We start from the raw sequence: 252328 nt of genomic DNA on the forward strand, positions 1-252328 counted from the left end.
TTTGCTGCATTGAGGTTCAAATAAAAAATCATATTATCATAGCGCCTTTGTGAAACATTTCTGCTCATACACTCACTTCTATTTATCACCAAGATCAAAGGTGAAAAGCCTTTTATGCTTTATGTAGCACGTAATAATAACAGACATCAATCTGCGCGGAAAATCAGAGCCTCTGAAACGCTAAACTGTAAATGTGTGCAAAACTCTGCCTGTGCATATGACATTATTTCAATTATGCCTCAACATAAATATAACTTGATTTGAAATTTCATCTCCGACAAGGAGGAAACGAACATTTTATTCACATTTTTGCAGCGCTCTCCAGTGAACGCGAAATTTTACATTCACGAAAAGCGAGGTTTTTAAAATGAACTCGAGTGTACGAAAACGAGCGTCTATTATTGGTTAGGAATTAAAGAAAAGAAGCAAGCCGGTTGGAATAACGCGATTTCTTGCAACGCAAACGCATAATAGGGGCGCCTTTGTGCGTGCGCTCTGTGCTCCAGCGATAATTTCATCTGCTCCAATTCACGTATTTCAATGTCCCATCGACCCTGCGCTGCCTGGGGCGCATTGATAAAGTAATTGAATCGACCTCCCCGCGCTGACAAGAAACCGCCAATTAACGATGCCTCGCGAAGAAGCATTGAATGAAAAATCATAGCTTTTCCTGCCTCAACACAAATCGGAAAAACCATAATTTATTTTCAGCTTTTGCTTCATGATTGTATTTTCCTAAATCAAAGTTTCAAAGGGTATAATGACATAAAAAATTTCTCTCAAGTACCTGTCAAAAAAGCAGGTCATTTTGTGTGACCTAAATATGTAGCTATACTTACATGAAAATCATAAAAAACAATAATTTCTAATTATTTTATGTATCTATGGCAAGGCAGAATAAACAAGAATAAAACAGAATTTTATAGAACAGAGTTAGCATTCAATAAATTGACTCATTTTCCCAGGAAATAAAACGCTGAAAAAGAGCCCTATTAAATTTCCTGCTAATTCCACAGAGTAAACAAATATATATCCCACATGCTGCTATTGGTGTTTTCAATGCTTTAAAATTTTAAAAATGTATTTTGATCTGTAATTGAAGAAAAAATTTATGGAACCAAAATTCTGAATCATAATTTGAATATTCACTTTTCGTTTACATTTAATTAAATAAAGGAGCTGCTGGAGTATTTCACTTTCCTTCTGAATTCCTCGTGATTTATTGCAACCTCCACGGAGGAGCTTACCAATGCCTAAATAAAGTCTCGATTGTCATAAAAAGCGTTCCATGTTAAAGCAGTTGGAGAAGTTGTTTATGGGGATTGAGTGCGAGGAAAAGTTTTCTTTCTTTGGAAAAAGAAACTTGAATTCACATCATGCGCTGCGTTGACTTCCAATTTCAACGCGACAAAAAGAGTTAGACAGAATATTATATATATCTCTAACAATCTTTTAATGCTCGTGGCGTTTTTCCTTCATCATTTCGAAGTTGGACTATCCTAAAGTGATATTTTCGCTGGGCTCGGATTTTATTTCCAAAACTCTGGGGGAAGGAAAGTGACCGTTTTTGCCTTTTAAGACGTGTCCTGTTCCAGATCTGTAGAAGAGCTCCTCAAGAAAATGTTTTTGTCGCCCGGAGGTAGAGTTGCACATAAAGAGATAAATTTGCGAGCATATAGGCAAAAGATATTATTATTTTACTCCGAGTCTTGCATTATTTAACAAGGAACGTCTTCTTTATGGCGGTAATAAAAATTTCACATCTAAATTGCACTCCCCAACGCAGAAAAAAGTGTGCCTCGTGTTTCCGAGAGACTGGCGTGATAGATTAGCTCGATTTTTCACTCTCGCTATGAGAAGGATAACTTGTATTTTTCCTCACCTATACGAGCACAAGCAGAAACAACATAAAAATTAATGAAGATTAGTTAGGATCATGTGAGCTCCACATAAATCACGTCTCTGATTCCAGCTTGCAACAAACAAACAAAAAATGATTTCTTCAGGTAAGGTGAAATACGAAACTCACCTTTCCACGCTCATTTCTCTGAATAAAGCAATTTTGTAAACCAATATTTTCGGAGCCTTTCTACAAACAAGAGCAAGAGGCAGGATGATTCGATCAAAATCTTGTATAACAAGCACGCTGGCAAGGCCAGAAGGGCAGAAAATTTGAAGAGCATGGCCTCTGCAAAAGTTAAGCACCCTTTTCCCCTTTTCTGTAAAATTGTTTATCCCTTCCAGTTTCCTGTGCAAATCCAAGCATTTTCTTTTCATTCCGCCTTTCGCACATCACAAAGCTCTTTGTGTCGTGTGACGAGACACTTTTTGCACCACGGAAAAAATAAGGGGGTGCGGAGAGAGGGCGAAAGCACCTCTTGCGTGGGCATTGTGCCCGTAACGCACGCAGAGAGCCAAGTCGTTTTGCGCCGCGCCGAGGACTTGATGCTGCCTCTGCTTCGAGTCGAAAATTGCTGCGCTAAACTCGCTTAAGCAGCTTCCATTCTGTCCGTCGCGCGAGTGCCTCGAGCTGAAAACTTTTTGCATGCACATCAACATCACTCCCACTCGCGCATTCCGCGCTCGTAACTCGGCAGACTGACTGGGAACTGCGAGAAGCAGCCCTGCATATACTCGCCGCAGAGCAGGAGTAATTTAAAATCATGCATCCGGGTAGCGGAATAGAGACACGCAGTGCATGGCTACCACTTCCGACGCTCAAAGGCATTTTATTTAGCATCAATCAAGCAGGTTGCAGGACGAAATTTTCGTTCTTTCCCGGTGAAGCCGAAGTCATCAGCGAACGAAAGGGGAGTAATGAATTTGAACTATTTAATTTCAATTTCCTATTGTCAAGAAACTTAAAAATAGACTTAGAGGCCCAAATGTTGCATGTTTTACTTGAAGCATTATTTCGTTTACGACTAATTGCTTGATAGCCATAGGTTTTTAACTTCGGAGGTTTCTACGTAGCCATGATTTAGTATGTTTTTGTACTGATTCGGACAAAATAGCTCAGTCTTCATGTTTCTTGCGCGAAAAAATGAAAAATATCCTGTTTATGCAAAGATTATTACGCAGCTTTCGTGAAAAAGCAATGCTCATCATAAACAAAAGCACACCAAAGTTAGCAACAATTGAAATATTCCTCTTATCATAAGTATTTTGCCATGTATCCTATCAACCATTACTGCATTTTCTTCTATGCAGGGCTGCGAATTCGATTTTATGTTTAGGTCGAGATATTTAAATATTTCGATTATACTGTTGTATCGGCAGATTTCAACTGTTTTAAAACACATTAATTATTTCACCGGGGTCGCGCAGGAATGGCGTTGGCTGGGGTTGGGTTATGGCGCTTTGAAACGGGCAACTGAAAATTTGTTCAAGTGGCAAGTTTTCAACAATATGTGATACAATTTGCATTACATGCATTGTATTAATTACGCTGATCAGATCAAAAAACACTAGCGACACTCATACAGAGAGTAAAAGAGAGTTCTTGAGTTCCCACATTTCGATGTCATCTTTAGATCTTACCGGCGGGAACCAATTTCAACACGCAAATGGCCTTGCACTGCTGAATTATTTTAGGCAAAATTTGCTATTAAATCAAGAAAATATATGAGCAAATTTTGTTGAAATGCTCTGGGCAGTTTTTTTCATAGTATTTTTTTATAAGTTTCTTGCTTTTGACAAGGCTGAAATGATTAAAATTCTATTACGGTTCACATTCATTTAAAGTCCATCACTCTGTAACACATTCAGAGAAATAATACCTGGGAAACTAAACACTATATGAATAAGTTTTGCACTTAAACATCCCACCAACCAACGGAGAATTATGTTATTAGTTTTAGAAGTTCTACTTTCTTCAGACACAATCAATATTAAATTCCACCACCCTTTGAGCACCATCTCTTTTCTGCGCGGAAGACGGAGCTAATCTCCATTTCGCAGGTCGGCGGAGCCAAAGTCGGCCGACATTCATTTTTAATTTTTAATCTGTGCCCGCATATATACGACATGGATAGCTCTAAATTCGTTTTCCGTGCGGCTCGGAAAACTTTGCTCTCCCTTGACTAATCAGTGCAACTTTCCTTTACCTGCTTAATAAGTATGTTATACATACACGCGCGGAAGTGCGGCTAAAAGCAATGATAAGTGCAGCGAGTCTTTATCCCGCCTCTTTGGGATTTTCCAGAATGGAGCGGAGCAGCAAAGTGATTTACACCCTATCCAAGCAGGTTTATCGCGGTCTAATGCATGCATGCTTCTTCTTTCATTTCCACATCAGAAGCGTTCGTTCTCATCTCGAAAAAAGTTGGTTATTTTAAAATGCTCTCTCTGCTTTTGCCTTTGTGCAGATTTATGGCGCAAAAGTAGGCCAGCTCTCGCGTGGAACTCCAATTGTTTCTAGTAGGAAAAAAACGAATGCATCGAATCTGCAGAGCGTTCTTCTTCTCTAACAAAACGTTGTAGCCAATTAACCAGCACTCTCTGTTGAAATTCCATTGCTTTCGTTTTGCATTTTTACTTGAAATTGAATGCCACTATTTCGTACATGCAGCAAACAGCCATCATTAAATTGCTCTTCTTTGTACAGTTCAATCACTTTTAATGTTAGCTAACTAATTGAGGAAAAACAGGCCATACCAAATTGAAGATATAAGGCAAGACTATCTTTCCTTCATATGCCGATGTTTCGTTCCCCTCTGTTTTATAAAATATTTCATCGTTCATCGTTCTGACTAATTAGAGTGTAAAATATAAACGATATCAAGAACCGGCAAACAGAAATTAGTATTGAAAAGACAATTAAGAATAATCCAGATATATCATTTTCCAAAATATTCTCAAAAATTGTGTTGAAACCAAAATTTACCCAGGCTTCCAAGTAAAATTTCTTAGAAAAACTAGTGAAATGTTTTGAGTGCTGTTCGCAAAGTGATATATATGCTGATTTACTGGAAGTTGTAATTAATTCGGCAAAAATAAAATTTTCCCTCAAAAGTCAGTAGCATATTAGTTAAATAAAGCGAGAGGTTTTAAGGTTAAGTGCAAATACCTTGCAATTAAAAAAATCGGGACATTTGACACTTATACCTGGACACTTTTAGCACCTGAAGGATTTTCCATTATTATTTTTTAGAACCTCTGCTCATTGCACATCCCGTGAGCTATGAGTTCAATGAGTCCCAGTAACACCACCACTAAGCGGATAACATGGAGCTCGAATGGCTGCAGAGGAGCTTGAGCCCAATTTTGGCCATTTTTTCGCCTCTCTTTATTGAAAAGCTAGACATTAAACTAAACTTACCACCTTTTGCCATCTCTTACATTGGGTAGCCAGTAATGGATCCCAGAAATGCTCAAATATTTCCCACTGCTTTAGCACTCCTGACAATGCTGGTCATTAGTAACTTCAAATATGAAATTATCAATAGATCCATGCTTCTTCCATCCCAGTTTCTTGCAAAACGATAGATTAAAACGTTGAGAAGGCATGAAGTTTAAATTAGACAGCAATATTTATATGCAGAATCAAAACAATTCCTTTCAAGTCCTACGAAAATTTTTTGATGAAAGTTTAAGAACTTTAGAGTAAATATTTATCAAAGAAACCGGTAAAAATTAATTTATTTCCTCCCAAAAAGTTGAAAAAAACTCCATAAATTGACTTGATAATTCACTCACTATCTTTTTCCTCTGAAATGAAGTTAGGAAAAAAAATAAAAAATACCATGCCATATCCTGTGCTCGGTGCTGATAATTACACCGTGGTGGTCTGCAGCACTCACGGCTCATTGCATTATATATCGTATCCAATTTGCAGGCCGGCGCGTGTTTTCCCTGACTAGAAAGCAATATTTTCCCCGCAGAGCATGGTGGATGAAAGAAATCAACAGAAGCTTTTACCGGGCGATGATTGCCAGCGAAAAAACACAGGGGACATCTCAATAAATATTTACAGCTGCCGGTGAGAGATCAAGGGAAAATGAGACGGAGAGAGGCTTTTATACAGCTGCTCTGCGGGTTACTCCGTGCCCTGGGGCATTTTAAGAGCGCGCGGCTGGCAAACACGGGCCGAAACACACCTCTCGCTGGGCGCCAGCTCGGTTCGGTCGGCTGGCCGCCGCGGTGTCCCTCCCTCTTTCGGTACACACACCGTGATTCGATTTGTCCGCCGGTCTGGACCCTGACGAGAGTGCAAACGGTGTTTGTCCACACCTCAAATGGGAAATTACGAGAGCGACCCACTCCAGCTCTGCAGAGCACGTTGACAGAGATAAGAAATTCTCCCAGTCAGAAGGGCTTTGAGATTAATCCTGTGTCGTCAAAGGCGTTATATAAAAATATTTTGGGCTCTGCTCTCGCCTTTGACCTTTGAACATTCTGGTTTGCCCGATCAGTGGAGGTTTAAAGTTTCGACTTGTCTATTTTAAACGATATTTTTTAGAAGCTTTCTGATCTGTCTAAATTTGACTAGATTTATCAAATTTGCATATTCTGCCCCCCATTAAAGAATCCAATGTGACCCATTTTCTTTTCCCTTCATATCACAATTTTCTTTCGGCAAGAATTTTTTGAAAATCAGTAAGTCAGCATTTTTTCCAATTCAACTGTTATTCTTTATTTAAATTATTTCATTGAATCGAGTGGTTTTATTTTGAAGGGTCCCGAAAGTCAAATTCCACCACATAAAATCTAACAATGCTAATATAAAATATTTTGGGATCTGTGAATGAAAGACAGTTGTGTTGCATTTGCAGTTAGTAGTTTAATTACTTTTTCGTGCAAAGTTAAAAAAATAGGTTTGCGGGTAACTAAGCAATGTCGAGCAAAATGAGTGTTGTTTAATGAGACAAGCTGCATCTTATAAATAGGATTAAGTCTCTTATGAGGGAGGCAAACAAGCGCGCACCGTCGCTGGTGTGCGCGGCTAAAGTTGATTATATCCAGCCACCCGTTTTGGCTCGTTTGTGTTTGGCGCCAACATTTTCTCATTAGTCGACTCGCTTTCAGTGTGGCGAGATTAATTTGGCCTGTTGTGGGACTCGTACCAATGAATTACACTCTACTGGACAAATTATCACCACAATTCCGCAAAGGGCCAAATTCGTTTTCGTCTCTCTAGCGCTTCGAAAGTGGATCTGAACTCAGGAGAGGCCATAATTTTAAATTTAAAGAGGGAATGATTAAGCTAAATTGAGTTTTTTTTATTTTTTGCTAATTTTGAAAAATCTACATTTGTTGAAATGAATGTGCTTGTTTAAAAAAAAATTGATTCACACACGAGCATCAAATCTATAGCATACAATCGTTTTACGTCATTCAGAGTTTCTTCATTTTCCTCTCAAGAGAGGCGTGTCAAAAGCCACGCGCACAGCACAAACCGCACAAAAGATATTTTCCACGCCCGCGTATCACTTGTCATGGCCCTGAGCCGCAATTTTTCAGTCTGATAAATGGTGTTTTCTTGGCAGGAAAAGCTGCTTCAAAATGCTCGTGTGTTAATCTTGCACTCGGTGAGTTCGTGGAACGTACAAATAACACCGCAAAATGAGGATCAACTTTGGACTGTGAGCGCGGTATGGCTTGCATTAAAGATTCGCGATGTGCGTGGTGAAACATCCAAAGTTGCAAAGCCGCACTTTCCAGGGTTTCGTGGAACAGGCTGCTTGCCGAGAAATTCCATTTGCACCAGGGATAATGGAAAAGTCGTGAATAATAAATTGAACTAAAATGCGTCATGATCTTTGAAATGCCTTTGAATCACCATAGTTGCCCAATGCGCACAGAGAAACGTTACAAATTGAGAAATATTTTAAGCTCAGGCACAAATCGAAAATTTCCATAAAATATAATAAAGCTTCTGAATTTCCTTTGCCGTGAAAAGCACAATTTTACACTGCCGTTGATTACAGGGCAATTTGTTCGTATCTCTACATTTCGTTATTTCCGACGGTCCCACAATCAGAGATAAAGGATTCTGCATTTAAATTAACATCTTGTTCTCGCATAGTTGGAAGTCACTCGAACATTCTTCTTGCGTCACGCACTGCGGGACACATGGAGAAAATTCTTTTGAGCTGCGGTGAAAGGTGAAGGACGTGAGGTGAATGTGCGGGCTGCCACAAGGTTGTCGACGTGCACCGTTGAGAGAGCGCACGCGGACAAAGGTCAAAAGCTGCGCGCAACCTTTCTGCTCCCACCGCGCGGTATGCGCTTTGTGCAATGCGAGCACTTAGAGGGTCGTGCGAAACGTCGTTTCTGATCAAATATGCCGTTTCCTGCGCTGCAAACGCACACTGTTGGCTTCTTCTTTACACGGAAATAATGAAATGAAAATTATTATACCTTTGAGCAAGTTATATTCAATACAAAGCCAGACTTACTGTGGGAATTTAAACAGTTATATTTAAGTAACTTTCCGCTCTGTAAATATTATTAATTACACTTTTAGCATCATTTTTCTGCTAAGGAATCAATGTAATTTTATTTGTTAGACCAAGACTGAGTTTTTTTGTTCTGTTTGCATTGATAGTTAAACCAAAAAATAATGAGTTTTAGGTTTTTACTCAAACAATTACTTTCATTGATTTATAAATTAAATAATTGCCTCTCCTTACATGTTCATTTTGATTCAACTTTGTCTCATATCTGAAATTTATGAAATTCAGTTAGTTTTGAATTCTCCTTGAAAATTAGAGGAGATAGCTTTAAAGTAAAACTGGTCGGGAAAGGAAAATGATGATGTCACAAAGGAATAGTAAAAATATGACAGCTTTTGTCGTTGTTTCAAGATCCGAATCACTTATATTATTGTTTGAACGAATTTTCATGCATATTTGTTCAAACCTTTCAGTCCAAGTCGCATTACTTGACGTTTTCCCACATTGCTGGCGCAGTGGCGTGCTTGTGCTACTCCGCACGTCCCATTCGTGTATGCATGGCGTCACTTAAAAGTTGGACGGTATAGAGCTCTTTCATTTATAAGTGCAGCGAAAAACGAGATGCACTAATTGCGAGCAAGAGGGGCTGCATAATCCCATTTTCCCCACGGGTCCATTCTAGGTGGAAAAAATTATAAACTCTGATTGCACTTGACACAGACTGTTCTCTCACGCTCATCATAATCATTCACGTACATTCCTCTCTGCTGGTTGCCTCGGGAAAACCATGAACGTGAAGTTAGAAATAACGATGGCACACTTGTTGAATACTTTCACCCCTCGATGACCTATAGCGGCAACAATAATATTGTTTGAATTGCGATCGCCTGATGCATGTATTTTCTAAACATCAAAGTACTGAAAATAATGCTTTTGCCATTACCACACTCTGTTACCTCTTGTGAATACGAAATTCGGATTAGTGTAGCTCTAATCTACGTTTGCTCATTAGTAGTACGCATGACCGGTACGAGGATTTCATTGAATTAGTTCTTTGTTACACTTTTAAGCGGAGGCATTGGTTTTAACAGCGTATTTTTAGATTGTTAATGGTTCTTTTGATTTAATTAACGTGCTCATTTTCTTCTTGAGAAATACATCGTGACACAATCTTGACTTTTAAAAGAAAGAAAGCCTGTCTCTCCTAATGAAGTAGATGAATTCAATATTTTGGCCACTTTTTAACAGGCTTCCAGTGTTTTTTTCTCATTTGTAACAAATTACAATTTCATCTCGTATTTTAAGTAGCAACCCTTGCAGCGTGATATGTCACCTTTGTTTTTCTCCCAAACCCCCTCCCAACAGAAGTTTTCCCCTGAAACCATTTTCAACGGTGGCCTGTAACGACACTGAAGAAGAAAATGATAAACAGAAGAAAAATAAAACTGAATGAATGAATGAGAAATAAAAATGTTTTTTCAACAAAGATGCAATCAAATCTAAAATTTTGGGACATTGCGCTAGGTACTGCTAGAAAGGGTTCAGAACAACAAGACTAAATCTTGGTCTGACCAAAAAATATTTACTCCTTTCTTTGATGATTTCATTATACATAAGAGCTCAGAATAAATAATTGTGTTTTATCCACCAAAACTTGTTAAAAAGTGTCTGATTAAAATTTCAAAATTCAATGGAACATTAAAAAAGATTCAAATGCATACTTATTTCGATGTAACGGCGCGCTTGATGGCTGGCCCAGCACAGGAAGAAGGGCTCTTGCTGCCGCCCCCGGTAAGGACTCTTTTTGGCCAGAGAGCATTTTCCCTTAGGATCGCCGAGCTTTGGAATAGTTTGCCCCAACCCCTCCAAGACCGACTGTATGAATTTTTTCCATCAGATCTCGAAGTTCACTTGTGGCAGAAATTTTATCGTGTTGTGAATGTTGTTAGTTTAGGCCTTGTCCAGCGCGACTATCTTTTGATTTGCCGACGTTTCAGCGATATTTTCGCTTTGTACATGTGCCTTTTTCACTTCTTTTTGTTAATCTAAAAAAAACGAATGGGAACGTAACGCAAAACACGTGTTTGTGTTCGTTTAACGTGGGTAGGCTAAGATTGAAAAGATTGCTACTGCTGTTGCGCCGGGCGTAGTGAGAGATCCGTGCTCTATTAAAACTTAGATTAGACTCTTTGAAGCGAAGCGAAAAATTGCAAACACGGTCGCTCGCGAAATTACTAGAGCAGCCAATGTGGACTCACCGTCGCAATTCCGCGTCTTTTCCGCTCTGACAGGCGGCAGAGCGAGGGTCGACGGCGTCCCCGCCTGTCAGAAAAGTTGACAGGTGCAAAATATTCAAATGGGAATGGGAGAGACGTACGGCAAAAAAAGCACTATCTCTCGTGTCGATTCCAATTTGCTGCAGATGAACATGTGCAAGCAAGCCCTTTCTTCGTCAATGCTAACTACAGTTTTTATTACCAGTGACTCACTCTGCAAACATAAATTCTATCCTAAGATTAGAGTGCATAATCGTAAATAAAGAAAATTGAGGCCGATGCACTTGAGCTTGCTAGCCTGATTGAAGACGATTCGCTATGGCAGGACGAAAAAACGAGACCATATCGATTCAAAATGTAAAAAAGAGGAATATAATTGTAGCATCCAGGAACCTAATGAATTTCATTTTGCTAATGTTGAGATTGCAGAGTGTGAAATAAAGTTGTCTCTCTTGAGCCATGAAAAAATGAGGTTCATCATCCCTTCTTTCTCCCAGAGCGGCCAACCCACAATCTGTACATTTCAAGAAGTTTTAACGAAATGTGACCCACGATTTTTCCTTCCAACCTGCTTCGCTTTCTTTTCCTTTGCCTGGCTAATACATGTAAACCAGCATTAAGCCTTTCTAATGCACTAAATTTTCCTCACTTTGATGGGGCTTCTTCTATATCAGATGGTACTAACAAATTATTAATATCGTTTGTTCAATCACTGCCGACGCACATTAATTGAAGTCGGAAACATTGAAGCAGAAAATCTGATTTAGCTCTTATCTTTTGACCCTCTTTCAGTTCAGTGAGTTTTTATTATAGATCATAGGACATCCAGTAAATAATAGAGTATTTAAAATTCGCACAATTCTTTTTTTAAACGAGTTAAGTTTTCTCTGTTGCTTCACATTTTTCTAACTAGGTGATGCTTAGATTTGGGGTCACTTTAATTCCGTTTCCAATGAAAAGCACTCTGAACGGCTTATTTTGTTACCAAAAAATTTTGAATTTTTGAATATCTTTGTACGCTCGACTAATATCGACAAATTTTATTATGACATTGATTGTTCGCACTTTTCTCAGAAATCCTCTTACAAAAATATTTTTACCCCCTGAGTCTGGTACAAGTCGCAAAGTTGCAACCCTTACTGTGGCCTCTATCTGATCTTGCTGAATAACACAGAAGGCGGATAGCGCAGTTTGTTTCAATTTTAAGCACACATTGCAGCTGGAGACCAACGCCATTAGAACGTGATCGGGTTTCTCACGCGAAAGCGTGCGTCGTGTTGCAGCCGGCCGGATTCAAAAGCGATAATCCGTAAAGCTGCAGCAGCAGTATGATGAAGTGTACCGTCATAGCGGAGCTGTATTGACTTGGCCACTCGTCTATATACGGTTTGCGGCGTAATTGCAGCGGCAAGGCGTGTTGGCACTGCCACTCGCAGCTCTTGGCCGACACTTGTGCTCAAGAGCCCTCAAAATTAAAGCCGAGAGCGAAAAGGTGCTCAGCCTCGAATGAAATAATTTTCCAACGCCGGTTTGAGGGCGAATCCAATCCATCTCCGGCCAGCGCTATCGCTTCTGAATTTTTTACCGCTGTTCACGTGCTCTGCGTGACTTTCCCGTGACTGGTTGAGTACACGTTTTTTTGGGGGCTGCTATAAGGAGATAGCAGGACATACATTTATTTGGAAGGCTCGACGCTATTTACACTGTGCCGGATGGTTTTGAAGCAGGAAAAAAACCTAAAATTTGATTCATGAATTCATAGACGCCTCGCTATATAATTTTGAAGAAGTTGGATGTCGTGACAGAGGCATTTTTAACTAGTAAAATTCTTGCAATATTCAAAATTAGGGAGAAAATTTTAAATTAAATTAAATCAAAAAAATATAGCCGAAATTTTGGAAATTTTCTCGTTCAAATGCTTATTGATAACCATAACGAAGCTTTAACCTGATTCTCATCTCCTAAACTCTTATTACCGATTATATAACAAATTTAAGTTCTTTTCATCTATCTATGATATTGAGCTCAATTCTTGTGAGCGGAATTTCTTAAGGAAAAAAGTGCAAAATTAAATTCTTTGAGCTAGATATGTCCACTGATCAATTGAAAATTGTTGGGGATTCTCGTGATGTAGTATTGAATCCAAGTCTCTCATGACTTGGGTAAAGATACATTTTTTCAACTTAAACCATCTCATATTAGTTTCATTTTCATTCGAACTAATGAAATTTTGCTTCTATTCACGTGAAAATTGGTTTTTATTATTTTTTCTCAATTATAATTTAATCTTTGATCAGAGTCCAATACTACATACTAGAGCAATACAGTTGAAGTTTAGTCGCTTCGAGAAAAATGACTGGAATTTCAGATCTAAAAACAAAAACAAAAAAGCCGCCACCATGATGGTGTTGTTTTTTTCACGAAAAAAATACGGAAACTTGGAAAGGAAAAATTCTCTTTAGTTTCAAATATATCAGTCAACCAAATTATGTTTTTGTCTGTGAAATAATTTTCCACTCCACCCATTTTGTATGAAAATTGGTCTTCATCACAGTCAGGTAGATAATGAAAAACCATAAATCAAAAGAAAAAAGCTGTTCATGCCAAAAAATCTCTCTTGATGAGTCAATTTGCGCATCTCGTGCGAACAATGAGTGTGGCCAATTTGGCTGCGGTGCGGAGGCCGCGTGCCCAGATGCAGAATCATTCCGGTGCTGACTGTGCTTTCCACTCGACCAAGCTTTGGCCTTGGCAGTCCATTAATCAAATGTAATTCCCGCGCGAAAACAGCCAGGGCGTCGAGGGAAAACAGGCGCGCGCGTGCCAATATATTCGCTGGGCAAAAACAAGCAGACGCAAACAAGTTGGGCCGAACGCATGCAAATAGCTCAGTCGCGGCGCCTAATTGAAATTGCTCCGCCGGCCGCGCGGCTAATTGATATTCAAACGCAAATGAGGCGACGATGATTCCGCGTCGAGCACATGCAAATAATGCCTGCATAGCCAACGCCGCGGAAGCGATTTGCTCGGATGAGTGGCGCGTGTGAAAAACCTTGCGAGCTGGATCGAAGAAGCAGCCGAGAGAATAAAGAAGCGAGTAATTGTTGTCGGCAACACGCGACGATTACACAGATGTTAATCATCAACGTATCTTAAAAATTGAATCTGATTTGTGCAACCCTGCAAAGGAAATCGCAAAACTTGTTCTGAGAGCAATTAATGTAACTTTTGAACCAGTGTTGCTTAACTACAGAGCTTACCGCAGTTAGTTAAACGCAAAATCCACTGCTTGCTTGTAGCGAAAGAGTTGAGACCAATCCAATCACTGACTTTTTAATGACCTGTCCAAGAAATAAAAACGTTGAGCTCAACGAATTGAAACTTCAGAGACTGCAGTGACTCGAATAAAGATTTAATCAACATAGTTTTGATCTAATTTGCTCCAGATGTGCTTGAAAGGCCTTTTCCCTGGTCCAGTTGGAGGCTCACATTTCTCATTATGATTTGACTGAATGAAATGTAATCACATCCTGGCTGAAAAGCCGGGTCGCTTTAAGACCACAACATAAAGACTCAGTCAGCGCGACTTCCATCTCTTCACGTCGTAATCAACGCGCGGAAAAACCTCTACGCACCTTTTGAATTGCAAAACACAGCCGAGCAGAGAGAAAAAGTAAGGGGGAGTTTTCCTCTCTCGCGCGCGCAGATTAAGGTCACGCACCTGCCTTGGAGCAAATTTTCGGCTGCCTTGGCCGAAATAGATTTGTGCAAATGCAAAACCCTTCTTTGCATTCTTGACGCGTGCTTAATTTATGTACATTTTTGGTGTTTCCCTCAGTCTTCTCGCGACAAAGAATAAAAATGAAATCTTGACGCGGATGAAAGAGAGAAAATTCCGCTTAAGAACGAAAGCAGCGCGTGTGTTGGGGGAACAAAGCTCTTGGAATTGAAACAATTGCATTGTGCTAACAAGTTTTCTCGAACCGTGCCCAAAGCAACGAAAGAAGATGCATGAGGCAGCTGAGTTGAGACGGAGTTCTATTCTTCCGCCTCTGCGTTTCAACAATTGTGCGCAGGGAAATTTTTAATCTGGCTTTTGATTACATCTAAAACACAATTTAGAATTAAGCATTTGAAAATAATGCCTTGGAAATTAAATTCATAAGAGCTCTGTTTTACAGTTAAGCAGTAAAGAAATAAGATTTTTACTCTATGAAAAAAATTATTATAGAAAATCTGACGGACTTTTTTTAATGATTCTGCATAATTATTATAATGAGGGCTTGGGGCCAGCAATCAAAACGCATTGTATCTTCCACGCGGGACTAATTTTCTCACGCATACTCGCACTAACAATGCGCCTCTTCCACCATGTAAAAATGTGCTGGCGGAGCTGAGAGCGATAAAATGCCACAACGAAGTGGCTCCTGTTTTCGGCAGAGACCCCGAGTTCGGCTCTGAATTCGTTAAGTGACGCGAAAATTTGTCCCAGGAGGGCCGTTGCGGCTGTTTGGCTCAGCCCAGAGACACGGCTTGCCACTCTGCTGAGAAAGCTGCATATTCCTCTCAGCTTTGCGGCCATGCGATCGACAGCCCACCGAAATGCAGGCAGTAGTCTCAACGTCCTTTGTCTGTCCGTCGGATTGTGCGCAAAGTGAATCTAAAATGCGCGCATATACTCAGCTACCATCAGAATCGCGTGAATTATATTTTTTTCCTGCTGGAAAGGTGGAGTGCCGATTCTCTGATTGTTTCAAATGCAAAAAAAGCAAAAACGGAAAAATAAATTATCCAATGAATCAAATTATAAAGCATTTTTTCAAATTCAAATGCAAGTATTTTACTTATTTCTTTTTTATGTAGTCTGAGGCTTAAGCCTTTAAATTATTCTCAATGAGAACGAATGCAATTCAAACTGGCAGGAAAATGTTACATACAATTTATTTTATTAAAAGTAATTAGCTTTTTGAGTCGTATCAAGCCTTTGTCCGGTCGGTCTGTGCACTTATTGGTAGTGCAGAAAGCACTGCCCAAAACCATAATTTTTGGTTTATTAAATCTTTCTTAATAAAATTAATTCTTCGTTTTCATCCTCTTATTGTTCGTCTCGATGATCTAGGTCGTTGAGTGTCCGTTAAAAAGGGATTTATGAGGAAAATTTTGAAATGAAAATGAGGGGTCTGAAGCAAAGGATAAAAGAAGAGAATTTTTAACTTTTTTATGCCAATTTCTGTTGTTTATGAATTGAAGCTTCTCGTCAGCTAGAAATTCAATGAAATCGGACCACAATTCAATTTTATTTATTATCCTCGACCTACAAATTTTAGAATGCTTTTGCAGACACTACCTCCTCAAGTTGACGCAAGAATTAAAATCTTTCAATTGAATGTCTCAGGTACATGGCGATCGTGAATCCGCTGCGGCCACGCATGGGCAAGAGGACGACCCTGTGCATCACGGTGTTGATCTGGCTGGTGGGCACCGTCCTGTCGCTGCCCTTCCTCATCGTCTTCACGACCTTCGAGATAAGCTTGACCGACGGCAGCACCAGGATCGTCTGCTACGCCGAGTGGCCCGACGGTGACACCAACAACAGCGTCCTCGAGTACTGGTGAGACTGCGCGACCTGACTTTGACAAGCCAGTAGAAAGTTTGTGGTGAATCATGTGTGTTTTACCGTCGGAATGTGGCTTCTAACGAAACGGATCTATTTATTTTGAATGAATATTTTTTGAACACTAAAAGATTGTCCAGAGGAAGAGACAAAATAAGGAGAATAGATCAACTTTCTCTTATCGTGCTTCAATAGCAAATGGTAAAAACCTTAACAAGTTAGATTCGTTAAAATATGTATGGCAACAAAAAATCAATTTTTTACGCTGTTCCATGCTTAACAAAAGTTACACTCATTTAGACTCATTTTCGCTCAGATCAGCAAAAGTTGAAGGCATGTGTTTTCTAAGTTTGTAGCTATACATCATTCTTCAAAGTTCAGCAATTTAAAGATCCATCATATTTTTAAACTAATGTAATTCATCAATCTGACAGTGTTACATGGTCTGATGATGATGTATTCCCTACAATCCTCAAATGTGCACTAGACGCATAATTAAATTTTATTTTCGCTCCAAACCGGTAAAATGTGAAAGCAGAGCACACTTGTCGAAACATAAGTTAATTTGATCGGTCGCTTGCATCACATTTAAATATTCAGTGAATTTCTCTCGCTATTTTCATTGAGTCAAAAACAATGCGCAAAATCAACCTGATACAGGAAATCCAATCTGCGTATTTTTGCCCTTGGGAAATTCTGCCCACTCTCAGCACCTCTGTGATTTTTGCCCTCTAGAGGCTGGTACAAATTTTGTACAAATTTAAAGGCTGACAATTTTTGTCAGATCATACTATCCATTTTGGCTTAGCAATTCACCATTTGTGTAAGCCCTTACGTGTTCAAAGCCACCAATTAATTTTAAAAAAATTATTTTTTCTGTCCTCAAACCAAAAATCGATTCAGTCAATCGCCGTAGAAACATATAAAAACGATACAAACAGATTTTTTAAAACAAACATAAATCTTTGCTACAATTTATATGGTGATTGGCTGAACTTTACTTTACAGCACATAAAAAAATTATTTTCATGTCAAAAAATCTTGAGTAACCGATGGCTTTGAACATTAGGGAGCTCACGCAAATCGTGAACTTGCATCTAAATTTTACCTCAATAATGATTATTTTCCCTTCTTTATTGCATCGAAATCAAAATAAAGGTTTGAATATGAACAGAACGTTTGAAATCAATACTGTGAACGCTGCTCACCGTCGTTAATTGACCTGCTACGTGTCTACCTGAGTAGTGCTGGTTTCACGAAGCCAAGCTCTCTTAATTAGCCAGCGTATAGATTAACCAAAGGGTTGTTTGGTGCAAAAAGCGAGCTTTTGTTTACAAAGAAGGCAGCTCACGCTTTGTGCACGGACTGAATAGTGGTGGCGCGGGGGGTTGGTGTGTGCGTTTTGTGTGCGAGCAAGTGGCTGTCGCGCAGTGCAAATCAGGCAAGAGCAGGGACGTGTTGACTCTGGCTCTGTGTGCTCGAGCCACAATTCAATTGGTCGCTCGCTCGCGCAGCCTTCAGCCTTCAGCGTGGGGCTGCTCATCGGCACAAAGGGGCAGAAAGAGGGATAGACAGAGAGACAGACGGGTGGCACGATCAGCCAACTCTTTCGCAGCCACAGCCCGGAAAGCGATTTGTCTGTTCTGCACGCGCTTTCAAGGCAAACAATAATACGCGCGGCCGCCGGTTCGTGAAAGCCGACCGGCCAAGGCAAATAGAGAGACGCCGAGAACACGATTCTGTTGCGAAAGCCTGTTTTGGCTGACTTGTGCCTTGTTTGCACTTCGGGCCTCTTTGTTCTTCGTAAGAGCCTCAAATCGGCCCTTTCATTCCGCGTCTTGTTTGTTGCAGAAGTTTGGCCTAGTTTTGACTATTAAGATTGATATCCCTTAAACTCGAGAGAAATGATTTTCTCTCGAGGTTGGTTGCATTATTGATAGGAAAATGAATAAAAAGACTTTGTTCTTGTTGATTTCTGAGCTTTTTTTAATCAAATAAACTTTTTTGTTAGTTAATTAAAAAAGAACTCTTTCCATGTTCTAAACTGAGGGATAGAAATGGAAGAGAATATAAAATGCTTAAAAAAAATGGAATCCTCGAAATCTCAAAAATATGCCACACATTATAAGTTCCTACGGCTCAGAATTTAGAAAATCGATTTTTTTTGTCACTATCTGGAGATGAGATTTCGTTAAGGCACCTAAATCATGCAATATAGTAAATACAATTTTACGTCAGCCTTTTTGTCCTAAATTACGATATAGATCCATAGTATTGCAAAATCCTAAAAACTAGCTAGAAATTTTTGTATATACTTGTTGGCTTATAATAACTTTATTAATTTTTATTTTATTGTAAATAAGTTGATTTATTTCACTTAATTATACAATGAAAAAGGGAAAAAGGCACAATGTACAAGCGATCAAGCCAGAAAATCAAAAGAAAGTCGAGTAGTACATGACCTACGCTAAAAAAACATTCACACGCACGCTAAAATTATTGCCACATATTATGATTTTTGAGTCCAGACAGAAAAAGTCGATACGGACGGATCTTTCTACGTGGAATCAAACGACAAGATTTAATTTACTTGAATTACAAAAGGATCTATCTCGTTCTATAAAAAACACGTTACTCTCAGTATGCGGATTTACCGCACTGAAACTGAAAGTATAAGTGAGTCTAATTTGCGCATAGCGACCTTTTTGGTGTTTTGGTGAAGCCAACTGGCATTAATCGAAGCCAGCAGGTGGAAAAAGCTTGTGATCGAAGCCACTTGTGTTTGCTTAATATCCGTCTGCTCCGCTCGTAGCCCGAAATGAATGAATGGATGCCAGAGAACAAAAGCAGATAAAGCCCCTTCGGTTTGCAGGTACAACGTGTTCTTCATGTTCGTGACGTACGTGGTGCCGATCGTGGTCATGTCCATCACGTACGCCAGGGTCGGCATTGAGCTGTGGGGAAGCCAGAGCATTGGCGAGTGTACGCAGCGCCAGATGGAGAACATCAAGTCAAAACGCCGGGTGAGTGCTTTCGTGTTTAGAATTATTCAATGCATGAAACGTGACTGACCCGCTCAACGAGATTTCCCATTTCAGTATGCATAGTTTGCAGGATCGATAATTTCACTTTTTAACAGTGGGGTGGATTACAGCACTGTTTTTTAGCTTGACCTTGAAACACTGTACAATGCTATCCTTATGACCAGCGTTGCCATTTTCTTTCAAGGTTGCGTTGCCGTAATTCGCCCTAGTGGCCCATGCACTCGGATCATAATTCATTTTAGAGAGGCCCGGCTTAGGATCCACTCAGGATAACGTAATTTTTCATTGGAACATTATTTATTAACCACGACACGATTAAAACAGGTGGTGAATTTTGCGTCATTTTTGTCACATTCATAAATTTCTGAGAGGGTTTCCTGCCTAACGTCTACTGTGGCCAAAGCTTAAATTTAGTCTTGAACCAAGTCTTGCTAAACAACAAAACTGGAAGAATACCAATAATTCAGACCAAGAAAATATTTTTCCGTAGGGAAATTGGTTATAGAAATTCGGAAATGAATTTTTGTCAATTTTTGTTACTCTCACTCTCTTCCACTCCTTAATTCATTTTTTGTAGCTGTAGCGGCACAGGAGCGCGGTCCAGCCGTTTTGATGGGAGCCAACAATTGCTGTCGGTTCAATTATAGCAATTTTGCATTATTTCTTGACAGCAGAAAGATGATTTTAAAACAAAAATTCAGTTTTCGGCCGTCAGCCACTCGGTGCGGACGTGCAGGGTCGTTTTTATAGTGCGCAGAATCCGATTCAAAGGGTTCTGGTGTTGGGTTAGAGTCCGTTCGGATTTAAAAAAAATTATTCGTCTGAATTCATCGGTCTTCGTTATTTCAACCCTTCATAATATTCACATCTAAAATTTCTCAGTATCAAGTTTAACCTTATGTGAAACATCATAAAAAGTCTCAATTGACGTTCAAAGTTGTGAAAGGACTATTACGAAAAAATTGCAGAGTCGTCGTTTTGCGAAATTCTCGATGACTCCGCGCTTTGATACCTTTTGAATGCTAGCCTCCTCGTTTTCAACTGCGCCGCCATTTTTTTTCTACTCTTTGATGCCCGCAGCGTTATTAATTATCGGCGGAAATTGTTAGCTCAATGCAACCGTCGACGCCAGGGTGAAAAACGGGTTCCGCAATAGTGCCATTTTGCACAGCAAGCCTCTCGCGGAAGTCGTGTGTCGGTCGGTAATTGCACACTTTGTGCGAAGCCTTCGCTGGACATGACGGTTATATGACTGTGAAAGTAGCAATGAAAGCGCCATAGGGATTTCGCATGAATGAATCAATGCGCAGGCCACCCGCGGAACACGTCACCCACGCGGGTTGCATAACTTTCATTCTTGCAGGCGCTTTTCAATAATGAAAATAAATATTGAGATCAATAGACATTTCAAAGCTACTCAAATGTAAAATGAAAACATTTTCGGTGGTTAGAAAATGGATTGATCTTATAAAAGAACACGTGTCGTGTTAAATTGCGATAAAGATGTTAATTAACGATTAATTGAAATGGCTGACATTTTCCTCGTCTTTAAGGTTTCTACTCCTGGCTGAAGCCCTATTTCTTGAATATAAATTATATTAATACTGTCACAATTCAAATATTCACATTAATTAATAAACAATTTACAATCAAATATTGTAATCAGTTTAAAAAATACAGAAAAAATTTTTTTTATTGGTTTCAAGAAAAATACCTGGTATTTTAATTAATCATGACAAAAAGGCCTCGTTCTTCAGGAAAATTAGATCTTGATTTACAATTAGTGCACTGCGATTTCAAAAACGAAATTCATATCCGGAGGAATGCAACTAATGTTTTGCCTTTTGGCTGTTCTCTTTGCAGGTGGTAAAAATGATGATGGCAGTGGTGGCAATTTTCGTGGTGTGTTGGCTGCCGTTCCACGCGTATTTCATCGTGACATCGCACTTGCCCGAGATCACCACCGCCTCGTACATCCAGGAGGTTTACCTCGCTATTTACTGGCTCGCCATGTCCAACTCCATGTACAATCCCATCATCTATTGCTGGATGAACTCTAGGTATGCACATTCCACCAAATTAACTAGTTACAGATTTTCCCAGCCAAAATTAAATTGGAAGGAAAAAACCAGCAATTCCATGTTGTTAACAGGGGTGTCTTTATTATGCCTACTATTTTCAACTGTCTACTGTAGACCTAGTTTATAGAAATTGAAAAAAAAATGAAATCATAAATAGTCGCTTTTCAAATATTTCAGTTACAATATTTAAACAAAAAGAAAAACAACTAATGCAACGCAAAATCACTTAAAAAAACGAGAGGACCAACGAATAATTACCGCATTTCACAATTATATTTTACTCAAGTATTTTGTGCAGCTTAAATTTAATATATATACATTTTTTAACTGCTATGAAGATTTCGACTTTTTATGACCTGCATTTTATTTAAACGTGCCGAGATTGAGTTTTTTTGGCAACACCCCTGTTGAGTGGGAATTTTTTTGATTTTGCGCTGACAGCGATGGGTGCGTAGCAAGCAGAACAAAAAGTGCCGAAGGCCGGATGCGCCAGCGGCTGCTGATTAATTGAACGGCCTTTTGTTGTCCGGCAGCGCGTCGGAAGCAGTGCGCGTCCGACGTCCTGTGAAATTGTGAATCGAGCGCGCGCGTGATTCGAATTGGAGCGACAACAGATATAAAAATGAATAAATTTTACAATGCTGTTCGTTTCAAACAAACTTCCCCATACTAAGAAGAGCTTTTCCACGACCATCACTGCCACGCGATTCCCTTCTTTCCGCTCGGGGGAGTCCGATATTTATGTTCATCAAAGTTTAAACGAGCTGAGCGTTAAATGAACGGAGCAATGGACGTTTTAATTTCATTTTCCTGTATCTGGCAAACGAATATCATTAATTGTCAAACTCGGGAGCTGCAAATATGCTGCTCTAGATTTTTGTAATAGTTAAACATGATTGAACTAGATTAATAAATCCAGGCACAAGCACAGAAAAACTTCTTACGCACGTGTTACTATTTTAAAATTTAAATATTTGAAATCCAAATATTTCGTTTTTTATTTAAAAAAGATTTGGTATATATCGTATATATTGACTTTGGTTAAAATTAGGAACTTTGTAGCTGACTATGAATCTAGCTTAGAAAATATGGATATCAATTCCTTACATTTATAAATCGAATGAACTCGCATTTTCAGTCTGGTTTCTTTCATTAGGTCAATACTAGGGCTGTAAAGTTTTGACGGGTTTTTTTCGAAAAATAGTTGACTCCTTTCAGAATGTTTTTTTATGCAAATTGAATGGTTTTTGTCAGTGTCGAAGCCGATTTAAACGGTCTTTAAGACATTGTTTTAGCCCAATTTGTACGAAGTGGCCAATTACATTTCTAATTGGCACGCATCACCGTGAAATGGTGTTAACCTTTCTTGAGGAAAAACTCAAGATTAAGACCAAAAATGACCACAGATTCGATCTTCTGTTGAGGATAAAATGGGAAAAGCTTCGAAAAAATTATCAATCGTTTTAATTTCATAGGAATTGTTTTTTCATATTTATTCTGCTTCTAAAATTAATTTATAGGGGTCAGGCTCACGTCAGCTAGAGTTATTAAAAAGCTTTTTTGACGAAAAATAATTAGACGGGTTGGGAGTCTTGTACGTTATTAACTATTCCCAAATTCTTTTAAGTTGACAGCTGTCTATAAAGCTCAACAGTTAATTATCATCTCTGTTGAACATTTTATATTTTTTTATCAAATTTATTGATCAAATCGCCGACACAAAGGTTTTCAGAACAAAATGTATAATGTTTGAAAACAAACCTGGAAGATTTAGATTTCAAGTTTATTTTCTTAGAAATGGTTCAACATTAACAACCGTGTCTCTCTGAAACAACTAATGGTAATGCGATTTTTTGCAGGTTCCGCCGTGGCTTCAAGCAGTTCTTTTCGTGCTGCCCGGGCATCTCGGTGCCGCAGGAGCCGCTTACCCGGCGCGAGGTGGTCACCAGTAGATACAGCTGCTCTGGATCGCCCGAGATGCATTGCAGAATCATTCGCAATGGCAAGAAAAGTACGCGCGAGAGCAATGAGGAGTTAGAATCGGAGGCGTCGGCTGCGCCAGAAGCTGCCGGCGAAAATTTTATCCTCGCGGCCCTCGACAAACGCGGGGGAGAAATGGAATTAGCGCAAATTGAGTTTGTCGTGCCTCCAGGGTGATTGCGAGTGAACTCCGGCTGCCAAATGAAATTCAATCTGTGCCATTATAAGCTAACTGCAATACAAGAAGATTTTCGGGAAACTCAATTTAACAAATTGGATCCTTTTTCCTTTTGTTGTGCCTCATACCTGAGATTGAAGAAAAATGTTTTTCATTGAAATTAAGTGAAATTAAAATGAAAGCGATAATTTCCGAAATTAATATTTGTTAAATTTAAACGTATTTTCATTAGTTGTATAATTTTTCTATAGTAATAGTTTATAAGAAGAAAACTTAAAATCGATTTTTAAATAATTTGTAAAATTATTTTGTGAGTAAAGGCACACCTAGTATAGTGTTGCGTAAACAAAAAAACGGAGAAGTGAAATGTAATAACTAAGAAAAACTTAAAAAATAAACTCATGCATTGTTACTTAAATCTACACACATAGATATTTTAATTTAACATTAATTAATTAGCAGATTTTAAAAAATCCACTCCAGCTTTATCTCAATTTACGTTAACATACATGCTATCATACAAATCATAAATTGGGGTTAAGGCTTGATTTACAGGTATGTTCGTATTGCAGATTCAGTCCACATTCCTCTGCAGGCAGCGGTGGCGTTGGAGGTGGGCGGCGCCTCCTCGTCGGCCCGAGGACCGCAGTACTACACATTTCGCGGCGGGGGCCGCGGAGCCAAGTGGCGTGGCAGCCGCAGAGACGGTGACCTCGGCGAGCCCTCCTGACAAACACCTGAGGGGGTGGGGCGAGGGGGTGGCAGTCGCCAACAGACCTGGATCTAAGAATGTAAGTAGTGGGATGTCTTTGGATTAAAAAATCCGATTAATTCGACCTTTAAATAAACGGGCAAATACCCTGGTATATTTCTAAAATGTCATAACCAGCTAAAACTATTCAATTGAAAATTGAGCACCAATTGTAATATAGCATCCCTATCCAATGGTGTTTTTTACTTCAATGTTTGCCACTTTTTTAAATATTCTTTTAGAAAACAAGTTGCAAGGAAGTTTTAACTTTAAAAAGGCAGATTAGAAAGACTTATTCTTGGTCTTAAAAAAACTGTCTATATTTTCAATTTTTTTCTCATAATGGGAATGAGACAATAGATTATTTAAGTTTGGTCATCTTTTTGAGATGCTATAGGGCAAAATTAATTATTTTGTCTGCTGTAATAGCTAAAGACTATATTTCAATTTAAATTTCATTGTTCTTCATTCTTATTCTCTTTTCGCTATGAACTGTTACTAGCCCCCCACGGAGCACGAAAGGCAACTATTTTCTATCTTCTTAAAAATTATTTATTTTTTGTGCTGTAACAATTCGAAGCTGTTTAGAAGGTGCGGGGCGAGAAGAGTTGCGTCACACCTTGATCACCTAATACGTCTGCCTAACTGATGAATTGCAAATTCCTCTTTTCTCCACTGTTATTTGCGCTTATTTTCTCCTTCGCTCCTTCTGTTGTCACATAAAAGTTTTTGTTTGCAGGTTTAAAAGGGAAGCGAAGAGATGCTAATGAACTGGCTCGCCGGCAGGCGGCACACATCCACACAACTCTCAGAGAGTAAGGGAGCACAAACTTTTTTAATGTATTCCCTTCTGCTCCTTTTCTCTTCCTTCCACCCTTTGACGCGCGCCGAAAGGAATTTTGCAGAAGAAAAGCTGGCTTTTCTGATACTCAAGGGGGAGCAGCTGCGGCTCCTCGTCTTCGAATCCTCCTTCTCCCCAGTCAGGGTGGTCGGCGGTGTTTTGTCTTGCACGCGGAAAAGACGCTGGAATTAATTAACTGACGCGAAACAACAGCCCCGTTTGTCAATGTGGGCTGTGCGTTGATGTGTATTTTTCTCCTAGAAGGACAGAGTTTATCAAAATATTGGAAAGTTTGTCAAACTGTTAGATGCGCCATCGATTTAGGAAACAAAATCTATTTTTTATGAGCGCAAATTTGATTTCTCCTGGTCCTATAGAAACGTGCTTCGTGATCGGGAATTGGTAATTTGAACTTTTGATGTGTTCATGTTGTATTATGGAACTGGATATCAAATCATAATCATGTTAAAAATGTAACACTACTTCACTTTTGCAAAAAGTATGTATGATCTGATTTTCGTGAACTGGAAAATGGTTGAATTTGAATTTATAAAAGCAAACTGTGCTTGCCTTGCATAAAGAAGCTGAAAATGACCGTGCTAATAGAAAAGTGTCTATGACACTTGAAGCTGCGGTTCAGGTCTTTAAGGTTTAATAATTTTAATTTTTTAAATTACTTCAATGCTCAATTCCTTTTCATTGATGTAATAAACACTGTTACGTATTAACTTCATTACAAATGAAAAATGTTTTAAAAGAGCAAAAGATTCAAGACAAAAAGCAATAGCTTCTTTGTCAACATAATTACGTGGGAAAATCAAAACTCTTACTACGAGATAGATGTGTAAGGATGTAGCGTTGCAAGAAGCCGTTCCTTTCATTGTCCATAAGTGAAATGTTTAAGACATAAGAAGTAATTTGCATTCCTCGACGAAGATGCTTCTGAATATCATTAGATGGCACATATATGTAGATTGTGAACATTCAAGGCAGGGTTCAGCTTTATAGATATGCATTTCAATCAATTTTAGCCAAATCATATTTTGGCTGGTAAAAATTGGTACCAAATGACAATTAATGTTATTTATTTACATACAAAAATAAGAGGCTACCGCACGAGTATGAAATGCATTGCAAGTGTGAATAATATTTGGAATTTGGACCCACAAAGGAACAGCTATAAGAGCTTTTTAATTTGTGCAATTGGTGCGACATTCTATTGTTCCTAATTTTAAACAAGCACATGCCTTCCAGATGATCTATTTGGCAGAATGTAGGAAATTGCATCATCTTAACAAGCGAGATGAATCAAGCATTATTTTTTTTCAATCAACATGCTTTTATGGCTTGATTTGGTGCTGTATCAGTTTATCTTGATTTACTGCCAGATTTCAATGGTCTGTGGACAGATTAGTGGAAATGACGGGTTAAATCTTAAGGAAAGAAATTCAGTATTGTATGATTTTTGAGCCCTGGTAAATTATAAAAAAGGTAAAACTTGCTGTAAATGTTACTCAAAGGAGCAAAACGCTCGCATGTGTCTGTGATGTTCAAATAAATAAAAAGTTGTGGATAATAGCTGTCGCCTTTTCTTCAATTTGCCTTGTAGGAAATGTTGCGTAGCTCATTATTTTTGCTTACGAGTCCATAAATATATAGGCTACAAGTCGATTTTTCCTGGGACACCTGAACAACTCTGGACGGGGATACCAGTTTAGGTTGTCAATCAGAGATGGAATGAAATGAAGGCGGAGAGATGAGGTTTACTTGCTTTTATTGATTGGCAGACACCATGAGTAAATCATAAAATCGATTTCAACAAAATTGGTAAAGATGGTTATTTTTCACTGTCAGGCATTCAATCTTGCGCTATCAGATTCCGTTGAAAATTGCTATTACCAAGCTTCTACATAATTCAATAATGAAAATAAAAAACTTGGCACTTTCAGGGAGTTGTCAAATTAAAGTTTTGAGATAAAAATCTTGGGAGTGATTTCAAATGAAATCATTCAGTTTTTTTAAAGTTTCTTTTGCAGTCTGAATGACTGTCCGGGAAGATGCAAATTTCAGTTGAACTTAAAAATAAGTCAAATATACTAGCACACGTTTCATTCAGGCAACATCTCATTTCATTTTTTTCTGATGATTTGTTGAGTAATGCCAAGCGAAGGTTTTGAATTAATTTTTCATGCCGCGACTATTTTACTAAGGTGAAACATACAAATTTAAAGGAGATGAAAACCTATCCAAACCTACACTTTCAGTAATGGGGATTTTTTTTAAAAAACAACCACAGCGAGAAAAATTAGTTCTGGCAGTTGATCCAATTTTGAAATGAACATGAACTAAATTATTGGCTTAATAGATCTTATGGCGAAATTGATAAAGTATTTACTACCAATGCAACATCACGTCATCACTATGTAATAATCCAGGCTAGAGTTCTCATACATTTTTCCATAATACTTAAGCTATATGCACATAAATATTTAAGAAGAGAAAGACTGTCGAGCAAAATTATTGTTCATCGTAAATTAAAGGGAAAATACTTTGAATATTTACGTATCTTAAAGTCCTAAGATAATACTATCTCCATCATCCAAACCATGGCGTTCTAGACTTCTAGCATGGGCTTGAGTGCACTTTCTTGATACGACAGCTGCAAGCTGGCAATGTCCTCCTCCGTGTAAGGGCATTTGTTGGCGCGTCCCAGCTTGCGACGCAGACTGAGGCAATAATCCCGGCTGTCTTTGTTGGGCAGCTTTTCCACCAGGGCTGACATCTGCTCCAATATGCAGCCCTTGTCAAGATCAGTGCTCTCCCCTGCGTGGGTGAGCATTATATGAGTCGGATAAGTCAATAAAATTGGCGACGCACCTTCTATTTTAGACTTGGTGTCAACAGTCTTGAGCTGCATGACCAGACCACGCATTTGCTCGATCAAATCTGATTCAATCAGCAAGAAGTCATCCAAACAGTCATTTTCAGCAGCCTTGGTGACCAATTCCTTGAGCATTTAAAAATGTCAGTTAAAAATAATTGTATAATGAAAGTAGTTTAAACTGTAATTAGTAACAGGCTTAATTGAAAGCGTTCTAAGAGCTACTACAGAAAACATGAGAATTTTAGTTGACGTTTCCGAAACAATAATAAACAATACAAACAAGCAGATCTCCCTGCTGACACCATCTTAAAATTGCTTTAAATTATGCAACAATGCAAATTACTATCTATACACAGATTTAAATTCTAATTCTACACTAATACCTTATTTTCCTTTTGAGCATTATTCACATCAGGTTTGACTGAGGCTGCAAGTGTCTCCATCGCTTCTGTCAACACCTCATTCACAAATTCAGCTGCTTTGCTATTCACACTCAATGTATCTTGGTTGTCATCAGAGATGAAAAGCTCCTAAATTTTAGTATTTGAGAATAGAAAAGCAGACGAGGTCAATAAAATAAATACCTGGCTACTATCTGGCTCCTCATCTTCAAATAATTTCTCCTCAAAGCCATCAAGTGAACTTGGGTGAGGAAGGTAGGGGAGATCACGGGACTTCGTGCTGTCAAAACTGACACTCACTGTTGCAAGCTCATTGTCAGAGTAGAACTCCTCCTCTTCGTCAGACACCATTCCTAGCTTCACCGCACTCTCAGCGAACTCGACGACCGAGTATCCAGCACCAATAATCACCGTATTAATAGCATTCAAGAAGACGTCATTTCCGTCGTAAGCCCTCCAATTTTTGAGAACCATCATCTCTTTAGCGGACTCTCCTGCTTTGTGCTTCATTGGCTTTGGTGGTGTCAAAGGCTACAAATCATCTAGTTATTAATCGAAATGGTTTAATTTTTCTCGACAACTTGAAGGAACAAATTTGTTTTGACCTTAATATAGAACACTGAATGATTTGTATTTTTTTATATCTATGCAAGGATTTGAAACTGCTAATCCGGTTATATACCGTTTAAATTTAAATTAAACAAGCTACATAAATATCAAAAAGTGAAATTTTTGGTGCGTTTAGACAAGATTAACTTTTAGAAAACAATTATAAATGCAAGATTTCATTGAATATGCTAAACTAATTCTTTGATGAGACAAAGATGTCGGTATGGTAAATTCGCTTTATTTTGAGGAATTCAGAATGATCTAATGGAATAGCATAAACGTAGAATTAACTCAAATTTTCTGAGAGCTTCAATTTCCAGGAAAACCGCTGAATAATTTAATTATATTTCATTCCTTTGTTAAATAATCTTAAAATATATATTTAGGATGACTCAGGGTTAACCTATGTCTCTGCAAAAATATTTTAATCACGTACCTGTCATAAGCTATCAGAATTAATTTTCTATTCTTTTGATGGTAGGGATGGTAGATTAAATTAAGTTCAACAGAGCAGCAAAGGAGGACTTTGATTATTTATGGAAGTCTCACCAAAGTGAGAACAGCAGCTAAATATTTAATTCAAAGCTTTAAAAATCGATAGGTTTCTATTGATTTATAGATATACATAAAAAAATATTTAGCAAATAACAATTTGACGCTTTGGACAGGCTCGACAAATTCAACGTGAGCCGCTTGACGAAACGAAGAAAAAATCCCAAAATGTTCCTTTTTAGCGGCAATTGAACTTTCCAAAGACCTACCACATCTCCCAGGAGGTACTCCTCCAATTCATCAGGATCATAGCATTCTGACAGGTCTGAGCCAAGTTCATCTAAGCGCTGATTAACCTCGTCGTTGGAAAGATCATTCATCTCACTGACGAAAGATTTCTCTCTTTGCTGCTCACAATCAGTTGGGTCCTGTGTGATGATTAATACATATGATGTTAATTAAATCTTGTAATCGTCTCCTTTTCCCTTTTCACCATTTTAAGTTAGATCGTTTCACCTGTATGTAAGGCCTAAATGTAAATTGTATCTCTATAAGGACGTGTGTGTTCTCTCCTACTCAAGCTGTAAAAACTTTCATGCTTAATAATTGAGGATTTTGTAAAAAATCGCTGCTTCTTTTCTCTCAGGTCTATCTGTAATGTTCGTAATATTATTTACGTACATATACGTATGATACAGTAAAATTTAAAAAATTTATAAATGATAATGTACATACAAAAACTTCCAACTTGCTGCAATGGAATGGAGAATGGAATTAGTGAATTTCATGCGAATATGTACATATAAAAGAATGACGGTGAAGCGGTGAAGAACTAAACTAAAAGCATCAGACCAAACAATTCAGGTTCAGACGTGCATCACGTCAGATTAATTTATTTGGGTTCACTCTTTCACTGTTCTGTTCACTCTTCACTGCTGCTTGTGCTTGCCTCACTTTTGGGCCAATCGCGCAGAAGACCGAGTTGGCGCCAGTGACAACAATTTAAACGAAAAGGAACAAAGAACCAATCACTGCCGAGAAAGCGTGAATGTGCCTCCGAAACGTGGTCATGCAGTGCCATCTATAATGCGCCGATAAAAATATACGTGTCACACTGTCACCCAGGACCCAGGTGGTGTTGTTCTCAACAAGATCAGTACAGGTTTCGTGTTTTGCTTTTGCCGAGAGACAGACCTGATTGTGCGGCAAACCGGAATTTATTTAGCTATCAACGCTTTTAGTTATAAGTCCAAAATCAAAAGCAGTGAAATGTTTAGAACTTGACCTGCCTTTGACATCGTCGTCGAATGACTGATCTTTGAGCTGCTGTGACAAATCAGGTGAGAAAATGTTGCACAAAAAATGTGATCTGTGCACGATACTCATTGAACCTTGCCATCACATCAGACGGAAGGATGGCTGGGATGCGCCACGTGTTTGCCCTGATGATTCTGGCTTTGGCAGCTATAGACGGCGCCTCGGCAATGGTCGAAGGACTCTACTGTGGAAAGGAAAATTGCTACGATGGTAAGGAATTAAAATATCCTTGCTTCCAGTGCATAAATTAAAAAAAATTGCAGTGCTGGGCATCACCAGAGATTCTACCAAAAGCGAAATTTCCAAGGCTTACAGGCAGCTTGCCAGGAAGTATCACCCTGATATGCACAAAGCCCAAGAGGCAAAAGCTGCTGCAGAGATTAAATTCAAAGAAATCGCCACTGCGTAAGGAGACTTGTAGTTCTAAGTCAAGTATTTATTTTTCTAAAATTCATTTTCTTCTCTTAGGTACGAAATTCTAAAAGATAGTGAGTCTCGAGCCGACTATGATTACATGTTGGACCACCCTGAGGAGTACTACAGTCACTATTACCGATATTACCGTAGACGGATGGCACCAAAGGTGGACGTCCGCCTAGTCATCGCTGTCACCATCACTGTGGTGTCGGCCATTCAATATTTCAGTGCCCACCAGAGGTAAACGCAGCCACAATGTCTCGCCTCATGAATTTTAAATCGAACCGCAGGTACGAGTCAGCAATAAAATATTTTATGACTGTGCCCAAATACCGACACAAGGCCATCGACATTGCCACGAAGGAGGGTCTCTTCAACACTGACAAGAAGAGCATTAGGAAAATGTCGAAAGCGCAGATCAAAGAGGAGGAGGAAGCGGTGATACGCAGTGTGCTCGAGAGCAACATGGATATCCGCGGCGGCTATGCCAAGCCGGGTGTCATGGACATCTTGTGGGTGCAGCTCGTCATTCTTCCGTACACGATTTGGAAGTATGGAAAGTGGTACGCCATCTGGGTCTACAGATTCAACATAAAAAAAGAGCCGTATGGACTTGTTGAAAAAGTGTATCTCATTAGGAAGAACATGAAAATGGGGGAAAACCAATATGAGGTACATGTTTCTAAAGTTGAAATTAGGTTTAACACTAATTATTGCTTTTCTCCCTGCAAGGCGCTTGAAGACAGTGAAAAAACTCAGCATTTGAAGCGAGAACTTTGGATACGAAGCAAATTTTTGGTACTCTGCCTAGGTCCCATGCTTTTTTCCAATTTTAACCTGATTTCTGTTGTCTTACAGGACTGGCAAAAAGAGAAGGAAGAGGAAATGAAAGCACAACTTGCCGAAAGCGCAAAATACAAAGCGTATAGGCGCTACATGAAAAATCATGGAGTGGGAAGAATGACTTTTGAGGACTGATCTTGTAATACAGGGGGCAGTTTTCTTCAATATTTATTACTTTGTTGTGTTTAATAAAACCTGGAAGTCCAAAGTATTTTAAGAGTTCCTTATGCAAATATATTTTCACCAAGATTGCCTCAAAATCCTTAAAGAGTTTTTTACTAACAAGTTATTCTGGTATGTCTGGTATGAATTCTTTAAAAATATTATCCGCTTTCTACTAAAATTAAATATCCACGTGTATAGCATGAAGCCAACATTTAATAAAAATATTGTCATTATTTGAAAATGTCAGATTTTGTATGACTTCACTCTAGGAGTATACTGGCTTGGCAGGCTTGTAAAATCAAAACAGCCCACACAAAATTAGCATTTAAAATCAATTTTTATCTCAGGCATTTCAATTCAACGTCAAATAGAACCTTAGCACAATTCACTCTTAAAATTTATACTGGCATAGATAAAACGAGATCGAAAATTATTTTTAGTTGTTTTTTGTTTTGGACATGGAAATTAATAATTATTTTGAACATTATTTGATTAAAAATATTATTAAGCTTGTATAAATAGGATACTAAATCTGACCCATAATATAAACACTAATCACACGATTTAATTTTCATGTAGGATTAATATAATCTCCAAATTGAGAAAAAATAAGCCTTCCACACTAATAATTTCATATTTTCCAGTGGGGGTCTCCCAAAATCACACTATTTTTTTCATTTTTTTGGTAGTAAGATTTTTTTACTATATTTTTCATATTTTTCATTTTGTTCTGGTTAACATTGGATTATTGTTTCGTGCCAGATCGGATTCACTAATTTGCAATGAAAGGAAACAAGTAATAACGGCTAACTTTTGAAAAGTGCAGTGGAAAGATTGTGCGTGGGAAAAAGTCGAGAATTGAGCACATGAGAGTTATAGGTACACCAAAGATTTTCAATTGGGTAAATTGTAACGCCAACTGCCGACACGACAGTTAAAAAATTATTCAAGGAGCGGCACAGCCATCAAAAATATAATAAGTAGATATTACGTCGACAAATAATGATAGTGATAGATATTAATAAACGCCGGAATCGCAATAGGGAAGAGCAGTCTGCGGTTCAGTTAATGGGAGCGTGTGCTGTGCGGTCGAACGCGAACGGGGCGCACGCCGTCATTTTGCCGCGTCACACTCTCACGCGACGTCAATTGTTTCGCAGAGTGGGTGGGGCGCATGCGCAGGCGGAAATTGAGCAGCCATCGCCCCAGATAACGGTGTATCAAAAGCGAGGACGAGAGATTTGCGGCCGCGGCGGGCGAGAATATTGCATGTCGACGCCTGGAATTCGGCCGTAGTCGACGCAAGCAGCACCTTGGGTATCGGGCGCAGCGGCGTGCACGCGGACGAGTCGGCCCCGTGTCGACGCAGCACAGTTGTTGGCACACGACACACACAAGCGGCGATGGCCCTGCTGGGGAGGAGCAGCAGCAGCGCCTGAACTCGCTCAAGCACCGACACCCTTTTCGCCACCCGAGCATCGGTCGGCCATCGAAGGTGAGAGCCGGCCGCGCCCGCCGACCGCAGGGGGCCCCCGTGGCCCCCCGCGCGGCTAGCATTCCGTCCCGGTGGGAGGCGGAGGAGGAAGGCGTGTGTGTGTGTCACTCTCGCAGGGGGCGGAGTGGGTCGGCCTAATCAGCGCCCAATTTAGGCCCCGGCGGAAGTCCGAGGGGCCCCGAGCGCCTCTGCGGCGGCCCTCACCGCCCCTCGGTGCGGTCCGCATTCTTACGAGGTGATGCACACACCTGTCTTCTACTTATTTGACTCGCTTTGCAAAAAAGGAATGAGGAAATCGCGGAAGCTTTCCTGATTCCGACTCATCGCATGACTCTTTCCAATTCGGGCTTGCAGACGATGCGAATGGCAGTCTTACTCGGCCTGCCGAAGGCTGAATCACGAATCGAAACCTCTAGCGAGGCGCGCGATCACCTGTCGGAATGACCTTGACATTTGACAAAATCGGGACTTGTTGATCACCTGCATAATGAGACATGCCTGTCGCGGTCATCATTAGTCACTCGACCCGTCTTATCACGCGACTTTCGAAACGGCATTACGAATGGAATAATGAGTTTCCTGTTCCCAACAGATCCTCTTTACTCGTCTCTGACAAAAGCCCCGCCCATTTTGAGTCGACCAAAAATTATATTTCGTCACATTATCAAGGAAGCGATGATGAAAACATTTATTTGGTTCATTTCAGAGTTGTCCAGCGCAGTGTTCCGCCGAGTGTAGCAGCGAGTGATCCAAAATGCGCGAGTACAAGATCGTGGTCTTGGGCAGCGGAGGTGTCGGCAAGTCGGCCCTCACCGTCCAGTTCGTCCAGGGCATTTTTGTCGAGAAGTACGACCCAACCATCGAGGACAGCTACCGCAAGCAGGTCGAAGTGGACGGCCAGCAGTGCATGCTCGAGATTCTCGACACTGCCGGCACTGTGAGTTTCTCCAAAAAATATAAAATCCCCCTTTCAAGCCGTTGTCGCAACCCTCCCATTGTGTAATACATTACAAGGGAATGAGAAATACCTCTAGGAGGTGAAGCAAATAGTTGTTGTGAAATTGGTGTGATTAAAGCAACATTTATTTCAAAATTCTAGAATATCAGCTTTTATAGAGCTGAAAATAACAAATTTAAAAATCATCAATAACAATAACTGGAAACAATAATATTAGGTGTTTTCGTCTAACCGATGGCCACGGTTTCTATCTATTAGGCACAAGCAACCCCTTTTCATGCAGATGAAACTGAAATCTGACAAAAGCTTCTAGAAGACGAGTTATTACCCCGAGATTTGGGTCATTATGCAGGATTAATATCGATCAAAGCGCTGGCCAATTAAAAAAGGGGCATTTGTGTTCATTTTCAAGTGGCGAGTGATTTCGCAGCCATTAGGCAGATTGATTGAGAGCTGGCGGAGAGCGCGAGAGACGAGTACCACACAATCACATTAGCAGATAAGATGCAGCTGGCTCACAAATTGTATCCAGAGAGCTTTTATCGCGCTACCAACTCAGCGCAACGTGGAGGAAATTTGACTGCGTTTGTTGCCGTTGATATTTTATTTTCAAATGTGCTAACTTAAAAATGAGAAATATATAATTAAGTTACTGTCGTAATTAGATGTACTTAAAATTAGCGACACGTGCGTTGAGAATTGCTCAACTTTTGAGTTAAGAAATGGCATGTATTGTGTGACTCCTCAACGCTTTTTATCATTTAATTTGTTAACGCTAAACAAGATATCCGCAATTTCTTTGAATTACAGATTAAAGTCTCATACGCGGTAAACCTAAATCGACGCAGCCAGTTGCGGCTTCTATCTATCTGACGATTTAACCACAACTGGCGGAGAGCAGACTTGATTTTTCCTCGTTGCTCTTTGAAAAACAAGTTAAGAATTAGCTAGTATTTAATTAAAGATCTGAACTTAAAGAAGTACTTACTTCTTGCTCTCGAATGCCCAAACAAACTGAAAATTCCACGCATTTTCTCAAATCGCTTAGGATTCACGTTCTTTTGGAGCGTTAAGATACAAACAGACACGCCAACTGATAATTATATCGAATATTACTGGCAGATTCATATTGGGGTTGATTTGCACGGTTGCATTTTCTTATCACCTCTTTTTCGCCTCGTTTTAACGGCTTGCGCTAAAATAAATGTTCGATTTCCAGCAAATAAACCATATTAGCAGTTCTACGGTGGAAAAATCTGCTGCGTTGAAGAGTTATATATTTTATGTATACCTGCCCACAATTTTGGCAGAAGCTTTTTCTACCCATAGCTTGAACCAAGGTCATGGCTAATAACTTACAAATTACTATACACTGAAGCGTAAATACTGTCTGCAAGATATTGACTAATAAAAAGCAGTACACTACTCTCTTCTAAAAACTTACAGGTTTTTGCCACACTGGTATTCAGCTAATCAATACAGTTGAACGATGAACCAATTAATCCACCGACCCTTGACCTTTGTGTTTGCGTTGCTCATTAATTTGGAGAAAACCAATCTTAATAGTTAAAAGAATATCCTAGAAATAATGTCTTAACAATATTTCGTTGCACAAAAACTTGAGACGGTTTACCCAGTAGAGAAAGGTTGCGTGGCAGTGGTGAAATAATTCTCTCTCGACTTTCAGGAACAATTCACTGCCATGCGGGATCTGTATATGAAGAACGGCCAGGGTTTTGTGTTGGTCTACTCGATAACGGCGCAGTCGACGTTCAACGACCTGCAGGATTTACGCGAGCAGATCCTCAGGGTCAAGGACACTGAGGAGGTGCCCATGGTGCTCGTGGGCAACAAGTGCGACCTCGAGGACGAGCGTGTCGTGGGCAAGGATCAGGGCATCAGCCTCGCGCGCAACTTCAACTGCGCCTTCATGGAAACCTCAGCCAAAGCCAAAATCAATGTAAATGATGTAAGTGTCAACGTCGACATGGTTTCTCTTGTGGCAGCCCATTCATATCCAATTTAACTCTGCACACCTGTGGCTTTCACTGTAAAAATTTGAGTCGATTGTTTTTGACATGATGCAGTGACATCTGACCACAAATAATCTAAATGGATCACTGAGTTAGTGACTCAATAGGATAATATAATTTTTATCGAATCTGATCGAATTGGTAAATCTCCACCATGCAGATTTTGTGTAATCTAGTGGTGTTAAGCTTTAGCTTTGTAGTTTTACTGCACTGTTAAAAGAGCTCTTAATCATATTTTTAAGGGCTAATAACAAGAGACATCAGACAATCCTTCCTTATAGCATGTAAATGACTAAAACGGGTCAAAATCTTTGTCATGAGTCATGATGAATCAAAATGTGTGGGCCATCTGATATCATATGATAAGAAATTATCAAGTAAATCTAAAACTTTTAATTTTTCGAATGGTTATTCATGCATTTAATCTGCAGATGCAGATCATCTATTTGAAGCCAGTCATCTTTTAATTTCAGCCTAGTTGAAGATTAAACGGCCTGTGCTCATTTTCTGTAACAAATATTACTGACCCCATTTTTGATATGTCACGACCAATTTATAACTCTTTCCGCTTTAAAATTTTTTATGTTTGCACTTCAACTTTGATAACGCATGGAGCGATAAAAAAATTGTACAGAAAAATTTTCTTCAGATATAATGATGACAAGTTTAACAACCTATTCTTGTCTCTGAAAGCAATTTTTTCTAATTTCAATCGTGTTTTCAGATATTCTACGATCTTGTTCGGCAAATCAACAAGAAATCCCCTGAGAAGAAGCAAAAACTGAGAAAGAAGACTCACTGCATCCTGCTCTAATCACGCCCCACGCCCTGACTAATAATTTTCGAAACGAGGGAAAACCAACTGCAAAAGGATCAACGACGACCGTTCGTCCTTCCCGCATAATGAAAGACTTTTCCGAACTCACACACAAACAAACTACTCTGTCAAACTCACTGCAGGCACAAATCGAGTCTCCCCCACCCCCTCTTTCCCTGACCCCCTGCCCACCCTGTCGGATCGGTGTTGTTGGTTTTGTGCTGCCGGCTGCGCAATCTGGTGATACGTTTTTGGTTAAACGCTGATGGACCGCCCCCCGTGTTTGCTTGTTTCCCGAGGACCGATTTTCTGTCGCCCGGCTCGTGTCCTTTTATAGTATTTCGGTATAAAAATTCTACTGCTATGTACTACTGCCATCGTCTCTTACTCCTCACTGTAACAACCGCTGCAGATCAAGATTAAGAAGAGAGAACCACTGTCGGCCGGGTTGCGTTTTTCCCCGCGAGTCGCCCGCAGACGGCCGGCCCAGCCGCTGGCCCTCGAGTGCCAAAGACATTGACGCTTTCTGTGATTTTGGCCGCAGCGGCAGTGCCAGCGTGGCGGGCCGGCGCCGATCGGCGCAGCGAACTTGCCTCCCCCCACACAACACAACAAAAACTAAAATCAAATTAGCAAGAATCGACTATTAATATTTAAAGCAGACAGAAATCGAGAATATATTGTCATCCAACTCTTTTAATGAATGTGTAACATAAGTGTGTGTCACCCCTCTGATGAATGAGAATCGGACAACTTCCTAATTCGCAGTAATAGCTTTGTGGTCCCGCCGCGCCGAGTTTGGAAAGAATTCGAATCCGTCTGCTATAGTTTTTGCCGACGAGTGACTTCGGATGTACAAAATTTGCATCGCAAACCCACTGGACCAATCGGACTACTCGCAACTGATGAGCAATTTTGACGTCTTTCACGCAGTAAAGGAAATTTGCGCTGCTCACCCATCTCTTTTCCTCGACTTTCTTTCGTGTCTGTCTTTTCCAAAGTCGGACCGGGCGGGACCGCTGACTATCGAGCCACTCGAAGCTTCTAATTTTGTAACCCAACGCCAATGGAAGCAACCCCCCGGTTTTGGTTTCCGCGCCGTTTAGTTAAGAGTAATCGTACCGCTTTCTTGATCACGATAAATAATTTGCTATCAATACACACGCATATAATAATATATTTTTCTCTCGCCCACGAGCTTTAAAAGAAAAAAATGTATAACCGCTTACTGCTACAGGTAAACACACAAAGTGATGTTCGAATGATATCAGTTTTCTGTTCATGTTTGGCATTTCTCTCGGAAGTTATACACTGAAGGCGAAAGTTAAGAGACTGCTGAAGCGTCTCAAAGCAAGTCAGTGTAATTATGATTATTATTATGAACTAATGTAATTACTGAATATTATTAACAACTATTTCCGATGAAATTGGATGCATTTTTGAGCATGTTTAAGTTTTATCTGTGGAAATACGGTCTCGTTGAAAGCACCGGAAGTGCGGTCGTGCATTTTTGGCAGTGAAAATAGAAAATCAATACGCATTTGAGATAAGAGGGGCGTTCTGGGTATCGTTTAAGGAAAATCAAAAGCGATGATTTTCTATCGTTTAAGACGTTTTTGTTTTGCTTCTTGGGAGCGTAGTGAGCAAGAAAGGAAAAATAACGTGGGAGTAATAATCGAAAATATATATCAGCACAAAATCGTGGGTATTTTAGTCTTGCGGATGGTTATTTTTGTTGAAAACCGAATAATGGACCATCCATTTCCGAGAACATGGAAGATAATAATGATGATGCTTGTAAACTGTCTTCTGCGCCTTTCTGCCAAAAATTGATGGGAAATTGTTTTGGATGGTAATAAGTAACTTGAAAAAATTCTGGTATCATTGATGGAAAACAACTGCCCCCTTCCCCTTGTATTTTAATCTCTGTTTTAAAGTTTAAGATCTGTTCTACTCTTGTAAAAATAAAAGCATGAAAATTATTTGCTTTGCTCTTCATTCGTCTCCCTTGTCCTGCATAACCACGGTGGTCGGTGCCTATTGTTTTCAGTTTCTGCTGATAAATTGTTATCTCACTTCCTGCGTTGCCGCAAAGTGGTTATGCCAGCTGAACAAAAATAAAACAGCCACGTCATTCACATTTTTGAATTCTGCATCTTTATTTCTAAATTTCACCGAGGGTTTTTTACAAAATAAGCACTTCGATCGTTTGCGTTGGAAAAGCATCAAACTTTGTTGAAAAAATACAACCACAGGGTGGTTCGCACGTGAGAAAACTTTGATTGGTACAAAAAAGCCGGCCGAAGGTGCACAATGGTGAGTGGACCGAGGAATGTCTTTGCTGTGCTCTTCGGCCTGCGGTTACAAAGTAGGCTTTTGCGCAACACAATACATCTATACTGAACAGACCCACAGCATGGCAGCAATCCTGCCAACGGACCCTTGGCTTTTTGGACGCATGCAGAACGCGTAAATTGACTTGTAACAAAAATTCCTGCTTACTATTCCACGTAAAATATAAGGAGACACAATAATTATCCATGTAATTTAATAATAATTTTACAAGAAGTAGAAAAGAGAGAATGGGTTAGTAGTTCAGCATCTCGCAGAGAACAGTAGTTGTTGGCGTCGTTGACTTGCTCGCGGGGAAGTGGCGGTGACGGTGCGGGCTGAAAGGATTACACGACTCAAGCCGACTTCTCCGCCTCGATCACTGCAAGCGACGTGCAAAGTTAGGTGTCATGACTTCCGGTTCGGAAACTATCAATTCTCACCTTCCTTGGTGGGGAGCGGGTTCTTCTCCTGGGTTTCCGTGGGCTTCAAGCTCTTGGCATCAAAGTTCTCGATACCGGCGATCAACTGCTGCTGCCCCTTCTCCAGCTCGATAGCTAAAGTAGGGAAATGAAGCAAATTAAAATCTCGTACAACAAGGAACACTAGATTAGTTCACTCTGAAATCGTCTTTAATTATCAATGCGGGAAAACAACATTAATTGCAAACCTTCTGGGTCGGGGAGGGGGTTCTTCTCGTTGGTCTCAGTGTGCTTCATCGAGTCCTTGTCGAAGCCCTCGACGCCCTTCAACAGGTTGTGGTGCACCCTTTCTTGCTCGACAACTGAGGTGCGCAACGAAACAAAAGAGCATGCGTGTTATCAAAATGAGAATCATGCAATCACGAAAAATAAAACATAAGCTCAACGACTCCACGATCAAATTGTTCTACAAAGCGTGCAAGATACGCACCTTCCTTGTCTGGCAAGCAAATCTTTTCAACAGTGTTGGTGTGTTTCAGCTTTTTCGTGTCAAAGTCTTCCACGCCCTTGATCAGATCCTGGTGGGTTCTTTCCTGGGCCACATCTTACCAAAATAAACGGAAACGAAATAAAAATATGACTACATACAAAACCATAAAAAAAGAAACGGTGAATCGGTCTAGCTTAAAATGCGTGAAAAACTACAAACTACGAAAACAGAACGTGTGTATGTGTGGTGTGTAAAAAGTGTGCACACCAGGTTGAACGGGCCGCATTCCGTCGGTTCATGATGGCGCACCGGTACATATTTCAAATAATCTCTGGCTCGCCAATTATGGCGCTAGCGCGAAATACGACTGAAAAATAATGAAGCTGGCGCGGTCACCTTCGGCTGTGGGCAGCACGTTCTTCTCGTTGGTCTCGGCGTTCTTCAGCTTTTCCGTGTTGAAGTCCTGCAGCTCAGACTTCAGGTCGGGAGACACCTTGGGCAGTTCCTTCAAGGTCGGGCTCAGAGGGGCGTCAGACATATCTGCAACAAAACAACAATTTCTAAAATGAAATTTACTAAAAAGGTGCACGAAATTTATATTTTCCAGCCCTCAAGAATTTTTTAGTGATGATAAGAGCAGTTTTTCGCTGTTTGAAAATAGCTCAAATGTGTAAGGAAGGAATTTTTGGCTATCACAGGGAGATTCGAGTTGCGGGGTTTTCTTTCGTTACTCTTTTCGTTAGCACTCAGTCAGAGACGATGAATGCAGGCGAACGCTTGATGAATTTTGTTTTGGAGGTTGAGTACTGCTAATGAGGCCTACGGGGCTGAATACATTAGGAGAGCGTGTGATATTATGCTTTCTTTTACTAATTGTTCCATTCCTTGCATGTTGGTCTATGAGGGAAGCCATCGGAAAATCATTTTCATTATTTAAATGAAATGAAAAACTTCGGTTTATATTTTATCATCGTTTAACTATCATCTGCTCTTTGCCACGTATTGGACGAAAAATCGTTCGCAGTGTGTTCGGATTTTCCACAGTAGCGAATTTTATCGCCCGGTCATTGCCTCCACCGCGAATCTCTATCCAATATTTCAGCCGGTCTAGTTACCGCGGCGACACGCGCGCGCACTGCCGCAAAACCGAAAACTGGCTGACACTTTGATGGATGCACGAACCACACCACAGACCAATGCGCGTTCGAGTTACAGCCTTGCTTTTAATTCCTGTGCCAAGCTCGAAAATACACACACCGATCCAGGAAAATAATTCCGAGTCTGAAATTACGGGATGACGGAGCAGGTGTACCGTCAGCACGTCTGTCGCCAGGACAGGAAGCAAAGCCATTTTGGATGCTGTTCTAGAATGTTTTGGGCAAGCAGTTGAGAATCATTTCATTGTGTGGATGTAAACAATGCATCCATATATAGGTGGGGAGTAGTTTAGAAATAATTGCCATAATAAGGTGTAATCTTTCAAGGCTTCAATAAAAAATACATATTTTAGTGTAGGCGGATCTGGTGAATAAACAATTATTTGTAAAAATGAAGAATTTTATGGAATACAGACTAGCCCGGTATTTTTTTTTTAAGATTTCAGGTCGGAAAATATATCTCAAGTTGGAATGGAATGAGAATATGTCCAACACAAAATTTGGGATTTAAGAATAAAAATGATATAATGCTACCACATACCACATTGTGTCTTTGGCTCTTTCATAAGCATTGTCGTGCCGAGTTCATAAGCAAAAGCTGGATGTACGCGTGCTGCCGGTGTCGACTTCCATAGTGCGCCGACTATTTTTAGATCCTGAGTTACTCTATTTTCTGCGCGTTTATTGTTGGCACAGCTGGAGCGGAGCCTGACAGTTATCGATTTCGGGGGTTTTGTTCTGGGGGATATCGGTTTTGAGTTTTATTCACTCGGCAGAAAGTAAAAATAACGTTGCTTCAGGCATAACGGAAGGCGATTTCACGCAAACACCGCTGAAAAACGGGTCATAACCCGGCGAAACGAAATTTCGGCGAGCAGTAAAAAGCATGATGTCCGACGCCTGAATAGGGCGGACAGGAGCAAAAAAGAAAATCGACAGCACACATGGACGATGTTTGAAAAGACGTTGGCAAAGATGCCTATTTGAGGAAGGAGTGCATGGGAGGAAGAGCGAGTGAAAAAGGAAGCTTGTCGTGGCCCGTTAGCCGACGTCGACGAGAAATGCGAAATGCGGCGGGAGAGCAATGAATAATCTCATCGCACTTGAGCCTTTTCTTGTCGCATTGGCCGGGCTTTGTTATTCGCGTGGGAAGCGGCTGCACTCGCATCTCGCGCAAATTCTCAGCACCCACCGTGCACGCGGCTTCATTACTCTAGATTCGGCTGTGCGCGGCGTGACCTTCATCGCAGCCGATGAAATTTGCATTTTTTCAGCCGCGATTCCACCGAAATGCAACTTGTTTCAAGTCTGCGGCGGAGGCTCGGCAATCTTGGCGTGAGCGGTGAAATATTGGATCAAGAGCTAAATCGAGCACACGGATTGAAGCAAAACTTGAGCCGCGCAGCCGTTCAAAGAAAAAACGACTGGGAGATTTGGGATTAACGTTAGAGCAAAGAAATAATCGGTTTTATGGCTGCCACTAGTTGATTTTCGATAACAATACACTACTACGCTTGATCTTTTAAGCCCTTTTCTAAAGTCCTAATCATCAGCTCGACGCCGAGACAAAATATGATTTTTCACAGCCCGAGTCCTCTTTCAAGTTTGTTAATGCAGCCGTCAGCAAACAGCTGTTGCTCTGTGTCATCTGCTTCACGAATGACCTATAATTTTTAGGCTCAAGCGTTTCAAACGTCTCTGCAATTTGATGATAGCAGTGCGTCCAATAACTTAGTTTTCGCTGTTCAAAGAGAATAGGCTGCAAATTGAGTGGTCGTGCGCCACATTCGGCTGATTGGAGCAACGACAAAGAGCGCGGCGCCGTGCATCACGTAGCATTCATCGAAAGAGAAAAAGTGAGCGCGGTCGTTGCGCCGAATTGTAATAATAAAGCGCGCCGTGGCGAAGAATGAGAAGATGAGGTCGGCCTGTGCTAGCGCGAGAGCAGCGAATGAATATAAATCTGGAGCAGCCCACACTTTAATCCTGCAAATAGACACGCGCGCGATAAAATAAATTGCGCTGCCTGGCCTGCTAGCGCTCGCACCCAGGGCTTATCGCCAAAAGGGTGGTGTGTTGTTATGCACATACACACACACTCACTCGCGACACACGGGCCTAAAATAAATTTGTTTTGCTTTCGTCACTTTTTACGCTCGTCCTTTGAAAAATTATGCACTCCGAGGACAAGAATCGCGTCCAGAGGCGTCATTCTAAATATAAACAGCAAGGAAATATAATGGGCCGAGTTTAAATTGGAAATCCCAGACTTAAAATGTTGCTGGCTAAAAAGTCAAAATTTCATTTGTTACCGAAGTATAGGATAGTGGAGTGACATTAAAAGTGGAATAGTTGGGATTTTGATTAACTTTTACTCAATTTGAAACGCTTTTGCTATAATTTCAATTTTTCCTTTCAGATATGATATGAAGTGGGATTTGGCACTTAGGGACTTTCTCTTTTTGGCCAAATATATCGCCATTCTCATTAGGCACTCGTGTTCACCGGTTTGGACGATTCATATACTAACCAAGGTGGGTGTAACGGAAAATAATATCAAAAATTAAGATTTTACGGGATTTACCTGGAAATGAGGAAAACTAAGTTAAAATCATCAGTGGTTGGTTATAATAATTATTTACCACTAGCAAGATGATAATAATGTGGTATTTTTTCCGAGAATCAGCAGGCACAGCTCACCAAATAAAAAGCAAAATTTGCATTAGTTAATTTTCTCTTGTAATAATGGGAAATTTTGATTTTACGCAAACTTTTTGCCTTTGGAAACCTAGTTTAAATTAAAAATAAATAATCCAGAACTCCGCACCAGCATTATTTTGTCTTTAGAGCAAAAAGTCAGAAAAAAAATGGAAACAACGAGCACCTCCATTATACTATTTAGGTTTGCACACATTTTTCGTCCTTCAGTTGTCAGTCATAAAATTATGAAACACGGAAGCAAAAATCCTTTTGCAAAAGGGCTTATCTAAGCGCTTCTGCGACATTTGAAATGCTTCTTTTTACTTTCGACGGCCACAACAGCAGGTTTTGCCAACTCAATAACCGACTCATGAAAGTCTACAAGATATTATTTTATTGTCCTTTATCAATCACTAGGCAGTCGACGTGTAAAAAAACTAATGTATGGAGTTTAGATTTTCTCCCCACAAGTGCCAGCTAGCCAATTTCTCCGCAAGGTCATCACAGCAAAATACGTCTTCCAAGTGTTTTCGGGTTAACGAGAGAAGTAATTAAGACGTAAAAGCCAGTCCGCTCAGGTTTGGCCCTTTGACACCGTGCATTTCGAGAAAACCGATTCTGGGAAGTGTAGGAGGCTGCACCCCGCGAGGAGGAGGGTGCGACGTGCCGGGTGGCGCCTTCTGGACGCGCCAGGTGTGCGCCGGCCGACTCTCACTTGGCACAATTTCTGCCCATAATAGGCACAACGCGCGGCCGCGGCGAGTGAGTCAACGTGCCTCACTTCGGCAAACTCTCTAGCAAAGGTCGTTAATTTCTTTCATTCTTTCTCATTGCCATGCCGCGCGGCTCGACTTCCCTCGAGCTTTTGTCAATCGGACGCACAGCACGGGCGGAAGGAAACGGCGCATTTTAGTTCGTTGCCTCTCTCTCTCACTCATGTTTGAAATTCCGCTCGTGCACCAGACGCAGCAGAAAAGTCGGCGGAGCGCGAATGCGCCGGCCGGCAATTACGCCGATCATTTATTTCTCCTGCATGCTAACTGGATGTTTTTCCAATCCTCGATCCGTCTCGTTTTTTTCCACTCGACAGGAAGTTTGCCCCGCGTGCGAGTGTGCCAGACTGATTGTGCCGAATGCTGACGCGAGCAATTTGCACTCGACGAGTGCTCACGACTCACTCGCAAGAAGGACACTGATTGATAATCACTGCAGCGATCGGCGGTTCGTTTCTCAATTCTCAGCTCAAGTTGAAATTCAGAATACCTCAACCGCCATTTGGATTTACCGGATTGATGAATACGGAATAAATTTCATGATCTTCGCTCAACTGGAAAAGCTCGTTTATTCGGATTAAATTTTTTGCTGCCTCATGAGCAACAAGGTTTCGGGAGCAAGCGTTTGTTAGGAGTGAAAATTAAATTTAAATTGTCAGCAGGTACAAATTATTGTGAATTTTTGTTGAATAAAAAGAAAATTCTTAGACGGAGTTGGAAATTGTCTAATGGAACAGAAAAAAATATCAAAAAGATCAAGAAACGAATAATTGGATTACTTTTAGCACCACTTTTTAAAGTAGTGAATCTAATGTTCTTAAAACAAATTATTTTATTGCCTCCGAAGTAAGTGTTTGTTTTATTACAAAGATGGAAACAAGGCGGTCATTTGCCGCAGCTGTTTCACAAACAGGGTATTCCTGTTCTGCGCCTCACAAGAAAGAATCTCATTTTTCCGACTTTCAAAAACCTCCTGCGCACCGACAAGATCGAGTTCAAGGCTCAGGCAGCGTGCAAGCAGAGCGCGTCGGCCAATTAATTAAGTAATTCCGGCCGGATATTTGCATTTTTAATAGATTCGGCACGTCGTACGTTTGTGCCGCCGCGTGTGTTTTGTTGCGCACAAACGCGCCGCCTATTGCAGATTTATTGCGCGCACGTCGCGTTTCCGTTCAATTTTTCTCGGCAATAAATTAGCAGCCGAGCAGACGAGCTAATTGCACCGTGTGTGAAGCGTGTGTGAAGGATGATGCGGGCACGAGTGCACGAACCCTAAAACCGGGCGCAATGCACCCGAAACAAGGTGGCATGTACAAGCAAAGCGACCCCCCGTGCATTACCAGGATCGTTTTCAAGAAGAGATGGCGAAAATAAATAGCATTCAATTTTAAAGACACAAATAAAGAAGAAATCAGAATGACAGCAATATAATTCAATTTTTCTGTAAGTTCTAAATATATAACTGTACTGAAAATTACTAACGAGGTTATTTGCTTTACGTTGAATTGAAATTCCGGACGTTCCGGACATATTCCTTGAAGTTAACGTCTTTATTACGCTAAAAATTATCAGTTCCTTCTTCAGTCAGCTGTATATTTCTATATCAAAATTTTATGAGCGATTCTCTTTTAACACGACAGTTTAAAAAAGGAAAGATTCGTTTGATAAACTTTTAAAAACCTTGTAAGAAAAAAATCAGTTTTTAAGAGGTTTAAAGTAAAATATATCAATAAGGGAAATTTGACATCATATGATAAAAACAATACCTTTCAAGCCCTTCTATTTCCTGCTCTACACATATTATTTGCTTCTTTTGACTGTCTTATCTTATAACCCTCAAATCTAAAATTAAAATCTGACTTTAATTGAAAGTAAGTGTATATTAGTATCCTTCTAGCCTGTCAAAATACAGTTTTAATATAACGCTGGGTGAATTAATAATGGTTTCCACTCAATTTTTATCCTTGTGTTGCTTGCCTGATAATTAAATTTATTCACTTTTCCTGCCATAAAACGCAAGTGAACGTGACGAACTGCAGCTCAAATGGCGGATTAGGAAACAGTTACCTCTCCACGCAACACCAAGTGCGTATCTCTCGGTTAATATTACATCGGCAAACATGAGCAAAAAGTCTGCTGATAATTAAACTATTACAGAGGCAAAAATTAATGGATTTTCCGCGGCTGGCTGCGTTTGTGGCTCACAAACGCCTCCGTGATCCAGTTGTGCGCGCACAAAAGGAGGAAACTGGGCGGCTCTGTCAGCTGGCGCACCAAAATTTGAATACATCGTGTGGAATTCACTCATTTCGAGGCCACAATAAGTTCTCTGACCTGAGTACGCGAGCCCGTCGATAAAACAAAGGAATTATCTGCCAATATTTGAATTATCTGCCCTTTCCATTGTTCTCACTCACTGCCGCGAATATCAATTTTATCTGTCGCTGACACATATTCACTCAAGATATGAAAAATTACGTGCTTTTTTTCCTGCTGTCAATGCACCCGAACAGTCTCATTAGAAAAAGCAACAAGTAAAACAACACTCTAGGCGACAGCTGGAATATTTAGGAAATTCCCAGATCTGCCCAGTTCGGAGTAAATGTGTTGCCAGAAAAATCACAAGTACGTGAAAAAGTTAATTCTATTTAAAATGAAGCTTTAAGAAATTAACTTTCAATAACTTTCTAGTTTCTTAGCGTCAAATAAGGTGTCTTTTTAATATATACCCCGCAAAGGGTATTGAATAGGGCTATATAAAAAGCAGAGCCAATATTACTCCTTTGAGACACGCGTTTTAGTGTTTTTATAGAGTCTCCTTCTTTTCCTTTCATCGCAAATTTATGCGACTGGAGTGTGGCCAAAAGACGACTATCGCGCATGTGGCCAACAAAGTTTCGCAGCGTGGCGGGGAAAGGGAGAGAAGACGCGATGCGCGTTGTGTAATTGTGCTCTGCCACATGTCGCTGGAAAGGGGTGGCTTTTTTCCTTGGTTCCCACACGTCATCGTTGACGCCAGCCAAAATTAAAACACCAGACGCATTTCACTTCTCTTCTTAATTAAGAGCACTACTCTCCCTGCCCGCGAGACAGAGAAACATAAAAGCCCGGTCATTATCTAATAAATGTAAGAGCTCCCTTCTTACTCGAGAGGCCTTTTAATTGCTTCTCATCTGGCTTCGTTTACCCTCAGCCCGTTGCATCGCGGCGCTTCGATGGGAGGCAAGAGAACGCACCGGAAATTCCAGTTAGCGCCGAGGTGTTATCCCTAGTGGCGAGTTAAAATCGCAGATTGGTGCTAATTAGTGCAAATTTTATCGCCCTTTTCCAGACAGGATGCAAACGCTTTGCCTGTATATTGTCTTTGATTTATCCGTAAAATCCTTTTGGGTATTAATTTAATGTTATTTATAATTTTTCGAGTGAACTGTATAAGGATGTTTGCATGTTTTAATTTAAATCAAAATTTACTACCCAATTTTAATTACAAACAATGCTTTTTCCAGTTTTGAATAATATTTTGGTAGGATTGAGTAGCATAATAAATTGCTTTTGGCTTAAGAATAAATTTAGAATTAATATTTAAATCGTTCAATAGCAATTTCCCATTAATTTCATTATGAAGAAGCAATTAACTGCTCTTGGGCCAAGGATTTTTTTAAATATATATTTTTTTTATTCTGTCTTTGCAAGTTTTATCACGGATCAAGGATAAGCTACTGCGCATATGAAGGATTCGCTTGCGCCGATTGCATCAGTGAGCGAGAAAACGCGGAAGCTGTTGAGAAGTTGAGACGCACTTGCAGATAAAGCCACCTTCACGGCCAGACAAATCGAATTGGGTGTTCGTCCTCCGTCCGTCCGCGAGTGAGTGCGTGATTTGCATAGAGGATTCGGCGCCGCAGCTGCACGAAATGGGCACCGATGAGGTCACGCGGCAGCTATGCGCCGGGTCACCTCAAATTCGCGCAGCTTTCTTTCTTCCTTTCGCAGCCAGCACCAAACACATGTGTATGTTTTACACACTCGCACAAGGACATTGTAGAAAAGGAGGAAAAAACCAGCGGCGGGGAGAATTGAGACGGCAGACGCTCTTTTCATTTGGCGATTCGCCGCAGTGGCAAAAGACCGCAATCAGACTGAGGAGAGATGAATGAGAGAGGCCTGCTTTTTGTCTTTTGTATGCACTTTGTGAGATGAACGAGCGAATTACACAAGGCTCGCTTTTCGCTGGCAAGAGAAATTCGAGAGATTGCATAGGACGTGATCGACCACCCACGTTCTTTCATTCATGAGCCTAAGCATTGTTTTTAGACATCATTAGAGCTGCTTAAATATTATTTCGTGCTGCAAATCGTCTACTGTTTAATTGACTACGTGCATTGGATAAAAAGGCAGAGATGAAATTTTGTTACGGATTTTCTTGGTTTCATAACAAATTCTTTTCAGTTCGACGAAGAAATTCCTTCTAGTTCGATTGCTTCTTTAAGCTTAATTGTATTTGTCACACATTTCAATGCCACTCCAAATTGTATGTGTCATGCTTTAAACCAACTAAAATGACTGTAAACTATTTTTTAAACTGTAACTTATGTGATATCGAAATAAAAAAAATGTAGAGCTCACTGCCTTCAAAACAATTTTAACGCTTTACAACCAGAATTTTATTTCCAAGAAAGGTGTAAAAGAGAGAAACACTTTGATTGCACAACCATCACCATCACAGATTTCTTTCCTTCTGAACTTAACGGCAGTATCTGTTCACTTTAAAATCAATTTATAGACACTTGATGATCAATATAATCTAAACTGCTGATGATTAAATAATTTCTAGTTGTTTACCAGGAATATTCAAATAACGTTCCATTTACTCAAATCATCAACTTTTCAACGTATTTGGGTCCGTCGTTTAAACCGGCCAAAGTGGGAAACACACCTTCCTTTATCGCGAAACGACACCCAAAGCGAGCTTACTTATCAACCAGAAAGGCGCAGCCATAATTTTTCCCGTAATTCCCTCGTAATTGAAACCGTGAATGGTTATCTCGAGAGAGAAAAATGAGGTTGCGACTGCATTTGGAGAGCTGCGAGCTCGATCCATCAAAATGAGAGGACGCCTTGTCGAGTGGATGACTCACGCGCGGGCTGCAACAAGGACTCGATTTACATGCGCGTATGTACAGGCAACGCGCGTGCAGCGTACATGGGCATGTAGTGCAATTATTCTCATCCTGCCGGCGCAGCAGCAGAAAAAAATAAACGCGATAGAAATCCACTTTAGGAGTGACGTGCGTCTTCATTGCCGCACTTTTAATAAAAATCCCCCCGCCGTTTTTCCCGTTTTCTTTCAATAATTCACCGTCGAGCGGACGGCAAACGGGTAATGAGGGTATGTACCGAGAGCATGTACTCGGCAGCTGCCAGCCAGAGATTTTCGCTCCGTGCGCGCACGCTGCCGGCCCAAGGGGCGATTCAGGGGGTTTCCCTTCCGCTCGGCTGCAGGGTTAGTCACATATTGCGAATTTCGTCTGACGAGCCGAGGGGGAGGTTCGCCGAAATGCAACCGCCACCGCCGCCGCCGGGGAAAAGTCGAGTGACTAAGCGAAACTAATCCATTAGCGAATTCAAAAGAGTAATCTGATCTTCTTGGATATTTCTATTGCATAAAAAAACTAAAATGACAAGCGAACCCTATTTTCAAAGCAGGAGAGAGTGTTGGATTTTAAAATAATGTAGGACCGTATAATTATCAGGCTGCAGGGGCAAAGAATGAAGTAGTAAGAAAAACGTGAGCTAGACAAAGAGAAAGGTCAGTGAACAGATGGCATCATCATAGCAAGGGTAAAGAATTTTAAGCGGAATTGATACAAGGTTCAAATGAATAGGAGTTACGATAAACGATAACAATTCACGTTTTAAGCTTGACCATTTAATGGAGATTAAAATTCCTCTCAACGAGAGCTATTCAAACTTGTATACCTTTTTGACGGGGAAACTTATGAAATAAAATCCGATTTCTAGAAGAGACATTTCAAAACCCCGAATTTTTAACGCTTCACCTGAACTTCAGTCTCTAAAAAAAGGATAGCGCATCGGCCTAAAGGTTTTTTAAGTTTTGGATTTGGAAACATAAATTCCTCTTAAACCATTATCGTGTTGTTATCTTTTTGGTTTTGCCTTTGTTAGCTTTGTTAATTATGCCAGAAATTAAATAGCAACTCCAGGGCCCCAGATGCCCATCTTTGCCTTCCTGAATATTGATGAAGTCACTGTTTACTAGCTGCTCTCTTCGCTGACCTCTCGTTTTATAACATGACGCCAGATTTCCCTTCCATCAACATCATCAGTCATTCTATTATATTCAATTTATTTCGGCAAATGATTTAGCTGCAGTCTCGATAAATATACTTGGGCAGACTTGATAAATTTAAATCATTAAGTTTGTTCATGCTTATTTAATGTTCCAAGTTATTTTGCTCTTAACGTTGTCGCTAAAAAATTAAAAATATTTCGCACATGGTCACTCACTCACACGGCTCAAGTTTCAAGCTTTCTTAAACAAATTTCTCGCTTCGCAGGTTGCACACGGCTCAAATGATTTTTTTCTGCAGAACATGGGTCTCACGAAGCCGTCCAGGTGCTTGTGGCCGGCGAGAATTCTCCGAGAATCGGCTTGTCGCAGTTGCATAAGCTAGCATGTCTAGAAAATCATGCAAATCGTGCCGAATGCGAGCCAAATGGTCTTTCGCAACGCAGAAAGGAACATCGCGCACACACGTAACTTAGTTTATTTGGTCGGAGTGCGCAGCCGAACTTTCTCCTCTTTCTTTCCCAGCGAACAGATTTATTAGCTGGCTCGTTTGTTGTTCGCAAGGAAACAGATCTCAATTTTGAGAGGATTGCCAATCCTTTAGTGTAGGAGATTTGAAGTAGAGAATTTTAGGATTATGTATTGAACAAATCACAACTGATAAAATGATTCAGAAATTTTTATAAAAAAGGAGGGTCTTTGTGTTTAGTTAAGGGAGGGAAACAATGCAAGCCAAATTCAGTTCTGCATTTCTGGAGGTTAGAAGTATTATAATTTAAGTCTCTTCTTAATTTTGTGTTTTAAACGATGAAACAAATTGAGCAACTATTCAGAAAAAGAATCAATTAAATACATTTTTTTTTAAATAAAATGATTCTGCCCCACAATAAAGAAAGAAATAAATAAAATCAAACGACAAAATATGAAAATTCTTCTCGTTGTTCCCTTTCAACAACTTATTTATGTAGCTCAGTCAGACCGTCTGTTTATATTCAGTGTGATAAAAAAAACTCAACTTTAATCGGAATTGAAAACTTCCTCCATAAAACCACGACGCTTTCCTGTCTCCTGTTTGAATGCGTTTCCAGAAACTCGATTGAAATCATCCGACCACATACGAAACACGAAATTGTAACGAGCACTTTGCAAAACAGAAGCAGCGGCCGCGAAAGCTGCGCAGCGAGCAAACACAGTGCATCGCCAGTCAATTTCCTTTGGATGACTCAGAGGCGAAGCCAACGCCCTTCAGATGGCCGGCCTTTTTCCCGCCTGACCCGTTTCCCCCTGGGAAACACGGTCTGCCGCCCTCAGCCCCCGGTGGAGGGCAGGAAAAGGGGTGGACACGGGGTTGACGGCCCGTTTCGGCCGCCCAGGGACAGCTGCCGTGCAGCAGGTGGCCGCAGTTCTCGCACAACGATTCTAGGTCAACGACTCCGCGACCGGCTTCGGCAACACCTGATGTTGTGTAAAAATTGCCGACCGAATGCTGCGCTTCGGCACCGAAAATGATTAAATTCGACGAAATTGAGTCTGACTGCAAAATAAGTAAATGCAGACAAAATGTTGATTTATGTACAATTTTTTCTTCATTTTTTAAAATTCATTGTCAGTTATAATTACATATAAACTGAGTTTTTGCTAACTGTCATGTTTTGCACTGAAGACTATATTTTAGTATTTATAGTAGCATTGAAAAAGCGTTAACACAAAATGAATAATATTAAATTTCAAAAAAGCAATATGATATAGGGGATGCTGCGAAGTGAGGCTCTCACAAGGGGTTGCATAGGGTGGCGAAGCGGGAAACCCCCTCAGCAACACGCTTTTGGCACGCGGAAATTCCGATTAGATACAAAATTATGAAATAAATAGATGCTATAATTTGGTCTTCGCACTCGGCGTTACGTGTTTGACTAAGGAATCGGCCGTTTTTCGGCGTCAGGGTGTGTCCTAGCGACGGACGCACTCCGCATTTGCCGCGATTCGGCCGATTGACCGCGGTTTGCAGGGTGTCGGGAAGGGAGCGGGCTTTCGGCCCGACGATACTCACTGCAGTTGGCTGGTGGCGAGGGTGTTGTTGAGTCAGGAAGGCGTCGGCAAGCCGAAAGAAACGTTTGCGGGTTATTTGGCGGGCGGGTAGAGCGCTTGCTTGCTGGCAGAGCAGTGGTTGTCCAAGTCTCGCCGAGTCCAGACGTGTTTCCCCTCCCCCCGCGCCGCCCCACCCAGACCCAGACGGCTGGCTCGCTTGCCGCAGGTAGTTTGCGCCGCAGCCTGCAGGGAGCACGGTGAGTCACAATTTAACGAATTAGAAATAATAAATTAATGGAATTAATGTGTGATAAAATTCATTACCTATTATACAATTAGAATTATACTGATTTCCTTGCTCTTTAACAAAAGGGCAGGGAAATTTTTGATAAATTTTTCCCTATTTAAAAAACCCTTTGGTGAAAATATAATACAAAAATTAATTCCATGCACTACTTTTAGCAATAAAATACTAGTATATTTGAGCAAATAAATGAGGTATGTTTTCGGATTTAAATTGAAATTTTAGCACTCTTAATTAGTGAAATAACAGCAAAGATGGGGTTTTGCTACAAATTTAACACGTCTCTCTTGACATTTAGAAAATGAATAAGGTGCAAAATCAACCAAAGCCACATTTTAAAATTAAATTTTAAGATCAATAAAAAACATGAAGGGAACCATTTAAAATTAAAAATAAAATCAACTGCTAAAAGAACCCCAAATTTTGGAACAAAAATCAGGCTCAGCACAATATTTTTTCGACAAGGACAATAATACTAGGTGTTTCATGTTTCTTGAATAACTTCTAGTGAAAAATTCATTACAGTTTTATTGAATTTAAAAAACCGTCCAAAGAAGGGACACACATTTGCCAAATATCGCTATGAATAAAAATGTTTTCGAATGACTGGCTGTAACAAGAGAATTAATATCAATTCGACGTAAATGGGGAACGAGCATTTGTCATGAGATAAATTCTTTTCATTTAAACACATTTTTACGTTGGAGTTAATTGCTCACTCTAGCTCCAGCACAACACATTCCGAGACGATGAATACATAAAACGAACAAAAATATCGTAGCAGTAATTATGACGAAAATTGTAGCATAAAAGCGACGTTTCATGCGATGAGTTGCCCTCCGGGTGAAAGCAATGTGAGTGTGGGCCATCAGTCAGATATTAAGAAAGCCCACATGCACATCACAGAACCCGAAAAGCTATTGTCCCAACGATAACAATTCCTGAAATGCTACCATAATTCAAATTAATTTAATGAGGATTATCTTATTGACAAATCTTCTCTTGAAGAGGAGGCTGATAGAGGCCAAATTTAAGGGAAATCAGGTTAATTTCATATCGTAAAGAAAAATAAAATGTATAGATTAATATTAGATTAAGAGTAAAAGCTCTTTCCTTTACCACGCGACAGCGCAAAAAGCGAAGAAGGTGGTCAGTTCCGTTGAGCCGCTTAGCGCTGACAAAGGACGTGTTTATCAGACTAATCACTCTTTCTCTGAGAACCCTCACTGCAGACTGAGAACCAAAAAGGACGCCTGCTCACGCACTTGCAAATACCTGTTGCTCAAGTGGAAGGGCAGTTTTGCTGACTTTGCATAATATTACTTTGTATCAGCGAAAGAAAAGAGCGAGAAAAAATATTCTGGCGCGTCGACGAGAGAGGAAGTAACGCGACTTCAGTTTAAATAAATAATACTAATACCAACTAATACTTTTTAAATTTTTGTACAAACGACTACACAAATATGAGACAAGCTAGTAATTATTTTTTATTTGCAACATTGAATTGGTGTTGAATTAAAACACTCTTTTGTTGGAATTTTTATTTCATGCTAAATGAAAAATTCGAACATTTGGTATTACTTTTTTAGAATTTTCTTGTATTTATTCAAGTTGGAGTTGGAATAGATGACGAATCATATAACCACTTTTCTGAGAGCTAAATTTTGACACCTCTGCAAGTTCTTGCAATATAACGTTGCATTTCCGGTTGCTGACTTATTATGCTGAAACTTGACCTTTTGAGTGTCTTATTTCTATATCTAAATGGTAAAAGCTTCTCATAATCTATAAAGAACAATTTCTCGAGTAATAATAATAATGAATAAAAATTTCAAATATTACTCTTCCAATCCCGGATGAATCAATCAATATTTGTGTAAAAATGGACTTCAGGTTTGAGTTCCTGATGACTAAAAACACACGAATCGACTAAAAAAACGCCACCAATCGTCTATTTAAATTCGCCCAAATTCCATTCCTATATATATATATATATATCTATTATGTATATAATAACTACGAGTAACCAAGTTGCAAACAGGGAACCAAGTTGCAAACAAATGTTACCGAAATCTGGTCAAATTTACTAAATATCGCGGTTCTCCATCACACTCTTGGGGGGGGGGGGGGGGTAATTTTCACGTTTTCCAAATTCAATATCTCTATTATGACAATAAGCTTATCACTATTCGTATTTGTCATTCTCTTTATTAAATGAGATACATTTTGGCTACATCAAATTTGAAAAATGTTATTCCTTTCATATGTGGGATTTTTTAATATTTAACTCAAATTTTCAGAATTCAGAACCTTGACCTTTGACCTACTAACAAAGGCCATCGTGATAAAGTTGTTGAAAGTTATCAATAGAACATGTTGGACACAAATTATTTCAATATACATCTCGACAAACACAATTAGTTAACAAGTCTCCTGAATAAAATGAAACGGCCTTTATTCTCTCGGCGAAGTGTTGCACACTATAAGCTCCTGTAAAGTAGGTAATTCTTGGTATTTCATCATGAAATTTTCAGGTCTGACTAACAAGGTAAGGTCTACTAGGGCTACACCTCCACAAAATTTCATCAAAATCTAAAGACCACCTTTCAAAACAGTGTCAACCTGTCTACCTTTTAGTTCCTGCCTAATTCATTTGATTTTATGAAATAAATATAATAGAACCTGATATTTTTAGCAGTGAATTTTCTGCATTGCAAAAAGGCTTGGACCAACAAGGCTTAACTTTGGTCCATAAATAAATAATGAAGCTCTCATATTAATCTGTCAAAGGACAAAACCTACACGATCAATGGTAGAGTGAGAAGACCATGTGAAAGCGGGATTGAGGACGAATATAAAACCGATGTATTATGTTATGCTAGCTCATGCACGACACGGACAATAATCAAACTGTACATATAAACGTCTAAACGAAAGACGACCCCGTTGGGGGAGTCTGCTGTGCAGCCGTCTCTTGTCACTGCGCAGCCACAACCCTTTTTTCTACCCGTCGCATTTATTTATTCTTCGCTATCTCGGAGTGCATATAAAAGGGAAAAGTCATTATCCTCCTCGTCTAAGCATAAACGCAATCAAGATGGCAGTAAAATTTTTATTATTTCTAAATGGATGATGCAGCGGAGGGCAATGGGCGTATAAGTGATTATAGGAATGAGCACAAAATCGAGTTGCGTGCATGTTGGCATTACACATTTTAATTTATGCTCGGCAGGATGTCAAACATAAGTCCACAAGGGAATGAAATCTTGAATATTTTCTGTCCAGGAACATTTCATATCACTTTATTTTTACGATTTTGTTGAGGTCTGGCCTCTGAATAGATATATCAACGTTTCCATATTGAAGAAAATATTTTTATTAAATTGCATTATAAATCTGTAGCCAATTCCGAAGAAATGATGTAATTTTGTTCCACTCATTGACCACTCACGATTGTGGAGCAAGGTTTCCCAAACAATATTTCTACTCTGATATTTGTTCAACGCAGATTGAAATGAGGGGCGGAATTCTGGGTAAAGACTACGATGAGTAAAAATAAGAAACTCTTATGCAAGCTGTACGCGTAAAGCAAGTGAACGCGTTTTAAAAGCGCAGCGAGAGAGAAAAAAGGTACAAATGTGATTACACTGGCGTTTCTTGTTTTGTCAAGTAGCGCGCTCCGCGAATGCGAGAAAATGCTGTCGAGCAGTGCAGTGCACATTGTGATTATTATGAACTTTATCGCTACTGCAGTTGCTATGGAACGGCGGTTGCGACAAAAATTGTTGCACACACTCTCGAACAGTCGTTGTCCATAGAATATTTCAAACAAGTTCGTGTCTGGAAAATTATAAAACCTCTCGCGTGCGATTTTCTTGTCAATTGATCTCTGCGGATGATGCTGATCGACGTGTGCGTTTCTCGTTTTGATCAGCAAAGATCGTATAATATGCCATTGTTCCGAGGAAAGCTGAGAAGCTGCTGCTATACTGGGGTCGACAGACTCATGACTCCATGTCAATAACACATAAGCGGTGAACTTTCTCGCAACGCGTACACTGAGAAAGTTATTGAGCGCCGGATATCGGATCCTCATATGACAAATTTATCTTTAACATTAAAAGATGATGTAGCCTCTTCCACCTTTTAACTTTAACTACCATGCACTTAGAAAGCAATAAAATTTTTTATATTAAAAACGGAGAGTTACTAAAATTTGCATCCATTGCCCCAAACTTCAAATTTTCAAAAATAACATCGTTTTTTGTATGTTTTAAAAGGTTGATTTTAAGGAATTCAATCAAAGCGATAGTATGTCTTATTACTTCTAATATTCAAAGGAAAACTGAAAGAAATATAGAGGAAAGGAAAGAAGGAAATTGAATATTCGACACTACTTTAAGTGCATGACAGAAATATTTATTTAAAGTTAGACATCTTGGGAACTTTTCCAATACAAATTTTAAAATTTTTTCACAAAAATCAGTTCTAAAAACCACGGCAATATTTTTTTTTAATCCAGAAGTATTCTTATTGAACCGAAAATATTAATGAATTTAAATTGTTGTTTGTTTATTGTTTATGACTCATAACATTTCGTTGAATTAAAGACAACAATTAAATTATATAAACAAAGGCAAAAAATGACAAGCATAGGATCTGCATAAACGCGCGAAACAAAAAGTTGATTTGACGTTGTCACGTGACGTTGAATAGCTAATAATTAAAATCACATTTACAAACACTTTAAAATTGCTTTTAAATTGTGTAATTGAAGACAATTTTCACAGAATTTAACATAACTATAGTGAGACGAAGTTACCTTTTGCTATGATGCAAAGGGTGCTGAGAACAGCGTTGTATTACTCTATCGAAAAATTTTGAAAATTGAAAGTAAATCAGGTTGAATTTGATATTTTATAGTATCTCCTTAATATGATATGGATTGACAACTGTCTGCTGTTTTTTAACGGAAATTAAGTACATACATATTTGCTCGTGACAGCAATGCAGATAGATATATTGCAAAAACAACCCAATTAAGGCTAATTGTAAGCTCAACAACCAAGTTAATCAGATATTCATTTTTTTCTCGGTCGAATAATTGATTTAAATGATTTAATCAATCCCGCCATAAAAAGTGAACTAATATTTACTTTCAAGAAAGTATAATTTTAAGTAAATTATATGTTTGAGTTGATGAAAGCATATTTAGGTCGACTCGTAGCTATGATCATAGTGATCATCTTTGGTATCGTAACTGCAATTTTTGTTAATGGCAAAAAATATTTTGCCGGCGTATCATGATTCTAGAATGTTTGGCGTATAATCCTTGTCATATAGTTCGATCATTTGAGTACATACATTTAAGTAGTAAAAAGGATAGTTATGATATTTAAAAAAGGAATTCTCCATTTTCCGTCATAATATGAATGGTCGGATTGAATTTGAAAATATTTGGAAACAATAATTAAATCTGGAAAACTATCCATTTTTCAATCAAGTATCGCTAGACTTAATCCAACCTAATCGAATTTTATGGAAAAGCTCAAACGATGTTATTATTTTAGCAGCTTAAAAACGTTATGTAATATTATGGAGCATAGCTTTAAAAGAATATTGAAATTTAAAACCGAATCTAAAGAATATAATTTTATTCTTGAAAAAAGTTGAATGTTGACTAATGAAGATCAGAACAACAATGATAGCAAATAATGTCATACTTTTCCTTTTACTTAAGAAAAACATGAGGATCGAGGATTATTTCGAAATAACACCAACAGATAAGGATGACAAATTGAAGAGGGTTAGTGTGTGCGGTGCAGCAGACAAATTGGCGCCACCCGCGCCGACAAAAGAAACTAGTTTCAAAGGGGGCCGCACTGCAGCGCTGCAGACGTTGACTCTAGTCTATCGTTGGAGAGACGGCGATCGCGATCTCTCCGCGGGCAGCAGGCTCGAAATCGTGCACGAAAGTGTTGTTTGACGGGCCTTTCGGAGCCAGCGGGGCTTCGAAGTGGGCGCCGAAGGACGTGTGGCGGCGCCGGCGAGACGTTCGGGGCCGGGGCACGCGGCGAGGAGCGGCAGGTGCGCGGAGAAAGGTCGTTGAAGGAGCAGCTGCTGCTCCACAATAGACAGATGGCCCGAGGGGCGGGTTCTTAGCCCCAACAATCTCTCACCCTCGAGAAGGAGATCTGCTCGTCGCAGACGCAGCAGCGCCGACCATGCAACCCTCGACCATGTAAGTGCACGCCGAAAAATGGGCCGTGTGTCCAAGATTGGCCGAATGGACGGGGGCCTTCGCTGGGGGTTTGCCGGGGGTGGATCGGGTGTAATGGACTTCATGCCAACCTCGGCCGCGGGGTGGACTGCAGTCAAAAGGCTCTTTGGGCCCTTTCGTTAGCCCATAAATGAGTTTTGTGTCCTTTTCGGGCCTCTGGGGGTGCTTGGCTCTAGTGGCGGCCCCGCTGCCGTCGGCCGTCGCGGGGGGTTGCTCGGCTTTTTCCCCTTTTCGGGGTCCGAGCATGGAGAGTTTCTGGGTTTGTTTTGCTCTCGGCTTGGTTGCGTCTAGCCGAAATTTCACGGCCGCGTAAGTTTGTAGGCCGTGCCGAGAGATTATCGAGCGCGAGTCCCTTTCTGATTTCCGAGCAGTGCTCTTTCGTTTATGTATGCAATTTTGTAATGGTTTTTATTTTATTGTCCGTTTCGACAGAATCAGTAAAAATAATTGAAACGACTAAGGCCGCCGGGGTGGAAAACCGGGATCGATTATTTCATTCCGGCGGCACTTGTCCAATTTCCTCGCCGCCCAAATCGGTCGCAGCAGAGCAATAATTAATTGTCACCGCGAGCCGTCTGACCAAATCTGGCTGAAAAATGGCGGCAGCTGTTGTTGTTTTCCTGTGCCGCGGCGGTGGGAGGCCCTTTAAACGCAGTCCAAGAAGCGCTTTTGTGTCCGTCCGCGCCGCTTTAGAAAGTGTGCACGCACTCGAGCGCCGAGCCACACTTTATTTCTCGCTGCTTGTCGCGTGTGCTGTGCGTGTCGATTGCGGTGACGACGACGAAATGGCCCCGTTGACCCTTTAAGGAGAAGAAACTGATTCCTTATTTTCTTTCCCGGCATGCCGTGCAGGCCCTCGAGCATGGACGAGGAGCTGTGGCGGGCCCACAAGCGCCGCAGCGCCGGGCCCAACTTGTGGCGCGGCCCCGACGGCGCCAACAATAACAACGCACCCCAGCACGCTGCCCAGGAACACACGTGAGTAGCAATTATTGCAAAATTTTAGCCTTCCTTTGTCCAACTAATCTAACGCCACCTAGTCTAATGCAAAAATCACATCATAATTACATAAAATGACTTTGTCAAGGAAAAAAGGGCCATTTATAACAAACACCGTGATAAGACCTTTGTCTGGAGAGCAAAGCTTAAATGGGTCCGGATTATAAACAAAATTGCAATGCTCTCAGGGTAATTTCTTTCAGAGGTAATATTCCTCACCAACCGCTAAAATTTTGACAGTTATTTGACAAACGTTTTCCAAACAAAAATTTAAAAATTTCCAATATTCCTGGATAATTCTTCCTTATTTTCTTTCCCTCCTCGATATTTGCCTAAAATTTCAATTAAATCAGACTCAGGTTGTAAAATGCCCACAGTATTTTAGCAGGTATTAAATTAAATTTTCGCAATTAATAAAAGAATGGATAGGAAATTAAGTTGATAAGAAGATAATGAAAATCCAAACTCAATACTCTTGTTTCAATGATTAATGAATATCTATGGTGACCGGATGTATAAAATAAACACAACTTGGTCAGCTATAGAAGATCATTTATCTTGGAAATGTGAAAGACTCTGAGAAAAGGTCAAACGAAAATTTCTTAACGAGAATCCCTTAAGAAGTTCTGTTTATTTAGGACAGCGGGGCTTTTACTCATTTGTATTGTTAACTTAGAAGTAAAGAAACTGACCGCCCGGAAATTTCAAAGAACCGAATCGGCGCGCACATCTGGTTGTTTGTAAAAACAACAATTACATACACCAATGTCGATTTATGAGCGTGTGAGGGTGACTGACCCTTGTGGCAGGACGCTGCACGGCGGTAGAGAGAAGGACGTCCATTTTAGTGTGTTAACTAAATGATTCACTATATTGACTATTTCTTTCGCCAACCAAATTTAAGACGTTATCGGACGTGAAGAGAGAATATGAGTTAAAACGCACGAATTCGGGAAAATAATATTAATTTGTAAATCATATGGCACAAGTATTGAGGTTTTTTGATTAATTAAATATATACGTTAACTTGAGCCGATCCTTACCACAGAATTCCATCTTTCAAACAATGCATGTTGAAGACGGAAGAGCTCTCAAAAAACTTCATGCTGACCACTTCCTTCGAGCACCCTGCGACCGGACACACGGGTTAAAACAGACAGGCATAGCAATGTGTACGTGACTGATGGTGCGGACTTTTTTATTGAAGATGAAGTAAGATTTTCAATCAATGAATTAAAGGTCAAAAAGTCTCCCGGACTTGACTTGTTGAATAATGAAAACCTCAAGTTCTTAGGTAGTAATATTTTATACGAGATCACTAAATTTTTTAATAACTGTCTTGTTTTAGGCAAAGTCCCCGATAGTTGGAAAGTCTCTAATTTAAAACTTTTGTTTAAAAATAAGGGTAATCCGGACGATGTCAACAACTATCGCGGAATTAATATCTCCTCTTCTTTATGTAACTTACTTGACCGCATGTTAAACAAAAGAGTTTATTCCTGTTTAGTAGATACTATTCCTGCTAACCAATTTGGCTTCTTAAAAGGAAAATCGACTATTCAAGCAGTTAATACTTTAATCAAAGCTATTGAATTAACAGTGTATACAAACAGAAAGCCCCTTTATGGTCTTTTTCTTGATATGAAAAAAGCTTTTGATTCTATTGATCGTAAATTCATTTACCGTAAAATTATCGATAGTAAGAAGTTTACAATTCATGAATTAAATTTAATGGCTGACATTTTAGATATAAATTTTTTACAAATCAATGACGGGATCACAACTTCTAAGAAAATCACTCAGAGTAACGGTGTTAAACAAGGAGGCAGTCTATCCCCTTTTTTGTTCATTTTTGCCATCAGCGACTTTAACGATCTGCTAGTAGACTATCCTGATGTTAAGGCAATAATGTACGCGGACGATATTGTTTTGTATAGCGAAAATCTGCTCGTTTTCCAAGATCTCATTCGCGATATTAAAACCTATTTAGGTAAAATGTCTCTATATTTAAATTGGGATAAATGTCAAATTATAAAATTTAGAAATAAAGGTCTTGGTAGATATAGTAAAATTGAAAAAGCATGGGAATCTGAAAATAACTTAAAATTTTCCCCTTCAGTCAACTATTTAGGTGTAACTTTTCAAGCATCTGGCACTTGTTTCAGTCAACATATTGATCGAAGGGTTAAGGCCTCTATTTTCGCAACATTAAAAATAAAAAATCTGTGTAAGTCTTCTATTGATACGGCTACAAAGTTATTTAATTTAGCAATCTCGCCTGTTGCATCCTACGGTATTGAAGCTATTTGGTCACATTTAAATTTAAATGATTTCAATAAATTAGAAAGTGCTAAATCTAGATTTTTTAAAAAGGCGCTAGGAGTTGATAAACGAATGCGTTCTAGATTGGTTTATGAACTTGTACAGACTGATCTATTTGTAAATGAGCTAAAATCAAAATTCTCTCTCACTTGTTCCGAAGCTTTTGTCAAGTTTGTAAGTAATATGAATATCAAAAAGCAAAATATTGATCCAAAATTCTATTATACTCCTGCAATGTTAAACACTGATTGGAAGAAAACGAACTGTAAGGATCGTTCCATGCTAACCAGATATTCTTTTCATGGTTATCATTTTCTTATTTGCACAAATTCTTGTTTTCACCTGGATGTTACCGACAAATGTAAATGTAGTTATTGCAATGCTGATCTGTATAGTATGTACCATATTCTCGATTGTCCTCTGAAACCCTTGACTTTGACCAAAGCTGCCTCATATAAATGCTGGAAATAGTTGTACGCCGTTGGCGTTGAATAAATATTCTATTCTATTCAAACAATGCATGTCGCGAATCAATTATTCTTGTTGGCTAAGAACCGTTGGACTGCCGTTGTCCAGTTAATGATATCTTCCCTTTGTAAACGAGCAATGTCTTTCCATTCTGGCAATTTTTTTGCTTTCTGTTTCCGTTTGTAAACTCCAAACTCTCTGTCTGAATTCAAATCTACTCTTTCTGCTTAGATAACCCGCAATTTAATTATCTTCCCCTTTGATGAATTCAATTTAGAAATTGAATTCTTGCAAAAGCAATTTCCATCTGGTTAACCTTCCCTGTGCTTGGTTTCTCGTTGATATCTTCTAATCAACTTAATTACCTATCTATTCCATTATTAATAGCGAAAATATAATTTTATACATGCTAAAATAGTATAGGGACATTAGAAGGTAGGCCATAGACAAAAACTAACCTTTTAGTAAAAATCGGGAAAATCACTATTTTTTATGATGCTGCTTTCGACAGAGGTAAATCATTAGCATTGCATCCGAAAAAATGATACGTACTGATGTGGGTGTTGCATACACATGTCAGAGATGATTCGAGATGGTAGCAAACGTTTTAACACAACAAAAAATGATAACCGTGAAAGACGTGTCGGGTGAACATTTATCTCATACATTATACATTCAAAAAACAGCGTTCGATTATGTGTTTTAAACTGCACCGTTGGTGTTCGTTCATACAACTATCAATTTTTTTATTGTATGTTGGTTCTTCGATTCGCTCTCTCTTGCCGGGAAAAGCAAAAAAATCTTTTGATTTTCATTCCTGCCTTGCTCTTTTGATTTGGTTTGCCTCTAAACAAAGGGATCACTTAAATTCCAGTTTTGAAAATGCGGAAAATTCACCCTTCTGTTTCATAGTTTTTTATGCCACAACTTTTGTTCTGCTTTCCCAACCAAAGTGACTATCAGAATGAAAATGTTATTTTTGAGATGCACTTTTAGGCATACATTTTGTTATCTGCAGCCACATTTCAGTTCAAGCTCAGTTCAATTATCAATATTTACCTTTTCCTAATTATCTTCCTTATCAAAGACAAACATATGCGATTTTTATTACAATCTGATAACTTTTATTCGTTGACTATTGATGCCAGAGGAAAGTGGTTCCAACTGCACCTAATTATCGAAGGCCTTTGATTGACTTATTTGGTCTTCTGGTTCGGTAATAACTTTCTTTGTAGTCACATGAGTCATATTATTTATTGATTGCTATTCGTGCGCCGTGCCGAAATTTTCAATCGCTCGTTTGAATAAACAACCGCTAATAAACGTTTTGAACAGCTTATTGTCTCAAGAAATGCATTTAAAAGATGAATCATCGATTTAGAAATTGTAAATTTCCAATGAGCTACTTGGCTCCCATTTTCGCATTCCTCTGATTTAAATCAGATTAAATTTAACTTAATTCAACGTTTTAAATAGTTAGAATGCATTTTATTCAAAGAGAAGGAGGTCAAACTATTACAATCAGGCAAATTCGTGCCAGTCAGTGCCTTTTTTTACTATTTCCACGTTAGCTTTTTAGATGCTTACTTATTCTTTCGTGCTTGTGCCTGCAGTATTACTTCGAGTCATGTAAGAACAAGAATAGATTTCACTCTCAGTTTTAGCGCAGATTATTTTTGTCACGTTTTTTTCCAACTTTCTATTGTACCTGAAAAGCAACCAAACATCCTCGAGCATGGTGTAGGATTTTACTCAAACATTTCGCAAATAACGCAAACAAACGCTTCTCATTGTCGCAGCCTTGGCTGGTGTTAAAGTCGAAACGTAAACACATCAATCGGCTTACTGCCGAAGGATGTGCGTTCGCTCGCTTTTTGTTTGGAAAAACCGCCGTTTGGTGTTTCAGCTGGCACAAGCACATTAATTAGTAGATTTTTTCCTCTCCTCAAAGTGCCGAAGATGCTCGCTGTCGACCTTGAAAGGTTTTCCCCCCGGCGTCGGCGCATAGAAAGGTCGGCATTGCAGTAAAGCGGCCACCATTGGGGCCGACGCAGAAATTGAATTTTATCGCCTATAGGCCATGCACAGTCGTGAGTTTCGCCCCCTTTACTAATAATAATAATCTGTCGACGGTGCCGCTGTGTGTGTGTTGTTTCCCTGTTTTGCGTGTCACGTGCTTGGAGCCGAGAGGCCGTACAAGTGTCAACGGGAAGATGACACCGGCTCAATCTGGCCTGTGCTTAATTAAAAAGCAGGCGCTTCCGCGATTAATTTCACTTTTCGCCCGCCGGCCTGCGCGAAATCGATTTCGTCTCGCCGAGCAACTCGTTACAACCGCGCCCGGCCAAATTTGAATTCTGTCCAGACAAACCAGGAAATGTAGTGCTTGCTTATTTTAAACATGAAAGTTGCTGTTTCTAATTAAATTCTGTCATAATATGACATCATAATAACGAAAACGTGTCATTTTGGCCAATGTTTATGTGGGAATAAATTAAGGATTATGTAACTGGTTAATTATAATAATTATTACGACATTTCTAGTCCACTGCATTTAAGTTTTCATCCCGTGCTGAGTTTTTAAACTGCTCGAGATTAGGATTTTTTGTCAGTCCTTGGCATAATCCTTACCTAGCGTGTCAGAATTCGCACTCTTACAATTTAATTCCAGCTTGCGAGGATGGAATGTAAGCAGTCATGTGCTGAAATTGCCACCTTAAAACGTGATCTGACTGTCGAGATAAAATTTTCGGAGAGCAGCTTCTGCAGATTCTTTCCCCCGAGTGGAAGCAAATATAGAATCCAACTGCCAACGGTTTTCCCTAATTCAATTTCGTCTCTACCTAATTTTCTGTCAAATAAATCATGTTGACTAATGGCTTGAGCCAGGTGCCGGAAATAATGTAAAAATCGCTGCAGGAAAAGTTGAATTTTTATTAGCGATTTCCCCAACATCCATTAAGATGAAAATCTGCAATTTCGATCGTAACTTTTGCGGCACTCAGGTTTCCTGGTCGTTTGCGTGGATGTACGGGCTGCATCAGCTGATCGGCTGGCGAGAGGACAGGTTCGCCTTGATCAACCTTGTCCGCCCGCCGCGTGCCGCCCCGCTCCCGACCGTGATACATGTTACGCGATGAAACCGTCGTCGGCCGGCTGCCGTTTTGCAACGAGCACACAAAGCGCCACTGCCATCAGGTTAATTGTGATTAGCAGTGATGCAGGAGGAAGAGTCGCGATTGTTGCGACACACGTATAACTCGCTCGCTGTACTGTCTTACACATTACACATTAGGCGAATTTCTCACGCAAAGCAAGGGAACAAAGATCGGCGATTACAACCAAATGTGTTTGGCGTGATTTGCAATCGCAGTTCAACTTCCTCTGAACGTGGGACCTGTCTTCCTAAGGTTCACGCTAGGTTATAAACAATTTGTTTAATTTAAAATTAGAATAAACTTGCTTAAAACAACACACACGAGCCACCAAGCTTTGATAAGGAAAAAATCAAATCACACGCAAGGATTGTTTTGACTAGCTTTTTTTTATCTGCCTGCGTCACTTGGAAGGAATCCTTCGGCGGTTAAAAAAGATAAATGGGTAACCGGCTTAGTGAATATGTTTTCGTCTTTTCCTTGAAAGTGTTCATCCGTTTATTACAATTTTTACAGCCTTATAACCCACCACCATCAATATATTGATTGTTGAAATCAAATCCTTAAAATGCAAAAATAGAACAAAATAATTTGTTTGTTTCTGTCTCAATTAATGAACAGTCTTATTTATGAAAATGTATTTTCGTGTTTGATTGTTATACATTTTTAATTTATTGCGACGCTATTTTAGTTTTTTTCCCAAAGGAACATCTCTTATTTTGGACCTGTTAAATATTCCCTCTCATTTTAATTTATTTATTTACGCTTGGTGCGAGACGCCGAGCGTGACTTTGACTTATGCTGATTCGTTCTTTGTTGTCTCAGGTCGACGCGGGTGTCTTACGACATGCAGTGCTGGAGCAGGGGCGGCGTACCCTGTACCTGCGGCTCCTGTCGCTCGCCCAGCGCCACGGCCGCCATGATCAAGAAGGGCACGGCAACCACCTCCCGGTCCGACGTGATGAAGCGCTTCAGAGCACAGCAGCAGGCGTAAGTTTTGCCTTTGCTTCCCAGAAATGGCACAAAAGACTCCCGAGTTCCATTCCGTCGAATTTGCGATAATTGGTTATCGAGCGACCTCCCTTTACTAGAAATTTTGCCTCTTCGCATTGCAGCAGCCCTTTAATTTTGAGAATTAATTGCTCATTAATTTGAAAAAGGATCCTTTCGCTTGTTAGTTGCAAGGAAAGTGAGTTCCACGAGTCAAATATCAAATCTGTTGACGTTTTCACTATTTCCTGTATTTTATTGCTAAAAATTTAACAATTTTTGCATGTGTCGCGCGGCCTATTAAAAGCAACACCGACTTTCATTTTCTTTGTGATTTTTAAAATAATTCACATCCAAACTGAAGTTGAGGGATGTTCCTAAATTGTTTTAAAACGTAACCTAACACCAGCATCAGCCTATGGACTATAAAAAACCTGAAAAATAGACTCATCCTCCACGCATCCTTTTGACCTTTGTTAATTTGCATAAGAAAGCAATGGAGGGCCATTTTTCGTGTATAGTGTGATTTATGATAAAAAGCGGCGTGAGTCACTTGTTTTCGTCGTCGCAGCTAATTGTCATGCAAACACAGGCAGCGAGCGCATGTTTGATCAGTTTGACGCAAGAAGAGTATCAAAACTTATTTTTTATTCCTCTGCGCGCGGCCAGCGTGCCACTTGGTGCTGTGAAACCTAATTCCACCCCAGCTGTGCGTTTGTGTTCTCTGTGCTTTTTCACAGGCTGCTGGGCCAAATAGGCTTACAGTTTTTATGCAGGCTGGTCCAAAATTCACGTGCATTTTAAAACTTGTAACATATTGTTAATATTTTTTGTTTTTAATTCCTAAAAGATACATAAAATTAAATTAAATATTCATTTTTAAGGATTGAAAAATAAATCCCATTAAAAAATCAAAAGAGGCATTTTGCTATTTGAGTTATGTTTATTATGGACCGCCCTGTGTGAAGGTTGCCTCGATGGGAGTATGTTGGGATCTGATTGGGCGTTTTTCTCTCCGCCTCTGTTTTTTACGTAATGAACAAAACGAGGCGAAATCACACACACACACTCACAATGAGACGAGCGCCAAGTTTTGGTGTGGGGCAAACACACTCACTCACTCTTTGATTTCCTGCCGTTTTGTTTGATAGAGTATTGTTTTCCCTTTATTGTCTCCGATTCTCGCCTTCCTCCTGCGGCCCCGCGTTCACTTGTTCCTTTATTATTCTTTCTCAGGCGTAGGCGTCGGCAACAATATCGAATATAAATCATACTTTTGTTGACAGAACGTGCCCCTATTTTGGAGCATTTTATTTATTTATCACGAGAGCGCTTGCAAACCTAATCGATCTAAATAACCACGCAGAAAATAAATCTAGTTTATTGAAAGCTTTGCGACACTGTGCGAAACTAACTCTTGAGTCTGACGTGCAAATAACAAGTTTGCAACTCAATCTTTGCTACGCGATTCTCCTAGTTGGGAAAAATTGCCACAATACTAATCGAGTGGCAGCCGGTGGCAGTCGCAATAATTTTTAACCGCGTGCATGTGAAAACACGGCAGTCCATTAGTGGATAAATTACGCCTTGTGTGCTCACGTCACGCGGTTTGCATTCTGCATACACCGTTGCGGCGGGCGAAATTTCCATGCGACTCTCCCACGCCCAGTCCGAGCCTGGATGAAACGCATAGCCGATGCGGCTGAAGCATTCGCCGCGCTAAATTTTATTTGCATTTGTTAGCACTCGTAAAACACTGACGTGTGGTAACTATGTTAACATCGCGAGTATTCTCAACGTTATAGAAGCACCCGTAAAATCATTCAAAAAATACTTTAAATTATTTTACCGCCGTCAAATTCCTGGAAATTGAGCGAGATCCTTGTACCTGCGATTGATTTCGTGCATTACGTCAGAAAAATCTCATTTCAAGCGTGGATTTCTCCAACTAGAGTGACTAATTTATTTGTGTCCCCATAGTTTTGATAAGCCATTCAGCAACAATTTTCCCAGCTTTCCAAAGAACGTAAAAATAAGATAAGTGTATAAAATTTTATTAAAAACAAAAAGTGTGCATCAGATAGTATAAAAAAGGAAGTGTATATTATTGACGGAAATGGGTGTTTCCCACATCAATAAATTAGCCCCAAGTAACAATAGCTTTCTTTTCCAAAAGGTTCACTGGTTAAATTATTTACACATTTTTTTTTTAATTTTCCCGTAGCTCGGGTCGTCGAGCTTCTTGCAGCGCGCATTATGCAAAGCACGTATACGGTCAATTAACTCGAATTAATATTGCTGCTTGGTTGCAAGAGGAAACGTATAATTGTACTTCTTATTAGCCGGTACGACAGTAATTATTTTTACCAAACTAACTACTTTCTGCTCGCGGAAACGGCTTTTATCGGCGGTGGCGTCTCTTGAGGAAAGTTTTTCCTTTTTGTGACCGGCTTGCTGGCCGTCCTGCAGCGGGTTTCGGAGAAAGTGGCTGTGTCGTGCGTGCGTTTGTGCGTACACAGACTTTTGGCAGCCGGCGCTTTTGTCGCGACAAACAAAAGATGGATACTTGGTTTGGCTTGGACGACCGTAAAAAAAGACCATTGTGAAATCTATAAATACTAGCGCGAGTCACTTGTGCTTGAAATAGTTTTCGGAGAAATTTTTGCACCAGCTGGCTATATTTTACTTACTGGATTTTGATTATATTTACGTAGATTCATGAAATTTAATTTTAAATATTGCTTTGGAGTAACTTAACCGTGAATGGCTCAACATATATTTTTTTGTGTCTTGGGAGAGATAATTGAACCCAAAATTTATGAGTTCATTCATAAAAACATATTTTCACCCTTTGTGTCAAATGAAAGATTGTTCGTCATAAGATCTGCTGGATTGAATTCTCAAACCAGAATAAATGTGCCACAACTTTGCAAAGGCCGTTGACGCCATCTTTCGAATGCTTCAATCTCTAACAAATTCACGCATAGAGCGAAATCATGAAAATAATTCTCAAAGAGGTCTTGAAAATCTGGAGTGAGTTGCTTTTTTCTATTTTATATTGTCTAAAGAAATCATGAGCTGGGTCTCAATTTACGTAATATTTGATGCTTCTGATAGCTATTATTTTTTTATTTACATGCATTTGCGTTCATTTTCTAAGAAATTTTGGCATACCAAACTCAATACTTGTGCAATATACACACTAAAATTCTGAATTATTGCTTAAATAATCTTAAATAATCTAAAATTAGAACACAAAATTGTAAGATGTTACTAAAAGACCATTTTATTAAGCAATATCCCCGAGTAAAAATACAAGCGCAGAGGAGGGATGAGATTAGAAACGAATCAGGGGGGAGAATGATTTCGATCGCGTGTTCCTAGGGCAGGTGCACGAGCCAGAGAGCAGCATCAGTAATCTTGCTCGGCTCGCGCTATCAATTACGGCGAGATCGGGCGCAACAACACACCTTCAGCTGGCGAATTTGGCCCAGCGAACATCTGCCCACGGGCGGGCGGGCGGGCGTTGCGCGTCGGTCGCGGGGCATGTTTGCGCTGCCAATCGGCGGCGCGTGTGTTTCTGTTTGCCTTGCTCTCGCTAACTAGAGCCCCCCGTGTTTGCGTCAACAGGTACGAGTTGTCGCCAGACCTGCTGGAGAAGCAGGTGGAGATGCTGGAGCGAAAGTACGGCGGAGCCAAAGCACGCCGAGCCGCCCTCATCATCCAACGCGCCTTTCGCAGGTAAGAGAAAAACGCTTACAATCACTTTGGACTTTCTTTTTGTTCCTGTAATCACTGAAAATAAGGTTTATTATATTTATAATTACTTTTTGCAAACACAGTTGCGTAACTTAATCCTGAAAGTGACTTAAGAAATTTTTTTTTAGATTGCACTGTTTCCACATGTTAAGAATTTTATCAAAATTTAAAAACTCAATTAGGCAATTAAGCAATAATTACAAAAGATTACATTATTTTGTACTCTATGCAAACACCTAAGTAGATATAAGTTTTCATAAGATTTTACCAGTCACTTATGCAACTGGTACAAACTTTTAATTTTGAAATCACTTTTCTTTAGACACTCAAACTTAAAAGAAAATCTCAAATGTGCAGGTACAAGCTGGTGAAAAAATTCGCTGCCATCACGGCCATGGCGAAGGCGGAGAAGAGGCTAAGTCGTCGTCTGGACGGAACGCCTGGGGGCTCTGGCGAGTGGTCACCGTCGCACCACTTCTACCAGCTGGGCGCCCCGCACCGGCCTGTGTATGTCCAGCCGCAGGAGCAGCAGCACCCCGCCGCCTGCGAGCAGTGCGCCTGTGAGGCTGAGGTCGTCATCAGGAACAACTTTGCCGCCCTCTACAGAGACCTGAGCGACACCAGGCAAGGCATGCCGAGTAACAGGTGTGTTCCAGAACCTGATTTTTTGTGCTTAGATTTTTCACTAGAGACAGATAGGAAAAATATTAGGGGTTTACATTGAAGAGTTAGTTAAATGAAATATTTTTTTTTCAAGTGGGGTTGTGAAAAGGGCTAGTTAAAAGTTATAGTAGTCTACTCACGCGTCAGTGTCTGTTCCAAATGAAAAAGCATTAATTTTTTGCAATGAGTTTTTCCTTTCAAGAACAAGTCTTATCCTTAATGTACAAATTAATTTTCCTGCTAACGAAGCCCCTCGTGCTCGATTTTTGATGCGCCCACCTGTGAGAAAGTTAGTAATCCTAGTTGGTGGAAGCCGGACATCTGAAGTACACGGCGTCAGTTGCACAATGACTATTGGCTGTGTTTGATATAAAAGGGGGTGCGCGAGGCGCGGCGCGCGGTCGCCACCCTAATCGCATTCGTCTCCGGTGGGCTTCCATTTGTTGCAAATTTTCCACTTTCCCGTTCGCGTGAGTCGTGCCACCGCGTTTCTCCAGAGGAAAAAGAAATTCGCAGCGCTGTTTTGTTGCACTGTTCCCGATGGCTCATACGAAATCCAGTCCAACACCCGCACCTCCAGGTGAAAATCCAACCGAAATCTTTGTTTTAAGAAATTAGTGCGTTGCGTCAGAAGAGAGGCTCTCTGTTTATTATTTGCTCAAGTGCTGAGAGTGAGAACTAGTTTAACACGAGAATGATTAGACGGTCGGTGAGAGTTTAGCCTCTCAAAAATTAAATGACAGTCCATGTTGAAATGTCACTTGTTACTCTTTACACAAAATTTGGCTCGTACTGCTAGTCGTGTGGTTTTATGAGGAAAAAAGCGTCTGAATGCCCTCTGTGACCTTTGCCTGGCGCCAGGGCAGATAGCCCTGAGAGTTTTGGCTTGCGTTTGAGCTAACGACGTGATACGAATGTCTAGAGCTGTGCAAACCTGTGTTTTCTCAAGGTCAAGCAGATCTCTGCTTGTCGAAAAATACTAAATTTGGAGAGACTGCCAAACAGGTGGATGATCAAAAACTGGTTGAGGGAACGAAACTGCTATCATTGAACTTTAAAAGGAACGCAAACAAAAATAAACTGAAAATCGTTGAGTGTCACTGACACTAGTTGCGAGGCACAAAACAAGATATCCCCAGAATTTCGTTAATGACTTTTTCGGCTCTCAGGTCGCAGTCGATGCGAGACCGGCGGGGTAACAGCGTGCCCTCGCCCCGGCAGGACGAGATGACCCCGAAGCAACAGTCGCTGCCGCCGCACATCCACCCGGCGCAGTTGCCGCGCAGCCACTCGGAGGCGGAGGAAGGCCCTTCGTACAGCCAGTTCGAGGAATACTGCGCCTATTACTGCAGCCACCAGCAATTTTCGGAGCCGGTCGTGCTCACCACCGCCACACATTACTATGCCAAAGAGGAAATCGAGGTGAGAAGCATTAAAAGAGAGACTTTAAAGTAATCGATAAGGGTGCCACAACAACTCTTAAAATCTAATTTATTTTGCTAACTGGAATTCTACTCTAAAATAGTAATTAGGTGAACTTCTTAAGCTGTGTTGTATTACAAAAGAATGACTAACCTTTCCCACTAATTTAATCATATCCAACAAGGTTTCACATTGTAATACAGTTTTGCTTTTGAGGAGCTATCAAGGCTCCCATATTGAGTTATGTCAGCTTTAGACTGGTTTCACTTTTTTTAAGAATAGTAACTGTTAAAAATTAAAGATGAATTAACAAGGTCAAATAAAACTTTTAATGTAAGTTAAGAAATATATCTTCATTCTTTACAAGTTAAATATATACTTTTGATCTTAATTAATCAATGCCTTTATTAAAAAAATTGCATAAACCGTTCCTCTTTGAATTTTGGCAGACACATAAAACAAATACGCTTAAATAAACCGTAGCAGCTGTCTCAAGTATGAGAAGTATTATTCAAAGGCTTCTGAATTTCAGACGCGGCGGATAGCGACGCCAACAACGATAATCACGGCGCCCCGTCCGGTGAGCAACAAGATGACCAGCAGCACTGCACGGCTGCACACGTCGACGACCAGCGTGAGCAGCCACAATAGCTCGTCCGCATCACAGCATGAGTGGAGCGCGGCAGCGGTGGCAGCACATTGTGCCAGTAAGAAGGTTCCTCCGGAGGTTCCGAAGAGGACCACCTCCATACTGAGCACACGCTCTACCTCCAGTAGCCCGAGTCCGTCGATTAATTCGAGCAGGAATAACAGCTCGCTGCTCAATGGCTCCTCCGTCATGAGTTCCTCCATGGAGAGCAGCAACCTGTCCGTCAGTGATAGCAGCATATCTTTGTCCACGGAGCGCTCCGACCCTGAGGTCTGGACCAGAAAGACTCAGGTATTTAAATTTTATGCTAACATGAATTCTGAACGGCTTCAAGATATTTTTTGACCCTGTTGGAAATATCCTAAATGAAAATTTTTTCCTTTTTTTGAAAGCTTGTTAGACAACTGGCACCTTTTCTTGGTCAGTTTATTAAGGTGCTTGGGGTGATAATAACAGAAATAAATACAATTTGTATTTTTGTTTATTTTATCTTGATATCAACCATTTAGTCAAAAATATTTTTCTTTTTCGTGTTTTCAATCTACGTCTTACCGTAAACACATTAAGGCATTCGGAGCATTCCAATAAGAATGTACAGTAGTGATAGCACCTCAGACCAGGTAACAACCTTGCTGTCCTGTGCTTGTGTTGGCATTTTGCCGAAAATTGTGCATCAAGTGTTGTAATCCCCGTTCATACTACTTTTTTTTGTTATCTTATCGCGATGAATTTCACCATTTTGAGATAGAAATTGAGCCGTACGTCTCGTATTAAAGTACTCGCGTACTCTCTTGAACGTGCAGCGGCGCTAAAATTAGAGCTCTTGTTGACCTGTTTCGTGCAATTATCAACTTCAGAACGCCGCCGCCACCGCGCAAACAAGGAGCCGCGGCGCCGCGTAGATTCCTAATAGGCCGATCGTTCATGAGCCACCGCCGATTTGTGCGCTTCTTGCAGACCATTCGCCGTAGATGTCGGCTGTTCGGCAAGTTGTGGAGCATTGTCACTTGCACTGATCGAGTGAGTCTGTTGGTCTCAAAAAACGACCAGAACTATTAAGACGTTGATCTTGAATTTTTAAATTAGGTGCTTTGTGTAACGACTTGTTTGCTTTCAACACTCACCTTTTTAAGGTCGAATTTTAATTTTCACCACCAGGTGTCTAACCGCATTTTAGTATTCAACTTTTTGGAATGTCTTATTCAAGATTAAATTTTAATAAATCAAATAAAACAAGTTTTTCATAAACTAAGGAAATATTTTTTATGACCGTGTTATTATCTCGTTATAAAATTTTACTCTGTCTTTCTGTCCCTGTGATATCTCCCTTCAGTCTAAATTGGAGGGTAATAGTTGATAAATTTTGAGAAATTTAATATCAAAGCTTGTTTTTTAGGACCGTTTTTTTTTAAATTTACCGCATCTCTAGTAGTTGAAATTTTTTGCAAATTTTTAAATTCACTATAAATTTAGTGATTGCGAAAGTAATTCGTCTAGTAAAAATTGGTCGGTGTGTTATTCAAAATTACATCATCTTCGTAATTTAAAAGGAACAAAATTTGGCTCTGAATAATCCGTTAATTTTTAATTAATATTTTAATTTCGCCTTAATTGCCGAGTAAGCCGATTTATTTTTGTATAATCATCAACACCGAGTTGATTGTCAAACCGAGTAACTGAGGATTGAAAGCATTACAACCAAACCCATGGCCACACCGAGTTGTTTTTCTAGTTGCGTCTGGGAAAATAACAGCGGCTTTTATCTTGAGACTACAAAGCGCTGAAACGATCCCGAGGGAATGAAATCGCAAAGAAAAAGGTTGCTACTCGGAATGCAGTGCATTCAAGACTCTTATTGCTCTTTTCGCTTTTTGTGTGACGGGTCGCTTTCGAAACCAAAACAAGCCATTCACGAGTCTTTCGCCATCCATCGACGACGGTCTCAGATTGAAGCAAAACAATCCTTGGCCCCCACCCGAGCCGCGAGAATCAAATCAATCGCCATGAGGCAGGCTGGTCAGTCAGCTTCTCGTCTGCGTGAATTAACACGACATGTGTGTGGTGTTGCAGTCGCCGGATCTGAGCGCTGCCTCGGCGGCGCCGGCGGGCCCGGCCGCGGCGCCCAGGGACGATCCCGGCCTGCAGGCGCAGCACGTGCAGCTGCGGGCGCTGAACGAGTCGCAGGCGTCGCTCTACAAGGTGTCGGAGACGGTGCGCAAGCGGCAGTACCGCGTCGGCCTCAATTTGTTCAACAAGAAGCCTGAGCGCGGCGTCAACCACCTCATCCGCAGGTGCTTCCTCGAGGCGTCGCCGCAGAGCGTCGCTAGGTTTCTCATCACCAGGAAGGGTCTCTCAAAGCAAATGATTGGAGAGTACCTAGGCACCCTGCAGAACCCTTTCAACATGGCTGTTTTAGAGTGAGTTTCAATTTTTCTAATACTTCATACTTGACACAATTTAATATAAATTATGTGAAATATGGCTCCAAAAATCGCCGAGCCAAGAAATATGTTTCGAACGTGGTATATAATTGGAGTTCACGTCAACAGTTGAAAATACCTAATGGTGAACGGATTAGGATTTATCAAATAAATATTGGATTAACTATGTTTCAATTTATTTTTAATAGTCATTTCTCTTACACTTGAAATTGCATTTCCTCTTAGCGTTTAACTGTGTTTTAGGACCAGACTATCTTTTTCTTTAAGAGTTTTTAAACACTTTTGCAATTAGAATAATTATCTTTGTTAACTATATGCGGAAGACAAATAAATTTGCACCAATTAAATTTGCAAATGTCTGTCACGTAATTATATACCAATTAGTTTCTCTAAAAAACTCTACGTAGTTATTTTTTTTGCAAAATCCTTGATGCCATTAGAATTCGACCTTTATCATGTCAAGATAAACTGCACCAAAGGTCATTGTGCGCACAAAAATAACCCCAATAGCGATTCAGTGGAGAATAGCTACTAGAAATATACAAACAATATTTTTTCTTTTTGTGTGTCACTATCTAGCTCATCTTTCATTTGCTCACGTTGTTTTTTACAAGCATTATTTATTGTTTCACTAGCAGGTCTGCATGTTTAATTTAAAGTATTTATTTGTGGAAACGCACATTTCAATCGCTACAGCAAGATATTGTGTCGCTTGTAATAGATGTTTGTTCAAACATGTGGCTATTAATCCCAAACATGCAGTTATAACGTGGGAAAATATAATTTTACGGCACCACCTCAAAATGGGGTGCATTCTTGAAATTTTTCTGTCGGAACATCACTATTATTTAATAATCCGATTCTGTTTGCTCGATCTCTTGCTTCTGTTTAACAGAATGAAAATTCAGTTCTATAATAGATTTTGTGACTTATTTACAGCCTTCCCCCGCACATTTTTCAGCACTTTGCTCCTCTTCTCCGCTGTTCAAAGTCGAGCGAGATACCGCTCTCGAGATTAGTTTTACGCTACATCGTAAAATTCCACCGCGCGATGAATTTGCAACATGTTCACGAGCCGAGCTTAGTGCCTGTTTTGTCACCCAAAAATCTGGAAACGCGACCGAGTGTGCTGATAAAAGCGTTTTTGCCGCTGGTGCGTCATTCGCTTAAATGCGCTTCGCGGTGGTGACGCCTGGCGACCGTCCAAGATCGTTGAGTTCACCATACTTAACAAGGAACAATTGACCTCTGAGAAAATGATTTTCGAATAAAGGCCGTGTTTTCCTCTTTTGCTCTCAGATCAGAGCCAAGGTCCGCGTGCGAAAATTGCGTTCGGCGCGCGATTTGCATTAATTGCAACCGGGGCTTCACCCCTCCCGAGCCTCTGGAACGAAATTTGCAGATCATAACAAGATGATTGATAAGAATTATTATAGACAGCTGGGTGGGCCAGCACAAGAGAAAATATAATCTTTTGTTATCTTGTAGCAATAATAAAACACCTCCTCTTAAATAACCAGAATAGGGTTTCGTCTTGTTTGTAAAATTCAACACCGTGTCTTTTGGCGTGCTCATTTAATTATTTTCTAAAGGAAAGCTAACCAACTCGCACTTTGAACCATTGATTTCGCGCATCGCCATAATTTCTGTTCTTTAGTGTGACCTCTATTTCAATTGAATGATAGTCCAAACTTCCTGTTGCAGAAAATATTTAGAAATAGTTCACATGGGACCATTACTTTAATGATAAATTGAACCTTGAAATTAGCAATTAATGGCTAGATGTAATAGTTGATCGGGCCAAAAGTAGAATAAAAAAAAATCAATATAAAAACTTCTCGTTTATACTTGCTCAAAGTCAGTTAGGTTAAAGATTAAAACATCCATTTTTTATTAATATTTATTAAATTAGATAACAACTGGCAAAAAATCTCCACCGATCTTAATAGCTTTGGGAAGGCTTCTTCTCAATTTGAATTTTTATCATTTGTTTGTGTCGACTTTCTAAGTTTTTTTTTTTTTTTTTCTCTTTTTATTCCTGTCCGTTCGAGGACCGGGAAGGGCGCGCACTGCACTAGCACGAATGCTGAAACCCGGGTCCCAATAACACCGCGAACGGATAACATGGGCGCACCGGGCCGCACAGGGACCCAGCCCACTCAAGGGCCACTTGCCTCCGCACCGAGGACTGCATTGAAACGCTAGACATTCGTCCCGTGAAGCCAAATCACGCATGCTGGAAAGGTGAAAACCAGCAAGTAGCGAGTCGGCGCCGGTGCGCCTCCCAGCCCGTCGAGCAATTCGAGTCACTAAACTAACCACTTTTTTGCCATTTCTGACATTGGGTAGCCAGTATTAGATCTCCGAACAGCTCAAATACCTCACATTGCTTTGACACTCCTGAGAGTGCCTTAACAATGCGAGCCAACGGGCTAGTTAGATTACACTGAATTTTATCTGATTGACCGTACTAATAGTGTAAAATATACAACATAAAAATCTTTATATTTTCCTTGAAGATTATCGGCAAACAGATTTTTTGGGTCAGCAGGAAATAAGAAAGCAAATATTTTAATAAAGCATTTGAATTTTAATCGCGATTATGTCTTCCCTTTCCAGATGCTTTGCTCAGGAGATGGACCTGTCCGGTATGACGGTGGACGTAGCGCTGCGCAAGTTCCAAACGCACTTCCGCATGCCTGGCGAGGCGCAGAAGATCGAGCGGCTGATGGAGGTGTTCGGGCAGCGCTACTGCCAGTGCAACGAGGAGTTAGTTTCTCGGCTGCGCAGCCCTGACACGGTGTTCGTGCTGGCCTTCGCGGTCATCATGCTCAACACTGACCTGCACACGCCCAACCTGAAGCCCGAGCGGCGCATGAAGGTGGAGGACTTCGTCAGGAATTTGCGCGGCATCGACGACGGTACCGACATCGACAGGGACCTGCTAGTCGGCATCTACGACCGTGTCAAAAACACAGAGTTCAAGCCTGGCCACGACCACGTCACGCAGGTCATGAAAGTGCAGACCACCATAGGTGGTAAGAAACCGGTGAGTACCGCATTATTTACTTTAGTTTGTAGTAAATTGTTGTTATATCCCAAATATCTACTCAGCAGTTCTTTCCTTTCTCCTTCCCGGCCACCCCGCAACTACATACATTTCAATTGTGAAAATAATTATTGTGATTATGTGGGGATTTTGGGATGGCTATAAGAGGGAATTTCCCATGCTTTAGAATAGCATTTTGCCTTAATTTTTAAACTAACCAGATATTCTCACTGCCAATTGAGACATCAAACTAAACTCAAATAAATTACATAATGTGGAAAATTTGAAGCAGATATTGCAACATGTAATTATTTTGTAATGATTGAGATTGCGTTGAGCCTAAAACTCTTTCTGTTTGACAATCTGTTCTTTCTTTTGTATTTTGATTGTTTAATTATTACTTAAAAGTTAATAACCTGAGATTTTATAGACTCTAACCCTCACTGCCCATTAAAATATATCTAAAGTTTTCCTCAAAAGTACATTATTGCCCAAAGCGACGCCTATTTTAAAATGTTTATGAACAAAGTCATTTCTTGATGAGTTAAATGTATGCGCAACATAAAAATTGGGACAATGCAAGGTTCTAACATGCCCACACGACCTACTGAATTTTCATCGTTTAGAATTTACAAGAGGTCATATTCACGTCTCTTTACTTTGTGTTTTAACAGAATTTGGCTTTGCCGCATCGAAGACTAGTATGCTACTGCCGACTTTACGAAGTGCCCGATATCTATAAGAAGGAGCGGCCGGGTTTGCATCAGCGAGAGGTCTTCCTCTTTAACGATCTCCTGGTCATTACGAAAATCTTCAGCAAGAAGAAGAGTTCAGTCACATATTCATTTAGACAAAGTTTCACCCTCTGCGGGATGATGGTTTCAACATTTGAAACGCCTCGTAAGTACCACAAAATCTTATATTCTAATCAGACCCATTTTTTATTAGCTAGAATGGAACTCTGACTTTATTGCGGAATTTTTTATTTCAAATTTAGTAGAGCTGACGACACCACTCGAGAAAAATTTAATCTTTCAGAATATTAAAAAAATTGCCCAAATATTGGAATAAAATTTAAGCATAATCACAAGATCTGAGAATTGCAGTCAACTAACAATTTCTAAACTCATTTGAAAAGCACTGAAATATTCTTAAGTAAGGAAATTCGGTAACATATTGATTTCAAACCTTAAAATTTTCAAAACAACTCAACTAAAGCATAACATTTTGCATAATATGACGATGTTGTTAATCAATGGAAAGCTTTGCGCCCAATAATTTATATTTTTTCATTTACTTGTAACAATCACGCTCAGATGGTTGCTATTGACTTGATTTGGAAATCCAAATTTTTAAATAACAATAACACTTGGCTGCCATAAATTGAGACCAACTTGTTTTCTCTTGGAACAACTATTCCGGTCTTCAGATATGTTAAAAATAGTGGGCATTTAAATTTAAATTTCTAATTAATACTTACAAGTCCGCGAATCACTGCAAGTCCAAAATTTTATACAACTTTTTGGTGACAAGAAAATCTATTTGGTTTTTTCAGATTACCAATTTGGAATTAAGCTGAGCCAGCGTCTGGATAACCGGGTGCTGGTGATGTTTAACGCGCGCAACGAGCACGACAGGTGCAAGTTCGCCGAGGACCTGCGTGAGTCGATCTGTGAGATGGACGAGATGGAGAATTTGCGCATCGAGGCCGAGCTGGAGCGGCAGAAGAGCGGCCGGCGGCGCGCCGTGGCCGAGAACCGCGACAGCGGCGTGGCCGATGTAGAGGTGACCCTGTCGCCGACAGCCACCACCGCCACCACTATGCCCCTCGCGCACCCAAACTCGACGCCGCAGGCGTGTCCGGCCCCTGCCCCGGGGGACAGTAGCCCCGCGGACACGACTTGCGGCGGCCCTGGGGGCCAGCAGCAGGAGGCGCTCAAGCGCTCTGCGCTTAGCAACTCCCTGCTCGACATCCACGACCAATGTAAGTATGCTTTCCTCTCCCTGTTTACTCTTACAAATTAGTTTGTGCTCTAAATGTAATTAATTTGAAGGTTAAATTTGAACAAACGTCAACCAATGACATAATTCTTGCTTTTTACTCTGAGATTCTTAAAATTTTTACCTGAAAATTATTTACATTTTTGTTGGTTTTGCAACTGAAATCAAATTTTAATTTAAAAGATTCATTATTATTCTAAGCAGATTTTTTATTTCCTTAAGCTTCAAATCAGTAGTCTGGTAAAATTCAAACGATAAGAATCTCTAATGTAGTGGATTTCGAAACATGGTTTTTTGCTGCAATCATAATTCTAAGCAGTGAGCTTAAATCGAAACAGCTGCTTCTTCTTTATTTTTCTTAGACGCCCATCCTGATAAAGAAACCACATGGATAAGAGCCATTTTTAAAATGAAGATTATAATATTTTTGTGACAAATCAATGCCTTTAACAAATAAATATTTTCTTGCCAATAATCGTGAGAATTGCCACTTTCTTGTGTTACTAAACTAAAATAAACATTAAAATAAATTGGCTCGCATTGTTAAGGCACTCTCAGGAGTGTCAAAGCAATGAGAGGTATTTGAGCAGTTTGGAGATCTAATACTGGCTACCCAATGTCAGAGATGGCAAAAAGTGGTTAGTTTAGTGACTCGAATTGCTCAAATTGCTCCACGGGCTGGGAGGCGCACCGGCGCCGACTCGCTACTTGCTGGTTTTCACCTTTCCAGCATGCGTGATTTGGCTTCACAGGACGAATGTCTAGCGTTTCAATGCAGTCCTCTCGGTGCGGAGGCAAGTGGCCCTTCAGTGGGCTGGGTCCCTGTGCGGCCTGGTGCGCCCATGTTTTCCGTTCGCGGTGTTATTGGGACCCGGGTTTCAGCATTCGTGCTAGTGCAGTGCGCGCCCTTCCCGGCCCTTGGACAGGGATAAAAAGAGCAAAAAAAATCGAATTTTCTTGCATATAATATGGAAAGGATTCACATGAACACAAACTAATTTGAGAAATTATTAAATGTTGAAAAAACTGTACATTTTCTAGATGTATCCATCAAAGCACAGGAATGAATGAAAAGAACATATTTTTATTTTTTTGGTTCAATGCGTTCAATGCTGAATATGTTTGGAACATTTGTATTTTTTTCTAGATTTAATGGTTTCACCAAAAACTAGATCATCAAATCCTCAAAACAAAGTCATAGCTTTGCGCTTTCCTAAATTTAGGCACCGATTATTTTGGAATCATTGACCAAAACGTAACTGTTAGTATTTTCGTGTTCACAGTCAACGGGGAAAAGCCTCAGCGGCGCGGCAGCGTCGGCTCACTGGACAGCGGCATGTCCGTGTCGTTCCAGTCGACGTCGGCGAGCACTGTCAGCAGGGACTCGTCTCCGCAGAACATGCAACCCAGCAGCCAGCAGTTCCAGAAGGCGCAGAAGACGACTACTGCGGCGGCGGTGACGTCAGTGGGCCATCAGCAATCGTTCCTGGGCGGTATCTTCCACAAGCGGCGGCCGCACCGGCCTGAGGACAACGGCTTTTGCGCCGCCGGCTGTCGAAGCACCGAGGTGTGAGCAGGCGGACAAAAGCAAAACCGAGGAAGCAGCCCGCAAGATCTGATTTTCAGCGCCGACATCCCCGAAATTGATTTTTTCGGTTCGCTAGTCGCGTCCTTTGCTCAACGGACACACACTCCCTTTCGGTCACAACGTTTGCACAAATTCTCGTCTGGCGCTTTGTGCGCCGCCGCCTCGGACAGTCTCTCGGCTCGCACCCAGGAGAACGAAACCAAAGAGCGCTCGGTCCCGGCTCAGCCCTTACTTTGCAAAATGATCTGGTCAAGAGTAATAATCACGTATTGTGTAACACTACGATATAAAATATTGATGATTGGTGAGTGCCTGAATAGTGATACACGTGTCGACAAAGTTGATATTATTTATCGAACAAGCAGTCTCCTCATCGCCTTGTTTCCTTAATCCTATTTTTAATGACTTCTTTTGTGTTTGTTTTTCGCGGCGGTCCCCAAGGTCCGAGGTAAATAAACCTGTCTTGACTGTGTGCGCGTTTTGGTAGCTAATTCGATTTGTAGTCAGCCGGCCTGGGTTGGAAAGTCAAGATGTTTTAAATGTTTCCGTTTGCCAGACTCAACTATCTTTAATTGTTCAAATACACAAAATTATTAGGAGATTTTTTTTTTAAATTTATTACTTCACCACAATTACACTTACTTGAATTGGAAAGATTTTAAGTTATTTATTCTAGCCGGTATTTTTTTAATCAAGGGATTTTCAGGAAGAAAGGAAAGATTTTAATGAAGGACTAAAAACATGAGCCGGCCATCAACTTTCCCAAATTTGCTTTTTTGTCCTCTGTTTTCCTCTTTTCTTAAATTCCGGATATTTGAAACAAATTAGGCAAATCCTTCCTTCTAAATTATTCTCATTTCATCAGTTAAAGCCGGGCCAATTGCTTCTGTTTTTATTATGTATTTTTTATGCCCTGATATTACGGTGGACATTGGGACCAACACTCCGGTAGCCATTCCAGTACACATTGCCGATCGATCTCAACCCTTGCGCGACTTTTCAGCCCGGCCGCACCCCTTCTTGGACCGCTCGCAATCCGACTTAAGCAAATGTACCTTTGATTTGCGTCTGTATGTATGTGTGTGTGTGTGTGTTTGCGCGCGCGTTGATGAGCGTAATTTATTGACATCACATTTACCGCTTGCATGGAGCTTTTTGCGAAAAGCAGCAGTCGTTTTTACATCACTCCTTTCCTTTTTGTATGATTTTTACTCCTGTGTTTTCTACTCTGTCGAGCCTGCATGCGTCTTGTCCTTAGATTGTTACAATTATTGTCAATCAAACATACGGTTTTTTAACTATGGCCCGCTCCAGGGGGGCAGCACTAATCAATCAATAAACTAATTTTTTAATTAACCAAACTGCATTCAAAACAACTATGTGATGTTATTGTCATTATTACGATTACGTTTTACCTTTTAAGTTTTGTTAACACTATGATTTTGCGTTTAATGTCAAACTTCTGCGTGCGCTGTACAGTTTTGAATGAGCAGTAAATTGTATCACCTAGTAGTTATCGTCGTGGAAGCAAGTCCATTTAATATTACGATTGTTTTTCACTTGTGATATAACAAATATAATCATGAATAATAAATAATGCGATAATCCTAATTTTTATTTTATGATTTCATTTATTTTCCGCCATCTGTCCGAACGCGTTCCTTTTCGTGTGGTGCGTACGCATGGAAAGTCCATAATATTGAATCAATTCAATCCGTCTCTGCTAGATGAAAGAAAATATTGAGTAAAAAATCACACCCAAAGGCTGATGACGAAACAATATACAGTTAAGAAAATAAAATCTAACCCCCCTTGATTCTCCGCTGTAAATATGTCGATCAAAAATGTGTGGGCCAATTTCGACGGGTACCTATGCGTTTCAGAAGGGTGGAGCCGCGCCCGTTCCTCCTCAAAAGGGTGGTTAAAAAGGCAATTTCATCTCATAGTTAACAAACAATGCAAGAAATATATCTTCTGCTTCAATTAAACTTGTATAAATTAAAATATTACATATAGCCTCCTACGTAAATGAATCCACACGCTGTATTTCAAATACTTTAAGAATTGAGCTATTTTTGCAGAGTTTTCTCAGGCGAAATTTCCCTCCTGCGCGCATTGGCCTAATAAATATATTACGAATGAAGAAAAGCGAAAACTCTGCACAAATATCGCACGCCTGGAATGCTCTTGGCAGAAGAAAGTTTTTTACCTTTTCTCTCGAATTTTCAATCAGCCAGTTTTGCATTTTGACTTTTTGACAATACGATGGTTAACTCGACACGATGTTACTCAGCTCACTTTTCGTAATTTTACAATCAGTAGCGTTTAGTTAATCACGTATATTTGTACGCGTCTCCCTGATTTCCTGTATAATCGAACACGAGCTTTGCTTTTTTCTTTACAATCGCCGGAATTGGAATCAAGTCTGAAATTCGGAACCAAAACTGTGGAAGGAATAAATTGTGTTTTTTGATGTTGTGGTGATGCGAAATTGCTCTCTGTGCATGTCATTTGAATGTGCGTATGTTTATAAGGGAATATTCGGCGGTCAAAAAGTGCATATTTTTTGCTGTAAATGCCAAAATAAAAGAGCAAACCGAGAAGCGGAGAGGTGCTTATGAAGACCATTGTATCATAGGGATAATTTATCATGATTATCAAAGTAATAATAATGGCAATATAATCCATGCATAAACGTAGTTTCATTTCGAAAGAAAACTCCATTTTGTAGGACGACGTACAAAAATTTTAATATTAATATCTAAATTACACCTAATACAGTTAAAAAAAACAGGAACATGGTCACAATATTAATACTTACACATTTCACATCGATTCAAAACAAGACAAATTGCTCATCAAAACTTGCTTGGCATGTGAGGTAAAATTCATAGCAATATTTGGGCTGCACTTGCAAGAGTATAAAAATATTGCAGAAGCTAAAGTCTTCAATTCAAAAGTCGATACACGTAAATAGTGTAAGTACAGTCGGTAAAATGCATCAAAATTATATCTGTGCAAACTCTGGCTTTGTACAAAATGCGCGCACAGAATCAAAGGGTGTCGACCATGTGGACAGTGACAGGTGCCTGGAACTGGCGCAATGGCAGCAACTCGATGGTCGTTGGCGACGACAAATTGGACGAGGTGCGCACCGGCTTGGCCAACAGCAGTGGCTCCGCGTTTGGCGGCGTGTGCTCCGAGTCGTCGTGCGGCGTCATCGTTGAGTAGCCGTGGTCGCTGTCGGCGCCCGTCGGCCGCCGATATTTGGTGCTCACCCTGTACGGCGACACCACCGACGGCAGCTCCTCCAGCATAATTGGCTGCTGCTTGTGACTACCTGAAGAACATTATATATATATATATATATATATATATATAAATTATTTGTGGCCCACAATTGGCCCGAAAATGCCCAAATTACTTTACTTGAACGAATACGGAATTGATTGAACGGCTTGACGAATTTGTCCAAACGGTGTTGCTAGCATTCTCATTCATAATGACTGGCTAAACCAACTCACCTCTGCTGCTCTGACTTGATCTGTCCCATTCTTCAACCTCATTGTCCAGCGTGGACATGGGGACATGGGTTTCAGGGACGGAGCTCATGACAGCGTGCGATTGCTGCCTCTGGATGGTCAACGTATAAAAGAAGATGAGCATGATGATCGTGAAGCCGATGCCCGTACAGGCTCCAGCGACCGAGCCGAAAGGTGTCGACCTGTATTGGCCGCTCGCATCGGACAGTTGGCCACCTGCTCATGGAAAAGACGTCAAAATCGAATTAAAAAAGATTTTACTTTCTAGATACAGTAAATTTGACAAAAACCAGTTAATGCCTCCGAGATTCTAGAGTTTTTTGCCAACCCCGCTATGGCTAACCAAAATTGGAAGGTTATTTGCTTACAGACACGTGTTTACTACAAACAGTATATTTACTACTTGATTTGTAAAATGTGACCCATTACTTTTGCACAAGTGAGGACTTCAATGCAAATTCTGCGATAAACCAATTATTTTTAACCACTTCCTAGAACAACTTTGTCTCAAGCTGAAAAACAACTTGGCAGTAAAAAATGTTGGTTATATCCCAGTAATTTATTTTGTTTGTTGTGCACTTAGTGTGTATAATAATTACCCATGGAGTTTTCTCTGTAGGGACTTAGCATGCCGAGCATTCCGTTGAAGCACTTTGATTGGATGGTGCAGAAGGGGCTTTTCAGGGGTGTTTCATCTATATCCATCACGCACCACTCGCAATCAACAACCCCCAAGCAATCGCTGTAGTTAAAGAATGATATTAAAATTAACTTAATTTTAAATCAATCAATAATGTTAAGGAGCATTTGTTTAGAAATAAATATTTTCCTGGATATTTGAAAATGCATTAAATAGCAGGGTTCATTTGGTTTTTAAAATAGAATGATCAGAAGTAACGTTTATTTGTACAGTAAAGATTTAATTTCAAAATTCCAAAATTAACAAGTATTCATGAAAAGATTCAGTTTAAAACTGCTATTCCTGCTCTAATTTCACAAGGAGTGTTTGAATACCCATGGCTCAAGTAAAAGTCACGGTTAAATAAATATAATTTCTTTAAATATCATGCCTGAAAGATATTGGTTTGTATTGAGAGTAAAATTATTGTTCAGAATAAAAAAATCTGAATTTATTGCAACCATGAATTTTGGGATCTGTATGAAATTGATGTTGTAAATATTTAAAAGCATTTTCAACTATTTTAAAAGAAGTAGTGAGAGCTAAGTTAAAAAAGTGGCTAATCGCGTGCAGCTTACTTGTACGTGTTTAAGTATTCACAGTCCCTGGGGAAGCACGGTTCCAAAGTGGACAGTTCCGGCACAATGGCACCATGCACAGAGGCCTTGTTTACCTCCGGTGCCGGAGGACAGGCCATTTCCGACATCTTCTTCAGCTCGCCAGTGCAGAAGTCAACGGAGAGGTTGCACTCGCACGGGCACTCGCATTCCGTCTGCTCCATTCGCATACAGTTCAGACACATACGATCAGTCTGGAAAATGGAAAATGACGATGTGATCAAGATGGTGAAAAAGGAAATCCTGGGATAATTAACGCTAATGACAATCTGGTTTGTTTAAATCAAGAATTATAAATCTTCATAGAATGATCGACAAATTAAAAAAATGACCTATCTGATTAAAATGAATAATTTCTTTGATTTAGGGTCAAAACACAATTTTTACAGACGACAGATGAGAAATTTCAGATTCTATTAATTTTCCTACTATTAATTTGAAGCAGCCGCAATTTGAATTGCAAGGATCAGATGGCTCTGATTATCAACTTTTTAAATCCTAAGTAACCGTTACATTAAATATTATTATCAAAAGAAAGCAAGCTTCTGTAAAAATTAGAGCTAAGGTGATCGGAAATTAAGATATGATAATTGAATAATTTTAGCAAAGTAAAAAGATAACATACCACGCCGCACGGGCAGAAAGTGGACACAGAGTCGCAGGTGGTGTTGACGACGCTGATGAGGATGTTGGTGCCGGGCACCGCGGTGATTTGGTACCTGGCGCAATGCTCGCGCGCAAGGCTGTGCTGCAGGTTGGTCAGCACCTTGTCGAGGCTGGTGTTGAAGCTGTAGTAACGCTGCCGCGTCTGATCGGAATAGCTTGAGCACAACAGCTTTGTGACCAGGCTTTCGTGGAACAGCATGTCGTTGGCAACCAGGGGCTCCTTGTGCGTCAAGTGGTGGTGCACGCCGCGCCCGTCCGCCAGGTGCCGGTGCGCGAGAAGGTAGCCCTCGTTGTCGATCAACATACACTTGATGTTCGCTTCCTGAAATTCAAGTGATGTGTTGGATACTTTCGACTCGAAAGGAGTTTAAAATTTCGACGAATTTCGTGCAGAAAAAGACGAGTGCACATTGAGCTGCACTTTCCACTTGGTTTGTTTCCTTTTTTGTCAGTTAGGGTTCACACAGCTCCTATTCAATTTTTACCACACAAAAACCAGCATGTAATAGCTGGATTTTATCCAGACTTTAGTTTCTTAAAATTACTGACAAATTACCGGAAATTGTAGGTCAAGAACTCACATGGGAACCAATCTTTCTGAATTGACCACAATATCAATTTGTTAATCCAGAATGTAGACATAAAAATGACTCTTTTAGGCCATTGAAAAATTACGGGGATTAAATTTTGAAATAAATTAAATTTACAAATTTGCCACTGTTAATGTGCAACAGTAAAAAAATCAGGCTTGAAATCTCTAGAAAAAACAATTTACATCTGAGAACGCTATTCCTCAGTGCAGACTGAATTAAAATATCTAACACTGATCAAAATCAATGTAAAAATTTGTTAAAAATATTAAATAGCAGTTTAGTAGTTAAACTTTGTTTAATTTTCGGGTTTCTTAAGAACGATACAGGAAGCTACAATAAGTTGGGAAAGTAAGATTTTTCCCTGGGATTTTAGCTCAAGGTTTACCAAATTGTAAAATAGTAAAAGGTTTCCTGTTTTTAATGCCTCAAAAATAATTGTAGCAAAGGGCGGTTATTTCCAGAAATTTCCAAACAAATGTAGAGTCTCTTTGTCAATAATTGTCCTCGCCTCCTCCAACAAAGTCCAGGCGCCTAAGTAAGTTACTCTTCACGATGTTATTAGATTGCGTAGTTTTTGCAAGTTGTTTGCTATCAGGGGGTTTCTCAAAAGTGATGAACCAAGCAAAATAACAATAATAAAAAAGGGAATTAGTTCTAGACAGATAAATTGATTGAAAATAAAATGCTAGAAAATCAACACATCGGTAAAGTAGAGAGAATCACGATGTTTCACGATTTGTTCAAAAATTTACTTCAGTTTATAGTTTTTTATTGAATTAAATCTAATTCTTCCCTCTTCCCTGAATTTAATATTATACAATACCTTGCAAAAAGGGGCATTTTGGAGGAGCAGCTTGTAAATGAATCCAATGGTGACGTCAATACCAAGTACTGCGGCCACCGTGTCCAAAGGGCTGTGCAGGGCCGCAGACTGGCCTTCATAGACAGTGTGGCTGATTGTGACAATGTAGCCGGCGCCTCCTGCGTCTAAGTATGGAGTGGAGAGAACCACTTGGCCTGGGAACTTGAGCGCACGCGTGTACCAAGGTTGCCGGGTGGGGTCATACATGTGGTCCAGACCAGAACCAGGGTACATCTGGAAGATGCCACTTGGAGTTGCGGCAAAACTGAAATACGAGATATAGAGTGTGAAGAGAATTCGCAATCAATTTTACGAAAGGATTGATTACCTTCTGACGATGTATTTGCCGTAGATGCTTTCCTGCATCATATTTTTCCAGTGGGCAATGACCTTAGTCAAGGCCCCAACGTCATTTTTGATTGTGGATTTTAAGCCAGGATTGGCGCCCTGTTCATTGAAAATAAAGTCCATGTAGCTTTTGGCCACAAGCGGTGGGATATCTTCGTTCATGGAATACTCAAAGGGCGACTGGAAGCACGATGGAGAGAGGAAAATAGAGCCCGAGTCTGGAAGTTGCAAAAGAAAAATCTATAGATCACACTTTGCCAAAAATCGAGGGTCGCAGTTTTTGTTTCAGACCAGAGCGGTTAATTTCAGTTCTAATTGTAAGTAATAAAACAGTTGATGTATCTCAACGAAGCAAAAAGAATATATTTGTAGCATTCATTCAAAGGACTTTCAAGAGGTGCTTGTTGAGAGGGTTAAATTTTAAATATGTATGAAATGAAACGAAAAAATCACAGTTTCCCACCATAAAGTTATCCTTTACATTCCCCAAACTTTAAATTTGATTTTTCAATGCAAAGGAATATTTTTTATAATTACTTGTTAATTTCTTCTGCTACTGAAATCAAAGTTTCAAAAAATTTCATTTACCAAGTGTTGCAATCTGTCTTTGGTGTCGGCACAAATTGTATTTTGAAGGGTTGAGCAGCAAGTCGAGACGGTGAAAAACTAGATTCGGCTGCACCCAGGGCATTGAGACCTTCTGCAAGATCCTCAAGGGCTTTCCCTTGTCATTGGAGACGATGACCATGATGTAGGGCGCGAGGTCCATGTGCTGCCAGGAGTAGCGCACCTGCTCCCGGTCATAGTTGCGACTGTTCTTGCGTAGCACAACAGTGTGCGAGCCGTTGCGCTGGCTCAGGATTTTTTGGCGCACCTCCTTGAAGTTGGGGATTCTCTCATAGTTTTCGATGTCCACAAACATAGGCTTGTCGTACACATAGTTCGGTCTTGGAAGGGATGGGTGCATCAGGGTCAGTCCTTTCTTTGTGATGATGAACGCGTACGAGAAGCCAAAGCCAGTGAAGTAGGTCACGTCCTCAACCAGGTCGGACAGCTGCACGTCAAGTCCGACTACTCCGAGGGGCTTCCCAATGTAGAAACATGACTGAGTAATGCTCACCACCAGTCCTGAATTATGAATTTGTTTGGTTGCATCAGTTTTTAGCTTTTATAAATTAAATTAAGCATTAATTATGGCTTAATTGAGCAAAAACAAGCTAAGATGATTACTGACGAAAGTTTAACTTTCTTAATAAAAAATTTCAAGAAAATTTCTTTTAAATTCATGGGGCATGTCCAAGCTCAGAACAAAAAATCAATTTAAGTAATTAATTGCAATCAACTTATATCCAGGGATTATTCTTTTGGCATTCCTAATCTACATTTAAGTACCTTGACCATCCCAATTGGGCAGTGAATATGAACTCTCTTGCTTTCTATCGCTATCCACTGCTTTGAAAAGATTGGCCACAGCAAAGGAGATACTTGTGGTCGAATTCACAATTTGTAGCACACCAGGCAATACTCTTCTGGGTGCGGTAAGGTTGTACTTTAAAAAGTTGGCAGAGGTCAAGTCCTGCATGAACTGCTTCTCAAGCATCATGGGCTTTCCATCTAAAACAGAAACAAAGTGGTCAAATTTTTAAAATAGAAATAATTACTTACAGAAATATATGGCACAGATAATTATATTTATCGTTAGCATTTTTCAGAATTTAGCAAATATTTTATATTAAGATTATGAAACTGCAACTTTAACAATTAATTCAATAATTTAAGTAAAATTTATTGATATGCGTGGCTATTTAACTAGATATTACTAGAGCAGTTAAGAAAAAAATGTAATTTACCGTCAACTAGCGCCGCAGCACTGATGATCACATTTGAAGGCATTATTTTAGCAATATTGCCGACGGTGTGCATCACAACCTTGGACTCTTCTAGGGTAGAGGGTAGGCCCCGAGTGATGTAGATGAGCAGAACATTATCCTGAACGCCGGAAACTGTTCTGATTGACTCCAAGGCGCTTTTCAGGCCCAGCGAATGGTCGGTAGTGTAATTGCTCTTAGAAAGGTTGTCGATGAAGCCAAAGAAGGCAGTTTTCTTTTGCTGCGTGGCCAGGGACAGCGACGTGGAATAACACAAGATGTCGTTTGGCAAGGTCACCTCATCAGCCACTGCCATTAAACCAACATGTTCGGTCGGCGACAGCGAGTTTATTATTTTTTTGCTGAGAACCCTGGCTAAACTCATTTGGTTCTCGCTCATTGATTTGCCATGATCGATAAGGATCAGAACCTTTTTGCTGTTAGCTTCATTGGTATCAAAGAAAAAGTCTCTGTGTCTAGTGTCATACACGCATGGAGAACTGTTCTCCACAACCGTGTTGAAGGACTGGCCCTTCAAATCCGCGCTGGTAACGAAAAACAGGCTCTTGATGGCCGGGTGCAACTTCAAATCCTTTGCAAAACCTGAGAAATGCAATATGTTAAGCTGTTTTTTCTGCATAGCTGAGAAGCATTTTACTTTCTGTGAGGTTGGGGCCTTGGTTCAAATTCCTCCGTTCGCTGGACCCTGCGATGATGCAGCTGAAACTCCTAGTGCCATGGTCCACGGAATCAGGCTCAGGGACACAACATTTAAATGCAGTGGAGTACAGCATTTCGCTGTCACTCCAGAACAACGCCTCGATCATGGCCCTGCTCTGGTTTAACACAGCTGTGTACCGCTGAAGCTTATACTGGGCTTTTTCCACCATCTAAAATAAAGGTTCGATTTAGTTTGCGTGAGCCTAGAAGTTTTGAAATCAATTCAGACCTTGCTGACTCTCTTAGAGTCATCTTGTGAGGGTGGACCGTAAGGGAGGTTGTCAAACGTTTCCTTGAGGAATAGAATTTTGTTACTTGAAACATCAATGTTGATGAAACGCGACCACTTTACCTGCACGGTGGCTAAGCCCATCTCCTCGTTAGAGATCTGCCGAAGGTTCGAACCAATTTTCTTCGCCAGGTCAGACAGGTGCATTCCATTGAGCAACTCGACAGGGAGTTCGTTGTTTCTGTACCTCATTGTCATCGACATATTGCTAATGTTGCCGAATGCGAAGGCCACAATCAGAAGCAGTACGACGAAGGTCCACATGTCGCCCCCCATGGTGAAGATGCTGCAGAAGTAATTACCAAACGCACGGTCCAGAAGGCCTGTGCAAACTCTTCACAGTCTTCACATCCATGCCTGTAGCTGCCTGTTTGATGTCTGTCTGCGAGGATCGGACGTTGAAATATGTCCCGAACAGCGTCCGAGATATTCGTAGTGGACGCGTGGGCTTTGAGACTGCTAAAGCCGACCGAAACGGCGTCAAACGTGTTTACTTTGGATTCTCACAATATCAAAGGCAATGCCGCTTTCCAAGGAGACTCCTTGAAGGTTACGCCCAATGTGTCAAAACAGAGAAAGTTCGAGCTGGTAATACTTTTTCGAGAAAAATAACGACTATAATGAAAATGCGGATCAAATCTACCAAAGCCGGCTTTTCTTTCATCATTAGAATTTCATTGAAAACGGTCACGAATTAACTAAAAATTAAGCGAAAGCGAGTTCTTTGATGTATCCCTTTGTGAGCTTCCCAGGACGGTAAAAGATAAAGCGCCTTGGCTGGAGGCTGAGCAAAAAATAAACCACTAAACCACTTTAGTTCGACGGCTAATCGTAGGTGGCTCTCCTCGGCCTTGTGAGCTGTGAGGGATCTTTTATGGCACCGCTGCCGGCATAATTAAGCCAGCGCTTGAATGTTTTAAGAATGCAAAGAATTTTGGTGCTTTGTAAATTTGTAATAACTTGAAATGAGCAAAAAATAAGCAAGCAGACATTTTTATTTTAATCACCAAGAAAGTGGGTTTGACGAATTTTATTAAAAATTGCTAAGCATTTCCCGAGCTGCGGTTTTTCCTTGAAATGTTGTGTTGCTTTTGACTTTGGGTAGTCTACAAGCAAATAAAAATAAAATGAACGAAAGAAAAAAAACACCAACAAAAATCACAATATCCATAAATGTCCAACCAAACTCCACTCTTATATTTTAAAATTATAGGAAAATTAATTAACTATTAACAAATCAAAGATTAATTTTGCAGCAGACTTTAATATATATATTTTATTTAGCTGGTGTCAAAACAAGTATGACTTATTTACGTTCTTGGGTGAAGGCTGCCAGTAAATTATTAATCATATTTAATAATCAGCTAGTTGACGAAGACATTTCAGACGACCTGAAAATTCTTCCGGTGACTGGGCACACGTCATTTTGCTTGGCACAGGTGACATGCGTGATCACATTATTAGGATATCGAGCGAATGACCCGTCTTGGAATGGTTTTTTGCACACATAGCAGTAACTGCAAAAGAAAGCTGCATTTTCTGAGAGGATAATATTTTAGTAAAAAACCTTACTTGCAATCCTGCAAAAATATTGTCTCCTTCTGGAGCTTGAAAAGAGAATGCCTCTTTTGAATTGTCTCTCCCTTGGCCAGTGATGACTCAACTTTTTTCATTCGAAACTGGAAATCCAAAGTTTAACCCTATCGAAAATTCCTTGCTTAAATAATACCTGGTGCATCGATGACCTCAACGCACCACACAAGAATGATTCAACTTCACTGACAGTCAAATCTTTGGGCAGAAGCTCCAAAACCTTGGGAACATTGAACATTTTCGCTTTCCTGTTAATCAAATCGAGCGCAGGCTGTACCAACTCCTCCTTTCTCTCTTGGCTGTAGTATATCAAAATTTAAATTATGCTTGACATGCAAATATTTTGGACTCTACTCTAGACTGGGATCAAGATAGCAGTTGAGCAAACTGTGGAAAAGATCTGCCGAGCTGCTTTTACTCTTCCCCCTTGTGTTTGCCTCACAGTATTCCTCCGCCGCCGAGTAGTCTTTCAGTCTGTGTACTAGGATGGTCAGCGCCTTGTCGTGGTCACCAAGCTAAAAACGGCAGGTTGATGAGAATTGTTGGCGGATTTTGGCATTATTCCTTTACCTTGCCGTATAAAGTGGCGGTTTCTTGGTCCAGACCCATCCCTTTGATTTTGGACAGCACCGTCTGCACCCTGTATAAGTTGGACTCCTGCAGGAAACGCTGGAACTTTTTGCGGTAGCGATAAATTTCTTCAAGAGACGAACCGTTCTTTTGCATTTGCAACAGAGACTCCAGGTATATGACAGCCAAGCGAGAGTGAAATTTTTCATCCTAATAAAAACAAAGAGAGAAAATCTAATGAGTCCCTATTACATAAATATCTTTATTATGAGCATTTTAGAACCAGCTTAAATATAAGGTACATGATATGAAATGACAGGTGCAAAAATCCAATAAGTAATTTCCTAATTCATTTTTCTCAAATTTCATATCTATAATAGTAATCAGTCCAAGTGTGATATTTTTGTTACTATTTTCATTGGTATTGAAAGCGACATTGTTGTTAATTTTCATTTAGTAACTGTAAACAAAATATTTTTTAAGAGACTGATAATTATCTCAGTCAGCTAATTAATAATTTACTGAGTTAAAAAATATAGAAGATCATGTCCATACATGTTTGATTTAGGCACGATGAAAAAATTAATAAGGATAATTTTCATGCAAATAACTATAGCCTAAAAAAAGTTCAAACTCCCTCTGAGTCTGAAGGCGGCAAAACCACAAATGTTACAAATTAAATCAAAGGCTCAAAAATTTATGATTTAATTTCCAGTTTTTTAGATTATTCCCACATGTTGCGATCAAGTCAGTTTTTTAACTTAAGGCCATCTTCAAAACTTTGATCATAATTTAATCAAGTCAACTGAAAGGAGCACTGCTGTACCTGATTCTTCTCTTCGAGCACAAGGTATTCTAAATATTGGACTAGTGCCTTGGGGAATTTCTGTAGCAGTTCCACCACCTCATCTACGTCTAGAGGAATGTAGCTTTGGTCTTTAATCCGGCAAGTGAAGATCTTGGCACCAGCTTCCTCATCCATTTGCAAAACAAAAGCTGCGTGTTTCCAAATGAGATCAAGATCTTTGGTACTAAGAATAGGGAAAAAATTATGACGCAAACTGGTATACATTAAAGATAAATTAATCACCTCGCTAAACACTCGGCAAAAAATTGAAGGCCCTGAAAACTGTCGTCGTGTAATTCTTCTCTGGCCAGCCTAGCCCAAAATTCCAGCGCCAGTTCACTGTTTTTCGACTGTTTGTGCAAGAGAGCGACAGCATTAAAGCATTCAAGTCTTTCCAGCCACTGCAGGCAGTCTTTGATATCGCATTGCACATCACCAGCGAGGATGAAAGCTGCCAGGCTGTCCTTATTTGATTCAGCATACAATTTCACAAGGGCGGTGTCCAGCTCCTGCAAAGCATTTAATTTTTATTCTATTTTTTAAACAATTATGTTCAAACTCATATTATTTTGTCTGGTAATGTAAAATAGCCCTGCAGAACCATAATAAAGATTACTTTGAAACTAAAACCAACCAAAGGGATTTGAAACATATATCATGATGGAAATTAATGTTAAACAAATTATACTTCAAAATTCCTTTAAGTCAGCTGTTTTTACTTAAAAAGCAGCATTTTAAAAATTCAGTTCCAAAATGACTTCCACTTTGTCAGGGTTGATAGTAAATAATTATCTTGATTATAATTCAATTTTTCAATGCTAAGATGACGTTAGAAATAAATCGATGAGAATAAATTTAAATGTGCTCACAAATTGGTGATTGATGTGCGAGGCAGTAGGATCTCTGAGTTGCTCCAGAAGCTGGCGCATGCACAGCCTGGCCTGTTGTTTGGCATCTTCATCCTTTTGGTAAAGCTGGTCGACATCAGCGATTTCGTGAAGGGGAGGAATTGATCTGACGAAGGTGGACGCCTCCGGCATCAGATTCGGGAAAAGAGAAATGACCTGCGTGGGCGATTAATGTTTAATAAAAGAAAACAAAAGAGGTATTCCTACTTCTCTGACGTCGACGGCACTTTCGATGAACATTTCCTGGGCACGCTGAAACTCCTTGGTTGCGAAGTAGGCGAAAGCTGCTTGTTGTTTAAACCTTTGGCTCAATTTTCCAAATTGTTCAGACGTGTAGCCAGAATAGTTTGTGTTATGCACCAGATCTAGCGCTTCATCTACCTTTTTGTCCGCCAGTAGTGCCTGATTTATAATTATGGATTTAGTCTGATGGACAAACTTTGGCGCGGAAAAACATTACCTGGACTTGCTTCTCAAATGCAACTGGATAAAGACAGAAAACCGCGTTAGAGGAACAAGCATAAAGTCTGCCGTCAAAATTTCCGAGGGCTATGCCTCCAACAAAGTGTTCAGACTGTTTTTGCTGTTGATCTAAAATGCTGAAACGATATTTAATTTAGAATTACACCATGTGAAGTTAATTTCTTAGCTAACATACCTATGAACTACGATGAAATTTCCGCACAGAGCTAGGACATAGGGATGGAAAAATGCTGTGGAAATTACACCAGATCTGAAAATCAAAATTTGTAAAGATGTAGGATTCAGTTTGATTACACATACGGCGCGGACTCGTGATTGGAATGAACCATCCATTGAATAGGCGCCCGATTTGAAGAGCCTTCTGTCGTGACAAACATGCCAAGCCCTTCAGATGCGGTCAGGAGGAACTCACCCTGATGAGTAATTACTCACTAAGGAAATGGTTTTGCCTATTAGTTGTAAAATCACCTGTTGGATCCTTCTAACGATTGGCACAAAATTGACAGTAGGAATTTCAAACAACTCTTGCACTATTTTGGTCTTGTAGTTGAAGATCTTGTATTTTGTCATGAGGGCAACGCAAATAAAATAGCCATCAAAGCCCAAACTACAAACAGGTTCTGAAGTGGCAACATCTGTGACAAGGGCGAATTTTGACTCATTGACAGTATAAACTTCAATTTTCTTTTTAGTTGCTACACATATCTGAAAGAATAAATTTTAAAATGGAAATTCATGATTTAAGAAACATTGAGGTCCAACCTGAATGGAGAAGGGGTCATCTATTTCTGTTGGATTTTCATTAGCACAAATAGTGGACACGCCTGAAAGTGGTGTGCCGATTGGCTCAAGTGAAGACATAGACACCAGATATATGCAATTGTTGCTCATGACTAGAAGACGTTCGCTTGCTGAAGCTGCCTTCATGCATTTTATTGGTTTTCTCTGCAGGAAGAGTACGTTGATAGGTCACAAGACTAAAACCATCTAAAATTCCTGCTCTTACTGTGCTCAGATATCTCTCTCGTTCTTTCCTGGCAGAGCAACTGGTCCTGCCGTCAGGGTTGTGCTTTTGCTCGATGTTATACACGAGCATCAACCCGTCGTAAGTTCCCAGATATAACTCGCTGCCGCTAGATTCAATACTTTCGATCTGCGGAAAAAATTGACATTAATGAGGTTTGTCAGGGCTGCTGAGAGATTAAAGACGAACCTGCACTTTGGTTTGCGGCCTGAGGTCTGCCAGCAATTGAGAAGTTTCTAAGACAGGCAAACATTCGAACGCTTTTACGCTCATCTTTGCCCCTAAGACAATGAAAGCGCAAAGTGTCTCTGAAAATGCAAATGATACAATCAGACGAAATACATGAGCAGTTGTTTTAATCACCGAGGATGAGGCGAAACTTGGATCGAGTTTGTGAAAAATTAAAACGTACCAAAAGTTTGAGTGGGCTAATCTGCGGAGCATTCTAAAAAATTTAAGGGCCAAACAGTAAGCCGCACTTTCGCATCCGATGGCTTTTCGCTTTCCTTGTTGTCGTTTTCAACTTGTAATGCGATTAAAACGAAGTAAATAATGAGTCTGATCAAGTTGTCAAAAAACACCTGGGCACAGCAGATTAGATGGGCGTTAACGGGGAGTGTCTTTACCAATTACATGAAAAGAAAGCAAGCTGCAGGCGTATCGCCACTAGAGACGATGGCGCGAAAATAAATTAGTTTTTAAATGTTGAAGTTTAAATGATAATTTTTTACTTCTGGAAAAATTGGTTTTGTTTTTAAGGCGGTCTATGAAAAAAAAACAATTAATTATTGTTTAGACAACCACGTCTGATCTTATTCATATACAAAATCATGCGTAGCAATAATAATTATACAGCTTTAAAATGCGTACATTTTAATGGTACATATACTACAATGAAAACTGCTATTCATTTTTCTTGCATAGATCACTTTCCTATTTATACAGATATTGGGGAAGCGAGTGCTTGCATGACGAATCATACCAAAAATTAATAAAAAAAACTCAGTTGTAACAAAATATTGGAATGATTAGCCTGAAACCGAATAAATTAACAGCATCACCTGTTAATCACTTCAACTTTTGCATGCCAGTCACAGACTTATCAAAGTGGGGGATCCGAAGTGAAAACAACTACGGATCTCAATGGCATACATTGTCATATTTTCTGCAAATGAAATCTTGGTTGTGCCGTAATGCGATTATGCCGCCTCAAGGCAATGTAGACAAGCTCAAATAATTTAAGACTAAATTTTCATGGCTGCCAAGAGCATTATTTGTTACAGTCATTGTTGGGGGTTAGATGTGGCAGGTTACACTTGAACTGAATATATTCTTCAAGTCACGAGGTGATGAGTTGGTGTTGGGGGTGGATAGCACGACCTGTTGTCAAGGACGACCTCGGCAGGCCCGTTCTTTCCTGTCATGGTCTCAGTTTCAAGACAAATTGCTGAAACATAGGTTACTGATATGAAACCACAGCATCAATAAAGGTGATTTGATGCAAGCCACCAATTACCTCAATCATACAAAATACAGCCAATTAATTATATCATTTATAATGTCAGACGGTAATTAATTTAATCATGTGGTTGAACCATTTACAAAGAGAATAGGTAAATAAAGAGACTCACTTTCAAAAAGTTCTTAAAAGCCTTCATGTCGTAATTATTGAGTGCATTGACAAAATCATTCGCCATCTCGGCACAAATGTTGTGCTCAGGAAACACACTGTCACAGAGATATTTGTCCAGATTCTGGAACTGAAACAAAAACACATTTTTAGTTGTGAAACTAGCAAGAAACAGGGATAAATCTCACCCTCAAACTGACCACTGCTTTCAGACAGGCGGCGATTTCCGTCAACACGGACGTATACTGGGTGTCACTTAGGTCAAAAGTAAGCTTCAATGGAGCCACAATGCATGCCCTCACTATGGCTTCCATGTATTGCTGGAAGCCTAGTTTGTCCGCTCTCCCTCCCCAGAGCTCGACCAGTCTTTTCAGTATTGTAAAGCATGTTCTCTGAGCCTATGGCACAATAAAGAATTGAATTAAACAAGTATCTAAAAAAAGAGTAATTTGTCATTCTACACTCAATAAAATTTTCTAAGTACTTTATTTTATTAATTGATAGCTCAAAATTGTAATCTCGTTTTCATGCAATTCTCCCTTGTTCCATAATACATATTTGTTAAAGGAAACACCATGACTCTCCAAGCTATAATGACCCAACAGAAAAGTGGTAGTAAAAACAAAAATCATTTTTCCCACTTAACTTATTTCAAGTCTTTTAAAACGTAAGAACACTACTACTTACAACTGGGTCGGTGAGTTCAACGGACCCCCCCACGACTGTGTTCAGCAGCTGCTCTGTGGCCTGCACTTGAGCACAGTCAAGCACCAAGATAAGTTCGTTGCTGCTGACAATGGTGGAGATGAAGAGAAAGTAGTTTCTCCGCAGACTCTGCCGGTCTCTGACTGACTCCTCGTCAAACTCATCAACCGGTTGCTCAAGCACTCTCAGCATAGAGTGTATGATAGGCATAAATGACATCGTCAGGAATTGAATCGCTTCTTTCTGTGATTACAAAATCATGATATTCAACCAAAAATTCATCGCTTGAAATAAATTGCCAACCTTAAACTTTGTGATGAGTTGGATTAATATGGGAAGATATTCTTGGAAGCTGTGGGCATTGTTCGCATTCACCAGAATGCTAGATATGGTCGGCATGATGGGAATGATGTCGATGTCCAAACATACGACCATTCGGTGCAGGTACTGCCGCATAGCGCTTTGCAATTTTTGCTGGTGCTGGTGCTCAGGACCCTAAATTAGTAACGAAAATATTAATCTGTTCATATCTCACATATTTTCTAATACTTGTTCCATTGATTTTACTTTGAACATAGTTTTGTACAATTTCTATAATCTATCAAGAGCGTTAGAATCACAATCAAACAATTTAATTAGATTTGTAGCATCAGAAAATTATGTTTAAATTAGTGTCAGCGAACGAAAAATTTTAACTCACTAAAACGCAGATGTGGAAAAAGGTCTCAAGCGCTTGCATGTACAGTTTATGGCACCCGATGCTCTTCATTGCAGTTTGGGCGCTGAAAGCCTTACTGGAGCGACTTGTCAGAGCCATAGCGTGACAAATGCAATCTGCCAACGCCTCTTTCCTCACTGGATTGAGTTCTGACTGCATTTCAGCTTGCAACGGCTCAATTGCCTGCACCAAAGGATTTACCAGCTCTTCAAACAACACGGTTTTAGACTGTAAAATGATTTAACATGATAGTTAGTGATTTTTATTCTGGAATCATCGTAAAAATGAAGCAACATCAGCAAGAAATGTACAACAGACCTGATTATCAAGTCTACTGGCCATGATGAGTGTACTGATCGATTCATAAATGTATAACTGGTCTCCGTCGGAGAGGACAAATTTGTTTTCCTGCAAGGGAGTGGCTACAGACTGAGGGGGCACATTCAGCCCGGTGAGGTCCTTCAGCATATTCAGCAGAGACGGGATGAAGTCGATAATGTGGGACCTGGAAATGAATTAGTCTCATCTGTGACGCAAGTGAAACGCAAACCATTACTTGACAGTTCTAATGAAGCGACTGAAGAGGTACACGCAGCGACTTTGAACCTTGACGTTCACGTTTCTGATGCCTTGATCGCTTACAAAAGAGAGTAGAACAGTTTGCAGGTGCCCTGGCTCCACCAAGAAGAATTTCTCATAGCGCGCGATGGTTTCAAAATACATGAGTTTCACGGCACTGTGGGCATGGCTGCTCAGTTCATGCACAACTAGAGTTCGCACCATGTTGCGCAGTGCATTAGGCTGGAAAAGCTCAGAGTTTAAAAAATGACATTAAGTTAATACACAGATTTACCACTACGCCAGTGAAGAGGTTTCCACCTGAGTTAGGAAGCGCTTCACCGATGTAGTAAACTAGGGCTATGGCAACTTCCACGTCTGAGAAGCTGATGTAACGCCACTGTGGAATCGTGTCACTCACGAATTTCTCAGCAAAGCTCAAAACAAAGTCTTTGTTGAAACCAACCAGGTTGTCCAAAATGACTTTAACTTGTTTCCTGGAGAGATCAAAAGTTTGCCTGGGAATTTTTTAAAAGTCATTCAACCCACCTAAAGTCAAAGAACTCTGCTTCATCTTCGCCTTCAGATTCAAAATTGTAAGACTGATCGTATTTCAACTTTTTAACCACGGTGCTCAAGAGGCTGCACATGATCTGCTCTTGACGCTCAGTCCTAATATTCCTACTCTTGACAGTCTGTGCCAAGGAGAATGGACTCAGTTTGTGCCCAATGATCTATCAAGCATACTTACATATATGTATAATTTGCAGAACTCGATGATTGCCGCTGAAACATCATCATAGTCGTTGCCGAGAAAACCAATGATGCATGGCAGCATTCTTTCAACCAATGTAAGCGCAGAGATCATATCTGCTTCTTCACCAGCCTTGAGGAACCTGTAATTTAAAATAAAGCAGACGCCACGAGAGATCAAAGGAAGAACTCACTTGTTATAACAATCTATCAGCATCATTCCCATGCCGTTAATCAACTTTGATATTTTTGTGGTAAACTCTGATTCGTCGTCTCTGTAATTGGACTGGGAACACAATATATCAAACATGAGTCAGTGGAAAATTTGAAAATAAAAAGCCAGTACATTTTGAGGGTTAAGAACATTGTGCCCGTCAAGAATGTTGATGAGCGAGCTGATAAGTTCTTTTTTCTGCGCTGGCTCCATTCCCTTGTTCACTATACCAAGCAGGCAGTCAGCAGCATCCTCTCTCAGATCAAGTTTGGAAAGATGTTGCACCAGGATAGGAATGAAGTTGTACTTGAACACTAAGGAAATATCAATCCAAGAAATGTAGGCTCCGACCACTTGAAGACACCTGCCAGCTACGGCTGGTTGACTATTTTCATAGGTATTCTAGAAAAAATAAACAGTTGTTTAAATTATTTCATTTGGCCAATCAATCTGTTAGTCTTACAAGGATGTAAAGCCAGGAATCAAACATTTCAGTCACACAGGTTTCCCTCATGGTGTCTTTGATCAAGGTGTTGCGTTCGGCCTCTGCTGGATTATCGACAGCTTCCCTAGAAGTCACCTGGAAAGTAGTCGTCGTTTTGTATAAATTTATTGATTATGCACAAGAAGCAGGGTACTCGGTGTATAATTAAGATTGAGAATAAAAATTCACAATTTTCAGTATAATTAGCAAATCAAGTTTGTACAAAAGTTAAAATATTAATGTTTATATCTTATGATAACATCAAGCCTATGAGTAATCAAGGGTTCATTAAATTCTGCCATCTACTTATGGATGAAAGTTAAACCATGGAAATTTTACTTTTGAGTCTAACATAACCCAAAAATTCAATTAAATCCAAATCATTAGTTTATAGTGAAGCATTTTCAATGCTTTTACACTTTGGTTGCCAGTGTATTATCCTTAATTTGGATCCAATGATAAGCTGAAACATACTTCAGTGTCTATAGTCTGGAGAACCCTCAAGTAGTTGTCAGCAGCTTGCAGACCAAAAGACAAGGTGCCCATCAGGTCAACAAAGAAAGAAGACCAGCGAGTTGGATAGTCTTGAATGAAGATCAAGCAGAAAACCTGAGCTATTTTGTTGCGAATGTAGTCTTTAGGATTTAAATTTCTGGAGCACTGTAATAAAATAAAAAAGTTAAATATTTCATTGCTAGCAATAAGATGCACTACATACCTGTAGTTGAATCCACTGCAGTAGAAACTGCTTCAAAGACATTTGCTCGTCGATGCTGGCGGCGCCGTATCTGTGTCTTATGAAGTGTTCGATGATCTGGAGACAGATGTATTTGACTAACTCGTCCAGGGCCAGGTCGGTGAGCAGTAGCTCCATGCATTGCTTCCAGGCGTCTTCTGATGCCTTCAGTTGATTAAAGTAGAGACAGGCGTCGGCCTGATCCTCCTTTGACATGGAGTGGGCCAGCTGCGACAAATTTTGCAGCAAAGCCCGGTCCATTTTTGTTCGATTCTGTCAAGGCAAAATGGTCATTCATCTGGTTCTAATCTGGAGGAACGCAATTAAAAGAGGTGCGAAGTGACCCTGAAGGTTCTGAAGTGCGCAGTCACATGGGTTTTTGGGAACCGGTTTCAAGGGCGCAAATTAAAGATTAAAACAAATTTGCTCATCAAATTCTTACTTTCTTATATCTTTTAAATGATGATCGTCTGCGTACGGCACTATCTAAGCCATGTCTGCGAGATTTTGATGCTGAATTCGAAGAAACACGTTGAGTTTGAATCCACGTTGCCTTTCACGCCTCTCAAAGCATTTCATCCGCCATTATTGTTGTTAACTTTAACGAAACGAATTTGATCTGTTGCCAACTTGATACTGTTTAAAGAAAGGTAGAGTTAGAGTTCTCACTGTTTTCGGGATTTAACACTTAAATAAAGAATAAAGGATTATAATCACATATTTTAATTCATCGCTTATTTGGCAATCCTATTTAATTGAAATTTGTAATAACATTGAAATTATTTTTATTATTTTGTTAAGTTGTTTTTCTTCCTTGCCCATTGAGGTTGTCTGACTTGACTTGTTCCCCTACTTTCCCTCTGGTCGCTACTGCGCCAGTCAGTCAGCTCCAGTCAGCTCAGACATTAAAAATGGTTGTGAGTGGGAGGTGGGAGTAGTGTGGGGTAGGGGAATGTGTGAGTCAAGTGAAACAAAACATGGCCGGTTTATGTCAGAATCGGAAGTAACTGATTAGGAAAAGCAGAAATTTAATTGACATTTTGGCTAGGACCCCAGGAAGACCAACGAATTAATATCGATGGCTCGTCCGCCTGTTCCTAGCCAGCAAAAGTTGGCTGAAAAATTATGTATCATCAACGACCGAGGGGTTGGGATACTCACCCGCATCTACAACATAAAGAAGGTGGGTGTGTTTACACTGAAGAAATTCTGAAACAAACTTCGTCTTCTGCTTTTTACAGGCATGTGGCGATACAAAATCTAAACCAGCATTTCTTTCTGACAAACAACTCGAGTCATCCATCAAGCACATCGCCAGAAGATTTCCTAATATAGACATCAAAGGGGTAAAATCAAAACTTCTTATCAACCCCGCCCCTTCTGCAACTCTTAAATTTTTCTGTTGCTTTTCCAGCTGCAAGGCATCCAGGGCATTAAAAATGACATCATCAAATCTCTGTCCTTGTATTACTACACGTTTGTCGATTTGCTGGATTTTAAAGACAACGTTTGCGATTTACTCACAACCATTGACATCTGCCAAGTTCATCTTGATATTGTAAATATTCAATATTGTGTTGATCTCTTAGATTTAATTTTAAAATAATTCCATTTTCAGACGCTGAATCCAGACTTGACCAAAGCGTACCTGGACCTTGTTGTAACTTATGTTTGTCTCATGATTCTGCTCTCACGAGTAGAGGACAGGAAAGCAGTTCTTGGTCTCTTCAACGCAGCTCACGAGATGGTCAACTCGATTAGGTAACGATAACGATATGGAGAATGTTAAACCGGGCTTTGAGTAATTTTTTCATGCTCAGCGACCGAGACTTCCCACGTCTTGGGCAAATGATCATGGACTATGATCCGCCTCTGAGAAAGCTGTCTGAAGAGTTTATTCCGCACGCCAAGACGTTGACAACCGCCCTTGCCTCCTTGTGGACTCCATACATGAGCAGGAACCTTTCGGCTGAGAAGTGGAGAGCAGACCAGAAGCTCAGTTTGGTCAGCAATCCTGGTCAATTACTGAAGCCAACACAAACTGAATCCATGTCCTGCGAATATTTGTCTCTTGAAGTGATGGAGCGATGGATCATTTGTAAAACGCATATTCATTTCAAGGAAGTCAGTATTTTTAAGACATCATTTTTGCAGTTGGATACTCTCTGTGTCATCAAGCGTTGAATCAGGAGCAGCCAAGCAAACTCTGGAGCTCTGCGCTTGATTCTAGCTGGGTCATTGCCGTTTTCAGGGATGAAGTGGTGCACATTCACTCATATATCCAGGGCTTCTTTGATGGAATCAAAGGATACAGCAAAAGAATCTCTGAAGTGAAGGAATGCTACAACCAAGCTGTGCAGAAAGCGTAATGCCACCATTTAACCATGTAATGTGATGCTTACATTGAAAAAATGCAGTGCTCTGAAACACCGAGAACGGAGGAAGTTTCTGCGCACCGCATTGAAGGAGCTTGGCTTGATTTTGACAGATAAGCCGGGGCTCCTAGGGCCAAAGGCCTTGCTTGTTTTCATGGGTTTGTGTTGCTCTCGAGATGAGGTCCTCTGGCTCCTGAGACACAGTGACAACCCACCCCAACACAAAGCAAAAGGAAAGTCAGCCGAGGATTTGGTGGACCGCCAACTGCCAGAACTTCTCTTTCACATGGAAGAGCTAAGATGTATGACGATTTAATGATAAATTGTCTGTTAAAAAGTTTGTATGTGGTCTGGAGAAAAATTTTGAGCTGTTTTCAACTGAAATTATGATTGGATTTTGTTGCCACCAATCTTCACATCAATTAGACTTAACACTGCTTAAGCTTGATATATATATGTGTGTGTGTATATATATATATATATATATATATATATATATATATATATATATATATATATATATATATATATATAAATTTCCTAAACTGCTAGATAAGTCAGCCTCCTAATCTAGATTTTAATCACAATTTCTGCTCAGGAAATGTGTTATTCCAGTTGATATCATGATCATTCTGCAGATGTACTGGTGGCTAGAAAATTTGACAGAAAAATCAGTTTTCAAAAGTGTTATTATTGCTAGTTTAGTAACTTAAATTATTAAACAAATAACAGCGCTCAAATTTTCCTTCACAAATATAGATATTTATTTTGCAATTTGCAACTTTCAGCTAGACAGTAAATCCTTAAATCTTTGTGTTTCAGTGCTGGTTCGCAGGTACCATCAAGTGGTGCAGCGATATTATGTGCAATATTTAGCAGGCTACGATGCAATAGCGCTAAATCAAATGATCAGCATGCTGGTCACCATGACTGAAGATGAGAGCGTGATCCTAGCCTCAATCCAGAGCAACATTGCTCAGCTTTCAATCAAGCAAGGTTGGCATTCTCTACACGATTGTGTCTGCAATTCTAACTTTTTCCTCTCATGCTATCAGTTGAGGAAGGCGAGCTTTTCGACTTTCGAGCTCTGCGTATGGACTGGATGCGCTTGCAGGCGTACACATCTGTCGCCAAGTCGCCACTCGTCCTGGCTGACCACAGAGAGCTTGCTATATCTCTGGACACAATCTCATTCCACACTAAAATGGTTGACTACTTGGATGAAATACTGATGGAATGTTCAGACTTGTCCACTTTCTGGTAAAATTCAAATCAAAATTTGTTATTTATTTTTTTAAATTTCATTCCTTACAGTTTCTATAGTAAAATATTTGAAGATCAGTTCCACATGTGTCTGGAGTTTCCAGCTCAGAATCGGTTTATTGTGTCATTCCCACTGATCTGCAGCCACTTCCAGAGCTGCACACACGAATTGTGCCCTGAGGAGGTATTTTTTCCACCTTTCAGTAGTTTCATTGATTGATAATATGACTCAATATCTTTAGAGGCATCATATTAGGGAGAGGAGTCTTTCCTTGGTAAATATGTTTATGGATGAAATGGCGAAAGAGGCGAAGAATATAATCACCACCATCTGTGACGAACAGTGCACCATGAGTGACAAAGTATGATATTATTGCAGCAGAGTGTTTTTTTCTGACCTCTTGTTTCAAGCTCTTGCCAAAACACTGCGCGCTGATCATTGCACAAGCTGCGAACCGGAAGAAAAAAGACAAAAACAAGAAGTCACTGCCGGAAATCTACAAACCTGGAAATGAGAGCTACCGTAAAAATCGCGAGGATCTCACCACGTAATTATAACCGCATTCGCTAATAATTATTAATATTTAAATCCATGAGCAGATGATGTACTTATTAATTATCAAGTTAATTGCACTCCTGCAATCGAATTCCATTCAATTCTTTTGCTGTAAATTCTATACCAACACTCGCAGAAATAGGACATTCATTTTGTAGTACATCGTGAAAACTTTAATAGTTCAATCATTTCTTTGAAACTGATCAATTTCTGCTTATCAAAATAATTCTCTTCCAACTATGGTGCATAAGAATAGGATGTATTTGAGAATATGTGTGGCAGGATAAAAAACCTAAATTAATTTTCATTCGGTTTAAATTTTGAAAGAACACTTATTAAAATTCACAATTAAGATCAAGAGAAATCTTATCTTTTAAACAATAAGGGCCAGTCCAATTATTCAATCAGCTAAAGATTGATTCATTTTTTTACCTACGTTCACGTTTCAGCATGGACAAGCTGCACATGGCGTTGACTGAGCTGTGCTACGCCATCAACTTTTGCTCCACGATCCACGTGTGGGAGTACGCGTTTACGCCCAGGGAATATTTGCACCAGCATTTGGAAACACGTTTCGCGCGCGCCCTTGTTGGCATGGTGATGTACAACCCGGACACAAGCGAGATCGCGAAACCCTCTGAACTGCTCTTCAGCGTCAGGGCCTACATGAACGTTCTGCAAACTGTGGAGAACTATGGTAAGCAGGGAGGAAGTTTTCAATTATAGCGTGTTTTTGACGTTTGAATTTAGTCCACATCGACATCACGAGGATGTTTAACACCTGCCTCCTGCAGCAAACGCAGCCATTGGACAGTCATGGCGAGAAAACCATAGCTGCCCTCTACACCCAATGGTGAGTTGCTAGAAATGAGAAATAAGGGCAACCTCAATTCATGGAACAAGAAGAGGAGTATTTAAATATGGAATTTTAATGTCTGGTGTTCAATCACTTTATACAAATTGATTCCATTGCTTTTGCTTTGCCAGGTTGGACAATTTATTTGCGTATCTTCATATCTATATTAAAAAAAAATACAAAAATAACTGTATTTCTGCTACCCTATTTTACCCCTGATATTATAGCGATGCCTCTAAATATCCCCAGGTACTCTGAGGTGCTTCTGAGAAGAGTCAGTGGTGGAAACATTTGCTTCTCAAACAACCAAAGATCTTTCGTCAGCTTGACCGCCGAGGGCACCATTCCGTTCAATGCTGAGGAGTTTTCCGACATCAACGAATTGCGTGCTCTATCAGAACTGATTGGGCCGTACGGAATGCGGCATTTGAACGAAACCTTGATGTGGCACATCGCAAGTCAAGTCCACGAGTTAAAGGTGCCTTTCGAATGATTTGTGATAGTGCTAAATTTGATCACTCGCATTTGCAGAAACTGGCGGCCTCTAATATTGAGACGCTGATTGCGTTGAGATCAAACTTTGACAAGCCAGATGTCATGAAGGAACAGTTCAAGCGGCTGCAAAGTAAGTGCTGATTTGATCGTAACCCAACCATAGCATGCGATTATAACCTCTTGATGTGTTTATTTTGCATTCAGGATCCAAAAGCCACCGTAAGATTTACAATCACTTTAATTTAAATTTTCTATGCATGCGAAACTGAATCAGAACTCTTAATTCTGGGACAGTTTTACCATTGCATGGTTCTTGAAACCCCTTGTGAGTGTCGATTTACACCGTTAACAATAGTTGCGTGAAATTCACTGAGCCAAAATTCCAGATGTCGACAATGTGCTCACTAGGATGACCATCGTTGGAGTGATTCTCAGCTTCCGTCGACTGGCCCAGTCAGCGCTGGTTGACGTTCTCGAGGAGAGAATCCCGTTCCTGCTCAGCTCTGTGCTTGACTTTAAACACAACCTCACGCAGAGCGACCCGCCAATGGTTATCACAACGTCAGTAATGTTGAATTGAGTTCTAAAAGCCTGTTTGCAGATTGAGCCAGTGAAACACAGTATTGTCAACGAAATGGCGTCTGCCGCAGGTCTTGAATGCAAAGTAGACCCGACCCTGGTTAACACCCTGAGAAATCAAAAGGGAGAGCCCGACGAGAATGAGCACCTGCTCACCTGTCTGCTCATGGTGTATGTTGCAGTTTCAATCCCCAAACTGTCGAGAAGTGAAAACTCGTTTTACCGAGCATCGCTTGAAGGCCATGCCAACAACATCCACTGCATGGCCACAGCGGTCAACAACGTATTTGGTGCTCTGTTCACCATCTGCGGACAGGGTGACATAGAGGACCGGATGAAGGAATTTTTGGCAGTAAGTAGTGCTGTTCAAAGCACCCTTAAAGTGTTGTAGGTTGTAGATTACATTTTGCAGAAAATTTATTTTTCGGAGATTCACATCTAATAACTCTTATTTTCCTTTAACTATTGATTTTTTTATTTTACTATAATTAACCATTGAGCATTGAACTTAATTATTCCGAATATTTATTATTTTTATTAATAACTTACATTAACAAAAGATGGCTTATTGGAAACATGGTTCATCCACAATATTTAATTAAACCTTCCTCTTTTCAGCTGGCTTCTTTGAGTTTGCTCAGGCTGGGCCAAGAAGCTGACAGAGAAGTAACAAAGAATAGAGAGTCGGTATACCTGCTTCTGGACATGGCAAGTCAATATTGATATTTGCGAATTTTATTTTACAACTTTGATTTGCAGATTGTTCAAGAGTCTCCCTTCCTCACTATGGACTTGCTTGAGTCGTGCTTCCCTTACGCACTCATCCGTAACGCATACCATGCCGTGTACAAGGCCGAATACGCGCAGGCATAGACACACTTTTCTTCTGTTCAAGGGTATTGAGTCATGGTTTAAGAGATGAACTGCGTTTTTATATTTATTAAAGCATTTATTTTGCTTTCAAATCTGTAATTCGCGTGTTAAATTATCCTTTCAAATAATTATTTTATCTTGTCATGCTTTGGCCTCTTAGGAATCTACATGTATGATTTAAGCATCTGTTCAAATTATCTATTTAGTCGACATTATGCACTTAAGATGCATCTTTTGATAAAGATTGAATAAATAATAGCCCTCTCAGAAGCTCGTTTTATTTTGTTACTTAAAATCCGGGAATGAATACTTCACTATCTAAGCTATCTTAAAATGATGATTATATTTATTTAACAGTAGCATCCACATAATTAGAATGATTAGTTGCTCTCTTAAAGCTGTGAAGATTTCACGATTGCAATTGAACTTGCAGCAGCACCAACATCATCTTGACCATCTAACCTTTTGAGAGAAATTCAAACAATCATTTTCATAATTTGATAAGGCAAGGTCCTTAGAGCACACAGCAAATTTCAATCGTAATTAAGGATCGCACAAACAAAAGACATGGTTTGAATGCACAAAATCAGGATAGCTTTTTTATTAAATAGAACAGACATGGATTTAACTGTTAAACTGTAATGATCACAATAACTTATATCCTTAACTCGTGAGGATTGACTTAGGTGTCTTTTAAGTCATCGTACAAGCAAGAAAACTAACTGAAGCTTGGGTTGGTGATCAGGGTGCAAAAAATTTCCATGCACTTTGGTGTCAAGTTAAACAAGAGTGAAAATTGTTTACACTTGCAATCAATAAATAAATTGAAGTGTGTGGTCAAGCAATATTAGTTCAAAATTTATTGTGTACGTAGCGACGGCTGCTCGAGGCAATCACCACTTCTTCTGGTTGGACCTGGTTTTGGAAGACACACTGGTTAGTCAGGCAGTTATAGTTAGTGGCAAACAAAAAGGGGGAAACGCTCAACACAGGCTACTTACTTAGCTTCAGCTTTGGTGATCTTGTCTTTAAGATGGCTCTTGTAAGTAAGAATGTCGCCTTGCCATTTGGTTACGGTTTCGTTTTCGCACACCCAAATTTCCTCAGCCACCTATTGGAGACAAAACCAAAATTAAAGACCATACATAGACAGCAAAATTATTCATGGGTGCAAAAAACTAATACATCAGAAGAAAATACAGCCATTAAGTTTTGTCATTGAAAATCAAACGGTAATTGTTTTCATCATGGTTTAATTTTGAACTGAGAAATTTCCTTGAAAACACCCACCTGATTGATGAGCCTGAAGTCGTGGCTAACCAGCACCATGCCGCCTTCAAATTCACTGATAGCTTCAGCAAGGGCGTCGATCGTCTCCATGTCCAAGTGGTTGGTAGGTTCGTCCAGCAGAAGCAAATGCGGTGCCTGCCACGCGAGGTAAGCAAACACGACTCTGCACCTCTGACCGTCACTCAGCTGTCGGATTGGGCAAACCTGGCAACAATTTTATAAAGCTTTAATTTCTTGCCAAGTTCAAAAGAATATAAAGGCGTGGAAACTACTGTCGCAATTTAAATGTTCTATTTTATTATTATCAGTGGCATTGATCATTCTAGGCTAGAACTAAAACCTTAATATAAAATGGAGACATGTATTTGGCAAACCACAGTAAAAACCATAGTAATTTAAGTTAGGCATTCATTTTGTGGTGAATTGAAATTTAATTAGACTTTGTCGGTATACCTGCTGCCTGCCTGTCAGTCCATAGCGACCAATAATTTTGCGCATTTCCTCTTTCTCCTTAATGTCAGGGAAAGACTTCATCATGTACTCCAATGGCGAAACGTCCAAGTCGAGCAACTCGTGCAAGTGTTGGTGGTACCTTGCGATTCTCAAATGAGAATTCTTGCGAATCATTCCTTCAGTCGGAATCAGCTAAGAGAGAAAATAATCGTCAGACATCACGAAACAAAGGTATAATATTATATTTAAGGAAATCTGATATCAGACAACAAATATCACCAAATAAATTCTGTCAAGAGGTGTCAGTGCATTGAGCAATCATCATTAAAATAAAGAGTTTTAACAAAAAGAGGATGGTGAACTCACATCTCCGTAGAGTAGCTTAAGCAATGTACTTTTTCCGGCTCCGTTTGGCCCGACCAGGGCCAGTCTAGTGTCCAAGTCGATACCAAATTCAAGGTTCTTATAAATTAAGGGTCCGTCATCCTTGTACCTGGAATCAATCGATGAGAGTTACAGCATGTACGTAAGGGCATCTTGGGAATATAGTTGATGGTAATAAATGGGACCGTTAGATTAACTATTTGTATGAATATCAGTAGCGAATGAGACTATCATTAATTATTGTGAAGCATCATGCTATTTAATTAATTGAAACCTGGAGCTGAAAAAAGTATGCAGAACAATTTCAATGCCACCAAATCAGGAATGTGTACTAGACACAAATTCCAATATAATATTTTGTAATTTGGAATGGGTTAAAAAACGAGAATAAAAACCTTTCTTACCTGAAGCTGACATTCTGCACCATGATGACGGGGGGCGGAATGGTGCCGCACGACGGGAAGAAGAAACTGACACACTTGTCACTGGACACTTTCTCAGTCAGACCCTGTGCCACCATCTTAGCCAGCGTTTTCTCCTTGCTCTGCGCTTGACGAGCAAGTTTGGCGCTGCCGTGACCGAAACGAGCAATGTAGTTCTTCATATGCGCGATCTGATCCTGCTCCCAGTTGTATTGCTTCATCTGGTTCTCCAGCAACTCCAGACGCGTTTTGATGAAAGCATCATAGTTACCCTGGATATTTGGAAAATGACGCCGTGTAGAATGAATAGCATTCAAGCAAAACGTTCACTTACAGTGTAGTATTTAAGCCTCTTCTTATCCAAGTGGACAATGTTGGTGCAGACACCGTTCAAGAAATCTTGCGAGTGCGAAATAACCACCAAAATGCGCTTGTAACTGTAAAATGAAGAGACAGATTATAGATTGAACCATCTGGAAGTAAGATTTCAGAAATTTTACAAAGATAAATCTCATCAATGAAATGTTCTAAGACTCGGAGCAGAGATTATGCACCTTATGAAAATCTAGTAAGGTAAGGAAAGTGGAACTTTGTCAGGATTTATAATGAGCAAAACAATCTGAAGACTTGTCTGACAGGTTAACTCGAGAGAGGCATTTCATTAATTGAGTCATGTTTCTCTTAAATGCCAGCAACGCCACTGCATGAAATCATATTTAGATGTTTCAATGCAGTCGCTCACAGTAAGTAAAATGTTTAAACAATAATGCGATGTTCTACAAATTTGGACAATCCAGTTAACACCCACTAACATCAACAAATAATATATATTTCACCTTCAAAAAGCTTAAAATCTTTTATTAGAAATGAGGTCATGCCTTCTTCCTATTAGTGCATTTAAATAAGATTATAAATTCTAAAATCCACCAATTTGGTGAAGCAATTTTACGTTTTCAGTTCCTCCTCAAGCCACACGCAGGCATCGAGATCCAAGTGGTTGGTGGGCTCATCGAGCAGCAGCAAGTGAGGCTTCACATACAGCGCTCGAGCAAGAGCGATTCTCATTCTCCAGCCACCAGAGAAGTCCTTACATTTCTTCAGTTGCATTTCTCTGGTGAAACCAAGGCCGTGCAAAATGTTGGCGGCTCGCGCTTCGGCTGTGTCAGCGTTCATGTCGTCAAGTCGCTCATAAATGTCCATTAATTGCTCTTGCGCCTCTGCAATGGAATAAAATAAGGGGTAACCAACAGCACAAGGTATAACACGTTAAATTAACCAATTAATTTTAACTTTCAGGAATTACAGCCATTGTTAATATCATTAAAAATCAGACGGTAATTTTTTTCATCATTTAAAATTCAGAGTATAACATGGGGCAATCAATGAGAATTACCTTCATCTTCGCATGCTACAAGTTCTTCGGCAAGTTTCTCTAGTCGGACACGCTCTTCGTCCACTTCCATGACGCATTGAAGGGCGTTTTTCTCAGATGCAGGCATTTCACGGGTTAGGTGGAAAATGTCAATGTGCTCTGGAATAGGCACCTCTCGTTTGCCCAAAACTGCCAGCAATGTACTTTTGCCTAGGAAAACAAAAATGAATCAGTCCAAGCTTTTGTAAAGAACATTTTTGTTTTACAAGTGGTAGACGGTTACAAAGTATTTTGATTAATTTTGGTCCGAAAATTGGATTATATTATTCGTAATTTTGATGGCTTTTATGATTATGGATGTAGTTAAATATTAAGCAATCAACAACTTACCACAACCATTGGCACCCAAAAGACCGTATCTTCGGCCACAGTTGAGTTCCAACATTGTGTCTTGCAGCATTTCACAGCCGTGGAAGGTGATGGAAAAGTTGCTAATCTTGACATCCCTGCTTCTGGGATGCACCGCCAAAGAGCCCGTGCAGGCACGTGCTTCTGCGTTCAGACGCGCGTCGGATTCCAGCTTGGCGCAAAGTGCCTCTGAATAATCGAGATAAATCATAATTAAATGATAAATTTTTAACGATTGTCGTTTTCAGAAACTTACCCTCCGCGCTGAGCTCGACGGGACTGTTTTTGCCGTCGCCGTTGGTTTCTGACGAACCATTCTGGGTCGGCTTCTTGACGCCTCCATTCTGTCGCGCTTTCGCCGCTTCCTTCTTCTTCTGGTCCCTCTTCTTCTTCGCGTCGCTCGGCATGATTGCGCACTGAACGGTATTAGCAACTGGCGGTTTTACGGGAGATCAAGGCCGCGTTCGAGCAGTCTCTGTAAAAGGTGAGATCCGAGCTGTGAAGAGAGTGACACAAAGGAAACCCATTTGATGCATGAGGCACATCGAACGAACTGTTCAGGCGTGATTGACCTCGTGCGAGGAAAAAATGCGATTGCGGGATTTTCGATTTCTGATAAATTTCTCACCTGTAGGCGCTCGAAATGTCGAAATTTCGGTGCGGGATGATACTAACGGTATCCGCAATGAATTTTGCGAGGCTAAACGATACTACCTTCGGATAAATGGGTAAATTTCAGGACTACTTTCTGACTGCTGCAACGCGGCCCATTTATAGATCTCGAAAGGACCACATGATTCTTCCGCTAGAGCGCCAACAAAGGCTTGCTGAGTGCTAAGAGCTTTCTTCACTGAGTTCACTGAATGTGAATGTGACTGACAAGAGAAGATACGAAAGAAGACAAGAATGATTTCATGCAGACGCGCCAAGGCTTAATCTTTATAGTAAAAAGTGCAAAGTATCGAAAATACAAGGAATAAAATGGCTTCTTTGCATATCTCTTATTTTTTTTCTCCGACGAATTGCACCGATTGGACAGGGACAAATCAGGGGTGGGGAAAGACACCAGCTACGCCCCCCTCAGACGTATCAAATTGTTATCATACACAGATGTAGCATAGATTTTGATTGAATTTTATTCGATTCTCCGCACTCTGCAGGCGGCTGAAGAAGAAAATTTGCGGCACTTTGACAGCAGATTTTAGCATAATGAATGGACAAGTGTAAGCATCAACTCAACTCAACACTTTTACCATTGCACTCTGATATTTATCAAATCTTCAATTTTGGTTTAAATGAATCCCACCCAGAAAATTTCAGATAGTATAAAATATTGTATTTTAATTCACATTCGCAGAAATAGGAGAATGCAACATGACTATGGACAGCACAGTAATTTCGATCATCCACTGCTGTCAAATTCGACCCTTTCCAAAATGCAGAAGCAGTTTTGGGTGACAAAGCAAACCGTGTTCAAAAAGCTAGGGAAAAAAGAAGACGAGTGTGTAGTTGCGTCTGACTCGGATCTGGATTCAAAGCTCGAGCTATATCGTTCCATACAGCAAACCTGCTACGACCTGCAGAGGATCATCGAAAGATACCAGGAAAAAACTTGCAGTAATGCCCTCGCTCGCGAGTTCCAATTTGATTGTGCTTAAATTTTCCGTCCTTTTTTCAGATTTATCGCAAGAGGAAAACGCAATGGGCCGCTTTCTCAAGGAGGCCGGAAAACAGGACAAGAGCCAGGCCGGAAAAATGATGATTTTGGTGGGCAAGGCCATGAGCTACACTGGCCAGCAGCGGCTGTCGATTAGGATGCCCTTGCTGCGTCTGCACCAGGAGGTAGACACGTTCCGCCGTCGGGCCATCGAGGACACCAACCATAACATTGTAGCAATGGAGCGGTCGAGAACGGAGTACCGCGCCTCTCTCAACTGGATGAAGGAGGTTTCGCAGCAGCTCGACCCTGACACTAACCGGCAAATGGAAAAATTTCGCAAAGTGCAAACGCAGGTAAGAACGAGCAAGCAGGCCTTCGACAAGCAGAAGATCGTGTGCCTGCAGAAGGTGGACCTGCTGGCCGCTGCTCGGTGCAACATGTTCTCGCACGCCCTCATCACATACCAGTCGTCCTTGCTGAAGTTTGCTGAAATGGCGACCAAAGCGTTTTCCAACGTTGCTAAAAATATCAAAGGTGTGCAAAATGAGCTATCAATTTTGAACCCTTTAACCACAGATGTTCTTTTAGATTACCAGCCCTTTGAATTCAATGTAGTGAAGGAGCTGCGAGATGATTCATTGAAGCTCGCAGATGATACGGACAGAATTACTGAGGAAGTTGGGGAAGAGGCTTGTGAGAAAAAAGATGACGACGAGTAAGTTTTCAGATACTCACAAAGTTGACAAATACAACTTTTGTTTTGCAGACTATTTTTGTTTGGTGATGATTACAAAGACACAAAACCGACCGCTGAAGGAAAGTTAGATTTTGGAAAGGTTGCTTCTAATGACGATGACGATGTTCTCCTTGACATTGGTGGATCATCTGAAAATGGTAAGCATTAGTAGTATTAATTTAACGCTAACCTCCAGTGGTTATTTACTTGAATTAGTTTAAATCATTCTTGGGATTGATCTGATGAGCAATAAAATTCAGAAAGAAAGATCAAAGCTAATTTGCGTACATGTTGTTACTGCGTGACTATTAATTTCGACTAACATTTTCACGTGTGCAATTCAGAACAGGAATCGTAAAGAAATCAAAGAAGCTAAAAGTTAAAATATTTGATTATTTCAAACATTATTTAATTTATACGCAAATGGGGGTGATATTAACTGTCCAATAATTTATCTGGAACAATTCTAAACGACCGGAATATCTGGTCCGTAAATGGGATACTGTCCCAATTTCACCAATTATATAATTTTACTCTGAATATTGTTAACCCTTTCCAACCAGACCAAAGTCCGACAACCACATCCTTGCTGAACGACCTGTTTGCCCCCACAAACTCTGCATCACTAACCGGCTTTGACGCGGAGTGGCAAGCCGCCTTTGGAAAAGAGCCAGAGGCGAGTCTAGACTCACCTCTGCTCTCTGGGATCAACTTTGACGAATACCTTCCCTCCAAAATGCTTGAGAACTGGCAAAAAGATGGCAAGCCTGAGGAACTGGTCCCGCTTTGTCCTCAAAATTCCGGGCCTGATTCCAGCAAAAAAGTGAGTATCCCTCGCTTCATTTTAGGTTGATTTTTTATTTCTGTTTTTTCTTCAAGGACAAGAAACCTGCGCCCAAGAGCAAATCCGGCACTGATTTGTCAGCGTGGTTAAACGTGTTCTCCGAGCTCGATCCGTTGGCAAATCCAGACAGTATGGGAGCAATGCAACTAAGCCGGCCTAGCGGAGACGACTGCTGAAATTCATGTATCCCTTAATATCCTTTAACGGTCAGTTTGGTGATATATTGCTGGTGTGAACGGAGATCTCGACACAATGAACCAAATCCAAGTCGCGTTTTACTACTTTAGTCAAATGACCTGTGTTTATTTTTACTCTAAGTCATTCCAAGCACTTGCATTTTTGTTTGCTAGTCTCAATAGAAGTCAACATTTTATTATTTTTTGTTACGCACGTTTGAAGACAAACTGAATCTTTACTTCAGATAATCTCGTTTATATTTATTTTTATTGTTGTATGTGCCTCTGTGTAAAGTGTTTTCGTCTATGGTACACCTCCATAAATTAATGGTTCTTAAATAAAAAATATGATTCAACATGAAATGATAGTTTTATATTTCATTATAACAAACAGATTCCAAACCAAAAATAGTGCGTAGAGATATGGCGGGAATGAAAAATATTACAAGGAATACATGGAAATAGTAGGAATGCTCCTTAATAAGTAGAATAATCATCAAAATCGAATGTAGCACGATGGAAAGGAAAAGGGAAATTCAGCGTCAGTCTTTTTTTGTCAAGTACTCATTGATCTGAACTTTCATTTCAGCAAAGCCGTCCAAAAATCGCACTTTGAAGTCTTCCAGATAGATTACGAGAGTGCCATCGACAAAGCTGTTGAATCTAGTCAAATTCGCCGCCCAAATTTCCCTGAATTTGGCCACGTAGACCAACAATTTGCTCAAGTAGACCTCAGAGTAGCGCTCAAACTCCACTTGGAACAACTGCAGTTTTTGATTCATTGTGCGGACGTATGGCTGAACCTCAGGTCGTCTGGACAGGAAGAGGCAGGCGATGAAAGCAAACACCAGAAACATGCTCCAAAAAAACCCTCTGATCAGGGACTGGCACAAATAGCCGCCTGTGAACAAAAGACGAAAATTAAGACCAAATTTCAACCAGTGATTCCAAGAAGAAAGTTACGTCTAGGTGTGGACAAATCTTGGGATGAAACAATGTCTGCGTCGGCTCCACCGGTCTTGTCTTCTAGCTCCAGCTCCTTCCACTGGGGTTGCTGTGACTTTGCAGGAGATTCCTTTTTAGTTTTAGCATCAGGGTTTTTGTTACCCTTCTTTTTCTTCTTCTTGTCTTTGTTTGGACCACTTACAGGCTCTGAAACAACCGATTTTAATACACTAGGGTAAAACCTTGAACATTTAAGTTACCAGCGGGTTTGGTGTCCTGACCGCTTACTTTGTCTTCTTCAATGTTTTTGTAGATCTCCTGCATTATAATGACTATGTCTCTCGCACACCTCTTGCAGTCTTCCTTGTCAACACAGGGTCCGGCGATTTTTGCCAGTTGCGGTGTCAGGGGGTTGTCCTTTAAATCTAGCCAACGCAGCTTTTTCAGTTCTTTGAAGCTCAAGGGAAGGCGCTCAATCTGTTTACAGTTGAATTTATTTTTTCTAGAGAAGCTAATAAAAAATAGGCGAAGAAATACATTGTTGCTGTACAGATCAAGGTGTTGCAGGTTGACAAGGAGACCGATATTATCAGGAATCATGGAGAGTTGGTTTTTGCTCAGATCCAGCTCAACAAGAAGGGTCAGCGATGGGGCAAAATCCATCGGCAGCAACTGCAGCTGATTGTTTGAAAGGTCCAGCTTTCGCACTTTGTTCTTGACAGCAACCTATAATGCCATATGTGATAAAAATTATATTACATACGTCTGTATATATATAGTAGAATTCCTTAAAAATGCTCCGACCACATACCACATCTTTCATGGGAACTTCTTCCAGTTGAGACATGCTCAAATCCAGTTCTCCGTCTGTCACTGTGAGAACCATTTTTTCAAGTCGGTAAGGGAAACAGAGAGAGATTGAGAGTGCTGAAATGTGACAAAAAGGCGTTTAAGTCTCAAGTTCCTGATATAAAAATTTTATTGAAAGGCTTTATGTTCAAAATGCCTACTTTAGAGGTGGTGGTTTCCTTTGCCGGCGATGTTGATTTTACTGTTTTCGGAGAGGAGAAAAGTAAAAGTAGACCTGATGACGGTTAAATGACAAGACTCCACGACAACTCTTAGACAACTCCTCACTCCTCCTTCCACTGCGTGTTTTTTAAATTTTCTCCTCCACGCTCGGATCTGAATGGACCTCCTTGCTCAGCACGTGACGTCATGTATGGGGGAAGGAAAAGATAAACAATATGGCTGCCCTGTAAAGGTCTCAAGCACCGGAGCTGCAGCATTGGGATTTCGACCGATTATTCACTGAAAAGTGAGTTTTCGTATTGATATGTCGACCTATTTCATATAAATAATCAGCCAGCCACGCTGATTTTCTTCATTTATTACCGGATGCCGGCTTTTACCTTAAGAAAGTTCGCTAGTTAAAGTTCCCAAAGTTCTCCGCCCAGAGGATTTAAAGGGACATGGGTGACTGCAGTCCCTTTAAATGATAATCGCAGAGCTCGCGAATCTCTAGTGGAGATTTTAATTCTGTTTCTGTAATGAGAGTGCACGTTATCATGCTAGTGGTTAGGCAGCATTCTTGAATCAAATTTGCTTTATATTCGAGAAATGAGGGGAAATCGTCTAAAAATCAATAAAATAGACCTATTACACACTAACACTCTATGACAAGGCGCAAAGCACTGCTACATTGGCATGGGATATTAAAGCTTATTTTACTGCGTTAAAATTCTTTCATGTAATGAATGTGTCATGAAAAAAATTATATGGAGTTTTATGAAAAAAAAATCTTGAAAAATGTGGATTATTTTACTAAAACGACATTAGAATTGTCTGGATTTCTTCTAATCATAATTCATTCTATTTGATTTCAGATAAAAAAAATGTAACCAAGAAGCAACTTAGTCACGCAATTCCTGCTTCTTTAACGCCAAATCACTTGTGCTAGTCAGACAAGAAAAATGCCAAAAACAGACTCAACCACATACCAATGCTCCGAGTGCAAGATGACCTTTCAGGGCAAGCGCCGGGAGTTCAAGGCGCACTTGAAGCAGCACGAGGCGAACGCCGACGTCAGCTACGAGTGCAACCAGTGCGGCAAGTCGTTCTCGAAGAAGTTCCAGCTCAAGGACCACATCCTCATACATACACAACCACTACGTTGCACTGAATGTCCGCGAACCTTTGCCAGAAGTTACCAGCTAGACCAGCACCTCAAAAGCCACAGGCACGACATAGTTGTTTTGCCCCAGTCTGCAGTTGTTGAAAGTTATAAACGCAAACTAAATAATTTTACTAGCCCAAGTCGTCAATATTGCAAATTTGCAGGAATATTTTAGTTTGTAAAAGGGATAGCCTTTTTATAAATTTTGGGCATTACCTTTTTATTCCCATAATATCCCAAACTCCAGTAAGTTTTATTAAGTTTGGGACTAGCTAGAGGACCCCTCTGTGAATTAACGAAGGTTAATTTCCAGGGGAGAAAAACCGTTCCGGTGCAAGCTGTGCGACGTCGCGTTTAGCTCGTCGGGCAACCTGAAGGTGCACTTAAAGCGGCACCTCGGCCTGAAGGAGTTCAGCTGCGAGGTGTGCGGAAAGGCGTTCACCAGGCGGGATGGACTGCAAAAGCACCTCTCCTGCTTCCACGGTGGAGAGAAGCCGTTTGAGTGCAACATTTGCGGCAAGCGGTACAAGGGCCACCTGATGCAGCACTTGCGCACCCACCTACAAGAGAAGCCGCACAAGTGCGACGACTGTGACATGTGTTTCGTGCAGAGGTCACAGCTTGTTGTCCACCAACGCATCCATACAGGTGGAAAACAAATCTCAGTTCTCGCTTCTTTGATTTTGGTACATATTGCATTTTCATTGGAAAAAATGACGTTGATTTTTTCTGTGCAGTCTTGTTTCTTTTGGTTTATTTAATCCTATCATTGCCAAAGTTATTGTGTCTTATAATTTTCATTCTATTTCAATTTTCAAACAAGTAAAAGTGTGGTTTTTTTATTAGAATTTAGTGGAAAAGTGGCTTGCGCCTCTTTGGCCCTTCAGGCCTTCGCACGGGCCCTTCAGGCAACTGTCCGCGGAGGCGGTGAAATTGTCCAAAAGACTCAAATGTGAGCAAAGGCACCGAACAAACCGCATGAAAGTCCTCAGGTCGCGTGACCTGAGGAAGGTTGGGGACAGGCAAGGGGGAAAATCGACGCTGATTATCGCTAAATGTTCTCGAAATTAGTGAAAAGTCATTATTAAAGGGCATCGGAGAGGATCTCAGGCCTGGGCACCTTGAAAAAGGTCGTTAGAGTGTTCCACGTAAAAGCCCAATCAAAGACCTGTCTGATGAGGGGTCGTGGTCGACGATTGGACGAGCTATCGGTTTTTAACAAAAAGTAAACCACTTTCGCTCGAGAACTTTACGAGCCATGCGAAATGAAAAACGGGAAAAATTAATAATGTTAATTTTTAAATGGGCGCGAAAATTAGTTACCAGACTTGCGACTGTCTTTTGGAGTCAGTAAAACTCAAGTGAATTTCCCATTGAAAAATCACGTTTTTCAAAGTTCAAAATTTATCTCCTAGGATTTTTATCAGATTTGCTCGTATTTGGTCTTTAAATGATCCGAGATAAATTCCGCGTTGACTTAATTGAGTCATTTTTTCGAATTTTGCCCTGGACCCGAGATATAGCCGGCGAAAGAAGGAAGATGTCGAAAAAAACGCTAAATTCTCCAACCATATAAAATGACTGACTGTTAAAAGTTATATATATGTAAGGGATAATTTCTGTCAAATCATCCGCCTTAAAATTTTAGCAAGGCAATTGTTACCTCAACGTTTATTCGAATAAAATATTAACAAACTTTTGAAATTTCATATTAGGTTAAATTATTTTCCGACCAGAAACAAAATCAAAAATATACATAATTAAAACGATTTGGACTCCAGGTGAAAAGCCGTATCCCTGCACAGAATGTGGGCGCAGGTTTGCCCACTCGACTGCACTGAAATTGCACATGCGACGCCACACCGGAGAAAAGCCGTTCATATGCCCTCTTTGCCCGTCGACTGCGTTTGTCCAGGTATGCACGTCGGCAGATCGTTGTCTTAATCGCTGCTTAACGAGCGAATGTTCGCGCAGTTGCCCCACCTGAAGAAGCACATGAGGTGCATTCACAAAACAGACAACCCATATATGTGTCTGCGGTGCCGAAATTTCTTCAAGAAAAAGGCTGAGCTTGATGCGCACGTGGAGCTGTGTAAAATCAACGAGACGCTCCCACCTGGCAAGTGCAACATGTCCACTCAGACCGAGGAGGAGTTTGAGGTGAGCTTAAAATCTGATTTGATATTGTGAATTTCCCATTTCAAAAGATTATCTGTTAGAGCTTCTTCTCGGTGTGTCATCAAAAATTTCTCATCATACTTATAGAATTCCTAAATCAAAGGGGTGAATTACAATCCATCCCTAAAATTAGGTCATCTCAATCCGTTTAAATACTGATTGTTTGAGATAAACCATTTTGTTGAAGAAATGCTCAATTCTGTAGACTGTCAGCATTTTCTTGTCTTCCAATCCAAAGAAATGCAGGTGCTTGGAAGAATAGCTACGTGGAAAATTTATCTAATTTTTTACTTTTGAAATTCAGATAGGGCAGGAACATTTGTAATTGTCCAAAACACACCAACTTATTGTGTTTATAACGATTTAAAACTAATTCAAACCCTTGAGAATCAAGAATGTCTCAATTTAAACGACCAAACGCACCATCATTGTAAAACAAGAAGCTATGATCACTTTTCCATAAATTGAAATAAATTCAACTTTGGGTCAGTCATTTTTAACAAAAATGCGTTACCTTTTTTATAATATCAAATGTACTAAGCTCTCATTTGATGCCTTTTTGGGTAGTTGGCACTGGAGGCACCAGATTCGGATGGAAGCTGCCCTCCTGACGTGACGTGGAAGGCCAGCTCGGACAAGGAGATGTCTCCAGCCAACGAGGCCGAGTGCCAGACTGAAAGTGAGGTAAAACCAACCAAATCAAAATCGGAAGCGAAAACTAGTCCCGCGAAACGAAAACCAACTGCCAAAGCGCCCGCTAAGGGCAAAAAACCCGTCAAGGGAGGTGTCAACAAAGGGGGCGGCAAGAAGGTGGTCGAGGCGAAGGCGTCGACGCGTTCTCTGCGCTCCAAGCCCAAGGAGGATGAGGAAGAGAAGGAGGAGGCGGACAGCAAAATCGTCTTTTCGGTGCAGTCTGAGCCCATGTCGGCCGACCGGCTGCGGTTCCTCATCGGCGAGCTGTTCAAGAAGATCTCGGAACCAAAGCGGCTGCAGGCGCTCGGCTTCGGCAAGCGCTCTGTCGACGACGTTCTGGAGGAGTCGATTGCCAAGTCAGGCCGCACGCCCTGCACCGAAAGCATCCCCGAAATCGACAAGCTGCGCAAAAACCTGGAGATCCTGCTTGAGTGGACCATCCCCAAGGAGCACTTGACCCAACTGCGTAACGAGGGCTGCACCACCGAGAACATCCTTGAAGGGCTCGCCTCATAAATATGAAACCGCCCCCTCCACCGCTCCCACACCCGCAGGCATTTGTTTGTGAAATCAGCTTCTTTTACCAAGTTAAAGAGTGTCCAAAACTGCCTTTTTTAATTAATCAGCTAAAATCATGACTTTTCAGCGTTCATAGCCATTTTTTTTTAAAAAAAATATGCTACTACAATACCAAAAGAAATTTTGCTGCTGTTTTCTAAGCACACAGATTTTTTTAAAATCAAAATCTCTTCAAATTATCGCTGAAGAAACGGTAGCAAGAAAAAATAAATCCTAAAACGCATATTGGACCAAATTGTTTTAAATTATTGAGATAAATTTTTTGCAGCAAAATGATAACCCAATTTTTTTCTTGGTCCCATCTACTAATTGCTGCAATCTCATATTATCAATAAATCCTTTGATAAAGAACCCAAAAATCAAGGGACCAGGCTCTGTGCAATTCAATGGCGGTCAATGGTGTTTGCAATGGATAACTCTTTAACTATGCAACGAACGATGAATTACTGATTTTGTGTTGAATCCTTTTAAGTTTATTATTTGTATGATTTTATGTGTTGTGACCCAATCATGAAAAGAGACTCCTGTAGTCTTTTAGAAATTCACGGTCTGCAGTAGTCAAGCAGACCAACCTAAACCAAAGTGTTTGTTCCCTCATATATAATTATGTGTTAACCAGTCAATTAATGTTTGTTTACACAAATCTCCTATTCTCCTTGCCTTTAAAATGTGTCGACTTTCATTTTCCAGAGATTTATCAAATTTATTGTCACCTGGTCTGCGTGTGGAACATTTGTTGTTGTGTTTGAAGAGTTGTTATATTAATTACCGCGTTTTCAATTCTGGCAGAAATGTCATTACTCGGACAATATAAGTACTAATCATCAAATTTAGTCTTTTTCAACTGGTCAGTGTGAAATATTTGAACGTTTATATTCAAAATCTAATACCTAAAGTGGAACCATATTAATTGTGTTGTGCCATCTTAGCAGTTATAGTCATTTCAAACCGACTCACGAGATAATACCACTTTAAGATATCATAGATATTAAGCGTAATAATGATAAGTCACTCCTAAGGGAAGTGTAATTTATGTGTTACCTAATACTAGTGTATGTGTGCGGAAATATTTCAAATATATTTATTATTTGTGCATCAACGTGGTATTCCATGAGAGGAATTAAAACTTCGTGACGCGTGGACCCAGACCCCGTTTTCTAGGAAGTGCGAGACAGGAGTTCATCCTGTGTAAGTGGGCGCGGACAAAATCGATTGATTTTTGTTCTGTTTTGTTTCATTTTTTTCCTAGTTGTGCCATTAAATAACGTTTAAGTCTTGCACAAGATTGCCCACCTCAAGAGGTGCTGTATCAAACCAAATGTGTTTGTTAGTCTGATGTGAGTAAATTTCTCCAAATAATATAATGTTCCTTTATAGTCGATTTTGTATTTTTAAGCAAATTTTTATTTCTTAGAAATGCATTTTATTGTTAGTCGAGATCCAAAAAAATAGAGTTTATTTTAATTTGTGTGCCACTTTATGTTTTGAGTGCCAATCTATTGATGGGAAATAAATATTAAAACTACAATTATTTGTATTATTTGATAACAATTTTATAAAACTCTTAATAACTTGAGCCAAGCAGTCTTAAATTTACTTTTTTACTTACTGCTAAGCAGATTTTTTAAAGCAGATATCAGACTTTCAGGGTTTGGTGTTTTTGCTTCAGCCCAAACAGAAAATCTCAATTCCTTGATTGCTGTCGTGGTCGTTGGACCAATTGAGACAAGCTGCGAAAATGAAATAAATTAACTAATTGTATTTTTCAAGACTTGTGTATTGAATACCCTGCAGAAATTCAAAGATTCGCAGTTTTCTAGGTGTTCTAAGACTGCCTTAAACCCTGATGGACTGAAGAAAACTAGAATCTTGGGCCAATTATCTTCCTAAAAATAGCATTATTACTCTTTTGATAACTTCAAAAACCGAGTAATTAACACACATCTTCAGGAAACAGCCGTTTTAAATCTCGTTTGAGACCTGGGTTTGGCACTGTTTTGTAGACTGACACAGATTCACATTTGATATTTTTCTCCGCCAATCCAGATGCCATTGTGTCCCTATGTGCAGCCAGCTCTCCACAGGGGTACAAAACGCAAGAGGGGACAGGGTTCACTTGAAAGAGTTATATTGAATTAAATATTGTTGAAATTGAGGGGTTAAATTTTTAAATACTCTTGGATAAAAGCTCGATTATCCCTTCCCCTCTATGCTTATCCCCAAGAACTGGACTCAGTCCCAGCAAGTCCTTGGCCTTCTTAGCAGTCGCTTCTCCAGCACACACCACGACTTTTCCTTTCCAAGGCTCCATAATTGATTCATTATTGTTGTCAATTGACTGATGCACAGCTAGCACACATCTCTCACTACTCAAAATCAGACCTAATATAGAACACCTAATTTAGTAATCCAGTTTCAAATTGGAGCTCTTTACCAGAATATGTTTTGTGGCTTTCCAGCTTGGCTCTCAGTCCCGCAAGGTTGAAAAACTCAAATGTTATGACCGGCACCAGCTGCGCCTCGAACCCACTTTTTCCTAACACATCAACATACGGATCTGGGGTCTTGTCAGTCTCTGCCTTGAAAATCACTACTCTTGTTCCTTTCAAACTTTCCATCTGCACAACTTAAATCATCGAATTAAATTTAAAATAGCAATGATTTCTATAGAAATCATTAAAGTTGTCCTCTTCTGATCAGAACAGAGATCCTGCTATTATTTTTCATTTGGAGCAGGCCTACCACAAATGCCCCATCTACCTCTAAGAAAATGAACTATGGTGTCCTCTATCTACTTCAGTCTTGATATCATGGAAATTCAACAATTTAAGAGCTTATTTATTGGTTTACTTGTACAACATTAACAGTAAAACAGGCTCTAAATGTTTGCTAGGAAAATAATAGGCACGTAGCTGATCTTCTCATAGCTGCTCCGCAGCAACTAAAGTAAGAGGAAAATGTCATCACTGGATTCTTGTAATTTTCTTTTTTGGTTAGCTCATTGCTAGCAATTGTTCATTTTTAACAACCACTGAGTGTTCAATTTTACTTGGCTGCAGAGAACATTGAATCAGAAAAGCAGCAAACAATATGTAAAATTTGCGTTTTAGCTGCGAATTGCTATATTTTTGGCCTTACGCACACAAAGCACAAGGGCTTTTTGATTTTTTTATAAAAGCTAATTTGCAGTCTGACAACTCTCATGCTTCTACAGTCGGTGACCTGAAAGTACACGATTTGCATTTAAATATATTACTTATTGTTGACGCAGGCGCTTACCTTGCCTAGGTATCGTCAATGCCTCAGAGTCTTCTAGTATTGTTTCATGCAATTTCCCGCGGAATTTATATTGAATCAGCAATTTTTTGTCCTCCCCTATGCACGGATCGTAAAAACCAGGCAATTCATTCTGTAATAATTTGATATTTAGTTATTTATCAAAACAAGAATCCCTAGTAAAAATTGGAGTGGATATAATATATAAAAAATATCTCTTATTGTCATTTTAATTCTGGTTCAAAAATATACGACTGACAAGCACCAGATAGTTTAAAAACAGACCATCGATTTGATGGTTGATTTTACATCTATTAAAAAATTAATGAAAATTTAATTACCTTTGAACCCTCTACTAAGTATAATTTGGAATCCTGCTGCACCAGACATTGCAAGGGGATAGTGACGTCAATGCAGTCCTCAGGAATTTCTCTGTTCTGACTGGCTGGCATGGCGACTGGTGACACATTGCCGGACGACGATGAACTGCTTCCAGCGGGGATGCTGAACGAATCGATATTTGAAGCTACTCCGTAGACAGCTATAATGATCAAAAGGCCGTTCTTTTTCTCCTCATCAGAGCAAATTCGAGCATAGGTCTGCTGCATTAGGTTTATTGAAGACTCGGCCTCCCGACGCTTTTGTGCAATCCTTAAAAATATAACAAGAATAATTAACTTCATAAGATCTTTTAATTTGCTTAGAGTTTATCTCTTGCACTCATAGCTGCCGAATTAAAAAGATAAACTTATACCTCTTATGTAATTCGGTTTATAAATATTTTGTCAACCCAGATTGCAACTATCAAGATTTTGAGCATAACCTAGTAGCTATAGACAGTTTCAAAAATTCCAGATTTGGACGTTCAAAACTCCAAAACCATGAATAATAGCAATTTCCCTTTGAAAAATTGTCATCATAATTCAAACTTTGTACAACGGTAGCATAATACAAATTTTGGATTGATTGGAGCGCGATTGATTTGGCTCTCATTGTTAGTGAGTGATGGAGTGAGATAATCATTTTAAAAGGCATATGTTTAAATTTCCCCTTTCAGTAGATAATTTTTGACTACAAATATTTAAAGCTTTTAAAGTGCAAGCTCACCTAGTTTGATTCGCTTGCCGCTGCTTCTCTTTCTCAGCACGCTTCTCCCTAGCCAAGTAAGGATCAATGATGAGTCCCTTAACAACCAGCCAGCCCAAAACGGGTAAAACAGTGCCGTAGAAAACAGCGGCGGGGACAACCTCTTCACTCAACCTGATCGGGAAGGAAAATGTGTAACTAGCTCTCACAACCCTGAAAAGAAACAAAAATTGGTCAGAATTTCCAGGTCAATTAGACACCAGGGAAGGGGCACCTCATTTTTAACGACACGCCAGTTGGAATTCCGACTGTCATCGTGGCAGAGACGGTGCTGTACTGCGACACTTTTTTCTCTGCTCCGTACTCGACTTGGATGCCAAAGGTTCCTCCTCTAAAAGACAGCGATTTCAATTATCAGCTCTTCAATACAATTGCTGCGGCACTCACCGAACACCAACTCTGATTTTGCCATCTTTGAGCTTGTGCGAGTACGCGACAAATGCAAACGAGTGTGGAATTCCAAACTGTAGCATGGAGACAAAATGCATACTGGGCGTGTCCCTAGTGATGGACACGGTCATACTGCTGGCCATGCCTGCCCGCCAGACTAGAGAACCCATAGTCGATTTGCTCAACTGCATGGCCAAAGCTGGAAAAACAATAGCATATTCAATTTGTAGATCGTAAAAAGCAGTATTTCTTGAGGTAAAATCATATTTTAAGGAATTGTATCTCAATTTTTTAAATGAATTAATTTTTAACAGTTCCAATGAAATTTTCTGGGAAGCAAAAGCTCATTGCTCTGAAGACTTTAATTATAATTATAAAATATTAAATTCAAAGAGGGCTAGTATGTAAGAAATCTAAAAAGCTAGGTGTGGAACCTGCCTCATAACTCATTTAAGATAAATTGAGTAAAACTTGGATATATGAAGGAATTCCACATGATATTCATATCAACTTCCAAAAAAGCATTGGTGCAAACCATAATTTTGATACCAAAATTACACTAAGAATATCAAAATTATTTCTCTGCAAAATACTAACTTGACTGAAGTACAGGTGCAATGCCCCTGTCCGTAGCCTGCAGAGTGAGGCCTGCGTTGCCGAACACATGTTTGGAAAGCGTCCTGAACGCCCTGAGTGAAAGGGTCGGTCCGCTGCCGGCAGAAAACTCAGACTCAACCCAGCCTCTAGGGCCGAGCAGCCGGCGCCACGTGACCGCGAAAGAGCCTGTGCCGACACCGTTGGAGGTGTTGGCCTGCCCTGCCAGGGTGGTGCAGTCCCTCAGGGTCGGGTGTGCCTCCACAGACTGCTGCAGACTGACGCCGCTGACCTCAGGTAGTTTAAATTCGCTGGAAAAGGGAAATTGGCAAAACTGTTAAGTAGAGTAACGGAAAAAACTGGACCATAAAATCATACCGAGGTGAAGGGAGGGTTAAATTTAAGTTGTTAGGCATTCATATAAAAATTTGCAACAATGATTAAGAAAACCATGAAAAATTTTGTTAAATGATAAATGTCACTACCAAATAAACCGCTTACCACGTTTACAACGCATATAATTGAGTTTAATTCAAGGGAGAAGGAAAAACAGACAGACACTCACTCAATATAATCAGGGTCGTCATATTCATATGTGTCAAACCAGTCTGTGCAGTTGAGGTGGACAGTCAGCTGCCCCTTTGGGTTGGTTTTCTGCTGCAGTTGCCTCTCCTCGTTTTGTCTGTGGAGTAATGATTTCATCAGATGATGTTTTTTATTACAAAAAATTGTTGTACATACCTTGCAATTCTCTCATACTCTTCCCTGATTTCAGCTGGAGTTCTCGTCCGTTGCACCAACTCCCAACCTTCTGTTTTCAATCCTTTCACGCCAAGAGAGTCGTAAATCGCTCTCCGGTGAGGATCAATCAACACTACAAAATAATGGCGGTCACTTTAGTAGCCCTGTTTTCCCCTCATAAATTTAGATATGGGGAGGATTGATTCGCACGAAATGTTATGAAAATAGACTGATCAATTTCCTGATTTTCACTTATGATAATATGTATATTATATTTTTATTTTACTTGTAACCATCTCTATAATATTAAATAAAATAATGCAAACCATCGTAAGCTTTTTTCGCTCTATGAAACAAGATTTCTGCCTCTTGTTTTTTCTGCGGATTGTCAGGGTCGACGTGTTTATCAGGGTGGTACAAACGGCCCAGCTTCTTGTATGCAGCCGTCACCTCCTCAGGGGTGGCCTGCAACCGGCGAAATTAGCATAAGTCATTTATTGTTTCCAGATTATGCAATCCTGAAGGGCCGTGACCTCAAACTTTAGGGTACGAGTGTGGACAGGAAGCGGTTTTCGTACGTACCGTCCGCGGGACGTTGAGGAACATGTAGTAGTCCTCTTCCTCGAGCAGACTTCCACCCTCCTCTGCATTGTCCTCGTCCATTACGTAACCTTTCCGCGCTCAATTGTGTCGATTTTGCGGAAAATTTCGGGGGATGTCCAGTCCGCTCTTGTTTTCTTTTGGCACACCACGAGCGGAGGATGATCGATGATTTTCATCGCTGTCAGTGCTGCTCTCTGATTCGTTGATCCAAATGGTTGGCCAATAGGAAAAATCTCATTTTCATGCGAGACCGCGGGAAATCCACATGGTGCATAATATTTCAACACACAAATTATCGGGACTGAGAAATTTAAACGGTTAATAATTTTAGGAATTTTAGAGACGGGTCGACTCTTTTTTTCTGATTGTGTGCTTCCCATTATTGCGGGATCATCAAATGAACATGAATCTTTCAATTTTAAGCCTATTGAACAACATAATTATATTATTATCTTAGCCGCCTAGAACCGTCATTTGGAAAAAAATTTCTCTAAAAAATCACAATCATTGAAACGTGCAAATTGGGCTAAAATAATGTCTCAAGAAACCATCTCAGTTGAAACCATCTAAATATCGGCTCGAGAAATCAGGTCTAATTTGCTCGGAAAACCCCCTGGAAAAACAGTCTAAAAAAGTCGACTACTCCCTGACTACTTCCCTCCCCCCAAAATAAATAATCGTAAACAATTCACAGCCGGACAGAGAAATATCATAAATATGGGGTTGAAGAGCGTTCTTATCTCATAAATTTAATGGTTTCGATCAGGAAGCCTCTTTAGAAAAACTTGCAGCAAGTCCTAAAATTCCTACAAGTTTAGTAAGATAAAAACTCCATGATTTTTCGCCAAGAATATTAATGTTTTTTACTATGTGAACGATTAACACAATTTCTTCCACGGCGAAATTTAAGTGATAGATAAAAGTTGGAATGTGTAAAAAAGAGACACTTCATTTTTGCAGTATAATAAAATTCAATTTTATTTAACAATGATATTCAATTGCTCAGTTACAAGTATCATCTGCGCCAAGTGCGAAATAAATATTGATAATCAGAACGAAAAATAGGGCTGTAAAAATTTTGCAAAATCCTCAGCTCTATATTTTCCTCGACATACATAATGAATTAAAGTGTGGTAACAATATAATCGATAAAAAAAGGTATTATGCAAACAGCCAATTGTAATCCTTCTCGGAAAACGCAGTCACCACAAGCATCAGAATCAGGTATATAATTGAGTTCGCTCTCTTCGTTCACAATCACTCTCTATGCGTATTTACACCGCTATAGCACGTTCTCTCCTTGTAAGTGTTTTGCAGAAACTAATATGTTCCGTCGGTATATTAATAGCCGCTTTTGTTACCTTCCCTACAACCTAGAGTCGAGGAAAGAATAAAAAACAAAAATCAAGACGTGTGAAAATGCGCGTATCCTTAATTTTTGGTCTGACAGCGACTTCGTTTCGTTTAAATCTCCTGCACAATTTTCAACAAAATAACGGTCTCAGCTCACTTTCGAGCCTACAACATTAGCTAGATGTAAATTTTTGGCAGTTATTGTGTACCTCTTTTGCGTTTTACAGACATTTATCTCGAAAAATCAACAGCAACCACAGAGCCAAAATTTTTGTTTATTCCATTAGACAAATTTAATCATATTTTTTTGGCAAAATGGTCGCGTGGGAAAACAATTTGCTAAAAACTCACGAGCTTGTATTCAAATTCTTTTTTCAATATAATTATTCTAAATTTTGTCGGCGATTCGACACTAACAATATAATATAAGAGACTACTAACAAGAAGTGCGTCTTTCCGAGCTGAGATCTCTGAGAAGTGAGTGTGTGTGAGAGAGTATTTTGGCTGCCACGCAGAGAGAAATCGCATGGAAACGCGTACGAACAGTCGGTCCAGCTTGCCTGCCGAAATAATTCCTCGTTTTTATTTGATCACACACACTAAAACTACGGCGCACCTGGCGCGTTTTTGGCACTACTTTATACTTAACACGGATTTAAAAAAGTTTTCTTTTCTTTTTTGCTCTTAAACTGGTACAGTACATTTTTAACAAGGATCACATATTATCTTGTATCTCTAAGTACACAGTGACGACGAAATCAAAAAATGACTTCCGGCTTGTTTTTTTTTCGCGAAGGAGATAAAACTTCTATAGGCCATGTAATAACAATAAATGATCAATAATCAAGCGTGGCATGTACGTTTCCAGTTTTTAGCACAAAATACTTCGTACAATCTTATTTTTGCTACGAATCAGACATTTCGTTTGTTTTTTCTGGAGGAAGATCGTCGCTTTCTCTGCATGATTCCCGTTGCAGTGCACGTGCTACACGTTTTATATTTTTAATTAAATACGTGTGCTACTGATTCTCTCTCATTGTTCAGCAAAAAATATCACTGCTTTAATCACACTTAAAGGAGTGATATTGTGTAAAATAGCACACGCGCGTCGTGTCCTATAGTTAACTTTGGCATCCAAATACTGAGTAATCAGGGTCCTCGCCCTTCACAGGAAAGGTCGTTCCTACGTGTTTGACAGTCATTAACGAAGAACCTTACGAGCTACGGTTGAAATGCAATTCACTTTTTGCCATGTTCGTTCCGATGAGAGGTGTGTGGCGTGTCGAAACACTTTATACGCAATCAAATATGAGTTGAATAAAAATGACGCAACAAAGAGTCAATTCTGAGAGTGAGTCACAAACCTTTTGGAATTTGACGCGCGATCACTGTTGGAATTTTTAAATTCAATAAACACGTCAAGCTATAAAAAAATGATGAAATACTTTTGCGGAAAATTTTTTGAATTAATTACGAAATATAATAAATACATAATAACCTCTGCAATTTTCAACAAGGATGGGGCTGAGTGTAATTTATTAAAGAAAAGATCAATACCACGTTACGACCTTTCATTTCTATTTTTCCCCGGTAACACTGTGGAGTGAATTTAATTTCGGAGGTATAATACTGTTGATGAGAGCCGCGGGGCCAAAACAAGCTGGACAGTACGAAAACGTGGGGTTTATATTTTCTACTAAAAATTATCTATTAAAATCGACGAGTTTAAAAAAATGGTGAATTTGGAAGAGCCACAGCAGTCTCTTGATTAAGATAAATAATATTTTGGAATGACAAGACGGCCTAAAATTATTTTTTTTGCAATGACTGACCGTTACATAAGGGCACGAATTAAATACAATGAAAATATAAAATCATATCAGTGAACTTGATTCAAGAACCAAAAACAAAAAATGTCAGAGAGAATCCAAATCTCTTTATACATTTTATGTTTTTACTGTTAATGCAATCCTCGTGTTTGCTTGATTTGTTTGTATTTAAAAATTACATAGATATAGATTTTAAATTTCTGTTGTTTGTGGAAGTGATCGCGCGAGAAAATCATACACATAGGGAATATTACGTTGGATATAATTACAATACAAGAAATGACTGGAACTTGTACGAATTCAGTATTGTTGTGCATCGCACACACGTCGTAGAACGTTAACATAAAGGAAAAGCAGGAGCAGAGACGCGTGTCCGTTTTTTTATTCACACCTCATGCTCAAAGTACGAACAGCTGTGTCAAACGTTCATCGCGTAGTAGACCGACGAGTTCAGCTGCTGCTGCTGCATCTGCTGCTGCTGCTGCTGCTGGGAGGAGGGCTGCTGGTCCGCGTCGGCGGGGACCTGCCCCAACCTGCTGCCCGCGTAGAAGTCCTGCTGCGGGAAGCCGGGCGAGGCGCTGGCGCCCTCGGGTGCGCCGCGCTCGAACTTAATGGCGCTGCGCGTTGGCGAGTCGGCGGGCACGGGGCTTAGGGCGCGCACCATTGCCGCCGACGGGCTCGGCAGGTCGGTCTGGGGGCCCGAGGGCGGCGGTAAGGCCGGGTACTTGGCCTGGGGATAGGGGGCGGGTTGGTAGAACCGCGACGGGGGCGGCTGTTGCTGGGGGTAGTAGTAGTCACCACCGCCTCCGCGGTAGGGCTGCTGCGTCACGTACTGCGGATAGACGACCGGCGGGCGGCGTTGCTGCAGTGGCGGTGGCGGCGCCCCCGTGCTGGGCAGGTAGCGGGCCGGCGGTGGCGGCGACTCGGAGTACTCTGCGGAATAGGCGGTCGGCGCCGGGTAGCTGGAGGCGTAGACGTAGGCGCCGTTGCTCGAGTACTCGACGTAGCGGTAGTCGTGCGGCACGGTGGCGTAGTACGGGTCCTCGGCGGCGGAGGTCATCAGGGGCTGTTGGCGGATGGGGATGGGCGGCTGCGAGCGGCGCCGCGGGTGCTGCTCCGTCGGCGACAGCACCGGCGACGACGTACTCGACGACACGCTGCCCTCGAGCGGGTAGGGCCAGGTGACGCGCGACGGCGCCGGCGGCGGCTGCAGTTGCAGTTGGATCTGCTGGATGATCTCGGTGGTGGAGCCGAAACGAGGCTTGATGCCCCGCACCGACGGCCGTCGGCTGAAACCGTAGTCGTCCTGGTCGTCATCCTCGGTCAGGCTGTACCGCTTCTTCAGCCGCTCGATGCGGCCCAGGTCGCGCTGCACGAACATGGCCAGCTCGTCCTGCTGCTGCTGTTGCTGCTGGACGGTGGCCAGGATGTCCGGAGGCTGCTGGTGCTCGGGCGGCGGTGGACACACGCACTCGCCGGCCAGCACCTCGTCGATGTCGTCCAACCCGTAAATGGTGCCGTCGGGCGCCGTGGAGACGGCACTGCCGTCCGGCGGCGTCTCGCGTTCGCCTAGGTGCAGCTGCTTGCGTGCGGCCGCGGCGATCTTGACGCCGCCGCGGGGCGGGTCCACCATCAGCCAGCAGCAGTTGTCCTGTTGCATCAGCTGCAGCTGCGGCGGGTGGAAGTCCTTTCCCGACTCGGAGTGGCACCGCTCGCGGCCCAACAGCCCCGTCCGCTGCTGCCGCTGGCCAGGTGACTCGCTGCGTGCGAAGGGCTCGTCATCAATGTCGCACGTCAGCTGTTTGATGCGCTCGACCAGCGAGTTCTCGTCCTTGCTCGGCACCGAGCGCCGCCGCACCGTGCCACCGGGCTCCGAGTAGCGCAGGAGGCTCCGACGCAGCGTGTTCCTCTCGATCGTGCGTTTGATGCTGGACGTCGAGCCCCTGGACAGCTCGTCGTCACTATTGCTGCCGCCTCCGCCGCCTCCGCCACCACCAGGTGACTTGAGCTCCTTGCCGTCCAGGCTGCACGTGTCGTCCGAAATGCTGAGCAGTCTCTTTTGCTGCCGCTGGTCGGGGAAGAGCTGGCGCACGGCCGAGTTGGCCGGCAGCCGCTCCGTGTTCAGCAGCACCGGCCCCAGCCGCAGTGGGGCCAGGCTCAGCTCGGCCGGCGGCGTCGGCGGGTCGTCCAATCGCTCTGCCTCCTCGATGATCACCGGCCTGTCGCTGCCGTCTTTGTCCTCATCCTCCTCAGAGAAACGCACCGACCGACGCACCTGAAGCAAAATAAATCGCAAATTTTTACACATTAATTTTAATTGGTTAAAAGTTTATTCAAGATTCTTTGATACTGTATTATAAAAAAAATTCGGATCGCAAATATTTTGGAAAATTTTTAAGCTCAGTTGTAGAAATTTAAAAGCTATAAAATATATAAGTTCTAGTTATGTAAACTAACCGTGACTTTAAATCGAGATTAAATACGAAATATCTGATTTTCAACCAGGAAAATGATAAATTATATTGTTTCATCCATATATATATATATATATATATATATATATATATATATATATATATATATAGTTCAAGCAACCGTTTTGATGATTCATCAATAGGTAATTAGTCAGCAACACGCAAACAAAATTGCGGAAATTTGGTAACGTAATCGAACGCTACATCAGTCGTATTCCTGGTTGCAAATTATCCAATTTTTCCATTAAGCACATGTCAATAGCGTAATTTTAACATTTTAAAAGATTGAAATTTTATTTGTAAAAACAAAGGGAATTGAATTCGATCTTTTAAATTAAACCAACGTACTAAAAATTGCCTGAATAAATTTATTAAAAGACACCTTTTGAAGGGTAGAGCACTAAAATTGGAGAAAAAACGGGTAAGCATGCTCTGCCCGCTTCAGTTTCTATGAGGAAATAAAATATTCCGAAATGTAGGCATATTAATACAATTTAAATACGTAACCACATAAAATTTAAAATTTTCTCAGTTATTTTTGATATTTCTATGCATATTTCAGTTTTTTAAGGATATCATATGAATGAAGAATGTACGGTAAAGAAAATTTGAGTAACTGACCTGTAGCGCCGACGTCTCTCCATCATCGCTGGCCGGCGAGCTGGCCGTGTCAACGCTGCTCGAGTCGCTGCAGTTCTTCCACAATTTACCGCCCTTGAGGATGCCGCTGAGCTGCGGCTGCTCCTGCTCGCCGCCAGCCTCACGCACAATCCGACGCTCCGTCACTGTCGTCAGCGTGATCGTCTCCACGATGTACCTCTGCTGCTGCTGTTGCTGTTGGTGCTGCGACGCGCACGCCGAACATGCAGAGCACTGCTCGCAGATCGGCGACTGACACCCGTCCTCGTCCTGCGCTTCGCCACTTGACTCTGATTCTGAAACACCAAAGACAAAAAAAAATGAATAAAGGGGCTGAATTTGATCGTTGTTTTTAGATTTTTTAAGAATTGAATATTAGGTGAATTGGGTGAATTCGATTGTCCAGAAGGATATCATTGAGAGAAAAATGTTATTTTTTCTAATCATGAAATTGTGATTCCACAAACCGACTTAACCAGCATTTTTTGACGGAAAACGGCTCAAATCGCCAAAATTCGGGAGAAGTTTTTAAATAAGTGATCGCACTCAACGGCGGTCAATAGTTCCGCTTGCGAAAAAGTTGTTTGACCCTTAAATATTTCCTGACCGTAAACTGAAATATTAATTTAATAGACTGGCTTAAGTTTCAACAAAAAATGAGGCAATACCATTTCAGCTCTAGTATATTTGCTCCTAATTTTTCAACTATTGCAAAATCCTCCCATTTTAGTTTCAATTGTCCATTTTTTTCCGGAAAAATTTAACTCGATTACCTCAGCAATTATTTACGAGTTTTCTTGTAACATTAATATTTGTATTTTTTTATTACTGTCTGGAACACGGCAAATTATGTTGAGTTGTGTTAAATAAAAGTTATGAAATCAGTTACTTCAAAGATAAGTGTCGGTGTAATGGTTTCGTCTGGAGAGAAATGTGTATTCAGTCTCAGAATATCACTGGCATCGCGGTATTAAATAAACCACTCAAGAGCAAGCAGTTGTTAAACTACAAACGAGAAATAGCCGTTCGCGAGTTTGCATCGAAAGAGATAACACATAGTAAGCAAAGCCTGCACTGCGGAGGTTCAGCGATTTTTTCTCCTCGTTCATGGAACTAACCGCACAATGCATGTAAACTCTTTTTACAATAACCAATTAGTTTTAACGTATTTTTGGCACCAGGCGTGCCAAACGGAGCCGAAATAGCACAACAAAATCAGCGCGCCAGGCGCGGCGCGAGCACTCTCCATACGGCATTCCGCATAATAAAAACGAACGAAAATAGAGCCATAAAGCGCGCGTTTTTCCTTGCCTTCTCACGTTGCAGCGCTAAAGAGCAAATGTTCAAACTCCCTAGACACTTATTCTTCTCGAGCAGAATAAAATCGGATATCGGAACCCCAGTTGTGCGCGGCCATTATCATCTGGATGAAAATTTTCCGACTAAATATTCCGCACATAAAGTTGAGAGCGCCCGCCGTCCGTCTCCGATAGAATTCAAAGCGGCAATAAATCCTGAACTAACAGCAGCAGCTGAAAGGCGTGCGTTTTTACTGCGGAGAACGCCTGCTGCATTGACAAGCAGGCAACCCGCGTCGCCTCTCGGACAAACAGGTTGCCCGCCCCATTGAGGAGGCAGGCACACAAGAAGGCAGCGCAGATCCAACAAAGGCCTTTTATATCAGCGTGCGAGAGTGGCCGTTTTTGAATGTGCACGTCGGCTCGTCGACGCTGAGGCGGAAATTTGCGACTCGTTACGACGCGCGGGCTGAAATTCCCGCTGATAAGGCTTCAATTTGGCCGTCGCCGCGTTTATTGCGCGCACTTATGAACGGAGCGGACGAACCACGACCCTGTGAGATCAAAATCTGGAAATATGGGTTTGTTCCAAGAAGTTGTACGTCTCGCGTCTGCCGTTTGCGGCAATGCGGCTGATGCAGGACGTTTTAGGAAGATTGCTCTTGACCTAGGGCTGCCTTTTTTGCTGAGCTTCTATTTTTATGGCGGCGTCAACAGAGCTACCAATCCCAAAGATTCTACTGGTAAAAATATGTAGCTGTCGAAATACCTTAATATGGGCATTTCATGTAAGAACAATTTTCAGACATTTGTGGAACGTAAAATGCATTTGACTCTCATTTTATTTCTTGACCAAAAATGAAACAGGTTTTGATGGATCTCTATTTGACTAAATCTAGAAAAGTATTTTTATGTTTGCGGTGTTGCCCTGTTTTTCAGCTCTCCCACAGCCGTGGTTTTGTTATCCCACACGTTTTCCTCAAAATACAGCAAAAAATAGAGTGTTTAAAAAAGTATAAAATCGTTTTCCACTTTCATTATATTTGGATTTATGAACTCTGCCTTAAATCGAAAATTTATTTAAAAAAATAACACCAGCACACAAAGAATATAGCCTTGACATTTGACATTTACAACTGGCTGGATTTTTGTGCCTGGACAAATTGGCCTGCTGGTAAAAAAACTTCTCCAGCAAAAACATGTCCCTTGTGCATGTTGGGAGAAGAGCTAACTCCAATCTACACGCTTGTCTGCCACTTTATATCAGCGCGATAGGCGAACGAATGCCTCCGCGAGGGCAGAAACTTGCCAAACACCCGTGGGAGGTTGAATTATTAGTTGTTGCTGGCGGAAATCAATGCGTCCCGCGCCCACCTCGGGCCACGCGCGCCTTGAAAGGTTAATTACGAGGAGAGCGAGTGTGTTGGCCGGGATAATGGCGGGCGTTAGAGAGAGCAGCGGCGGCTGCAGAGCGAGTCGTCATTACGGAACAGCGCGTCCGTCCGCCTGCCTGCCTGCCTGAGTGGCGAGATGCGGCGCAGCAGCCCCCAAGGGCAGCAACTTCAGACTTTTCTCTGAGCCCAACGTACAGACACTTAAAATTCATCGTCGGCAGGCTTTGGGAAACTCGCTTCCCGCTCCACTTCGACACGTCTGCTGCCGTAATTATATTACTTTGGAATTGTTCTGCTTCGTGGACCCGATTGTTCGCTTTTGAAAAATATTAAGAATACTGCGAGAAGCTGTTATCGTTGTTGTTGGTTAGATATGAAACAAAAATTGCACGGAAAGTATAGTTTCAACATTTTTAGACCAGCCCGTTGGCTCGCATTTTCAAGTCATTGCAGAAAGTTTCAATGCAAAAGGAGAAATTTTTAAGCATTTCTGGGATCGATTACTGGCTGCCCAATATCAGAGATAGCAAACGGTGGTTAATTTAAATACTTGGAATGCTTACATTGTTCAACGAGCTGGGAATCGTCACGGCGCCAACTTTCCACTTGCTGGTTTTCACACCTTTTCAGCGGCTTTAGGGACAAACGTCTGACGTTTCAATAAAAGACTTCAGTACGGGGAGGCCACATTGGGCCCAAGCTCCTCTGCGGCCACTCAAACCCCATGTAATTCGCTCGGCGGTGTTATTGGGACCCGGCGAGCTCATAGTCCCCAGGATGTGCTGAACAGTTTGTAGATCACCATTCAATTTTCTCGCTTTCTAAGTAATTCATTGAGAATGTCTAATAAGAATCAGAGTTTGTCATTGTCAACCCCTATTTGCTCCGTGCATCTTTAACAATAAATTAGTAAGTTTCCTTTGCTACGAGCAACATTTTAATATGCTTGATTCATTTACCAGTTTCTACACGAGAACCTTCCTCATTAATAAGAGTGGAAGGCAAAGCACAGTAGGTTATGAAAATTGCAAAAATAATTGAATCCCATCCGACAGACTTGCAATCTGACTTAATCAACCCTCACGTTTGCAGTTCACAGCACCTGGAGCTCTAGCTGGATTTTTCTCAGATCTAGGCTACTTGTGCCGTTGATTAAGGCGCTGCCGAGCGTCGGAGATAATTGATTGCGCGTGTAATGGCATCGACAATTTAATTAGAGCCGTCAACACCTCGTCACGCGGCGGCGGCATCGATTCGAGCACCAACAAGCAAGCGCCGTGATTAAAATTCGCGGGGTGCGAGATGAAGCGACGTCAGCAGACCCCCGAGCGAGCCGCAGATAGAAAAAGTCGAGCGCGCGCGTCCGTAATGACATGACCTTTCGCAGCCTCAGGCGCCAATGCTCCCTATACGCGCAGCGGCGAGAGTGACGCGCGGCTTTATCTGCGACCGCCGACCTACTTTCAGGGTGTACGCGGAAGTGACTTTTTCTTAATTTCCCGCACGTGCCTCGCTCCTGGCGGCAGATGCTGTCATTTCTTGCAAGCCACACTTGTTGGACAGCAAAATTTTTGCTCTGTAGATAAAATATGACTAGTCACTGGCAAAAATCTCCGAAATCTCCCAAAAATCCATCCGTGAGTTTTGTACAAGTCGTTTCAAGCGAGACTCAGACTGAATTTTTGTCCATTACTCTATTTTTCCGAAACATCGATAAGAATTATAAATTTTGGCAATTCACTGACTTCTGCCTTCCACAAGAAAAAGAACTGATAGGAAATCAATGGAAAATTCAAATGCAATGCTTTCTCTTATTTCCTTCCACTCCTTGAGTGTGCTGGGTCCCTGTGCGGCCTGGTGCGCCCATGTTATCCGTTCGCGGTGTTATAGGGACCCGGGTTTCAGCATTCGTGCTAGTGCAGTGCGCGCCCTTCCCGGTCCTCGGGCAGGGATAAAAAGAGCAAAAAAACTGTTAGCTAGATTCGAAATAAATTTTATGTAATTCACGGATGAAAAAATAATAGCCCCTTAAAAATTTACCACCAGAAATTAAAAAAAAATAACGTCTAGCATTTTTAATCCTACTCTCATGCACTCTACCCTCGTTAGTTAAATCTCATATCTGGAGTAAATGTAACTCGACTCTGCATACAAACCAGTGCACTTGAAAAGACGCCTACACAAATTGACACTTGCAGCCGCATTTATACGCTGACAGGCATCTCTTTTTAACCAACCAACATGGCCGCTAGCGTCAACCGCGTGCGTGCTGGAGGGACCTAGTCTATGCATGAGGCAGAGTCGAGAAAAGACCATTATTTGCTCCGCGAGACAGAACCGACGCATGCATTTTTGATGCGGAGAGGCCTCTTCTCGCAGCCTCGCCAGCGCGCCGAACAAAAGCTGCGAGCGCCACGGTTAATTGCCGCTATTTGCCGGTGTGCTGTGTGCTCTCACGACGGTTTAAACGGCCGCCATTTTTATCGGCCACATAGAACGACGGAACAGCACTCTGCGTGAGCATGTAAACGGTTTACGCCAAGGCACGAAAGAGTGTCACCATGCTCTGATTAATGCTGCATTTTAATTGCAAAAATTTGTGCCGAGACTTGAACTCTTTGAAAACTCTTTGCGAGTGCTTTGAAAGAGTCTATACATCAGCGCTCTTTCAGCAACAGAGTTCCGCGAATGCAGTTTGAGCGGACTAACGAGACCGGAAAAAGCGTGGAGAGGAAAATTTTATATTCCGCACACACGCGCCGACCGACCGTTCCTGCTTCAGACCTCACAATCAGAGCTGGCTTTGCTTCCTTTGTTTCTTTATTAGTTTGGAAGAAAAGTGCCGTTGCTATAAACTGCTACAACGACGGCAATTAATACTGAATGGCGGCTCAGATTTCTTCCGCCACAATCGGAGGCCGTTCGGAAGCGATAATCGATTCGAAATGCAGACTCACACGTGTCCTCGCGACAAGTTCAAACAAGCAGCGTCCGCTTTTTTGCAGCTGAGAGCTGGCTGAACCTACCCTTTAGTACAAATTGGGTTCCGGGGTGACCTAGAATAGGGACATTTCAGTCTCGGAGGGGCCGCAACAACTAAAACACTGCTGCTTTGCTCTTAAAATTGCCGTGATAATGTAGCTAAAGATAAGATTGCGTTAAAGAAATGCAAAGATTAAAAGTTTCGTACTTGAAAGTGTTGCTCATTGCTAGATTAAACAGGCAATTGGGCCAAGGAAGAAATTCGTAGACAAGTGGAAAATGATCCCCGTAAAATCAGTTCAAATTTGTAAAATCATGAGATTAGTCTTTGTAATTTTGTCTGTTAGCGGCCTTGGCCTTGAAATAGCGAGACATGACCCCAGAATTCATGGCCTTTTGTTATAAAATGTCTCTTGTATTCAGTCCTGATTTCAAATGGTAATCTAGTTTCGCATTTTCATTACCCGCTATTAAAATTCAACAATTTACGTCTGCCATTTGGTGCAGTGGGAGCACCATTACCCTTTCAAATTAGAAGAACGAAAAAACTTCGTCAGAAATATCTTTTCTAGCTGTCCGAGGGAAGAAATACACTTGCGCAGACTTGGCAACTAATGATCCGGGGAAAGCATTGCAAAAAATGTCTCGTCCATTAAATGAAACGAGGGTGGATATTCCACGCAGGGCAAAGAGCCGATTGGGCTGCGAGCACGGGCGAAAATGAATTTCGCCGCCTCTCGATTCAGTGGGTTTGTGCAATGTTTCACTCGCACAAAAGTTAGATTATTATTTTCGTGCTCGGCACCGTAGCGGCATGATTAATGGCGAGAATGACGATGTGTGATTAATCGAGCCCACGGGGACGACCTGCGGCTTCGGCAGAGTTGCGCAGCAGCCATGCACAAGACCACAAAATGAGAGGTTCAATGCGAGAGCGTGCACTTGGGAGCTAATTTGGTTTCATCTCCGCGCTCCGACCATCGTTGCGATAAGGACGAAGCACTGCAGCGGTGATGCAATGTTTTCGTCCTCCCTTTGACCAGCTCTAGTTGCTAATTGTGTTTCACATGAGGATAAATACTTAGCAATTTTTTTTATCAAGCTTTAGCTGGCAACTGTCAACTGTAAGCCTTTTCAACACCAGTAAATCGTTAGATATTATTTAGCTACTGTTGAGACGCTTAAAATTTGTATTTGAAACGTGTTTGCTTGTAATAAAAAGAAAAAAAATCAATGATGAGTTAAGTTTGAATCACTAATTTACAAAATTTTAATGGAAAATCACCTGTTTTTTAATTTCGTTGAAGTCCATTAAAAGAGTGTTGATATACTGCAAAACCCCGAAAAACTTTTTTCCAATTCATAAAAAATTTCCTAAGGGTTCAGTCAAAGCCAAAATTGATTGTATTGCAATTTTTTTAGAAAAATGGCTACAGGGTTAGTATAAGGACTCTCTCCCTGCTTAAAACCTTCCCCCCCCCCCAACAAAGAGTTTCTCTAAAAAGTATAATACACCGTTTGATAGATCTCGACGAGAGCAGGAATCGAAACATTTTACAAGAAGATATGGTCAAGCAGGTTAATTTTGGACATAATTGGCAAAATTTGAATATTTGTAGTATCGATGGCCCTCTTTTTGACTTTTGCTCACTGCAGAACATAATTTTTATAAAACTAGCGATTCGATCAATTCTTTACTGCAACCAACATATATATCTAATAATTTTCCATTGTTCCCCGTATCAATATACTTTCAATTTGAAGATTTAATTTGGTATTTGATTTTTACCAGTCATTGTGTATATTTTGCATTTTTCCGATTTTTTATTCTTTTTTATTATTTGCAAGAGAATTTCAGCAGAAACTTTTGGTAAACTTTAAAATTTTCCTTTCGTCAGTTTTTTTTAATTATTTTGATTTATTTGCTTGTTAGCTTTCTCCATGAAAAGTGAATAAAAACGAGACCCAACTCTGATATTTTGTTACAAGATCGGCAAAAATGAAGCAAGATAATAGTTTCTCTCGCAGGGGCAGTGAATCGTGAAGCCGAACAAACAGAGGAACGAAGCTTGGCGAATCATATCTTTCAATTTGGAGGAGACTTACATCAGGCGGCTCAGGAATAAAAACGAAGTGCTGCGTTGCGCGGATGGGTCGGGCACATTTCACGTTTGCTTACTTGCATGTCGGATTCGCTTGGGAAGGGAAAATAAAATAAAAAAGGAGAGGAAAAGATGGCTCGATTTGGCAGCGGCACGAGGTGGCGAAGATGGAGCAGCATCTCGGCTCCTTGTGCCAATCAATAAGTAACGAGAGACGAAAAAGAGCAGCGTGCAGCGTGCAAAATAAGACACCGACCGATCTATACTACAATATGATCTCGGGCAAAGAGAAAAAAGCGAGTGCCGAAGTAAAAAGCTATCTTTCCGATGTACTCTTGTGAAAGTACATATTATATTTTCTGCGCGTCGCGTAGCCCCACGGAAATTGGAAAAATTCGATGACGGCACCGTGTGTTACGGCTATTTTTGCCTGGTCCGTCGGCGCACGCACAACGAACTCCCCGAAGGCTTCATATTATTTTTTGCGGCAAACTTTTATTTGCTGAACTGGAAGTGTGCATGCACGGCGCAAAAAGTTCTCGCGAAACTTTTTCTAATTCACAAGCTCCCGCCGCGAATGCAGCCCTTTGCCGTGGACGCAGAACAGCCCTGCGCTTCCTTTGAGTAATTACTCCAGCATATTTCCCAGCAGCAGCAGAGAAGATGAGGGGCAGTAACTTTTTAATTACTTAGCAAACGATGTGTACATGGCGTGGGAGCTGTCTCGATTTTTATTATCAATCAGCTCATTAGATGCGAATGTGATAAACTCGAGGACGCTCGTTTTTATTCGGTTGTTGGGCCACAAAGTGCAGCATCATCAAAGCATTCAAAGTTAGTGCTAAATTTGCTAACTCAGCTCTGCAACGTAAACAACTGCCGTCAGTGGTGCTTAACTGAAACAGTCTGCTCTGTTTTATGGAGGAAAAAGTCCGGCCGTTCGCAAAATCCCGCACAGTAGCCAAGCTCCTCTTGGGAACACATAACTCGTTCAAAAAAGATTTCTTGATGAAGCAAAAACCACCTTCGTCCTTTTTAAGGTTGAGTTTTTCACGCGTGTTGAATTGACTAAAATATAAAAAATACGACCTCTTCAAAAGCTGTAAATCCGGATGGGCGATTTGCATTTGGTTGCGATAAAAGAAGCAGAATTGCGCTGTCCATACAACAGAAAGAAATCAGGTCTGGGGAAATTTATAAAAGGAAGTTATGTTGCAGGGAGGGCCAGTGATTCAGAGAATCGTTCTCTTTTCAAGTAGTGCTCATCAATGTGTTTTTCAGCCCAAGCGTTTTCCTCTGCAGTTCATTTTGCAGGTACAACAGTGCTGAAAAGGCCATCAGGGTAGAAACAGCTTCTGTCTAGTATGAGAACGTGCGAGATAATTTTTCTCTTTAAGTTGTTTTTTATATCCCGATTTTTATAACAAGGACAGTTAATTATTTCGTTTAGTGAATTAAACCAATGTGCACGTTTATTCGGTAAATTTTGATTTTATTTATTTAGTTTTGAGCGTAAGGAAAAATATATAAAGGTTTTTGAAAAATTTTCTGCTTCCAAAAGAAAAGAAGTAACAATAATTTACTCTGATTATTTATTGAGCACTTTTAAAAGCTAAAATATTCCCCTTTTGGACCAAAGGTGGTGACCCAAGGCGGTGCTAAAAATCTGCGAGTAAGAGCTGGTGCACGCAGAGCGGCCGAGGCGATTGTGTGCCGCGCCGCACTAGCGCTTTCCTGCGTGGCCCATGGAAAATTCATCTGCGGCATTACACGTACACCGTACACAGCACACGCGTCTGTATATATCCAGCTAGTTCTCCCTCGGGCGCAAAACGCTTGCTCGATTTTCTCTCACTCACTATATAGGCATGGAAAGACGCCGGCCGAGGAGGAACAGCGCGCGGCCCCTGGTGGACGGGCCGGATTTTTAACGATTCAGCCGAGTAAACGTAGTCTCGGCAGCTGCCGAGGATGCAATATCATCATCACGACGCAAACAAATATAATCGCTGCTTGCTCCAGCGCGAAATGCGCTCACGGGCTCGCAAAGAGTCAAGCGAGCGGAAATTATACTCATGCGTTCGTGGCGGCGACGTGATGGCAGTTAACGCCTTCGCTCTTGACGGTGTTTGTATCCACTTAGAGAGATGAAATCTGTGTTTGCTATTAATTTAATCATGAATTCTAGCGAGCTGCTTGCTAATTAAAGGTTTTTACACTTTAAAACAAAAGTTGACACATATCGGAAAATCTCTCTGGAATAGCAAGCAGTAATCAGAGCAGATTTTAAAACAAATAAACATCAAGGACGAGCTCTTAAAAAATACTTATAATAATCAGAATATGATATTCAAGAGATACAATGAGGTAAAACGTTTGTCCCCAGTGAAAGATCAAAATAATTGCCACCACCGTTATTTTACATCCTTCCCGAGAAGGGAAAGAAAACATTGAAATTCTAGACGGAATCACGAGGAAACACACAAAAGCACTGCAGCTCTATTTCTTCATCATTAGAAACGTCGTCACTGAAGGTTGCAATTATTACTGAAAGGAAGGAATCGTCTTTCGTCTTGGTTACAAGACTGATGTTGTTGGTTGGCAATCGATATTATAAGACACCTCAACCCATTCCAGCAGTTGTCTAGCTTTCCCTCTCATTTATCTGGAAATCGACCGGAAAATTAGAGCAGCAGCAGAGCGTAAACTGGATGGGATATCGCATTAAGGCATATATAATTTTCACTCTCCCTGAACGTAGATTTCCTTGTTACATCCATGCAAGTAACAGGATTATTATCATTTTCCAACGTGTAAAATATAATGTGTTAAAAATTGATTTTACGAGGTGTAAAACTTGTTGGATTTTTATTCGAGAAAGTTTAATTTTATGTTTTTTTCACTTAAGCAGAAATTGTAATCGCAATCAGCAGGTATTAAAGTAGAGCTTTACAGGCCAACAATTAAGAACATTTTGCATTGTTAGCTACAGCAAGACAAGTAGTGGTTATTTGAGTCTTTAGTAGTAGGTGGAAATTAAACCTTGCGGGATTTTCAACAAATCTTCTCTTTTATAAACGTCAGTCACTTGGCGACTTAGTCTAAGAGATTACAAGGACCTTTAAACAAAATTGATACACGACTTAGAATTGACAATTTAAAGAGATTTGTCTTGAAGAACAATTTAAAATTAGAAAAGAATTTACCCGATTGAGCCGGGTCCTTCACAATTAAACGCTCGGAACACTTAAGATATGCGACTTGTTGGCTCGTGTGTCCGGCGAAAACTAATTTAAATTAAAAATCTCTCTCTCTGTTGCATTAACGAATTTCTAACAATCATGAATAACAATACCCTGGACTAAAAATGAAAAAGGAGTGGGAGCTCGGCTCCGCAACCACTACATTTAGTCCGGGGGGAGTAAACTGGAAGTTTTAAGAGACAATAACTAAACTCAAATTGCAAATCTTACTTTTCTGCACGACTTTGCAGTTTTCTCGACAGTTTCAGTTTGATCGGTCTGCTCTTCCACCACTTTGCTTTTAACTACTTCTATTGTAGAGACAGACTCTGTGGCTAAAATAAAAGCTGGTTTCAGACGGTCTACACTGACATTTTTGTGCTGGCCTTTGATTTCTAACTTGAAAAACTTGGGTCCTCTTTCTACTATCGGGAAAGGACCAGTGTATGGAGGCTGCAATGATTTTCTGACCGCATCAGTACGCACAAAACAGTGTGAAGCAGTAGCCATATCAGGATGAACAAATGTTTTGAGGTGATTTGAATGGTGTGAAGCAGGAGTCGGACGTAATTTCTCAATGATCGCGCGCAATTTAATTAACAACTCATGTTGCGGCATTTCATTCTCGGATTTAACGAAAAATTCACCCGGCAATTTTAATTGTTCGCCGTATAACAACTCTGCTGTGCTGCACCTCAAATCCTCCTTTAACACAGTTCGCAATCCTAGCAAAACGGTTGACAAGGCGGCTGTCCATTGCCCTTTGTGGCACATGAGCGCTGCTTTAAGCGTGCGATGCAAGCGCTCCACCATGCCATTACACTGTGGATGATAAGCAGTTGTGAAATCTAGTTTAAATCCCATCTGTTCGGCCAGTTTTTCAAACAGATCAGAAATGAATTGTCTACCTTGGTCACATACCACAGTCAGAGGACAACCGAAACGGCAAATCCAATTTTCATAAAATGCTCGAGAAACGGTCTCGGCAGTAATGTCGGTTAACGGAATTGCCTCAGGCCACCGGGTGTACCTGTCAATGACTGTCAAGAGATATTTAAAACCATCTGAATATGGCAAAGTGACCAAGTCCACATGCAAAGATGAGAATCTGTGTTCAGGCAGGGAAAAACTTTGTAATGGTGTGCGATTGTGCACGTGGATCTTTGACGTTTGGCAAGCAAGACACGCTTTTGACCACTCTGTACAGTCTTTCTTCATTCCTGGCCACACAAATTTTTGAGTTATCATTCTCACAGTGGTTTTAATACCAGGATGGCTTAGTCCGTGCACCAAATCAAACGCCTGTTTCCTAAATTGTGAAGTGACGAATGGTCTAATTTTTCCATTGGTGCAATCACACCAAACTCTCAAATCTGAATTTGGCAGAGGGTAATCAAGAAGTTGTAATGCAGACTTCCCCTTGCGTGCAAGAGCAAGTTCTGCGTCACTTACTTGAGCTTGCGCCAATTCCAGAAGTGGGAATCTAGCTGTGATCGCTGCTAGTCTCGACATTGTGTCCGCGACAATATTGCAATTTCCCCGGATAAATTGAATGTCGGTAGAATACTGGCTTATACGCTCCAAATGATTGCATTGTCGCGGGGTGCAGTCTTGTCTATTTTTGGTGAAAGCAAAAGTCAACGGTAGATGGTCAGTCAGAATAGTGAAATTTCGGCCCTCGAGATGATGCCTGAATTTTTTAACCGCGTCATTGATCGCTAACAATTCGCGATCGTAAGTGGAGTACTTTTGCTCGGTTTTTGACAATTTTCTACTGAAAAATGCCAAGGGCTGCCAGTCTTCCTCCACACGTCGGGGTCACCAATTTAGTAGTAGGTGGAAATTAAACCTTGCGGGATTTTCAACAAATCTTCTCTTTTATAAACGTCAGTCACTTGGCGACTTAGTCTAAGAGATTACAAGGACCTTTAAACAAAATTGATACACGACTTAGAATTGACAATTTAAAGAGATTTGTCTTGAAGAACAATTTAAAATTAGAAAAGAATTTACCCGATTGAGCCGGGTCCTTCACAATTAAACGCTCGGAACACTTAAGATATGCGACTTGTTGGCTCGTGTGTCCGGCGAAAACTAATTTAAATTAAAAATCTCTCTCTCTGTTGCATTAACGAATTTCTAACAATCATGAATAACAATACCCTGGACTAAAAATGAAAAAGGAGTGGGAGCTCGGCTCCGCAACCACTACAAGTCTATAGTTTGAGGAATTTAGCTAAAGTTTATTTCCACAACGTACATTAATAAAATCAGGACTGTCTGAGAAACAGTAAAATTTCGGATTTTGCCGAATTTCTCGAACATTTAACGGTTTTTCAAACATTTTTGGTTCGATTTCTCTCGTCGCGATCAATCTAACATTGAGCGAATAATGAGTCTAAGTTCCCTGCTGGTAAAATTAAATCTTTATTTTTCAAAAGAAAAGCACGCAAACTTTTAAGCCGATTTTATCTTAAATTTAAACGGCAATCTAGGAAAATCCCGATTTTAAGAGATATTTTCTAATTTTTATTAAATGTAAAAAGGATTTTTACAATTATTCCGTAGAGCTTCCAAAGGTTCCATTTAAATATTTATCTGCTGAAAGGAATTTAAAATTTAATCTTTTTAGGTCTTCACATTACACAACTTTTAATTGTTTATGTCGGACAAAGATTATTAACAAATTAATTTCTTAATTAGATCCTGACAAAGAGTTCTTCATAATGAACGGAGAAAGGTAATTTTCTTTGTCGTGATTTAGAATTTCTTCCTACAAGGAAAATAATGCAGAAAATCAGTGTAAAACGAGGAGCTAATAAAATTAACCCTTGAAATTGAGGATGTACTCGGCACGCTTTGTTTTCGCAGCAATTTTCTTCTCAACGGTCGCAAAGAGAGGCGCACTTTTTCCCGCCCCCGAGTGAGTGCGCATAATATAGTGCTGGCTTTGCGAAGTTTAATCACCTCGCTCGGTGCTTTTGTTCCCCGCTCTGCTCACACACACGCACCCCCTCCCCCCGAGGGGGTGGCAGAAGCCTTTCAAGTCACACCTTCGCACAATTCGTGCTATGCATGCGCTTGATTGATCGCCTTTCGCCGCTGCTGGAACTCGACTCATTCATTTCGCCGACTGAGAGGCAAGCACCCACGCGCGCCGGGACATGTTATGTACGTAGCATCTCACATCTGCGGCGCGTCGCTCGCGTGGGCGGACGCCGGCTGGGAAAGCTGCAGCGGCACGGAAACCGAGCTGTATGCGTGGGCGAGCGCAAAAACGCCGGGCGAATTCCCAACTTGAACAATACCCTTCTGGGCAGCGCACAAAGCCGTTTCACGAATGCGTGCAAAATTTATGCAAAATTAACAAGGGACAGTGAAAAAGTGGAACATTTTACGAGGTACGTCTGAGCCACAAAAACTCGCTGCAGTTTAAATGTTGTAAATATAATAGTGTCTGAAGTATTCAAGATAATGGATTTCAGTAATGAAATTTAGAGCTTTCCCTTCCCCTTCTTCAAATTGTTTGCTTTTTTCTGTGCATATAGATCTCCACTAGCGTCCATTGTTTTACTACATCCATGCATAATCAGCAAGAAATATTCCACCCAGTACAGAACCTAGTGTATCTGCATCTGGACTACTAAAAAACAACGAATGAATTAAAATTAAAACTGTTAAATAACAAAAGGTGAAAAAGGAAAACCAAATAGGGTGGTTTAATTTTCAGAAAGACTTCAAATCTATATTTTATTTAAATGCTTCTAGGAGGCTCACGGAACTTCTAGATCTTTTTGGTAATATTTAGAGCAGAATTTCAATCACTATTGTAATGGTTAATTAAGTTGCGGGGTTTGCACGATTTTGTTTCTCTTTTCTTGTATAGTCGGACGTTTTCAACGATCATTAATTCAGAATTCTATGCAGCTAATACTGTGATGTGTAATTTGCTTTGAAGCAAAAACTTTCAGAGCCGATACAGTTGCTGTTCAGCACGAAAGTGTGTGAAATTTTCTTTGCATAATTAATTCACTTTGAAAATTCAAATTTTGTGCAAATCTCGTTGCAGAAAACCATTTATCCACAGCTGCCACGCAAATTGGAGCTGGTGAAACCGAAAGCCCATAATTTTTAATTCACGAATTAATGACATGAATTATATTTCAGTGGGTGGTCACGTCGAAAACTTTTGCATACGTCATGGCTTTTGTGCCCATCGGCTTGGTGGCAACCACATAAATAAGCAGCTCTGCGGTCGGTTGATGCAATCAGACCGCGCATTTCCATTCCCAAGCTTGTTGCCATCCGCTGCTGGTTGTTGCTACTGATGCTTTTTTTCACTTACTATTCTGAAATTCTAATTTTGTAAGCGCATATATAATAAAAATTGCTTCTGCGCGCGGAAGTAAAGCAAAGCAGAGCACTTTTTTCACTGCAGACATCATTATCGCATTAAGGACGGGTGCGTCGGCTCACTCGCGCTCACTCTATTTTCCGTGAATGTCATTTGGAAAGAAGAAGCAGAGAAGAACGACTCTTTGTCAGAGACAATGGAGACGCCGCGCACATTTATTTCCTCGAACACATATATACATTGCACTGAATGAGAAGCGAGCTGCGAGCAGCACGGACGGATTTTCCGTCGGTGAAAAGTTAATTAAGGGATGATATAAGACGCAGCACGACACTTTGTAAGTCAAGCCAGAATTTGTCTTCTATATATGGCATTAGCTCGAAAATCCATCACAGCCTTCTGAGAAGGGAGAAAAGTTGTGTATTTAGTTTTTGTACTGTTGTTAAAGTTCCCACAACTTGCTGCGGAATTTTCAGCTGTGAAATCCACACCATACTCAGAAATTGCTCTATTGTTTTCTTTCAGAGAATTCATTAGCCTATAAACTTAGGGTTTATTTGTCGGATAAGAATGAAAGATAAAAACATAAAGCATTTTCCTCGTTCTATGTGGCCAAGCTTTAATGTTTCTATTTTTATCTGACTTGACTATTTTCATTTAGGCATAAATTTTTAGTTCAACACCATTAAAATTCAGTTTTTATGAAAAATGAATTCATAAGTTAGGACAGAGCTTTGGTTATTTTTTACTATTCCTATGGAAACATGCAGAAACACAGCATGTTTGGTTAGAAGGAAAATGGTTGATTTAGATTTCCGTGAAATGTCTAAGGTCATAACTTGTGCACCTTTCAGACCCATTTTAGATAAATAGCCGTTTTTACTGAGCGCCCAATTTGATTCAGATATTCACGGAATTCCCAGCAGTGGCTGAAGCCAGGCGCAACTACGAATAATCAATTTAGGATTTGGCGTTCGCACGTGCCATCGCCTCAGTGCACGTCGCACAAATTTTCGCTCCAGGGGAAGCTGCGGAAGAGTCCATCGCGCAGACAGTTTATCCCACCGAACGACAACTCACGCAGAGCCAAGATTCAGATTTACGGCGGCCGAATGCGCTCGCTTAATCCAAGCACAACTGTTGGTGCGAAATTTACGAGCTCGCCGAAGAAAAGGAAGAGCGCTGAGGCAGTAAACACAGCGCGTGCACGAATTATTTATATTTATAATAAATTGCGCGAACTTGGCCGAGCGTGGGCTGCGATAGCAACGCATCACATGGAGGGTGAGGCAATAATTTCGCTGCGCAAACCACTCGCGGGCGAAAGTTTTGCTCATCGCCTCACAAAGTTATTGCTCGCCGAGTCTGAATTGGATTCCTGGGATTGGGATTGAACATATTACTTTGTGATTGGGAGAGCGTAATCTCTGCCGGAGATATAAGTGTCTGTTCAGAATGGCTATAAGAAAAACTCTCAAAATGGCGCGAAAAATGATATTTTCTTCCGTCTGTTTACAAGGATGACGTCAAGATTATAGAGGACGAAAGAGATGTCTCTGAATGGGAGGGAAGTTGACCGCAATCTCAATGCGAAGTTGTAAACAAGTCATTTTGTAACCAGATAATATATCAATACCAAAAGTATGACGCATCTACTTTTAGCTCTGACGTCGCTAATATGGCCTCCAAAAATTAAAATTGGCTTCTTTCATGTATTTTCTTTATTCTCTTTTATTGATTTATTGGATTTTTATGAGAGCAATAAGAAATTGTGCCAGAATTGTTATTTTAGATGAACAGTAGACATGGGAGCTGTTGGAAGTTTTCAACGCCAAAATGATGAGTGCATATCGATTATGACATCAATTTAATGTGCTCGAATCAAATTAGAGTCAGTTATCGGAAATGAAAATCGATTTTAATTCATATTTGTCTGAATGTAGCAAGTAAGATGAAAATTGATACCTACAAGCACAGTGTTTAATAAATGCATTGAGATACAACACCACTAACTCTAAAGATAGCTTGTTGTCGTAAAAAAGGTTTTTTTTATCGAAACCTCTGGGGAATAAAAAACCATTATTGATGGCCAGAAAATTATGAAAAGCAAAGAAAAAATTTATCAGCTTATTCACAATAAAATAAATCGATGTTTTGCAAGAATTCATAATTTTATTTTGCAAATTGATCAGTAATTTGCTTGAAATAAAACATTTGATTTTAACTGATTGATTAAAAAGGACTTCTGGGTCTATTACAAATTTTTAAACAGAATATCATAATTCTGAAACGCATTCATGATATCAGTTTCCAAAATTGAATATAATTTCCAAGTGTTAAAATAGAAGATGCAAAAGTGGATCAGTAAAAAATGTTTGAAATTTTCCCAAAACTCCAAGGACAAACGTCTAGTGAAATATCTGTTCTCAACTCAGCTAAAAAGACTATATGTTCGGTTAAATAATTTTTTAAAGAAATAATGCCTGAAAGAAAATATTACACTTCTTAGTCAGGGACGGTGCTTTCGTTGCTCATCTAGGGGGAAATGCGAAAAGTTTAAGGGCTCAACTTTTATAATCCCCCTTATGGTGGAGAGGAAAATTGGCAGACGAAGTTCGCACGCAAACAAACTCTTATTTACCTGTCTGGCGAGGAGTTAAAGTACTGAAAACATTGCCGCACGTAAAAAGCATGCAGCCTGCGAGGCGCGAGCGCCACGCACGTTGCATATCTAAGACTTCGGAAGGCGTTTTTCCGCTGGCAGCGAAATAAAATCAAGCAGACACGTGCGCCAGAGGTAAGAAGATTATTGCATTACCTCCATGGCCGTGGCTAGGGGGTAATCATGTGCATTTTCTCTTTGCTGCAAAGGTAATAGTTCTTTTAAAAGTTTGTCCATAAAAATGAAAAGGCGCAAAATTTTTATTTATGCTTACAAAATATTAAAAATGTGATTAAAATCCCCAAATCACTCCAAATGCCCAGAGAGTCGAGGAATAATTAAATTGAATTAGTTATTAAATTTTTAATTTCCTCTGCCTTTAATTCTTTTGTGACGATATCAACGCTAATTTAATTAAAATTTACATTTTACGAATGAATGAAAACTGACGGGTTGCTTTGAATGCTTAAAACGAGCTGCTTTCCAGCAGAAAATTGTTTGCTCGGAAAAGTTTGCAAGATCCTAGCTTTGCCGTTCTCAGGAGCTTAAAATAAATCCAGCCGTGTTTATTTTAACCGACAAAAACGGCTCGGAAAATAAAATTTAAATTGCCGCTCGGCTTCGCCAGTTTTCATCCGCTTACACAGAGGGAAAAAGGGAACAAGAGAGGAGAGGAAACCGCGGCCCACGGTAGCGTGCATCAACAATAGGTGAAAGTGATGCATCATTAAAGATGTCGCTTGGGAACAGTCGCGATTATCGTCTCACGCGTTGACGAATTAATTACTCGTCAGTGCGCAGCGAGAGCTAGTGCAAGCTCACTCGCAGCAAATCATAATTGCGGCGTGGAATAATTCACGCAACAGCCGAGAGTGCATGTGAACTGGGGCCGATTGAATTTCGTGCCGATGAATAAGTTAGCACTTTTCCCGCTTGGCTGCCGGCAATGAGATAATTGAGCTGCCGATACACTGCCATAGCGCTCAAACATTAATTTGATGACAAGAACTGTTTTTTATTTGAGCATGGATTGAGCGGACGGGAGGGAATATTTTAATATGAACAGAGTTAATATAAATTGATTTAGCCCAATTAAGATAATTGAATTCAGAAAGAATCTGACATTATGGCATTGTAATGTGATACTTTTTAGCATTTTTTTACGGCTGTGACTGAAATTGATAATTCATGATTTTTTTCAGTTTTTTTTTATCAAAATTTCTGTTTCGGAATTTGAGACAGTTCTTTTCAACAAAAAGTTCAGCTGTATTTAGACAATTTTTAAACGGTTTGGGTGCCAATTTAGACGGTTTTAGACTGGTTTTATTCAAATGCTAGTGCTTTTCTTGCCAATTAGGTCACATTTTCAGTCGGTAGATATTACTTTATCTGGTTTTAGCTGGTTCGAAGTGTGGCTAAATAATTCAAAATGTGTGGATTGCACTCCATTGGTGTCTAAAAGTAAGTAAGACGCACAGTAAAAATTAATTGACAATCTTAAATAGCCAACACTAACAATAAGATACAATTTATCAAAAACCTTCCCTGAGATCTACGCAAAGAGAGGAAAAAAGGGATAACAATTTAAATGGAGCACATCCATTACATCTTTCAAATTTGCTTTTTTTTAAACAAACTCTTAAAGGATTCAAAAATGCACATTAAATTTGGCATCTTGAAATCTGGCATAACATTAATTCCCTTTTAAAAAGACTCAAAAGACACTTTGTAGAAATCGCGTTGCTAAAGAGTCGCCGCTCTTTTATTTAACGGCCCATTTAACACTGGGCCTTAAGGGAGTGAGCATGCGACCAGTCACAGAGCAATTCAACGGAGATCTTTTTCGCAGCTTAACGCAATAACAAAAGGGCTTCTTGACCACACTCTGCTCGTTCGTTGCTAGGAAAAGAGTCGGAAGTGCGGTAGTCAATATTTTGATCATCCTTCCCGCAGTTGGTCTGGCTGGCGAGCAGGATGCACGCTCGGATGGCCGCTCTTCGGCTTTTCGGCAGGTGCGCGGCGTGCGTTTGTGAGCGCACAGCAGACCAAACAATCATGAGAACTTTCGGCTCCCACACCGACCTCGGCATACGTAATGAGAGGCTGCGGCGACGGAAAGTTAATTCCGAGACTGCTTTTGTGAGAAAAATGCGGTGCGTGCATGCCGACGGCCTCGCGGCTTTGTTTTCACGGCTGATTCCCGCGAGCAGCTTGAGCTTGGAACTTGCCAAGGACGAGACCGGAATTTTGCTGACTTTTTAAGCGCATCGCTCACTCGAGTTTATCGATTGTCCGCCGAGGGCGAGGAGTGCGTTACATTGCAATTCGGATTGATGGCTCTTCACGAGGAACGCGTTTGTCGTTTTGCACCCTCGACTGGGCTCGGCGCGTTTAAAATTCCATCCGAGGAAAAGTGTGTCGCCGGCCGTATCAGGGTAAGCCTTAATCCTGCTGGGATCTGCACTTTTTCAATTTTCCCTGTCCATATCCATCGCGGGGTAAAAATTGCTTTTTGATCGATCGAATTGCGCCGCACCGGAACAATGCTTTTCCGATAAAAAAAACGTGCAGATATCACGAGCTGAGTGCACAGCACAGCCATTAATTCTTCCGCGAACTTTGCATGTGCAGCAGAAGCGACGTCGGGCCGGCCAAATCTCAAAGTTGTCGTCGCCAAAACAGCTTTTTGCCCCTATTGGTGACGTTCTAATCCTTTACCCCTGTGCACTGGTCGCGTTGCGTCGCTGCTGCTTTGGCCGAGATTATAGCGAAGGGGAAAGGGGCTTGTTGGGTCGGACGCGCAATTCGGCTTTCCCTTTATGACTTGCAAATGGAAACGTGAGTGGTGTTTTTTAAATGAAAAATTAGCTTTTCTGGTTAGTCGCATGAATGAAAGGTAGCACTGGGAAATTTAGATGATACAGCTTTTTTCTAAAGCTCCTATTCATTGTCCAGGGGATTCAGTAGGGAGGAATAATCCAGTTCTATGCTTTTATAATTACGAATTAAAAAATCTATTCATCTAAAAGTAAAATCATTTAATTTGTAAACCTGAAAAATCCTCCAAATAATGCTATGGCTCATTTCTTTCAAAGACGAGAAACAAAAAGATATTTGACCCTATTTTTCTATCTTTTTTTAACCATTTTAAACTAGGTTGCCAAATTCTTCAAAACAACGAAGCATTTTACCAATGAAATGACTTGATAGGATTTTATAATCAATTAACAGCAATGTGACTCTACTCTATAATTTTCAATAGTCAAGGGAGGAACAAGCTAGAAAAAAATCAGCTTTGTCTCTTTCCCCGAAAATTTCGGGTGACCGAAACGTGGAATATTATTTCCAGTACAGGGAAACAATGATCGCCTTTGGAAAAAAGAACCAATCAGTTAAAAATTTGATTAATTTTGGCTTTGAATCGATCTTCACAATGACAACTAGTATTTTTACGAATTGGTGGGAACAACATTTCTCTTTTGACGAGGTTCCAACATGTACAAGTGACCTCTTCTAATGCAAGATAAAGAAATAAGGCCCATGTCTCATTAATTTTACCAATTGCAATCGTACATTTGGTCCACTATCGTGAATAATTCACCACTCTCTCAGATTCAGAGCACATCAGCGAGTGGAAAAAACGCTCCTTCGGCCATTTAATCCTTCGGGAAATAAAGTCTTTGTGTCCCTCGTTTGACCAACGGCACACTTGCCACATCATGCAAGCAAACAACGCAGATTGCAAGCACCAACCAACCCTCGGCCGAGCTACTTCATCCACTGCTCTTTGGGCCGCAGAATAAGCGAGAGAGCGAACGAGCGAGGAGTTTCGCGTGCGCCTGGCAAGAGGGAAAAGCTTGTTCGGGTCCGGAATACGTGTGTATGGCTCTCTCGCTCTCACAGCGGTCCACGAGGATCGATTCGCCGGCGCTGTTGTAGTGTGTGTGTGTGCGAGTCGGCGGCCTCGCCTGCTTGCCTTCCCGGGAAAGCTGCTCCATTTTCGCCAGTGAAAGTAGGTCGTCGTTCCCATTGACTAATGTATTTATGTGCGGACGCGGTATTCACGTTCCGTGTTCCGTGTTGGCCTGGCACACAGTGCATCTGTGGAGCAATTGACCTGACCTGGTTGCCTTTCGCGAGGGAGGAGGTGGAGAAAGCTCGCAACTAATGCGCAAACACAATTTGTTTGATTGGGCAGCTACGCCATAGTCGAGCACGAAATCGGTTATCTAATCCAAATGGTGGGTTTCCATGCAACAACTGGGGTATTGCACGTGTTCGCTTCCTCGGTGGAGAGACTTCTCAGTGCTCTAAAAGTGTTTATTAGAATTAGCATGCAATAGCAAAGCACTCGCATTTTCCTCATTGGCAATGTACAAAATTGATCCTGCATTTGATCAAGGGAAAGCAAAATTATACATGAATTTCGGCTTTAATGACTTTTTGAGAGCAAGTTAGTAAGTTAAATAGAATTTATTCGAGAATTGCTCGCACCGTATCATTTTTTTCTACATTTGATTTTTCCTTAGGATTACTCTGAAGACAACATCCACTACGGTTCATTTTTCAATATTTCATTATCCTGTCGACAGATCAAAACGGCTCTTATTTCTACCCCAACTGCAAACCTATCCACATTATAAATATTCTTCGGATCAAGTAAATAATTATATATATTTCCAGGGAAACAAGTAAATCAACACAAAAAGGTTTCATATTTTGGATATTATGATAGAAACGGACTTCACCTCGTTGCTTAAAAACTTCCTTACTATTATTCTTCCTCGAGTGTTGACATCTTGTTAACGAAGAAAAAAGATTAAGCTCCAAAAATGGAGTTAAGAAAAAATATTTAACCATCTAAAAAGATTGATTTATTAACAAACAACTATATGTATAAACATCACATATAGTTGTACGCAGTTGGCGTTTAATAAATCAATCAATCCAAAAGGATGTTTGTTATTTAATTTAGTTTAAAGAAATCACATTTTTAAGATGAAATTTTCAACTTCTGATATTTTGTCTTTGAAAAGGAAAATAATACAAGATTCTCCATCTTTTTGTCGCCTAGCTACAGTATAACGTGCCAAAACATTACAAAATAACGAAAACCTAGCCCCAGCAGTTGCTGGTTGCCAAGTCCATGGAGGAAGATGTTATTTAACTCATTGGAGACAGGCGTGCTCTACTTGTCGCTTTATTGAAAAACCACGCGACTTCCCTTTCCTTCGCAAGGCCTCGCGTTCGATTATTGCAATGTGGGGCAAAGGCAATTGCTTGCATCTCCAACACTTTCCAACGCTTCTCGGAGATGAATCCCTGTGCGCCAGCTGCATGCATCTTCCCTCCGGCGCATCTCGCACAATCGAATCATTTGCCCAGGAACAATATGATATTACGAGCGAATGCAGGTCAAGACCTCGTTATCGTGGAAAGACGTTCGGAACTTGTTGAGCACAGCCACACGTTTCCTCCTGCCCTCAATTCAGTGAACAGAGCAATTGTGATGTGGAAAACCGCCGAACAGGGGCAAAAATCTAATATTCTCGCGTGAAATCTGTTTTCAAATAATGGCCACGCTCTGCGGTTTGTCGGGAAAATGTGATTGGCAAAAACCACGCAGCAGTACAATATGACATGGACAGACAGATTGCCATCCTTTTCCACGAATTACCAAATGCAAATAGCCGATGAAACATCGCGGCACTGCTTTGATCGCTTTTATTGGGGAGTTTTAACATCCACAATGACGGCTGTCAAACGGAATCATTTCCATAGCTCATTCTATTTTTGATAATGAAAGAGAAACTCAATCGAGCCGTGTCTAATTCTGTGGCTGGATCGATTGGGATTTTGTCCAAAAGTCAAAAGCCGCCGCGGGAGGACAAACAAACAACAAATTTGAGGCTACTCGGTATTGCACGCCCAAATTCCGCCCACATTCCCGAGCAGACTTCTTGCTGCAGTTTCCGCGCGACGCGACAACACTTGTTTGAAAAGCATCCACCCCTAAGAGAGCAGATTGCTGCCGGATGGAATTTTGTTTAATGTGGAGCATCGCCCGCCCGCCCGGCACTCAAAGGCGCGCGTCTGAAAGCCGCTGAATTCCCGCTCGGCTCGTTCTCCATCCACTACTCGACGTCGTCGCGAGGCCTCTTGTGTTAGAAAGCAACCGACGACCACCGTCTCCATCAGACTTTTTGGTGGAAACGTACACACACCACGATGGTGAGCAAGACCCGCTTTCAGTCTGCGGTGCCAGCGGCAAAAGCGATAGAAAATCGTCTTGGGAGTCGTTTGTTATCTGATGGCAGCTTAGCAACGGACTTGTATTGCCACGGCCCAGTATGCAAAATTGATATTTTGGCGTCAAGTGCACATTACACTAGAGTTTTAGAGTATATTACGCTGACACTTCATAGATATATGGAGATTTTTCAAACGATATCAATGTATTAAACAGAGCTATCGTCTTTGAAACAGGGTGCAAGCGATTTCAAGAAGTTTAAAGTCACCATTTTTGTGTCATATATCCAATATGAAAATTATATGTATTTTAATCACTATTTTTCAGTGAATGAGCTATGCCATCAACTGAGTGAACTCACTAAATTTCTGATCTTTGAAAAATTGAGAATTTCCTTTTCAGAAGTAAATATTACTTTAAAAAAATTCTTTTTATTTAGGAAAACCTAATGGAGAAAATTAGGGCTAAAATTAACAGTGTTTTATAGTCAACAATAATTACATATTTTATAAATTGAAAGCTAAATAAACAGGTTTACTGACCATTTTAGATAAAGGCTGACTCCAAGAAAATTTGTACAATATGGAAAGTTGGATCAACTTTAAAAATAGAAAAAAATTGCAGACTGCACCAGACTTGTAAAAGACAAATTAAACTTTCAAATCAGAGGAATGACATTTGCATGCAAATTTCTTTGAATAAACATTTCCCAAGAGATCATAGGATTCGATTGGTATATGTAATGCGATATTATTTGTTTGATCCCCTTTGGTCCTTGGAATTTCGTTATTTATAATCTTAACGACCGTTTCCATCAGAATTCAATTGCACCCGCGCGGTCACATTTCCGCCGAGTGCTCACAGTGAAAAGATCCAGATATCGAGCTTGGGCTGGAAATTGTATTCGTGGGCTGTCTCGTGCATTTGTTCTTTTATCTGGGCAGGCGAGCGCGCTTTGGGCGCCGCACACAAAGGCAGACAAGCTGACTCCATCCCGCGAAATACGATCAGCGAGCAGCTCCGTGTGGCGGAAAATTAAATCAGTCCTCCAGCAGTACGACGAGAAATTGAATTGTTTTCCGGCTGTCCCATTTTGCACCAGCAGAAATTGGGTCAGCCTTGAAACAGAGGAAAGCTGGCTTATCGCGTGGCCTACCTTTGTCCCGAGTAAACAGCCATACAAATGTGTGCACAGAGTAAGCAAAATTCAGGCGTGAGCTCGCTTTTTATCTCTTTCTCTCGGCAGTGCGAGCAGAGGTGAAGAATTTTTTATCTCTCGTGAGGCCGACCCGAGCATAAAGGAAGCAGCGGCAGCAGTCCTGTCTATTTTGGTGTTTTACTCGCACCACGCGGTTTATTTGCCCGCTCTCTCATCTCGCTGCTTAAATCGAATTTTTATGAAAAGCTCCCGCTTATTGCTGTGCGTATAAAGACGGGCGGCGCGAGTCCGTTTTAGAGGTAATTTTAAAAGAGAGACGTGCACTCGCGGGCGTCGCGTTTGCGATCGGCAGGGGACGCTGTGTAAAAACTTTGCTCTTTTGACGCAACAGAAAAGGGATGAAATTTTCACCCGGGGAATGGGATGTGAAAACATACTATTTTAAATCCAAAAGGTCTGTGGGTTGTATTTTTTGCCTAGTTTATAAATTTGAAATGGGCTTTTTGTTTTTACGAGACTGACCATAGAGGCTTCCGTTAATAAAAGGTCCTTTAAGCTCAAAGTAGCCTTGTTCATTTCATTGCAGACGAGTGGAAAATACGATAGTTTTGCAGGTATATGCCTGTAGATGATAAGGAATTTAAAGTTGTATTAAATTAGTTCGCACTCGTTTGAGCACTGAACTTCAAAGCGTTTCGGAGAAGAAGAGAGCCATCAAAGAAAGCCTAAAGCACACTACAGAGAAGTCTGCTAATTCAAACCGGCGGGAGATCGTAGTGGCACTAATTAGGTGTGCAAATATACTCGAATTTTACTTATGAAATACATTTTGGTAAAGTGAAGAGGCAGATCGAGATTTAATTAAATTTCAAGTGAATTTATTTTCGTGTAGTTTGAGGAAAAATCAAAAGGCCCCTTATAGCGCAAAAAGAAAAGCTTCATTTAAGTGTTTATATACTTTTAAAAATTAGTGATAATCTCTCTGTAAACCTACTGAACATAAAATTTTCATTCTGAACAATAAAACTATTCAATATCGTAATTTACACTTCCTTCTGATCGACAACTCTAACAATTTTGATGTCAATTTTCCAACAGGATGATTGTAAAGCTATTATAATTTAATAAATGAAAGATCATTTTTAATAATCTAAAACTTTGCTACAATTTATTTGATATCAGTCAATTTTATTCTCTAAAAAAGGTTAAAGCTTGAAGACAAAAGACTAACAAGCTTCAGTCTTGGTCTGAAAAATCCAGAAAAGTGTCATGAAAACGATGTTTTTCTCTACGATTCGTTAAAAAATTAATTATTTTCCTACATTTTAAATATAAGTAAGGAAATTTAAAATTTTATTATTTATTCATCATCACGGCCAACCAGGTAACAGAAAAGTCGTAAACCTGAAAACTTTGCTCATGTTTTCCTAACGTAATTAGCCCCCGCAGTCCACATCCACACATGTCTGGCTGGCGAGGAAACTTTTTACGCCCTCGGCTGCCCAACAAATTATGAATAACTTGGCCATAATTTCGACTCGTGTTTAATCACCCCGACACTTCTCGCTCTATGTACTGCTGAGCACAGCACGAGCGTTTATCAAAACACAAACCTGAATTAATCAGGCCCAGCCCCCGACGACGAGCTGCTTTGTTGGAGCAACACGCTCGAATATATTGCACAAACACGCGCGCGCGGAGGGCAAACAGCCGTCACCACCGACTTTCTTGTGTGTACAAAAGGGTTAAACCAAACAGGCCACGTCGGATTTGCGAAGATCGCGCGTCTCTTGTTTGCAAATTCGACGAAGCCGCAATCTCTGCGTCTGGAGGCTAAATTCAGAGCCATCAAATCCAGCACAGTTGGACGTGCGGCGCGCACGCAGAGTAATCGTAATCGCAGTTCGGGCCGAGACGGGAATATGTTAGTCGCCTATGGTCTCGGAAGTAAAGGGATTTGCAAGTCAAAATCGCTCGTGTCTGATGTGTTTGTTTAGGCTGCCACAGAAGGCTTGTAATTTGATTTGCTTTGTCTATCGAAATTCGAGTATCACGTGCGATCGAATTGTTTTGACGCACTAAAATTGGTGCCGACACTTTTTTAGAGAGCGGATTTCAGAGTTAGGCAAATCCGAGACGTGCGCGTCGAGCCGGTTGCATAAACAAAAACAAAATAAATTAAATACAGAACTTCTCATCAACAAGAGACGAGCCTTAGGCAGAAGATGTTTTATCATCTTATAATTATTTTGACAAGCTAATAAGTTTTAATTGCCAAGTAACATTTTGATTTGTCGAGCTTACGCTGAATGTTTTTTTAATGAAAAGCTATAGAGTAAAATTGTGGAGGGTCTTTTTTACCTTTAATTGAAACACTATGTACATTGGGAAAGGTCTAAATTTTCTCAGGGTGTCGTACAATTTGAGAAAAAAATCGGCTCCAAAGCTCACATGCTAATCATGTTACTCGTTACTTAAAATCAAGATTTGGTTCACCTGCTGAAGGGAAATTAACCTCGAAATTCGCACAACGTTGCAAAGATCGCACCGAGAGGAAACAAAATCCAGCGACAATACACTGTTTTTCAAGAAATGTGGCAAAATCTGTAATTTAACTGGTCCTGATTTTAGTTGTAAAAGATATCAACAAAGTGTAATAATTAAGGAATCCTATTTGATTTTTGCACATCGGAGGATTCGATTTTTGTAAGGAGAGTGATCTCGACATTCCCGCAAGCCTTATTATCTGGGTAAAACTGTGTTGCTCCTTTAATGTTTTCTTTAATTGTTATTTTCTCATCAAACAAAAAACGAAAAAATACTTAACTATACACAAAATTATTCCCATGTGTTGTACACACAAGTAATTTTCTTGCATAAACTCCATTTTTTATGTTTGGAAAAGTGATGAATTGAATTTACTCAACTCTGCACGATTTTAGCTGTAAGCTCGTTTAGTATTCATAATGAATAAAACATACAGAGAGTTTATTAAAATTATCAGAGGGTTTCTCCGTCCTTTTCCTCCAGTCTCCCCACATTTTATCACTCTCGTTCCAGGATATGAGCGGACCAAGCCCCGGAGCAGCGTGTCAGGGATCATGGGAACACGGGATAGTAGCAAAAAGCGACAACCACCATGCACCGTGCATCGCCACGCGCGATTTGGGGCCGCAGCAGCGGCAAATCGACACGGCGGTTGCTTTTGCGTAAGAATGTCCGCCTCGCCGCGCGATCAATACTCTCGGCCAAGCAGTAGCAGCAGCGCATTCCACAGTTGTTTTCACGATGAACCGGCCATTCATGAGTACTGCACCCTCGCCGGCACCTGAGAGCAAGGGCTCCATTAGCCGAGTGCCGATCGAAAACGCAGCGCACACCCTCGCTGATTCGATTTTCGCCTGACGCTATAACTAGATTTCGCCCGTCCTTGTGCAAACTGTCAAATTTTCTGCGCCCCGACCTCAATGGCTGCCATGTGGTTGTCACTCGTATGTGACGATAGAGATGTTTTATGTTATTTTGGGAAAAGTATTTCTCGAGGTCGGTTTCATTCTACACAGCATACTGAAAATCAGACTTCATCCTCTTTGATTCCAAAAATTTTATATCTTATTTGTAAGTATCTGTGAAACTTTATTTGCAGTTTATTATTGGACAGCATATGATTAATCTAGAGGGAAGGTTCCAGTTTTCTAAACAATCTGGAAAAAAGTGGATATATCGGAAAAATTTTCCTTTTAAGTGGAACAAATTATTTTGTTATGATTTTTTGCTAAAATTATGGGTTTGTGAAATAAATACCAGCGAAGCTTATACATGGAGCTTGCCAAAGCGTTAAATTTAGTTTTAATTAGTTCTCTTTAGATCCAAATCTCCAGTGGAAACCTTATTCAATAATGCTAAAGAGAATCTGTATGCCCGAGCAAGGACCCTGAGGAATGTCTGCCACGCTCAAATTACATTTGAAATTGCGTTGCCAAATAAGCTTTATCCAAGGAACATTTCAATAACATGCAAATTAAGTGATTCATCGTGGTGGCAGAAATTGGCTGTTTTGAAGACTCGCGGGGCCTCCCTCTCTCATCGATCCGTGTTTATATATCCACTTTATAAATAACAGCAGCCACTCGTGACCTTTCTGCTGTAAATGCTGCTGCTGGAAATTAATAATTTCGAGACTGAATGGCTTCTCGCCTGAGCCCTCTGCGCTCATACAGTCAATGTACGTGTGCGAAAGCAGCAGCCGCCGTTCGCGCCTCACTCTCTGCCTATTGACATTTCTCCCTCTCGCTCTTGTGCAGTTTGCCTGCCAGACCAAGACGAGAAGCAAATTAAATTCGAATATAATGAATGCTAAAGAAATAACTGCGAAAATTCCACTCTATCGGTTCATTTCGAAACGGAAATAAATCGTATTTTTTGCTCGTGCAGTCGCAGCAGTGAATAGTTTTTTTATTTATATCTATATGCGCGTGTATTGAGCATTCCCGCCTTTTGTTCATAACGTTCCGAGTGCGTCAGGAATTTTTCATTTGCACTTGCATTGGTGCAATTCAATGGGCGTAATATGGTGCGTGCCCGACTTTTCCTACGTTTCCAGAGCACTATGTGCTGAACCAAGTTTTATTAGGGTCAACTCTCTGTGCCAATTCATTAGAGTATGACTCCCTTGGTACTACTGCTGTAGAGTTCGAAAAAGAGTTTTAATTAATGCTTGAATGTACATATTATGTGAGGTTACTCTCTTTCCACGGATACATACAATGGATGCATATTCACTGCGATGCAGTCATTGCACCCCTTGGCATTTTTTTTTGTAACTCTGTCGCAAGGAAAAAGTGCATTCTCCATGAATGAAAATCAATATAGATGTATGACACATATTTTTCTAGCGTGATGAACCAAATTTTTAGTTTTTAATGGGTTTAAAAAGCGCCGAAGTAATTGATTTGTCCCATGCTGATAAAAAGTCATTAACGGGTTCAATTAACCCACAGTGACAGTCAACAACAAAAGCCATCCGTGTAGATAATTGTTAAGGACGAAACCATGCATCGATACAACACACGTTTGAAGTCCTCCCTCTCGAACTCGATTGAAGAGCAACTCATTCCGACGGGTGCAATTGTTTCAACAGTTTAATTTCACCCAAAAGAATCTTTCAATCGATTTTGTGAGTCACTGAAAAACGGCAAAACAGAAAAATCCGGCAAACACGCGGCGCGATAAGACAAGGAGAGCAAACTAACCTGACTCATCGTCGTGTCTGACTGCGCCGAGTACGTCCTTGTAGCCTTCAGGCGGGCTGAGGGTGACCTGGTGGTCGACGTAGTCGAGGGTCTGCTCGAAGGGACACAGCTCTGTGGGAAAGGCGTCCGGAAGCGGCTGGTTCGGCTGCTTCTTGCACATGGACACGAGCCGCGTAGTCTCGTCGCCGTTACAGTCCTCACCGACCAGGATGACGTAGTCGGCGTCGAAGAACTTGTTGCAGTTTTCATTGAAGGTGACCCTGCGCTTGTGTCCGGTCGCGTGGCTTGACTTGATGATGGACTTAAGCGGCCGGCCTCGCCGATCCAGGCACTCGTCATTCCAGCAGCACTCGGACGCCACGCACGCCTCCGTGCACGGCGACGCGTGGTGCAGGTTGTTGTTTGCGCCGCCCCCGCCCCCGCCGCCCCCGGGCTCCTTGCCGCCGCCGTCCGAGTCCTTCTGCCTCATTGGACTGGCAGCAGCCGCGGCGGAGGTGCTCTCACTCTGCTGCAGTCGCACGGCCGACTGCCGCGACTCCTCGTCGATTATCGACCGCGCCGCCTCCTCACCGTCTCCCTCGGCCGCCGCCAGGGGCGCGCGCACCACCACCGATACTTCGCTGTCCTCGCTGCTGCTGGACGTGCAGGGCTCGTCCGACTGCTCGCCGGCCTCGGCGATGATGTCCAGGAAGCTGCACTTGTCTTTTTCCTCAAACTCCTCCTCCTCCTCCTCCTCGTCCTCTTCGTCGATGAAGCGGAGCCGGGACGCTGGACGCTTTGTGTCCGGGTCGTCCGAGTCGCTGTCCACAACGCGATACTCCATGTCAGTCTGCATGAAATCAACTGGGTCCTCCTCGGCGGGGCAGTTGGTCCGCTCGGCCTCGGACGGCCGCTCATGCCAATCGTCCCAACTGTCGGGACGCTCTGTCTGCGCGTCCAGCACGTTGGCAATCTTCTCGATCACGCCGAACAGTGCCGGACACGTGGGGCAGCCGTGACTCTCGGGACACTCACCGTTGCTGCTGTGGCCGCTGTCGCTCTCGGTGCCGCCGGCGTCCTGCTTTTTGGCCGGCTCTGGCGACTCGGACGGCCGCGGCGAAGAGGCGGCTGAGCTACAGTTGGACGACGGCGGCGGACACGGTGGCGGTGACCCCTCGGCCATTGACGGCACCAGGCAGCGCAGGTTCTGCAGGAGGACGCCAGACTCGAGCGGCTTGGCGTCCGGCTCGCCGCACGCCAGCGCCGCCTCCTTCATTCCTGTGGACACAGACGGAGCAAGGTTGATTAGATGGGAATCGGAATTGTCATGCGGGCTCCGCCGTCGGCACCGGAAACGCCGCACGACATGATAAACTGCGTGAATCGCTCGAAATTACCGCGCTCAGATGCTGAGCGTGAGAATTTCCTTGGAAATGATAATGATTTGAACGAAACGGGGGACGGTCGCGTCTAACCACTCTTTAACAGAATTCATCTTCATGGGCTTTTAATTTTTGATGGTAGACAAGGTAAAAACCTATTTACAATATTAATGGATTAAAAATTGTGAGAAATTACTAGACTCTTAAAATTGCTTTCTTGAAAATTGATATTTTATTTTGTATATCTTTAATTATCTCTATTTAAACAGCGCAATATCAAGAAGGGATATGTAATTGGGCTAAAACGATATCTCGAAAACCGTCTCAAACCGCGTAAATTGGCCCAGAAACCATCTATTTTGTACGAAGAATAGTCTACAAAAAATGGTTGACAATTTCACGAAAAAAACGTCTAGAATTCACTCCCCCCATTATCAGCATAACAATTTTAATGGAATTAAATATTAATGTTTCATTTGTTGGTATTAAATATTATTAGAAATATGTATAGCGTATTTAAGTTCCCTAATATCACAACCGCAATATGTAAATTCTTTTACAAACAAGGCTCTGCACAGGAAAATGTAATAAATGGAATCTGCAAGGCACACTTTAAAAAGAAACTTTGAATCTCCGAAAATCGATACACAATATCCACTTTCACGGACAATTTGAATTAAATTTAGGTTTTACGAGAAGAAGCGTTTATAAAGAGTGAAGCCCAAGTATCTAATAAAACAGGCAGACTATCGGAATTCAAACTTTCGCCCACGCGTAAAACTCCTCCGGCCGCGTCTGAAAACATCACGCCCGCGAATGTAAGGAAAACTTTGAAGAGCCTTCACCCAACTTTTCACAGCCGCTCTTAATCCCATTCACGGACAAAATCACGAGAGTCCGCCGCCAATTATGCAGGGACGAACGACGCACACCGCGGAGTGAGGGCGGGAGCACCACACAAGCCAATAATAATGTTGAATTGTACCAGTGGGTGTTATTGATCGACTACCACGTCAGAAATTGCAATATGCTGTTATTGACTTGTAATGTGATTACGCACGAGGGGCAAAACTTTAAAAGAGATGGTAAATTTTTTACAGCATGAATGAATATTTCAAGAAATAAACATAGGTAACCGATGTTTTGTGTTTGCGATCTTTTGATGGAATATGGATTAAATTCTTCGTAAATTTGGCAAAGTTCTGTTGTTTGGTATAATTATATTATTTTAGATGAAATTAAAATCATCGCAGATTGAAATTGTTGATTGAATTGCTGACGGAGCAATGCAAACTGCAAAGCCGTAAGATTCCAGAGATAACGCGGTTAACGCCATAGCAAACAATGACGTTGTTCAAATTCAATTTGCGGTGCAGCTATAGTTAGATCTAACTCAACGCCCGCGCGGCATAGCAAAATAAATTAACCACCGAAGCGATTCCATCGTAGTTTGGTTGTTTGCAATTAGCTCCGTTGATTTGTTGTAGCGATCAGTTAGTAACGTTTTGATTAAACGCGAGCTACTTTGATCTACTTTCAAACGTGCTTGTGACCGAATTTAATTTTCACCTTACAAGATCATTTCCTGTCTAGTTGCGATTGTATGCACCAAATAGAAGAAATAAAAGGTGGGGAATCGAATAATATAATTTTAAATGAAACATGACTCGTTGGAAATCACTTCTATTCATTAAAATCATTCGAATAAGAAAAAAAAATTATATCTCCGCTGTAGCGATTTTGAATTTAATTGCCATGTTTTCCTATTATCTTTTTCGCCTTTGATCTCCGTGAGTAGAGACGTGTGTTTAAATTTAACACCATTCGAATGTGCTGGAAATAGTCCTCTGAAGGCGTCAAAACAATTCGTTTTCGATTAACTGACGGCTGCGATCGATATCTTTTTCCGTGCCATTGAAAGAGTGATGCACGCATACTTCCAGGATGTTTAAATCACGATGAATAATGGAGCGCTAAACGCTCTCCTTTCTGTGTGTGAAGCAGGTGCAGCAGCCGCTTTTTATCCTTTTGCGTCGGCGAGACGGGCAAGTTAAATAAACTTTGCTTGCCTGTCTGTCTTGTACACAGTCGCCCCGCCGTCTATTTCTCTTTCCCTCTGTCACTTACTAATCGTTTATTTAGGAGAGCCACACGCGTTTTTGTGCCTTACAATCGATTCGAGATGACTGGGATCGTAAATTAGCGGCGCGTGAAAAGATTCGTATTAGCGTTTGAAAGCAGTGAGTGCGGAATTTCTTAATAGTTAATTTTGTTTGTCCTTCTCTGTGGGAAGGAAACGCTTCTAAAGTGAAACTAACAATAAAAAATTCGGTGGGCACCAGCATTAAAAAATAATAGAACAGACACTTTCCATGGAATCCGCATAAAACGTTTGATGAATGAGTAAAACGAAACTGAAGAAAGTTAAAAGGAAACCTTAATAGGCACTAAACAATGCTCGATTAAGGCGAAACACTGTAAAAAAATATCTGAAAAATACCATTTGAAATGTAATAACAATACAATGTGCGAGAAAATAGGCAAACATTGTTGTTTTTCGATTAAAAAGTTTTAGAGAGAAGGAAGTTATTTTCAAAATAAAAAAATAAATATTTGATCAATTTTATGATTAAGCTTTTTTATGTCTTTTCCGCACGAAATTATGGCAATTCAAAATTTTATTTTGATACAAATTATTGGCAAAGCAAACAGTTTTTAGTTTACCGAATGGATAAAATATTTGCGATATGATGGAAATGCAGAAAATAAAAATTCGTCAAAAGCAATTTTTCAAGTACGTCGAAACTGACAATATTCGCTATTCCGTGCGCGCAAAATTTTTCCGCAATAGTTACTTCACCTGTCGAAAGGATATCCTCACAGCAATCCGTGCTTGCTGCGGCTGGGAATTCACTCACAAAGCGATTCCGTCGGCGGTGCAGTTACGCGTTATATCCGCGGGGGGTAAAAGCACCACATTTCGCAGTTTCATCCCTTTGCTGGCACACGAAAAACACTGCACGCGAGCTCAAAGGTCGCGTCGCGACAATCTAAGCAAAGCCGGAGCCGGCGACTAACTAAACGAAAAGAGCTCGAAAAATTGAGGAAGCTCGCTCAGTGTGGGGGAAAAGTGGGGGACACGCTGGCTGCCGGCACCGACTGCTCGCCGACATGCAACCTGAACCCAGATTCGACGGGGTTGATAGCAGGCCGTCTGACGCACACCGCGAGGGCTAATCACCGGGGAATCACGACCCCTTCCGGCGGCCACCCTCTCTGCCGCCACCAAAATCGCCTTGCAGACTAATCACGTGTGTGTTTTGTACACCGAGCCACGCACTAAAATCAATTTTATTTGTATCTCTCGCTGAATGATTTATGACAGACTGACAGTCAGACAAGCCGGTTAAAATAAGGGATGAAGAAACGCATTTCCCCATAAATTTGTAAATAAAATCCTCGCTGACGGGTTTTGGCGCTTTTTTCATACAAAGGGTTTTATAAAAAATAAATTCCTGAAAAATCTACGATACGGGCAAAAACAAAGGGGATGAAAAGGAGAAATTTTTTCAATTACGATGTTTTAATTTCTGTTTTGATCAAGATATCAGCAAAAATTTTTATAGCATTTGCTAAGTATTTTGATTTATATTACAAAATTTCTAAATAAAAATAACTAATCTGTGCTGAATTGGTTTTTTCAAACCCCTCGTGATGAAATGTGCTCACATGCGAAAAAACTGTTATAAAAGACATTTCCTTAAAATCGAAATAAATCTCGTTCCAAAACTTGCATGGAAACTAACTATTCAGCCGTGTTTCATGAGAACAAAATAGTAATAATTTGACCGTTCGTGATGCACGATACTTATTGATCAAACTTTACGCATCAATCGTTATTGTGTAAGAAAACGCAGTCTGATTTGACAGTGAGGAATACATAACGAGCTACTTAAAAACGCTAATATTTCATGATTTGCATGATTTTTTTGCACAACTTTGCTTCGTCGCTCCCCTATAATTTTGATGAAGTTTTAACTTTTACAAGTTGCTTTTCTCGACAAAGGATTTTCCAAGCTGCAAGTTCTACGCCGCGAGCTGGCATTTTATTTATAAATAAAATTACCATAACAGACACTCGTCCGACTTCCTACGACTGAAACTAATTTCTTCATCGCGCCACGACAAACACGATGGCATTTTGTACCAGGCACAGAACGCGAGGAGCCCCCGGAACAAACTTTGATGGAAATACTTCTCCGGCTGCACAAAAATAATTTCAGTGCATCTCACGGAGAGCAATAATTCAATAGGGCAGCACGCAAATGGAGAAAACGCGGCGGTTCCAGAGACGCGCGTATATAGTCTTCTCCGCGAGTGCGTGTATAAATTCTGTATAGCTTGCGTGGAGAATAAATTCGCTAGCTCGCAAACGACGTTTCGTGACAGAAGACAAGCACTGGCTTCCCTGTTTCTGTCGTAAATTTAATGGGGGTTAGCCGCCGTGATGGGCGCGCAGGAAATATTTTGGCAAGCTGTCGCACGCAACGAAATTTTCATCACAGGCGAGATATATGCTATATTAAAGAAAACGCCCAACACGCAACCTAATTCCAGAAGTTATCGGAAGTAGATAAATAGATTCTATGATTTTATAAAAATTAAATAAAATTGTGCAGTTCATTAAGAATTATATTTCAATTTTCATTAAAATTATTATTTAATGAGTTTTCTAACTTTACAGAATCTACTAGGTAGAATTTTTCACTAAAACGGAGAAGATAGGGAGTGATATTTTGATGAACTTTTCTTAAAAAAGGCAAAGTTTTAACTTATCTTAACTCTTTCAAGATTAAAATATGATGATAATACGCGCCGAATGAAAATGTATCTGCACTATCAAAACTTATCGAGTTTTTGCATTAATGCTTTCATGTTTATTTTTTGAGTAATGAAACCAGAACTATTTAAGTAGCAAAAAATTCGATGGATTTTTCTCAAAGATCAGGTCTCCATTTTCATTTCTTCTGAATTTCAAACGATATCTAGTAAAAATTATTCATCCTCCAGCAAACTTTCAAGCGTATATTTTAATATTTCCGTGGCACAAAAATGAATTTCAAAGGAGCTGATAAGGACGGCAGAAATTTCTCCGCTATGCAACACAACAAATCAAACATTTCTCTTGTCGGACGTGTTCGTTTGTATGCAAATACAAGCATAGCTGTTTAGTAGGAAGAGAAGCAACAAGATTGGGCACATAAGATAAGCCCAACAGCACGGTCGGCGGTAAAAAGCGCTGTCAAATTTACAACAGGGCTCGATTTAAGGACTAAGTTTAAAATCGTCGGGAGATTGTAACATCATATTTTGTCATGTTTTAGTTTGAACATAAAGAGCATTCTGTTAAAATAGACATTGACTTTTTATTTATCTTGTTCTTTAACGATTCAAAATAAAGTAAAAGAACATGCGATACGTTGTTAATTTTATAAAATTTTAGCAGGATCGTGAAGGATAAAGGCTGCGGCAAAGCTCCAGTTTTTTCGCACTTTGAATGCATTTGATAAATGGTGTTCACGTCCTGCAAGCAATTTCACGGGGAAAATGCCGCAAAAACGATCGCAGTGAGAAAGAGGCGAGACCAAAGAGATTTCTCACGTGACGCCCAAAACAAATTTAGGTCGTTTTCTCACAGTAACATTTACATTACACAAGATCAAACTTTTCCCACCATTTTCAATGATGAAAAGTCAATTTGTTTTTAATATAAAATTTGCTCATCACAGCTGGAGACGAAAAGAGGTTTGAATGAAGCTGGTTTTTTCGTGTGTGTCATTTATTTAGCACCAAAATTTATTACAAGGCACTTTCGATGTAAATCAATTATAATCGTCCTAAACAATTTCCCTAACAAGGAGTCTTAAAAAATGAAGGCACCATGACGCAATTTCAGTTCCAATAAAAACAATTTGCATTAATTTTAAATTAAGAAACAAATTAGTCTGGAAGCATCAGAGAAGAACAGAAGCAACGCCCTGTATGCATAAAAACGTGACCTCAAAAGGGATAATTCATTTGCTAGTCGCCCTCGCGGTGAGCACATTTTTACTCTAGTACGTCTGCACACAACGTATAAACATTACACAGGAAGTAAAAGGCGACTCGGCTCGCTTTTAATCGCGTCCCCCGCGGAATGAACGAGAGAGTGCGTTTGTATTTTTAAGTGCTTGCCGTGTGCTCACTCGGCTGGAAAAAACAGTCAGTGTTCAACTCGCCAGCGTAAATAGATATGTTCGCACGATTGCGTTTTTGCATCGGAATTTTCAAGTTTGTCCTCGTGTGATGACTACTAGCATTACCGTTCTGGCGAGAAAAACGCAGCGAGGAGCTTGGGAAACGACCTCAAAATTTACGGTTGAGTTAAACAATAAATACGAATTCAATTAAGAATTTCAAATCCCGCATCAGTAAAAAGAACGAGTTGTTGGAACCCAAATTCTATTGAACTTAATTTCCGGTAGCGAAAAACAGTATGCCATCTAAATCTAGTATAAGGGCCATTGTGCAGTTGGGTGCACAAAAAATTCAATTTTTAGGGTGCTAAAAGGGGTTTGAATGGATGGCTCCTCAACAAACTCTTCACTGACCTGTAAGAGATTGAGACATGACTAAAGGTGTGTGGCTTTTGAAAATTCGATTTTTATAGAAGCTGATATTATGTCGTGACAGAATATTACAGAAACCAAAAAAACACCATTTATGTGGTATTTGTTTTTCAATAAAAAAATTAGTGAAAATATACCATTCTAGATTTTTACATATATCTAGATCATTTTTTACTCTTTACAAAATGCCAACATTAAAATAATATGGATTTAAAATTTGATTTCAAATTTTAACTATAAAAACCGATTTCAGGTTTAATTTAACGGTTTTGTCGGTCAATTGGGGCCACGTTTTGGCACAAAAAAATTATCAAAATCGCTGTACCCCAGGACAACTTTCTGTTGTTTTGGGAAAAATAGGCTCATTTATTCTTGATAGTCAGGATCGCAGCAGGTAGCCAAACATACTTTAAAAAACAGCTATCTAAATTTATTTTTTGTCTCGAACAAATTGGAAAAGACAAATGTCAGCGAAAAGAGAGAAGCTAATAGACCAGTTAGTGAAAAAGAAACTTTACTCGTGTATCAAAATTTTCTCATTTCCAAACAAGATCGGTCTGCACTTGCTGCGGTTTCACCTGTTATAAAGAGATTTTTCCAGTAGCGATGCTTATAAGGCAATGACAGCTTCCTCGAGAACGAACGAGTAGTTTTTTATTTGAAAAGCGTTGTATGAGAGTGATGTGTATCGCCTTTCTAGATTGAGTAAAACACACGAGTCGAGATTAAATAAACGAGAGGGTGCTCGTTGCGGGAGCTCGCAAGAGTCGAGTGCACTCCTGTGCAAACTGATAACGCGTCCACACGTTTTTCCTTCCTTTGTGCGGCCTACGGATATATCGTCTCCGCGGGCCCTAAATAGCAGCCCGCTTTTATCAGTGACTCACCTGTTCACACCGATTTTCCGGCACGACAAAGGAAAGCAGAAGGCGATAGTTTTAACGCTGGAAAGAGACTTTTGGCACCGTTTGGGTAATTTGAACTAAGTCGCACAGACAAAGGGTTCCGGTTGTCGATAAACGAGCATTCACCTACATTTTTTTGGAGCTCCTGCCCGCCCACAGCGGGAAATGTTCGCAGTAGAAATCACCCGCGGCGCGAAATACTTACTAAGCTGGAGACCATTTTTTGTTTCTTGGTCACATGAGGTCAACATCCCAATCATGTCCATTTTAAACATTATGAAATAATATATCTCACCCAAATATAAAGCGCATGTTTCCTCAATAAAAGACAAGGACAAATAGTCCGTGTTTTTCTTGTTTGACAAGAATAGAAACGATGCAGTTGTATTTATTGTTTTATAAACAAAATAAGCTTATTTCAAACTCAGTGAAACAAAGTTGATAATGTTGTAGAATAGTAACAATTTCGATTAGAGCTAACGCTTTAAAATTTGAACAAAGTTATAAACCCCATCGTAAAACTTTTCATCTAGTACAAATGTCCCATGTTCAATCGCAGTTAACATAAAACTGACAAATAATTTCAAATTGGAATCTTAAGCTACAAATTTGTAACAATGGCTTAATTTTGATGAATAAAAGTTACCGCTTTTAAAACTGACTTTTCTAGTTTCAGTGAAAATGTATTTAAATTTTTATAAGTTGTTTTCAGCACATAGACAAAATTTCATCTTTCAATCTATAAAGTTAGACACATTTTTAGTCTATCCAGAAAAAAATTTAGGAAACCAGTTTGGTCATTTCATAATGAGCGTCAAGCTGCAACATTCCACGTGACGATTACTAATTTATTCGTTTCTTAGAATTAGTCAAATCCATTTTGTATGTAAGCAAGACAGTTAGGCCAACGATTTCCTGTTTTGCATTGTGTCCTCCCACGAGTGAGAATGTGAACAAAGCCGACCTTCAATTACGCAACACTATATTTCCTTCCGATACGAATATTTTAACAGAAACTGCAACATCCTCTTGTCGTTGTTCCTTGGGAAACAATCAGGTTTTTAATTTCATGCATTCCTCACTAAAATAAATTAATTTTTGGTTTTGTGTTTATTCTTAATAAATTTGCCTATGCTATTTTATTTTATACAGGTGTGCGGAGAATCTCCGTTTTGATTTCCCAACACATGTCGTCTGACACCTGCGTTTTGTTTTGAAGGCAAGGGTCGGTATCAGTGGTCGGCTCGTCGGCTCCACCGATTCCAGCGAGCAGTCTGTCGGTTACCTCTAACGTGAGAGGAGAGAAAAAAGCTACACAGGAGCCACGCTTGGTTAATTCGAGTGTCGGGAGGAAGCGCCGCTAGCTAACTAAAAGTTCTCCTGGCGCGTCATTAGAGAGTCGTTTCCACCTTTCAAGGGAAAATTGCTTTCAGTTAGTGGGGCGGGAGAGAGAAACAATGTGTGCATGCCTTCTTTTTTGCCGCGACCTCAACCCGTCCGGCGGGCGGCTAAGAAAATCTGTTTCGCGCGGAATTTCGTTTGATGCAATTACAACACACCTGCAAGTTTACGACTCGTTTTCTCACAATAACAAATGCGGAGCTGGCTTTTACTGTTTGCTTTGCAAACTTTTCGGTTGTGATGGCGATAAGCGCAAACTGTTTGCCCTCCAACCTGCAGCTTACGTATCCCCAGAGCAGGATAATGGGACGTTTATATGAAAATATTGATAACATTTTATTGATTGAGCCTCTACAGCCTTCAGCTCAATTTATTAAATGCCATGCTAGTTCGATTGCGTGTTTTAGTATTGTCATTGAATCTTTGAGATGGAATATAGTATTTATTATAATTAAATATAAAGATTGTGGCAGCCTGTTTTGTAATTACAAAAATTTAATACTTAAAAACTTTTAGTAAGAATGTGCAAATTTTGCTTAAGTTAAAACAGTCTGAATCCAGACAAAAATAAATTGTTTTATCTTTGAAGTGAATTTAAAAACGTTGTTTATGATTGACATAATGAAAAGTTTGTTTTATGCGCAGTTAATGGTAATGCTGTATTTCCAATAATTGAAAATTACGATTTTTGACTGATGGGGAATTTTCAAGAAAAATATTCGCCAGAGTTTAGCACAAAAAATGAGAAGTGTTTATAAGAAAAGAAAGCAATTAATCTACTCGGAAATTTCAATACAAACACCAGTGCTATAATTGGTTCTATTATTTGCTCTCAATTAATTAATTTTCACTCCCTGACCGAACCGTAAAAGCAAATAGCAAAATTTCCGCCTCCACAAGAATTTTTCTCAATATTGTTTTGATTGTATGATTATTTTTCTAGCTTGTGCAAATTATTGTGCTTTAAATTTATCTCCTCTAGGCCTGACTCTTCTTCCTGCAGTTCCATCCATTAGGCACAAGGAAAGAAGAAAAGTTTGACCTCACAAGGCAAGGCAACGTGCGTCCGACCGTAAAATTAATTCAACGGCACGAGTGTATTTTTGTTTTGATTTTTCCCATTGAGAAGAGCGAGAAGCGGATTTCGGATTTCAACACACGCGCGCTGAACGAGATCTCACAGAGCGATGCTGCTGGGAATAATTAGTCCAGACAAAGGACGAGTGCATCTCGCCTGCGCCGCGCACAGTGCTTTTCACACTCGGCGCAGATGTTTACAAATAAATCCGACGGGTTGTTAGCAAAGCGCATGTGCCGCTAATTGCAATTATCATAATGAGATATCGAACGGTGCTTTCGTAAATAAATCATCGGCGGCGCAGAAACTCGCACTTTAGCATGGCTACGGGCATAATTTTTATTTCATTGCAGCGGACATTCGAATTGCGATTGATTCGGTATTGTTTCAGAGCGTGTGCTATTGTGCATGAGATTTCAATTTGCTGCGAGTGTGCTTGCCTGACCACGCGTGAAACAAAAGGCAATAATAAGAGAGGGAGCTGTGCTGCAAATGAGCCGTGAATTGGTTTCCAATTAACATGTGCGCTGCCATTCTCCGTGTTTTGCTTTTATGTCACATTTTCCCCATGCTTGCAAAACAAAGCGTGCACGTCTCTCAGGGTCCCATTGTGCAAAAAGAAAAGGTTAGTTGGCTAAAAATAAATTCTTTAACTCTCTTAAAAATAATCTTGAAATTCTGAAAAAAAGACTTTGCAATATAAACTGAGTTTTAAATTTTCTCATGAACCTTTTGAGGTAATTTCGCATTACTAAGTGTCCAAGAATAGATCAAATCACTGAACCGAGGAACAAACTTTACACTCGTCTTAACATAAAAAATGAGAAAATTCACTGACATTTCAAATTTTTTTGAGCCAGTAAAAGTTAATTAATTTTGATCTTGCTAAATAATTTTTAAGTCGCTTGGTCAGAACTCTTTTTTTGCTAAGAAATGTATGTTTGAAAAACCCCAAAGCATGTTTTTGGTTCATAAAATTGCTTGACATTAAAAAAATTACAATATTGATTGTATTTTTTTAAGCAACACGTTCATCTGATTTGCAAAAACTGACATTTTCCTCCGTCGATAAAAGTGTGTTCGAATCCAGCTCAAGAAAAAAGACAAAATTGATTTCATTCTTCTGTTTTTAAGTATCAGGTGGGTAATCATTATGACATCCAAAGAGTGAGAAATTTACCACTGTGGTGCAATGTCACATATTTCCATATTTATTTTTAGAATAATAAAGTCATTTTCACAGATATCACTTCAAGCTGCCACGATGTCTGCTTGAAAATAATAATCTGAATTGCACGAAAGGCATTGTCTTCATAGCACAGAGGTTGGGAACTATAGATAAGATTCGTCTGCAATCGAGAGAGTGCCGTCAGTCACAGCAGCTGGAAAGATGTTCTCCGGCGCCTTGTCTTTCAGCGCAACTCCATTTCACTCGGCGCGATGGCACTTATACACCATGCACTTTTACTCCCTTGGCGCAGAAAATAACGCCGATTGCAATAATAGATTCTGTGTGAGAGAGTTAGCGGATCGGTTCGCACGTTGAATGGCTCAAAGTTTTCGTCCGGGCCGGAGAGCCAGAGCGAGTTTCTTCTCTGCTGAATGGCAATTGTCTTGCGCCGGCAGCGGAATCGAGTGTTGTTTGCATGTTCTTCAGAGAGGCTAGCGCGCAAAAGTGACCCAATGACCGTCATCCCAAAACTGGAGCACCGGCCAAAATGATTGCCGAGCACACAGTTTGTGAAAATAACCTTGCGTTCGCTGCTTTAATACGGGTTGTAAACAAATATAAAAATTACCAGAAAGAATACTCACAGAGAACAAGTTAGCCAGGCTGACAATTAGACTAAATTGTTTTACAGAAATTTACTCGTTCTCTGGACTGAAGCATTGTAACCATTTATAACCACCGCGAAATGTTGCTTCGTAAGCAGCCGAGGAAATTAATTTTTGATTTGATCAACAAAAGAGCAGCAAGTGAGGAATTTCGTGAATCGCATTACTAGCACCACCAGCGAAATTTTTCCTTCTAACCTAACTTCGCAACTATTAAGATTCCATGTTTTGTTTTTAATAGTATATATTGAAAGATCCTCAAAATATCAAGAAAAATTAGATAATTTACCCTTTTTCATTACATCTGTGATTCACTTACAAATACGAGTATAGTGACTGAAAATTGACACAACCAACCAACAGTTTCCTAATAATTAACAAAAAAGTCTGCTAACCCTTAAATATCGATTAGAAACAGCAAGTCAGTGATGTGTGAATGCATCTGCATTCTGCAATATAAATTCTTGTGACGTTCTGGTGCATTGTGTACACTAACCAGCGGTGTTCTCCATGAGAAAATTCCGCAATCAATGAAACGCTGTGCGGTTATAGAGACGGAAAAAACGCAAAACGCTCCAATAGTCTAGCAGAGCGTACGACACGAGCACTCGACTTTTGAGGGGAGCATTGTGGTTGGAAATGTGTGTTAGTATCGCTCGCGGACTATGGGATTTATTGCAATCGTGTTCAGCTTTATGAAATGGAAAAGCTGTCGGAAATATCAACCTCAGGGAATTATTATTACAACACGGTGATGGATATTCCTTCATGCCAACATAGTTCATTGAAAATAAAATATGTAAACTTAGTTTCGAGATGTTGTCTGGAAATTATGTATTTCGCAATAATACTCATTGCGTGAATTTAATTTTAGAACGTACTTTCAAACAGCCCAGCTTTAAGTAAAATTTAGCCCAGTCCTTGACACATCCACGCGGCTCTCGAGTTGAGACACAATTCAAAGAGAATCATTGTCCGCATTGGAAAGTGTCCTTTACAAAATGCACCTGCGCACTGTTGCGAAAACCGAGATAAAAGGATTTAAGATGGAGCAGAGAATCAGTTTAGTAAGAAGATGGAGCGATTTCGCAGCTCTAGTCTCGTTTTTCGAGCAGAGGCAGGTGTGCGCAAATGAATTTCTCCGCAACTGCGAGTTGCTCACTCGATTGCAGTGCCGGCAGCTACCGAGCCGCCCGCCTGCGGGTTATTGACTCGATTTTTGCTTTAACAGTAGCAGTTTCATCGCACTGTTGGCTGGCTGCCTCTGCCCCAGCGAGGGTCCTGCTCGGTGTGTGTCGCACAACTGCAGCCGAATTATTGTATTTGCGCCCGCGGCCGCGCATGTAATAATGTTTGTGCCGCGATTGTCTGTGCTCGTTTGCTGCGGCCGCTTTGCCGGGCATATAGCCGCTAATAATGGGTGAAAACTGAAAAAGCAGCGCGGGAGAGGCCTTGAATTCGGTGCGCCCGATTAGAAATGCACGACGGGCTGCTGCCGATTGAAACTCAGAGCACACACGCCTCCCAGTCGATGTCAAACATGAGAGGTGTGCAAATACTCATTTCCAGCCGCAACCGCGCGTCGTTTTCCCCCAGACGCAGATCAAATAAACGTATTGCGCGATCGACTTTGCCTGGAAATGAAAAAAGCTATTCAATTCACGCGAATTTTAGTCTGCAAAAATGTCCATTTGTTTTTAACCGTTTTCTTTTACTAATTTTAAGTTGTATTTTATGAATTGACTTAAGCAGGAATATAAAAGTAGTTTAAATTCACAATTTTTCAAGTCAACGTTCAATTAAAAATTATGTTTTATGAGCATTCCCCAGTTCGAGTTAAATTTAGATTTGTCGGCGAAAAAAACTTGTCCTAAAGACTGATCAAGGTCTGACAAATTCTTTTACTTCTACTTTAATCACCAGTATCAAAAGATCGAGTAAAAGGTAGCAGATTTTGATAATAAAACAAGATAAAAATTTAATAATAATCAGTACAAACTATTTTAAGCAGTTCCAGTTTAGGTTTCCAATTTATTTTGAAAATTAGGACAAACAAATAATTCTTGGCTCTCAGTAATCCCAACAGTTGCCAATTGTTTGGAATTTTGCACAATGCACGAAGGAAAATTCAGCTAGCTAGTTTCCATTTCTACTGCAAGGCCTAGTCAGTCATTTGTATATAGAACTGGTCCCACTGGTGTCCGAAGAGTGCATTTTCAGTGACGCAACGTTGGACACCCTCCAGCTACCTTCGCAGAGGTTTTGTAAACAACGCCTACACTTTTGAGCTCATCGGAATCGAACGCACGCTAATCCGCGTGCACCCCGGCTCGGATTGGAGCCGAATTACATATTTAGAAAAGCGGCGCGGAGGCAATTTCATTGTTCTCCGGGTTAATGAGGCGTGAAGGATGAGAGGGAAACGCCGGAAAGGCGGCGGGCGCCGAATAGAAAACGCGAGCTCTCTGCAAAGGAGGAGTGCTGTTTATATGTACGTATAATAACAACGCAATAAGTGTCACAACGAGGCGATTTATGCGCGCACAATACGTTTTTTGGCCGTCTCAAGAGCTGATCGTGCCGGAAACCGATAATTTCGAACGCCCCACCAACCGACATAATAAAAGCAGCGCGTCTTTGGTATTATTTCGTTATACTTGTTTAATTATACAGTGTAGAAACGAATTTTTGACGTATGGAAGGAGTGTCGGTGGAAATCAGTGCTCAGGATCTCAGGCAGACGCAGTCACTGCGAAAAGGATTAGTTTCCTGCTCCTCGCAACGCCATGCGGACTGTACGAAGTTCAAGGAAGGTTCCACTTCAGCTATGATAATCTTGTTTGCACTCGCTTGGATTGGTTTGGGATAAAAATGAGGCTCTCACACGTTTTTAAGGAGGGATAAAAGGATCATTTTCAACAAATTCACACGGCTAAATTTATAATGAAACAACTTGCGTTGCCTGTTTGGTGTAAATTCCATGACTAAGAAAGAGGCAAAGAGCATAAAATGTTATAGGACAAGGTTTTGAAAGAAATTATATATCTGCATTGAATTTCATGTTATTTTTCTAACATCATTGAATAAATTCTCGTGTGTATTAAAATATTAATAGTGTTAATTAATACATTGCTGTGGCTTCAGGGAGTGGCGGTTTGAATATATTGGCTGAGAAAATTTAATGAAAGGAAAAAGTTCCAATAAAAATTCAGATTTTGCCAATATCTTATAAAATTTACGGTTTATTACGTTTCATGATAAAGATTTTTGTCCCTCTCGTCGAAGTTAACCCATCGGTTATGCGGAGGGGAAACTCCTTTTCACGATATAAACGATAAGATCACCATTTTAAAAGCACATAAACTTTCCAGAAACTTTAGGCAAAAATTTTCAGGGTTACCTTGATATAAATTTTGACATTATCTCAATTCGCAACGTTCTGATTTTCCTGGGTATTGCTGTACCACTCCACTCATAAATTTTCAATTGAATATCGCAAGCCTTTCTCATCGATCCCAGTTTTTTCTATCTGCTATCATTCAACTAGTAAACATCACACTGACGCAAATAGAGACGACACAATTAGTAGCTCAAACAAAAACAATCAGACAGCTCCAATAGGAAGAGTTTATGAATAATGCTATTTGGATTATTGGCACATCAGTCTAGCCGCACTGCTGCTGCACCGGCACGCTCTGATTGCAGATGAGCAAATATTTGTCCGCGTCTATAGATCAACGAGGACGCATGCCAACAACGAGCGGTCACAGCTCACAGGCTTCGCTCTTCCGTCGAGACTTTGCATACGAGATGGATGCGCGAGAGGAGCACACTAACACCCGCCGATACACACACCGGCGAAAAGAAAACCAATACCGTGGCGAGGAAATGATGAGCCTGCTGCGAGTTATGCGGGTGTTCTGTTGCTATCGCGAGGGCATACCAGCACGCGAGCGGACGAGACCGTACCGTTGACAGGGAAACCGCCGAAACCGTCACTGATACTACACCGCATACTGACATTTTTGATCTGGTTTCCTGTGGAAGGAGACTTTTCCTTTTCCCTCCTGCTAGCTTGTTAGATTTTTCGTTTCCTTTCATTCGGTCAGACTCTAATTGAACAGCATTAATTTACCGAATTTGGCGTTAAATTGGAGGCAGCTGCCCCGCTAATTAATGGGCGCGCGCAATCAATTCCCGAGACAGCGAAAATAATCACCAATTAGCGATCAACTGTGTCTTGAACAATAAATCCTGCTGCAAATGGTGCCACCGGCTCTCTACAAGGCATTCTTCTTCTCGGTACAAGCAGTTCAATTGCAGTTCGAGTACATTACACAGACTTAAACAGGCCGTTTCATTTCACGTGATACTGGAGTGGAAAGTATATCAGTAAAAAGCTATTTGCACTTCATCGGCCACAAAAGGGCGAGAGCCTGAAATTCAAAGGTGTATCCGATCAGGTGACCTGAAGATTTTTTAAATTGGAGCGGAAATCCAGCGCCAAAGATCACCGTTTGCGTTAAATTTGAATGATTTTGGTGGTAATTAGAGCAAAATCCATAGTGGATGCAAACGAACAAGGTCAACAGCCGCATTGAAAGTGCCGAAGCCGCAGCACAAACGCGCAGCCTGTCATTCCTTTGCCGGAGAGCAGCATAATGCTCAAGTTATGTTAATTTCCCCAATTATGGAGATTATACGTGAGGCGGAGGAATGGAATTCGAGCTGGATTATAAAGGAGTTCCTCGAAAAGAGTCGCCAAGAGATAAATGCGCCACACTGCGCAGCAAAACGAGAGCTTCTCTTTTGAATAAGGCATTTCTATTAAACCTAGAAATATTACACAGTTTTTAAACATGGTACTCTATGAGGCAGGTCTTTTTATGCTTGACTTGAAATTCCTAGTAATTTTTATTGCTTCTTTCATCACAATAGCTATAGACACGGCTCATGAATTTTTTTCTGAGTTCACTATCTTCACTTGAACCTGATGGCCTATATTAACGCTTCTGTTTCAGGAGGATTACAAATCTTTCACGTTTTCTCTTTCATGAAAACCTGGGTGTTTCGCAATGGAAGATGCGAAGCCGGAGCAGGCGATAAGCTGCATTAGGTGGCGTGATTGCTGCTTATTCAAGGAGAAGAAAAGGCGCGCGCGATTCGGCTGAATGGATAGAAGAGGCGTCGCTGTCTGGCCTTACGTGATTATCGCATCTCGCTCGCTAGCGTAGATAGTAACCCACTTTTTATGCACACACAAAACACTCGAATTGGCTTTCCCCTCCGCCGCGGGCCCTGAAAGGATGAGACCGCGCTGCAGACTCCGCGCGCTGGACCGGCCCGCGTGCACACGCAGCTTTCCCTTCGACCGAAAACACCTGCTCGCGACACACACTCAAAAGAGCACCGCGCTGTGTACCTGCTTGCGCTCCTTTTGAACTTGTTTGTTTTTACATTTTCGAGTGGACCACGAGCGTGTGTGTTGGCATATGTAATTAAACGGCAGAGTTTTTTGTTTGATTTCGTCGAGAAGAAAGTCGACTTCATAAATAACGAATTGGGCCACATTGATACATATTCTGATGCTAAAATAAATTTCATTAAAAAGGGTAAAAATTAAACTTATTGAGAAAGAGAAAATTGTTCCATGCCATGATAAATTTTCAGTCAATTCCAACATGCAAAATTTAATTTCATATTAATTTGCAAACTGCCAATCAAAATGGAACTCATTCATTTTTCTCTTCTAAAAACAATAATATCATTTATTCCAACGATGAAAATTTCCAGGAAGAATGAGAAAAATCAGCAAAGCTCCTGATATTCACGCAAGTTCAAACAAAGAAAGACTAAAATGTTTTGCCTGTGCGACGCAAAGTGCATCGGATTTCAGCTTAGAAGCACAAATTATCGCACATAGGAACTTAGAACACACAGCTGCTCTTTGTTTTCATTTGCAGCATCTCCTGGTGCTTATGTTTTGAGAATTATCGTACACACACACTCTCTGTGATGCAACTTTTGCATGAGTAGCAGAGAAATTATCCACAGTGGAGTGTGTGTGTGTGTGAGAGAGAGAGACTCCATTTCAGACGCAACAACACCGTCTCAGTCAGTACACGCTTTTACGCACGTATAAACACCGACTGCATATAAACAAATAAATACTCGCAGCGGCTGCCATAGTGTTTTACGCAAATATTCTCTCACAGGAAAATCGCGTGAGTGTCGCAACGCAGACTGCACGTCGCGCGCTGAAATGAAAATGCACTTAATCAACCGACGGAATTTTATATGTGCTCATTTAATTACGTAAAAAACGTTGCGTGCACCGGCACAATAAAAGGAATGCAAGGCAATTGTTCTCACAAACTGCCTCTCTCTCAAATTAATCGCAATTGCCCTGACAAGGACGCCAAATCAGCGTTAAAGTGGAGAGGAAGTTGTTAAAAAGGATTGCTCGAAATTTCTCCAGCGTGCAGAAAAATTGGACGTCGGAGATTCTCCCACGGATTAAGGTTATTATGTTTGAAAAACGCGCTGGAAGTAATTAAATTAAGCATTAAGTCGTTAGTTTGGGTTTCCCTTTCGCAGCTGAATGCATTAAAGGGGGTTTAATTAAGTTTTAATTGGGAAGCAAAAAATACTGCACAAAACTTAACCAATTATTTGAATTGTACCTTAGGATAAGACTAAATTGGAATTGCAATACTTTAAACTTAAGAAAATAATTATAAATTCAATACTTGGTAGTGGGCTATACTACGATTTTGACTGTAGCAATATTATACAGAACCACTTTCATGCGCGTACGTCCAAATAATTTTTTAACCTGGTCAATCCACCTCTCTCATTGTGGACCGCCGCCAGTCAATTTTAATTATGCAACGCGATATTTACGCCTAGGCGTGGATATATACGCGATTATCTGGAGCACCTGTTGCAAAACGCCGACTTGCTCATTGAATTATTTAACGGCCTACCGACGCGGAGTGACATTCGCAAGCCGTGCGTAAAAAAGAACAAAAAACACCATCCTCTCTGGCCAGTGCTCGCGCCCGACACTTTCACCTCCACTCCGATTTAATGTTTTTAATGGACATAAAATCGGTGACGGCTGCGGCACCTCTGCTGCGTGCGATTTATTCACCTCTGTCAGTTCCTTAATTGAAAGTGGCACTGTTTTATTTGGTGTTCATTAATGATAATTTTCGACCGGTTTGGAAATTCCATATTTTTATGTCATTATTAATTTTTTTTCGAAACAAATTATTTTCACAATTTTAATTCAAAACTCGTCAGTCATGCTTAAGTATACACATTAGCTCACCTGTTTTGTTTATAAACAATCCACGCCTCTCTTTCTCAATCAAACTCGAAGGTCGCGTTTCAGCATCCAAATCCACTCATGACAAACGTTTAATGCCCTTTAAAAAACAGCTGCACACGCGTGTGGATCAGAAAACTCCACTCGTGTTTTAGTCACCACAATTCACAGTCGGCGGCCGAAAAAGGTCGGCGCACACTGCACGGGCGACACTTCAGACACGCCTGGCGCACGTGTATTTGTTGGCATTCGAATGGTCTGCTGCTACTGTTTTGCTTTGCCGCAGAGAGGCATCGACTGTCCCAGTCGCTCCGCCTGTTTGCTACCTGCCCGACAACCTTTCCGTCTTCTCCCCTCCTTCCGCTCGTTCATACGCGCCTCCCCTCCCCCTCAGACTCTGCTGGTTGGCAGGTTACGCAACACGAGAGTAATCTATGCAACCTGAGACGCGCCAACGAATGCGGGACTGCATAAGAGACAGGCGAGATGGAATTCAGATAATACTGCTCACAAATTGATAAATTGCCACTTGACCTGCACAATGCTATTTCTGACGGCTGTAACCTGATGGTTCGTCCTATCTCATCTTTAATAGCTTGCTGCACTGTGCTTTAAGGGGCACCTTTTAGGATGACAATAATAACATTCAAAAACATTTCAAATTGCGGTGATGTTTTGATTCCAGTTATTTCTACCAAAATAAATATCTTAGAATTTAAAAATTTTCATCAAAAATCACATCAATTAAACTTCAACTTGTTAAATAAATGCTTTTCATTTGAATTTTATAGGTTTCCAAAAAGCAAAAAAAAAATCAGTTCAAATTGAGAGTAAAAATTTATTCAATAAATGATAAAAATGCAACCAAATAGGTTTTTGTGAATTATATTTTGTACTCGTTGACAACCAAAGTAATTTTCTGCAATGCCAACTCAATCATCTTTGGAGTAATGTGGTGGTTAACAACAAAACGAATGAGACTAGCTCCAAACGGAACGGCTTTCACGCAGACACCCTTCCCGCCCAAAGCTGTCAGTTGATCGTCAGTATTCTAGCAGAGCAGCAATTAAGAGTTTAAATTATAAATCAAAATTTTTCTTACCTCTTGCAGTTTGGCACAAAATTCGCTCGTATTGACCTTACTGGGGTCCACATTGAAGACCAAAATGTTGGTTTGCATATTTTTCACATCAACTTTGAAATAGGGATGATTCAACGCGGCAATTCCTGCAGACAATTTTGTAAAAATTATTTAGATTTTCTGATAAGAACGTTACCTTTTGCGAGAGCGACTCCATTTGCATGATCTTCAGCAAGACGTTCAATCATCGAGTCCAAAGCAACAATTCCAGCTGCTGCAATCACTCCACACTGTCTCATTCCTCCGCCCAAGGCCTTGCGCAGTCGCCTAGCTCTGATAAATTTTGCTATTTTCAAATACTTTATTCAAAATTTAAGGTGTTTTAAATACCTTTCGATGAAATCCCTTGAACCATGCAAAAGGGAGCCAACAGGTGCACCAAGTCCTTTGCTTAGACAAATGCTTACGGAAGAAAACCCTTGGACGATGCGTTTGGCAGGCACCCCTAGATAAATCGAAGCGTTGTAGATGCGGGCGCCGTCCATGTGAAGTGGCAGATTGCACTTTTTGCCAATTTCTACGAGCTAAAGACAATTTTACATGAAATTGATAATAAAAAATCAGCTCGGTCACCTCGTTAAGCCAGGAAAGGGGCAAAACACGACCTCCACACTTGTTGTGCGTGTTCTCGACACAGATAAGAGCTGTTGTGGGTTCGTGCAAATCTCTGCTACGAATATGATGCTGCATTTCTTCAAGGTCAAAGGTGCCATCAGGTAGGTTGTGCACTGTATTTATTGAGACGCCTCCAAACTAAAATATTAGGGAAACAACTTATAATTAAGCACATAATCAACTATTATTATTGTTTTTGGAGGTATTCACACCATAAATGAATATATAATATGATATTATAATTATTGTAGTCAAACAAACCTGACAAACTCCAGTCTGCTCATAGAGAAACATGTGGCTCTTGTCCCCAGTGATCATTTCACATCCTCGAGTATTACAGTGAGTTAGAACTGTAATGTTAAATTATTCAACATTTTCAACCATTTCAATATAATAATGAACAAACCAGCTATTAAATTGCTCATGACACCACTTGGAACGAAAAGTGCAGCTTCCATACCAATCATTTTAGCAGATTTCTCTTCCAATTCTAGAAGACCGTGATGTTTTTACCTTGATTTATCAAAAGTTTGTATATAATTATATTCACGTTTGACAGTCGGATCTTCATGGTACACATCATCACCGACAACCGCATTTGCCATGGCTTGTCTCATGGCATCGGTTGGTTTGGTAAGGGTGTCACTGCGGAAATCAATGTCAATCTGCAAAATGTAATTATGTTATCAAATTTAAAAAAGTTTCTAATTCGGAAAAATTTAACTTACCATATTATTATCTGCTTTGCCAATTTTGGACGAGACTGAACCGTAACTGTAATGCCTTGTGATCTGAAACCACTGGGGGCTTGAAACTCGAGAGACCTGTTGCCCGAGAGTGAGGACTCCTTTCAACATCGAAGATGTGGTTCGGCTTTATGATGTTCACTCTTTGGTGGTCCTCAAGTTAATTAGAGTAATACCGAGAGACTCTGTGAAAAACACGAAAAACGGATAATAATTAGTGATTACTTTGCACAAAAGATAAAAATGCTCTCTCACCTTTATCTCGGACAAACCGGGCAAAATTGATAAGAAGAAAGGCCAGAAATTAATAGTAAATTGTCTCAACCATACAAGATTTGAACTGCGCGCCTCATTGTAGAGATTTGTTTCACTAGCTTTGATTTTATTAGTACAGGTGGCAGCACCACACGAATTGCAGCAGATGTGCGGCAAAAGGCCTAGGGAAAAATGGGTATTCGATATAATTGCAAGGCATCGATTACGCTAATTTATTTTGTTAAAAAAAGTTAAGCAAAGTTATATGCTATCTTTTAGGAGAAAAAAATTCAACAAAAGTTGTGTTTCACATTTTTTTCTGAAATAAAACTTCTGTTGAATCTAAAATAAAATTCCCCTGCAAAACGATGGATGCTTAACATCGATTAGCTCCCGCCCACTTTTTCCCTGGGTGTTGATCGTTCTGCGCCCTGCAAAATGTCAGAATTTTGCACGGTTTGAGCGCACCCAAGGGCAGAAAAGTCATCTTTCCTTGTGCAGATGCCGAGTCGGCATCATTGACGGTAACGCGTTAGTGCCGAATCCAGCTGCTTGGACCCATTCGAGGCGGCTCAGCAGCGAAATTGGCCGTAATTCTCGGTCGGGAACCACGCCCCACGCCGGGTGATCAAAGGAAGCAGACCATTATCTCGAGTTGTTTTATCATTTGCAATCCACTCTGCGGGCCGATGGTGAGCTTCGAGAGCTGTCCAACTGAGGAATCATAGTGCTAATTGCGCCCGTCGCGATTTCCCGGAGAATCTGAACCTGTGAAGTGGTGCGCGATGGGTGAGTCTCAGCTGTCACCTTGACAGCGGCATTTTCCGTCCTCCTCTACCCTACTTTTTATTGGCAACACACTCTAAATTTGCATTGCTTCTGCGAAAATACTCAGCGGTTGAGTCAAATTATCGCAATTGCTGGCAAGTTTGAAAATTGGAACAGCTCTTGATGGGAAAAGAGGTTACGGAGTGAATGGTTCCGAGAATTTGCATAATTTTGGTCTCTGGTGAAGACAGTGACCGTGGCATAAAATCTTCTCTCAAATAATATTACTCCTGCTTTGTTGACCTAATTTAAAAAAAAATGGAGTATGTCCTGATTAATTTTCATTTGAAGCAATTTTACTCGGTTAACATGACGACCTCATCAACTGAATCATGCACTCTGAACTATTATTAGTGAATTTTCATTGTATTAATAAGCCGTGATGTAAGTTGGAGGATGTTTAAGGGTCTTTAAGCTGAAGGATGGGTTAATTAATCGTAGGTGTCGTACAGGGAGGCGGATGTCGTAAATTGTGTCTGCCGCCGCCGGGGCTTCCACGCTTATTATTTGAAGCAGCAGCGTTTCCCCGTCCAAAGCCGTCGTCCGTGAATTCAAATTACGATTCCCAGAAAACACAGGTTTGGGAACCTAGCTACAGTATAACAATAACGCCCACTTTCGCTGACACTTGTCTTGCGTATGTACGCTTCGATTGCGTGCACGATCAATTATTTTAATTAAAAACGGGTTGAAATGGATCACACAGGCTCTATTCGGCCCTCTGAGAAAAATAATCAAACTTCCGTTAAATATACCTCATTTACAAACCAAATGAGCCGTCTGGGATTTTATCGATCATGCAGACTGAAATTTTGCCCTCCTCTGACGAGATTTGATCTGACTGTCAAGAGCGGAACAACATAAATAAACAGCGGCAACCTTAAAGGGGGAGTCGGTGCAATTAGGGGAAGAACCTCTGAAGGAACGGTAAAACACTTTAAAGTAAACAAGCGCGTTTCGAAACTGATAAGACATGATCGTGTGTGAAGAGGTTTGAGTGCACAGCAAGCAAAAGTATGAGTTTGTTTTTCTATTCGACTTAACTGTGCGTCGTTTCAAATGCCGGCTTACTCACACAATCATAAATGCTTTAATCTATTTATGTAAACGACTATTGACTCCGAAGCTTTAATAGATGACACCATCAAACTTTATAGCTCTTACCGACTTACTAGAATTGAAACGTTTTCCTCGTTATTTATCATTACTTTAATGCCCAATATTTCAGTACATTTAAGTTATCTAAAATCAGTGAAATAGAAAAAAATCCTGTTAGCCTAACTTTCATTATTATGTTTAAAAATTTTATTTTCAAAGCGTATAATTTTTTCAAGCTGCTGTGTTCTTCAATGAGCGAGAACTCTTGGCATTCTAAAAATCGTGGTTAATTCGACAAGACATAAAATATTCAATATTTTCTGTTCTTATGGTCAATAGCGCTTTGTTATTTCAAATTTAATTTTTACCCACATGGCGTATTACATGAGCCAGGATTTAAAACTTTTAAAACAAAACAATAATTTCTGGATTTAACTTGACTTATTTCTTTAAATTCTATCCGGTTCTATTTAAAAAAAATTAAACAACAGCAGTAAAACTCAAATCAAACCCAGTTTTATTTTTTAATTTGAGTGCTGTCTCCTATAGTGTTTTTTGTTATCCGCATATTTAAAATTCGCAGTAAACACAATTGAATGGACATGAAATATTGCTTTTAGCTGTCCAAAATTTTCACACATCACCTTCCCGTGTCATAAAAATTCAATTTGACAGCAGCTGCGAAAAACCCTGTGAGCACTGAGCATTGCAGTTTTATTTGTATGAGAGCCCCAGCTGGCTCATTTCGAGCTTCGGCGATCCAGAAAAAAATATCAAGTCATTTAAGAGCGAGATTCAAGTGCCTCAAATTTCCGGTGCCGGCGCATCGCATATTAGTATGATTGGAGGCGACTTGTGTGCCGAAACTCGGTGGCAGATGCTTATTTCGAAGGAAATCAAACGCGCTGCTCGACTCATTCTATTTCCATAGCGCCGGATAGAGGGGGATCTGCGGCGGCGGCGGCCCTGCTCCTGCTGCCTGCCTCAGTCCTCAGTCAGTCAGGCAGTTGCCTTGCGTTCGTCAGCGGCCTCACTCCCTGTGCCTGTGCCTGGCCTGCGTGCGCGCGCTCCGCATGACCAATTGTCGTTTTTTGAGTTGCTACTAGTTGGTGTGGTGCTCAGCCAACCGTGCACTTTCCTGGAACCGCAGCCGCTGGAATTTTTCCACTTTCCGACCTCGGCAGGTCGATTGCTCAGACGTAGCGTTTATGAAAAGTGAGTTTACTGTTGTTTCCCAACTTGGGGTGATATTCGCCGTTTCCATAGTTTCTCAGAAGCGAGTAGTTTTAAGAAGAAAAATATTCTTGTTTTCATTCATTTAACAAATCGATTGAAAAAAATTAAATTAAGAAATTCAGATTTTGAAGCATATGATTGTAAATTTTTGGCAATCTATAGCAAAAATGAATGAACCAGACATGAGAATCACTCGTCGGCCGCTTTTTCATCCGCGTTGGCAGACGCAATGTTGACATGCCGTTTTGAAAAAGTGCCAGCTGCCCGAAGTCGTCGGCTGGCTTTCCAAAGTATTTTTACTTCCCAACCGAGAGCGTAATATTTCACGCCATGTAAAACTCTCTGACGAAAATTGTACAAGTTTGTCTCGTTTCCTGTCGCCCCGTCGTTTCCACTCGCTGCGAATTTCTGTAAAACAGCTGAGAGAGCCAGTGCGCGGGCGTTGAAATTTTTTATTTTAATTTAATGTTAACCCAAATACCGCCACGACGGAGGCCGAGCAGGTATTGTTTTGGTGTGACTACGCATCGAGGTCGAGTTTGTGTCATTAATAGAGCTGTTGCAGTGTTCATTTCGTGTGAATTATTCATTTATTATTTAGGCCTTCGTTACAAAACGGAAACACGAGACATAATTGCGAAATGTGTCCAGAAATTTGGAATTTCGGAACGTCGGAAGGACTGATTGCTACTGACAATATTTCCTCAGCTTTCAAGTTTTCCAGGCATGCCTAAAACACAAAGGAAATAACATCCACACCGATTTCTATTTTACTTGGGGCACTTGGGCATTCACATATTCCAGAATTTGATGCTTAATTAAATGAAAATATTCGGCTGTTAAGGAAAAAAATTAACTTGACTCGCATCATACCCAGGCCATACAGTGATAATTCAGTTTCTTTGCCATTTTCTTGAAATTTTTTAACCGTTTGCTCTTCTCTTAGTGGCTAGATTCTATTCGTCTTGTAGACATGAATCGGATTGTGTTCATGAATGAGTCTTTCTTATTTCAACTCTCAGCAGGGGCTTGTAATCACTAAAACCTTTGCTCCGGATTTTATCCAAATTTTTTAAACAAGTAATCTAGTATTAGACTTGATTTAAAGTAATCAGAATTTTGTGAAATTCTTGAAAGCCTCATTCGCTTATTTTAAATTAATCATAACAGTTCTTCCCATTTATTCATTTTTATATAATTTTGTTCTTGCGCTGCCAATAATTAAATTATCTTTTAATAATTAAATGAAAATAAAAACCTGGATAATTGATCTTTAAATTAAATTCACATTTTCACATGTGACACGAAAATGGTTTGTTGTCATTTGGGTCGGCTAGAAAGTTGGCCAAAATTTTGTGCCGAATCGGGCTGGCATAGACACACACCTGTCGACCGGCTTTTGGGAACAATTGCGAGCACATCACGCAAGAGCTGCATTGCTCGATAGCAGAATAATGGATCGCTAGCAGTGTGTGAGTCATCTCGGCTGGCAGATGATGACGGTAACGGTATTCGCAGCTCGCTAGCCATTTTCCAACATTCCACTCCTCTCGTTTCATGGCGGACGACGAATTTTTGCCTTGCGACCAAAATTGCATGTGACACGAGCAAAACTTGGCACGCCAAAATGGCCTGTTCCAAGGACAAGCGTGGTTTCCGACTAGTTAATTTTTAAAATTCGTGGTTTTCTTCTCGTTAATTATCTCAAAATTACTTCGTTTGAACTGCAGCAAAAAATGGAGGCGATCAAACTTTGACTCCCTACAAACAGTTGCACAACGTCAGTCTGATCAAATCACGGATTAAACTTTTCCGGGGTTCACGGGTCAGTCTGCAACTTTTACTATCGAACCGACAGTTGACATTTCGGGTCAGCAGCACTAACCTATATCAAGGTTGTTTGGAAACAAGGTCTGCCGGCCGTTTGATTCGTAGCTAATGGAATTACATCATAATCGGATTATTGCCGCAGATGAAAGAAGACCCTACGGCACATACACACACACTCTCTCTCGACGGCGACGGCACATGTAGCGCAAAGTTGAAGTCGATTATTCGTGGTTGGAAGACTCTCTCACTTCCTTGATTGAAAACGAGACGCCGCGGGCGCTGGAGCCAAAAATAATTGTTGTTCACGCATGGCCCGAACCTCAAAGCTCGCGGTGGCGGAAAAGTGAAATTAAGCACCGCAATCACTGGTTTATGGAGGCGCCGGCTCGTTTGGTCAAAATAGGCTCGTCTGGCAGTTAAATTGAATTGCTACGCGAGTTAATTGATATGTCGTAAAACTCTTAAGGTTGCTTCCAGCTTGGGTTAAATGCCTCCTCTTGAAACCGAGCCGAGACAGAATCAATTATTTTCATGTACCTTCTAATCTGGCTGAGGCAGATTTTCATCGGAAGCACGATTTTATGTGGGTATTTCGAATTTTCAAAAGGCTTGGCTTAACTGTAAACGTGATATGAGGAAATTGATAGGAGTGCGAGGGAGTTTTGACTCTCAAGAATTCATCGGTTGTAGACTTTTACAACCAAAGAGGATATAGTTACGCGGTTTATTCGGTTTATTTGCTCATCCTCGCGGGTGATAGAGATTGTGTTGGTTGGATTTAGTAACGCATGCATTTCGCAACTCCTCTGACAGCGCCTTTTCCTCTCGTTGTGTTGCAGAGAAAGGAATGACAACGTCGGACCAGCCTTCTTCGGTGGCTACCACGTCACGCGGAGGAGACAAAAAGACGTCCAAGAAAGACTCTAAGGACAAAACGTCGCCGTCAAAAGGTAAGAACCTGAAATAGATCCGCGCGCGGCAAGAGTTAATTGGATAAGAAACAAGTAAGCACGTTACAAACGTGCAAACAAACGAAGCTGCAAACATAGAAACATTTCCAAGAAGAGTGCATAATCCGAATCGGATCGGATTACCTTGTCGGAATAATAGCAGTGGTCGATCGCCGTGGCTTCTGGAATTGAAGAATGTGTGTCAAACGAGGCAAGGTCGGCGGTGCTGTACGACACCTGATGAGGACAGATCCAACTGCGCCGATTAATGTTTAATAAATAATAATGCACCGGCTGGCAAATCGAAGGATGAAAGAGACGGGCGAATAAATTTATCTGCAAAGGGCATCTCCTGCACCGAGATTTATGCAAATTACTCTGCGTCTGCGGAGGCTTTCCTCGACAACAAGGCTGCCTAATTGCGCGTTGCGAAATGGCGAAATTTAGTGCGTATTTCGCGAAGACCGGAAAGTGTTGCGTCAGATTTCATTTCATTCACTTTCCACCAACAAGTAACCCCTCATTAGAGTTCGTAAACCCTGCCGCTTAAACAAACAGGCTTTAATCCGCTTAAACTGAATCCCCGGTGCAATGCTCCCACGTCGCGCAATTAGAAAGGTCCTCACTCCTCACTCTCTCGGCGCACAGGTGCCTATTCAATTGTGACTCATGCGCCTTTGAATGACCGCATGACTTTCACTCCGCACGCTCGACAGGGTTTCCGCAGATTTTAATCGGCGGTCGATTAGGCAGCAAACACGATTAATCGATCAATCGCTGCCTGTGCGTTCAAAAAAACCCGACTTCGTGGCTTTATCAGCGAACCAAACTCGGATTGAGAAACTTTTAGCACGTCTCGAGAGTGAGAGAAGCGTGAAAATAGCGGCGGCGAGCCACGCCTGCCTCGCGTCCAGGTTGTGCGGGTGCGGTGACGCAACCACGCTGAAATGCTCTTCGCTCCAGTGACGTCACTCTCACGGTGCAAGCCCAAGGTCAGCCCTGCGCGCAGGGATGAATTTATCCATCAGCAAGTCGTGATTTAAAGCGCGTCGAATTAATCGCCTATTCCAGTCAGCAATAAATTTCTCATCTGTTTGTTTTACCGATTCAGGTGCGGAACAATAGACTGAATTGTGTGCGTGTGTGTTTGGTTTCCACATTCGCATAATCTACAATTCATTATTAGACTCTGTTGGAGGAAAGTGATTGTGCAATTAAGCAGCGCGCGCGTACAAATAGAGGTCACTCGCGCTTGTTTCAATGGAACAAACCAGCACATGATGTCATCGCCCGTTTCGAGCGATTCCAAACCCCTCAACGCACGTCGTAATGTTGCGAGCGAGAGGCCATGCGCGGAAAATGACGATTGGACATAATTGCTTATTCACTGTGCCATGTTAAATCATTCCCTATTATGTTGTCATATGCAAATTGGAATGTTTTATTGATGATACATAGCGGAAGTTTGAAATCTTTATCAACCTGAAGGCATTTTTTTTTTGCAAAATTGCAGTAAATTAAAAATAAAATTTAAGTGCACTCAAAATACTTATAAGTTTACTGAAAACTAATAACATAAAATATGATTGCATTTATATTCGTCGTCATACAATGTAGCTCAAGACAGATCACAACAAAAATAAAAGTAAGTATTTTTATAGCCTAGTCATAGTTTCACCCGAGCATAAAAACATGTTTACTGTGGATGAAATCTGTGCGTCAGCGTGCAAACAATATTCAAATTACACTCGGCGAAGGCTGTAATTGCTGTGGCGTGAGACGAGGTAATTAGTCTTTTAGCTGATGCCATTGCCACGCAGAATTAACACGATGCGCAAATCGCGACTCGGCGTTGATGTAATACCCTCGAGAGCAAACAGCCGGCTGCTCCGTCACCTGCTTTGCTGACAGGCAAAATAATTCTTTGGTCACACAGCGGCTCATCTCCGTTGCAAACGCCAATCATGCGTATTCCTGTCCTCAGTTGAAATAGAATTTTCGCTAGAGACGTTTCATTTTTCGTCTACAGTTAATAAATGAAACAAACTCTTGGCGCTCTAATTTAGAGCGATGAAAATGAAATCCCTATCAGAGATATTGATCAGAAAGCACGTGCTCTCTGGTGTCCGCGTGTCGTCATTTTGGCTCTTTTTGCATGTTTTATTTTCAATCCCAGCGAGCCGGTAGTCGGCACCAAAAAGACAGACTTAAAAGCTCGCAATCAGACGCGGTGAGCGGCAGCACGTCGTCGTTGAAAGCGTGCATGCACCCCGCTTGTGAAGTAAACGCGTTTTGTCTCCTCTCTCTGTGAAGAGAGAAAATAAAGCCAAAGGGGCGACCGCCGAGCAAGAGAGACTAAATAAAGAGGAAAGAAGGCTTTTATCGTGTCTGGCGCTCTCCCGTGCTTTGGGTAGTTGAAACACGCGAGGGTTGGACACAACTTGTGTGTACGGAGTCTCAAAATAGACTTTGGGCAACCCGGAGTGAGAATATGTCGCGCCTGATTAGCTGTTAACCACGGAAACCGCACCGAAGGGCACCTGGCAGTGCAAGGGTTTCCCATGCAATTGTTGCATCTGTTTTTTTTTTAATCAGAATAATCACCCAAGACTTTTTAGAGTATCGGCCGTCGAAAATGTTCCGTCATGGTTCTGCTGGAGTGATAATGATTTTTGCTAATGGATCCACGGCAGTGAAGTGTACATTTTACTTAACGAGCGGACAAGAGCATCACGCGCCAGATGATAATCATGATTTAAAGAAACACGATTTGCAGTAATTTCCTTTTGAAATAAACACGGAACTGATAGCATCTGTGATGGCCAAGCGGTGCTGTGTTAGGCCTCTCTAGAACTTTGAAAAGATTTCTCCATCCCCTCAATCCCCTGCTCTTCTCCGCCGCAAAAACGAGAGCACCCATGCCGGCTTAAATGCTCTTTGGCTGCGGCCGTAAGTCGTACCACTTTACCATCTCATACACTGGGGGCGTAATTGCGTCTCGCGGGGGGTGTGTCGCAAAGATTCTGTTGAGTCCGTCTGCTGACATTTGGACGAGCGGTAAGCGGTCCCTTGGGCGCAATTTCCTCGTCAGTGGCCAAATTGGCGGGCGAACGGCTCTGAATTATCATAATCTCGCCGAGCAGGGGCGGCATCTACGAAATATGAGAATGTTCTCAGCGGTATCACGTACGAATTGAAACGAGTCCATCGGCAGTGTCAGTTACCTGCTGCCTGCATCGTGAGTGGAGCAATGACTACAACTGCTGCTGATAACGCGCCGAAGAGGAGAGGTTAAATGCGCGCGTTACGTTCTGTTTCCTTTTATCTAATCACCCGCAGATGTGTGCACTTCTTAATTAGCGTGAATAATGATGCCGACACGCCTTGAAAAGTTCCAACTACAAACCATTTAGTGTGATGTAATTTATTAAAACTAATTTTTAAAATACCAATTCTCTAGAATCAACGTGATTTAAATAATTGATGCGCATTGAACCGCTTATGACAAATTATAGATGATTGTTTTTTTTCTGGGGCCAGAAAAAAATATTTTCAATCACTTAAAATGAAAATGAGTGTGTGGTTTCATCCGGGTTTCATCATCAAAATTGTCTTTCACGAACAAAAGCTGAAATCCGGGTCAGCTGGGATGCCGAAACAATCAAACTGATGAGAGAATGTCAATGGCGGACACTCTTTCACAGCACTAATCAGCAGTCTTCATTCCTTTCGCCACTTGAAAACTCGCTTTTGAAGTCGCGCGGGAGACAGAAGATGCTCATTCCGCGCGTGATTTCGACCGAATCCGGAACCGAAAATCGCAGATCAAAAGTTGACTCTAACGCTTGCGCTCAGCTTCTTTGCATTTATGACTATTGCGGGGCTTGTTAATAAATAGAGTGACGACAGCGCATAGTTTCACGTTTGCTGTGCCACCCAGCAACTGGAATATAGCAACAAAGCCACACCTTCTCATTAGGCCGCTCCAAATTTACATTCCCGGCGCATATATGAAAGAGTTTTCGGTGCCGTATGGAGTTTAATTCTCCCTTGACCTGGCATGGGTTGAGATATGAAACGAACATTCAAAAAGCCTTCTCAAATTGTGCAGGAATTAATCTTAGATTACATGCTCTGGAATAGTCGAATTTGATCAATTTAAAATAAGATCTGGAATCGATGGATTTGGTTTGTATAACGTCTAGGTTGTCAAGATTTGTGTGAAAATCGATATACACGCTTATACATATTTCCTTATCAATAGTCCTATATTTATTCCTTAATAAAAATCGATTAGCGATAAAGAAAAAATTGAGGCACAAACAGAAACCTTTGAACCTCGGTACCGAAATCGTAGAAATCGCGAAACCGGACAATTCCTCCAGTTTTCTTGTTCACTTTATTCCACAAATGCTTCGCTCCATTGTTCGAGTTTATAATTAACGCAGCCACGATGCTCAAGGGGATGACGTCACCCTTGAGATAATTACAAACGCCCCCGTCGAAATGTGCACCACGACTTTGAGCAAGGTCGAGCTGTTATGGGACTCTATGGAAATCCGCCGTGTAAATTGGACTTGATGCCGCGGCGGCCACTCCCTTTTCCTCTCAGTCAGCCGCCGTTGCATGCACAGACGCGGCCTTGGTGCCTCTGTAAGAAAGCGCCGAATCATCTCTGGCACGCGATTATCGTTCGAAAATAAACTACGCTGCGCTCATCTTCCTGGACCGTGCCAGACTGCGGAAATATCAGCACACAAAACGGCCATTGTCGTAAAAATAACAGTGAAAATCGGGTAAACAAAGCAGCCGTTCTGGACGGTATAATGTGTTGTTTGAAAATTATTGAGTGAACAAATTTTTTTATCGATCTGGAAAGATGAAAGAATTTATGTACAAAACTAGTGGAGGGATTCAATCAATTATTGACAATCGGCAAGCTATGGACCTAAAAAGATAAATGCAGTTAATTAAATGAAAGCTTTCAGATTTATAAATGTTCTCCCTAATTAAGTAACTAAACGAAGACGCTGATATTAGGAAGCATCGATTTGGCTTCTGAATAAATGTAAACAACAATTAAATTATTCCATATACCACTCTTTTTTCATGATTGAAGCAATAACTCATTGTCAAATAGCTCCAAAATGCGCCCTAACGAAAATCGAGTCAAAAAGTTGAGTAATATTAATTTTTTGATGATTTCAGAGATGAATGGCGGAATTATATAGAATTGATTAAGGCAATAAATATTTAGACATACTTCGTAAATTTCATATTTTATATATGCATTATGAAGCAACTCAGTGGCTCTATATAAATATGTAAGAGTGTCGTCATCGTTCTTGCTAATGTCCTATACTGCAATGCATCATCAAAAACTTGTTTGTCGATGCTCAATTTTCGACTTCAATAATATCAATCCCAATGAGCCAGCCACATAATTGATTTATTACTTCACTGCTACACAAATTAAAAGCATTTAATATGTCAGTTTACTGGAACCGTTTTATTTCTTCAAAAGAGGTCTGATTATACATGTTTTTATTATTTATCAGCTCTAGTATTAATGTGATAAAATAATGTCTCGTCAACATATTATCATATTTGGACGTTGAACTTGCTGAGACGGGTTTGAAGAGCAACCGACTAATAAATTGAAACGGCATTAAAACAGTTGTTGTTCACTAAGTCACCTGAGCTGTGCAAACAAGAAGGTAAAGACCAAAATAAACGAACGCACAAAGCCGGTTGAGTCCGATGCAACCTGCGGGCGGCGTACTTTTGAAGCAAATATATATCTAATTGGCCGGCCTCACTCTTTCACTTTCGAACACCGAGCATGAGCAAACAACCGGCGAACGGAGCATACCGCGCTCCCATTCAGTCGCTCGTCTGCTCGTGACAATCGTGCCTCTGCAATTAGCGGCGAGACGCGCATCACTGCTAATAATCCCCGAAAATCCAGCCGGCGGCGATTGGATTGTGTCCATTTGGCTGTTATCAGTTTGCCAGTGTCAGCTGACGAAGCCGCAGATGAAGTACCTTATCGAGTACGACGCCAAGGGGAAGGCGCACAAAGTGCCTTACGGTGAGCCTACGTGTTCCGCATTACTTTCCTGAAAAAAGCGATAACTCGCTACTCGCTGAAAAAATGCGTTGAAAAAGTAAACGTCCGGTCGGAAAACCTGGGCGGAATTTTTGAAAGGTATTTTCCCCTATTCTCAGCCGTTCAAAGAGAATTAAAACTCTTTCTCTTTCACAGCACGGCCTTATTCAGATTCTCAGCTATCGATTTCTGATGTGCATTCCATTTGTTTGTTGCAGGTAAAATAATATGTCTAACATGCAAGAAGAAGTGCTCCGGAGAAGTATTGCGCGTGCAGGACAAATATTTCCACATCTCTTGCTTCAAATGCAAAGGTAAGCAAGAAGATTTCAAAAATTCAAAAAAAAATTAGTTAAGGCAGATCTTATGAAACGGGCTCGTTTTTTTATGCACAGTACAGTACTTAGACCGTTATCTTGTCCTGATAGCAAATCTAAAGAGAATAATTGCAGTAATTTTTGGACTTGAAATTAATCATTTTTACGCATGTCTCTTTACCGAAAGAATCATTTATATTGTAAAGGGATGGATTTTAATAATTCAATATTTCATATTTTTTATCGTTACTATTCACAAAGAAAAAAAGTCCACCAGTGAAATTGGTCGATCTATGAACTAACTTAAAATTATGAAAGTACGTGGGACTAACTGATTTGGGGGCCAGAAAATAGGAACTTCGTTAGAAAGGCTAACCAGGTAATCCTATTTTCGAACAGTATGCAAGTCATCGCTGGCGCAGGGTGGCTTCTTCAACCACGAGGGCGCGTACTACTGCACCGCCGATTATCAGCGCCAGTTTGGAACCAAATGCGTGGCCTGCGGCGAGTATGTCGAGGGTGAGGTGGTCACCGCCCTCGGCAACACCTACCACCAGAGATGCTTCACGTGCTCCTCTTGCCGGTTAGTGTCCAGCGCAAACATTACTTTTCATTAGCTGACTCACACCCCGCCGGCCTCTGCGCAAGAAAATCGATAATGTGTTCTAAAGTGGCTAGCTGCTTGGCACTCAGGCATACTGCAGTGAAGCACTTGTTAAAGAAAATGCATTACTACTTACTAGTTTATGAACATTAATTTTATCTTGATGAAGCAAGAAATGTAGATTTTCTATTTATTTTTACTGTGGTTGTGCAGGAAAGCTTTCCCATCTGGCGACCGGGTTACCTACAATGGGCGCCAGGTGCTATGCCAGCGGTGCTCAGAGGGCGGGCCCAAACCCGTGGCCCAGAGCCCCCAAATTCAACAGGTGACCTCTGGCTCGCCGGCAGTGCCCAACTCGCTGCCCCTCCTCTCTTCGCAGTGCGCTGGCTGCCAAGAAGAGCTCAAGGAGGGACAGGCGTTGGTTGCTCTGGACAGGCAGTGGCACGTCACCTGTTTCAAATGCCAGTCCTGTGGAGTCACCCTCCAGGGAGAGTACATGGGAAAGTGAGTATATTTGATATTGTGATGAAATAAAAAAAAAAACTGACTATTTTTAATCAGGGACGGCATTCCCTACTGCGAGAAAGACTACCAGAAACAGTTTGGTGTCAAGTGTGCTTACTGTAGTCGTTACATATCAGGAAAGGTGCTCCAGGTACGCAAACGGAAAATTAAACTTGTTCTCGGGTATAGCTATTAATTGCAGGCTGGCGAAAACCATCATTTCCACCCGACGTGCGCCCGCTGCACCAAGTGCGGTGATCCGTTCGGAGATGGTGAAGAAATGTTCCTGCAGGGCGGAGCCATTTGGCATCCGCGGTGCGGCCCTGGGCCCACTGAAAATGGCGCTATTCTGAACGGAAATGGCTCTGCGATCGACGCTTACGAGAATGGCGCCAGGGATGGCTACGCAACCACCGACACGGAGGGCGGCTTCGACCACATGAGCAGTGCTGCTCCCAGCGAGATGCAGGTTTCTGGCTAACCATCTGGCTGTGCAGTGCACGCAGCATGATTGATATTTAATATTGCATGTTTGTTCTAAAAACATGATGATTTTATCCAAATTGTCCACCGACTTTGGAAACGAAGCAGAATTTTTTGTAGCTTTATTTTGTATTTTGACTTTATTTGTTGTTTGGTTTTCAGTTTTCTTTACGTTCTCGTACACCCAGTTTGAATGGCTCAGTGTGTTATAGTCCTCACTTAAATAGCTTGAATAGAAAGGTAATTTAAATCCGAGTAGCATTATTTTAACTTTCACCTGTCTCTCACCATCACTTTGTTCCTAATCCATTATTTGAACAGTGTTTTAAAATCTTTTTACTCATTAGTTTAAACATCTGCAGTACCGCTCAAGCTCGCCAGGATTGATCCTGCGAGAGTACAAGCACCCTGAAGACATCAGCCGCATCTACACATACAGTTATCTGACCGAAGAACCAAACAATACTTCTTCCTACCTACGCCGGCCCATTGATCCTTACGACAAGCCACCAACCAGTCCGCACTTCCACAGGCCTCACTGTAAGTTCACATTCGCGAGTTTGAATCAATTGGATTAGAAAAGAATCTGGACCAGTTAATGAAAAATTATCAATACATCAATATTGGTTTACTTGCAAAACAACCAGACCATTTAAATATTAAGGAAATCCTAGAGTTGTGCATAAGAAGGCTTTTTATATAACATTAAAAAGTATTTTTTTTGCATTAACTTTTCGCAAGCACTTAAAATTCAATGTTTAGACTGTCCAAAATGCCGTGGTTGAGAGCAATAATTTATTTTTGATTATTATTTTTTGTTTCGGCCAACCATAGCTATCATTAACAGCATTCTCACTTTCTTTTCCAATTTTCATATGAATCTAACAGCATTATTCTTTGCTTTGTTGCAATAAATTTTTGTGTAACTTTGAAGCAATAATTTCTTCACAGCTGCACAGTCATCATCGCGTTCGCGGGTGCTGCTGAAACATGGCTCGCGGTCGGCAATGCAAGTGTTGGTGGACAGCATCAAGTCGGAGACGCCCCGGCCCAAGTCGCCGCACATGAATAACGAGGAGCCGATCGAGCTGGCCCACTTCCCAGCGGCCAAGCGTCCTCCGCCAGGCGAGAAGTCCAAGATCGAGCGCGACGACTTCCCAGCACCGCCCTACCCATACACGGACCCCGAACGGAGGCGTCGCTGGTCCGACTCGTACAAGGGTGTGCCGCTGTCGGACGACGAGAACGGCGACGTCCAGCAGAGCCCTGGCGATGAGGTAGACGCCAAGGTCGTCGATGTTAAGCTCAAACGCGAGGAGGTTGAGCTGTCCAAGATCGCCACCGGCATCGGCAAGGTGTTCCTGCAGAACGTGCGCGAGAGGGAGAAGATGCGTCAGTGGAAGATGAGCCACCTGGACCCGCGCAACGCTTCAAGGACGCCATCAGCAGCCAAGGAGCCCATCAACCGGCTGCGATATGAGTCGCCCATCAATGCATGTAAGTACCCCCCAGCCTGTTTTCAGCGTGCGTCATATACTAGAACTTTTCTTTTATTTACGCCATTTGGTCGCAATGAGTTTGGATCTGGGATGTTGGTGAGCCCCGTGCTGATTTTTGTTGTTTTACGTCCCAATTTGAGGGAACCGGATTTGGACTGATTGGAAGGAATAGCTCGTTTAAAATCAATAGCCAAGTCTGGGGCTTGGGGCTTCAATTCAAAGAGCACCAAAAAGTGATATAATACTAACAGTGATTTTTTTTTTGTCATCAGTTAACTCGCGCAAACCATTCAGTTAAAGTCCTGGTTCCCTTTTACGATTTCATCTTTCGCCACGGGTTAACATCATTGTTTTTTTCAGCACCATCCAGGAATATGGACCACCCTAGGCCATGGGAGGAGGATCAATTCGACAGGAGCTCTAGCTATCGATCATCGGTGGGACGATCCACTGGCGCTATCCCCAGCTATAATGGTAAATTACTGACAACTGCAATAGAGTAAAAACTAGTTATTTTGGGGGAAACAACCACTGATTTCTAACTTGATTTGCCTTGTAAGAAAATATTTGTTACGCAGTTTTTATATTTAATTTGATTCATTTTGTCGAATTGGCAGTATTTTTATTCATGTTTTTTTATGTATGTGGAAATAAACTTGAAGTTCAAGGAACTTTGGAACAGCAAATATTTATTTTCGTTGACTTTGTTACTACTTAACCTTTTTTCAACTTGAAAGTTACTCTTTCTCAATTTGATTTTTGTCCATGGCTTTATCAAACCTATTTTAAATATTCAATCACTTGTTTATCGAGCACGTAAGCAATATTGTTTTTGGTTAAACTTCTAACCACCCACAGTTCTCCACTCAGCTCCCAAACCTGGCTACGGCCTCAAGTCGAGCACCCTTCCGGCCAATGGACGAAACGGCTTTTACTCGCCGCCCGGCGTTTACAGCGGAGTGAGTGTTCCACCGAAATCTTTTTAGCCGCGACACACGACGCAAAACTCCCAACACCCGCTCTCACACCATCACATCACCCTCTCAGCCATCGTCACTGTCCGAACGCAAAACGCCACCTTTGGCTTTCTTACTAATCGTTTGGGGCTGTCTCTCTGTCCTTTTGTTTCGTTTCAAACGCATTTTGTTCCGTTACCAATTTCATATATTTTTTCTTTTGAGGTGGTTGTCATGGTTGTTTGCTGTATTTAAAGGACGTAATCATCTTATTTGCACGATTCTAATCACTTATAGACTCAGGTTTGCAGATGTCGGAGCGAAAATTTATTTTTAATTTGCACCAGCGCCCTCTGTTTTGACCTTTTGCGGGCCGCCTGGGCAAATTTTCAGGGCGCCGGCTGAGGAATTGCTAGAACATTGAGTTTTATGGCTGGCTTTGTTGGTGCTTGTTTTAGTGGTAAGCGCGCTTCGCCATGTACCAAAGCCTGGCTATGGACTGGCAGCACCACGGTCTCATACCTTCTCTAGTTCAATGGCAGTAAGTTCTTTCAACTCTTCACTGTCCTGTCTCGATTAGCAATTAGGGCACTCTAAAAGCACTCACTGAATCAAATTCAAAACGCATGCTAACAATAATTGGCTGATTTGAACTGAATTAACCACAAGCATGGTGAATTCATTAATTAATTTCACATTTAACAAAATTCACCTCGGAAAAACACTCGACACTTGACAAAATTCTTCCAAAATCATTAGTTCCTTTTAATTCTCCTTTTTGCTAAACGTAACTTGAGTTTCCGTCTTGCAGGGTGACTTTTCCTTCAGTGGATTAGGTGAAAAGACACAGAGCACGGAATTCAGCAGTGGCAAATCAGATAGTGAGTTTCTTAAAACCTCATTAGATCTTTTTACGTTTGAACTAATGTGTGCGTGTCTCAGTTTCAGGTGGCTCCATTTCTGAGGTTGACCGCAGAGCACTAGGGGTAAGTATAAGGCTTCACGTGTGGCTTTTGATGTGTTCAGTGAATATTACAAGCTGTGCTTTACGTGTGGCTTTATATCTCTGTATCCTGTATCAACCTCAATCCAATCCTACTTTTCATCTAAACGCACTTTCTTTCAAACTGAAAAAATGAGTGGAGTTTTGATGTAATGAGACTTTGGTTTAACAAAATTTAAGTACCTGTGCACCTACCTGGTGGATGTATTTAATAATTTGAATCCAAAGCCTATTTCATTTTTTCCTTAACTATATTTGATTGCTTGGCACTTACCTGCTCGCCTGCGCTCTCAGGGCAACGTGACCGACGCGTCGAGTGAATTCCGCAGCTCGACCACTTTCGGAGGCGGAATCCAACGGTGCTACCCTGCCTTTGTTCCGGCCGCGTCGCACTCGTACAGCCCGCACCTGCGCCGCTCGCTGCCCACCCTGAACCACAGCATGGCCGTCGCCATGTCCGCCGCCTCGGCAGAGCCGCCAAAACTCTACCCGTACCATTTGCTGATGACCACCAACTACCGCCTGCCTGGAGACGTTGATCGCCTTAACCTTGAGGTAAGAGATGGTGGTTTCTTTGATTTTTGTTACAGTTTAAAAAAATTATGGATGTTTAAAGATTTTGCATATTTACCATTAGCAAAGTCAAGGTCATAAAATTAGCGTTTAATTTACACGTCCGTTAGTCTTGAATATTTTATATCTAAAAAGTACAAAAATTTATCTGAAGCAAAATTTTTCTAAAATATTCACATTTAAACTATGGATTTTTTCCTTGAAGCGAACACATATAATTTTTAATTTTTCTATTACAGTTTCCTCTTATATCTGAAGCCCTATTTAATGAAAATACATTTTTTTCTTAATTCAACTTTTCACTTAAATAGTTTGTAAAAATGAATTGTTAAATTACAAAATTGGCCAATTGGCGTCGTAAAATATTGAATTTATTTTTATACTTGTAAAACCCTCTTTCCTAACTTTCCCAATTATTCCGTTAAGAGAATCAATTGAGTGTTCGAGACAGTCGTGCGCTAAAAATATGGGTTTTGTTCAATTTAGCTTAAATTTGGTTTGTAGCAATTGTTCAATGAGACAAAATTTATTATTGGGATAATTTATCTGGAAAAAAATTAAAAATTACCCACATTGGTTAGTTGTTGTTAGTTCCAAATTTTATATTGTAGACTATAACTGTAGAGCAATAAACCATACATACTCTGGAAGCTGAATTAAAAAAATACTTAAACGCCTTCCGTACTAATCATTTTAAATTTCTGTTTGCAGAGGCATCTTTCTGACAGTGAGTTTGAAATGATTTTCCACGTGCCGAGGATGGAATTCTACCGGATGCCGCAGTGGAAACGGAATGACCTGAAGCGAAGGGCCCTGCTCTTCTAAACTCTGACCTGCACGCTTGACCCAGTATCATTCTATTCACTTCATCGAGGAAGGAAACGTCCTCTCACTCTCGAGTCGGTGCTAAGGCTTTGCAATTCGGTGCTTATAGTGCAGCCGACTTGTGCATCTCCTGAGTTACCTTTGTAATAACGCATCAACTCCTTTGTAATTAGTCGCATCGTCAGTCGCAATTTTTAAATGCAACCTAGTGGTACTATTTAGTTACACTCTATTCGTCGTTAAGTTCCTATGGGTGATTTTTATTTTCGGTAACCAGGTGCTGCTGCAGTTTTTATTTTAATCCACTTATACACACACACTTATGATTTTGTTGAAGAGGGAGTGCTTTTTAGCCAAAATACACGTTGATCAATGACGACAGGTGCTTTTTGAAACGCATTGTCTATAATTATACATAACCAAGTACTAATAATATTAATAACAAAAGCAAACAGCAATTTTAGACCTAGTTGTGTAGCATGACGAGGAAGAAGTTGCAAAACGCAGCTTTTTATTCTGATGAAAAGACGAGTTTGCGAGAAGAGAGATAAAATGAAAAGATCGCAGATTTTAGAGGTGACCTACAGATTAAACCGATTGATGCTGAATATTTATGACTCAATATCTACAGCTATGCCTTATGTAATGTAATTCCTGGGAGCTAGTGAATGTGCTGGCCAATAATTGAGCTATGAACCGCCCAAATTCTTGGGCTCCGCTACGGAATTCGGCCAAAGTGTTTTTCTCTGTAAAAAGAAAGCAGCTGTACATTTTGTGAGAGACTACTTATACTATGAGCTATTGAATAATATATATAAAAAAATATATTGCAAAATTTTAAGCATCCGCTAATTGTGAATTTCAGGTTCGGGGCATGAAGAAGTCAGTTCTTCTATTGATGCAAATTAATTCATCTTAATTTGAATGTTAACAAAGGAAAACTGTTCAGAGAAAAAAAGCAAAAATGAGGGCGGAATCCGCCTAGTTCAACATTTTCTGAAGCACGTTTTCCTTCAAAGTCTGTTTCTTTTAATTATGATATAATCAAGTCAAACATAAATTGACATCAACTGCCTTCTTCATGCCACCTTTAATAAAAAATTAGTGAAAATCCACCCTTGAAGCGGACACTGAAATGCTTTGTAGTGCTGATGAGATGTGCGGAAAGATAGTCACTGAAATTGCCTCTGCTACTCCCGTACACTTGTTGTTGCTGCTCCTTGAGAGACAAAGCTGAGCATTTAAGAGGAAAGCTGCTTACTTATTTTTTAAATTGGCAACTGAAATCAAATTTTTGTACGCCGTCTGAGGTAGCTATATATTCAGAACATGTTAATAATTTCCCCTCCCGATTGCGCTGCTTACTATTTATTGGATGCACCCCGCCTTTCTCTAGACTTAAAAAGTAGTGACTTTGTCTCTAGACGAATAAGAACATCCCTTGACCATAACTGTGCACAAAACGCAAAATCCGATAACATCTAGTGGTATTGATTCTGCTTTTACGTCACTATTATTTGTAGAAAACGACTCATCTTAATTTTTCCTGGCGACGTCAACATATTGTTGGCACATATTTGTTGAAAGCGCCAGTGCAAATCTTTTGCATTTTTCTCTGTGCTTAATTTTTCACTATTTGTTGTAAAATGATTTGTTTGAAAAATACTATTTCTTTGCCTTTCAATGGAGTTTGACCTCTTTGTCATCATTCTCTTAAAAATTAAATTGAAATGAGATCAAAACTGATTTTAATTTAACACAACTGCCAACCTATAGATCTCTAAAATATGTCTACAATATTGGCCATGCAGGAATAGGAAATAGAATGTGAGCTGATCATTAATTGAGTTATAAATCAAAGTAAATTAAAATAATTTAAATTTATTTATTCTTGTTTATTCTTGCAATGGTCAATACAATAAATACATTGAATTGAAAATTTTGAAAGCAAGAAATGGTGAACAGTAATAGCAAAATAAAGCTAAAACGATCCTTTACAAAGTAATATTTACGCCGCACTAAGCCGCAAATAAATTAAATTTAAAACTTATTTTTCAAAAAATGTTTTTAGGGAATTAAATGAATTAAAGCTGTGCAGAAGAGTAAAACTATGTTCGATTTTGGCTTATCCATAATTCAATGAAATAGCATGACGATATGCTATAATAAATCGTTTATTGTAAATTTAATATGATAGATTAATGATTAATATTTTAATAAAGCAGACGACTGCGTTCATTTTCCCATTGCGCGGATTTCGCCAAAAACGTATAGTTGGCAGCACTAGCCTCATCACAGCCAACCAAAACCTCTTATTCAGCTCCCTGCTACATTCCGGTTGGCTGCATTGTCAAATAATGTTGATATTTTTGGGCTTGAGTTACGAACAGAGTGAAGATCAGGTTTAAAACGTCAATACCGGGACTGAGACTTCTGCTTCGTTTTTGCAGCAATTGATTGTTACAGGCCATCGCATTAACTTACACATACTGCAAAAAATGTCTGGAGTAGTGTCCAGAAGTACTCCTGGTTTCAGGAGGAGTTTCAAAGTTCCAAACGCAGACGCACTGCGATGGTTCCCTGGTCACATGGATAAAGGTAATTTTTACCAAATAAATTACATGATTATCAAAATTTATGGTTTACCTCAGGTTTGAAGCAAATTGAAAGTAAGCTGAGCGTGGTAGACTGCGTCATTGAAGTTCACGACGCCAGGGTATGGTTGTAATACTTGGACAAAAATTGTTGACTTAGAAACTTTTATACAGGTACCACTGTCAAGCCGAAACCCCAATTTCCGGCACACGGTTTTGGGCAATAAGCCGCATTTATTGGTCCTCAACAAGAAAGATCTGACCGACATGAGGTGGCAAAAAGAGGTGGATGAGCGTCTAAAGAGTGAGCATGGAATTTCAGACGTCATGTACACGTGCTGCAAGAACGACAGGGACAAGAACGTGGACCAGGTCGTGCCTAAAGCGATAGAATTGATTTCCCAATCGCCCAGGTTCAATAGGGAAGATTCTGAAGAGATGAACTTGATGATCATCGGCGTGCCAAACGTTGGCAAGTCGTCACTCATCAACAGAATCAGAAACAAAGTCTTGAAGAAGAGTATGGTGTCGATTGATTATTCCCTGTGAGATTTAAAATCTGTTTGGTCCGCAGGAAATTCGAATCCAGTGGGAGCAGAGCCAGGAATCACCAGGAGCGTGATGAATAGAGTCAAAGTGAGCACTTCACCGCAGGTGTTTCTCTACGACACTCCTGGTATCTTGTCGCCTAATATTAAAAACGCGGAGACTGGGCTTCGACTGGCCCTCTGCGGTGAGTGCTTGGACAATTTTCAGTTATTTTGTATATAAATTAGTTGTTCAGCCTGATTATCTCACTAAGTTTTTGTTAAGTCAAATATTGTCTTTATTTGTTTTTTTTACAGTTCGATAAATGGTATTTTCTTCACAAATTTTTGGATTTGTGTCCTATAATATAGTGTAGATGTGGATTTTAAATGTACGCCTAAATTAACTGCTGTAAATATCGCCAATTTCAGCGTGCATCAAAGATCATCTAATTGGAATCGAAGTTATAGCAGACTACCTTCTGTACACTTTGAATAAACACGGCAACTTCAAGTAATTATTAATCAAATCCCCCAACCCCTTGAATAAACCTCTGATTTGCTGCAGGTACGTGGAGATGATGGGCCTTGAAGGTCCAACAGACAATATTGGCACATTGCTGACCAAAGGGGCTATGAAGATGGACAAATACGAAAAGCGGAGGAGTCACGAAGGTTTGTCAACTCAAACTTATTTTTTAAAACAAATCGAAAATCTGTGCCTGACGCAGGATACATAAACCGTCCGCATTTGTCTGCTGCCGCTGAAATATTCGTCCGCGCCTTCCGAGATAATAAATTTGGGCCACTCATGCTGGACTCAGATCTGCTTACGAAAAACAACTGATTTTTTTTCAGCAGATGTTACTCAGGTGCTTCATTGGTTATGGAATGTAATAGCGTATCTGTGATTTACTTTTGAAGTCAAAAGCGGTCCTGAAAATTGTTGATATAGCACAAACTACTAGCGGAGTGTTTAGAATCATTGTGAATGGACTGTTCCTAAGAGGGTTGACCTTATACAAAAAATACAATTTAAATATAACCACAGGCGCACAGACTAGATTTCTGGTAAATTGAAAAACTAGTTTTCAAATTTCTTAATGTGTACCAAACTTTTGTTGTCTTTCTTTGAACGATATGTGTTCTGAAAATCTGCCAAAGAGTTAAACTCTTAAAATACTGCATTAATAATTGATTCAGATCTTTTTACGCATTTTACTCACGCAAGGAAATTTCCTCATTTCTTGTCATTTTCTTACTTAACTAATGCTTGAGGCCATGAACAAGGGGCTCAGTTTTAACGAATATTGATAGTGTCCGTTCTAATTCTGATTCTGATTGTGACAGAAAGATTTGAGAACAGAAATAAAATATGAAAAACAACACAAAAGGAAAACAACAAAATTTTACCAATGTCTCTACCCTTGAATGTACACTGGATCAGGGGTTGCAAATACCTGATTTTTTTCAGGAAACTCACTTCAAAAAAAAAAAACATTAAGCGGGGAAACACGTGCATTAGCAAAATACATTTTATTGTTGAATAATTAAAAACTTAATATAAACAAAATTAATTTAAACACCACTTATATGAAAAGTTAATGAATTTTAATATTATAAATAATTTTTAATACCCTGTCTAGTTTTTTGCAAACATTTTCATGGGTATAATTAGGGTAAAATGCGGGACTACCCAAAACTAGTATTTTACAGCGAATTTTTCCCCAGAAAACAGTGGTGTAATTTGGCATGTTGTAAAATTGGCATAGATCCTTTTACATTACAGGTTACTTAGTTCCTGAAATAGCTGCTGTCATTATAAGACCATGTGTGATCCTCAAATTCCACTAAGCTGTCCATCCTTTGAACAATCAATGTAAAGCAGAGCCATTTGTAAAATTATTTAAATTTGAAAGATAGAAAAGCAAAAATCTACTTTGCAGTTAACGTGATAGACCATAATTCAGGTTTTCCTTTAGATCAATGTTCATAATGATTGTTACTGATGTGTTATTGTATTTAAACTCATTAACTGAAATATTTTGAATCCTTGGTTATTGAGAAATCGGAGAATAATTTGCTTAAAATCTTCCAAATGAGCAGTAGCTCCAGTTGTCAAAGGCTTCAAACACTAAAAAAATCGCCAAAAAAATCGTATTCAATTAATTCTTGTACAATTATTAGCGTTTCCGTGTTTACTTGATACCCGTGATGCCATGTGTTCGTTGAACCGCTGTGATTATTCCTGATGAAACTTAACTATATTCAGTTTACTTGCTGTTGCAAAATTAAAAAAAATCTGTTTGGATGTTGTGATTTGGTTTTTTAAATAACCAGTTTGTAGTCTAGACATAACCACAGCCTCAAGGCTAATTGTAAGAAATTCTGGAGGCACATGAAAGTTTCAAGTCTTTGTCACGTGATAAATGCCAATAAATCAACCAGTTACATTGTTAATCCTAGCAAAGGGTTTTTTTTATTATTAATCGAAAGTCAAAAAATGACCACTACTGCAGCAGTTTCTGCAATGCACATTCACTATAATATAATATCATACAATCACACTATATTTACACATTAGACAGTAACACCGTGGGTCATTCTCGCAAGCCAAAATCTCGTGTGCAGCCTTACTCTAGTATCTCGGGGCAGTTTTCGCTCGCAGGAAGACGTTTCAAACCGGATTCTTCCTCTGCTGTTGCTGCTGCTGTTGTTGCTTCTTCTTGCCCTTCGCCTTGCCCCTTTTCCTGCGGTTGGCGTTGGCCGGGTCCTCGACACCGATGATGACCGACTGCGAGACGAACTTGGGGTCGGTGCAGTTGATTTGCTTGAAGGTCCGCAGGGCGCGCTTGAAAGCCTGAAATGCAAATCACGATCACGGATCAGCTCTTCGATTCGCATTTAATCTGCATATTAAACGCGCGACGTCGTGATGCTGCATCTTATTTCGTAGCCGCGCGCGACAGGGAACAAGTGGCTCTCTGAATGGGGCACGCAATATATTTTATTAAAAAGCAGAAACAGGTTTGGCAGTCGAGTTCGCGGCGCAGCAGGCAATGTTATTAAATCACCCACCGTAACTTGCTTTTTCTCTCTTTACCTCCGTGTGTGTGTTTGCGAGCTCCATGCGCCGCGCACTTATTCACAAATCTTCTCTCTTAATTGTGTGAGAGAGCGCATGTGTGTGTGCTTATTGCGCAGGGGAACACACGCTGGTAATCGTTTATGAACCTGTGTGGCCTCCAGACTGTCGTTTCTCGGAATAGGTGCACATAATGTTTGGATTTCGTTAATGACCCCGAGCACCTATAAAGATGGCTTTTAGGATACTCGCTTCGATCGAAATCGTCGCGGAAATTTTCTGCTTAGACTCCCTTATTTTGAGGAAAATCAGTGGAGCAGTGAAATCATCACTGCTTTATTCAGCAAAATATACCCGGTTGTAAATGATTTTTAGCAAATCATTTACATATCATACAATTTTAACGCTCTGAACGGAATCTTTGAATTGAATTTTAAATTTCGGATTGTATATTTAGAGGCTTAATTTTTCTTGATAAGGTAAAAATCACAGCAGGTAAAATTGAAAATGGTTTGCCAGTCAAAAACTGATTTTAAATTAAAATCCTTAAAAACGGACAGTTTTACTTACAATTAACATTGAAGCACTACTTGTTAAGAAAATAGTTTCATTGATTTCAGTTTCACTCTAGTATTGAAGAATGTCCGCAAAATTATTGTTCAGCCTTGTCAACGTAACAAAAAACTGTTCATCTTTTAAGGGAGCAAAAGAAAGAGTTAAAGACATATCCTCATAGACCCCTGCCAGAATGAACCTTTCCTGGACATAAGCTCATTTACGGATTGGGTTAAAAAGATTCCCATTTTAACTTCATGCGGAATTTTGTGGTGTGACGCCTAGACCGATTGAGAATGATTTTAAAAATGACCAGAAACAAATGGAGAAAAATTCCTCAGAGAGATGAAAACTTTCCATACGCGTGTACAATTAAGAAGGATTTTTTTTTAAATTCACTCCTAACCAAGGGATTCTTCTCTACTATTTGAACATCTATTTAAAGAGAGGATTATCATTAACTTCAACACTCTTTAGCACAGATTTTTATACTTTGCAGTGATAAAGATTAGGTTAATAACTGAATTTTGCTTACTTTTGAGTCTTTGGACCAGGGCATGGCGAAGCTAGGCACGATTTTGGAGTCGCGGAATTGCCCCATGACCAAGAAGAATTCTTGGCTACCACGCATGATATCGCTACAGCACGTGTCACTCGGCTGCAGGGTGAACGTCGGCCTCCGCAGTTGCCTCTGCTGCGCCTTATCCACGCTGCTCTTCACCTTGAGCAATTTGGCTTTATTGCTGATTAGTTTATTCTTGCGCACCTTCTGGAACTTTGTTCGAACCGCTGCAAAATAAGAATAAAATTAAAATACAGAACAGTCTAGAAAAACTTCGCTTGATTAAGTAAATAATTAATATCTGAAAGAGTTTAGGCTCATTTTCCAAGTTTTCTAAAGAATTTTTAGAGGAGAAAATGATATTGAATAAAAAATATTGTTTTCATTTTAAGGTAAGCACACTTACATTGTCTCCATTTTATTTATTTAATTTTTTTAATTGTTTGTTGAGTTTGTTTCTCTTAGTTTTTATTGCTGACAAATTAAAAGTTTGGCGTTTTAAATTAGGTTAATTTGTTGAGCTAAATTTTAATTTATTTTTTCGTACGTTTTTAAAAACAAAATTTTACAAACTCGTAATTTGTATGCTCAATTTAGAACAGGTCGGTTTTTTCCTCTGTTAATTTGTCGCAAAATTAAATTATAATATTTTTAAATCTTGCGTTACAAGGGGCTTTCTCCTAAGATTATATATACATTGTAAAAAGGGTTATTTCATTTTTTAACGCTTGGCTGATATATTGAAATAAAAATAACATGATAACTGTCAGATTAACTCACCAAAGTCCGATCTGCAGAAGTTGTCGACGATGTTCTCATATGTCTGGTCCGGGTTGCACGCCTGGCACTTGTCTGCTGCAACACAAAACACAAACCGCATTCAATCATGAGTATTGCTCACTCTTGCAGCTGAATCAACAATGCCAGCCAGTCCAGCAAGCAGCTCGTTTATTTGATTTGCCTGCTGCCGCATTTCGAACTGTGGTTCTTCCGCGCCAAGAAAACAGCAGCATTATTTTAATTCATGTATTTATTTGTTTGCTACTCTCTCTTTCTCTCATAGCCAGCGTGCTGAGTTTAAAATAATCGTTTGTTCAACTCGCTGCGGGGTCCTGACCGCTAGTTTGTTGTGCTTCATTCTCCGCCTGGCATTTTAAACGAGCCTGTCTGACGACAAGCGGATTATTGTATTGTGTGCCACAAATTAGGCGTTTTGCACACGCAGCCCTTGTGAAACATTTTCTGCTCTCCTTTGATCTTTGTTGATCACGAACAATGGTAAAATGAGCAACATACTTTCATCTGGTCTCAAAAATAAAATAAAAATAAAATACGAGTATCACAAAATAAAATAAATTATTGTAAGTTATAAACATCTCCAGGTGGATTATAAACTTTTTCCAGTATTGTACGTCCAGCATTAAAATAACTAAATAATCGAATCGATCTAAAGGTTTATTTAGCTGATTCAACGTCTCGAAAAGGACGGTAAAATTCCAAATTTATTCGCAGGGGAAATTATGGAATGAAGACTGATACTAAAAATTTGGAACTTAAATTTTCTTTTTTAAGGCATGTTAACAGTCTAGAAACAAAAATTATGTCTCGAAATGCAGTAATTAAATATTTTACCTGTTGGTTCATAATTATTTTTGACTCTACGTCATTCAAAGCAAAAGATTTCCCTTTTTAAGCAAAAATTAAATTAGGATTTGCTCATGAAAGAGCTATTGTGCGTGCCATTCATCAACGAAAACATTTCATAAAATTCAAATATGTTGCAGTCTACTTCCAAGAACGCCGAGAGCTGCTCAAAGCGATTTATATCATTTAAATGTAAATGCGTAAATTCAAAACAAACGCACACTACCACAGGCACCGTGACAGCCCGACTGGATTTATGACTTCTTTTATCCATTTTATACGCGAGGGATAAAATATATATGTGGCCTACAAATTGAGTTGGAAACCACACGAGGAATTATTTTGCTCGTGATAGCCCTTTGAGCTTGGACCAGATTAATCTGGTTTTATGCGACAGTAAGCGTTTATGGAGACACTGAAAGTAAATATACAATTTATACAACTCGATGTTTTCTGGCAGTCTGTATATTTGATTCAACAGAAAAAGCTAAACATTATTTATCGTGCAATCTAAATTTATCTACGATCAATTTGTGCACAGAAATTTTGAACAAAATCGTCTGCATCCCAATTCTATCTTAATTTTTATCTTAAAGACGATTAATTTTGCATCTAATATTTAATATTATCCCTACAATTGTTTAAATAAAATGTGTCCCCAGGTGTTGGGCCACATTTTCGCTTTTTGGATTTTCGAAATTTTATGCATTAGGGTAAGCCAGATATTTTTTAATAATTTGACCAGATTTTTTTTGACATGGATCAAAAGTTGGTCACCAGGGACAACTTGTTTGGCGTGAAATGTAGAACTTTTATGACAGCCATTTTTCGAGCTATACTGTACAATCCAGGCAATATTTATTAAGGTATGAAAAATTCTCCTTTCAATATACCGTAAGCATTGAGCCCATGCAAAATAGGAAATTTTAAAAATTTTGGCCAAATATATAAGGGAGTGACGAAGGACTACTAGGGCAACTTCTCCAGCAAACATCCAAATCTAGAACCCATATTATGCCAGTAGATTGTCTAAAATATTAATTTTTAAAGCAAACTGTAAAAAATAGATTTATTTTCCCGAAACATCCTACTATTGTTGTAGCAAGGGTCAATCTTATATTTACCAATCATTTTTCAATCATCAAGAACATTTGCTTTTTGAAATTAAAGTAAAGCGCTAAAGTCTGTATTTGCAATTAATCCAGGAATTTGACTCATTGAGGCAGGTCTCCGCGTGCAATTGCTGCAGGCTGCTGCAAGAGATGCTTGTCAGTGAAATATTCCACTGTTCTAGTATTGTGAATTATAATTAAATTAATCTGGCGAGCGAGATCGCTGGTTTTTGTGGCGGCGGCGGACTGGGCGTGCCGCTAGCGGATAAAAACGCGAGATGGACAATTCGCGCGCCGATCCACGCCCGATTAAACTCTCGGATCCGCTGGCTCGTTGTAGTTTATGGACCCGTTGCTGGCCGATGATGGAGCATGCCCACGCGGATCATGTTTTCTCAGCCATATGTACACACTTATTTGCGCTCCAGGTGTGTTCGACAGCGAGCAGCAGGTTATTTTCAGAGCTGATGCTCTTTCCTTGAACAATAAATCAAACAATTAGGATTTTACTGAGCCGCAAGGCCGATTTGGGCACCTGGCTTTCGTATTTTCGATCTTACTTTGTTGCGCTACATGGGTAACATCAATCGTGCGCGCGAGCTTGTATTTTCTTTTCCCTGCCTTCTTGCCTCTTTTATTGTGAGGCGAAGAAGAGGATTTCCCATTAACAAAAATGCGTATTTTAGGGTGAAATAAATCTGTCACCACAAACATATGATCTTACGACCTCTGCTCTCATAGTTAAAGATGTCACCAAGTCGAAAGGTGACAATCTTGCAATTTATTGGTCTTTTCCGGTCTTTTCAATTAATATACCATTTTGATCATTAAAAGTTAGTAAATTGAGCCTTTCGAAACAGGATTTATTTTTAAAGTAGCTGAACGAACGAATGGTACTCTAATCAATTTTTAGATATATATTAAATTAAATTTGAAACCTATTTTAAAGCCTTTCACCCTCCATCCGACAGCTAAAAAGCTCTCCCCTTTCAAAAACCATAAAATTTGAATGTATTCCAAAGTGTATTTCGATCTGCTTGTGATTTCAGTAAAAATTCTTGGACCTCATTTGGAGGCTATAAAACTCTTTCAAAAAGGATTTGGTGGCAAATAGTGTCTTAAAATATTTTCTTATTACATAATTTAATTTAAAGCTGATACCAGTGAAAATTTCATCTAAAAGATCGTTAAGATCAGCAAATTAAATAAATTTCATGAATAATACTTTATATTTTGCAGTTATGATATCCATGAAACTGACTGGGATCTAAATTGATTTTGTTAGTCTATCTACATAAAAGTCGAATTTTCAATTTCATCAACCCTGATATTTGGTGACATCACAATTTAACGCCCTCCTGGTTCCTTTTCTGCTGCCTGGAAAGATTAGTTTCTTAAAGCAACGTGTGTCAAAATATGCGTCACTGTCGCGATTTCAATATTTCTGAGGAATCAATCAAACATCTCTGATTCGCATTTGATGTGTTGCTCGCGCAACTTTCAGCCCGATATTAAATTTAGAAAGTAAACATCAAGTGCACGAAAAAGTTCTCGCTCGGCGCGTTTGTCACCGCGCGAGATGCTGGCTGAAATTGGCAATTCCATTTGACTCAGCGCGGTGGCGAGACGGAAAAGACTCGATGCAAAACACGGAACTGCTCCGCCACGGTGGCTGCTCAATAATAAATAATACACGCGCGCAAGTATTAACGATGCCATATTTCAAAGGAGCCCTGTCAAAAGCTGCTGGCTTGAGTTATATCGCCCTCTCAGCAAGACAAATTGCTTCTCCGGCTCCGGCCGCAAGACTTTATATGTGTATGCATGCCACTTCTGCTGAGCGCTTTTAGAGTGATATTGGTTACAACGCGCACTTTAGCGGTTTTTTGCCCGAAAACTTTTATGCGGCGACTGTTTATAGTTTTTTGGTATGTTTATTTCAACGTGGAAAACAAACACAACATTTTCAAGCCTTTTCCAAGAATGCTGGAGAGGGAAAGTTTTAGCTATGCTATAATTTTTTGTGACTGCTGTTTAAATTTATATCTGAATTTTTTCATATCACTATATGGTTAATGATGTAGAGCGTTTTTTACCCACTGTGTTGTTTATTTTGCATTAAATGTTAAACTGTCATTTTATAGAGAAAAAACCCATCAAACCTGTGTTTATACAATAAAAAGTTTAATCAAACGTTAAAACTAGTTTGACATTATTTATAGGTAGTTCTATACGAAAATTGCGATTTTTTTTTTTTAATTAAACGCATGCCACGCTGTGACTTTGCACGGTTGTTCTCGCTGCTGGAACATATCCAATCTCGCAAAAGGTACGAGTATACATACTTTGCTTGCTTATTAATGGTAATAACCGTCTTCCAGTTCAGCTCAGCCTCTCCATATCAATTTATATCAATTTGCGCGAGGAGGAGAACCAACACAGTTCTCTCCTAATTGGGCAGGTTGTATTAATGATACGAAAGTTTATCGGCCTAATTTGAGCGCTCGTCTGCTCGTCTGAGAAAACTTAAAAGCAGATCGACGTGAACTTTAATACGGGCAAGTTGAAATGAGGTACGATTCTCTCTCTTGTTTGGTCTCAGGCGATTGAGAGCAGAATCTGAAGAGAGGGCTTTTTAGTTTGAACTTAAAAGGAATACTCGAATGTTTAGAAAGCAAAATTCAGCGTGAATAATTGTGACATAGCTGTTATGGCGTTTAACGAAATTTTATGTTCGTTGGACCATTTCATTTTGATTACTAAATTTTCTGCAACCATTTCATGCATAAACTAAAATTGAAAAATAAAAAAAAACTCGTTGGTTGTCATATAATACAAAAACAAGGAATAAAAACAACATGTACAATGATTAATGTTTTCACGTCTGATTCTTCGAAGAATTAAAATTTGATCATTTGGATTGGTGATTGGATTGTTCTCAGCTATATAGTTAATCTCCTTATAATATGAAGTATAATTTTTCCAGTTGGGAGACAAATAATGATTTTTTCCAATAATTTAAAAAATTTTAACACTGCAGGCGAATGTTTTTCTTTGCGCAGATAATAATTATATTAAGTTACCAAACGAGTATCGCAGATGAAAATTGCATGGAAAAACATTTTCAGGGAATGATACTGTCATAAAGACACTGAAAAGCACCGCCAATCGTAAAGTGACTCTTGATTTTACAAAGAACTTGCTAAGAAGTGGGGAAATTTTAAGTTTGAAGTCCAGAAAAGGGGGTGTTCCCCATATTTTGGCTATCTATTAAATAAACCCGAAAATAAAAGATTGAGATTTTTTCACCTTTTATGACCTTTTTTGAAATTTCGATGGCCCCCTTTACATCTTTTATTTATAATTCTTTATTTTCTTCGAAATTCAAAGGAAAATCAGGAGAGAAAAATTTGTCAAAGTTACAGAGTGAATTTGAAAAGCGTTGAGTAGTGGGCTGTGTTGCACCCTGATGGATAGCGGGAAATCACTGTCCATTTTTCCAATTCATACTAAAGCAGACACATCCCTAGCTTTTTCGAAATTGAATGTACCTGCAGATTGAACTCAAAATTTGAATTCGCATTACACTCATGCCGTTCTTTAGGATCAATTTTGAGCAGCACCCTGCTGAGCCTTGAGGGGGATGTAGTTTTGCCCCATCCAAATTTCACCTTGGAACATGATCAATGAGCCCAGGGAGCGGCCCAGAGAGGCATATTATAATATATGGTATTATTGGGTGGCTGCAAGGCTGAAGTGGAAAACAGAAAACAGACACCGCACGCGTCAAGTCGCGAGAGGTGCGCTTGTGAGTGAGAGAGACTCGTCGCGAGAGTGAAAGGCGATACACTTGTATGGGGCTCCGTTTGCCAGGCAGAAAAGCTGGCTTTTTGCGCCCTGAGCGAGCGAGCGAGTGCGATCTCGGGCTCATCGCGCGAGTTGGTTGTTGTTTCGTAATCCAATCCAATCCAACGACGCGCGTTATTCCCCAGCTGGCTCAGCGCTGGGCCGGGGCGTCACGGCTTTGAGTAATTGCTCGCGACGGGGGGCGCGACGCCTCCGTGTAAATAGCACCTGGAAGGGCGCACTCGCAATCATTCACCCGCGACATCCGCACACAAACAGTTTGTCCTGTCTGACTTTAAATTTTGCCCAGTTTGTTTATTCCGCGCATCGCGTGCGTGCGAATCACAATGAATGCGTCCGCCACGCTGCACCGCGCGGATTTAGCCGACGGGCATGATTATTTGTCACTATCAAAAGGCGGGGGTTGCGTCCGGGTCGCGCGCTAACAGGATTATTTGCGGACGATGTACGCGAAAAATGGCGTGCTAATTGGTGTATATTGCCGTGCACCCGCGATTAATGTTCTGTTTGCGTTGGGACTTGATTTGATTTTACGGCGGTGCTCACGGGCGAAAAATGGGGTGCTGGTTGACACAAATCATAAAAAGTTACTCTTATTTTTTTAAGGACGCAAAAAGGGACAGTGATTTTGTTCCCTTTTGGGTGGTCCCGCACCAAGAATTTATTTTCTCCGATCAAAATAAATTTGAATTTATTCGTACTTACTAAGGACATCATTCTCAATCACCTAAAACCAGTTTAGAAATTATTTAACTATAAATTTTGCAAGCATTGGAATGAACCGATAAATTTATGAATTTTTCTTACAACGTAAGCACCCTGTTCCAGGTGTAAGTACGAATTATTTCAAATTTATTATGACAAAACTTGTCAAGAATATATCGTTAGGAATATTTTTCAGTTTACTATATGCGCACCTATAACATTTCTCCGAAATGGTTTTGAGTACCTTTTAAAAAAAAATTACTTGGTATAGGCCCAGAAATTTTAATACAAATTTGGTGTCGATGATATCCTTAATAGGATGCGGCCGTGTATAGGGTAGTTACCCTCTTCTGAACGGCAATACATTTATTTTAACCGGAAAATAAAAATTCTTACCGCTGGAATTTAAAACAATTTATGTGTGGTTTATTATTAAGCCCGGAAGAGCCCGAAGCGGAGTCTGCCTGGCTGGAGAGAGTGCAAAAAGTACATGAGATGCATAATTCATTTTCACACGCGCGCGAGTTAATTCTCAATTGACACCCACTCAAGAGGTCAACAGACTCCTTTGAGCCGTGCACCCGTGGAAATGAGAGGAAGCCCGCACTCGAGACGCGGCCAGCCGGGCGAATTTCTACACACTCACAATACGAGCTCTCGAAAAATTAAAAATGAAGACAGACACGTTTGTTATACCCTCGGCGCGAAGTCGATACATTTCCAAATACAAATTCCACGAAAATTAAAATTTGTTTGATGGCTGCAAAATTCAAATATGTGTAAATTTTGCTAATACCTGTCATTGTCAATGCTTTTTATTTGAAGGAAGAGAAGAGGAACACTCGCTGTTTAGTAATTTTTCGACTCTGGGGCGTAACAAGCGTTCATATAAAACTCTCTCGGCGCACACGACGCGTGATGCTTGTAAATTATTGCCGTGTTTGTTTTATTGCCCCCACACACAGACAGACAGACAAACAGTCTTCGAGCTGAACATTTACCTGGTGGGGCTCGCCGCGCAGCTTCAAAATTATTATTACGGACGTACATACGCGCTCGAATGAATAGAGACGTCAAATCACGCCATTTCACGGATCTCCATTTTTTCCAGCTGCTTTAAAGTTGTTCGCATTAGTAACTTTACGGCCCGCGTGCACAAGGCGGATTTTCTTTGCCCGCGGCGCACGATCCTGCTGCGTTGTGAGTTGGAAATAAATGTAATAATATATGCAAATTCCTTTTTGCCTGAACAGGATGTGCGGAAAAATAATGCCAGGCTTTGCTGTCGGCATAATTAGACATTTTGTGTGTTTCAGTGGAATGGATATTAATTTGTATTTGTTTTTGATTCAAATTTATTTAGCAACTCAACAGAAACACATATATTTATTTAATTACTTTATGAATTTTTTAGGGATTTTTATTAACCTAACATTGTAACAAAACAAATGTCACTCGCACATATTAGTAAAAAATTAACATTTTCCTCATTGTCAGCATCACACGTTAAACAAATATCATTCTTTTCGGCTCTATTTCATGCACTTAAGTTTTTTTTACTTATACAGAATGAAAATTCAGTGTAGTAGTTTCCGAAATTCGGGAGGATCTATGGAAGAAAATCCCCCCACAAATCGACAGGCTTTATGTTTTAACAATTTTTTGGAGTGTTAAAATCCTTAAAATCAAAATTATCTCATTTCTTACTCCGCACACTTAAATGTCCATTGATTGATGCCGTCGATTTTTGTAAAAAAAGCAGAAGTCAGTACCTAGGTAGAAGATAGATAAAAACTTCCAAGTGTTATTACTGTTATTTTAAGCTGTCAAATTTTTTACACTGTTCCTCAAGTTATTCCGTAGGCGCTTGAAAAAATAAATCTGAGCTAAATATTATTCTTATCCCTTGTTGTGTGATTTTTACAGCCGTGCTCTTTCTCTTTTTTCCGTAGTTGATGTCGAGTTCATAACTTAGTCTGACAAAAAAGACTCACGCACTCGACTGAACATTGTAGACAGCAATAGAGATGGAGCTTTCAAGGGGCGTGCGAAAGGAATAAATAGCCTCGTTCGCTCCACTGCTCAACTTAATCCGGGGCTCATTGACCACCGTCATGCGCGACACAAAAGGACCACAGCATTAGCCAGCGTCACTTTTGGGAAAACTGTCAAAGCAAAAATCAACTCCAGCTGCATCGTGAAAAGATCGAGTTTGTCCAAGTTAAAATGGTTAAAATGCAAAGCTGCTGCTGCCTCCCCCTTACCCTCTGCTACTCGTGTTCGCACCAGCGCGTGCATTTAGGGGTGTGAAAAACACTAATAATATATTTAGAATTCGACCGGCTGTCACTAATTTTAAGACATTTTTTGAGAGCGATAATTTATATTTTTGCATTAACTAAAGAAGTTGTTCCAGGTGCACGATGCACGACATAAGAGGTTACACTTTCATTGGTGCTATAAAGTACATTGAAAAATTGGCGATGTCAGCTAATTTTTCACGTCCCTCATCCTCAAGCCCAAGTCATCCCGTTTGTCATTTTTTCTCTCTCTCGCGCGCCTTGAGTTAGAAGATAAAGAGTGCATCTGCATTATTTGTTTGGACAGAGGGCACGTCAAGTTTGGTATTTTGCTTCCCTTTTCAGCGCGCATATAATGTAACGATGGCACACGTGCTGCGCGCTCCATTTTCCTCAATAATGGACTGCCTGGAAAGGACCACATGCTGTTTCCGAGTGCGTCTTAGGAACTTTTCTGCTGCGCCAAGCAGCCGAGCCTCGTGTCAGACTGTAACTCAGCGCCGCAAAGCTCATCGGATTTGTTTTCTTTCTTTCGCCCTTCCGCAGCTTTGCCAGAAAGTTTCCGTCTTTTTACACTGAATATTAACTTAACAGATGGTTTACTCGTCAAAGAATAAAGTCCTGGGGTGCGTTTCCTCAATATTTATTGATCCATGGAAGACAATTTTGCGTGATACTTCTAATAACTTTTCTTACCAAAACTCGTCAATAACCAACATAGTGCCAAAATTGAGAACATTTGTTTCTGCCACGTTTCTTTTTGTATTATTTTTGCCTCTCTGTTGGTCGTGGGAGAATAGACGACCATGTGAAGGATCAGGAAATATTTTAACATTGTGATGATATTTTGCCTACATTGGGAAGATAGAAGTGCTATGGAAAAGAAAATTTTATCAATGATGTGATATTTTTGACCCGCATCTCGGTGTTAAAGTCAGTGTTTTCAGAAAATATTATCTTCTCCATATTATAGCGTCAGACTGTCATATTTTGAGTCAGTTTCCATATGAAGAACTTTGTGTAAAATAATAAATAGTTTGTTTGCTTGAATTTTCCATGTCCAGGAAAAAACAAAAAAAAAGTATTTAATTAAAATTGGAAAAATGCGACCACTCGAGGTTGTTTCCATGTTCAATATAATTAAAACCAGGATGAATTCTTTTGACAACGAGGATGAAGCCTGGTTTTAATTATATTGAACATATAATTAAAATTGAAATATAGGAGGTGAACCTTGGTCGAGTGTATTTTCTCCATTTTCACTATCTCGTTACTTTTATAGTTATTTTAAAAAGCAGCAGGTGCCCTTTTAAAGCCGATATATTTTTCTTTTAAATCTATGGCTATAGAACATTAATATTATATTGGGGGGGGGGGGGGGCAGCGCTTTTTACACAGCCAGAAAGGGCACGGGCCGACAAGATTAAGTATTAAGGCTTGGTCTGACAAAAAGATTTTCTTAATTTCCTTTGCACCTTACGAAAAATGTAGACAATCTTCAATAATTTAATTAAAATTTAATAAAAATGTGTTTAGTTTGGAGATAAATTAAAAATAACGATTCCAAATTTATCAACGAACTTTCCAGGCCAAAATTCACTGTCGGATGAAATTTTTTCCATCTGATGACCTATGGTTAGATCGTTGAAACATGCAGTTCGCTCCATCATTACGCAAGGATTAAATTCCGAATTAAAAAATGAGTGTGGTGTTGTTCTCTCACCTTCTGACGAGCTGTTGTTGTTGACCTGAGGCGAGATGCACATATCGTTGTCGAGCGGGAACTTGTCGCACTTGAACATGTCTGGCCAGGGAAAGCCGTAGGTACGCATCCTTCCCTCGCAACCCGCCTTCACCTTCTCGCACAGCGACCTGCAGGGGTAGATGAGCCTCTCCAGGCACACCGGGCTGAACAGCGAGCACAGGAACAGTTTCGTGTCCGCGTGGCAATTGATGTTCAGCAGCGGCACCCACGAAGACGCCTGGCTAGAAACCTAGAGATACATGCACAACAGGCCATGTCGTTAATTTAGTACACAAACAATAACAGTAAAATTAGTTTTATTTGATGGGCGCTGATACTTAAAAAATGCAGTGGATATGTCAAATTACCTTTGCATGTTTTATTTTTTTGTTGTGTTTAATTTTCAATTTAATTTGTTTTCATCTATTTATTTCGCATTTAAAACAAATTAAAATTACCTCTTGGTCACTGGGGAGCAGTTATTAAACTAAGCCTTTTCCTTGAAACTTGCGGATTTTTTTTTTAAATTTTTGTATTATAAGCAGAATATAATATTTGGATTTAGCTTCAGTAAAAAGGGGGATTTTCGGCTTGTAAGTTGTTGCAGGGAGGCTGTGACGGTGGGTTTCAACAAAAATTTTCAATCTCTTTTAAAATTGAGCTCAAGAAAAAATAAGTGCAGCTACAGTCAATCATTTTCCGGATTCATAATCATCTGCTATAATTCTGTGGTTATGATTGTGTATTGCAGCCATAATATATTAGTGCTGCTGAATGAAGCCTGAGATATATACATGGCCATAAAACAATCGTGGCTGTTCAAAATAAGAGATAATTTTCTCTGGAAATTAAATCAGCTTCGGGCATTAACAGCGAGCTGTTATTTTTTTCGATATTTCTGCAAAAATTCAGAAAAATAGTAGCTGACTATATTTCAAATAGAAAATTTGAAATTTTGCTCAATTGCCAATTTTGCAAGGATATTAATTCAGAAGTGAAATTTTGAAGTGGAAAAATCAAATAACGTGCTATAAAGTCTTATACCTGTACAGCGGCTGCTTTTTATTACATTTTTTTCATTGATTGTACAGTTTTAGCAGCTTTTACCGTTGCTAAAATCCACACAGAGTCTGAATTTGTGTATCTTTAATTTTTCAGAGTTAAAATTTATGATGGAATATTAATGAGTGAACTGGAAAAAAACGGTTTAAAAATGTTGAAGGACAAAACCAGAAAAAATTAATTTTCAAAAGAAATATCCAAACACTAGATCATCAATTTGTCTGAAAATTTAAATCATTTTGTGCGATTGTGAAATCTCCAGAGAAAAAAAAATGTTGTGGTCAAGCATTCCTACGGCAAATTCTGAAGTTAATGCGGGAGTAATTTTTCTAAATGTTTTCAGATACAACCTAATTTGGGGCATGCTCATAAGTGTTTATTTTTTATTTTGGCGTTTTTAAACTGCTGTACTGATTTAGTTTCTATTAAATGTAACCATTACGGCTCTTTTTTCCCTGGATCCCAACGCAAAATCACCTGGCCAGGCCCTAATTAAATTATTTTTACGTGAAATGAACCCAAAACCTGAACAAAAATTTATTTATGCTCTCAATTTAAGTTCAGTTTCAAAAAAGGGTTTCATTTCATCCCTCTGCACAAATGGGAAACGCGTGGAAGCGAAAATTCATCCCCGAGCAAGCCCGCGACGGGATGTAGACACGATTGAAAAAGAAGAAAAAAACGTAGTCTGGCCCAAACGCGGTTGTACTGACATATTATAATCATTGCGCAGAGTGGCGAGGCAGACGGAGCGCGAGCTGGCGCGGCGCAAAGCGAGAAAAAAGGTTCACCTCTTCCATGGTGTCGTGGTCGAGCAGGTTGGGCAGCAGCATCTTGTGGTAGCCGATGCCGTGGCAGAGTTTCATGTTGCGCGGGATGTCGACGCACGTGGGCTGCGAGTTGCGTACCCCTGCTTGCGACCAATCGTTCAGGTAGGCGGCGGCCGAGGCCGTCGTGGCCGCCAGCACGAGCACGAGCCGCACGAGCATGCCTTGCTGCTTCGGAGCCGCCGTCCGTCGCTCGACTGCGAGAGAACGAAATGAGCGAGAGTCTGTGTATGTGAATGCTCCTCGCCCCACAGCCGCCGGCAGACGACCGGGCCAGCCAGCCGCCGTGTTCTTCTGCCTCCACCGCCGCCGCCGCCGCCGCTACCACCACCGCCGCGTGGGTGTTGCATGCCCGGCAAAAGCCACTCTGCACTCTGAGAGCCGATCTGACTGAAATTTCCACACTTTAAACTGTTATAACTCGGAGCAAATTTATATATTTAGGCGAATCTTGATATCTCTGTCGCCAAATGGATTTTTTCTTTTTTTTAAATTTCCAACAATTAATCAAAAGGAGATGGGAAAATTTTCAGAAGGTCAAATCAAGAGATCTTGTTGAATAAGTTTGAGAGCTATTGAAATTATAGCTAGTATTGAACCATTAGTAAATTTAAACATTAAATTAGAATATTTTCCTCAAATTATAAAAATTTGGTCTAATGCACACCCTTAATTTTAGAACAATAATTTCGGCGTATTCACTGCTGACAAATTTGTATTTTAACATTTCCGAAAAAATTTGATTTGAAAATATGGACTTCTTTCAACAGCGTCTGCGCTGTCATGTGTGCTAAATCATAAAAGTATTGCCATCAGGCCTTTTGGTATTTACACATTTTCAAATCTTCAGATCGTTTCAAAACTCCTTAAATACGCAGGAAATGTTGAAAACTAACTTTTGAATAAGGAATTAACCAGTGTAAAGGATATTAATTGACCGTTCGTAATCATTTATAAAAAATAATTCTCAAGTTTGGTATCATCATCAAAATGACAATTTTATACTTATGAAAATCCTTTTTTTAATTAAAAGTAGCGGGCTATGATTGCTCAATACCCATTTTCACATTTCTTTAAATAATTATTAGCAGTGTGATGATATTTATTGATATGTCTGCCTCATTAAATGAAATTATATTAATTCCAGCGAAAATGTATTGGATGTTGGATCTCGTGTTGCTTGACACGTTGCAATATCCCTATGCTATTTTAGCAGGTATAAATAAAATTTTCGCATTTGACAAAACAATAGAATGGATAGGTAATTAAGTTAATTAAAAGGATAACCAATGAGAAACCAAACTCAAAATACTTGGTCAAATGATTAATGAATATCCGTGGCTACCGGATAAAAAAGTTGGCCAGCAATTAGTAGAAATCATTTGTCTTGGAAATCTGAAAGACTGAAAAAATGTCTAACGACTATTATTTCCCAACGTGCATCCCTTAAGGAAGAATATCGATTTTGGACGGTCAGATATCCATATACCAATAGTGCTTTTACCCAGACACGCTCGCTTTGTGTTTTTATGTAGAAATTCAAAACTGACCAACTATAAATTCCAGCAGCTTAGGCCCCGTAGGCTTCATCAGAAGTGCTTTACCTAAAAATATCATAATTGCAGAGAATTATGTTTTTACAATCATCGAAAATGTCCAGCTTCGTTAATTTCTGAGTAAAATAAAAAAGGGAATTGTGAAAAGGGAATGACCAAATCCTTTTTATTATAAGCTAACCATCCAGAGTACATTTTCACTCAGAGCAGAACCATTCATTTTTTCTTAAATTTAGTTTAAAGATTTTTTTCAAAGTTTTCACATCGGATATGCTGTGCTTCAAGAGTTTTTATTTATTTTTATTTAATTTCGATGAAATCAAACAGTGATTCAGTAAATGGGAAAACATGAACTCCTAAATTTAATCCAGTAAAACTCGAGCAAAAATGAAAGTTATTCAGTTTTCAAAATTTATTCAGGGTTTACAAGTTTGTCATTGAACTAAGAAATCATTAAAAGGTTGAATTTAACAAAAATACTCAATTTCATATTTATTTTTTAAAATTTGAAACAGCCAATTTTCAGTACAAAACTGCTACTTAATTTAAGTAACCATTTTCAGATGTGTCGTCATACAAGGTGAGTTGGTGGCGATCAAAATTAAAATCATGCATATATATGCGCTTGATCTGCGGCGTGCGCGTGCGAGAGAGGGGTTAAGGTGCCTTGTTTTGTGACTCAAGGCAATCCACTCGAAAGGCAGCAGCGCGAGATTAGAGATCTGCACTCCTGCACAGACGCTTTAATTTATTTGCCATCGTGCAGTGCGAGCAGGAAACACGACCAGAGGAGACATTCGTTACTACTTTTCTTAGCCCTAATTGGCATGTACAAATCTGAAAATTTTGTGTCAATAAGACAGCATTGCCACGTCTACTGAAAACTGGAATAATATTTGGAGAAAGATTTTGAGGTAAATTAAAATGAAGAGGCTAGGCGAACTTTCAACCACTCGCTGTTCGTAAGTAACAAGATTTATTGAGGGGAAATTTCAGCATAAAATTGGAGACTTTTGTCTGTGTTTTATTGGCCTTGCCATAAATCTCGTTTGGCAGTTTTACATCTTTTGTTTGAATATTTCTATGATGCTAGTGGACAGAATACTTGTTTTCACGACGCAATTTGTCCAACAAGTGCTTGACCTTCTCAATAAACTATTAAAGAACCTTTAGTAACAGGATGAATTGTGAGAAAATGGAGCACTGTGTGCAAGCTCACCTGTTTTATTAGGCTGCTCATTGACAGTCTTCCTGAACCCTCATCATTTTCATTTAAATCAATTTCACACGACTGTCACACGCAGCAGCTCGCGGACAATAAATAACAGCGTCCGCTCGGCAGGGTGGCTAATTGCTTGCAGACCCATTATTATCGCTTTACCCACACGACTTCCTTAAAATACGTTTGAAAATGATTTCAAGGTAAAATCTAGCGTGACAGTTTTTTGTTCCTTCCCTCCGGAATAAGGGGCATTTTTGTTTTTTGAAGGGTTCATACACAGTTATTTTTTCTATTATGCAAAGACTGAGGGGATTTTTTATAGACTTATAATAAATCTATAACCCATTCAGGTGCCTATAGCAGCTGAAGAGGAGTACCTGGCATTAATTTTCTGTTCGGCAGTTGAAATTAATGTTGTGCTTCATCCATGCAAAAACAAATTATGAAAATTAAATTCACACGAATTGAAATCCGCTGAAGGCAAACCAAAAACTTTTTGACGTTTTCAAAATGCGAGAACTATTCATATTCACAACGAATTTTTTTCGCCCACTATTAAAAAATAAAGTCACATAAACGTCTGTGCTTTATTTCAGAAGTTTGCAACACATTAACCCGCATAATCAGATTGTTAAAGAAGTGCGACGATCGACCCGGCATGATTCTGCTCCGGGCACAAGGAGGAAAGACTGCGCGTAGTTTGTTCTCAACAAAGTTGCGAGATGGCAGCAACAGATGCAAAGGCCGTATTATAAACGCGTTCAGAAAGTTTTTAGATGTTCGCTCGTGAATCGCACCAACCGACAACTTTTTTACGATTGTATGAACTGGAGCATATTTAATTGACTTAGTTTGTAAAAAATCAAGAGTCAAAAATTATATCCTATAGCCCTAATAATTAAATTAAAAAACAGATCATTGTGATATATCTCCTCTTAGAAATTTTATGATTTAGAAATCAATATTTTTTGCTTCTTAATCTTCTGAGGATTGATTTTCGGATGTATCTGGACGTTGGCAGAACAGATTTCTAGGACATTTTATTGCAGTGGCTATTCCCCCGTTGGAAGACGCATATCACAAGTCAAATTACGGAGGAGAAATGACAGATAAATCTAGGCTGGCATTCGTATATCGATTTCCAATCTATTGCAAACGATGTGGTCTCGCTTAGTGGACACTTGAGAAGACTGCACCGCACCGAGAACGGACAGGAAATATTATATTATAAAATCGAAAAATCACTCTAGCGTGCGCCGCCTTGAGGGGCGTGAAAAACGGGGCGTAATTTACCATTTCCTTTTTCTTAAAGTAGAATTGTATTGGGAACAATTTAAAATGATTTGCATTGTTTAACTTCAATTATCAGTCGTTCAAACCTTAATTCTTAAATAAAATTGGCACCACAGAGTCAGTTGCAGGAAATTTCGATATAACGATCCACCCGCACTCAAAATCTGATCACAAAAAAGACAAATTACGGAATCTCTATATTGAAACATACTTGGAGTGTTGTCTTAATATTGATTACAATAGTGATCAATAAGTTCCTAATTTTCTTTCAGATGACACTAAAATCGCGAAGAGCGTATATTGTAATGGAAATAGGACTTGTTGACTTGTAGTAATTATTGTATCATGCAAAAGTGAGAAAATTTTACGATAAATCTTGTATCAGTGCATCGCATGATGGGTTAAAAGGACACAGCCCCTTGGCTCGCATTGCAAAGCAGGGGGAAATATATTTGAGCATTTCTGGGATTCCTGGGACTGGTTTTCGCACCTTTTCAGCGGCTTTACAGGGACAAATTTCTTGCGTTTCAATAAAAGACGTCGGAGCGGAGAGGCGCAAAGTTGGCCAAAATAAGTCCAAGCTCCTCTGCTGCCACTCGGGCCCCATGTTATCCACTCAGCGGTGTTATTGAAACTCGGTGAGCTCATATATTGGCTACAGTATGTGCTTAGCAGAGGTTAACAAAACTAAAGAGCTTAAAGGGATCTTGATCACCAAAGAGTTTAAGTTAATTGTAAAGAACGACGTTAAATGAACACTCTTTGAATATTGACCATTTATCCATTTATTGTGTCCTTTGAAATGATGTTAAAAATATATATTGTCTATTTTCTTAAAAATAAATCAAGATAAACGACGCTGAGTATTTTTCACTTCCCTTTGGGTGCCTGGGAAATGTAGCGGCCAGGGGTCGGGCAAGCGCAATTCCTAAGGGACTTGCGAAGGAAGACGAGGTGCAGTTTGAACCTGTACTGATACACACGCTGATGGCCTGTTAATGGAGAAAAATGGGGGCGATCGTGCGGTGGCGGCGGCAGAGTCTGCAGATGTGATAAATGCGCGAGAGAGTGATCCGCGAGCGAGCACATAGGCCGCGGAAGGGCACGTGAAGCGAACGTCAAACAGCCAATTGCTCACGGCGAAAAGCTATCCACGAGGAGCGTTATTGCCGCGATTACGCCGCTTTTATATACATGTACACGCACAAGCGCAGGCCGCACACCTCGTGCTCCGCAGGGCAGCTTTTGGCTATATTTATACTTTATGTCCTGCTGACTCGGTCCGACGCTGCTTTTTCGACGCGAATAAACGATCGACGGGTGCCCAGAATAGGAGAAAGAAATAAAGAGACTGCCTCTCTCGGTGAGGTCAGCTCATCCGGAAAAGAGAAAAAGACTACTCTATCGATTCGTGTACATATTTATGTGAAGGTGCGTGATTCGATTTATCGCTGATCTCTCCCCTTCTGGCCTAAGGCAGTTGAGTCGGATCTCTTGTGCTCAAAGGGCGACCTCAAGCAGAAAATAAAAATTGTTACATTATTACACATTTTAAATGAGACCTTTTTCAGAAATATGAACATTGCTATACTGGTTAATGTTCAGTTAGCACTGCTGAATCGGGGCCTGAGGGGCTGAAACAACTGCTTTTCAATTTTTCACGTATTATGATCATCCTTTAAAAAAACCTCACGGAGCAGAACAACCCCACTGTTCTCCAATTGAAAAAAGGCCGCACATTCTTCTTGTGAATTAATTGTTTGCAGATTTTCGATTTCCCATGAAGAAATTAAATTTAACTGGTTGGGAATAATTTTACACTCTTGGAAACCAGGAAATGTTACGTCCACATTTTATTACAAGAAATTTAACGAACGTTCGAAATTATTCACGCTTTTAATTTAATTCAGTTAAGTTTATAACTCCAAAATAAGCGATCATATGCATTTTTGAAGCTTTTTAGGAATTGACCAGGAACAGAAATGATACCTCAAAAATTAATTTCTGATATTAAGAGAAAATATGTATTATCCTCTTATTTTTTAACTTGTTTTTTTTTTCAATTTCCCATGAAAAAAACGGTAAAACATTAAGAAAATATCCCCAAAAAATGGACAGGCAATTGTTCAAACCCGGTTTCGAATGTCAAGCATAAAATTGATTGCTTTAATTAAACGCCCGGTTGGTTTCCGTGTGGGTAAAATTGAGAGTGAAAAGGTGTGACGCAAGGAAACCTACGTCAGAGGGTGATAAAAACGGACCAAAATTGGTCCCACAATGGTCAGCACCTATATATATGGCGACACATGCACAAGCAGGAAAACGATTCGTCTCCGCAAAACAGCGAGGAAAAGCCAGCAAATTGGTTCCAATGTGAACGTACACGCTGTTAAATGTTAAGCAAACATGTAGTTTCTGTTGGAGCGGCGGTGGTGCGAATTTCACTCGCCTCACCGCTAACTCGGTATATAATACAATGTGCATGTGAAATTAGGGGCCCACCGCTCTTTCGGGATTAGCACTCGTTGCGAGTCGAAAAAGAGCGAGGCAACGAGTTTTTCACAGAAGCATGCGGGCCGATTGTCAGCTCAGCGCGCAGCAAAGGCGGAAAACTGTTGTGCTGCTGTGTCTTTCCACACAAAAGGCATTAGTTCGCCGCCGACTCTCTAATTACGGCGCCGGTTTTATTCGGCTCTCGCACCCTCTCGAGCATATTTCACCTCGCCACACGCGTCACCAGGTAGATGCCTTCGGACTGGATTCGCTCTGGCTCTCGCATCCGTGACACAGGCGCACAGCTGAGGAGAATTTCGCCCTCTGATGCTCCCCCTTTTCTCCGTGTGAGTTCGGATTTGCAGCACACGACGCCGAGACGATGACATGCGCTCGAAGCAGTTTTTTTATTTAGAAGAAAAGCACTTTTCGAAGCCTTCGGAAAATTGCTGGTGTTCATTGATCCCTCAGTTGCGAAAATTAATAACACATCGAACAAAATCGACATATTTTTCCAAAGCTTGTGCATATAAATGATGGTATTCAAATTTAGGAAAAAGCACAATTAAAATAACAGACGAGTTTTGACTAAAAATTATTGTAAAAATGGCAAATATATTACATATATCACATAAACGTGTGCATTTCTATTAAATTTCGAGCAAAAAATTTGACCCCTAAAGGTAAGCACATTTTAAAATCACAAGATTTTACTTTTAAAAGGTCGATGATTAGTAAGGACAGGGAAATGATGGTTGGTAATAGTAGCCAAATGGGTAGAACTACTTTTCCTGTCCCACACAGAAAAGGTGTATTAGACAATCATTGTTTTCAACATCAGCAACCACAAGAATACTGCTCCCAGAACAGCACGGTAATACCATTCAGGTCCATAAGTGACCAAGCTATAGTCAAGAAGCCGTGAGTACACAAGCAAGTGAAGTAACCACCATGAAAGACAAATGAATTGAGAAGAACTGGTAAAATTTAATTACCAGAAATTAGAAAGGAGGCTCAGATAAAATTGTCGATCGTCTTGAAATCCCAACCCTTTATATACCTATAAATATAAATTCTGGATTGAAACATGGATCGGACTCGAGTTGTTGACATTAAAACAGAATTGATTGCCGTAAATACTCCTCCGTTGGCAAATGCATTTTGAAAAAAAACCGCACAAAACACTTATAAATGCTGCAGCACTATTATAAACTCGACTGGTGCACGTTTCTCCGATTCAATTCTTCGGCCTGTTTGAAGAGTGCATAAAAGCAGAACCACGCATCCATATCCCATTTCGATTTCGCGGTAATGACGAGTGCACAGCAAGGATTTAACTCTTCCCTTTGCGCACTCTAAGCGGCCATTAATATGTTCAATCGCACGTCCACAATTTCTTTGAAAATTGATGCAAAGCCGGCGCGCGTGAGTGGCAGACAGTCCAATGCCGATTGCATCGAACTATTCGTGCAATTTTAATGCATCAGCAAATTAATCTCGATGAGTGCTCTCCAGCTTTGTGCGTGTCCCTGCTGTTAAATCCAACCTCGCGCTGAATTTCACGCGCAGCCCGTGTGACAGCCTGATGGTTTCCAAGCATGTGTTATCCGCTGACAACCGAATAGTGCGAGGGAGAGAGATTTGCCTGCTGTGCTCCTTTCTCTCTCTCTCTCTCTCTCTCTCTCTCTCTCTCTCTCTCTCTCTCTCTCTCTCTCTCTCTCTCTCTCTCTCTCTCTCTCTCTCTCTCTCTCTCTCTCTCTCTCTATTCCAATTTTCCTCGATTCCCTTCCTCCTTCGCTCTGGAACAATGCTCGTGCGTGTAATGGCGAATCGGCGTGGAATATCTCCGCTGTCACTGACGTGAACGGCGCCCACTCAGGTTTTCCTTCTTCTGGGGGCCAACATTATTTGTACGTCAAAATTCATTCGGCCAAGAAGTACGCTGGAGCCAGATCACAGCTCTTTTTTGCATCCGGAAAAATGGCTGCATGAAGTAAATAGTGGTTATACTTATACTCATGTGAATTTTGTTTTTAATTTGCTGGTGTTAGCACGACATGGAAAGCTAATAAAAACTTGGGTATTATTTTGCATGGGAAGTCGAAAATAAAGCTTTGTTCGTTCAACCATACTGATTTAATGACTATTTGAAGAGCCCACGTGTAAAATGTTCTAAAATTTCACAGCTTATTAACAGTTAATAAACTATATTTTTGCTAACAACATTCAAAGATGGAACTTGCATAAATACACTTAGATTTTTATTTATCTTCCAGGTCCTGGGACAGGGATAAAAAGAGCAAAAAAATCAGCAAGTAAAATAAAATGTTCTTTTGCGTTTACCGATTTTAACGAGGCTAAACTCTGTAAGCATAAAAATGCAAAAATATAAACTCATTATTTATTCAGACAACATTGTTCTCTGGAGATGAAAACTTCCAACGACGGCAGAAATAGAGAATTTCATACTCGAGTTTTTTTCTTCAAAATCCGCAGCTTTCGAAAGGTTTACGAGACATTTGCGTCGGCTTTGCAGCCTTGTGCGGCGCTTAGTCGATCGTCGTTTGCGTCAGGGCGATAATAATTCGGCTCGGATTTGCCTTTCGCGCGCGCATTCGTCGAGTATAAATTACGGCTGTGTTTGCAAGCCGCAGGTGAGTTGTTCAAGCGCGGCGGCGGCAGGTGCTTCGGCCAAAGCATCACACCCTGCACGTCGGCTATACGTGGATAATTAAATACCCTTCTCTCTGGCTGTGTGCCGCCGCCGGTGCTCAGGGGTCGAAAACTAACGTTAATCCGCGCCGCAGAAATTTTGATAAATGGCTTTGCACAAGTCAGGTGGTTTGAACCCGGCTATTTTCAGCGATTAATCTCTAGTCAGCAGGTGTCACATGCGCTGGCGACACGTTTGCAGCCCATCTCTCTTGCTCCTTCGGGATGCTGCTCGTGTCGGCGAATTGATTCGATTCGTTCGCAGCCGTGACGTGGAATTAAGCTTTCAAGGAATCACTCGTCTTCCACGGGCAAATTCCAAAGGCTGGCTGAAGCCCTACAGGCGCTAAATTTTTTGCAGAACAAAAATTTGGTAAATAACTAAAAAATTACAGACAGGGATTGTTGTCGGAATTCCATCACAATGAAACCACACCTATACCCCCGTTGTTCGTGTGTTTCCGTCAACTTCCTCCTGAAAATGAGCAAACTTTAATATGGCTCGAACGGTTCCTCCTGCAGTGCAAGAGCCACATCAAGGCACTCAAATCCGCCTGGAACAGCCGATTGGGCGTTTCTCTAGATGTCATATGCGACAAAGGTTGACAGAAGTTTCATAAATTTATAGCGAATGCTGTCTTCCAAGTGAAACATACGAATGCTTATCCTCCACAAGCAACTGAGAGCCTTCACGACCTTCTAACAAATTAAACAAATGATCGGGCTGCTTAGAAGTGAAGAATTGAAGAGATACAACTATCTCGTACTGAATAGCAGCTGTTTCGGCTCCTCAAGACTCATCCTCATCACCAGTGCTTTACCTGAAAAATCTAATACATAACTACAAAATGAACTGCATAGGGATCTTAAGTCACCGACAGGACTTATTGCTGACAGTGAGCAGATTAAAAAAGATAGCAACTGACGAAATCCCGGCCACTACCTCTCCCTGTGAAACAAGTTCCCCTGACAGAGATTCACAAGCCTAAAATTCCATCCTTTATTAGGCATATTTATGTTTCAAAAAGTTAAAATTTTTAAAGAATTTTGAAAATTTTTTCTAGTTTGATTGAATATTCCTAATGAAATCGACGACCACAAACGTCATCATTATTGTTTCGTTTAAAAGGAGTTTTTGGTGATAATAGATAATGATGTGTAAAAAATGAATTTCTGCTCAAAATGTGGCAATGAAAGTTCATAAAGATTTATCAAATTATTGAATCACGAGCTTCATTTGCGTTTAGATGGGAGGGATAACAGCCATACTAATTCAATTCCAGCGATGCAGATCTCATTTTCAACTCTGCTTAATCCCCCAGCGAATTGAAAGCCGGACAAGAGCAGTCGGTTTTCGGGAGGCAGGACCCTCGCTGGGGCATCTTAATCGCGCGTAATTTATTGATTCGCGCCCTTTGTGTGCTGTTCATGAATATTTGACACGATGAGCACTGCGCGAGTTATTTGCAGAGGCGAGGACGCGCGAGATAAGGCACGCGGCGCGCTCCAAGCTCTCTCTATCTTCTTCCGCTCCCAGGGGCTCGCATAAAAACACTCTGGTGCCGCAAATACTCACGCAAAGCGCTGCTCCGAATCTCGGTGACAAAAGCAAAACACGCGCCCAATTATTTAAGGCGTCCAACGACCTTTTCGTGAGGGTCACGACAAATTGAGTTGTTCCCATTCTCACTGCAGAACAAAGTCTGAACAAACTTTTATCCGTCATCACTGATTATGCTACCTGTTGAGCATGTCCGTCGAGCGGGTTGCATAATTCCTCATTCGTAAAAATGAAGCTTTTAAAGACTACTTTCGTAATAAAATCGTTACATTTCCAGTCGACTTGGAAGATAATAATTATCGGCTCTATTATGCAAAAATTAGTGCAGATAATTTCATGAGATGGAAAACGAATATTCGATCGCAATAGTTTTTAAATTTAGGAACTAATTTGTGTGACAGAAGGAGATCTCAGAACTCAGGAGGAGTTTAATATTTTTCATTTGTTTTGTGGCTGAAGTAAAAATGAAAAACAGTTCGAGTTCGTCTATTTTTTTTAATCAACGCTACAAACATACGACTCATGCGTTATAAAACCGAATAAAGGTGAGTAGTTCCCCAATATACGTTCTGGCAAATCATTCGTCACGACTGACGCAGGAAATGGCACACAAACACGCTCCGTGTCGGTGATAGCGGATATAGAAACCTTTTCCAATGTTGGTTCTTGACGAAAACAATAACGACATTGTTGTTCCTGCCAGGCTTCTCAGGCTGCTACTGCTAAAAGAGGAAATCTGCGGGATTTGTCAACACACGCTTCAGTGCATTAGCGGCGGCTGCTGAGTGTTTGCTGTGCGGCGCTCTTTTTTGCTCACACGCGGATAACAAGCAATCGCTCTCTATTTCTGATTGTTATGATTCCTTTCGAATGGCAGCTAGATGCATAACATATCCACTTTCATCGAAGGAGCTTGAAATCGGTCCTGTGTGATGGCGACCACTGGGAAATTGGTGGTGCGCAAAAAACGAACCATTCCCATTCGTCGAGCTTATTTGCTTCCGCAGAGAAAGATCGTACCTCATTAAGGGAACAGAAGAGAAAATTTCCACTAATAATGAGTAACGCATGAAGATATGATAGCCAAATATAATTTCCAAAGGAATAATGTTTGTTTTGAAAAATGCTTGAGTTAAAAATGTGCGATATTTCCAATAAATATTAAACATAACAGACATAAAATATTGTAGCTGTTGAGATTAAAAAACTGGACATTGTGTTTCCTCATCGCTAAGAGCGTTAAAATTAAACATCATCCATGAAATGTTGTCAAATACTAAAATTATATTTTTTATTTCCTTCAAAATATCTCAACCAATATAAATATTAAATTCTGCACTAACTTTATCTTTCAACCATGATATAGGGCTTCGGACGTTTAGCCAAAAATAGTCGGAAAATAAATTGAAGCTCTCTTGGCAACGAGGAAACACAATGTTTGACTTTTGTTTCAACAAATAATGTATTGATTTCTACGATTGAACAAAACACATATTTCGCTATTTCGCGCACAATTTTCAGTAACATATTCTGGACATTTTTTTAGTAGAAAATCCTTGCTGAAATGGAAATTGATTAATACATTTTGTTTGCCAGGTTTTTTTATAGCGAAACTAGTGATTTATACGAGTTAGCCAAATTAAAATTTAATCAAGCGTTTCAAAGTAATTAGCTGACTCACACGCCATTTAGCCCGATCTCGCCTAAGTTGCTGGCGTATAATTTTCGCGGGGATGAAGGATTAAAGAACGATAAAACACTTCGCTTGCCGCTTGTTTTACTGAGGAAGCAAGAAGCAAACTAGGTGAGAGGTTTATTACATTTATTAGCCGGAATAGGTTGTAATTTTCACCTCGTTGTGCATAGTACCGTGTGAGAATTGTTATTGTAATTAACGCAAGAGTAATTGTACGCAGCAACATGTAATTATCTGCTTCCCTGCAGCGGATGCTTGGGCAGGAAAGAATGTAAAACTCGACCGAAACTTGAAATTTATTAATATGTAGCCTCTACGAATACGTTTTCTGTGAAAGACTTTTTCTCAGCGTCATTGATAAAAAGCCAGTCCCGTTGTGAGCGGATCATAAAAGTCGGCCGGACGTCGAAATGGAAGCAGGCGGCCGTGCTCTCCCGAGAATTTATTTTCTTGTCACACGCTTGATAAATTGCCGCCGAAATTCGGTGCTCAGCAGAAGCGAAAAATTGCCTCTGTGTCCGTGCAAAGCGGAGAACCTGGTGAATGATGAGCATTTCTCAAAATGATATCATAATTGAGGGTTCGAACCGTGTGGGAATTGCTAAACAAATATACTTTTTAGGCCGACCAAATCGGAGTGCGGTCCGTAGAGATGGCAATCGCAGGAAGAAAATCAATCTTGGCCGAATTCTCTCTTTCCTGGTTTTCGGGTCAAAATGAATGGCGTGCTTTTTGGCACACGTCATTTACAAATTTGAATCAAGATCAAACATATCACTTTTTCCTTGAGCATTCAAAAGGGGATTTTTTCATGATGAATTGAAATTCCGGACATTTTCCTCGAAGCTAAAGTGATTTCCTAATCAAAGGAATGTATGTGTGTTTACTAACCATGCAAAGTCTTTGATTTGTTAGTTACTGTCAACTATGTGCCAAAGAGGTCTTCAGAGGCCAATTTCGGTCGAGTTATTGACATAGTTAATTAACAAAAAACAGCTTCCATATATTTCAATATTTTCTGGGAACAGTTTTTTGTTATTTATTGCGTTTTTGCAAGGCCCACAGAGCATTAATAGAGGTTTCTTTTGTTTCTCTAATAAAAAAAAAAAAAAAAAAAAAAACAGAAAATAATTATCCATGTGTTTTTTATTAGAATAAGTATTTAAGTAAAAATCTCGGCAAAAAGCATCTTTTGTACTACTTTGTTCTTAAATAAAGGTAAGCAAAGGAAAATTAACTTTTATAAATTATCATTCACTCCTTTAATTTTGTGCTATCAACATATGTTTAGTTTTGTTTTAAATCTAACAAATTCACAACGAACAACCAATTTTCCGACCATTTTCCCTTTTGTTTCCTATACTACTTTTGCATACTTTTAAGCAACTAGAGGAAAAACAGCAAAATTGAGTTTCCGAGAGCATGACTGCTTTCCCGCTTCCTCTCGTCGCACTCAATTGTAACGGTGTATTCGGCAGTCTCAAATAAGACATAAATGCCTTTCCCGGCTTGGTACATGAATCAGAGCTCTGAGCTGCAAGGAAAATGAATTATTTTCCCTCGCACTAAAGGTCGAACACCCTGTTTAATTTAAGATAGTAACATTCACAATGATATTAATTAATCATTTTATTTATGTGAGGAAAATTTAACTGGAAATTAGTTATTTGTTCCAAATTGTAATTTTGAATGATTCAACACAACAAAGTGAGGCAGAAATTATGTTCATTTGAATTTGGGAACTGCAAAATTCGGCAAAATAATTACCATAATTACCAGCAATTAAGGGGAAGGTCCGCTTTTGATGTTCGTTTTCCAAAGCAGGACGAAATTTGTTGCAGCGAGGGGCTCTAGCAGAGAGCAGGAATACCTGCAGTGCGGAAGAGTTTAAAGAAATTGCTCGACGACATACGTTAACTTACGAGCCGTGCGCAGCGCTTTGCGAGAGTGAGCAGAGAGCTAAAAAGCAACAGTTCGGCCGGAGAAAAAGGAGGCCCTTTGCTCGACAAAGCAAATGTCGTTTTCTCGGACGAATTTATGAATGCCCGGACTTCTGGGTCGCTGACGAGAAGAGAAACTTGCTTGCATCGTAAGAGCGTTTTTGTAGCGCACCCGGAAATGTTATTACGAAAGCCATGCAGAAATAACTTTGTGCTGCGGACGTGAATTTTCCAACATCTTTGTGAGTGATTAAAAGGCGTAAAATCACGTTAGAGGATTTAGTGATGCGGGAATTCCGCAACGGAAGATGTCGTTTAAAATAAAACATACCTCTAAGAATAAAGAGAAAACTTTTACAATTTTTTATGGTTGCCAATTGGTCTTTTTGATATTTTTGTTTCGTTACTAGATTTTGTTTGGAATTAGGGGCATCAAAAGTATTGGAAACTACCATTTTTAATTATAAGAAATATTAAAAAAGAGAAAATATGTGGTATTGTGGGACGAATGAAATCGGGGCCATTTTGCCGTGTAATTTCTCAAAGAAACTGGAGCAACCCAACGTAAATACTGGATTTTGATGGTTGCTTACCTAGATCTATTTTGATTACTGCACTCTATTGGGGAGTCAATCCTTGCTAAATTGAACAAAAAATTTACCCAATCAAGCACTATCTATAGCTTGTGGCAGTCGAATTGTTTGTCTGAATTAGTGGCAAATTAACTGAAACGTAATTGTGTAAACTATTTAACGTACGTTTAATTTTTTCTATAAAATCTTTCTTACTTATATATTTTTCCCGTATTTTTCGAGGCTCCGCGCGTATTGTTCATTACAAATAAATAAAAAAATCTTATAAAAGAAAATTAGTTACAAAAAAAGGAATGATTTGATTCAAAAATGAAAAATATATTGTACACATAATTTTCACAATTACATTTCAGCCACTTTGTCTTTAATTAAAAAAACAGTTAAATGTCAAAAGTTATAGCAATGCAATATAAATTTCAGTGTCGTCCTGAAAAGCCGCTCTTTGTCATTTTTTGCAATCTTGTGAGAGCAAAAACACTCTTGAACGGAATTAATTGTTGCCTTATTATTAATTAACCTTCCTCGACATTCATTGCTCCAAAATTGGCCATTATATTTTTATGTCCCGTTTGAGCGCTGATGCTACCCCATTTCTTTACTTCAACGACTTTTCTGCAACTCGAAAAGAAAAACATTTTCCTTACATGTCCTCAACAGAAATCGGCGCGTTACTCAAACAGAGTCAAGGAATGCGTTCTTCTGTGATGCTATGCAAATTGCAATCCGCGAAGCACTCAACACTTTCAAGCAACAGACAAGTACTCAAAGCTTTTAATAGAGCACCAAGCGCATACATCCGAATAATTAAGCACGCGCGCTGGCCCGCTTATTCACGGAGAGAAATTTGAAAAGTTTGTGAGTAGCACAACAAAACGCGGAAAAACGGTCCATTGGTAAAACAAACTAGCTGCTCGGCGAGAGTTATAATAAAGAATAATGCGCACCGCGTGTTCTCTCGCGAAAGGGTTATTTGACACACACAGAAAAAACGAGGGAGAGCGGGGAGATTATACGCGCACCACCAAGGTTGTATACCAACACACATCTGCCGCACGCACGTAGACGGAGAATTGTGTGTGTTTGTAGGTTGTAAAGTTCATTTCCACTTCATATAACTCAAATCAAGCTCATCTGCGGCACAGTGAAAATTCCGCCACACGGCTCTGTCACATCAAGCTGCAGATAATAAATTACGGCGTTTGTCCTCGCGCTGCTCGCTCGCCCTCTTTTTTTCTGATTCGAGACTGACTTCACAGTGGATAAAACCGGAGCAACGTGAAATATTGTCATTTCAGCGGGGAGGAGCACCTCTCGTTTCCTTCACTGTTTCATGCAAATTAAAGCAGGGGCTTCGTGCCAAATTACTGGTACATTTCACAAGCCAGTTTCCATGTAGACAAATATTTCTATAAAAGAAAGAACAATTTACATTATTCCTTTTCAAAACTAAAACATAGTTTTGAGTAATTTTCTTTAATTTTGAATATTTTCGCTATGGAAAAAATTAGCCCAAAGTATGAAATTTTCTCTGACAAATCCCAAGGAAAGCTCACTATTTGCTTAAAAATTTTTAATTTAACTTTCAACCAACCAATGATTTTGAGTTTCCTTCCCTCCAAGGCGAAATACCCTTTAAAAATGGTCAGGAAATTAACTGCTGTCGAAAAAATTGCTTGTTGAGAGTGCATTTTAACTTTCTAGCCTCTCATAGCGGGCAATTTGCCGTGTAGGCTAAGAAATTTATTTTTAAACTCTTGTCTACTTGAAATTCAACTTATTTTGGTTTTTTGGTCTAATGACACCCTTCACCTTCGATACTGGATTCGACTATTTTATTTGATAATAAGCAAGAAAAAAATGCATTTGTTAGCTCAATTTTCAACCCAATGACAAAATTATACTCCCTGAAAATTAAATTCGGAAAAGTAGGGATTGCGCGGACGTCGTGGTGCTCTTTGCGAGCGAAGCGGGAAGTGGAGGGAGAGCTAAAGAACACACTCTCGTCCCCCCTCCCCTCGCAGCGACAGAAGTGAACAGCGTACATTCTCCGCTTTCCGCGAAACTTGGCTATTATCGTTATTATGATACCCCTAAATAACAATACGCCAAAACATCAATAACATCGATGAACAAAAAATTTAAAATTGTTTGAAAGTTATCTGGACATAACATAGACGTTATCAAAAACCCATAAATCACACAAATACGACCTATTAATCATGGTATTTTGCCCTATACTCGCAGAGTTAAGATTTACAACTTGGTAAAAGGTGAAGTATTTTACGAATAAACAAATCACGTGTAGCACACTGAAATGGAAAGCAGGCAAAGTTTGCCGAGCAAAGCCAAGCAATTTGAAGCACTCGGTGCAAACACGTGGCTGTTGACACGTCGGATAATCTAACCGAGGAAATTCACAGGAATCTCTTCCACTGCCGTGCCGAGAGAGAATTCATTACGCGCGAGCGCCGAAAAAGAAACGGAGAAAAGTGCGAGAGAGGGAGAGGGAGAGGGAGAGAGAGAGAGAGAGAGAGAGAGAGAGAGAGAGAGAGAGAGAGAGAGAGAGAGAGAGAGAGAGAGAGAGAGAGAGAGAGAGAGAGATAGAGAGAGAGATTCGATATGCGTCCCCGGGGGCACACGCACACTTTCCTCTTCCGCCGAGCAAAAAAATGGAGTCACGTAATTCGATTTTGTGGGAAATGTGTAGTATCTCTTCGTGTATGTGTGCCGAGTGACTGTATCGAGAGTCGTGTTGCCCTCACAAACCGAAAAAGAGGGCTCTCTTTAAAGCTGGCAAAGCAAACAGCACAGGGATGTACCTGGATTTCCAAAACCTCTTTTGGCGTAATTCTTGCACATTTTATGCCATGATTATATCACTCTTTAAAATAACAGAATGTTTATTTTGAACTACATAATTGTGTGCTACACGGTTTCAAATCACTGTTTCTAATTGGCGGCTTGTGTAACAGAATTCACTGCTATTGTATTTACAAAACGAGAAGGAGGCACAAATCATTATTTTCTACGTGGAATAATTAACAAGGGAATCTAGGTCGTCTAAGGAATAAACATTTACGCACAACTTGTAATTAGAATCACGTTTTCGCATTCAAAGTACGATGAGTTAAAATGGCCTCAATGAGGCAGCAAAGGAAATTGTTAAATTTCATTTCTTAAGCTATGTTTATTGACAATTTAGGCAAATACATATTTTGTTCATTGTCACATTTATTATTAGACACCAACGGCGTACAATTATTATTTACATTTTTTATAAGAGACATTTATTTCAGTTTGGAAGATAATACCGAGATAGTTGACTGAAGTGGAAAAATTTAATTTATTTTAGGATACCCATTGTTTTTTTACTATCACATTTTTTATTTTTTATAGTCAAACATCAGTCAGGAATGCTGCACCGCTATGCATATAAATCGAACCAGTTGCATACAAACTAAGGATGAGATTATTCTTCATCTCGGTGGCAGAAAAATTATTTGGGCACTTCGACATGGAATCAAGGTAAAATATTGGAGCTCAATCCATTAAACTAATTTGGCAACATTTTTAAATGTATAAAAATAACAATTTTTTGAAATTTCTTATTATGTTCCCATCTAGACGATCACATGCAGTTCCTCCCGTTATGTTTTTAAACATTTTACCAAAGTTTTCGAACAAAAATTGTTACTTTAAAAAACTTTGATATGAAGCAAAATTTACAAGAAAATCATTAAAAGATAAAATTTAAACATCTCACAATGAACATTTTCACTTGAAGACTCATATTAATTAATAAAGTTAGACATGAAATTCGTCAAAGCCACACCGAATTTGAGTCGAGCTCAAAACGCAGGAAGCTCAAGAGTGCGCCTCTATCGTGTTGCGCGCTCAACATACGCACACATTTTGACAAGAGCAGAGCCAGCAGTGCGCGCATATCATGATAGCAAAGGCGGTGGAATACAAATCTATGCCTATCTCTGGTGAAGGGGCTGAAGGCAAAGTGCTGCTTTTCCTAAGCCATATGCCTCTGCATCTATTTGAACACATCGACTGCGAACGACAAACATCGCGGGGTGCAGATCAAAGAGAGACAGCCAGTGCATTCCTCTGCCTACGGCAATCGCCGCCACCGCCGCCGCTTGATACACTTTCGGGGTTGATTGTG

The 252328-nt window shown here is 40.4% G+C and overlaps 21 protein-coding genes across 41 annotated transcripts in view; 9 read left to right on the forward strand and 12 right to left on the reverse strand.

Moving 5' to 3' along the window:
• The window catches only part of LOC135946836 (tachykinin-like peptides receptor 99D), an 88874-nt gene extending 62135 nt beyond the window's left edge, over nt 1-26739 (forward strand). The window contains exons 3-8 of the mRNA XM_065495255.1: nt 16068-16283; nt 19159-19309; nt 21194-21390; nt 23271-23422; nt 24142-24360; nt 25060-26739. Of these exons, the coding sequence (XP_065351327.1) occupies nt 16068-16283; nt 19159-19309; nt 21194-21390; nt 23271-23422; nt 24142-24299 (874 nt within the window). The 3' untranslated portion in view covers nt 24300-24360; nt 25060-26739. The remainder of the gene's footprint in view (nt 1-16067; nt 16284-19158; nt 19310-21193; nt 21391-23270; nt 23423-24141; nt 24361-25059) is intronic.
• A 179-nt stretch (nt 26740-26918) lies between these two features.
• Nucleotides 26919-30253, reverse strand: LOC135946953 (uncharacterized). Its single transcript, XM_065495455.1, has 6 exons — nt 30041-30253; nt 29817-29975; nt 28630-28977; nt 28429-28575; nt 28039-28168; nt 26919-27984 (listed from the first exon to the last, which is right to left on the reverse strand). Exons 1-6 carry the CDS (start codon nt 30041-30043, stop codon nt 27776-27778), a joined length of 996 nt encoding a protein of 331 aa, XP_065351527.1. The 5' UTR covers nt 30044-30253; the 3' UTR covers nt 26919-27775.
• A 447-nt stretch (nt 30254-30700) lies between these two features.
• LOC135947253 (dnaJ homolog subfamily C member 25 homolog) lies at nt 30701-32335 on the forward strand. Its single transcript, XM_065495963.1, has 7 exons — nt 30701-30887; nt 30955-31074; nt 31128-31269; nt 31333-31521; nt 31572-31953; nt 32014-32079; nt 32140-32335. The coding sequence occupies exons 2-7, from the start codon at nt 30963-30965 to the stop codon at nt 32257-32259; spliced, it is 1011 nt and encodes a 336-aa protein (XP_065352035.1). The 5' UTR covers nt 30701-30887; nt 30955-30962; the 3' UTR covers nt 32260-32335.
• Nucleotides 32336-33467: 1132 nt separating this feature from the next.
• Nucleotides 33468-39574, forward strand: Rap1 (RAS oncogene family member Rap1). The gene is made up of 4 exons (XM_065495964.1): nt 33468-33784; nt 34491-34721; nt 36430-36711; nt 37500-39574. Exons 2-4 carry the CDS (start codon nt 34539-34541, stop codon nt 37587-37589), a joined length of 555 nt encoding a protein of 184 aa, XP_065352036.1. The 5' UTR covers nt 33468-33784; nt 34491-34538; the 3' UTR covers nt 37590-39574.
• A 152-nt stretch (nt 39575-39726) lies between these two features.
• On the reverse strand, nt 39727-53983 carry cib (thymosin beta cib). Of its 3 annotated transcripts, XM_065495965.1 has the most exons (6): nt 53826-53981; nt 41232-41375; nt 40836-40949; nt 40594-40707; nt 40367-40480; nt 39727-40305 (listed from the first exon to the last, which is right to left on the reverse strand). In XM_065495965.1, the coding sequence occupies exons 2-6, from the start codon at nt 41371-41373 to the stop codon at nt 40280-40282; spliced, it is 510 nt and encodes a 169-aa protein (XP_065352037.1). In that variant the 5' UTR covers nt 41374-41375; nt 53826-53981; the 3' UTR covers nt 39727-40279. The 3 variants fall into 3 exon arrangements, with proteins under 3 accessions (XP_065352037.1, XP_065352038.1, XP_065352039.1); XM_065495966.1 differs by lacking the exon at nt 40836-40949 and having other exon boundaries at nt 53826-53983; XM_065495967.1 differs by lacking the exon at nt 40594-40707 and having other exon boundaries at nt 53826-53983.
• Nucleotides 53984-60007: 6024 nt separating this feature from the next.
• Nucleotides 60008-85504, forward strand: siz (Brefeldin-resistant Arf-GEF family protein schizo). Its single transcript, XM_065495254.1, has 12 exons — nt 60008-60348; nt 61240-61365; nt 68157-68321; nt 71952-72062; nt 72438-72725; nt 73913-74165; nt 74698-75105; nt 76885-77231; nt 79875-80304; nt 80979-81204; nt 81860-82288; nt 83589-85504. The coding sequence occupies exons 1-12, from the start codon at nt 60332-60334 to the stop codon at nt 83876-83878; spliced, it is 3090 nt and encodes a 1029-aa protein (XP_065351326.1). The 5' UTR covers nt 60008-60331; the 3' UTR covers nt 83879-85504.
• Nucleotides 85505-86616: 1112 nt separating this feature from the next.
• LOC135946834 (VWFA and cache domain-containing protein 1) lies at nt 86617-94621 on the reverse strand. Its single transcript, XM_065495253.1, has 13 exons — nt 94141-94621; nt 94018-94080; nt 93727-93958; nt 93051-93671; nt 92593-92814; nt 91789-92328; nt 91181-91418; nt 90814-91117; nt 89357-89719; nt 88693-88925; nt 88035-88177; nt 87418-87651; nt 86617-87233 (listed from the first exon to the last, which is right to left on the reverse strand). The coding sequence occupies exons 1-13, from the start codon at nt 94351-94353 to the stop codon at nt 86947-86949; spliced, it is 3693 nt and encodes a 1230-aa protein (XP_065351325.1). The 5' UTR covers nt 94354-94621; the 3' UTR covers nt 86617-86946.
• Nucleotides 94622-95321: 700 nt separating this feature from the next.
• Nucleotides 95322-100118, reverse strand: LOC135946179 (transforming growth factor-beta receptor-associated protein 1-like). 2 transcript variants are annotated; one of them, XM_065494262.1, is made up of 17 exons: nt 99915-100118; nt 99698-99810; nt 99485-99631; nt 99241-99423; nt 98947-99183; nt 98779-98891; nt 98654-98728; nt 98456-98594; nt 98203-98397; nt 97957-98151; nt 97331-97596; nt 97067-97271; nt 96241-96450; nt 96025-96185; nt 95807-95969; nt 95650-95756; nt 95322-95594 (listed from the first exon to the last, which is right to left on the reverse strand). In XM_065494262.1, exons 2-17 carry the CDS (start codon nt 99773-99775, stop codon nt 95438-95440), a joined length of 2631 nt encoding a protein of 876 aa, XP_065350334.1. In that variant the 5' UTR covers nt 99776-99810; nt 99915-100118; the 3' UTR covers nt 95322-95437. The 2 variants fall into 2 exon arrangements, with proteins under 2 accessions (XP_065350334.1, XP_065350333.1); XM_065494261.1 differs by having other exon boundaries at nt 99692-99810.
• A 169-nt stretch (nt 100119-100287) lies between these two features.
• Nucleotides 100288-105903, reverse strand: LOC135946285 (exportin-T-like). Its single transcript, XM_065494441.1, has 17 exons — nt 105743-105903; nt 105283-105573; nt 105039-105224; nt 104544-104660; nt 104213-104482; nt 104061-104152; nt 103865-104009; nt 103663-103808; nt 103409-103610; nt 103112-103356; nt 102874-103060; nt 102538-102783; nt 102141-102332; nt 101820-102080; nt 101321-101530; nt 101134-101262; nt 100288-100949 (listed from the first exon to the last, which is right to left on the reverse strand). The coding sequence occupies exons 2-17, from the start codon at nt 105559-105561 to the stop codon at nt 100923-100925; spliced, it is 2934 nt and encodes a 977-aa protein (XP_065350513.1). The 5' UTR covers nt 105562-105573; nt 105743-105903; the 3' UTR covers nt 100288-100922.
• Nucleotides 105904-106239: 336 nt separating this feature from the next.
• Nucleotides 106240-112567, forward strand: Hem (Nck associated protein 1 Hem). Its single transcript, XM_065493496.1, has 20 exons — nt 106240-106483; nt 106542-106646; nt 106715-106858; nt 106919-107061; nt 107121-107398; nt 107455-107665; nt 107718-107977; nt 108498-108671; nt 108731-108935; nt 108990-109122; nt 109181-109300; nt 109350-109486; nt 109944-110191; nt 110245-110347; nt 110600-110828; nt 110882-110975; nt 111232-111395; nt 111447-111776; nt 112043-112132; nt 112184-112567. The coding sequence occupies exons 1-20, from the start codon at nt 106379-106381 to the stop codon at nt 112295-112297; spliced, it is 3387 nt and encodes a 1128-aa protein (XP_065349568.1). The 5' UTR covers nt 106240-106378; the 3' UTR covers nt 112298-112567.
• A 49-nt stretch (nt 112568-112616) lies between these two features.
• Nucleotides 112617-117435, reverse strand: LOC135945673 (ATP-binding cassette sub-family F member 2). 3 transcript variants are annotated; one of them, XM_065493497.1, is made up of 12 exons: nt 117255-117435; nt 116883-117101; nt 116609-116815; nt 116240-116428; nt 115796-116063; nt 115181-115283; nt 114829-115118; nt 114407-114533; nt 114041-114232; nt 113588-113791; nt 113299-113408; nt 112617-112759 (listed from the first exon to the last, which is right to left on the reverse strand). In XM_065493497.1, exons 2-12 carry the CDS (start codon nt 117031-117033, stop codon nt 112690-112692), a joined length of 1911 nt encoding a protein of 636 aa, XP_065349569.1. In that variant the 5' UTR covers nt 117034-117101; nt 117255-117435; the 3' UTR covers nt 112617-112689. The 3 variants fall into 3 exon arrangements, with proteins under 3 accessions (XP_065349569.1, XP_065349570.1, XP_065349571.1); XM_065493498.1 differs by lacking the exon at nt 112617-112759 and adding an exon at nt 112869-113230 and having other exon boundaries at nt 117255-117434; XM_065493499.1 differs by lacking the exon at nt 112617-112759 and adding an exon at nt 112869-113212 and having other exon boundaries at nt 117255-117433.
• A 253-nt stretch (nt 117436-117688) lies between these two features.
• On the forward strand, nt 117689-120405 carry ICA69 (islet cell autoantigen 1-like protein). Its single transcript, XM_065493502.1, has 7 exons — nt 117689-117849; nt 117984-118243; nt 118305-118820; nt 118875-119001; nt 119053-119180; nt 119586-119845; nt 119902-120405. Exons 1-7 carry the CDS (start codon nt 117836-117838, stop codon nt 120040-120042), a joined length of 1446 nt encoding a protein of 481 aa, XP_065349574.1. The 5' UTR covers nt 117689-117835; the 3' UTR covers nt 120043-120405.
• On the reverse strand, nt 120394-122140 carry LOC135945677 (leucine-rich repeat-containing protein 59-like). Its single transcript, XM_065493503.1, has 6 exons — nt 121998-122140; nt 121799-121914; nt 121525-121713; nt 121248-121464; nt 121006-121194; nt 120394-120943 (listed from the first exon to the last, which is right to left on the reverse strand). The coding sequence occupies exons 2-6, from the start codon at nt 121871-121873 to the stop codon at nt 120585-120587; spliced, it is 1029 nt and encodes a 342-aa protein (XP_065349575.1). The 5' UTR covers nt 121874-121914; nt 121998-122140; the 3' UTR covers nt 120394-120584.
• A 25-nt stretch (nt 122141-122165) lies between these two features.
• On the forward strand, nt 122166-128141 carry LOC135945675 (gastrula zinc finger protein XlCGF57.1-like). Its single transcript, XM_065493501.1, has 6 exons — nt 122166-122305; nt 122874-123226; nt 123477-123811; nt 124945-125078; nt 125138-125323; nt 125909-128141. Exons 2-6 carry the CDS (start codon nt 122961-122963, stop codon nt 126548-126550), a joined length of 1563 nt encoding a protein of 520 aa, XP_065349573.1. The 5' UTR covers nt 122166-122305; nt 122874-122960; the 3' UTR covers nt 126551-128141.
• On the reverse strand, nt 126707-129364 carry Uros1 (Uroporphyrinogen III synthase 1). Its single transcript, XM_065493504.1, has 5 exons — nt 129048-129364; nt 128789-128995; nt 128556-128728; nt 128401-128499; nt 126707-128343 (listed from the first exon to the last, which is right to left on the reverse strand). The coding sequence occupies exons 1-5, from the start codon at nt 129229-129231 to the stop codon at nt 128215-128217; spliced, it is 792 nt and encodes a 263-aa protein (XP_065349576.1). The 5' UTR covers nt 129232-129364; the 3' UTR covers nt 126707-128214.
• Nucleotides 129365-129430: 66 nt separating this feature from the next.
• On the reverse strand, nt 129431-133553 carry LOC135945674 (dnaJ homolog subfamily C member 11). Its single transcript, XM_065493500.1, has 11 exons — nt 133343-133553; nt 133087-133225; nt 132761-132893; nt 132585-132701; nt 132023-132330; nt 131423-131624; nt 131250-131366; nt 130997-131188; nt 130231-130540; nt 129893-130022; nt 129431-129835 (listed from the first exon to the last, which is right to left on the reverse strand). The coding sequence occupies exons 1-11, from the start codon at nt 133421-133423 to the stop codon at nt 129822-129824; spliced, it is 1743 nt and encodes a 580-aa protein (XP_065349572.1). The 5' UTR covers nt 133424-133553; the 3' UTR covers nt 129431-129821.
• A 761-nt stretch (nt 133554-134314) lies between these two features.
• LOC135945671 (uncharacterized) lies at nt 134315-191256 on the reverse strand. 2 transcript variants are annotated; one of them, XM_065493493.1, is made up of 4 exons: nt 190936-191256; nt 170354-171610; nt 139641-139954; nt 134315-138820 (listed from the first exon to the last, which is right to left on the reverse strand). In XM_065493493.1, the coding sequence occupies exons 2-4, from the start codon at nt 171606-171608 to the stop codon at nt 136964-136966; spliced, it is 3426 nt and encodes a 1141-aa protein (XP_065349565.1). In that variant the 5' UTR covers nt 171609-171610; nt 190936-191256; the 3' UTR covers nt 134315-136963. The 2 variants fall into 2 exon arrangements, with proteins under 2 accessions (XP_065349565.1, XP_065349566.1); XM_065493494.1 differs by lacking the exon at nt 190936-191256 and adding an exon at nt 174575-174792.
• Nucleotides 191257-191756: 500 nt separating this feature from the next.
• On the reverse strand, nt 191757-193832 carry LOC135947355 (uncharacterized). Its single transcript, XM_065496163.1, has 10 exons — nt 193690-193832; nt 193417-193619; nt 193239-193353; nt 193095-193178; nt 192950-193038; nt 192647-192826; nt 192404-192597; nt 192210-192346; nt 192035-192159; nt 191757-191983 (listed from the first exon to the last, which is right to left on the reverse strand). Exons 2-10 carry the CDS (start codon nt 193543-193545, stop codon nt 191816-191818), a joined length of 1221 nt encoding a protein of 406 aa, XP_065352235.1. The 5' UTR covers nt 193546-193619; nt 193690-193832; the 3' UTR covers nt 191757-191815.
• Nucleotides 193833-194085: 253 nt separating this feature from the next.
• LOC135947354 (actin-binding LIM protein 3-like) lies at nt 194086-214246 on the forward strand. 14 transcript variants are annotated; one of them, XM_065496149.1, is made up of 16 exons: nt 194086-194478; nt 199521-199631; nt 205959-206054; nt 206457-206640; nt 206875-207165; nt 207223-207316; nt 207368-207634; nt 207811-207888; nt 207996-208188; nt 208600-209145; nt 209508-209621; nt 210006-210106; nt 210915-210984; nt 211046-211089; nt 211401-211661; nt 212391-214246. In XM_065496149.1, the coding sequence occupies exons 1-16, from the start codon at nt 194475-194477 to the stop codon at nt 212502-212504; spliced, it is 2568 nt and encodes an 855-aa protein (XP_065352221.1). In that variant the 5' UTR covers nt 194086-194474; the 3' UTR covers nt 212505-214246. The 14 variants fall into 14 exon arrangements, with proteins under 14 accessions (XP_065352221.1, XP_065352222.1, XP_065352224.1 ...); XM_065496150.1 differs by lacking the exon at nt 194086-194478 and adding an exon at nt 196604-196830 and having other exon boundaries at nt 210018-210106; XM_065496152.1 differs by lacking the exons at nt 194086-194478; nt 210006-210106 and adding exons at nt 196604-196830; nt 210562-210644.
• A 643-nt stretch (nt 214247-214889) lies between these two features.
• On the forward strand, nt 214890-218016 carry LOC135945704 (mitochondrial GTPase 1). The gene is made up of 7 exons (XM_065493543.1): nt 214890-215102; nt 215156-215220; nt 215273-215618; nt 215673-215831; nt 216058-216139; nt 216194-216300; nt 216357-218016. Exons 1-7 carry the CDS (start codon nt 215003-215005, stop codon nt 216470-216472), a joined length of 975 nt encoding a protein of 324 aa, XP_065349615.1. The 5' UTR covers nt 214890-215002; the 3' UTR covers nt 216473-218016.
• Nucleotides 218017-218073: 57 nt separating this feature from the next.
• On the reverse strand, nt 218074-233363 carry LOC135945703 (secreted frizzled-related protein 1-like). Of its 2 annotated transcripts, none has more exons than XM_065493542.1 (5): nt 233053-233363; nt 231179-231449; nt 220608-220679; nt 219801-220054; nt 218074-218485 (listed from the first exon to the last, which is right to left on the reverse strand). In XM_065493542.1, exons 1-5 carry the CDS (start codon nt 233248-233250, stop codon nt 218303-218305), a joined length of 978 nt encoding a protein of 325 aa, XP_065349614.1. In that variant the 5' UTR covers nt 233251-233363; the 3' UTR covers nt 218074-218302. The 2 variants fall into 2 exon arrangements, with proteins under 2 accessions (XP_065349614.1, XP_065349613.1); XM_065493541.1 differs by having other exon boundaries at nt 220608-220682; nt 233053-233362.
• Nucleotides 233364-252328: the final 18965 nt, after the last annotated feature.

Source organism: Cloeon dipterum, chromosome X (genome assembly GCF_949628265.1).
Source record: "Cloeon dipterum chromosome X, ieCloDipt1.1, whole genome shotgun sequence".
NCBI lineage: Eukaryota > Metazoa > Arthropoda > Insecta > Ephemeroptera > Baetidae > Cloeon > Cloeon dipterum.

Coding starts and splice junctions, on each gene's coding strand:
- LOC135946285 (XM_065494441.1), bottom strand. CDS start 105,561: ATGGACCGGGCTTTGCTGCAAAATTTGTCGCAGCTGGCCCACTCCATG. Junction 104,153..104,212: donor ATGTTCTTAACCCTCAAAAT/GTACTGGCTTTT, acceptor TTGTGTTCCCAG/TCCAATTACAGAGACGACGA. Junction 100,950..101,133: donor CTTTTAAGAACTTTTTGAAA/GTGAGTCTCTTT, acceptor CCTATGTTTCAG/CAATTTGTCTTGAAACTGAG.
- LOC135947355 (XM_065496163.1), bottom strand. CDS start 193,545: ATGTTGAAAGGAGTCCTCACTCTCGGGCAACAGGTCTCTCGAGTTTCA. Junction 193,354..193,416: donor GCAAAGCAGATAATAATATG/GTAAGTTAAATT, acceptor TACATTTTGCAG/ATTGACATTGATTTCCGCAG. Junction 192,347..192,403: donor TCAAGGGATTTCATCGAAAG/GTATTTAAAACA, acceptor AAAATTTATCAG/AGCTAGGCGACTGCGCAAGG.
- LOC135947253 (XM_065495963.1), top strand. CDS start 30,963: ATGGCTGGGATGCGCCACGTGTTTGCCCTGATGATTCTGGCTTTGGCA. Junction 31,270..31,332: donor TTCAAAGAAATCGCCACTGC/GTAAGGAGACTT, acceptor TTCTTCTCTTAG/GTACGAAATTCTAAAAGATA. Junction 32,080..32,139: donor GGATACGAAGCAAATTTTTG/GTACTCTGCCTA, acceptor GTTGTCTTACAG/GACTGGCAAAAAGAGAAGGA.
- LOC135945674 (XM_065493500.1), bottom strand. CDS start 133,423: ATGGACGAGGACAATGCAGAGGAGGGTGGAAGTCTGCTCGAGGAAGAG. Junction 131,367..131,422: donor AAAATCAGAGTTGGTGTTCG/GTGAGTGCCGCA, acceptor GCTGTCTTTTAG/AGGAGGAACCTTTGGCATCC. Junction 130,541..130,996: donor CGGCAAGCGAATCAAACTAG/GTGAGCTTGCAC, acceptor TATATTTTTAAG/GATTGCACAAAAGCGTCGGG.
- LOC135946834 (XM_065495253.1), bottom strand. CDS start 94,353: ATGGGGGGCGACATGTGGACCTTCGTCGTACTGCTTCTGATTGTGGCC. Junction 91,118..91,180: donor GGCAAATACATCGTCAGAAG/GTAATCAATCCT, acceptor CTCGTATTTCAG/TTTTGCCGCAACTCCAAGTG. Junction 87,652..88,034: donor CTACAGAGAAAACTCCATGG/GTAATTATTATA, acceptor TTCCATGAGCAG/GTGGCCAACTGTCCGATGCG.
- LOC135945677 (XM_065493503.1), bottom strand. CDS start 121,873: ATGGTTCTCACAGTGACAGACGGAGAACTGGATTTGAGCATGTCTCAA. Junction 121,465..121,524: donor TTGATCTGTACAGCAACAAT/GTATTTCTTCGC, acceptor AACTGTAAACAG/ATTGAGCGCCTTCCCTTGAG. Junction 120,944..121,005: donor AGATTTGTCCACACCTAGAC/GTAACTTTCTTC, acceptor TTTTGTTCACAG/GCGGCTATTTGTGCCAGTCC.
- LOC135947354 (XM_065496148.1), top strand. Junction 206,641..206,874: donor TTCACGTGCTCCTCTTGCCG/GTTAGTGTCCAG, acceptor GTGGTTGTGCAG/GAAAGCTTTCCCATCTGGCG. Junction 210,985..211,045: donor CAGCAGTGGCAAATCAGATA/GTGAGTTTCTTA, acceptor TGCGTGTCTCAG/TTTCAGGTGGCTCCATTTCT.
- siz (XM_065495254.1), top strand. Junction 72,726..73,912: donor CAAGGCATGCCGAGTAACAG/GTGTGTTCCAGA, acceptor TTCGGCTCTCAG/GTCGCAGTCGATGCGAGACC. Junction 82,289..83,588: donor GCTCGACATCCACGACCAAT/GTAAGTATGCTT, acceptor TCGTGTTCACAG/TCAACGGGGAAAAGCCTCAG.
- LOC135945704 (XM_065493543.1), top strand. CDS start 215,003: ATGTCTGGAGTAGTGTCCAGAAGTACTCCTGGTTTCAGGAGGAGTTTC. Junction 215,619..215,672: donor AAACAAAGTCTTGAAGAAGA/GTATGGTGTCGA, acceptor TTTGGTCCGCAG/GAAATTCGAATCCAGTGGGA. Junction 216,140..216,193: donor AATAAACACGGCAACTTCAA/GTAATTATTAAT, acceptor GATTTGCTGCAG/GTACGTGGAGATGATGGGCC.
- LOC135945671 (XM_065493493.1), bottom strand. CDS start 171,608: ATGAAGGAGGCGGCGCTGGCGTGCGGCGAGCCGGACGCCAAGCCGCTC. Junction 139,955..170,353: donor CAGACACGACGATGAGTCAG/GTTAGTTTGCTC, acceptor TTGGTGTTTCAG/AATCAGAGTCAAGTGGCGAA. Junction 138,821..139,640: donor GAGAGACGTCGGCGCTACAG/GTCAGTTACTCA, acceptor ATTTTGCTTCAG/GTGCGTCGGTCGGTGCGTTT.
- LOC135945675 (XM_065493501.1), top strand. CDS start 122,961: ATGCCAAAAACAGACTCAACCACATACCAATGCTCCGAGTGCAAGATG. Junction 123,812..124,944: donor CCACCAACGCATCCATACAG/GTGGAAAACAAA, acceptor TTTGGACTCCAG/GTGAAAAGCCGTATCCCTGC. Junction 125,324..125,908: donor AGACCGAGGAGGAGTTTGAG/GTGAGCTTAAAA, acceptor CTTTTTGGGTAG/TTGGCACTGGAGGCACCAGA.
- Uros1 (XM_065493504.1), bottom strand. CDS start 129,231: ATGGAAAGTTTGAAAGGAACAAGAGTAGTGATTTTCAAGGCAGAGACT. Junction 128,500..128,555: donor AACGGCTGTTTCCTGAAGAT/GTGTGTTAATTA, acceptor TGCTATTTTTAG/GAAGATAATTGGCCCAAGAT. Junction 128,344..128,400: donor AATCTTTGAATTTCTGCAGG/GTATTCAATACA, acceptor TCATTTTCGCAG/CTTGTCTCAATTGGTCCAAC.
- ICA69 (XM_065493502.1), top strand. Junction 118,244..118,304: donor ATACCAGGAAAAAACTTGCA/GTAATGCCCTCG, acceptor TCCTTTTTTCAG/ATTTATCGCAAGAGGAAAAC. Junction 119,002..119,052: donor GAGAAAAAAGATGACGACGA/GTAAGTTTTCAG, acceptor TTTGTTTTGCAG/ACTATTTTTGTTTGGTGATG.
- cib (XM_065495965.1), bottom strand. CDS start 41,373: ATGTCTGACGCCCCTCTGAGCCCGACCTTGAAGGAACTGCCCAAGGTG. Junction 40,708..40,835: donor TTGCTTGCCAGACAAGGAAG/GTGCGTATCTTG, acceptor TGCGCACCTCAG/TTGTCGAGCAAGAAAGGGTG. Junction 40,306..40,366: donor CCCGCTCCCCACCAAGGAAG/GTGAGAATTGAT, acceptor CGTCGCTTGCAG/TGATCGAGGCGGAGAAGTCG.
- LOC135945703 (XM_065493541.1), bottom strand. CDS start 233,250: ATGCTCGTGCGGCTCGTGCTCGTGCTGGCGGCCACGACGGCCTCGGCC. Junction 231,450..233,052: donor ACCACGACACCATGGAAGAG/GTGAACCTTTTT, acceptor ATGTATCTCTAG/GTTTCTAGCCAGGCGTCTTC. Junction 218,486..219,800: donor CCTGGTCCAAAGACTCAAAA/GTAAGCAAAATT, acceptor TTTGCATTTCAG/GCTTTCAAGCGCGCCCTGCG.
- Hem (XM_065493496.1), top strand. CDS start 106,379: ATGGCTCGTCCGCCTGTTCCTAGCCAGCAAAAGTTGGCTGAAAAATTA. Junction 106,647..106,714: donor CTAATATAGACATCAAAGGG/GTAAAATCAAAA, acceptor TTGCTTTTCCAG/CTGCAAGGCATCCAGGGCAT. Junction 111,396..111,446: donor CGCAGAGCGACCCGCCAATG/GTTATCACAACG, acceptor GCCTGTTTGCAG/ATTGAGCCAGTGAAACACAG.
- LOC135946179 (XM_065494261.1), bottom strand. CDS start 99,775: ATGAGCGTAAAAGCGTTCGAATGTTTGCCTGTCTTAGAAACTTCTCAA. Junction 98,729..98,778: donor TCCAATCACGAGTCCGCGCC/GTATGTGTAATC, acceptor TTTGATTTTCAG/ATCTGGTGTAATTTCCACAG. Junction 98,398..98,455: donor CATTTGAGAAGCAAGTCCAG/GTAATGTTTTTC, acceptor ATTATAAATCAG/GCACTACTGGCGGACAAAAA.
- Rap1 (XM_065495964.1), top strand. CDS start 34,539: ATGCGCGAGTACAAGATCGTGGTCTTGGGCAGCGGAGGTGTCGGCAAG. Junction 34,722..36,429: donor TTCTCGACACTGCCGGCACT/GTGAGTTTCTCC, acceptor CTCGACTTTCAG/GAACAATTCACTGCCATGCG. Junction 36,712..37,499: donor CCAAAATCAATGTAAATGAT/GTAAGTGTCAAC, acceptor TCGTGTTTTCAG/ATATTCTACGATCTTGTTCG.
- LOC135945673 (XM_065493497.1), bottom strand. CDS start 117,033: ATGCCGAGCGACGCGAAGAAGAAGAGGGACCAGAAGAAGAAGGAAGCG. Junction 114,233..114,406: donor TTAAGCTACTCTACGGAGAT/GTGAGTTCACCA, acceptor TTTCTCTCTTAG/CTGATTCCGACTGAAGGAAT. Junction 112,760..113,298: donor ATCACCAAAGCTGAAGCTAA/GTAAGTAGCCTG, acceptor TTCTCTCAAAAG/GTTAGATGGTCAAGATGATG.
- LOC135946953 (XM_065495455.1), bottom strand. Junction 28,576..28,629: donor AGGAGCCAGATAGTAGCCAG/GTATTTATTTTA, acceptor ACTAAAATTTAG/GAGCTTTTCATCTCTGATGA. Junction 28,169..28,428: donor ATGCTCAAAAGGAAAATAAG/GTATTAGTGTAG, acceptor TAAATGCTCAAG/GAATTGGTCACCAAGGCTGC.